The 239,887-nt window shown below is 39.1% G+C and overlaps 12 protein-coding genes across 14 annotated transcripts; 8 read left to right on the plus strand and 4 right to left on the minus strand.

Moving 5' to 3' along the window:
- Positions 1 to 7,910: 7,910 nt before the first annotated feature.
- Positions 7,911 to 12,602, plus strand: LOC128357566 (outer dynein arm-docking complex subunit 1-like). Its single transcript, XM_053317929.1, has 13 exons — positions 7,911 to 8,026; positions 8,365 to 8,554; positions 8,648 to 8,767; positions 8,930 to 9,043; positions 9,582 to 9,649; positions 9,748 to 9,923; positions 10,282 to 10,407; positions 10,493 to 10,575; positions 10,732 to 10,900; positions 11,448 to 11,626; positions 11,883 to 11,968; positions 12,105 to 12,192; positions 12,576 to 12,602. Exons 1-13 carry the CDS (start codon positions 7,911 to 7,913, stop codon positions 12,600 to 12,602), a joined length of 1,542 nt encoding a protein of 513 aa, XP_053173904.1.
- An 814-nt stretch (positions 12,603 to 13,416) lies between these two features.
- On the minus strand, positions 13,417 to 18,397 carry LOC128357004 (putative oxidoreductase YteT). Its single transcript, XM_053317223.1, has 14 exons — positions 17,980 to 18,397; positions 17,576 to 17,684; positions 17,125 to 17,209; positions 16,949 to 17,022; positions 16,760 to 16,819; positions 16,423 to 16,530; positions 16,121 to 16,177; positions 15,850 to 15,980; positions 15,546 to 15,600; positions 15,154 to 15,246; positions 14,917 to 15,051; positions 14,330 to 14,431; positions 13,916 to 14,077; positions 13,417 to 13,626 (listed from the first exon to the last, which is right to left on the minus strand). The coding sequence occupies exons 1-14, from the start codon at positions 17,991 to 17,993 to the stop codon at positions 13,498 to 13,500; spliced, it is 1,314 nt and encodes a 437-aa protein (XP_053173198.1). The 5' UTR covers positions 17,994 to 18,397; the 3' UTR covers positions 13,417 to 13,497.
- A 1,131-nt stretch (positions 18,398 to 19,528) lies between these two features.
- On the plus strand, positions 19,529 to 23,645 carry taf10 (TAF10 RNA polymerase II, TATA box binding protein (TBP)-associated factor). The gene is made up of 5 exons (XM_053317013.1): positions 19,529 to 19,925; positions 20,431 to 20,588; positions 21,677 to 21,741; positions 23,227 to 23,341; positions 23,479 to 23,645. Exons 1-5 carry the CDS (start codon positions 19,793 to 19,795, stop codon positions 23,566 to 23,568), a joined length of 561 nt encoding a protein of 186 aa, XP_053172988.1. The 5' UTR covers positions 19,529 to 19,792; the 3' UTR covers positions 23,569 to 23,645.
- A 732-nt stretch (positions 23,646 to 24,377) lies between these two features.
- ppih (peptidylprolyl isomerase H (cyclophilin H)) lies at positions 24,378 to 223,639 on the plus strand. Of its 2 annotated transcripts, XR_008321202.1 has the most exons (10): positions 24,378 to 24,533; positions 33,063 to 33,127; positions 33,288 to 33,311; positions 34,913 to 34,957; positions 35,446 to 35,488; positions 37,322 to 37,414; positions 37,654 to 37,741; positions 37,857 to 37,897; positions 38,505 to 38,688; positions 223,630 to 223,639. XR_008321202.1 is itself a non-coding variant. In XM_053317016.1 (9 exons), the coding sequence occupies exons 1-9, from the start codon at positions 24,468 to 24,470 to the stop codon at positions 38,571 to 38,573; spliced, it is 534 nt and encodes a 177-aa protein (XP_053172991.1). In that variant the 5' UTR covers positions 24,378 to 24,467; the 3' UTR covers positions 38,574 to 38,977. The 2 variants fall into 2 exon arrangements, 1 of the variants encoding a protein (XP_053172991.1); XM_053317016.1 differs by lacking the exon at positions 223,630 to 223,639 and having other exon boundaries at positions 38,505 to 38,977.
- ybx1 (Y box binding protein 1) lies at positions 42,137 to 46,889 on the plus strand. Of its 2 annotated transcripts, none has more exons than XM_053317001.1 (8): positions 42,137 to 42,400; positions 44,153 to 44,216; positions 44,481 to 44,514; positions 44,600 to 44,689; positions 44,852 to 45,133; positions 45,526 to 45,623; positions 45,969 to 46,255; positions 46,536 to 46,889. In XM_053317001.1, exons 1-7 carry the CDS (start codon positions 42,295 to 42,297, stop codon positions 46,207 to 46,209), a joined length of 915 nt encoding a protein of 304 aa, XP_053172976.1. In that variant the 5' UTR covers positions 42,137 to 42,294; the 3' UTR covers positions 46,210 to 46,255; positions 46,536 to 46,889. The 2 variants fall into 2 exon arrangements, with proteins under 2 accessions (XP_053172976.1, XP_053172977.1); XM_053317002.1 differs by having other exon boundaries at positions 45,526 to 45,611.
- On the minus strand, positions 47,609 to 60,451 carry arhgef16 (Rho guanine nucleotide exchange factor (GEF) 16). Its single transcript, XM_053316988.1, has 14 exons — positions 59,883 to 60,451; positions 59,150 to 59,201; positions 58,045 to 58,208; positions 57,659 to 57,715; positions 55,308 to 55,468; positions 53,772 to 53,924; positions 53,556 to 53,685; positions 52,807 to 52,881; positions 52,612 to 52,704; positions 52,329 to 52,480; positions 51,017 to 51,199; positions 50,156 to 50,226; positions 47,897 to 47,998; positions 47,609 to 47,811 (listed from the first exon to the last, which is right to left on the minus strand). The coding sequence occupies exons 1-14, from the start codon at positions 60,438 to 60,440 to the stop codon at positions 47,672 to 47,674; spliced, it is 2,091 nt and encodes a 696-aa protein (XP_053172963.1). The 5' UTR covers positions 60,441 to 60,451; the 3' UTR covers positions 47,609 to 47,671.
- On the minus strand, positions 64,770 to 104,781 carry espn (espin). The gene is given in 15 exon segments (XM_053317017.1): positions 64,770 to 65,254; positions 66,609 to 66,620; positions 67,556 to 67,635; positions 77,124 to 77,501; positions 78,019 to 78,164; positions 82,872 to 83,103; positions 85,952 to 86,110; positions 89,762 to 90,045; positions 90,460 to 90,495; positions 90,747 to 90,918; positions 92,913 to 93,044; positions 94,848 to 95,030; positions 95,415 to 95,601; positions 102,095 to 102,288; positions 104,482 to 104,781. Coding segments are annotated over 15 exon segments (2,643 nt in total). The 3' UTR covers positions 64,770 to 65,106.
- LOC128356850 (transcription factor HES-2-like) lies at positions 120,188 to 121,008 on the plus strand. The gene is made up of 3 exons (XM_053317012.1): positions 120,188 to 120,277; positions 120,384 to 120,567; positions 120,677 to 121,008. The coding sequence occupies exons 1-3, from the start codon at positions 120,188 to 120,190 to the stop codon at positions 121,006 to 121,008; spliced, it is 606 nt and encodes a 201-aa protein (XP_053172987.1).
- LOC128356852 (transcription factor HES-2-like) lies at positions 129,498 to 130,438 on the plus strand. Its single transcript, XM_053317014.1, has 4 exons — positions 129,498 to 129,587; positions 129,693 to 129,788; positions 129,900 to 129,987; positions 130,092 to 130,438. Exons 1-4 carry the CDS (start codon positions 129,498 to 129,500, stop codon positions 130,436 to 130,438), a joined length of 621 nt encoding a protein of 206 aa, XP_053172989.1.
- Positions 133,424 to 188,713, plus strand: acot7 (acyl-CoA thioesterase 7). The gene is made up of 9 exons (XM_053317000.1): positions 133,424 to 133,580; positions 140,318 to 140,435; positions 142,802 to 142,958; positions 153,726 to 153,817; positions 154,125 to 154,239; positions 154,865 to 154,951; positions 170,263 to 170,379; positions 178,037 to 178,221; positions 188,213 to 188,713. Exons 1-9 carry the CDS (start codon positions 133,531 to 133,533, stop codon positions 188,309 to 188,311), a joined length of 1,020 nt encoding a protein of 339 aa, XP_053172975.1. The 5' UTR covers positions 133,424 to 133,530; the 3' UTR covers positions 188,312 to 188,713.
- Positions 208,272 to 225,286, plus strand: LOC128356836 (probable G-protein coupled receptor 153). Its single transcript, XM_053316989.1, has 5 exons — positions 208,272 to 208,645; positions 212,788 to 213,217; positions 218,544 to 218,733; positions 221,966 to 222,150; positions 224,441 to 225,286. The coding sequence occupies exons 1-5, from the start codon at positions 208,272 to 208,274 to the stop codon at positions 225,284 to 225,286; spliced, it is 2,025 nt and encodes a 674-aa protein (XP_053172964.1).
- Positions 225,287 to 232,329: 7,043 nt separating this feature from the next.
- Positions 232,330 to 233,452, minus strand: her3 (hairy-related 3). Its single transcript, XM_053317930.1, has 4 exons — positions 233,399 to 233,452; positions 233,187 to 233,282; positions 232,964 to 233,045; positions 232,330 to 232,808 (listed from the first exon to the last, which is right to left on the minus strand). The coding sequence occupies exons 1-4, from the start codon at positions 233,450 to 233,452 to the stop codon at positions 232,330 to 232,332; spliced, it is 711 nt and encodes a 236-aa protein (XP_053173905.1).
- Positions 233,453 to 239,887: the final 6,435 nt, after the last annotated feature.

The following is a 239,887-nucleotide window of genomic DNA, read 5'->3' on the forward strand; positions in this document are numbered from 1 at the left end:
TTCAAACAGTTATTACTGAATTCACTGTTTTGTAAGCTAAAAATAGAAATGGTTAAAATGTGTCTAGTCAGCAGTCAAGCTCTATAGCATGAGGAAGAAACATGACACAGGGACAGTTGTAACGCCTTGTTACAACTGTCCCTGTGTCATGCAGTGTTCTCAATTTTGATGCACAAAAGCTAACCTTAGCTAGCATAACATCAGCTAACCAAATAACATCACCACAGCTAGCCAAACGGGAATGGTGAAATGTGATTGGTTGATGCTTCACTGTGTCTTAATACTTATTATTACTAGCTTAGGCTGGCTTATTTGTACACATGTAGCGACAAGTGTAATGAACTTGACCCAGACAGAGAGGACTCAAATGCACTTCTCAAAGAATTTAATTAGAACAAAAAACGCTCCCAAGGAGGATGAAAAAACAACAAAAAACACTCACTAGGAGGAGAGAAAAACACTCAAAGAACAAAACTCAAAACTTGACTTGCTACACTCAAAAACCAGAACTCAAAACTTGGATTTCTAATGCTGCACGACAGGAACTAGAGACAGACAAAAACGAACTGACAGCAAGCAAAGGGAGACAAGGACTATTTAAACATGAGGTAGGGGAACACAGGTGCAACCAATTAGGGGCGGGGTTAACAATCACAATGGAGGGAAAGCACACAAAGGGAGGAAGTCAGGATCTGAAACGAGAGGGGAAAAGGTGAGTACAAAATAAAACAGGAAGTGCATGACAGGACTGGACATCAGTGACTTGACTAAACTGAAACATACAACACACACACACGAACTAAACTAGACATGACCTGACATAACCATAATTAACAAATTTGACGAGACATAACAGTACCCCCCCCTCTATGGCCGACTCCTGACGGCCCAGGAACCCCCGAGTGACCGGCATAAAAGTCCCTGATCAGACCCTTGTCCACAACGAAACGTGAAGGGATCCACGAACGCTCCTCCGGACCATAACCCTCCCAGTCCACCAAAAACTGTTTCCCATGGCCACGGTTGCGAACCGCCAAGAGCTTCCTGACAGTGTACACAGGGCCGCCCCCGATAATCCGAGGGGGCGGAGGGGGAGTGGCAGCCGGCACCAGAGCACTCTCTTTGACCGGCTTGATCTTGCTGACATGGAACGTGGAGTGGATCCTTAAAGACCTGGGAAGGCGTAGACGTACAGATACAGGGTTAATGACCTTCGATATGGGAAATGGACCCACAAACCTGGGAGCCAACTTTCTGGAGTCGACATGGAGGGGCAAGTCCTTAGTGGCCAGCCACACCCTATGGCCGGGCCTGTAGGGAGGAGCCGGCTGCCTGCGTTTATCAGCTGCCGTTTTCATCTTGGCTGAGCTCCGGAGGAGGACCCGCCGAGCACCAGCCCAAATCCGCCGACAGCGCCTGACCATGGCGTGAGCAGAGGGGACCACAATCTCCTTCTCACTGGCGGGGAACAGGGGAGGCTGGTAGCCGTTGACACACTGGAAAGGTGAGAGACCCGTGGCTGACGAGGGAAGGGTGTTGTGGGCATATTCCACCCATGTGAGGTGGTCACTCCAGGTGGTTTGGTTCTGGGAGACGAGACATCGTAAGCACGTCTCAAGTACCTGGTTGAGACGTTCAGTCTGACCATTTGACTGTGGGTGATAACCAGAGGACATGCTCACAGTGGCCCCAAGGAGCTGGCAAAACTCCTTCCAGAAGCTAGAGATGAACTGTGGTCCTCTATCCGAAACAACATCACTGGGAAAGCCATGGATTCGGAACACATTAGTCATCATGGCCTCTGCAGTCTCTTTGGCAGAGGGTAACTTGACCAGTGGAATGAAGTGTGCCATCTTGGAAAAGCGGTCAACCACCGTCAGGATGGTCGTATTACCTTTGGACGACGGCAGTCCCGTCACAAAATCCACAGAGATGTGGGACCACGGTCGTTGAGGAACTGGCAGCGGGTGCAGCAGGCCCATCTGGGCCCGAGGTGAGGTTTTATTTCGTGCACACACTGGACAGGCCGCCACATACTCCGAGACTTCCTTTTCCATGGCGGGCCACCAGAACCGCTGCTTGATCACATACATGGTTCGCTTGACGCCTGGGTGGCATGTGAGCAGGGATGTGTGAGCCCAGTGGATTACCTTGGAGCGTAATGACAAAGGGACAAACAACCGGTTTTGTGGACACTCACTCGGTGCTGGACTCGCATTATTTGCCTGCTTCACATCTGATTCTATCTGCCAAGTCACCGCTCCAACCACACGGTTCAGTGGAAGGATAGGTTCAGGTTCTTTGGCAACAGGCTCAGGGTCATAAAGACGGGACAGAGCATCTGGTTTAGTGTTTTGTGAGCCGGGGCGAAAAGACAACTTGAAGTTGAACCTATTGAAGAATAAGGTCCATCTAGCCTGACGTGAATTGAGTCTTTTAGCTTTCCTGATATATTCCAGGTTCTTATGGTCTGTCCATACTAAAAAAGGTTGTTCGGCCCCCTCCAACCAGTGCCTCCACTCATCTAGAGCTGCCTTGACTGCCAACAGTTCCTTGTTTCCCACATCATAATTTTTTTCTGCAGGAGTCAACTTACGTGACAGATAGGCGCAGGGGTGCATCCTGTTGTCCTTGGCAGATCTCTGGGACAACACAGCCCCAATGCCCTCATTGGACGCATCAACCTCCACCACAAACTGCCGTTGGGAGTCCGGAACCGTGAGCACAGGTGCTGTGGTGAATCTTTCTTTGAGGCACCGAAATGCTCTCTCAGCAGAGGGGTTCCACTGAAAAGGTATCTTGGTAGAGGTGAGTGCATGCAGAGGTGCGGCAACAGAGCTGAAATTGCGAATAAACTTTCTGTAAAAGTTGGCGAATCCCAGGAACTGCTGTACCTTTTTCCTGCTGTCCGGAGTTGGCCAATCGGTCACAGCACTGACCTTAGCCGGATCCATCTGTAACCTATTGGCTGTGACAATGTAGCCCAGGAAACTAATAGTTGCTGCATGAAAATCACACTTTTCACCTTTGACATAGAGGTGGTTCTCCAACAGCTTCTGGAGGACTTGACGAACGTGAACCACATGTGACTCCTTATCTGGTGAGAAAATCAGAATATCGTCGAGATACACAAACACAAAAATGTTCAAAAACTCTCTCAGAACATCATTCACGAATGTTTGGAAAACAGCTGGTGCATTGCATAGTCCAAAAGGCATGACCAGGTACTCGTAATGACCATTAGGAGTGTTAAAGCCTGTCTTCCACTCATCTCCTTCTCGTATCCTGATGAGGTGATAAGCATTCCTGAGGTCTAGCTTGGTGAAGACAGTGGCCCTTTGGAGCAGTTCAAAAGCAGATGTAATTAATGGGAGTGGGTAACGGTTCTTTACAGTAATATCATTCAGGGGGCTATAGTCAATGCATGGTCTGAGTGAACCATCTTTCTTACCCACAAAAAAGAAACCTGCACCAGCGGGAGAGGAGGACGGGCGGATTATTCCAGCCTTCAGTGATGAGGTAAGGTACTCATCCATGGCCGCCCTTTCCGGTCCAGAGATGGAGTAGAGACGCCCCTTGGGAATGGGCGCGCCAGGTAACAGGTCAATGGCACAGTCAAAGGGTCGATGAGGAGGGAGTGACGTGGCCTTTGTCTTGTTAAAGACTTCTTTTAAGTCATGATTACATGAAGGTACATTCGATAGGTCTGGATAGTCAGAGTCGATGCCCCTGCTGAGTTCATTCCCTGGAATCCCAGAAATGTCAGTCTGTTTCACCCGACTCTCTTTGCATGTGTGTGCACAGTCTCCTCCCCACCCCTTAATTTCCCCAGAGCGCCAATCAATGTGAGGGTTGTGTTTTTTAAGCCATGGAAACCCCAAAATCAGTGGATGCTGCGCTGAGTCAAACAAATGAAACTGCATAACCTCGGTGTGGTCGTCTGTTAACGTCACCTGAATAGGTTCAGTGCAATGAGTCACTCTAAAGAGTAGGCGGCCATCCAAGGCACTGGCAGTTACTGGATGGGTCAAAGGAACAGTCTTAACCTGGTTCTGTCGAGCTAGACTCCAGTCCATAAGACTTTCATCTGCCCCTGAGTCAATTAAAACCCCATGAGATACTGTCCGATTATTTATGGAGAGTTTTACCTGGGTCAGTTGACGAGGAGGAAAGGCTGAGGCAAGCTTGCTCACCAGCGCCCTCCTCATGGCTGGTGAGCTCGACCTTTTCCCGGACAGGTGGCGAGTTGATGGCCTAGCTGTCCACAGTAGAAGCAGCACCCCTCTTGCAGACGGCGCTGTCTCTCTTCTGTGGTAATCTTGGTCCTCCCCAACTGCATCGGCTCCTGCGACTCTTGAGGAGGCTGTACTCTCCCTGAACCCGCCGGCATGGGAGAAAAAGTGGCCCTTGCAGGTTGGACTCCTGTCATGTAGCCCCCGTGACCGGGAGGACGAACTGCAGTCCGACGCCGCTCTCTCTCCCGTTCTCGGAGCCTGTTGTCCACTCGAATAGCCATGGCGATGATGGCTTCCAGGTCCTGGGGGAGCTCTAAGGGGGCTAGATGATCTTTTATGGGCTCAGTAAGTCCATTCATAAAAGCATCTATTAGAGCGGGTGAATTCCACCCACTATCTGCAGCCGCAGTGCGGAACTCAATGGCGTAATCAACTACTTGGTGCTGACGCTGTTTGATCTGCATGAGTACCCGCGAAGCCTCTCTGGCGGGTGAGGAATGATCAAAGATTCGGCTTAGATTGTCTCGGAAAACTGTGAGTGACTGACATATATCAGAGTCTCTGGACCATTCTGCTGTGGCCCAAGCGGCGGCCCTGCCCGTTAAATGGGACACCATGAAGGCCACCTTAGCCTGGTCTGACTCGAAGGCTGCCGGGTTGTGCCTAAAGTGCAGGTCGCACTGGACTAGAAAAGTTCTACAGTCACCTGAGTCACCAGAGAACTTCTCAGGAGGGGCCAAACGCAGGGACGTGTGAACAACCGGACCCGTGACTGGTGCAGCAGCTGGAGTCTCTGCTGGTGGTGTTGCTGGGGGTGCCGTCCCCAGTTGAGACAGGACTTGGTGGAGTTGGCTAGCCAGGTGGTTCACTTGGGAAGTGACAGAGGCTTGAAACTCCTCCTGACGCCTGGAGAGTTCCTGCACACCACGGCTGACGGAGCTTAGCTGCGTTTCTTGCTGATGGATCTTGGTGCTCTGTGCAGAGAGAGCAGTTTGGAGGTTCTTTGGGTCGGCTGAGTCCATGTTTGGTCAGTTCGTTCTGTAATGAACTTGACCCAGACAGAGAGGACTCAAATGCACTTCTCAAAGAATTTAATTAGAACAAAAAACGCTCCCAAGGAGGATGAAAAAACAACAAAAAACACTCACTAGGAGGAGAGAAAAACACTCAAAGAACAAAACTCAAAACTTGACTTGCTACACTCAAAAACCAGAACTCAAAACTTGGATTTCTAATGCTGCACGACAGGAACTAGAGACAGACAAAAACGAACTGACAGCAAGCAAAGGGAGACAAGGACTATTTAAACATGAGGTAGGGGAACACAGGTGCAACCAATTAGGGGCGGGGTTAACAATCACAATGGAGGGAAAGCACACAAAGGGAGGAAGTCAGGATCTGAAACGAGAGGGGAAAAGGTGAGTACAAAATAAAACAGGAAGTGCATGACAGGACTGGACATCAGTGACTTGACTAAACTGAAACATACAACACACACACACGAACTAAACTAGACATGACCTGACATAACCATAATTAACAAATTTGACGAGACATAACAACAAGTGTCAGGCATCAGAAGCCTCCATGTTGCTGGCTTCCATTGACAATGAATTGTAGCCTGTCGCCTTGCAGCCGGTAGTGTGAATGCACAAGCCATGTTTGAAATGTCCTAAATGCCCATATAAACTAGATTATATGCTTGTTTTAATTAATAAAAAGTTGTTAACAGATGATAATAAGTTGCATGGTAATAGTCAGTGTAAACACATTTGCTTACAGCATGCCAAATATCGGAAAGAGGAAGAAATACAGACCACAAAGTCCCTACACCCATGTTCTGTTGCCTGGTTAACATTTTTTGAGGACATTCTGTTCATGTTTGTTACACACAAAGAATGTGTAGTAAAATGCAAACGTGGTCTAATATGGACTACCAAGCCCCCCACCCCAATCCCCCTTACTCTTTTGTTGGAAATGTTGTCTTTTGTTGTTTGTTGTATTTCAGCCATGCCGTGTGTTGATGCTCCATAAGCTGTTATCTATGTGATCTTGTTCTGAGTCATGTTAAATTAAATTAAAAGGAATGTTCACCCCTTGCATGTTTGAACTTTTTTGAGAAAGCATGTAGGCTACCTACCTAAGCAATTTGACTGAGTTTTTAAAAAATGTAATATGAAAGAGGAAACCATTATCTTAATTTTAACGAATTACCAATACCAAACAATACCAATAACATAAATGCTAAGTCATATTTACTCTTTTGGATATTGTTGATGAATTCTTTATTTCTTAATTATGTAGCCTTGTAGGCATGTTACAACCCCCTGGCGTGTTACAACTGTCCCTGTACACTGGGACGGTCTTTAAATGCGTTTTGCAACCATATATTTCTTAAAAGCGGGTTGTGTTACAACCCTACCTGACAAACAAACAAACAGATAGACAACAAGACTTGCCATCTGTTTATACATTCATAATTAATTTGCCTGAAAATGTACTGACTACACGTCAATATGGTGACAAAATTACAATTACCAATGATTTTTTGCATTTTCATGACAAGTGTAGATGAGGTTTAGTTGTGTTAATAGTTAGCTTGGCTCTGAGGATGGTATGAAGCACATTGTCCAGGCTGTTTACAGGACGCATGTGTCTATGCATTTAACCGCCTTTTAAACAGCTTAGATCATTTATCATTAAACTGTGACAGCTTACAAAAACATTTAAATCATTTTATCACGATTTCTTCCCCCAGCGTCAGCAGCTGTACCTGAAAGTGTGTGTAAAGTTGACGTTTGGGGTAATTACAACATTATTGGGCTATATCTATGATAGTTGAGCAGATCCAAAACCTTCTCTGTAACATTTTTAATATAAGAGTTAGGCTGGTCACGAAATCAAGCCTCCTCAGCTTTTTGCCCTCAAGTCTCAAGTAAATCGACTCTCACTCATTTTCTTAAATCTTAAATCTCCAGCTTAAGCTGACGAGCTAGCTCATTGTAGCCTGATTGTAGCTAATGTTACAACTGAAACCAACTGGCATGAACTCGGTTGCTAGGTAACAGTCCAGTGGCTTTAACGGTGGAGATATATGAGCCAGCTAATGCTAATTGGGTATTGCTTATTAATTGTATTTTATTTAGGTGGTAACGATAATATATTAAATCTAGTATATTATTTAGATAATGCAGTGGGTATGTCTATTCAGCCCAACTAAATTAAGCTAACATTAGATTAGGTTAGTTTAGTCTTAAATGGTTCTTCTTAGCTGACACTATTAATTAGTTTTTTTAATTCATTTAAAAAAAAAAGATAATCCTTCATCTTTATGTTGTGCTTCAGACTCAACCAGACCATCAATCAACATGAACCGGAGACCATCAGCTTGCAGAAGTCAACTAGTTGAAGAATTTTGTAAGTTAGTAGTTCCTTATTCATGTAGCATGCATTCATATTAACTTACAGACTGAACCAAAAATAGAGGTAGTGATGTTTGCATTTTTGCGTAACAATGTATATCACTTGAAGGACCATGTTGCACAAAGTAAATTCCATGATCATCTGATAGCTCTCACACACCACCCGTGATAGAAAGTGACTCCCATCTGTCTGTGCCATGATTCAAAACCATGATAAACTGTTGTAATGAAACGGGGCAGGCAGCTTACAGCCATGTGTTTTAATGCAGCTGAAACGGACCTGAAGAGACTGCAGCTGCAGTATCGCAAAGCAGAGGAAGCCAAGCGGGCCTACTGTGTGAAAACCCAAAGACTCCTCTACAGAGACAAGTAAGCCCCTTCCTCTATTTACCAATACCTGCCAGCTCCCAAGACTTTTACCATCTTCAATGTTAAGTTAACATATCTGATACATTTAGTAAAATTATGTAACCATTCATGTCTCCATTAAAGTATGACAATGCAATGCAGACTGTCAACTGAAAATGGCCAATATTCCAAGACAAAGTATCTCTCATAGCTAAGCTAAGCTGCTTTAGGTTGTCTTGTAGATTCAAAGCATAAAGAGTCAAAACAACAATTAATTCTAAAACTAATGAGATTGCTGTTGCTTTTAAAGGCATCTCCTCTGTTCTCATATTTGATTTGTGTCTCTTTCTCGGTGGTAGACGAGAGATCCAAAGGCTCCAGGATGAACAGGAAGAGCTTTTATGCAGTCTCAGAGTCTCTCAGAGCTGTTTTAACCGTCAGAATGATGTTAGTGTTGTTCAAGATCTTACTGCAATGTTGGCCTCTGAAGACAGAATAGATGAAGAGTTGGAAGAAGAAAAACTGAAAATAGCATCTTTGAAAGATCAGGTGAAGTCTGTTTTTCATAAGACCACTGACAGCATGCTGCACAGTGAATCCCTCTTGATTTTCTAACCACAGTTGACCTGACTTTGTTTTCAGATTTTGGAATGGGAGAGGAAGTTGGCAGGACATAGTGAGGAAACTGTACACCGCAGTTATAAATCTGATAAAAACCGCTTACGAAAAACCACCTACTCAATGGAAAACAAACTGGACAGGGTTAGTGTCGCCCAGAGAATCCACTTTACCACACATTCAGATTTTCTTTTTTCCTTTTTTTTTAAAGAAGAAAAATTAGCTGATCTTCATGCTCAGTCTCTGGGGTTTGTGTAATTTTATGTTACACCTGTTACTATTAAAAACCAACGTATTCCATTCTAGGGTCGCAAATGCTTCAGTCAGCTGATGACCAGGAATGGACAGTTGAGGGAGGATCTAAAGATACTGCAAGAGGAGAAGAAACACTTTCTACGTGTTAAATCTAAGCTGGAACATGTAAGTTCAGTTAATAACAGTCAGTTCCTAAATTTCGCCTTATGTGACCACAAAAGTCCATCTGCACTCTCTGCGGCCTGCAGCTACAGCAAGATATTTGTGTGATTTTAATAGTTGTCTACTCAGATTGTGCTTTATTAAATGTGTGCATGGACTGTGAATCTGAAAGCAGAAATTTACACACATAGTTTTTTTCTGTGATGTGACCCCAGGGGGGCTCTGTACTATTTGACAGGTGCAGGGGACGAGAGACTGTCTGTGTGACATGCTCTGATAACTTCTTCCTGTCCTATTGACAAACATGAACGCCCCCACCTGATTGTCTGGAATAGTATTGTGTGGCTTGCTCTGAGCCACTGTGTTTACATGCCCATTTACAGATCCAGTGCTGTGTTTAAAGACTGGATTTTTTTTTCAGTGCTCACACAGAATGGACAGCTAGTGGACCATATGCTGATGTGAAATCTCCTTTTAAAAGGGGATTATAAGGAAAATATTCAGAGGCTTTTGCTAGCTAACTGTGTGTTATCTCTCCCAGGAGCTGCATACAATCCGCAAAGATGTTTGTAAACTGAGTACTGAATGCACTGAAGCCTTCAGTAGCAGGTAAACCATTCTGCAGTACTATAAATATAGTGGCCCACTAGGCACAATTGTTTGGTTATTACCATGTTATTTTGTTGTATAATTATGGTGACCCCTAGTGTGAAGATCCAGGAGAAAGAGAGGATGCTGAGAGACCAGAATGGAAAAGAAAAGGCTCATTACAGGAAAGAAAAGAGCAAGATGGAACGAGAAATCTTCCATTACTCTAACTGTGAGGCTTTTCTGGACATAAAGGCCATTGCACGTGTCAGCCTGGACTCAGACCATAGAAATGGTGACTATGCATCTCTCACACAATATTTTGAATCCCTAAATGCCCATGAGAACTGATGAACTCCAGTTGCATATTAAAACAATCACCCGCTATCTACTTGGCATCAACTCAGCTCTACTGACTTTGTGTAGTAGACAGTTTAACCTTTTCCACATGGTCAATACAACTATTCCTCATTATTGCTGCGATGCTCAACAGCATTTTGAGGTCCTCTTGTCATAAATTACAGAATGTTTCATTCAAATGACCACAGTCCCTCCAGTCATGTTTTCAGACTTTATGTTTTGACTATCGGGTATGACAGGTTACGTATGCACCATGCGGCGTATGAGTTTGACTTTTACATTTGTCCCCATAGAGGAGCAGAGCAAGCAACTGAAATGTAAGGAATGGGGACTGGAAGATTTTGAGGATGCAATTGAAAAAATCCTCAGAGAGACAGGGGAAAGTGACCTGGACAAACTAGTCAGGAACTTCATACAAAGTAAGTCTCTATTAAAAAATACTGTTGCTGTGGAAGTTCTGCTTTTTATCAGTAACCAAAATATCTTGTGATACATTTCCATCAGTGGAGGAGCAGAACTACACTGTACTGAAGTTTGTTAACTATCAGCACAATGAAGCACAGACCATTCAAAGGCAGATATCTCAGGTTAGTGTGTGTGTGTGTGTGTGTGTGTGTGTGTGTGTGTGTGTGTGTGTGTGTGTGTGTGTGTGTGTGTGTGTGTTGAGATAGTAATGACATAAAGAATGACATAAAAACTTCATTGGCCTTGTATCCTGTTCTCCATTATTTTTTGGACTGAAGCTTTGTAAGCAGATGGAGATATTTGTGGTTGAGAACCAGCAGCAGCTTGAGCAGCACCAGTCTCTTCAGAGCACAGTTTTAATCAAGCAAGAAGCTGTTAATGAACAGCTGGAAGTGTATCAACAGCGTGTCGGGTTCATGGAAAAGCTCCTCGATCAGCTCAAAAAAGGTACAGCACAGGGCATCCTGCATGACATCATCCTTTTGAACGGTTGGCACACGGAAAACTGTATGATGAAGTTAAGCAATTTTTATCTGTCTTTGTATACTAGAAAGTATACATAATATATATTTCAACTGTATACAGGATATTCATGTTTTGGTGTGCATACAGTCCCAACACAGCACTGACAGACTGCAGTGTAACTGTTGCTTTGTGAATTGGATGTAGTGTATAACAAAGTAAAGGGAATTTTGTTCCACAAGAGAAATGTCTTTGGAGTTGAGCTGTCAAATAAATTTAATCTTTCCTGTAAAATGGTAAAAGAGTAGTTATTTTCAGTATGGCCTAGTTCCAGCAGGATTTTCTGCTTTCTGATCATCTTATGTGATGATTAACTGAATATTTTTGGCTTTTGTACAAAACAAACAATGTGAACACATCAGCTTGGATCTAAGGACATTGTGACTCCCTGGCACTTTTCTCTATGTTTTGATCAATGGAGAGAAAATCCTTGTTAGTTTCAGGCCTACATTTTTCTCACTTCTTTTTCTAGGTGTTAAATCATTGCTTCAGATCAGCCATGACAGCTCGGAGATCTGTGACAAGCTGAGCTCCTCTGATGGAGTCCAGGATGAAAATATCACAGAGTACCTGAGAATGGTGGAGGACAGAACCAATGAGCTTCTTACTTTGCAGTCCTATCTTCTCTTCCAGGAAAACCTCAGCCAGTGGGTATGTGGATATGAAACTCTTCATCAGTATTGATTATATACTATCACAACAGCCAGTACAGACCAGATGCAGACATACAGTAGTATTTACTTTCTGACATCTATATGCTTTGATCTTTCAGCCACCTGCTACCTCCAATCCCATTGCCCATCATATCTCATTGATCCTTCTGTATCAAACACATACTGAGGAAAGGAAATTGCATCAGGAAAACTGATGAAATGATCCATTGCTTACTGTACTTTCTCACTTCCAGGACACTGACAGTGTCATTGCTGAGCATCTCCTGGGTATAAACCCCCCAGTAAACCTGACCACAGCAGCTACAACCCCTGCACCTGAGTAGGTGTTTTTTAAAAGAAAAATATCACAGCCTGTAAGCAATGACAGAGTCACAGTCAAGATGTTGTTAGCTTTCTGGTTCTGGAATGTCTGATAAAACTACACATATAAATTTAAAATATCTTCAATACCACAGTAACGACCCAGAATCAGTGGAGTCAGTGCTGCTGGAGATGAAAGAGCCAATGAGTAGAGATGATCTCCTCACACTAGTCAGTAAGAGGGTGAGTATAATGAAACAATTAAATAATGTATGTATACCAAAATCTGGAGTCTTTTTACATTACTGTTCATATAGAAGTTATGAATCTGTGGTAGGCTGCTTGATTATGAAATGTAACTCCCATATCTATATACACAAGGATTAAAGCAAGACAAGATTTGTGAGCCTGAAAAATTGTCCATGAGGAAATGTGTAAAATGAATTGATTTAATAATTATATAAGTTTAAAATTGCTCAGTGCCTGAAATCAGGCATGGTGCCTGAGAACTTTAACCCCTGTATACATCTATGTTTAAAACTATCATCTAGTCACTCATTTTATTTGGTTTATTACTTTTGCCAGCAGAATGAGAAAAAGTTGGGTTTATCTTGTTTCCCCGTCAGATTCAGAATGAGAAGACGACAGACTGACCTGATGTGTACAGCTGGTGCTGCTCCTGGGATCTGCCATCAGTTACTCCCAGAGTGACAGAAACATTTTGAGTTTGTAGCCACTTAAAAGTCTGGACTGAGCTTTTAAATCCCCAAAAGCTATATTAAACTGTATGCTTTAAGAAAAATACAGCATACATCTGTGTAGATAATGTAACTAATATTTAGACAGACATGAATATATTTTGAGGCATCAATATATTAGTTATTCAACAGGGAATAATCTTTTTAATGTCACATGTAACTTTGACTTAATAGAAGTGTATAGTAAGATTAAGTTAATGGACATATAATAGATAGTTAAATGGTCTAATTTATCTTGATGTGTATTGTATGTGAATGTACATCTGTTTTATAGTAAAATGTACTTGTGAAAAATGTACTTTAATAAAGGAAGATGAATGGTTTTTCCACTCAACATTTAAGCTGTGAACATTATTAGAGGCTGGTCAGCAGTCCTGAATATACTGAGATATATAAAAGTCATGTTGTGTGGGATGACATTAAGACGAATTTTAATTCAGCAGATTCACAACTTTTCAGTAGAAATCACTCTTATGTATGTGTTACATGAACACTTATGTAACACATACAAGAAATTGTAACATGAAAAATGAACAAACATGTTTACATAGTACACAAAATTAAAAAAGTGAGCAGATTCACCCATTTCACCCATACACTCTGTCTCTCTCTCTCTCTCACACACACACACACACAGTAACACACTTAAAATCCCTGAGCTGTGTGAATTACATCATCCTAATTAACCTTCAAGATTCATTTGTCAGTCTAATTGTTTCATTAATCAGTCAGATATCTTTATAGTGTTTTAAGATGACATCATTTTGTGTTTAAAATGCTTTTTAGTCATCTAGTTCTGTCTTGTGTCACCACAGTACACCACTCTGCTCTCCAGTCGTGAACGCTCAGCTTCAAACACCAGCAAATGGCTCATCAGCGTCTCCTCAGGACCCGAGCGGATCAGAGATGGATTGTTGTTCTGCACACACACACACACACACACACACACACACACACACACACGGTTAATCAACTCTCATTAACCAAAATGTCCAAATCAAATACATGAATTTAGTGTCAGTGCTTCCCCTACAGGTACAATATTTGTTATATGTCATTGTGATTGAACATCTGCAACTACAATTACAACTTAACTGTCCGTAAAATAAAAAGATTTAAATGAAAACTGTTCAAATAATGATCAATCAGAGGAGCTCTACAGGAAACTCTATATTAACAGAAAGTAATAGTCATGTATAAGCTCTCACCGCCACAGCAGAGATAAAGGCGTCTATGAGGTGGTAGTCTGCTCCACCATGTCCACTCATGCCAAAGTGTCCGGGAGCGTTATTGTGTGCTGTGTGTTTAGTGGATTTCTGGGTTAGAAAGTCAAACACTTGAATCCCATGACCGTCATATGACAGTTCCCCCTGTGAAGACAGCAGTGTTTAAAGTTAAAGCTTGGCAACATATATGACAGTGTTTGATCATATAACATGATACAGTGGTTTACTTTTTTTTTCCTAATTTAAAAAGCTACATTATGAAGGTAAAGTGTTTCATCATCATCCCTCCTGTCTACAAACACTGTTGATTGGGCAGAATGAGTTCATCTTGTAGCTCAAGTATCAGCCCCTCTTTCCTCTTTTTGTTCCTTCAGTCCACATTCCTTTCAGTCCTACCTTGCTGCCATAGACGGTTGTTTTTCGCTGGCATATCTCCTCAGTGAACGCCACCATGGAAAAGGCTGCAGTCAGACCTCCTTCAAACTCCATGTTAACAACCTGAACAAGACAACAACAGTGGAGATGTTTTAGGATCATAAACATGAAGTCTGTGGCTGCACAGTAGTGACACACAGTAATCAGCTGCTTCAGATGATCTGCTAGATATATCAGAGATGTTAACTGAGCTGCATATTCACCAGAAAACCATCCAACACAAACACAAACTAATACTAGCTTGTTATTTTAGCTGTTTGAGAAGAGTGGAATATTATTTGATATTTTATGGTTTACTTTACTGATTTCTAAACATGTAAGGTCACTCTTGGGTCTACATACTAAGAGTTCATTTTGACCAAATATTTGATACCACTATGGGTACTGGTGTGTCACTGATGGAATTTGAGTTTTACGTGGATTTAAGCAAAAACAAAAGTTTAAGGGTCAGAAAATGATAGTAAGCTGTGCCGTATAGATTGAGACCGCGACTCAAACGGACTTTGCTCTCTCAGCCTAAAACTGTTACAGCACCAGAGTTTTCTAACCTGATTACTGCAGACATCATTGTCACATTCGTAGACACAGCGGCCATATGGTCCAGTCCTCAGTGCCTCGGTGACTGACTCGATGTCTGGGAACGAGCTCGGACATATGACTGATACAGGCCAGCCGGTGTGACCCTAACACATCAACACACACACACACACACACACACACACAATTTTCAATCTGTGGTCAAATTCAAAAGAGAATTGGTGTAAATAATGTGTTGAGGTGTTCACCTGTTTCACTCTGTCCAGGTAGATTTTGCAAGCTGAGTAAGGACACGTTGCTTCTACTGAACAATCCAGACAGCGATCTGCAGCACCTGCTGGCTGATCAAAACAAAAACTATCAATGCGCATTTTATATTCAGGCTCAGTGTGTGTGTTCTGTTAGCAATACTACAGAAAACACTAAATAAACACATAAACACGACTCAGCACCACTACAAAAGGATTTCAGTGCTGCTCCACACAACATTCATAGATTTACAGTAAAGATAACTTTCATTCATAAAACAGAACAAAATACAATTAAAACAGTTTATTCATGTCTGCAGTGGCTCCTCATGTCCTTTGTGTTAATGGTGATTTCTTTGTACTGGGCCACATACAGTGAACAGGCTACATACCTTGTTTTCTTTGCTGAAGTGGCTGACAGATCCAAATGATGACATTTTCACACACCTGCCAAGTACAAAGTGTGATGTTAATGATTATTATGAGGAAAAACAGAAATGACACACAGCAAACAGTCCGCCCACTAACGAGGCAGAGACTGGGTAAGGGGTCTAGTTTTTATTGGCACTGTTTGGATAGAGGCATCCAACAAATGATGCTTGATGTCAGTCAGCTGACCAACAAACTTATTTTAGTCAGAACTGCACTTCACATCTGAACATCAGATGAGCTTGGAGTTTATATTTGATTATTTACCTGCGTCCTCCGGCCCAGTGATGTATGAGGTCGATGTCATGACAGGATTTGGCCAAAAGAGCAAAAGAGCTCTCTTCTTCATTCCTCCAGTTTCCTCGAACGAATGAGTGAGCAAAGTGATAAAACCCAACCTGGAACAAGAGGTTGATTCTACTTTTTAACACACTGTATAAATGTAACTTTCTATTCACTTAAGCTTTTGAACTGCATGAAGAAAAGAAATCACTACGAGATATGAGGATTTACAATATTAATTGATTTCTGTTATTACCGGCTCAAGGTGCTGAATATGGATCACATCACCAATGACACCAGCATCTATCAGCTCCTAGAGGGGAAAAAAAATATTTTTAAAAACCAAATCCTCACTACAAGAAATATAATATACCAACAGAAATCCAACTTGATGAAACTCAAGTCAAACAAACTGAACAGCTCTATTTGCAGGACGATCAGCTGATCTTGATAACGCGGATGCTGTATCATGCTGATTCACTGTCTGGTACCCAAATTGAGATCTTTAACCCCAAAGTCCTGACTCAACACTGAAGGAAACAAACAGAAACTGTTCACCTTAATCTTGTGGATGACGGGATCATAGCGGAGAACATGACCCACTGACAGCATCACACCACTCTGTATGCAAGCCTCCACAATCACTGTGCAGTCTTCAGCAGTCGTCTACAGTCACAGTAAAACATTAATGTGCAACGTGAGCATGAATGTCTCACTAATGCAATCAGAGAAAGACCTTTAGTATTTTAGAAATGGATACTTAAAGATGAGAAAGTATCAATGTACATTTTTTTGCATGTGATGAAAATACAGAATTATAATCTGTATAATTAATACCATCAATATCAAAGTGAACGTTGTGCTTTATATACATAATTATTGACAGAGCACTCACTGCCATTGGTTTCTCCAGCAGTACATGGTAGCCCTTCTTTGCAAAGGCCACTGCAGGTTCCTGGAAAACACAAACTAGTTTAATCTGATGATTATCTACAGAACAATGATCAAGTTTCCAAATAATTCAGACCAATAAGTGAGAACACAAACAACAACACAAATACAGAATATACATCAATATATTTACCTTATGAAGGCGGTCTGGAGTGCAAATGAGCACAGCATCTGCAAATTTCTCTCTTTCAACTATACTGTGCCAGTCTGATATCAAAAAAAGAATTGAATTAACTTAGAAAGCAGAAAAGCAGAACATTACATCAGAACTATTTAAATGCTGTTTTATTATTATATTTTAATGCTCACCTTCAAATATGTTTTCATCTACAATGTTGTGTTGCTGTTGAAGTTTAGTGCGAGCAAATTTCCTGGGATCAGCTACTGCAACAACCTGAAAGAGTGAAGCTGAGTAAATGGTGGCTGAGCAAGTCTCTGTTAAAAATGATGACTTAATACCTGGACAATCATAACATTTAGATAACAGTGGAAATAGAAACCAAATCCTCTATGTAGTTAGCAGTCATGGGACTATTTGAATTCACTGTCTGTATGCTTAAAAGGAAATAATGAAAGGAAATGCTTGAACTCTGACATCAACTTTAAAAAAAAATTACATTCTACATGTATTTTTCATTAATGTCTCATCATGTATGACTTGACTGACAGGAATTGGATCAATGCAGTCAATGAAGAAAACCATCCATAATAATGACTGTATGACTGAGTCACCTTGTTGATAAATGCAGGCTGCACTGACCTTCATGCGTTCAGGGTGGATGGATGCAAACTGGGAGTAGATCTCCCCTCGACTGCCAGCTCCCACCACGATGACCCGGACACAACAAGTCATTCTGTCAGCCTGTGAACTTTGACACGCATCAAAACTTTAAGACACACTTGTGTTCAGTGGCTGATAAACACTCTACATGTGATCACTTCTACAGTCTCCCATAATCTGGTCTATCATTAACTAGGCCAACATGTCTAGATATGGATTATTATTTGAAAGATTAACCATGTTAACACTTATTTTTCATTCACAAATGAGCTGTTTTAAGATCCTAACAGACACAGTATGAGAGCCTAATAAATGTATAACCTAAACATGTTTTCTGGTAAATAAGATCTGTCATTTTATGTAATTGCTGTTTGGTTCAGTACCTGGTTTGTCCCATACGACTGTCTACCGCGTTGGTTCAGTTTCGTCTACACACGACTTAATAAACATTGGAGTCCACTGAATGAGTGACTACAATTCAAGAGCCTGCGACAAAGCTACAACAGTGAAGCTTCACTTCCTCGAACAATAAAACAAGCATAAAGCAGTCAGACAGCTGCCTGACGCCCCCTGTTGGACAGTGCAATGCTGCTGCGTTCAGGGCTCCTCGTAAACTCGTAATTCCTGCTTTAAACATCAGAATTTGTGAGATGGTTAAAGGGAAAATGCACCCTAATATAGATCTCACATACCTGGGAGATTATCAGACATCCAAGTAATAAAATACAGAAGTACTGAGCGTCTGGATTTGGTGTTTTTAAGCCTTTTCACAATTCATCCAATCAATTTTAGACCGTTCAAGGCGTTTAGCACCCAGGACAACATTTTAGCTATCTATGCAGAGGATTGTGAGGGGTTGTTTAGTTCTGTCTCTTCCATAGTTTGTCTTTTGTTATTCATATGAGAAATGTGAAGACCTACAGGGTTAACACTTGACATAACTGATAAACAGATAAAGCGTAAAGTAGCCCTAATCCCATCATACGTGTGTATGCATCAATGAATCTCCCGTTACGTGTTACCTGTTACCTAATTTTTATATAGTATACAGTTTTTGACAAAACTGAATCTAATCTAAAAAATGAAATAAATATTAACCAAACAATGGCTGTAACCACGCGGTGTCTGATCATCCACAGTGTGCAGGGATTAATTAACTCCAGCAGATGGCAGTAATGCCTCCGGTAAACCTCAAGGACGACGAAGATTTTTATTATACATCCACGACATTGGTGGATGTATAATAAAACCATCCATGGTGATATTCCATGGCAGAACGTTTTTGTCTGTTGCCTCACAAATATCCGATCACCAATAAGATAAAGGAGATGTTCATTTTACACACAAATTCTACCCTGTAAAACATTTTCTTAAAAGATTTACGAATGATATTAATGTATTTTGTTCATTTTGTTCCGCACACATTATTTTGGCACTGTTACTGTGCCAAAAAGTGTAGACTCTTAATGTTACTTCATATCTGATTTTGCTGTATACACATGGACTGTTTGGGTTTTTTAAGTTACAACAAAAATAATGAGAAATACGCTTACATGATCAATCTAAGCCTATAATTATGTCAACCATGTTTCATGTTCATAAGTGAATGTTTGCTAAAAAAAAAAAAAAAAAAATCTCTTCTCAGTTTTCATAAAGAATGTGAGCAGACAGACTATTAAATATTGCACTAATAAGGCTGTAAAATGTTAGCTATAGTGTTGTTTTATTCATTTAAATGTATTTAATGTTTATTAGTCATTCTAATGTTTTCTCAATTTCTCTTTATGGTGTGCTGTGTTTGGTTTACGGGTTTACCTATGCAGGAAACATTTCAAATTAATAAAGTTCTTTTTAAAAAAAGAAGAAAAGTAATCCATTAAGGATCTTCGGAAATGTTCGGCTACCTCCGTTAAGTCCGAAGCTGAGGTCACATGACGCGACTATCTGTGCGGCGTGAGCTTTCCGCTGTACGGTAGCTACAAACATTACTGATGCTAGCTAGCACATGATTCTGCAATTTTCACATCTTCTGAGTTACAGGAGTAGCATTACCCACAACTTACGGTTTTGTAGAGGAGTGTCGAAGAGCTACACAGGACGGAGTCGCAGTTTTGCTCGTATTTGGGCATTTTCGTGTACTAGCTAGCCAAGGTTAGCGCGTTAGCTGACGCTGCAAAGAACGAAAAAAACATCAACATGAATATTGACAACGCTAATCAGTCTGTTACTACTGGAGTGGCATCTACGACGTCTTCAGCTTCCAGTAATTGTATCGCAAATGATAATGCAGCAACCAATGTCAGCAGCATCCCGTCTGTCACCACTAATGGTAACGTTGCGTGACTTCGGCTAATGTTATTATCCATGTTGCTGTTTCTCGACACACACTTTAAGGTAGCGTTGTTTCTGTAATTATAGCAGGTTAGACCAGAAGATATCTGTCACTACAATAATGCAATAAGCTAATCATTTTATGTGGATCATCATGTGCAAGAATAACAACAATAATATTGACAATAATAAGTTTATTTATATAGCAACTTTACAGAGTTTACAGAGTGCTGTGGCAGACAAAACAAAAGCAGGGCACTCAGATAGCAATATAACAGAGCGAAACAGTAAGGGCAAAACAAAACAAAAACAATTCAAAATTAAGGCCAAAGATGAAAAAACAGGGTTGTAAAATCAAGGTTTGGAACCTCACAGTGCTGCAAAACACCTCTTTCTACAAGTAAAAACTGTAACCCCTCCTTATTTGTGAAATGCAGCAGATAGGTGTAAATGTTTGTTTCTTTACTTAAACATGAAGGTCATCTTAATAATGTGTCTTACAGCTTCAGCCTCAGCTGCCATGGTGACACCATCATCAGATGTATCTGTCTCCAATGGTGTTTATGTTCCTGGTGGCATCACTAATGGAGATGTAAAGCCTGCTATATCCACCACTCCCCTGGCTGATTTCCTCCTGCAGTTGGAAGAGTACACTCCCACAGTAAGTTTTGCCCATCGCTGTGGCTGTGGCTCAGGACGGTTCAATTCCCAGCTCCTCCAGTCCACATGTCGATGTGTCCTTGGGCAAGACACTTAACCCCAAATTGTATTGTATTGTAATGTATGAATGGTTAGCTTCCATCTGATGAGCAGTTTGGCACCCTGTGTTGTAGCTCCTGCCGTCAGTGTATGAATGTGTGAGAATGGGTGAATGAGATATGTAATGTAAAAGCGCTTTGAGTGGTCATAACGACTAGAAAAGCGCTATATAAGTACAGTCCATTTACCATTTACCATCAGTGTACATCACTACTACATTCACAGATGGGAGTATGTTGTTGGAGAACTAAGTAAATTATTAAGCTCTTTAGAGATGAACTATGCCTCGCCTGGAAAATGGATGAGATCAGTCTGCTGCAGCAGGAGGAAGTGACAGAAAACTGCAGTCAAATCAGTTCGTTTTCAGTGGCCTTCACATAAAACACTAGAAGTCACATAAATATTCAAATCCTGTTACGGAAGTGGTCAGGGGCAGCAGAATGCCAATTCTGTGTAGGCCTGGCTCATTTGACACCAGCCTATCAACAGAATAGTGGTTATTAACTCAGCCACCCAAAGTAGCTTGTCACTATCAGCAAACTTCATGGACATACAGTTAGGACACTATATAACTGTAAACTATGCAGAATATGTCTGTTCTTGATGTATCCAGTCAATGAAATAACTCAAAATTCAAAGCACTCAGTCACATTGAGGAAAAAATCCTGAAAATCCAATATTGCAGAAAACTTGCAGGATAATTTACCTTGTAAAGCAATTTACAATATTCTGCTGTCTCAGAATAAACAGCCTCTTACAGTTTCTCCATACACTGTGCAAAAATGAGATTTCATTATTTACCAACCCCTGTCCTCCCTAGAGATGTTTCCATCAGTGGTCAGAGAGTGCACTAATGCTCTTATTAGATTACTTGGCTTATCATCACTGAGTAGCAGACATACAGTTATGATGATCTTCATAAGTAAGTCAGCAGCAGTGAAAGCAGACGATATGAATCTTGACGACTCTTTTGTCAATATATTTTTTCAGATTCCTGATGCAGTTACAGGATACTACCTCAACCGGGCTGGCTTTGAAGCTTCTGATCCAAGAATGTGAGTAATATAAGGCAGACTCTATGAAATATTGGTTATGTTTAAGTTTTAATGTGAGTGAGTGTGCTGATACCCATTGAACCAAATTATTTTAATGATATAACTGTGAACTCTGCTGTGATACCAGCTCTTGCACAGGATTTAAGCTAATTTAACCATTTTTGACCACTCAGGAATTGATAAAAATAGTAAATCCTTCCAAATATTGCAATAAGACACGTATATCCTCTGAATGCCCTTGGTCTCTAGTTTGTGGTTAAGTTTCATGAAGCTGTAATAATCCTAGAGGTCACAATAAGTCATTTTATGAAGTGAGGTCAAGTTTTTTAAAAATGGTCTCACTACAATGAAATGGCTTCTCTAGGGACTAACATCATCACACATGAATACAACTAGTCTTATTGAATCCATAAGTTTCTCAGCATTTCAGTCTTACGCAATTTATGCAATTCCAAGACAAGACAAAATTATACATTAATACTGCATGCTTTAACAGCATGGTTTTTGTCCAAAAGTGGGCATGTTTGTAAAGTGGAGACTCATAGAACTAATTTTCAATCAGATATTTCAAGGTCAGAGTTCAAGTGACCCCTTTGAAAATTGAAGGTTTTAGCCCAGTTCCAGACAGGCTGTCATGACAGGGTTGGTACCAATGGATGTCTTAGGTCGTCGTACCAGAATATTCACATTGAGCTGGCTCCAGATTCTGAAAGACTTATATCAGTAGAAGATGCTGGCAAGAGGTTAAAGACCTAAAAAATAATTGTAAATAATTAATCAAAATAAATATTAAGTTAAAGTGCAGTGCATGATCACAAAGCCCTCTGTTGTATGTTTGATCAAACTGAGACAAGGCAGAGACATGCCACATCTTGAGACAGAAGAATGAGGAATTATGGTCTGTCAGTGTAATTAAATAAGGAACTGGATCCAATTATTGTCTTTAGGTGATGCATTTTCATTTGAAACCTGCTCAACATGATTCCATATGCTTATCTGCACATAACAACCTCATTGTTTGAAGTCATTCAGGTATTAGTTTGGAAGATCATGCTGTTTATGTTTATTTTCCTTTTTTGACTGCAATGCATTCCTGACTTTGATCACATGCGGGTTTAAAACAGCCAAAGTGCTGCTATATATCTGTACACACTGCTACTGCTGCGCTCAGTATGTACTCTTACACTTAGCAAACCATTTATTGTGTAACCTTTGTCACAGTTGCTGTTTGGATTCCTTTCGAATAAAAATGAGACCTAATGAATTCTCTGAACCTACTCTGCCACACTTCGAAAATAAGTCAACAAGTTTTCCAGTGAAGAGACAATGTGTATCATCTTTTTATTTGTCTGAATGTGTTAGGTGTATAATGTTGAATAAAACATGTTTGGTTTGCTTGTCACAGATGTAAGATGTGTTTGTATAAGGCTGGCTCTGTACAGACAAAACATACCTCAACAATTATTTTAACTTTCATTTCTTTAGAATCCGTCTGATCTCCCTTGCGTCTCAGAAGTTCATTTCAGACATTGCTAATGATGCGCTGCAGTACTGTAAAATGAAGGGCACTGCCTCGGGAAGTTCAAGGAGCAAGACAAAGGTGTGTGTCTCTCATTTTAACATATAAAACCTCCATACAGTATTTGACAGTGCTTTTAATAGATTGTGACACAGGTTTGTCCATGTATTTAAATATTTCTGATCATCTGACCTTTTTTTCTCCTCCTAAATATATAGGATAAGAAGTACACTCTGACTATGGAGGACCTGACTCCTGCCCTCTCAGAATATGGTGTCAATGTCAAGAAACCATATTACTTCACATAGAGCCATCTGTCCTCAAGGCCTTTTGCTTTAGCTTGTTTTACATCCCTGCTGACCTACTAGAGTGTTGACTTTTTTTTTTTTTTTTTTATCATGGGCCTTTAGTACAGCTTTGACAAATCTTTGTAGTCACTTTGCTATTTGTTCTTTTTTTGTGGAGCCAACTTTGCATTTTGTTAAATTGTAAAATTACATTTTCATTGTGGAAATAAAACCCTTAATAAAAATCTTGGTGTCTGTGAGATTGAGGCTTAAGTGTTAGCAGTTAAGACTGTGTGGGTGGAGAAGCTGCACTGCTGGAAGGAGTTGTACAATATCTAGCTCAAGATTATATGCTTTAGTTTTACTGACATTCTGAAGAAGTAAGGGAACTTGTTTAAATATTTAAAGCAATTAATAATAAATAATTATTTAATAAATTAAGCTCCTTAACAAGGAGTAAACAGTCACTTATTAAGGGCAGTTGGGAAGGTTTTAAGATATGAAGGGAACCTAATGTGAAGCTAGCTATTAACTATTAACTTTGCTGATGGACTGTGAACTGGAGGGCATGTGTTTTTCTGGGCATTATAAGCAACTGTTGGCACAGTAACACAATTTAGATAAAGTTACAGTTGCTGACTTTACAAGCTCAGTCTATCAGCACAAGTACACATAAAGCTACTAATGATTATATAAATGTCGGTTTATTATTATACACTTAAGACAATTATTATCCAAACGTTTGCGGTAGCGCTTTTTTTTTGCCATGCCAATATTTTGTCCCTAACTGCGAACCGTAGCATGTCTCTCCTGAGCCACCGTAGGTCCTTACACCGCATGCGCAGCTGGATATTCAAACTTGAATATAATCGGGCGAACAACTTATTTATTTAGACTTTAAACACGGGGAAACTGCCACAATGTCTGTTCAAGCAACAAATCCCAACAACCCGATTGTTTTCTTCGACATTACCATCGGAGGGCAGGTGAGTGAGTCAGGATCGTTACAGCAGATAACGTCGAGCTAACGACAACGCGTTACCAAGCTCGCAAAGTCATCACTTTGTAGTCAAAGATGGGACTAAATCAACTATTATGTCGCTATTTAAATGACTACTGTATGCACATGTAAATGCACATGTATGATACATAAAACAATGCAGTGTTTTGTAGCAGGTTTAATGCGGTGAGCGTCTTGTAGTGTAATTACGGTGTTGAAATGGTGAACACGTTTTTACACTATGATAACGTTAAAGGTTTGTTCCCAACAAAATAAGACTTAGGTGAAGTGTGAGGTCGTTAGGAGGGCTGATCTGACAGTTCAACATGGTCCATTATAGAGTTTACTTGGTCAAACATAAGAACAACAGTGACAGAAAATGAATGGATGTAATAAGATGTATCAAACTGTCTACACGGTAGCTACTGCTGGGTGAAAACAATCAAATATCACAATATGTTTGACTAAATACCATGATATAAGTATTGCAACAATATTATAAGGATGAATTGCTGTGTGTCTATGCCTTTCAGAAAATATTTACATGATGAGATTTTTGATAACCAGTTTGTATCACAATATTAATATGATATTATTATAATATTATTATATATCAAGATATTGCCCAGCCCTACTGCACAGTAACATTTATTTTTAATTTTATCAGCAGCACTTTTGATAAGCTTACCTGGGGCTGAAAAATGCAGTGAAATGCATTTCATGGCCAACATGAGCTGAACCCACCACATGACTGGAAACCTTATTTTAAGAAATTGGGAAGTTATTAATCAAAATCTCATAGAGGCCTTATCAACAACTTGTCACTTCACTTTTGGAAACCTTGCATGAATACATAGGGCTGAATGTGTTGTCTTTAGTGTTCTGTGTGTGGTAGTTGTATACTCTGGACTGTAAAACAAAATCTTGCATCACTAGACCCGAATGTCTGCATTGCAGTACATATTTATATGCACTGGGAAATGTGGATCTGTTAAGTAGAGGTGAAATAAGCCAATTGCCAGTTTTGAATTATGTTTACTTCTGGGTGAATGAAAATTACAGACAGGTGTGGAGAGAAAAATCCAAATATAATATTAATGTGTTTATTTCAAACTCAAGAAATACGTTCCTTCTATTGTACAAACTCAAGGCAAGGCAGCTTTATTTATATAGCGCATTTATATAAAGACAGATAAAAGATCCCTTGGAGTAGAGCTGCAATGAATAGTCAATTTTGTAATTTTTAAAGAAAAATAACCCCAATGACAAATCAGTTAATCAAGAAAAATATCCTTAGTCTCAGCCTTACCCTGGTGTAACATCTACTAATACAGACAAGAATGTTGCTGTTTATATATTTTAGTGTTTTTGTTTTTCAGATATTAAACATTCCAGACAGATTTTATATTACCAGCTGAGGTTGCTACAGGTGAAAAGCTTATACGAAGCTATAACTGTCCAAATGAGTCAAATCAAATAGATATCTTTCAACATTAGTCTTTTAATTGCCAAGGCCCTTTTTTGGTTACTATACTTTTACCACAGCTCAACAGAGAAACACTGTCAGAGGAAACACAAAAAAAAGGACTTTGATGCCAAAAAGACTGTACATGTGTCACATATCCACTTTATTGACTCAAATAAGCTTCAGATAATATTTTCTGTGCATGAATGCAGACAGTGTGGAGCACTGTTGGCAGTGTGTTCATCCCTGTATTGATAGTTCTTTTTATTAACATACAACAACTAAATCCATATTATTGTTGTTTTCTGATGCATATAGAGGTTTATGTTTGTATACTAGGGGTGGGATGGTTCACAAAATCCATGGTTTGGTTCATATCACGGTTTTGAGGTCACAGTGTTCGGTTTGGTTTATGTTGTTCTTTTCTGGGGTTTTTTTTACACTTTATTTCTCATATTTTTTAAGAGCAAGAGTGTGATAAAGATCAATAAAAAAAATCCTAAGTAGTTTAACACTAACCAACGGCTGCAGGTGGCACCAACTCACGAACACACAAAACAAAACACCCTATTCAAATGGACCAATTTGCTGCACAATGCTAAAACACCTCAAGGCAACTCTAAAATAAAACTTGTAACTTATCCCAGGCTACATTATATAGCCTATTTCAATAAGCACATTGCAGGATAAAAGAGAAAAACACCTGCCTGTGGCACATGGAATGATGATGATAATAATAATAACAACAATAATAATAATAATTAATAAAAATAATAATCCCCTTTGGAGATCAAGGTCACATGTCAACATAAAAAGGGGTCATTTATTTGTAACAGATCAACCGCTGTGCTAATAATAAAAGGCTGTAAATATTTACTTTGTAGAGATATTTTAGTTTCAGAGATGAGTCCACACCTTTGTGTATCCTACCATTTGTGTTACTGTGTAGTTTGGCTGTGCTTTTCTATAATCAACTTGCATCTGGAGATGGTGAGTGCTCTCTCATGTCAGTAGCTGCCGGTGTTCGTACTGTTGGAAAGCTTGGCACGGAGCAGAAGTCTCCATCCTCCATAGGTCTCACGTGTAATAATGTAATGCCCCTGCCTCGTGCCAAATGGAAAAAAAAACTAAAAACCTACGTTGTGTGTGTCATGAACTAAACCAACTGAAGCAATTGTGCCAAATGGGACCAATTTTTTAAATGAACCATTCCACCCCTATTATATATTGATATAAGGCGACGGAGGAAGAGGTTGAGAAATCAATCCTGGTACTAGCTCTTCTGGAGCTTTGAGTCATGCCACTTGATCTTCATCAGCAGATTGAACTGAATTGAAGCAGAAGTTCTTGAGTATGGAAACAGCACCAGAAGGTTTTCTGGAAAATCAAGGTCAAATACCAACAATTCAGTTAACACAACATTTCCTTCAACTTCAACTTTATTTATATAGCAACCACAGCTGAAACCAAGTGCTGTACATAAATAGATAAAACAACACAGGAACATAAAAAATTAACAGGAAATAAATACCAAAATAATTGTTGTAAAAACAATAAAACAATAATTTAAAAAAGCCAAACCATAAAACACTAAAACAGGAGCAGAGTCTCATCCACTTCAAGTCCAATATATGACAGATAACACTTGCTGGTGGAGCCGTGAGACCTAAAGCATTTGTGTCCAGTACTGTCAGTCAATTTAAGTTTCTCAACACAATGCTGGATCATTTTCATGAAGTCTTTATTCACTTCCTTATAGTATGGTTTTCACTTGCTGTTGCCTGTCAGGTCTGACAGGTAACACATTTCTATTAGACAAAAAGAACTGTCTCGCTTCCCTTGTGACGGTTGATGAGGATGTTGTGTTCCTCTGCTAAGATGCCAGTAAAGATGCCATAAGCACACATTTTCTGGTAGATGGCTGTACGGCCCCAGCACCTTGCTCTTTGCCCAGAATATCGCACCCACCATTAAACTGTTGGTGCACTCCAGCCACAGAAGATTAACAGAGATGTAGGCAGGTACCCCTAAGCCAAAGACTGTACAGGCCGTCGTCACAGTGAGGTAAGGCATCCAAAATGTGCTGAAGCCCAGCGTTAGACTGAGCCACAGAGGCGGTCGTGGCTGGAGGAGCCCCTCCAGATAGTTCTCCTCACCTCTTTTTGTCTCATCACAGGGCATTGAAGTGGAAAACAAGTCGCTCTTTTGGTTCCCTGGTTTTTCTCTTGCTTCAGACAACCTGTCAACCTCGTGCACCCACTGAGGAATTTTTGACCAAAAGGGCACCATTGCGATAATTACTGCAGCGAAAATCGCCAAAACGAAGTAGGTAATGAGTATTGACTCGTCTACTTCACACCCTAGAGCCTTTGTCCCTGTCATGTATTCCACTTCCATCAGCTCGCCGTGGACAGAACTAACAGAGTAAATACCAGCTACAATCCACACCAGCAATGTCAAGACGACGTTCCTCAGGAATTTGCAGAAGGCCCTCTTGTTGCCAATGCAAGTGTCTTCCAAACAGTAGTCCAATAAACCCAGGAGCATCATTGGCAGTGGCAGTGCTGCATATGTTGCTGAGGCGTAAGCCAGGAGGAAGCAGGTGGGCATGAGAGACCTTTCAGGCCCAAAAAAGCACACAGTTACCATAAAAGACGCCATCACCATGTCAGCCAGGACGATGGACAGGCTGCACATGTTTAAAAAGGAGGCATTCAGCTTCCGGCAGCATGAGTACAATACAACTACATCCAGTCCTAGCTTGAAAAGTATAAGTAACAGATACTGCTTATTGTTGTCTGTATGACAGCCAGACTTCCCCTCCCATTGCTCTATAATGGCCAGCATTTTAACAGTGGTGATAGTTTGAAGAGATGCTGATGGCTTGAGCATATTTATGTTGTTGCTCAGTTCAGTATCACGATGCTCCAGGAAATACTGTCAAAGAGAAGATTAATATCGGTTAGGTATTATGATGATATTCAAATAATAGACTGATGTAATGTTAATAATTAAAAATAGTGCCTACTCTGATGTGCCTACAAGCTTTGGCTGGTCACACATGAGGAAATGCCCTTTTTCCTTGTGCCAGTGACTAGTTCAAGACAGGCATTCAAAGTGGGGGAACCTTTCCTTAACATAATGTCTGATTTGGAGGAATCAGAACAGTCTGAACTTTAGTACTTAGTTCAGCAAATAATGAAAAATGCCCGTTAACATACAGGTGTGATAGAGGACTGATGCCTGGCTTTCTCCATATTGCAAACCTCCCATCTTAACTGCCTTGGTTTGAATGCATTAGTACAATTTCTCACCACACAGCACACTTTGTTCAGTTGAACAAGGTGTTGATTAGTGGTCATGGAACAGAAAGTAAATGAGAAATAATGGCGCAGCAGCAAAAGTTTCATAGTTTAAATTCAAACTTTTACATATTTTTTCCACAATCTTCTGTAGATAACAAAATAAACATAAGGCCTATGTCATTTATTGTAATATAACCTTGACTCATTGAATACTGCCCCAACATGAGGAGGAGCATTAAAACTAAAGTTGCTCCATGCTATTGGAATAATGAATGGTGCCGTAATCAAGACTAATAAACCTCACAGATCTTCACAAACACAAATGATTAGCAGTCAAACTGAAATGTTGTTGACATAACTTTCCCTCTGAACTTAACAGTCTTATAAATATATTTTATTCTTCAACAAATTAAAAGAAATACAAAAAACTTTAACAAACTCACCTGATGTTTCAACCCACTCGCCTGATGGTCTCTTCCTTGCTGAGCAAGAGCAGAAACTGAAAGTAGTTCACCATTAACCGCTCACCATTTTTCACTTTGGAGGCATATCTAAAATAGAAAGATAACCACTGTCACTCTGTTAAAATACAATACACTTACAATAAAAAGTTTAACACTTGGACATTTGCAGTGTTTGTTCCTGCAAACAGATTCATTTTGGCTTTTATCATTGTAGATTAGAGACACTCTGATTCTCAAGTATGTTGTATTTAAATTAAACATATCAGGGCTCCAGACTATCTTTTCTTTTACTAGGAGAACTGTAGCTTCTAACTGAAAATGCAGAAAATGTAGGTGCACACCATAAATCGACCTGCAATGCAATTATTCACAATGTTGCCCATATTAACTGTATTACTGACACATGCTTTGCACACCTTACAGAAATGACAAAGTGTTTATTTTAAATTCAAATAATATCGTGATTGATATTTCTTACATGATAATGGATTCACAAAACAGAATATCAATATACGCAGGAGGACGCAGTAGACTACACAGCAGGAATGCAGCTTGTTGTCATTGTTGTGTTTGTCAAACGGCTCAAATATAATATACAGATATAATAGGCTACAGAGAGAAAACACTGCTGCTCTGTCACTGATAACTAGATAGCTGCGCACCTTTTATTACTATCACAACGTGTGTGTGTGTGTGTGTGTGTGGAGACTCAAACTTCAAAAGTCGCTACAGCTGTCAAAGCCGATTGACAGCTGATCCGTCATTAAAAGGATTCGAGTGACACTTCGGAAGAAACGACGTCTCATTTCTTTAAAATCATCTCTCCTCTCGTGGTTTTTTTCGTCTCTCCATGCATTCACGGTGCACGCAATTGAGGGCAACGCAGATGCAATTTAATTTAATTTTTTGAGTTACACCAGCTCCCTTTAAAAAAAAAAAAAAAAAAAAAAAAAAAAAAAGTTTGCGCATTTGCCGGTCTCACACGTGCAAGTAGTTGAAAATAATCGCACTATCTCAAGAAACTTATTCAGAAAGAAAGTTATTCAAGGCAGCTCTTTACTCCAAATACCTCTACAAATAAAAAAGAAAGCCACTATGCGAGTGGAAGTAGCTTGTACCTGTACATGTAGGCTTGTTGTCGTCCTGAGCGCTTCAGCAGACATTCATGTGTTTCTCTCTCACACTGTAATGCAACTTAGGGGCCCAGCATTCATCCTGGTAAGGTGTTTGACTGTTGTCAGGTGGGTCAGTTTCCGTTAGGCAGCTCATTATGGCTCCACCTTTTAATTGTGAATACCAAAAAAAGAGAGAAAAACTGTTGGGACACGCCTTCTGTGTGTGTGTGTGTGTGTGTGTGTGTGTGTGTGTGTGTGTGTGTGTGTGTGTGTGTGTGTGTGTGTGTGTGTGTGTGTGTGTGTGTGTGTGTGTTAAAGGAAGCTTGCTTGTTTTGCCTCTCAATTGCCCCAGGTGACTGCCTCTTGTTATGTCAGTATACTGGTCCTATAACAGGTAATCCAAAAGTGGAGGTAGCTTCTACTAACAATACTCGTTAGATGAAACCACACCTTGTCATTGTTGTTTTTTTTGTTCATCTGTACAATGTCCCTATACAATTACACTATGATCCCAAACACTGGCATGGTTGAATGATGGACTCCTAATGTTGCTTCTTAGTAATACTTTCTTACCTAAACAACAAGAACAGTTGTTATACAGTGATTTTAACAAAATCCTCAGTCTGGTAAAAGTTAAGCACAGTCAGAGGTTTCATACTTGATGCTTTACATTTATACTTGGCCTGGAGCTAGTCCTGATGCAGAAAGGTTAAAAGGGTAAAATGATTCCTCTGTATGTTTTCATATTGCATAATAAAGGAGTAAGGCATTTTTACAATATAAATTAGACTTACAGAAATAGCTTGAAACAATTAGATCATTTAAACGCCTTGATGCCTGTATCTTACATGTAGTCACACTGAGGCAATAGAAAAACAATAGACATTTTAATAAATGAGTAACAGTTCACCCTCGCAGGTCGAAATATGATACATTACACTAGATTTATTGCACTTAGTCACAGAGTCTCTGCATGATGTGTTTGCTCTTTGAGTTTATTAGCTCTCTTTGTAAATGTTATCGTCCATGTACTGATCCAGGAAGCTGCCGGTGTGGCAGGTGCCATAGCCTTCCTGGAGTTTGTGTCCTTTTAAAATAACTTTTGAATGAAACCCCTAGACTGGTGTCAAGTTCAGTTAATTGCCCTTGATACCTTTTTCTTCCTTACACCGTTCTGTGTTTTCTTTTTATTTAAAGGAATCTGGAGTGACCTTTTGTAACTTGACTTGCTCGTTACAGCATCACAACAAAAACTAGTGCAACAGTGTAAATTCTTCTAAATGAAGACTCTAAAATCCCTATATAATGTGACAAAAATCTTTTAAATGTTATCTTACCTGTTTCAGGCAATCGACTTTAGTGGACGTCACACCCCGGCCAGAGAGAACCCTTTGTAGATAAAATGTTCCACGGTTAATGTTTGTTCTGTGTCAGCACTTTGTTCTTACATTTACATTTAATGGCCTGGAAACTATGAACGTATTTTCTAAATGGAAAACACAGGAGATCTACTGGCTGCTTGTTTTTACTCTGAGTCGTCTTTGCGCAGTGATGTCTCTGAGACAAACTGCTCTTATTAAACCGGCATATTGTCTGCTTTCGCACAGACACACACACAGACATTGTTCTCTCAGTTGGGCAAATGTATATTTGCATGCCCCTCCGGGTTGTAGGAGGCCTGGGTGGACAGACACGCACCCATACTGCCAAACACATACACAGACATTCTCATAAACAAAGCTCATGGAGGCATTTATGTCCTGTAATGTGTTGCATCAGAATTCTTCTCATTTACAACTGATTACTTATGCTTTGACCCCTGGGAAATGCTATCAGTACTGGGATGAAATAACCTTTATTGTTCAGATATTAAGAGTCTACTTGATGTGTTTAGCAAAGTTAACAGATAACAATATATAAAAGGAATGAGGAAGAAATAGGAGAAGGAATCAATATTCAGTAACATGTCATTACAACACGTCCTTGAGCTAGAGGCTGTTTCTAAAACTTCGTTAGCTGAGCCTCAAGGAACAAGAATCATCTCTTTGTATTCAAACCAAGGAGTGTCTTTACTAGAGGCTATACTGCATGCCTTGTGTTTTAAAGGGCATATGATTCTGTCTTCATTAAACATCTCAACTTTTTAAAATATTTGTTCTTTTTTAGGATGTTGGACGGATGAAGGTGGAGCTGTTTGCTGATGTGGTTCCAAAAACAGCAGAGAATTTCCGGTAAGGTGGCTTATTGCATTGTGTGGTCTGGCTTTCTCTTTTGTTTGTTGTATTCTCTTTGAGGGCTGGGGGCGGGGGGTGGGGATCATACATTTTGATATCATCACTATTAACATGGATTAACATGGATTGTGTCTGACCATTTCATCATTTCTTACAGGCAGTTCTGCACTGGAGAGTTCAGGTGAGGGGCGTGAAGGGCTCTACTTCACCATCCCACACAGTAAACAACACACACATCTATGCATTGTTTAATATATGTACATAAGGTTTGAGTACTCCATGAATATGAGAAACCTTTGCCACAGTGTTATTAAACATGGTAGTGGATTCACATTTCTCTGAGCCACTGAGGCTGATAAATGTAATCACACAAAGCAAGGCAGTTTTATTTATATAGCGCATTTCATACACAATGGCAACTCAATGTGCTTTACATAAAACAGAAAAACATGCAATTTGATAAACATTAAAACATACAATTAACCCCCCACACCCCACCCCCACACTAATAATAAAAACAAAGTACAGAAAAATAGAAAGACATAAATAAAATGCTAGAATAGAGCATTAAATATAAGATTGCAGCATAAAATAATAAATTAGCTTTAAAATCATTAAAAGGACATAGAGTGCAAATGAAAGATTAAAATGTAAAGTGCTTTAGACGAGCTCAATCATAAGCACAGGAGAAGAGAAGAGTTTTTAACCTGGATTTAAAAGTGTTCACAGTTGGGGCTGATTTCAGTTCTGCTGGTAGTTTGTTCCAGTTGTGTGCAGCATAACAGCTAAAAGCTGCTTCATCATGTTTAGTTTGAACTCTGGGCTCAACTATCTGACCTGAGTCAGTAGATCTCAGAGCTCTACTGGGTTTATATTCTACTAACATGTCATTCATGTATTCAGGACCTAAACCATTCAGTGATTTGTAGACTAGTAGCAGAACTTTAAAATCTATTCTATAGCTGACTGGGAGAGATACCACTCCTTTGTTACTAATGTTACTAATATGCAAGACAGAGTTTCACTATAAATGCCAAGTGCGTTACATAAATACTTCAGCAAACTCCAACAAAACCTGTTTAAACAACCTCAAGGACCTGTTTGAATTCTTGTTGAGCAACTTCCAGCCAAACATGTATCTTGGCCTTTCATTTACTGTTCAAACTAACATCACATATATAGATGAGCCTGCTTTGAGGGAAGTGGAAACATGTAGCAGTGGGTAAAAAGACCCCCGGGAAAATGGAAGTGAGAATGTCTTCAGATTCTGTATTGTGACATATTTCCGAGTGAGAGTGAATGTTAAAACACATCCTCCTCCGAATGTGAATGGACTGATAAACAGTGGGTCAGGCTTACAGAGAGAAGCAGAACTATGGAGGACTGTTGGGTCACCATACTCCTCCACCACCTGTACCACCTGTTGGATCAGGATCAGACATTAGACACATTGTTTTGGAATTGAAAACACACATCTCTTCTTATTTATTTCCATATTGCTCTGTTAGCTTCTATTACCCACAAACTGTAAAGTGTAATATGTTACTCACCCAAAGTCGTATTTGATTGGAGTAACTTTAACACCCCTGAAGCTGTTTTACAGGGAGGAGAAAAGATGTAAAAAATACTCTGATATAGATTTTTTGACATATATATTTGACATAAATGAACAATCAGCACAAGGACACAGGGTTAAAGATGGAATATTGTGTCCTTTTAAAGAATACAGTATGTTCATCTTGATCACTAACTTTTGTCCTGTCTCAAACTTCTGTCCCACAGGAAGGATGGTGTCCCTATTGGCTACAAGGGTTGCACATTCCACAGGTACAAACATGGCAGTATAGGGTTAGGCTCACACTGTTCTCAGATGTTGGAAAGATAAACACTTGAATGATTTTTTATACTGGAATTATTTGAATTCATCCAGAAACCCTCGCCCTCTGGTGGCTTTTAAAGTTATTTAAGCTGGTGGTCTTCTGATCAGCCTCCTCTGTGGATGCACTGTCATCGCTGTCATTCAGGCTGTCACTGTCCCTCTTCTCCATAATGTTTAGTGTTGTAGAAGACCACAGAATGAAATAATAGCATTTAAATGATTCTTGAAAAATGAAAAAATGCATATGCAGCATCTAGACATATACATAAAAATGAAATATACAGTATGTTGATAACACCGATCAATTGGCCTGATTAAACAACAGTAGTTTTCTCAGTTTGCAGTGTTTTCATTTTCAAGTTTGTGACCTAACAAGGTGAGCTGTTACCTCAGCAAATGTGACTTCAGTAATATGTTTTTTATTGTGCATTGACAGGGTGATCAAAGACTTCATGATACAAGGAGGGGACTTTGTAAATGTGAGTACATGCACACCTCTTAGGCTGTATAGTTAAATAATATACAGCATGATAATGAAGGCGATTGTTCATGTGAAACAATTGCAGAAATGTTCAAAAGATCTGATTTTGAAAGATGATTTCCTGATAAATGGTGTGAAAGTGAAAGTGGTGGAGTAGCAGGACAAGGTGTCAAATGAAATTGTATGTATGTCACTATACTATAGGAAGTGAGCATTGAAGCACTTACAAAATGATCTAATGTTTTTTGTAGTCATAAATGAGGAATTTATAGTTTCACTTACATTAAATGGGTAGATTTGCAAGAGTTAGATTAAGCTTCAAGAGTCAAGCTCTACAAACACTTGTCCCCACATTTCCCAAAATTCAACTCTGTAGAATCTTTTATGAGACTTTACCTGCCTGTTAAATACCCTCACATTTCAAACTCCACTTCAAAGCAGATTTTGTCACAAAGTGTGAAGCCTCAAGTTGCCAGTCACATAACATTTCCATCTTCCTAAATTTCCCTGCACTCCCTCACCCCCCGCCCAAGAAACATGATGTCATGTCATGTTTCTGATGCAGGTAGAAATGAATATTGAGTATAGCGAACTATAAACAGTGTATAAAGTGAGCCTACAGTTTGTAATCTGGTTTTGTGATAATGCTGATGAAACACATCAGAATACTAACTTCTCCATTACCAAACATAGTGCAGCAGTGTTTCTACCTAAAAAGTAAAGTTCTGCTACTAGTCTACAAATCACTGAATGGTTTAGGTCCAGAATACATGAATGACATGTTAGTAGAATATAAACCCAGTAGAGCTCTGAGATCTACTGACTCAGGTCAGATAGTTGAGCCCAGAGTTCAAACTAAACATGATGAAGCAGCTTTTAGCTGTTATGCTGCACACAACTGGAACAAACTACCAGCAGAACTGAAATCAGCCCCAACTGTGAACAGTTTTAAATCCAGGTTAAAAACACTTCTCTTCTCCTGTGCTTATGATTGAGCTCTTCTAAAGCACTTTACATTTTAATCTTTCATTTGCACTCTATGTCCTTTTTAATGATTTTAAAGCTAATTTATTATTTTATGCTGCAATCATTTTATTTATGTCTTGCTATTTTTCTGTACTTTGTTTTTATTATGGGGGGATGGGGGTGGGGGTTAATTGTATGTTTTAAGTTTCTCAAATTACATGTTTTTCTGTTTTATGTAAAGCACATTGAGTTGCCATTGTGTATGAAATGCGCTATACAAATAAAACTGCCTTGCCTTGCCTTACCTGTAGACCGAACACGTCCGCAGATTGGAATTTGTCTGTCAAACAGGCTTCAATATACGTGAATGTGAAATTAAACCAATAAACTATATGACAGTAGAAATGTAATGCAACAGCACTGTAACTCAAGATGACCCTGGTGACATAAACTGGAAAGAAACTGAACTTAACCTACATGAAAGGTGTTTTATGATTATAGAGAGTTGTGCCTACTGAACCCATGTAAAAGGCTCCTTGCAATGTTTGTCCATATTTTTCATTAAGGAGTGACTGTGTGGCTTTCTCATATTTGGCACAAGATGTGTCTATGTAACAGAGCGTGAAAACATGTGACTCAAAAACATTGCAACACGAGCAAGAGTTAGTCATTTGTGGACACAAATTATTAAATCCAAAGCACAAAATGACTAAATTATGGGAATGAATAATGCACCTCCTGGGCTCCATGGGGCTCCAGGAAAAAACAATCCTTTAGTCTTCAGCCCTCTAGTGGACATGTGAAGTACAGCAAATCTAAAGTTTTGAATGTACAGTTTTCTCTTTCTTCTTTGTCTGTTATGAAGGGTGACGGAACTGGTATCTGCAGCATCTACAGAGGTCCATTTGCAGATGAAAACTTTCGGATGAAGCATTCTGCGCCTGGCCTTCTATCCATGGTATGTGTGTGTGTCTGTGCACTTATGGCAGGGACACTCCTTACTCAGGAAAAAGTATTTCACTTTCATTTCATCCAAATCAAGATGTGGGTTTAGAATTTCTCTTTCAGCATTTTTGTATAATCAGTTAATCAGTTTAAAGTGAATTGACCCCAATAAAATTTGATTGATCCATTCAAAGTGAGTGAACTCTGAACCTTGTTTTTAAACTGTCTCTATTTCTCAATACTGCTCCTCAGGCAAACAGCGGTCCAGGGACAAATGGTTGTCAGTTCTTCATTACCTGCACTAAGTGTGACTGGTTAGATGGAAAGCATGTTGTTTTTGGTGAGGAAGTCTTTGATGAGAATTGTGTTTTCATATTCATTTAGAGATGCATATTAATATATAATAATATGTTTATGCGTCCGATTTTAATTGTCTTATTCATGATCGTTTTCAGGAAAAGTGGTCGATGGTTTGCTGATCATGAGAAAAATTGAGGTAAAAACAAAATTTGAATGGTGATTTTTATTAATAAATTGCTAGAATGATATCATGTGGCCCCTTTGTCAGAAATAAATCAGTAAATAAACTTTAGACTGAGCTGTAAATTAAACAAAATACTATGAAAAAGAGGAGAAAATCCCACAGTGAAAATAAGAAAACGTATTAAAACTTCCACAAACTGAAAGGCATTCTTTTTTCATACAGCAGTGAACAACCGTGTTGCATTAATTATTTTACTCATAGCAACAATAACAATGTAAAAAGTGTAAAACCAACAATCTTATACCAAACACAATACAAATGACATAAAAATACAAAAAGAATATAAAGAAAAAGAAAAGAAAGTAACATAAGTACAATTTCAATATACATGAGGAGAATTACATATATACCATGTGCAGTCAGAATAGGTGTTAAATGTTTCTAGCAGGCATCACTGACCTCATCATATTCATAACCACAGTGATATGTAAAACTTGAGCCACACATATTTCAGAGCAGGCATCCAACCTGTGTCCAAACACTGATGCCTGCAGTAAAAGAAGTTAGGTGTAATGTTTGCATGTTCACATTCTAAATCTGTGCTTTTTCTTCCCAACAGAACGTTCCTACAGGACCCAACAATAAGCCCAAGCTACCCATCCTCATTGCACAGTGTGGAGAGATGTGAGCCAGCTTTCTCCAAACGCCATCATTGGAAGTGAGAAAACGGCACGATCTCTGTAAAGATGAAGCAGCGTCTCAAGATTACTGGATACTTCTCAACAAACCTCATACCACATATTTTTTTCCCTTTATGGATGCCCTCTGCCAAAATGCACACTGAAAGACATTACAGAAAGTTCAGCGGTGCATCATTTTAGTCTTATTCTGAATTTGCTGCACCTGATTCCAGATGGGTTTGAAGTTTTGTTTGCTCAATATCACGTTCAACACTGTCATTAATGATATAGCCAATTCCTGTCATGAATAGACAAATAAGAAAATGTCTCTTTTTCTAAGCCTGGAGAAAATATTAGGAGGCTAATTCAGTGACTCTGTATCGTTTATGGTCAATAAATTGTTTTACATTTTTGTAAACTTTTGCAGGAGATTTGTCTGTTTTTAAAAGAACTGTTCATGTCTGTTAATGGTCTCATACTTCAGAGATTTTTATATGTTCCGTTTTTTTTCCACTCAATCCCAAATGGTAAGGTATACCATTTAAAGTAGGCGTGTGTAATTACTTTTGACATTAAGCTCACAGCAGTAACATGGAATTTCAATTACTATCAACCACAGTTTCACAAAACCTGTTTAAATTAACTAGTAACAAAAAGCGGAAAGTTTGAGTTTTAAACCAATTTTTGGATGTTGAATTTGCGTCTAAGGAACAAGATGCATATCCACGGATTGAAGCAGCTGTGAATGACATCACATTTTATACTGTGGGAACATTGTGTTCCCAGGGTTTTTCTCAGCCAGTTCTTCCCTCATATGTTTTTGACCATGGGAAACACAGGGATACCTTCATTAATGCCTTTAGCTTGGAAAAACATTGGATTTAACAGCAAGAAATTGTACAGCGATGTAGTTTGACAGCGAAGTGATGCTGGGTAATAATCTCAACCTCATGGCTAGGATGCAAAGGAGGGAAACACTTTACAGTGAAAAGCAGGCGAGTCCTTCAGGCACACACTCCAGTGCCAAGCAATCCTCTGCTGAACTTATGGCCACCTCTTCTTATCCCAGCCATCCATACAAATCCAAGCCACCAGACCCCCCTCCCCCTTCCACGCTCTCTCTCTCTTCTGCCTTGGACCTCGTTTCCGTAGCACAAAAGAATCCTTTCAGATTGAGACTCTGTTCTTATGGAGGCAGGAAGAAGGTTTTTTTTTTTCTTTTTTTTTTTTTTGATGGAGGGGGTCTCTTCATGGGGAGGCTTTCTGGGGTCAATGCTAAAGCCCATCTGTGGGAGAACGGGGCTCGGCCATTAACAGCGAGCTCTTCACACATCAGCCAGTGCTCATAAACAGTGCCAGTGGAGCATTAACATGACAATGGGTGGGGGGCTGTGGTGAGGTTGTCTCACGCTCAGTCTGGGTCTGTCTACTCTGTGCTGCTGGAGCTGTGGAGTTTCTGATTTCACTTTGGATAATGGCTGCATTTAACCAGTTTAATGTGCAGGGCAATTTGACAGGATAAGCAAATTTGTATATAAAATGTTCAGTATCAATTTTGTGTAGCCTTAAAATTTAAGAATGATCAGTAACGATTGACAGAGAAGTAAAAGGGGTTTAAATGTCTCCTGTGAATCTGTGGTTTCAGGAGACAAATATTATGCTTGGTGTTTAAATTGTGAAGGAACATTATGGTAATTCATCAATTGTGTGTCATGTGTCCTAAGATAACCTTCATCCAAACTATTAACCAAATATTGGGGTTAATCTCAGACATAATATCATATTTCAATTAGAAATGTCCTGTGGTATGGACCAGTGAATTCAGCTGTCTGTTTATAAGCAGCTGCCATTGACAGGCAGTGCAGATGCTGGTGAGGACTTACTGTTCTGTACTGCGCACCAAAATTAGCTTTCTAAATTAAAGGTATCATTTGTGCATTTTACTGTGTATCGTTTAGGGTTTCGAAAATTTTTGAAAGATACTACCAGCATTTACAACATGTTCACTGAATAAAATATTGAGGCTTCCCTGGCCTTCCATTAATTTAGGTCAGACATCTCTCAATATATTTCCACTAGGCTGCACTCAGTGCACATGAGGCTACAGATAGAGTTTACAACATGTATATACAATTAATGTTTAGTCAGTAGTGATAGCGGACATATGAACAACATTTCCATTCAGGCAAAAATCATAATATTCCAAAGTGTACAAAGTGAAAATTGATTTAAAATGGATCTAAATGTAGGTTTTGTTTGACTTATTTTCACGGTGAACTGTCATTGGGTCTTTTTGACAGTTGTTTGTTCTACGGAATGAGTCAAATGAGTTTAAGCTTATTGTATTATTCAATATTCCAAAGTGTGGAAAAAGTAGATGACCAAATAAACAAATTAAATTAAAAATGAAAGCATCTAAACATGATAATAAATAACATCAAGTAAAGTTAATCTACCTCAATCAGGGGCTACAGACATATTTCTTTGAAATACAACACTCTGTGTTAAGGTAAAATTTACCAATTGATGAAGAAGAACAAGTATGATATTTGTCATGTAACTCAAAGGTTTATTATTACATTTGAATTTAGTAATAATGTCTTTAGGAATAATTGTTACAGAATGTCCAGTTTTGTTACGGACAAACTTCTCAGGTGAGGAGTGGCAGTGACTAAACAAATGCAGAACTGTTTCTGGCTCACCGCCACAAAAGGGGAATTTAACATTTATGTTATTAAATTTGTAAATGATTGTATTACATGGGTAAATATTAAGATTTTAAATCTTTGATCTTGTCCGAAACACAGAATTGGAAGGAGCATAAACATGCTTTGTGACAGTTCATATTATGTAACTGTAAATTCCAAAAACAGTTCCTTTTGGCTGAAATCTTATTAGAGTTTTGAAGCGCATACATTATGTTTGTGAATTTTATGTCTGTTCATTTTATTCCACCAACATTTTAACAACATACTTGAAGATAAACATTTTGATAGCCTAAGTGACATTTCATTAACCTAATTATACTTAATAGGCTCTGAGGAAATTTTCACAACTAAAGATTACCTTTACCATCAGACAAAGCTTTAACAAAGATCATCCCTCTTCCATCCAGTTCTCTTTATATGTAGTTTTATTATTAACAGTAACATCACTGATGCTCCAAATCATATCCATATGTGATGAAAAGTTGTTAACTACACAGTTTCCAAAAAGGCCTACAGACAGAACTTTGGGACTATTTCTGGCAATACAGAGACAGTGTAGTTATATTCCATTAGAAACTTCATGCCACCTCCATTTTAAATATACTGTGTGGTGTAAAATTCCTTAATTAATTGTCACAGCTACCTGTCTGACTTGTCTGGCTTTGACATCATTGTGGTGTAGACACTAAAGACAGGTACATCATCCTCTAGCCAATCATTATAAGTAAACGCTTCCCACAAACAAAATTGACAGTTGTCTTAACCAATAGGAGCGCCTTTTGCTTTCCGTTACACATTCTAGCCAATTAGGGGACAAGTAGGGCGGGACCCCTGGGCAGGAACATTCCCCGGCACAGTTTCACATTCTGCCCAGTTCGATCGGCAACGGGAGCGGAAAGAGGAAAGCAGAGAGCCCGAAGGCAGTAGCCCCCACCACCGCCGGCCCAGGTTACCATCTAGCACCGGGAAACACAGCAGAGAGCCGCCGCCGGCAGAAGCCATTACCAACCAGTAACCAACCATGAGCAGCGAGGCCGAGACGCAACAACCACCGCAGCCTGCTGCCGATGCGGAGAGCCCATCCAGCCCGGCAGCCGCAGCTTCCGCGGGGGATAAGAAGGTCATCGGTAAGACTGCTGGAAATGAGCTAGTTAGCTAACTTAGCTATACGGTGGAGGCGATGCACCAAAAGCGGCCGTTGCAAACGTTATCAAGCCGATCACCGGCTCAATACTGCGTTGAATCACAATGTTAACAATCTGACATTACTGTTTAAACACAGTACACGTTTGAAACCGACAATGGCTAAAAAATAATTAATTTTACCGATCACAAAATATCACCGATTTTTGGATAATTCGGATGTGTCTATAAATTAGTGTTGAATATAAAATGTTAAGTTAAATTTATTTCTCTCTGCTGTCGGGTAAATTAACGTTGGTTTTAACGTTAACAAATTTAAAAATGTCAGTTGGTAACGTTAACCGTAGATGGATGGTTGACATCAGCCTTTGCCTTTTTACCACGCTTTGTTTAACGTGATACAAAAGATTTATTAGCAGTTGCTCCGAGGAATTGCATTGATTTCAGAAGAATATACTATGAGCAGAGGTAATCCTTCAACGTTAGCCGGCTAATCTGTCCGGTTCGTCGGCCTCTTAACGTCCATGTTGCCGGCCGGCCGTCACATGCGACCGTTGAAGTTAACAGAAGCCGTTTCCAGGGCCTGGTTGGTGCAACGGTTACAGACTACTGGGGACGTTACAACGTTAACGTGATTTATAGTTGTTCTAGCGGCTCACACTTAATAGTGAAGTTATTTTACAGTGTTCACATGACCGGCCACGACTACTATCGTCGAAAACAGGCTAGCTGTTGGCCGTCTCTTTGTTCACACCAAAGAGCCTGGTTCAAAAGAGTCGAAACATACGCTAAAACTTTCGGACAACATGGGGGGGAAACTTCCATACAGAAGCTAATTTAAAAAAATACACCAGAACACAACTCCCAACGCTTGTCGAATTTCGCTCTAATTCATGAGCTATAATTGCGGCCTATGTTAGCTGAGCGTGTCGTTAGCATGGCCGTTAGCCTATCCAGCTAACGTTAGCTATTTACAAGGCTGAAGGGGCCAACCCAAAATGTCCGCCGTATAATTCCACTGGCTTCATTCGCCGTTTCGTCGTCTATTTGCCGAAAACGCACACAACATCGATATATTTCTATTCGGCCTGACATAACATTTAGTCACAATAGACACTATCTCATGTTCTACGATTATTTCCGCTTGTTGGCTCCAATCCAACCACATGGTTGAGACTCAGGTAGCTATGCTAACAAGCCAGCTGGGCTCGATGCCTGCTTCCGGACGCGACACCACCACGTGGGGAGCGCTGAGTGCTGAGTAGTGCGGTTTGAAATGGGGCAGTAGGTCTGTAGATGTTTAACTTTGAAATATGAACGGGGAACACAGCCTACGTTATCACCCAAGCCGTTCCCTACGACATAGTCACGGATAATGTGGCTATCAAGAAGCCTTTAGAGCTACATGAGAAGTAGGGTAGTCATTACTGGCTCATAATATTCTGGGCTTGTGTCTCACACCAAGTGCAGCTGGCACAGGGCACCCCTAAGCATCAGGGTCTATAAAAAGAGTGACAGTTGGGAGTTAAATATAACTCCCAAATTATCTGTGGCCATGGTTAGTTTTTCATCATCTGTTGTTATTTGATTCCTTTAAAGTTTCTCATGCCTCGTGTAGCTGGAGAGGTTAGTTAGAATTTAGTTTTAGTCAGTTATGTTATCCTAACATTTTATGGTGTAACAAAATGACTCAAGCTTATGCTTGGTCAATAATCTAATGTTTTATGTCATTGCAGCAACAAAAGTCTTGGGTACAGTCAAATGGTTCAACGTCAGGAATGGATATGGTTTTATCAACAGGTATGTGGACCCTACCCCCATCACAGCTTCCTAAAGACCCTGAAATCATCTGTGTGTGCAGGAACATTCCCAATCCTATTATGTCTTTGATTTGCTTACGATGCTAACCAGACGATTTGTCTTCTGGTCTCCATGCTGTTGTTACATGCAGCATTTAATTAATGCTTACACTTGCTGGTTTAGTTATAATCTGTCAACTGATGCGTTATTGTAACAGGATACTGCTAACTAGATGTAACTAAGTGGTTTTATTCTTTTGTTTAGGAATGATACAAAAGAGGACGTTTTTGTACACCAGGTAAGTTGCAAGTAGTTTTATTGCATTACTGTTCATTTTAAATAATGAATGTAAAATCTTACATCTGAACTATTGACATTTTCAGACAGCCATCAAAAAGAACAACCCGAGGAAATACCTTCGCAGTGTTGGAGATGGAGAAACTGTGGAGTTTGATGTAGTTGAGGGAGAAAAGGTAAGGTGGTTGTTAATGCAGTCTTTTTTGACACTAAATTCAGAGTTCTGGATGTAGTTTCTAAAAACAATTTTTAAATTAGGGGAAAAAAATTAAAACTATCAATGATAATTTTTGATTATTGCCTTTTAAAAAAGGATTTAATGTTATAAACATCCACAGGGAGCAGAGGCAGCAAATGTCACTGGCCCAGGAGGCGTTGCAGTCCAGGGAAGTAAGTACGCCGCTGACAGAAACCGCTATCGGCGTTACCCCAGAAGGAGGGGCCCTCCCCGTGGTGGAGACTATCCAGAGAACTACCAGAGTGACGGAGAGGGTGAGCCAGGCAGTGGAGGCCGTGACAAAGGCAGCCGTGACGGGGGAGAGAGCGCCCCTGAAGGAGACTCACAGCCACCGCAGCGCAGGCCCGCTTACCCTGGCAGACGGCGCTACCCGCCATACTTTGTACGTAGACGCTACGGCCGCCGGCCCCCGTACACCAACGCACCACGAGGAGAGAGGACTGAGGTACGCCGTCCCAGGGCTTCAACCTGAAGCAGGCACCCAGGCATCCTATGACAGTTTGGAGCGTTAACATGTCATACGCAACTAGACCCTCTCCTCTTCAACACTCACGTGGTTGTGAACAATTCTTGGTGTATCGGGGGTCTTGCCACTATATCTTTCAAAATGATTGAAATAGGTCCCTAATCTTGTGTACAGAGCTACCTGATATCCCACTTATCAGCCTCAACATAAAGCTCTACACTACATGACAAATGTTCTAAAGCTTGTTTTAACTGTGTGATTGCTCTGGAAAAAGTTGTGTGTCAGTAGTTTGGTCTGTTTGCTTTCAGGGAGGTGAGGGTGATGAGAGCCAGGGAGGTCCAGACCAGGGCAACAAACCAGTGAGGCAGAACTACTACAGAGGCTTCCGACCAAGGTTCAGACCAAGGTTTGCATGTTGGCTTCATTGACGCAGGGCTGCAAAAATGGGAGAGTAAAAGATGGGGCTGTCCTAGGTTAAAGTCACCAATTTTCTGCTTAGAAATGAACCCTGGCATAATAAGAAATTACTTATTTTGCCCAGAGAAACTCTCCCTTTATTGCAGCCTAAACTCAAATTGCAGCTGTGCATCCAAATTTTCCCTTTTTTTTCCTTTTTTTATAATCGCAATTGTCTTGTGACTTTTGAACTGCATCTTGTTTCAGTGGATGATTTATTCTTTGCATGAGATTTCCAGTTCTTCGTTATAGTATACTTCATGTTTGCTTACAACTTTTTGCTTGTTCATTCCAGAGGTCCACCCCGTCCCAGACCGGTGCGGGACGGTGAGGAGGACAAGGAGAATCAGGGCGGCGAAGGTGGTCAGAACCAACAGCCCCGCCAGCGGCGTTACCGCCGTAACTTCAACTACCGCCGCAGACGCCCACAGACTGGTGGCAAACCCGGCCCAGAAACCAAGGAGGCCAAGACAGGAGGTGACCCATCTGCAGAGAAAACGTCCGCTCCCGAGGCCCAGCAGGGTGGGGCTGAGTAGGAAACAACCTGCCCACCGGCACCTACCATCTTTTACCATCGTCCGGGTGAGTCTATAGCCTCATGGTGATCCAAAGCATGAGGTAATGCAGTGGATTTGATAAAGTAAACTGTCTGGCACCATAGAGCCCTCTGGCTATTGTCTCGCTTCCATATGAACAGCAGCTTCGGGATTTGGATTATTTTCTGCTGTCTGGTGATGATACGCATTTGTAGCCAACTCTAGCTTGCAGCACCCTACATGACTAAACCAATTGTTTGAAAATGTTCAATAAAAAAGCAGCATACAGAAACAATGGACTAATTTGATACTTCTTTTTTTTACAGTTTTTTTGTCAACAAGAAGAAACATCAAACAAGATCTGAGCAATAAAGATTTGACTTGACGATCGTCACAAGCTTGCACCATGCATTTGACCAGATTACCACCGATTGCCTGCAGAATCTATGCAGACCTGTTTTTTTTTTGTTTTTCTCCTTATTTTTATGTGACAGCTACAAAACGTTTTGGGGAAACTGCAAATGTTTTTCTAAATCTGTCCTAAGTTTTTACACCAAATGGTTTTTAAAGAAAAAATGGAAATTTGATATCTGGTCAGTTTGACATTTTTAAATAACTTTTTATGTATTCAAAACATTTTAACAGAACGCAAGCTCAAATAAAAGTCCAGAAACCAGGAACATGGTCTTGAGTGTGTTTATTTTCTTCTGGTAAAGAAATAAGATTGTTGGGAGTGGTTTTTGTTCATTTCAGGTAGTCCTATTGCAGTAAGTATTTATTCAACATAACCAAACAATGCCACAGCATACTAAACTACATTTAAAATACCATCTTTTTCCAAAACTTAATTCTGTGGCCAAAAACTTATTTGTACACTAAGATAAGTACAGTCTCTTTAATTGACATTAACACACAATAAAACAAGATTTAGATTCAAGTTCTTTCTTGAGGTGAAGTGATACGACTTAAGCAAAGTATAGGAAACATACTTGGATGTATTTTGCATGCAACTGTTTAAAATGTATATAGGCAAAAGAATGACATTTTATAGATTTAGAGATGTAGATTTTAAATAGTCATACACTGAATCTAAAGTATTTACTATATCAAGTAAATTTACATTCACACCAAGGAAATTACAGCAAGTGCTGTACATGTTGAGTAAAAATTCCTACAGTAGTAACTCAAGTTAAAAAAAAAAAAAGAAGTAGTCTGACAGACCGACATGAAATTTGAACCCTGGCTGTATTCAGAATAGAGACCACTGGGGCACCAGGACGCCATTAATTGCCATTAGAGACTTTAATATCCTGTTTAGTCTCTCAGTCTCTTGGTAATGGACTTCTGGGACACTGTTACCGTAATTCATGCAGTTCCTGTGTTCAGCATTTGATTCATCAATGACCGTCTTAGACACTGAACACTGTTTTGTACACCTGATAGTTTAGACACTGAGAAGCACTCATACATTTGTCTCCTTACGCAGGCGCTTCATGCGCTGCATGTTGTTCTCCATGGCAGTGCGGTTGGTGATCTCTGTGGCACAGCTGGAAGGAAACCAGCCCCTTTCTCCATCTCGCATCCTCTCCCCGAAGCACCAGTCTAGGAAGAGTAGAAAAGGCAGTGACACAAGGTTGTGGGTTTGATAGTGTATTACAGGTAACAATGGAGACAAACAAAGCCTCACCCTCTTCTTGCTGAAAAACAATGACGAGCTCAGCCTGCTGTAGCCCCAGCTGATCTGGTTCCTTTGGCATGTATGCTTTGGTGGCCTCATACTGTGGCAGACCTGAAACATATTCCCATAACGCGATGTAGTTTATAGAATCCCAGCACTTTTAATGTTGGATATGACATTTTTCTGAATTTTACCATCAATGAAAAACTAAGAACCATGTATTATAAAAACACATTGTGTGCCCAGTGTTGGGACATCTAGAACACATTACTTACTGGGGTGTGTCATTTTCCCTGGTAAGGCACACCCTTTGATAACAATATTCAATATTGAACATTGAACATTAAACATGGATACACTCTTAACAATAGCACAAGCAAGTGCTGTATGTGTAATGGTTTTGTTTTAAATACAGTATAACACTAACAAGGTCTCACAAGGATGTTTATTTGTATTAACATGATCAATCATTATTTAAATGTTTGGCATTTGAGCCCATTGGACATTATGACCTAACATTCAGGGATGCATGTTTTGAGATTTTCTTCTACTAATTTTGTTGTATTTGGAGTAAAAAGGCACCGAAGTATCAGCAAAGTGATACTTCTGTGAATTGCTGAGTAGCTAGAGTAGTTGAATTGCAGAGTAGCTAGATCTCTCAGTAGACTGACAAGACTGAATGAAGTGGATGTTTTCAAGGATATTAGATGATTAATGAATGTTCGTCACAAATGTCTTAAAAAACGGTCACTGAGTGTAACAGCTCTGTTTCAGCAAAGGAATGAGCTGTTTCAAGTTAAATTACCTTAAGACAGTGATGCCTATTATCATATATCACCAACACAACACACGTGTACAGATGATCAAGATATTTGAGGATTTTTTTAGTAGTTTTTGTCATTTCAACTGTGTTGCTTCTTTTCTTTCCTTTCACTGGATTCAAAACAGCAAGATTCACTACAGTAGCGCCCTTGGATGGCCGTACAGAGCGGTGCGACAGTGACACTCAGTGGCAGATTGGGGCAACTGCTTTTTTTTTTTTTTAATGAGAGAGCGAAATCACAATTCTGTATTTTTTATTCCTCACTTGCTCTGGTAATATAAACATGTTTCCCATGCAAATATAGTCAATAAATCCCATGTGAATTGAGCACTCAACTGATAGAGATTGTCCAGGATTGTGCACAGATTTTTTCTTTTCCATAAAATTACCTTGTATGTTAAAATTGCTGTGATATATTTAATCCCAAACATAAAAGACACGGTTAAGGCATAACCTATTCTCTTCAGGACATAAATTGCTTCATAAATAAATGTGTTTCAAAACATTATATTGAACATTTAAAATGATTGGCAACTTTTTAAAGACTAAATTAACCATATATTGGTATATTTTTTATAATATCTCTACTCATTACAAAGATCTTGATCTAAAATATTGTATAAAGCCTTTAAGAGTCAGTTAACTTAAGATATATTTCTAATGAACAAATGTTATATATAGCATATTTAAATGTATTTTTTTAAGTACTTCATACAAGACAAGAGGGTGGCGTTCATTAACACTAGCGGGTAACTTTGTTAGCACTGTGCATTAACAGTCTATGGTTAACTGTGATAATGCTGATGCTAATTTTCACAAACAAAAATCAGGTTTAAAACTATTTAAACAAAATGAACTTACCAGAAAAACTGAATAAATTGCTCTTTAGAAGATCTTTTAGTTCAACCAAATGCTGAATAAGACTTTTTAGGTGACCAAAATATTACAATTAACTTTCATGAACTGAAAACATACTGAACTAGTTATGGCAAAGTTATGGTAGTTACCTAGTTACGTCATGTTTACATTACCAAACCAATGTTGTTGCAGTGGTAGCAAATTTTCAGTCACAACGTAGCCATGCCCCAAAGCATACCCTTCTTTATCATACAATTTAAATGAAATGGGGCCATAATTTACAAAAAAGGAACATCATGCTGTATTGAAGACCTGAAACTAGTATTTACTCAGGTAATAAATCAAGTGATAAGTGGGTAATTTCCCATAGGTTTTAGCTTTTTGGAACCAATAATTAAATGTAAATATCTGTACTCTGTGCAGCACACTGTATTGCCAAACTGCTCAAAAGCTTCCATGGTAAGATAACTAATTTGTCATTAGTTCCCACTTTTAAAGAATTCCAGTACACATTGAAACTCAGAGTCAACTCAAAGTAAATGTAAAAGAATGCTTGCACCCTTGGTAAATAAAGCACCATAACTTACCATCTTTACATGTGATGACTCCCGCCTCCTTGTGCTCTTTGAGAGCAACTATCCAACGAGCCCGGTCCACCCTTAGCAATGGAGACAAATAAGCATAATTGAACTCCAAACCCAGTGTCATCTACATGTGATAAAATGTTTCTTATGAATGAACTGCATAGAAGAATTTCAGGACAGTATTCAAGCTTCTGTCAGCAGAGGGAGCCAGACACAAAATATTTGGTTCCTAGTTCACACATGTGAATTTAATTTTGTCCAAGATCCCTTCCAGAGATAAAGATTTTCTGTTTGCAATGATGTGTGCCTGATAGTTAGTTTTTTGTTGTTGTTGTTTTTTAGAAAAAGAATAATTATCATGTTAAAATTCTTAAAATGGCATCTCCTCCATCTCACTTTTTAAAACTAAAAAAAAACCCGATAAATATGTTAATACATTAATTTCAAATGTTTAACTATTGGACACAATATTTTTTCCACACTGTAGAGTTCATTCACAGTGTTTGTGCACGGGAGACTTCATGTTTTCACATTGCACTTGTGTAAGTATTATATATTAATATTGGACGAGGATTGTCTTGAAAGTTAGTGGGGATGTTACAAATCTCTGCTCTGATCATGAATCTGATTTTTGGTGAGTGGCAAACAAGAACAAAGAAAAATATATTTTTGGCATATATACATGGTATATATACATATATACATATATGTACACACACATCTGAATTTAAAATCAGATGTTCAGCTGCAGTAATTGTTACAAATGTCCATCATGTGTCGCTGTTTAATACTTAAATGCAGTGTTTTGAGATGTTAATTTTGACTTTGGATAATATCTTAACCACTGAAGTACAGCAGCAGTACCTGGACTCTGCCACCAGGCAGGTCTGCTCCGGTCTCCCCTCACTGTTCTTGCTCATCAGCAGTCTGAAAGACAGGTAGGAGCTGTTCTTGGCAGGCGGAGACATCCGTCCCTCTGCATCGACTGGGACCTCCACATCCACATTCTCCAGAGTGGCGTAGTCCATCACCACAAAGCTCTCCTCACTGGCCAAACAAACATTTTATTTCACTGATGCTTTAATGTGCAGTATATTTGTTATGTGACAGACAGATCATGTCCTCTGGTCCCAACATGAGGCAACATTCAAAGAAATGTGATTTTTAGTGACTTATTTTACACGTTGTTGTGTGGCTACAATTTACACACACACACACACACACACACACACACACACACACACACACACACACACACACACACACACACACACACACACACACACACACACACACACACACACACACACACACACACACACACACACACACACACACACACACACACACACACACAGTTAATAGGATTTCCTAGATCACCTGAGGACTGGGTCACAGTGTTGACTTTACAACCCTGAAAATGACTTCAGTGTTGTGGGCAACTCCCTTCTCTGAGATGACATTGTTTTGTTTCTCCCTAACTCAAAACAGAAAGCTATACTCTGTTGAGCTGACATGCTGAATGCAAGATTGAAGAATCCCAAGTATGCATGCACCACATCCATGCTCTCTCCCTGCTCAGTCCCCTTCCTCTCTTCTCTGTTTCTCATGTTCCCTGCTGGCCTGCAGCTGGACCTGCTCAGTGTCCACATGAGTCTCAAGGAAATAACCACAAGAAAAACTGGTTCAGACATTTGTTTTCTGTAGCTAGGTTCATTTTTATTCTAAAAAGTAATTTTAGTAGTAATGTAGAGGCTGTAAATGTAATGTTAAGAGGCTTTAAAAAGAATACTCAATCAATTCAGCTTTGCATTCCTATAACATTGTTGGATTCACAAAAGGCAGTTTAAAAAGGATCAAAATCAATGCAGAGAACCAGCCTACATTAGCCATAATGCAACTCAACTCGATTAAGTTAACAGCACCGATCTGGTCCAGATTCACATATATTATGTAAGTAGGAGCTAATGTAGCCTTGAGCTACATAAGCTGTTTATTTTATTTATTTGTTTGTTTGATATCACAATGTAATTTATCAGACCTCACAGAGCTCTCTTTAGAGCTACAAATCACTTTATAGAACTGTTTTTCCTCCACACAATCTTACACAAACAATAAGGTTGTGTTGTACTCAAATTAAATTGAGTAAAACACAGGAAAACAAGCTCCCACTGACCTCTTCTTCTTGGTGATGATCAGTACGTCATTGAAGAGAAATAGGTAGTAGCTCCTGTGGCTGAAAGCCCTCCAGATGCTGAGCTCTTCAGTGCAGACAGCCAGCTCGCCACGCTTCATCAGCCAACGCGAAGATGACACCAGTGGAAATGGCTGTGAGGAAAAAAGAGTCATTACTCCAGGTTAGCAAACTGGATGTTTTTATTACTACACAATGGAAATCAGTCCTGTTGCATTATATTTCTTGCTGTTTTTATCCACATCCATAGCCAACATGCTCTTACCTTGATTTTACCAAAGTCCATCTGTTTCTGGATGGTATACATCTGCTCTGTCCTCTCCATACGCCTTGCTCCATCATTGCAGCTAGTGACCAACTGTTGAGATAAAAATAACAATAATAATAATCAAAACCTTAAAATGTGGGGATAAGGAAATAGAGATACAGTACACAGCTGAGTTGTTCTGAGCATCTCGACCTTGCTGATGGCGTGCAGTGCCCAAACAGCAGCAAAGTACTCTGCCGTCTTGTCTGGAGTTTTCTGGCAAATTGTCTGAAAACAGAAAACAAAGGCATCAAACTCTCTAAGGTTGCTTATTCCTGTAAGCAAGACAATCTTCTGAATCTTCCTAAACTATTAATGACTAATTGCCTGTTATTTCTTGTGAATCTGTATAAACAGTACATGCATTGTCATAGTCATGACTAAGAACCCAAAGTCCCTTTTTTGTTTTAGTTAGTTTAAATAGATTTTGTTTATGTTCATTAACATTTTTATGACTTTTTTAATCAAATAAAAGTTACATAAATAATACTTAAGTACTTAACAGACTGATAAAATTGAAGAACACAGAGATAATGTGACAAATGCATACCTAAAATTAGAGTTAAAGCCAAAAAATGACCTTTATGGTATAACTACTAACTAAACTTGAGGAATATAGATAAAGTAGCTCTCAACTCGCAGGCCATAAAACAACATAGGGTTGATCAGGTCATTTAAAGTTGTCATGGGTGTATGTAATAATGTTTACAATCTCTTAGGAAATATGCTTCTATGTGTTCTACAATCAACTCAAAAATCCCTTGAAAGACAAAGGAAATTTACTTATTTAGAATAGTTTCTCATTCTCAAAGTGTACACCTACCAAAAGCTTTTTTGACTAGATACTGTTTCACTTTTGGGTTTGAGAGCTGTTCAAAAAGGAAAATAAAGGTTCAACTGACATCCAGCAGCAGTGGCAGTCTGGTGACTCGCTGCATGGGAAGGATGAGAAAAGAGATCATAGGGAGGCCTCCACATTCACTGCTTCCTTCAATTTGCTTCAGGGTCTCTTTGAACGCAGTATTACTTGTCCTGTTAGATGGGAAAAAAGGGAAGTTTAGCTAATCTCACCTTTTAATGCATAAAGTCAACACTTTGCAGTTGGTTCTGCTACTCACAGCAGCTTCTGCAGCGTCCTCTGCTGGAAGGTCTCGTTCGAGCAGTAGACAATGTAGGGCTCAAAGTGGTGGGCAGCGTGTTTCTGAACAATATCACTAATATCCCGAATTACTGGGTTGTCATAGTGACGACGTTCAAGGTCCTCAAAAAACCTGAAAATGCAGAGAAGGAGAAGGGGAAGTTAGTAATGAAAGGAAAGGACCTGAGCTGGATACACACACAGCTGTGTGAGGATCATCATCATATTAGTACAGTCAAGCCCGAAATTATTCATACCCCTTTTGGACATGCCACTTTTTGTTCAAATGTAAATAAAAGCTGACTGAAATATTTTTTTTACCACAATGATGCCTTTTGTACATCGTCTTTTTATCTTCTTGGAGACGCCTGTGTCACTTCCGGTCAAAAAACAACTTGCTGGTTGAATAAAAGTAACTTTAAGTCAAAATTTGCCAGGGGTATGAATAATTTCGGGCTTGACTGTATGTGATAAGGACATGAATGGATAGATACATTTGCAGTCTTATGTCCTGATGAATCTGTTATAGCAATCTATAATGAACTAGAGACTTTATCCTGATATCAGTGGGTCACAGTTAAAAAGACTCAAATTGGGCTTGTTACTTTTAAACATTTAGCTGCCTTTTCCATTTAACTAAACAATGTCAGTCTCAGAACAATCCAGAAAATACACAGATCCTGATCATTTCAGGCTCACAATATACTAAATGAAATGAAACTTTATTTCATTGCTGAAATCCAGATAATTCCATCTAACCACAAGTTTTGTAAATGCTTTACACTAGTGGCTTTGCAAACATATGATAAATGACTTTCAGCCACACCCCTGCAAAGTGCCATTTTTACAAAAAGAAGTAAAATGACACCAACAGCCCAACCCAGAAAGCAACAACAGACACACATTCACACACAGATACTTCATAACAGATAAACATGTCAGCAGCTTGTGAAAAACATCTAATTCCTTCTAGGTTCACAGATCCTGTTTTACTAGCAAAAATAAGGATCAAACAAAGAGGGAGTGTTCTTTTCCTGCTAAATCTGTTGTCATTCAAATATTCATTGAAGTAGCCAGCAATGCAGATAGCAACACAGAATGGTCTCAATCCCATTATCATTTTAAAGTTTGGGAATACCACTCGTAGCAGCTAGGCAGCAGAACCAGTTTGGCTTGCGTGTTTTAACATGTTGATAGGGCCTACAGGATACTGAAGACAAGCTGAGAGCACACAGTCTCCTTCAAACTGTAAAATCCACCAATTTTCCACTTGAGGCCGTGTCTCAGTGGTAATAAATGTAAATGTGTGACAAAAAAAGCCACACAATGTGCAGGCCCATTTAAAATCTTAAAGTTCAGTAGACATGCAGATAAGCAGCCATTACACTGCTTCACACACTGATAGCATCATCAGATTCTTTTTTTCTACAAGGTAGCAAAACACCCCCTGACATTTTCCCCCGCCCTCTCACACACATGCACACATAAGCAATGACTATGAGAGTGTTGAGCCCACCGTTTGCTGACTTGTTGAATGACAGAGATGTTGGAGAAGAGGTGATGGTGCTCTGTGGCCGTCATCGTTTTCCTCAGAGCTTCACTGCTCTGGAAGTGACGTACCAGGATTCCCAGGCTGTGCAGGTAGGAATGCTCCGAGGTCATGATTTCAAAGATGGCCTGTCAAATGACCACACATGCCCAAATAAAAATGCATTTGTAAGATATACTCGAATTTTAGCTATTCCTAAAAAAAAGGTCAAAACCATCATGTGATTCTCTTGCTGTTAGAAGCTTGATGATTTTCACTTTGTGTAAATGAACAAAGCAAAGCAGTAGCTGGGTTCTTCAAAATCAACAAAGTTGAAAACTTATGCCCCTTACACAAAATAATACATCTGTTTTAGCTGAAATGCATTCAGGTCTACTAAGGCTGCTGTTGGTGGAGATATGTGTCTATCTGCTTTCCTCCTTGGCAAACATCTCCTTGCATGTTCAATATTGGTTCAGAGTGGTGAATCTTTAGACTGAGTAACACCACTGATGTTTACTGACATTTTCAGCTGACAGATTCAGCAAAAACGTATCCATGAGTATGAGAAAAGTATATACCAGCAGACAGCAAGACAGATCCAGACAGCATCAGACACAACAGCAGCGACTGATTTGTATTAGTAATCAAGGTTTTTACTGTATTACAGGGTTGAGCTGAACACTGCTGTTTGTGATGAGGATCTTACAGTAGGTGAGCGATCACGTGGTAATGACACACCTTCCACACACTACTTCCTGTGAAGTAGCTCAGAAAGGACCAAAGGGCATTAGCTGAATTAAATCAAGAACACTACTTCATGAAAATCTCAGGAAGAAATCTCTTTGGTGCTCAAATCTTATTACTTCACAAACTTCCCACAAATGCTTTCATATCCCTTAACAGTAGTATTAAAGCTGCTATGGATAGCTGTAGATCTGGATCAAGCTTCAGCACTGTAACAACAGAGTGAGGCAAGCAGCTGTGCAGCAGACGGACTGAGCTTGATTACACAGGCAGGGTGTGGCTTTATTCAGGGGCTGTATTGCACACAGAGTGGACCTTTGGTATTGACACAACATCTACTGTCAGACTGCTATTGAAAACACAACAAAAAGGGAAAATCCACCATCAGATCCTCTTACAATCTTTAGATGGTATCAATCTGGGGTTGCTTTTGAGGAGGAAAAATGTAATTGGCTTTGCTGCTATAGCCACATTAACTTTATCAACCTTTGCTTCTGTTCAGTGTGTTCCTACATTTCCTAGGAAGTCTACCCAAACTGCCAGACAATGTTGGCAGGTGTGGGATAAAAATCAAGATTTTAGAGTGACACCATTTTCCACACAAACTTCAGTTCACTTGTCACAAGGAGCACTGGTAAAATCAGTTTCATGTTTTTTGAAAGAAGTGGATACTTAGGAGACAGGGAGGGTCCAAGGAAAGATTCTTTTGAGTTGCACAATGGGAAATATAAAGATCCAGTGTTTTTGGTGCTTTATTAATGGGTGTTTTCACACTTGCCTTATTTAGTTTGGTTGAATTGAACCCTAGAGCCTTTACCCCCTTGTTGCAGTTGGTTTGGGCAGGTGTGGACATAGCAATCACACTCGAGTGCAGACCAAAACAACTGGATCTTGCTGAAGAGGTGGTCTCAGTCTGGTCACAAACAAACTCTGCAAGTAAGTAGCAACTCATCCACTGATTTGGACCAAAGCAGATGAACTACAGCTGTGAAAACACCATAATATGGACTAAAAGTCAAGGTATTTCAACCTCTGCTGCATCGGTTTTGACCGTGATTTTTTTCTATTGTGAGTCCCCCAAAATTTATGGAATCACAATATTAAATCACTGGATAAAAACTATTAATGGTTACTGATACAGATTATTATTTCAGTAACTGTGTTTAATATAACCGTGGGCTGTGGCTGTTTTCCTCTCCATCTCAGTTGCAGAAAGAACTGAACAACACTGCTGAACTTGTTTTCATCACAAAAGAGAAAATGCTATTTTAAAAATTGTAGAGCAGCTCAGTTTTCTGAAACTGCATATTTTTTGTTGAAATGGCATGGTCTAGTCAATGCCCCTAACTCAAAAAGCAACATGTCTTATGGTTGCAAGATCTGAAAAATGTTCTGTGACTGAGCTGCTTGAGAGCTGTCCTGCAGGTATCTTACACTAAAGCAAAGCACTGTAAATTTCCAGCGTTTTTTCTTTTTGATGGTTAAATTTGACTCAACCTGCTCTGACATTTCCGTAGGCATACTTGGCAGTGATGTACAGTAACACACACACACACACGCACACGCACACGCACACGCACACGCACGCTTACCTCTTGTCTCTTTCTCTCTTGAGGTGTGATCATTGTCAGGATACCTGTATCTTTCACCTTTGTCATAGATACAAAAAGAAAGTAATGTTAAGTTCTCACATGCAGCTGCATATTTAAGATGTGTGTGTTAAAAATGATAAAAATTAAATGTTAACGCCTGAAGCCTGTCAGATACAGTAGATCCCACAAGGGGTCAATAGTCCCACAAGGGGTCACAGAGTGTGGGAGCTTATGCAGCGGCAACTGGAAGCTTTTATAGTACACCATTTTAGGAACATGCTCTTACGTTGAAACAATAACAATATTGTATCAGATTACATACACAATGGCAGTTAATGCATTTTTCTTGAATCCTAACTGAATTAAGTTATTAAGAAGTAATTTACCTGTGGCAGCTGGCTCCAGGTGAGCTGTACTGGCCTATAGCTCTTCACGATAATGCCCTGGTCCTCAACAGGTGGCTCCACCACCACAAAGTCATCCAGCAACTCATCCTGGTTGGTAGAGTGTAGCCCTCGCTCACGTATCTCCTGGTAGAGGCACGGTGTAGCTGAGGATCAAATCCACAACAATAATGAAACATCCTGACATTGTCAATTCAGCCGTCTCAGCTTGTGATATAGTTTTGCACTTTAGATTCAGCCACATGTTTACATCACTGTGAGACAATGTTTCATGACCCTAGAGCAAGGAAATACTAATAAAAGTAGGCAGAAAGTCACAGGTATCGTGGTAGCAGAGGTGATGTCAGTCAACATAACAACATGCCACTGTGACAACTAAAGCATGGGAGTTGGAAATGCTTATGTTTGGAATAAAGCTGATAGTGAACTTGATTCAAATGCAGGTTTCTGTCTGAAGCATTTCATTACTGGAATGATACAGAGACCATAAAGTGACTGAAAGATCACAGTCTTAAATGTACAGGTGAACTATGATTATAATATGATGTTTATATTACATGAGTGCTCTTACATTTTAGAGAATAGATAAAAACATACATCATGGCCCAGAAAGAGTCAGTGTCAGTGTTAATTTCAGTTAAAAAGATTAATTTTAGTGACTCTTTGCTGTTGTGAGCAGTTGGCCCAGTGAGTGTACTCTCTTCAGCAAACCTTTCCTATATCCACATAACAATAACTGAAAAAATAGTTTAAAAAAACAACAAAATATTTAAAACTGGAGAAGTGGCAATGATGGTACAGGAAATAAAATTTTATATTCAAGACTCAACATTTTGACATTCAACTGGGAGTGTTCAGAGTGAGTGATTTCCTGTTTAGCCTTCTGCTGTTGCCTCAGGGGATCTGATCTTTTCAAAGATAGGCAAAACAGCATACACAGATCAATTCAAGTGTTCTGTGAACATTATTCAACAACAAGAAACTCCTCCACAAGCCTATAAAAAAGGGTAATTGTTATTTTTATAATTATTTGTAGTCCTGTGGTCACATTTAGAGAAGTGGAACGAGTGACACATAATGAACATACCATCTTTAAAGGATCCACGCTGGTTCCGGTTCCTTCTTCTTCCTAGGGTTCGCTAGAGGGGACATAGCACAGAAGCCTGAGTTTATCAATATGGAATGCATTTGACTAGAATACTATGTTTTTATATTATACCCTTTTTACTCTTGATAGGTCTTCCTCTCTTCAGCACTGCTTCTTTTGTCAGTACAGGTTACATTTTTTTAAGTATAGCCTGGTAAAACTCATATGAGGACTTCCTCAACACTGGTCTGGAAGATAGGAAACAGTTGTGGAAACATACCATCATCCCTATGACTAAAGGAGAGTTTGACAGAGGTCACAGCCAACGCTAACGGCTATGCTGGCTGTGACCTTTGAGGCTATAAGAGGAACAAAATGTATCATCTCAGCTCTATTTTCATTTAAGGAATATAACTGGCAAAATCAACACTTGCATACAAACGGTTGGATATAATACACTTCAAACTGACAGAAGCCTTGAAATCTAATATGAAAAAACAGGTTTTACAAGACTGAAACTAAGTTTTGAAGGCTGACATAATGTTTTGACAGGTTGAAAAAAAAGTTTTCATGACATGATTCATCCCAAAATATTCAGCCAGATAAATTGTTTTTTTTTTTTTAAATGGCTGTTTCTGATATACTAAAAACCCAATTGTTACACTATTTTCAATTATTCATCTGCTTCTAGTACAATATTATGCTTTGAATTCCACCCGGTCAGGATATGTACCTTGCGTCCAGGACTGCGAGCTGGACTAGGACTGGTTGCTCTGTCTTCTTTGACAGGTTTCAGTGTTGACATAGTCCCTTGTCCCTTTGCCATAGCTTCAATATCCAGGCTGGTCACAGCTGCTCTATATGACTTGTTCCTGCGGTTCCTCCTCAAAGCAAAGCCATCTCCATCACTGTCATAATCCTCCCAGGTCACATCCGGCCCCTGAGTTGAGTGACGGCTTCGGGTCCCACTACTGGAGTTCTCCAGTCCCAATGGGAATGTCACCACTGTGGTGTGGTGCCGGTGTTTAGGCCGGCTGCCCACAGCTAAATTCTTAGGTATGAGCTGATGGGTGCCAACCTTTAACGCGGCTGCGCTGTGGGTGCTCAAAAGCACCTGCTTGTCTACTACATCCTCGTGGGGCACAGATGTTTCAGTTTGCGGTGTGGGGGAGCTCTGTGACTGGCAGCACTCATCACCTGGCTCAGATATATGGAGTTCTGTGGAGAATTGGCTCTCCAGAATTAGAGGAGCCTGGTCCCCCATAGAGCTATCTGACTGGGTATGGGACATGGCGTCCTCCTTCCGTTACCTCGGCCCGGTCCACTGACCTCTTCAGCACCGTCCACTGATCTCTTCAGCACCTACAAACATCGAAGGAGGCTAAAGAGGAGTGACAAAGGAGAACAAAATTATAGCATGCAAAACAGGAGACAGAAGTTCAAACCCCCAACGTGTACAAACTAGCACCTTAAATGGAGACCAGAGAAAAACAGCAGGGGTATTAAATGACTCTTGTCTGGATGACCCTCAAATACCACCAGTGACCTACAGTGGGGCTCCAAGATCCATTCCCATCACAAAACTGAGCCTTACCCGTGATCCAATTCCCCTGAGCAGCCAGTTGTGTCAGCCCTCAAACTAATATCAAGGCATTCAACCCGTGACTCACTGCTCACTCCTACACTGCACTTGCCTACACAAAAGCACATACTGGGAGACCTGCTCCAGCAAATCTGTGCGCCACAGAAAAAACAAGTACAACAACAAAATCACACGCATTAATACTCTTAACCTGCCGCGTGCACACAGTAGCCTCACAATTGTAAACATTGCCTATTACAGTGACAATATTACAATGACATGTCAGGCAGTAAGAAATTAGTTTAATTGAGGTTTTAAAATGCATTCTATTATAAGGCTTTAATGTAAAACAACTTAATCGCTTATTTGACTATTTTCATTCCCAGTAACAGTCTGAGTCCCCAATTACTCCGCTGCCTTAAAGACGGATTAGGGTGGGAGAAAGAAAAAATGTCTGCCTCACATTCCCATGGTCCATAACAGCGAGGTGACACGCAGCTCAGCAAACACAAGACACTGAGAGCAGTTCACGGCCGTCTTACCTGTGTGGAGTGACCGTACAACACAGCAGCTCTCTATGGGATGATATCACAGGTGAGTCCAGGAACTGTGAGCTGCGGTCCACTGGTGAGTCCAGAAGTCCAGAAGCGCAGCAGCAACAGCTCAGCAGCTGTAGTCCTCCGCTCCCCTCTGTCACATATTTCTTCTTTCTTACTCACTTCCTCCTCTGTTTGCACGCGCCCATTGAGCCCAGCTGCTTACGTCACTACAGGTGAGCGTCAATCAATCATCGATAAATACTGGTTTACACTGGGCAATATATTAGGGTGCGCGGCAAAGAACAGCTTATATTTGTATTTCTGAGCAGTTTCTGTGATGCAGGACAACTTCTTGGCTGCATACTGTGACAGTTTTAAATCAAATACATTTAAAACATCTTACAGTAACACAGAGATTACGTTATCTGTCGTCATAGTCCTTTGCAAATATACGAAAATAAAGTGCTCTGATTTAAGTTATCTTGCATTGCATTTCTTCTTTCTTTCTTTCTTGACATCCTACAATTTATGCAACAAGTAGCACTTTGGCGCACTCTGGTGGCCAATGCATTACAGCGTCGTCACTGATAAACACACATAGTACACTGCATAGAGAAATGAGGGCTTTAATTAATCTGTTTTGTGAACACACCTACACTAAAATCTTGGACTGACATGATGAACTTTCTTCAGAAAAGATATATAAAAGAACCCAAAACCAAAAAAAATTTTTTTTGGCATATTTCTGGATCCCTGAAACTTAGAACTCTAAGGCCATAAAAACGACATCTGTATGTGGACAACTGTCTACAATTTACAACTGTTAACTTGTTAACTCATTTCACAAATCCAAAGTGTCTTAATCTCTGACATCTATTTGAAAATTGTATCAAGTAGTTAAACTAATAAATCATAAGTAATGTGTGTATACAGGAGTTATCCAAAATATTAAAGTTAAATTACTTTTACACCATATTTTATCACATTTTTTGTATGTGTTTTCTTTATCGATCTGCTTCCATTGCTTTTATACTATATCTATTATAATGGTTTGTCTTTTTTTATACTTTTTATAGCCTATTTGACCCTAGTTTCTTTATTGACATGTCATTATACATATATATGTCTATAGACACATTTCTGATTACTGATGAAATTGATGTAGTAGTGTCACCCATACCCTAACATGTTCTTAATAAAGTTTAAAAATAATAATACCAAATAGTAATGTTATAGCAAATTCTATATACATAAATTAAAAATGTGTGGTTTTTCTTTGGTTTGGGTTTTCTCATTATAAGATTTTTTTTGGACAGCAAAGAGGTCAAGAGGATTCTTGTATTTTCTTGCTAAAACCCCCCCAAAAAACATAGTCTCCATGACACTTTATCTAGCACCATTTATTTATGTATTTATTCACTTGTGCTTATTAATTTTTACTTCATCAGTGTTCATGTTTTTGGTTTATTGTATTTGCTTTAAATCTTATTCTCGTCGTGTGTAATCCCTCTTGCTTTTGTTCAAGCTCTGAGGTGGTTGAGTACGCGGTCTGCTTTATTTCACATCAGTTTCCTCAAAGATAAAAGACTTTTATACTGAGTCACATATAAAAGCGCCACAAATTCCAGCCTCAAAAATTACCACAGCTGAACCAATTTCTAGAAAAAAAAAAGAAGTTTCATTAAGTTTCACAGAGGTAGCATTTATTTAAGGGCTGTCTTGTAGACTAGTTGATTGTACATATGTTTCTGTTGGAGTCAAGACGCACACACTCTGAACATTGTTTGGTGATTAAAGATTTATTTTCTTCATTTTGAACAGTCTGAAAATATAATTATACATGAATTAGCTAATATTCTATTCAAGCAAGGCTGAGACATGTAATATTATGCAATGTGAAAACAATAAAATTTTGAGAGGGTCACTATATACAGAGTTTATATATATATATAGAAAATCAAATGGCAATGACGTTTACATCATTTTCAATTTCAACATCATATGGCATCCGATGAAGGTGAATTAGAATATTTCCAAATAATTCCACTGGCCAGGACTGTGTTTTTGATGACGACATGACGTGTACACTTGATTTGTAAAAATGTGCACCCAACATGAACGTAGTAAACATGTTGAATATTTTTCATGTGTCACATTCAGAGATAGACATCCAGCATGATTGAATGAGTTCCACTTACTTATTAAATGTCAATGCCAAGGTTCACACACTGCTACTACTTAACATTTGTTTTCTCAGTTTTACCAAAAACACAGATATTGATATTCAGCCTGAAACTGATGAATGCTCAACATATGTGTGAATTGTGTGAGTGTTTGAAACCCTGGAACTCTAATAAGTTGTTTAGACCAGAGAAAATATGAATAAAATGAGCTGTATAATTATCAATCTGGCATTTGCGTAAATTCATCAGTCATGTAAAGATGATCTGCCTGAATGTTTAGTGTGAATTATACTGTAAATTGTGCAAGTTTAATTCATCTTTTGTTATCAGATGATTGACCAAAGACATGAAACTGGACTCTTCACACTAGTGGCTGCAGACAAAAACACAGCTGGCATGTCTATGGATAATGTTTGTGCATTTCAGATGTTCTGGCAGACTGAGAGAATTCTGTATTCTGTCAGCAGATCAGCTGATTAAAGATTTATCCTCCAGGTTAGTGGGACATTGGCTGGAACAAGACACAAGACAAACTGATCTATTTTTTTCTGCTTGCACAATATATAGTGTGTGCAGATGAGATATCTGGTGAATGATGCTGCTCTTCACATATGCATATCTTTTAAAAAGGCCATGTTCATATAGAAACCTAGCAGGACTGTATTCACATTGTGTGTTGTTGTTTTTTTCTTTTGTGTAAATTCAGGGCCCTGGGTCAAATGTGCTTAATAATACATCACCACATGTTTGATACACATTATGCAACACATGCACACAACATTTCACATTCATGATCACAATAACACATAGGTCACATATAGAAAAATGAATTACGAACATTGCAGCTTTTTCCCCCCATGATAATTAATCAAATTCAATTTGCACAGCTACGTAATCTTTATATTAATTAAAATAAGATATATATCTGTATTCGAAATCCACAAAGAAAAGACAACAAGCTTATCTAAAGAAACAGATTAGTTTGAAAAGTGTTAGGATTTGTTTCTTACAAGAATTACAACTCTGGCAGTAAAGTGAAGCCATTTAGAAAGTGCTTCTATGAGCTTGATACAAAAACCTCATGACTAAGTATATAGTCTACATACAGAATACATTAGCTGCTTCAAGGTTTAATAAGCCATTTCCTCCATAGCAGAAATGCTCACAAGTAGCCCCTCTCCATTTAGCATAAACCTGTTTGAGTAAATCTATATGAAACAGCCTATGGTGATTTGCAGGAAAGCAAATAGCTGGATACTACAAATAATCTTAATGTAGGCTAATTAAGGACACATGCAGTTATAGTAAATGTCTAAGTGAGGACAATCAGTGCATATCACAGCTATTGCAACGCTAAAAGACCAAGAGTTTATGTCCATGATACGTTCAGTGGGAGGTGAAGGGTCACGCTGCTGTGCTTCATCCAGGCTACACCTCAAAGCCTGTGTGGACAGAAGTAACTGTAACGTGGTCCTGTGTTTCTGGAGGCCGAAGGGAGAGACAGGGTTCAGAGAAGACAATCTTGTCCCCACCATCCAGTTTACAGAGAAGAGTTGAGGATCAGGCAGAGGGGATGTGTATAGTGAAGGCCTTGGGGGTGGGGGGGTGAGGGTAAGGAGTGCTGCAGGGCATGTTGGGTTGAGACGGCGAAGTTCACTGTTTGGCTATATCCCCTTTCTTCAGGATGATCTGTCGTTGCCAGGGGGCCAGCTTGCTCTCGTCGTAACCCATGGTTCGTAGTCGCTCCAGCTCCGTCTTCTCCTCCTTCTCCTTCACCTTCTTGGCCTCCTCATCTGCTTTTCTAGATGCATAAATAAAGAATGGAGGACAAAGGTTCAAAAACAATCATCAAAGTTGCACACAACATTGGTTTATATAATATAATTATATACACTTACATAAAGAGTTTGTTACAATATTTAAAAAAGCCTATAGTTGGCTCACTAGTTGATTGTCTATGTGTTGTGGGATAAATTTAAATTTGTTTCCTCTATTATTACACTACATGGGCACAGATTTGTTGTCACTATCTAATTTCAAAAACAATGTGTGTTAATACATTGCCATAATGGCCTCCACTCTGTGTAGGCATTAAGGACGTCAGGCTCTGATATTGGCTGATAAATGGCCCCTGGCTGCTAACTGGTCTTCCACTTTATAAAGTTACACAACTATGCAATTTTCCCATTAACTAGGATGAGTACGGCTGATGAAGGGAAACATACAATGACCGGGTGCGATGTCTACGTCACTCTGTTGTGACCGTTTGATTGGCTGATAAACCCACGTGGGATTAATTTGGCAAATTGGCGCGATACTGACCGTGTTAAAGTCAAGACGTACGCAGGTGCAAGGTGAAAAGTATGAGTCGTTTTGGCTATTGAAAACAGTGACTAGATATGTTTTTTCCGGCTCTATCTTTATATACGACAACATTCGTGGAGTCTGTGACATTTTTACTCCACACTGCGACCCGTTCAGTTCAAAGGAGAAGTTATTTATGGCCCAAAATGACAGGTGCGTGAGTTGTAGTCAGGTTGTGTTATGGTTGTATTTTATGGTGTTAGCATGAGACCTGGGATAGGTCATGTTAGCTTACCTTTGAAGGCTAACTCTTTCTACAGTTATTCTTCTGTTTACACGTTAGTATAGCGGCAAATAACATGCCAATTGTATTACTCTGAGTTTATTACTTGAGTTAGGAGGTTTTCAGTCAGGAAAGCAAACGACAGAGAAACAGTAATGGGCGCCATTTAGTGATATAAGCCCTTTATGTAACAATAATAAAACCGAAGTACTTTTTCTGACTACAAGTGATACTAAGTAGGCATAGCTGGAACAACCTCAGCACATGGAGAAGGTAAAGGGCTTATAAAGTCTGAGAGGAGCAGCTTTACTCAATAACGTTGTTCTTTAGACTGCTTAGTGTTGTTGGAGTTTTGACCTTCTTTGAACAAGTGATATTGATTTATCCTCTGCTCTTTTCTTTCTGCCCCTTCTAGTTAACACAGGCATAGATAATGTCTAGATTTGATTATTACTACTGACAAGGACACACTTATGAAATCAGTCAGGATAGTCTTAACAACATTATCACATCTCACAATACACTAAATGTTATATGAGCATTAGTTTTAAATCATTTTTTTGCTTACCTTTTCTGGTCCCTGCCACATCAGGTGGGCATAAGCACAAGAATAAATGGTAAATATCTCAAATGGCAACAACAGTTATTTCATAAAATTAAAACACATGCACATTGTACATAATACATCTTCAAAAGTGGGGAACATTACAGACCCCAAACAATTATATTTTAGCACAGAAGTGCAGAGAAATGTTTTAAATAGATAAATAAAACTTTAATATAACATAAATAATAAATAAAGAAAAGAGAGATGTAGACTTTAACAGGGTTACTTTACTCAACTAAACACTGACACTGTCCACTTCACTGGTTAAACTTTCTGTTTACAAAACATCAGTCAGCTAACTAACTGTCACACATTTGGCTCTGTGGACTAGTTTCTTTTTTTATACATAAATATTGATAATTAAACAGATTAGTACAATAATGACGTGCAGAGTGATTGAATGTCTGCAGTGGCAGAAAAAGAAGAAAAGAATACAATCCAAAACTTAACGCTTGTCAAGTTTTTAACCCTACAAGTGTCGCTTGTAGAGTTAAAAACCACCTCATCCAACAATGTACAGATCCTGTTGTGTCCATGGATTCGTTCTGTCTTGAATAAAGCTGACACTGCACTTGTGATGCACTTGTTAAGCAAAACAATGGAAAACATGTTTCTGTTTAGATAATGAGCCATATTACAATGTGTGCATCTCCAGGTTATACTTTCATGTTCTCCCTCCGTATCCACAATAAAAAACAGAAACTGTATGATGGTATTGAGTCAGTGCAGACTAAAATCGGGGGGTTGTTTTCAGCCAGTTAAACAATTTCCTTAAAAATTCAGCAAAAACTAAACTTGCAGAGACATTCATGAGTACACTAACATACACAGACACAATTAACACTATCTCCTGTTGCTCGCCCAGGACATGATGATACCAGATAAGTATACCTAGAGGTGTTACTCACCTCTCTTCGTCCATTTTTTTCTTCATCATGTCTCTCCTCCAGGCCGGCATTGATGCCAGGCGTGCTGCCTCCTCCTCAGCCTGTAGAGGGGAAGAGGGGTTAGGAGACAGACAGAGAAGGGTTCCCATACCAGTCAGTAAAAGATTGGAATTTTGACACTGGCAATCCTTTCCTGCTCTGCATGACTACTTTCCCAGTCAAATGATCCACCAATAAATGTAACCGAAATAAAGTTGCGGTTGAATTATACAATGCATTTTTTGTGGGGGCAAAGAATAAAAAATCTCTGTAACCTTTCTCTACTTTTACCAAAGCCTTTATAGCTGTAATGCACCATCATGAACCTACGGTTAGCAAATTGATCAGTTTCCTGTAATGTCACGGGTTCAATCATCATCAGGTCTATCAATCTAGAAGAGCCATCTGTATATTTTAAGGGGACACAATCAAGCCCTACATCCTGTGACAGTTGATATTATGTTGACTGACAGTTAATATCAAGTATGCAAAATCACAGAAATAATGCTCTAACTGATGCTCAATGCAAAGCTTGGTTTAATCTACAATTAGGAACTGAACTGAAGGTGATGGAAAATAATATTCAGGACTGGTTAAACACATCCCCCTCAACATTATTTCATGTTGGCAGCAATGAATCCAGGAGGGTAGGACTGTTGCCAGCACAGGGTAGAATAACAGAAGCTACATCATACAATATAAAAACTGGATATGCTCTTCAATACTACAGATAACAGATATCCATACTCAGCATGGCTGTAATACCAGAGCCACTGCGTATTCATCAAATGTCTTGAGTAAATTACAGTTAAAGGACCAATATGTAGAATATTTACTGTAACTCATAAAATGACCATGATATCTTATCAGACATAGATAGAGATAGATTCTACCCAACTTAAAAAAACAACCGAACAAAAAACGCATGAGCTTTGAATCCAGGGAGGGGGTGGCAGGGGAGACAACTATCTCCAATATTTTGAATCTTGACAGCAGTAACCATTTTAAATGCTTCTTGTATTACATACTTCTCCTTTAAGTTACATTGGTGCCATGTTGTGGAACAGCCTTCTGTTACACTATCAGCTACTATCAGCTTTTCAGTTACTTCAGCCATTAGGTGTTTTAATGTGGGTTTGTTATTTAAATTGTGCTAATGTCATTTTGGATTTCATCAACATTTGTAATGCATAAATGCATCCCATGCAATCCCATTAATATGCATTATATCAGAGACACTTCAAATGTGTATAACAAAGGTATTAACCACTCATGTTAGTTTTCAAACACATCAATTTGTGTTGCTGTCTTTCTGTATTTATTTCTTTATTTCTTTATTTTTTCTCATTTCAAGGGTTTTACTTGGCACATTTTTGGGGTTATGTCAAGGCAACTTTTAAAGCCACAGTGAACTCAATCACAATCAAAGGTTCCATTGAAGCGTTTCATGCCTGCAGTGTCACATAAAACAATGCTAAAGAGGGCAGATGAGCACCTGCATGGAGAAGAATAAACTGTAATGAAACATTATTCCAACCTATTCATCAAAAATGTTCTCAAATATCAAACTTAAAACAAAATGCCTCTATTAGCAGAACTATGAGACTAAACACTGCTTAAAGCGTATGTGTTGTGTTAACTGATGCATCTGCTTAAAATATCAAACAGAGCTCACAATAGGTACTCTTCTCCTGTTTGTTTAAAATAAAGTAAAGACCTTTAAATGGACAGGACTGTTTAACAGGATGTTCCCTCAGACAACACACACATAAAGTAACTGGATCCTTTTCTCTTTTTCAGCCTGTAATTGGAGGTGGAGCAGGGAGTGAGAAAGAGGGCAGCCATCTTGGATTTCTCATCTTCACCTGACAAGATACATTACCCTTTTGCATTCCTCTTACTAAAGCGTTTCACTTGCCCTGGCTAAGATGAATCCAGGTAAGATTATCTTCATAATCAATTTTTAATGATTCCCCTGGGAATTAGAGAGCAACAAAAAAAATAAAATAAACAAAAATTACCTGATAGATTGACTATGGTAAGTAATCTGCTGGTTAAATGTGGACTGTATTACCACTTACTGTTCATCTACAAGTTACAGATTTACTTGTGTTGTTACCTGGCAACCATGATACCCAGTCTAGTGATAAAATGTTAAAGAATTTCAGATGCTCATAATTTAATGACTAACCCTTTTTTTTCCTCAGGGTATTAGGCAAAAGGCCATGTAGTAATATAAACCTATGGATTGTAACTAGTTTCACACTTGGTTGTACATTACTGGATGCAGAATATTTAATTGACTAATTACACCCTTCAATATCAGCTATGTAATATGGACATTAAGAAAGGAACATACACAAATAACATATATAGTGCTGTAGTGTCGATGCAGAGACCAATCTGACAAAACCAAAAGACAGTAATATAATATAATGAAGCACTAATCAACACACTTTGAATTGATGTTCTGCTATACAACCTATGTCTGATGGGACTCAGAAACATATTCGTTTTTGGGTCAGGTTTGTATCATTTTGTTGCAAACAGCTTCAGGATCATGTCTCATTCCAGTTTTGGTTGTTTTCAAATCTAATTTGAAAAAATCTGTGTAAACTAGAACTTTAGCCAGTACATTGCATTATGTTGGCAACCATACTTTAAAGGCACTAATAGATGTAATACAACACTGTATCCAATACCCAGTGATTCAGACAAAACTTTAATTACGTGTGATGCTATTTCTACATTGTTATTAGGGGTGTCATGATTCTCCAAATCCTAGATTCGATTTTAAGGTCATGATTCGATTCGATTCTATCTCAATCCCTTTTTTGGATCCTTTTAGTACAGATGCCTATGCCATTTTTAGACCATTCAGATCATTAATCATAAAAATCTCCATCAGTTGTTTGCAATGTAGGCCGTTACTGTCAAAATTAAATAATTTATTAGCAATATAATGTAACAATAACTTGTTTCAGCAGTCAATTGGAAACTTACTGTAAACAAAAGAATCATCTAGTGACCTTTTTGTAACTGCAGTTTGCACTCTTCATATTAGATGATATCCAAGTTCACAATAAAACAAAAACTAAATTAAAACATCCATGTCTATAGCCATCACTGAGCAATAAAGTGTGTTAACGGTCCTAACAGTGTTCTAACTGTATCCTAACAGTAGCATTTCTGGTGCTACAAATACCACTATAGTGCTAGTTATTGCTTTAGTGCAGACATCACAACTGTCCCGGAAGTATTGATAGTGGCTCCCTGACGCCCGCAAATTATATACATTCTCCTGGAATCTGCAGCGAGCGAGCAAGCAAGAGTGCGTGCTAGAGAGTTTCTGCGCACATGTGTGTTTGTGTGATTATCGATGCAGCGTGTGTGAGAGTGCAGCGTCCTTATAGCTGCATGTGGTATCTTATAAAATCTTTAATAAAAACAAATAACAAATATAAACAATAAATACATAAAACTTTGTATGTTTTGGTCAAATTTTGTTATAATGGGTTTAGAACTAAAATCAATCTAATGAAAGAACTTTAAATTCTTAGCTCTTTTCTGTTTTATACTGTATTTTTATGATATATGTTCATTGCCAGGATTTAGTGTTGACTTCACAGTCAATTGAATATGTGCAACCAATACTGTAAACACAAATATCTGCCCTTGTGCAGTGTACAAGCTTAGCAATACCAAATCTAGATATGTACATGACAAACACTGACAAAGACATAACTGTTGATATTAACAGCATCACAACATACTCTTTACTGAGCTGTTTACATTCACCAAATCTGACACACATACTGTACACAAATACAAACCTAAATATATATATGTAAACCTTTAAGTTTACCAGCTGACTGTCTTCCCTTTTGGGCTGTGAGTTGATAAAGATTCACTGTAACCTCATTATGGCCTCTGTAAGCCACAGATAGCATGACAGCGGGTGGTGCTAAGAGGGTTATTTGAAGGTAATCTTGATGCTCAAGATGACACTATGAGAATAGTGTGGTTCTTCATAGCTACAAGTGCTGCAGTAAAAGATTACACATTTAAGAGCTCAGTGTTATGTCATTGGTATGTATTTCACTCAGATTATTTAGTTTCTCTACTACGATCGAAACAAATAATGTCCTATGAAGTATATGCATGCATTTGGATAACTCCTAAGCTTTCACGTGTTTAAGTTAAAAATGTGAAGTAGAATTAAGTAGGAAAGATCTACTAAAATTGTATAATCACAAATATATATAATCAAATGTCAACAAACTTTATTTCAAACAACAATGTAGAAACCAAATAATAAAGGAACCCAAATTTAAATTATGGAAAGCTTGAGTAATTCTCTCAGAAACACTCATTATAAATACAATTAAAATACAAAATGCATAACAACCTTCATGGAACAAATAGAAATCCTAAATTTGCTGTTTAATTTAGAAGAAAGATTTAGATCATTTGTCAAGTGAATACATTTGAATAAAATAAAATAAATATAAATATTAAATTTACTAACAGAATTTTTAAATTTTTGAGTTCTGAATTGCTAATTATAGACAGAATCTGAGCCGTTTCTCCAGACCTTTAATATACCTGCTAATCTTTATAATCTATACTGAAAGGCACTCATTGTATGAGCACAATTATGAAGTCAAAGGCAAAAACCATTTGTGAACCACTAAGTAACCTTAAACTTGAGCAAAGCCCTAAGACCTAGTTTCTTCACCTTTGTCAACTCTAAGGCGAAGAAATTAGGTCTTAGGGCTTTGCTCAAGCAAAAAAGAGCACTTACAACAAGACAATTTGTGCCATCAGCGGTTGTCAAGAATGCAAATTAAGATTTATTTCACTGTCACTGGGGTATGCATAGTAACTGTCTAACCAGGTAGTCTTCGCAGTTTAATAGTGAAGTGGATCCTTTACTGCATTTACCTTCTTGAGATAGTGAATCAATGAGACTACCTTATCACGAAATGCAATCTGAAGTATTCAGTATAAATGAGGTATGCAGAGTTTTACCAATTATGTTCTTCAATACAAAGCCAATCTAAACAAACATACTATACAACTTGTATGGCAAATCTTATTTAAAAACTTTCCTAGAAGTAGTGTACCATGGCAATCAATCATAGATTCAAAAGCACTTGGTTCAAAACAACTCAAAAGGGTTGTAACAATTTTACACATCTTTCGACATCACAGGCTGTTTTTTCATCCACTTAGGCATGCAAGTGAGGAAGTCAGTACTACTAAGTGGATGCTCTTTGCCTTGCTGCAGTTAAGTCCCTTATGTGACATGGCCTAAAAGCTGACACACCAGATTAGCTCCTTTCCACTGCTCTTCACGCATTTCTTCTCTGGTTGTGCAGGTGGATCAGGCTTTAAATGGACTGATGGTCCACAGGGTTGTTAGATATCAAAAAGCTCTGCTTCCTTTTCTTTCCAGAAAGCAAAGCTTCGGTCAATGTATCTGATGATCTCCTCATTACTGAACTCTTTGAGCTCATAGATTACTTTAATTGAGTCTTCATTAGGTTCATCTCTAGGTGGAGGTTTATCAACATGAGGTTTCTCTATCATTTTATTGGTATCAGGTGTCACATCCTTAACTGTATCCGGTCCTGCGCTTACTGTTGTGTCCTGCAGTGTCTTAGGTTTTGCTGTTGCATCAGTTTGTGGTACAGCTTTAGTTGCCAAGTTCTGCATGTTTTCCTGCTCTGAACTTGTCCCATTAGAAACCCCAGTTTCATTTGATGACATGTTTTCAGTGGCCTTTACATCCTTCTGAGCATTGTCTAATGAGAGCTGCAGTGGTCTCTGCTTCACACACCCAGTATTGTCAGCTAAACCATCCATGGCTACAGGAGGTGGTGATGATAGGGAAGCCTCTGATTGTGGGGTTGGTGCAGGTGGAGTTGTGGAAGCAGGGTGGGTAGGTGGAGGAGGAGGTGGAGGATGAGAAGGTGGGGGAGGGAGCGACTCCTGCACTGGCAGGATGGACATGTCAGGAGACATGGAACGTAGAGAAGCTGTCATCACACCTCCCCCATTATCCGATTCTCCAAAATACTTGACCTTTATGTCTTCAAAACCATCCGTCCAGTCTCGCTTTCCTCTCTCAATTTCCTCCATGACCTCCTTGTGAAACTGCCTAATGACCTCCCATTTATGGCTACCTAGACGATCAAACATCTCATAACACAAGAGGTGGCGGAATTTGCGCTCACTGCGAGACATGTTCATTTCCAACAGCTGGAAGTATCCAAGCATGAATAGGTCAAGGGTTAGGCTTTCGTAATTCACAGGTGATCCGCTGATGTGCGGCAAGAAATGCTCTGGCCAGTAGATCATCTGCGCTCGGCTCAGCCTGCGAATCTGGCGTGTAGGCACTTGGCTCATAATTGTCCTCCAGTGGCCAATCAGATTCCCTACTACCTGCTTTGACTTCATGAAAAGGAGGAGTTTGTCATCTTCACTCTGCATCTCCTCTCCAATCTGTGCACTAAATTGGTTGTAATCCTCCCAGCCAACATCTAAATGATTTCCTCTTCTACCAGCATATTTAGTCCGGTAAGATTCAGAGATAGTGTACTTCCGCCAATGTTCAAGGAACAGGAAGACAATCCTTTCTTTCCTCATTTCAATGCATTCCTGGACGTAGCTTAGATCTGTCTGCACCTCCAAACTTCTTGTTAGCTGATCATTTTTCAAAATGGGGTCTGTACAAAGGACCTGGTTGAACTGTTCAATGTTGGTTGGAGCCAATATTTCAGTGGGCACATACGTCTGAGGAGCATGAGATGCGATGATAACTGGCTCTTCAACAAGTGGTAAGACTGATTCCTCCACTGAAGGTAAAACTCCATTGGTTTGGGACTGAGGAGCTTCAGCATAGGAAAAAGGGATATCATCCTCTGGAATGGCTTCTGGACTATAACTAGACTCACTTACCACAGGGAGTGACCTCTTGCGTTTGTACACTCTGTTTGCTTTGTTATCTTCAGACTGCGGTTGGTTCTGAATTTCATAATTTGCCTTGAGGTTCTTCACTGAAACTCCACACTGCTTTATCTCCTTCTCCACATCCTCTCTTGTTGAGAAGGACTGAGACCGTCCAATAAATCCAGCCGATCCTGCTGGATCAGACTGACATGCGCTTACATTCCTTGTCTCTTCTTGAGAATATCCAGGACATATAAGATCCAAAATGTCTATCTCTTTGCCCCCCAGGGTGGCAAGAAGAATGGCCATACTCTTGAGTAGGGTGGAAATCTTGCTGCACCAGGCTGGAAGGTCTTCAGCTTGGCCATGAACCTGCTTTGGATTGACTGAGAAATGCCCTTGATGGAGAGCAGCAGACACTGGGAGAAGCTGGTGAAGCTCCCGCTCCAGTTCCTCTAGCTCCTTCTCGACTTCTGAGACCTTGTGCATCACCTGCAAATTCTCTATTTGCTTCTCAATGCGGTTGAGGTCATCCTCTGTCATCAGTTCCCCAAATGGGCCCAAAATGGCTTTGTGGACATGGGAGTAGTGCCATTCCTGAGGCTGGTAGTGCCCACTTGCCGCAAACTAAATCAGAAGTCAAAGGAGACCACAAGACAAGAAAAAAGGAAGGAAGGGGGAGTTCCTTCAGCTCGGAGTTCCTTGTGTGAACACACGCTTCAGTGCAAATCCGTCTTGACACAGATTTTACATGGATTTAGTGGTGCAATGGCACTGCCTCATTACAAGCATTGAACTTTTGTTTTTAGTCAAAGAGAACAAAAAAGCTTTTTCCTTTTTCAATTAATATGCAAATTACAAATTCATTCTACCAGCATGGATAAATGGAGCATTAAGGTTTACATGTCTAAATTTGCACTTTTTGGGCACTTCACACTGTAGATCTTTTACATCTATATCTGCTCAATCCCCCTCTGCCCAGTACCTTACTCCCATTTTTATGAATCAGGTTTTTATGTTCTAGGTTAATTTAAAGAGCAACTACACAAAGGCTGAGCATTCTGCTTTTTAATCTTTTTTTTGTCTTGCTGCATGTTCCGTCAGCAACCCAAATAGGATGTAGTACTGCACGGTAGTGCAATGTCACATTGCCTTTGGATACTGTCACCAGTGCAATAGACCGCAGTCTACAACAGTGGTAATAAACCACACTGGATGTGTTTAGAGGTGCAATGGAGTTGAAACTGTCAACCCAGAGTGGTCGTTGCAACAAAGTAAACGTAAAGGTGGTGGTTTGGAGTTAATCTTCCAATGTCATGATCTCCATGCAAAAAAATAAAATATAACAATAATAAAACATATGAATGGGATGACATTAGGGTTTTTGTACATTTTGTTTGCTGTATTTTTTAACTTCTAGAGTAAAGTGCTATATAAAAGTCGTATTAGTATTTTTATTTGTGTTTTTTGTTATTATTACTTTGACCTGTAGTGTGAATGGGCTTGGCATCACACCACTGAATCAGCATGTAACACCTTGAAACCGCAAAACTCCATCATCAAACACCAGCCCACACTGTCAAGTGTGTTAGTGCTGTGATGGGCATTGTAGCCAAGTATTTCACAATTCACTGCACTCGAAAGACTGTTGAAAAGAGAAACATGCATAGAGATGCCCAAAGAAACATAAATAGTTAACACACTGATATCTAAATTCAGAGCTTTCTAGGTCAAATGTCTTTTCATGCAGTTACTAATAAGATGTATTTTGATGTCTTATTTACAAGGACAATATATTACTAAAATACACTATGTTCAGCATTATGCTCAGTTTATATTACTACTTTAAGCATATCATCGTTAGAAGTTTTAATGATGCCCCTGTATCTCAAGAAATAAACAAAAAGCTACAAGCCAGCCTTAATGAACCACATTAAAGATCATTTTGTTTGTTGCATCATTTAAGCGTATAGGAATACAGTCCTTGATAGCAATGATAGAGTATTACACAGGACTAACAAGTGTTCAGATTACATATTAATACCGTGTTTAAATACACATAATATCACTACACACATTGCATTGATTATACTTAAAGGTAAATGTCATGGATTGTAAGTCCAAATAATTCAATCTACACACAAAGCTTGTTTAGGAAAGCCCAGAGTGCTGGCTGAAACCCTTGCGAATAACTATATATAAATAAGTATGAGTTTAAGGCAGGTGATGACAATTAAACCCACAAAAATGCTGAAAACGATCATCATGCCAAGAAGAAAGCATAAATGCTAAATGTAAATTTGTAAATGTGTAGTCTTGACTCCCATTGGATGTTTCACACTCCACTAACTGCTTGACAATTCTAAAAGTAAGATCAACACATCTGTTCATGCATGAATACTAAAATACATTCACTCATCCTCATTGTTCAAAATCACAAAAATCCACACTCAAATCCAAATTCAAGCAGCTATCCCAGTTTGTGTCGTTAATCATTTGAGAGTGCATTCATGTAAACAAGTGTAGAGAGCATTTCCAATTTACAGGGCCACAAAGGGGATAGCTAACATGACAAAAATTTCAACATCAATCCTACCTTGCGTTTGTACTCATCCTCCTCTTGCATCTTGACCTGAAGCTTTCGCACCATCACCTGCCTCTTCCATTCAGGGATAGCTTTTCCCTGCTCGTCATGAGTGGGTACAAGTGCCTCCACATCTGTGAGGCTCGTCTTCCGCCCTGGGTCTGCTTCTGCTGTGCCACCACCGCTATTCCCATTGATCACAGAGTTTGAGGGCAGTTGCTCGTAGCTCGCAGAGGATGACATGGTCCTGGCAGATCCACAGCCAGTTGGGCTGGGGCTGGGACTCGGGGTTGTGGGTGGGGAGGTGACAGACGTATTGGACGGTGGAGGAGATGGTGGCTTGGCTGATGGGATACAAGTGCGAGTCTCTGGTGGAGGTGAGGTGTTTCCCTGGAGGAACATAAGCAACAGGTGAACAGGAGAACATGGGTGTAACAAAATAGATTTTTCGTTAACCAGTAACCTATCTTCTGACTACATCTTTAGACATACTGTGCAAAAAGCATTCTTGTGGAAATTGAATGTCCTACAATGATTACTTTCAGATTCACAGACATTAAGTAGCTTTCAGACAGATTTCATCTTCTCTAGTCAGCCTTTACTTAGCTGAAGTTAAACTCACAACTTACTTGATTTATTTGGTATAAGTGACATTGTAGTGTAAGTTAGGTAATTTATGGCGTCCGCTTACATTACTGTTTGCAGTTTCCAAATTCATAAAAACTTAATTTCTATCTCTTAACTGCATGCATTTAACTCAACATGTCTTTTCATTTACTGGCACTGGATTTAAAATGGAGACGAGCAATTGCGAAAGCTGTAGCTGAATTTCTGAAATGATCAATTCTCTGTTTGTGTGTTTGTGTAATAATGTATTATCAGTAATGTAGAAAAGATGTTGATTTACATTGTTGCCTGTTGGTCCGCTGTTGGAATAGACAGTGGTATAGCCTTTACTGTGGGGTGTGGGCTTGAGGCTCTTCCCTGCTTTGATCTCTGCCAGCAGCTCTGAGTTGTCGCCAGTGGGGGACATCATGTTGAAAGATTTCGTGCCTGCAGACAAAAGGATGGAGTAGAAAAGTGAAACCGGGTAGAGAGAAAGACGAATGAGAGGGAGAGAAAAAAAGAGAGAGTGAGAGAGATACATTGAAGAAGAGGGAGCAGGAGAGGGGTTGGGTGGCATTTCAGTGTTAAATATTTCATCCAATCAGGCAGGTAACAATGCTGACCTGGAGCGTGTTGCATCGTGATGGGAGGTCATTATGCTGTAGTGAGTCAGTGTCTCTCAGCGATATGTTTCTTTTTAGATTTGTTTGCTTTGATTGGCATTCGGCTTTATGCTTCTTGCAGTTCAGGGTTTTACTTTGTTTCTCTGAAACAGTTTGACACCATTTGGAATTATCAAATGGCTCCCCAGCTACCAAGCTGTTCTGAATGCGTTTCAGAGACAAATAGACCAGTGATAATTCAGCATATTTGGCAACTGTTGCATCAATCAACTGTTGCAATGAGCTGGGATGGGGAGGAGCAGTTCGACATTATTTCACTACAGTGAGTCCAAAGAGAGGAGGCACACAGTCTCTTTCGGAGTGTCACCTGATGTTATGTATACAGTTAGCTGCTGCTGAACTTTCAGAATAATAAAAAAAAAAAAAGTAGGTGTGTGGTAAAATGTATGCATTCAGTTTCTAATCACTAATCTGATTATAATGAAAAATGCATCAAATTCAGACTTCAAATACGACTTCTATTGATAATGCCATAAAAAGAAATGTCAATAAGGCAGTGTCAAAGTAGTGCTTACATGTGATGCCACAATCTTGTACAGTTGCTTTATACATACAGTAAATGTTACTAAAATGGTAATCAATTAACATTAACAAATATACTCCAATGTCAATAGGAAAGTAATAAAATATGAAACAATAGCAATGTAGCTACTAGTTTAACATTACCTATCCAAAGAACCTTTTATGCTGTAGCTGGAAAAATCTCAAAACAAACATGATAATGTATTTTGCTGCTATAACAATAGCTACACATTTTTTATTTAACAACATTTCAATTTCACACATTTTATTCAAAATACACCAAGAACCAACAGCTGTCTCACCTGTTTTAGTGAATGTAAACCTCAAATGAATTGTATATCTTCAGTCCCTCATTGAGCACTCATTTTCTACTTTGGAAATAAAGAAAAAAAGGTCCTGTAAAATGTTCCCTGTTGAGGCGACCACAACGGTCTAGCTGGAGAGACCTCGCTAGCCTGCCACCCCTCCTCACTCTCCCTTGCTCTCACTCGCTCTGTCTCTCTCTCTCGGGGAGGAGAGAGCAGCTTTCTATTAAAGACCCATCAACACAGTTGGGGGAAATCTAAAGGAATCACCAGTAACTGAGAGTGACAGCGAGCTATTGGCAAGCTGGCAAGGAATTAACACACATACGTACGCACGCATGGACGGATGAGGTTAGGCAGACACACATGCACACATGCACTCACATGCACGCAGGCACACACAGTCACCTTTCAATCCCCAGCTTGTTAGTCCACCCTACCGGACCAATCCTCTCCGCAGCAAACTCAACAGACGATTCACTCATGTACACACATTCATGACATGCACACAGCTCACTCACTTTCCTCCCCCCACCGTCTCACCACACATTCACTGGATTACACAGAGAGATAGACTGGTGACCGACAACCCCCGAGCACCACACAATGTGCACACACACAAACTGTGGTCTGTAAAAAGACAGGAAACAGCTACAGGGAAATTTACAACCGCATGTAACACCTCTTTAAATTTACCATTACTAGATTATATTTAATAAATCTGGATCTTTATAATGAGTCATACCAAAAGTCTAACTCTTTTTTTCTCTTACTTAATGTAAGTGGGTCCATCACAAAAAAAAGTCTGACAATATATACAGCCTACCTTCACCCATTTCTCTCTGATCTTAATTGTAGAGCACCAGAACACTTAAATATCCACAGCTAGATCAGTTTAAAGGCTAAACTAAAACTAGCGCTGGACTGAAGTACTTATATGTATTTGAATAACCCTTTGGAGTGTGTGTGTTTTTGAGTCAAAGGTTGTGTGTGTGTTAGTTAAATTCTGTTTAGGCTAAGGGTGTGGACTCTGCAAGTCTGCCAGAGTGAGAGTAAAGGAGGGTGGAGCTGTGACAGGTAGAGAACATTTGACAAATTGCCTCTCATGCTGGAAATCATAGCACAAAGGGTTTCTGCTCTTGGTTAGAAATTTAAAAGGAGTCAAGCTGCTGCATCTCTTATTAGCTGCAATTCAGATAAAGATGTGTCCTGCACTAATCTTCTCCATCCTGTTGATCAATGAGAAACAAAGGGGAACCTCTAACCATCGGGAATGTTGCAGCAGCATTTTCAATCAGCCACCTGGTCTGTTGCCGTCATCTCAATAAGCACCAGAGTTGTAAATTCATCTTGAGCTCTCAGATGTGTTGGTGGCTTTTAATTTTATGACCATCCAACTGCCTGTTTATTACCTGATTAACACTGTAGCACAAATCATGGCATTAGTGAGCACATTCTACTCTGAAGCGTTAAGGGTTATATTGCTGTCCTGTCATTAGGGAGCAGGTGGCGCATACACAAAGACATTTAGATATATGGTGAACAAAGCCTAAAGATAAATACATCGATTGAAAAGATTAGCTCACATTAAGCAACTAATGGTTTACAGCTTAATTGATGTTTCTCTTTACTACTGGTTTATAAAGACCTGTGTTGGATATCACCCTTTGAGATGCTGCTTGTCACTCATACTGCAATTCATCCTTCACTTAAACCACTCAGATAATGAACTGTGAGATGCTGTGTCAATGATAGTCATATTCTCCTCACCAAAAATTCTCTTCTGAACCAGAAGTTGCTCTTTTATATGTCATCTATGTGGCTGTTTTATAACATTTTAATGAGTTAAGCAGAAATTTCTTCAGTATAATAAATATTTTCTTTTTAAAATAGTATATTCTCAAATCAGGTAGTGCATGCTTAAAAATATTCAACATATTCAACAAGCAACTAATAATTTTTGAAGATAATAAAAATAAATAAAAAATCCTTATTTTAAATTAACAACATATAGCCTGTGGTTCACTGGGGTCAATGTTTAGTATTGTACAGAAATTTGAGTCATCTGATTTCATCCAGTTTTAGGAAGAGAAATTAGATTCGGTTTTCTCTGTCTTTTTGACTCTGACTTTGTCCATGTTATTTGCTCTATTTTATTTTATTTAAATTAAATTAAAATGTCCTGGGGATCAATGGCCATTTCCAAGTTGTTACAGATGCTTTCAGTAGGTGTTGCTCTTTTATCCGTCTAGGCATAGTGGATATCAATGTTTCTACCCAGTTCTTGTATTTATTCTGAGTGCTTTGTTGTGGTGTGAAGAAAATACATCACTTTTTGTGATGTGTGGTGTTGTGCTTAGAACTAGATGGATTCAAAGTGTGAAGCCTACAGTGAAACCCAAATGGGCTACAGCTTGACTTAACTGATAAGGTGAAAAACTGGTTTGCAGACGGTACTTACTCCTCATCGGTCTTAGTGCCCCTCCCTCTGCCTGAGAGTCAGAGTGACCCCCGCCTTGATAGAGCAGCAGTGAGGACAGACCACGGCAGGCGAAAAGAGGACAGAAACAAACACAAAACAGGTGGAGATGGAGCGAGAAAATGAAGAAACATGTAAACAGTAATAAATACAAAAAGGTGAATGGAAAAAAGGGAAGAACAGGGTTGGCTTGACAATGAAAAAAATAAACAATAACAGCGCCTGTGTAATATTGTTAATTACTAACAGAGGAGAAAGTAATATCATTAACCTGACTGACCCAAGGTTTCTCTCATTTTCTGAAAAATCACGATTACTTGGGGACATTTTCCTTATCTTCTCTTAGGACCAAAGTCAATTTTAACAGGTCAGGCTAAATTACATACATTTCTTTTGTTTCTTTGATATGATGGTCTATTGTGCCTAATTTTGCCTTCCAGTTTCTTATTTGAGGCAACATTTTATTCATTTTTTTCCCTTTTAGCTGATTGTTAGTTGGGGCTGGTTGTTTTTCTGTGAAGTCCGTTTAGGTATAGCTGTGAGAAATAGTGCAGGCAAATTTTATGAACTTGAACTGCAATCACAAATTTACAATCATAATCAAATTCAAGAACTTGTCAATACTTAAAGCTTTGACTTAATTTCTTATCCCACATCATGTCATGCATTACACTTGGATAATTAATTTTCACCTCTTAGTAAATGCAGTCTTAACACATAACATTACACAAGAGTGAAAAATTTCCCTGCAACTGGAGCAGTGTGTGCTCCGTCAGACAGCAGCATCTAGGGCAGCAGGGCACTTAAGGAAATGGCTGAACACTAAACCAGTTCTCAGGGTAATGGTAGCCCTTCATCATTAATTTATAATCTGTTATTTAGGATGCAAGACTCAACTCATCTTAACCCAGTATGATTAGACTGTGGCCTTTGCTGTAATTCCAGGAGCTCTGCTCAATTGTACAGGAATGTGTATCAAAATAATACATTCAACCAGAAAAGTGTGTTTACATTTCTTGTTTTTTCTTCTCTTTTTAAATAGCTTTTAACTGATCTTTAATACCAGAAAAGCGGTTAAGAAAAGAAGAGAAACAAAAAACTTAAGAAAGGAGAAAGATTACACAATTGTGTGTATAAAAAAAAAAAAAAGTTATGGAACACTCACTTCCTGATGAGGAAGATGGGCGACGCTGGTTAGTGTAGGTGTTACTGGTATAGTGATTGTGGGTTGGCATCTCTGGGGGCAACGGAGGAGGTGGAGGGGGTGTTGGCGTTGGGTTGCTTTGGGGAAGAGGGGGTGGAGGTGGAGGAAGTGGTGGCTGGACTGTTTCCTCTGAAGTGCCATTCTCAGTGCTGGGGGCGGAGCTGTCTGTAGGCTCCTCCAGTAATACGGAGCCCTGGTCGAGAAGAGGGAGGCACAGAAGAATTAGTCAGTCGAATTTTATATCCATTACCTTGTTGTAGTCACCACTAGAAGGTTTCCCAAGCAACCATATTGTTTTACTCTGCTGGCTATTATTTGGTTACTGATAAACAGGGTTGTGACATGTTGTCCATTCAGTAGTATTGTCCACTTAATTTTAAACACATTAGATAAAACACACATTTAATAAAACAGTAATAAAATACAGTAATAAGTGTGAGTTTTGGATTCCTTTTGCCAATTTTGCTTATAAAGGATGCAAAATAATGTTTTAAAAAACAAAGTCATAATCAAATCTGTTGCCTCAATATTTAATTTGTGAATAAACAAAAAAAACATTTATGTCTTCATTTAAAATACCACACTGACAGGAATCCCTTCCCTGCTTGCATAGGCATCCCAGTTGAAAGTCCTGCTTGGCTGAGCCAGCATTGTTGCACAGAGGCTGACAGTGACAGATGTATGCAGCCCTATTAGATGTGTTCTTCCTCTGCTTCCTGTCCTCTTTAATCAACCCATAAAGACATAATACCCTATTGCTAATAACCAAGCTAATATGACCTAATCTCTTGGGGAAACTCTGAGGGAAAACAGTGGGAAGACGCCATCTGTCAGTGCAAGTGATAGTGCTTTAACCCCCACGCCCACCACGCCCCTCCTCCCCCCTAGCAAGCATGCGTCCGACACACTCTGAAAGCGTGCCATAACTCTGCTGGAAGCAAGTTAATGGGCCTTGACATTTAACCCGCCCCGCCCCTCCTTTTATTCTTCAGACGCGTGCTCATGATTGTAGACCCCTTCGCTCTGCAAGCCCCCCAGAGAGTTGGGGCGAGGGCCCTGTCCAGATGGGTCTCGGCAGCACGTGCCATTGCTGCCGTTGATTAGCCTGTCCATCTGCTAGGGTGCCTCTGAGCCCAGTAGGGGCCCCACTGAGGCCTTAATTGGCTCAATGTGGATTATACCCCGTATCACCCAGAGCACCCCCTCTCTGGATCCCCATGAGATTATAAGAACACCTCTCCAGGGACACTGAAGAGAGTCTAACAGACTCTGTCCATTCAAACTGCCTGTGCAGGTATGTGGCCATAAACAAGTAGTTTAACATATAATACTGGGAAACACAAGCAGGCACAGACAAAATATTTTCTTGATAGATATTTTTAGGGCGTATGAAAGCAAATGTATTTTACTTTAATTTTGCATCTAAAATATTTAACTCTCCATTTCATTGTCATGCAAATGTCCTTTAATGGAAAACTAATAGTTTTAGTTTTTTTTACACAGATTGACAACAACCAGTGGCAGCTCAGAGTGTTATTCTTACAGCCAATGGCAGATACCAAGAATAAACAACTCAAAATGAGGCTATTTTACTTTATGCAATGTACAAATTAAAGATGATTCCATCTCATCAGGCTATCATCAGAGTAGTGTTTTAAGGTGCGATGTTTGAAGTGGCTCATGACCTGGACTCTTTTTCAGTTTGTATGTTGATGTTTTGGCTATTAAGCTTATAGAAGCATTATCAGGTTAAACCTAATAAGTCTTTAAGTTACCACATAACAAGGTGAATTTTATTTTTATATTTGAGCATTTATCCTCTAAATCACTTATTTTATGTTTTTTTTTCATTGTGTTTTTTACTTCTGCACTTTTTAATCATGTGATTTGTATAGTCACTTCATCTACTATAATTTCTTTAATCTTTGTATGTTGTATTATGCCCTTGTAAGCACTTTCTGTGACTTATATCTGTGATATCTATGAAAAGCACTATACAAAAAAAAAAATTATTGTCTGAAATTAGTAATACTACTAACTACTACTTACTAATATCAGTGTGAATTAATCTTTAACATGTCACAAATTTGTAACAAATGGATCACAAGCTGTCACTAACACAAGCTAAAAAATACAACAGATCCTAGGTTATTAAGACAAAATGAGAGTCAGTGGTATTGTCCTTTTGTATATAATGTCTGTTCATTGGTGACTTCCTTCTAAGGCCTCATTTGTCTGAGTCTGTTCCTTAGGTTTGTTCTTTGAAAGTTTACACAACAGGGTGGAGAGTCATGTGAAAAAGAGGGGGCAGTTTGCATCTAGAGGACACAAGATTATGTAACATGCTGAGTAGCATAATGCAAATGCAAATACTGCAGCCAGAGTGGTAACCTAATGCCAACACACCATCATCCAGCTAAACTTCACCCTGAAAAAGATCTTAAAGGAGCTAAGATCAATCACAACCGTAAACAACCAGGGAACAGTACACACTACACTAGTATCCATCAAACTTGTGACCCATAGGCTGTTGTTTTACAGTTTACACTACACATGATTCGCATTAAGTGCTAAATTACATGCATGCACATGTTACATTCAATTCTAACTATTCCGTGATTTTTGTTTTTTTAATATTAACTTAATATCAAACCATGTATGAAATCCTGTGAGTTTTGAAAAGTTATTTCACATTGAACATTTCTTCGTCTGGAAGTTAGATGACTGGCAGTAAACAGTGTTACATAATCATCAATATGTATATTTTTTTATGATACACACCAATAAATTCATGCAAATGCCCACTAAAGGGGAAATTAAGCCATAATATTCCAAAATTTGCATCTCCATATAGGTGAATAAATGAAATAATAAACCATTTACACATACTTTACCTTTCAGACATCGTGTCAGTACTTGTTGGTCTATGGTAATGAGGTGGTTACAGAGAAATACAGACCCACTAACACAGCATGTATCCATGTACTTCATTTAAATCTTTCGGATGTTGTGTGGTCATAAACAGCGGAGATGTGGCTCACCTCCTCATTGGCGACCATGCCTCTGCTCCCGCGGGGCTCAACCGTGTCGCTGCCCAGGTTCTTATAGTAGTCCCCAGTGCTGGGCTGCTTACTAAAGCTCCTCGACTTCCTGTTTGAATCCACACGCCGCAATTTGTCGTGGTCTTCTTCAGGAGTAAGCTGCTCAAGAGACAAAAAAAGTGATATCATTGCTAAGAGCAAATAAAAATGACATGTTTTGCATTCTCTTACTTTAATTTACTATTACAGCACTTCATTTGGTATGGGACAACACACTGTTCAAGTTGTAGCTTAGTAGCTTTTCTTGCCAGATTAGCTCTCTGTTGTGACTAAAGTAGCTTTCTGTGAGTGACAGAAAAAGCTTTCATGAAGTTCCAGTGAAACATTTGCATTTATGTTTCATGTGAAGACTGCTGGGCCACTGCACATAAGAATTCCCACTCACTCTAACTTTCATACTTTACTGCAGCTGCAAAGCAGGATATTCAAATCCTGTCAATCTGAGAGTCTTCATAGTATGTTGCTGTTAGAAAACATGTGGATCCGATTGGATATTGCAGAAGAACTAGAAAGCGGTGAATACGTTTCTGGAAATCATTCCAATTTGAGCAGCTAACATGCTTCTTCGTATCAATTTATTATTGCAAAAATCCTTGTTTACTAGTCATTCCTTTTCAGTGTGCAGATATGGTGTATAAATATGAAAAAGCAAGCCTTGTATATTTAAAAAAAATAAACCAATGAAAACTGGGAAGTACAAGAAATGCCTCAGTTGTCATAGCAAAATGTAGTATAGTTACTTTGCCTTTCAAATCTAGGGATCAGTCTCAGACTTGCTTTCATTTACATTTTGGTGGTCATCGACGTCATGACTTCTCACGAAATCCAGACAAGAGCTTTAGTGGTCAAGCAGATGTCCAAAGTTAACTCAAGTGGAAATAATTGACAGTTGACCCCTGACCTCTCATCCTTTGTGGTGTCATGTTCTGAGTTCTCATAAGCCTGTTTAGTGCTGTTGACTCATGTCTCCTGTTAAAGAAATGGTCCCTGGGCACTTATCATGTGGTAGAGTAATGTGAGCAGGGGAGCTACAGATGGTTTGATTGTCATCCTCCAGGGAGGTGGGCCAACAATAGTAAATGTACAAAGCATTTCAACTGCCCCCTCCCATCCCTTACACAGACATACACACAGAGAGAGCCTTTCTTCCCATTATACAATCCATTTGTCAGCATAAAGTCACTATCATGTTTGTTTTTACAATTTAATTTGCTTGTATTATCAAATGTTGTTTAGTCTTACTGCAGTTTGGTTCAGCACATTTGTCTGTCGTTTTGCAAAAACCTCAGTGTATCAAAGTACAAAGCTACAAACATTCTGTACAACTAACTATTAAAACTGAAAGTACACAGCGAGTACACAGTTAAAACATGACAATAAGATGCAACAGATTAATTGTCCTATCATCTTGCAGCTCAAACAGCTTCTGAACCTGGAGATATAAAAGAAAAGCAAAGAAACTTATAATATCTGCTAAGCACAAGCTTCTACATGACTTTGCTCCTGTCACCGGTGAAAACAAAGCTTTCTTTCTCCTCTTAACACCTTACCTTAGCGTTAACAATCCTCTCCTGGAGCTCTCCAGTCTCAACACAGCCTCAGCCACAAACCCTCACAGAGCACAGAGAGTAGCTGTCACCAGATCCACAGCGTCACCTCCTCTCTGCTCAGCGCTACACCTGTCACTCTACCTGCCCTCTCACTTTACCCACAGGCCTCATCAATAACCTATCACTCAGGTCTCAGCAGTACCGATGATGTCACCACCAGCGCACACACCAACCACTCCCCAACTGTGCCCAGGTGCTTCTTATGCAAAACACAAAGACCCAGGTGCTGCCCTCACCATGGCTGGCTGCTCTCAAATCTCTGAAGCTTTAGGATTATTAGAATATTGATAACTTCAGTGGCCTAAATTTGCTGAAAAAATAAATGGCATAACATGTACTAATCATGGGTGAGATCTCAAAGTTTCTTTTGAAGTTACTACAGTAGATCTAAGGAATAATATGAGAGGCAAAGCAGTCATTTGTTTGGTTACTTCACTACACATTTGACTTGAGTCAAAGCAAGTACAGACAAATGAGGGGACAAAGTCATGAACCAAAGAAAACACCAGAAACTTCCTTCCCTTAAAAATGCTTTTAACAAGTTCCTACACTGTCTAAAAAAGAGTTAGAAGAGTGTGAATTTAAGAGTGTGAAATACATTTTCCACACACCAAGCTCGAATATGTCTTAAGTTTGTAAAAATTAGTCCATCTGATCAGCTGTTTCCCTGGATGAAGTAAATGGTCCTGTTACTATGGCACCCAAGGTAGATTGTTTTTTCCAATGTATACAGTATAGTGTACACTGATCTTAATTGTGTGTGTGTGTGTGTGTGTGTGTGTGTGTGTGTGTGTGTGTGTGTGTTTGCTTATATGTGTTCCAGAGAGAGGCTGATGTTAAATTGTTGATGAGGGCACGCCCCGGGCTGATCACCTGGGTACAGAGAGGAGAGGGGGCGGCACTAATTAAAAACGCTTCCCCACATGACTGATGGTGCATGCGTCCACACACAAACGCACATACATACAGACATCACCCTGGAGACAGTCTATAGCGACGGGACACTATGGTTACCAGTGGACTTTATAACAGCTGATTTTGCATAGCTGATTTATACACATGGCCCCAGACTTTCTGTCTGTCTGAAGCATAGATTTTTCCTGCAACTCAGCTGACTATGCTACACTTGTACTTTTTGATGAAACAGATGTACAACACATTCTTTTGCTACTATGCTTGCAGAAAATAAAAAGTAAAGCAATAATTATGAGATGAAAAATGTCTAAATATTAACTAATAATAACTTTTTTGGTGTCTCTGGTTGAACCTAAAACCACTGTCATACAACTGGGCAGAACATTATTCACTCAGACAAGTTATCTTTGTTGTAATTACAGTGTTCTCTGAGCAAGTCAATTGCAATTTAATTATAATAACAACTTCACATTCAGTGTTAATGTCCTTCACAGAAGTACTAAACCACTAAAAACACCAGAAGCAGCACTGAAACTAACTTATATTTATGCCAATTTTAATTGTTGCTGTTTATCAGCTCGTAAAACTCACTTTTGAGTGATCTGCAGCCAAATTCATTACTGGAATTAACATCAAACCCATCACAACAGCCATAATGTGTCAACCCAGAGGCCCGCCTCAGTAATGAGCATCGTTGTTAGTCTCGTTAGCCTTGCTAACACAATAACATAATTGTGGGCACCAAGACAAGACACATTGTTACAGAAGAGCAATAGCTCAACTGATGAGTCACAAGGGAAAATTGCAGCTAATGACCAGTTTATCCCAAACACCCCAGTCCCTCTGCTTCTTTAGGATTGTTCCATATCACTCATCATGCTGTGGCTCAACAAAACTTGGTATATCTACAGTTTTAATAAAATAAAGGAGGTATATTTGAGTAACAATAACATAACTCAATATAGATAATATGTTGCCATGTGCCGTACATCATCCCCTGTAGCAAAAAGTAAGAATGCTTGTTTTTATACAAAAAATAAGCCAGAGGGTGACGTGCTGTTAACTATCTGCACAGCAGAGACAATCTGACGCACATGCACAAATAAAAACTTTTTGTGAATGCTTGAGAAATTTCCCTTTAGAAGAGGAAATGTTTGCACAGCTCTGAGGCTCATCTTGCAAACGGCTTCATCGTTTGAGCTCATGCAAGAGCTGACCTCCTTACCTGCTTATTGTTGGTGCTGCTGTCCACATGGCGCAAGTTGCTTTTCACTTTCAGAAACTCAACTGATGATGGCTCATGAGGGGGCTGTGGTGCTGGGTAGGTCGGGGCTGGAGGAGGCATCGGGGGAGCCTGGGGGGGAGGCGGTGGTGGATAGGTTGGTGGTGGCGGGAGCTTGGTGGGAGGATCAGTAGGTGTTTCATCCTTCTTAGGAATGTTAGAGCCAATGTCTGGGTTGAGCATGTCCATGTATGCCTGTATGTCTGATATGGCTGACTCTGATGCACCTGTGACAAAGATACATAGGCACATGACACATAGGCATGTTTAATGGAGACTGACAGACTTACAGTTTCCCATATGAATCTAAACATGGTGTACTCCCAATTAAGATGAACAAAACAAAGCATTCTGAAAACGTTCAACATTTACTTCATTTGTTTTTCTTAATAAATGACCGTTACTGTACTGATGAGCCACACCTCCATCCAAATCAACTATCTGCACACAGACCACTAGGGTGCAGCACCAGTATAGCAAGCACCTGTGGCATAAAACAAAAGAGTGAAAAACTGCTGCATGTTGTCAACACTTTAGTCAATATCTGAGCGATCCACCATTGCTGAGGAGCTGTATTTGCAATTTGACAAAACTGACATGTTAAAAAAACAGCAGTTAAGGATTCACAGCCAAATATAGACAGCAGGGCTTGTTTCAGCCCCCATTCTGATTATGTGCTGATTAAAAAAAACACATATTTGACTATTAAGCTCATCAAGCACTTGGTATTTCAATTTAGAAATAGAATTATTATTAATTTTGGATCTTAATTTGGATTTGAATCTAAAGTCACCATATTAGTTTACCTAATCAAACTAAAATGTAAGGAGTTCATTAATTTTACCTGTGTGTGTGACTGTGTTCAGCTGGGCATGGGGGCTTCGTGACATTGTTAAGCTGCTCCTCTTCTCCCCAGTGCTGGACTGGCTGGAGTTGGCTGAGTCATAGTTGGACAGCGAGCTGGATGGTGAACCAATGTCAAAGTGTGCTGCCTGGCTAGCAGGGGGCATGGTGGTGTTTGGGGATGAGAGGCCTGAGTCCGGCTGCTTGTACTCAAGGTCTGTTGAGGGGTCCCGAGACAAAACACGATGTTCCACACTCTGTCAGAGGAATGCAGTTTGTGAATACAACCGTCTTTTCACTTTATCTGTTTTTTTGAACTGTTCAAATCATTTTTACATTAGTAATGAAAAAAAACAATCTATTGATTCATTCTGAATTAATTAATTATTGAAATGTGTCATTCATCATTTCAATCATAATTTCTGAAATCCCATGACCTCTCAGTCCCTGATGACTTACATGAAGAGGACAGCATTATGAGTTTAATTACTGCACACTAATGAAACATCTCACAGCTGATCAAAAAGCCTCTGTGGCCATCTGCTTTTCCCACAAGGCAGGACTCAGTTGGCTGAATGTCCCACATGGGAATGCATACAAGACGGAGAAATATGTTTCCCACATCCTGCAGTGTGGAGGAGTTATTATTCAGTCGGCCACTTGGGGGTTTCAGTAGGTTGAGCCATGAGGGCCCATTGTATGTCAAGTGTTAATACCTCTAGTAATTAGCTGAGAAAAACTGAGGCTAGTCAAAGAACACTTTGACTAGCTTTTTTTTGCTTCAGTTTATATATATATAGTTTATATGGACTTCAGAGATTCCATTGCTGACTAATATTGCACACAGTTTGAAATACATTGGACATGGAACATGTAAGCACCAAAGCAGACATGTAACTCATAATTCAATTTAGAATTGAAGTAAGAATTGACAATTTGACAGAACAAACGAGGCAACAGTTTACACACTGTCCAAGTATTCTCTGTTTTGAATAGTAATGGATAAATACGGTTTGTTTCCTTGTTTTGACCTGTAAGAGTAGCACTCCCATTGGCCCAATTAGTGTCTGAAAATTTAAAAACACATCGGTAAGTCATGTTGTGTCCCCAGGTTTGATACAAATCTGACCAGCAGTGTATGAAATATTGTGTAATCACTCAACAACGAAACATTATAGCAGCTAAACGATTTGAGATATTTGGAAATCCAATAAATGGAGTTCGAGACATTTTTCATAACGTACAACTAGTTAAATGGTGTATTATTGTTAATTCTGACATTATTAGATACAGACTGCTGTAACAAATGTTGTATGTAGGCTCAATGTACATCTTCCTTCTCTGGGTAGATAATACAAGCTTTAACTTGTTCTTACTTATGACATGATTCAAAGTTTTAGTTAATATTGGAGCCATATGTGTAAAATAAAACACTGTCATACTTTGATCCAAACAAGAACCAGCTTGGCAGTGTTCGTAGGGAGATTGCAGGTGAGGGGCTGATAGGGGCCACAAAAGCTAAAAGTAGCTCCAAACTGACTGAGTCAGGACAGACACCTACAAAATAAGGATAGTGCCAATCCAAACTTTAGTCTAAGTTTTTGACCTGCTCACACTCAGCCATGTGCTTCAAGAATTACTCCTTGTTGCATCAACATTTTGAAAAACTACAATGATAGTGAACTTTTAACAGCATATATGATTGCGGGTGAGTTAATAAGGATCCGGTCAGCTTCCTAACATCAATAAATCAGGAGATGATGGTCACAGCTGTGACTGTCGAAAAATGCAGTTGGCAGGGCTGAACTTGAAATATCTCAACTAGATTAAATACATTTGGTTCCAGGGCCAGTAAAATAGGTGGGACACACTCATGCCACCAAAAAATGAAGATTTGCTTGCTCAACTGGATAAATGTTTGCACAATTGTTCAGAATATAACATATCTACAAAATGTGTTAATAAGATCTACAGTATCAAATTTGAATTTGCTTCTTGAACCTCAATGTATTGAATATTTTATTTGACATACACAGACGGGTCACTTGTCAAATCACTGTACAGATAGTAAGCCTATATTCATGAACCATGATGTCATTCATAGTAACAGGCTCAACCCGATCCCCTCTCATAGCTTTGTGTTCTCTCAGTTTCTAAGTAAAAGCTCTTCTCAGCAGCTTTGTTAATAGCTCTGCAGAGGAAGCTCTTAGCTTCAGCCCCAGGACATATTGGGCTCATCTGTGTCTCTTACCATGTTCTCCACAGTGCGCAGATACTTGGCACACTGGGAATGGCCGTTGTATTCAGCCAGGTCTGCTGCTGTGAAGCCGTCCTGGTCCCTGATACCCAGATCCACACCATTGACCACTAGGATCTGACAGCACTTGAGAGTAACATGAGAGAGACAGATATTTATTTAATTAGTTAATTAGGTGGAAATCTTGGAAGAAGTTCACAGTATTGACTAAATAAATGCATGACTCAGATGTGAAATTAATTCTTTGTAAATATCAACTCCGTAAATGTTGATTTACATTTCACAATAATGACATGTACTGTTAAAAACTTCTCTAGTTAAAGACATAATTAACTGCAGAGGAATACAACTCAAAAATTATCAGCAGGATGACTTTAATTTAGTATAAAAGATGGAGACAATGTATTATATAAACCACCTGTTCTGTTTTTATATTTACACTATCGTAATTAAATCTCTACTATCATTCCTTACTACATTTGAATTAGACCCTCACTGAGCATACGATGTGAAATTTTGCCTGATTCTTCACTGATCATCTCATTCAAAGATTGCTCTTAAACCATCATGAAAGAAGACAAAAATTAGACATCCTTCTAACAGCTAATTGATTTAGTGTATGATTATAATGCTATACCTGATGATTGGAACGTTCATCTCTTCTAACACAAAGCATGGCTTTCCGGTAACTGAAAACTGTTTCAAACATTTGTTACGAAACCCTGTCAAGTGCCAGGTGGAAGCCAGTCTAAGCTTGTTGTTCTCAGATTGAGCAAGCTTTGTGTTACCATATTGACTCGTTTTAATGTGAGCTTCTTAAAAATCTTTCCTCCAGTTCAAAACTTGGGCAAGCACCTGGCAAGTCAGGGTTTGGATCAATTTTAATTCCTCTTCTACAAGTATCAGACAAATATGAATTTCCTCCTTGTTTAATACATCAAGTCGGTGCTGACACAGCTAACTGACCAGACATTGACACAACAAAACATTAGTCAAAGTTGTAGGTTGGAGTGGTGTACACCACGAAACCAGTCATTCAAAACAGATAGTTAAAGGTGAAACCCAGTGTGGCTATATGAAGGGATATGTGAGCACCAATAATCATATTCTTATGTAGTACTCCTGCATAGCTGATAGGAATATGGTATTGGAAGAACCCAAACCTGCTCAACCCTACCCACATACATTAAAGGGAGTCAAATAGAATTCACTGACCAATATAAGTATTTGGGAACAGTGATTGACAATCAGTTAAGACTTCTCTGACAGCCATCTTTGAGAAGCAGGTCCTCAGTAAAGCTAGGTCTATACTAGACTGTGCAAGCCACCCCCTCCACTGCAACTTCGAGACTCTCCCCTCTGGCCAGAGATTTAGAGTTCCATTTTACAAATGTGACAAGACCAGAAACTCCTTTGTCCCCAGAGCGATAACCCTGCTAAATTTGCACAATACTGAATCACAGTTTTAAATTATTTTCTTAGTGATTTCAATTCAGCCAGACTTGATTGTTACTTGTGATTTGTCTGTCTTGTTTTTACATGTGATTATGTTTTTGATAGTTGTCTATTTTTTTAAAACCTGTCTGCAAGTCAAGGGGAAAATAAACGCAACTGAACCTGATTTATTTCTATTCATCTCTACTATTGCTTATAATATCCTTACTATTAAAAATGATCAGGAGAGCCAACAAAGCCAAGTCACTTCACCACATGAAAAATTAAAATTCACCCTTCAAACAGAAAATATCTCAGTGTAGGAAGCCTTTACACTCTAATATCAACATGCCACTACATTAAATTTCTACTGTATTATTTGACTTGAGTGATAATCAGCAAACTAAAACAACATATTATATTGATTTATATATATTTTTTTTTATTGTAGGTTGATTCTGACATTAGAAAAAAAAATTGAACACCAACACACACCTCTAGTTCACCATTCTCTGCGGCGTCGTGAAGGGGCGTCCCCCCCCAGTTGTCAGTGACGATCTCGCCACCGTGCAGCAGCAGCCAGCTGAGTACCTTTGAATGACCACGACTGGCTGCAAAGTGCATGGCCGTGGCCCCATCACTATCTCGGTCTGTCAAGCTAATCTCTGTGAAACTCATCTACAGGAGGAAGGACATCAATACAAGTTACAGTCATCTTCTATCTGCTCATAATGAAATATTTCAGTTGGATTTGGAGTTGAATTTTAAATATGTGCAATGTATTTATAAAATATGATTTGGGAAAATCAAAAGAACCAAATCATTCTCCAGTTTTTCTCGGCTAGGCATAATTTTGGATATGCAGTATAGACGTGGACTAAGACTTGGAGTAGATACACCACCTATAGAATATCTGACTGCGTTACTTACATTTTCCCAGATTTAAGTGGAGCCATATAAAATATAACAATGCATTAAGAATGGGATGTGGGCCTAGAAATAGATCAGTTAACTCTGTTGTTTTCAAGATTTGATCTTTAGGATCTTGACAATCCAACACACCAGCCAGACGATGACAGTGTTATGGCCCATCTGGGCTGCAGCATGCAGAGGTGTCATCCCATCATTGGCTCTGATGCTCGGATCTGACCCGTAATCCCTGGCCAATAATTGGACAACCTCCAGATGACCCTCTTGGCAGGCCAGGTAGAGCGGTGTGGCACCATTCTTAGTTTGGGAGTTGACAACGCTGAAGGGAAATTAAACAGTGCAATTAATAAGAGACCACAGAAACTAAATGGAGGTTGTATGTTAGCCTGTTCTCTTGTTATCACTTAAACCTGGATGGTTGAACAGAAGCAAACTCAATGTAGAGTTTATTGTTCTCTGATTATTAAGACATCAAAACTTGCTGACACCCAAAATTCAAGCATGGATTACTTTCAGTAATCTTCTTTTTAAGACATAATAAAGACTAAACAACAAGGAGAGCTTGTGACAAATTACAATGTGACATTTAAATAAAATGCAAAACTATTACACTGAGCATATCAAAATAAACAAAACAGCCTGCCTAGAATTGGTCACATTTACTGAAATTATCCATTATGTCTCACCTGTAATTACAATTTATGCAATGAAAACTAGCCATTTAATTTATTATTTTATTATTATAGAAAATTCAAAACTTGAACGAGTTTCCCCTGGCATGTTTCCCATGGCTTCAGTTTTCAGTATGAGATTGTGAATGTGTGGAAGTATTCTGAAGCGTCAAACTTATAGTTCAAAAGTTAAGGCCCCCGACCCCCCCCCCCTCCAGCCCTCCTGCCGCCTGATGGAAGTATTGAGAGTGGCTGTCACAGCTTTCATTCATGATATCATGCACCCCCTTTTTATGTCGTCAAATTACTAATTAAAAACGAAGTATCAGTAAAATGAGCACTTGGTCAAACATCACTGTGATAAGAACTACCAAAAATGGGAAAAAAATGTATTTGATGTGTACCTTGTCCCATCCGCTAACATGGAGGGGGCGGGACTTCTGACCTATAATGCAGCCAGCCACCAGGGGGAAATCAAAATGTTTTGGCTTCACTTTTAGGGAGCTGTCAGTCATCCATGTTGTTAATATTCACTCAATGGTCTGAAGGAATCAGGTAACTGTAACAGGAAAACGTGCCTTTGTCAATGTCAACAAACGGCTGTTTTGAGAGCAGTCAGTAGTGATGCTGGGCCAAATCCTGGTCTCTTTATTTCCAAAGGCCCTTAGCACGCTTCCCATGCAAAAGCTCATCCAATGCCTGTATCTCTCCTTGTCCCAGATCTTTTCAGTCCCAGCGGGAGGTCAGTGAGTGAGCAGGCACTTCCCCTCTAAATCCCATAAGGTCGTGCTTTATTTGGACACTGACAAATGAGCAATGAGTCTCCTAAGAGGATTATCACTCCACTGGCTTTGCCCAACTTGCTTTGTGCTTAATGAAGGGTTGCCAGTGGCCAAGACGGACTAAGTAGGTGAAGAGGAGGAGTGGAGAAGGTGGGGAAAATGAGAGGCAGGGCTTAAGTGGACAGGTGGATCTTGTAGACACAAACATTACCCTGCCCAGGGATGTGGCTCAAGGCCAAAACTCTCCTGACTAAAGACCCCATATTAAAGCACAATGTGTGCCTGAGCTCTCAGGAAAGAGATATACATTCTTAAAATAACATCTTCCTTGGAAATTGTAGGCATCCAAAATATATTTAGTCAGACAAGTCTGATGCATCGGATGTTAGAAAGGGGGTCTGTTTGGGTGATTGAGGGAAAAGTTCGAAGTTAAAACAAACATCCTAAATATTTCACAGAATGAAGGGGAAGTAATCTGGAGTTCTATCATCAGGAAGTGGACAGACAGGTTTAATTATTCACGAATGTAACCAAAGTGGGATGATGTTCATCAGTGCAGTGGGGTCTTTCTAGGAGAGAACCTTACTTTTGTCATTAGTCCTGACCACAAACATTGTGAGAGTGACAAACTCCAATGTGTTCGAGGTAAGATGGATACGTTTCTAGCAAAGCACATACTTCCTCTGTCAGAACTCTCCAGAATGAAGAGGCTTGAACACTCGCCACTAAATAAGTGCTGTTGAGGAACAGGTGTAGATTTCATAGTGCTGAGAAAGAGGTTAGCCTTGTGTGACGAAACAGCTAGCAAGTGGCACAAAGGGCGATACTTTGCCAATAACTTTGTCACTCAAAGGGAAAAACACACACTCTGAAGTAGCAGACATTTGATATATTTCTACTTCAGCTCCGATGAGTAATTTACCTCAGTAATTGTCTGTAAACTGGCCCCTCCCTTCGACCCATGTGCATGGTAACAAAGACCTTGAAGACTTCATTACAAGTGATGTAATTGATGTCACACTAATGGTCTTCCTGCCTGATATGGACTCAATGACTTTTCCTGTCTAAATAATGAAGAATGTTGTGGGAGAATTCATACGCATTATTTAGTAATGTGATCTAAGTATGTTTCCGTATGCAATTTTAAGAAATTATGACATTCCAACATGGAAATCCACTGATTACATGATGTACAGCATCTATGTAGATCCTCTGTTCAGTTTCTCAGCCTGGAGAGAGGTGTGTAATCTTGCACGTCCATGTCCATGTGTACAGTTGTAATACTGTGGGTCCTTTGCCCAAAAGCGTCTCATTATGGCACATTGGATTGTGTTTGTGTTGTGAAAGGGAACAGGAAGGGATTTTATCCAACTCCTAGCAAGACGTTCAGTGAGATGATTTGTGCTGAAGAACTCGAGTACAGTCAGCTCTTGGCTGGGTGAAAAACTGCTTTTTACCTCTTTCTTTGCTTAATTCTGAAAACATAATTTAAGAACTTTCAACAACTTAAAGCTAGAATGATCCCTAATTAAACTGTTTGTGGTCTGCCGCAACTGATACACAATAACCATAACAATTCAAACGATCTTCACAGAAGAAGTAAGAAGGTGCTTATGTGCTGACAAAATACTTGTAATGTTCAGCAGCCATCTTAATTACTTTGTCATATTTGTTAATGTTCAAGATGTCTTTACTTATCTTGGTCTTTTCTTCTCTATACTAGTGTTGAAGCTGTTCATTACTGCTACATCTGAGACTGGGATGCCTGATGAAGTCTTGACTCGTTTTGGAAAAAGATCTTTTCTTTGAAGGTGAGGAAATGAATTTGAGTATAAATTCATTTTGTGCTGTATGGTTTGAATAATAAATCAGAAGACTTGTCATCTCCCTCTGCTGTGAGTCCACCTTTAGTCATCTAACTTTCAAGAATATCCTAATGCAGCAGTCTTCCCTTCTCAACTGCCTGTTAGAATTATGGCTTGGCCAAAGATCTTAATCTGTGCTAATTGATTGCATAACCTGTCTGTAGCCTCTCTCCCCCTTTCACGCTCTCGCATTCATTCAGTCTTTTGTGTACCAAGGCTATCAGTGGAGGCACAGCAAATGAGCCTGTTGGTTTTGCTTCACTGGGATGGATGGGCGAACAAGGTGACAATTCAGATGTGGTTTATAAATCTAACAAACACTACATGTCTGGAAACAGAGCCATGTCTGTGCTGCACCATTTGTCCCATATAAACACTGTGATTGCTTAATGAGTAGAAAACTGTAGACATCTTAATACTGCAGCAATTGATGGTTACACCTCTCCTCTGAGTGCTTGTCCTTACTTCACAAAGGACCTTTGAGGAAACTTGTTTGCTATGCCGCATTTGTAACAATTTTATCTAAATAAAATAACAATACAAAAAAACCCCAACGGCAACCATCTCAGTGGGTATTGCAAGTATGGTTAAACCAATACTTCATACCAACCAATACTTACATATATATATTTATTTATACATTTCAATCTAATTCTTACCCAGTCAGTGAATAGATATAGTAGTGGTAGTTTTACAGCACCCTGAATGCTATGTCAAGAAAAAAATTCAAGACAAAAGTCCTGTAGATCGTTTTTTGTAATGAAGAGGTCAGATCAGGTAAACATGCAATCCCAAACCCTTAAACTCGAGCCTCCAAAATTTAAGGTCAGTCAAAGCCTAGGTGGAGGTATGTGGTCATCTCTTACACAAGTTTTCAGTTTGAAGCTGTGTAAGCGTTAACAGTGTGAAATACAATATAACACAGGTTGTAACCACTTGTAAAACGTATTGTCATAGTCAAGAGGCTTGTAAATGACACAGAGGGTAATGCAGCATCCACAAAATGCAACAAAGCACTTCAAATGTAGTTGGTGTCACTTGTTTACTGTTTATTGTCTGTTCACATAGCTACTATTACCTCTGTGCAGAATTATGTTTTACTGTCATTAGTCTGCCTGTTACTAAACTGATGATGTAACAGAGGGGGTCATGTTATCCTTGCAATGTCTCGACTGGAACAAACTCTGAGCCGTACAATTAGCTCTTAAAACTCATCAATACAAATTTGCGGCTTGTAATAAACCCTGAAACAAGAATGCTATCTCCCTGCTGCAAAGTTCCATTCTAAACAATGAGGCGGGCGACCAGAAAGAAGCCCGTCTATTCAAACGGGTTTGTTTTCCTCATTATCTTATCTCCGGTTGGTGCTACTGTGTGTCACCGTGGAGATGGTGGTAAACAGCAACCATGGGAGGGGTGGCGGAGAAGAGTGAATGGGGCCCAGCTATCAGGGAGCTACCGTGTCCCTGGGGGTCATTAAATTTTCAACAGCTATGCACCTGTCTGGGCTGCATCTAGACAATATTGGAGGTGTAGAGCACAAGGATAGTCTGCAAACTGCTCCGGCTAAAGCCTTCAAAGTCAAAGCAATTCAACAAACAACGCTATTAAGTTTAAAGACTGTATTTCTGTTTCTTTATGGCAGCAGTGAATTATTGTCCTTGATGTTTGGAGAAGACACCAACACAGAGAACATCCGTCAACTCAACAGTCATCTCCATATTTTCCTTCTTTAGTCTTTTATAACCAGACAGGTTTTGCTATCAATAACGCTAAACAGAAAAAAACTCGCTCGAACCCAGTCATCTTAACATTACTGTAACGTTATCTAGTGGTATCTGGTCATGTGCTGAATACACTTTAATTTATAGATTAAAATAAAAACAACTGATTTAAATTTTAGAAGCATTCATTACACTAGAAAGTTTACTCCAGTGACTGTATGTGTTAGTGCTGCTTCCCTTTTATAAAGAGTTTGTGGTGATAGTTTGTGCTCACTCCTTTCAGCTCTGTGTGATCAGTGTTGTGTCTTAGAAAAGACAACTCAGTCTTCCTAATGCCTTACGCGTATCCATGGGGATCATATGAGCGGGTGTCATCTCTACAGGGCACAAGTGGTTCTGACACAGCACTGATTAGGGATGATATCCATCAAGAGGTAATCTCACAAACACACACCTCCCCATATAGTAATACAAAGTACAATCTGACAACACAAATATTAGATCACCAACTCTTACTTGAGTGACCTGGCACTCACAGCACCCAGAGACATTAGTCTAGATGTATTACATAAGCAGCACATGGGGGTTATTGTAGCGTGCAATATTTTGTGAAAAGCAAATCACTTAGGATTTAAACTGGTATTTTGATTGCCTCACTGGTATCAAAAAAGCCAAGTTCAGGTTGATCCCCACCCGTGCCAATGGGCACTATAAATACTATGAGCCCAAAGTTTATATACTAGCCAAAACTGAACTATTTTTGAACTGTTTAGTAAGCGCCTCATAAGAAAGAAGACTTCTGCTAGGTCATTTGAAGTTGCAGATTTCAAGGCAAGTTGTTCAAATGTTGAACAATTTCAAACTTTTAAATTGCCAACAAAGTTAAATCTGAATCTAAACAGTGGATCCATTACAACCTGCTTCAGCTTTAAACAGTAGGAGAAAACTGACCTGTATAAAAAATAACGATTGTAATAGCTTAGGGCTTTTTTAAAATCAAAGTTGTGTTGCTGGTTTCATGGCTGTCGAGTGTTAAAGGGCACCATGTTGGAGGAAGAGAGGGAGAGTTTGAGAGTTTAGCTTTTTATCCCCTTGTATATGCAACATAAATAACACTGATAACATACTTTTATATTGGCTGGTTATCCTAACTTTGTGTCAAGCCTGTTGATACTGTATGTGTAGCTATTACTTTTAAAGCTGCAGCTTGACTTTCTCATTAATTTACTGCTGTGATGTTTGAGAGATGATTTAGTATGTTTACTTAAAATGTTGACATAATCCTAACTTATTGTTTAAATTAATTTTGGAGCTCCCAGTTTCATTAACATTGTGTTAAAATGTCTTTGTAAAAGGTGGAACAGTTACCAACTACAGAGGATGGGAATGACTGAATGGTGAGGACTGAAAGTAACTTCCAAAGACCAACAGATTTTTCGCACTGATCAAATGGATGCTCATCACCACAGTATAAGTGAAAATACCATTGTAGCTTGTGTATTACTAATATAATGCTTCATTTCACGAGTTTTGCAGCCACTTAAGGTTTTCCTACATGCTTGGGTGGGCAGAGGTATTCAGAAACCTAAATCCTATACACTGGTCCTTTTAATGAAGTAATTTGCCTTCTCTGCCCAAAGGTTACCAAATTAAGTTACTGTTAGACAACAGAAACAAGAAACTTAGAAATCATACTATTAGCTTAGATCTTGAAAACTGAATGAAATCTCACAGATCACTGCAAAGAGAAAACCACCATGCTGCTCTTACTTTGGGCTGTGCCCCAGTAACAGTCGGAGCGAGGGCAGGTCTCCCTTGGCAGCTGCATAGTGAAGGGGTAGTGCGCCTGCATCTGTGGTGGCCCCAGGGTCCACCTCCACACTCTTCAGCAACCATTCAGTGATCTCATGGTGACTAAAGCGGGATGCAAGGTGGAGAACGGTGGCACCTGAACTGTCCCTCTCCTAGAAAACAAAAAAAGAAGGAATAGAGCTGAAATTGTTTTGTAGTCAGATATGATGTCTTTATCAAACAATAATGTTATTATTGGCTACTTTGTTATACTGCTGAAATGAAGGGAAAGGGACTTAGTCACACAACTTCTGTGCAGTATGAGATCAAATGTTCATATATCTTTTTCTATAAAGGTTCATGTTTTATCTCAATGCTCAAAGTTGTGTGATTTTCAGAAATGTATATGGAATCTTCACAATTTAGAAAAGTAGCAGGCAGAACTGAAATGAGTCCTTGCTTGAGTCCTGGATATTAAAGCCACATACCTGTAATGACTGAAGTGGTTATGGATTACAAATTTTATAGATTATTTGAAGAACATGTAGACTGTGATTCAACCCTGACTCAAACACGTTTTATCTTCCATGTCCTTTAAAACTTGTGTTCTGTAACATACTATTATTTTTTGTGTTTTTTGGTTAGATGTTTATTAATACTTGAGTCTAATCACATAGAAGCTACAGCTGTAGTCTGAGGCAGCAGAGCGCTTTAAATGAACATCATTAACATCTGATATAATCAGAGTGCAATAACAAAGCAAAAGACACAATGGTGAAAACTGGAAGACAGCACTGACCACTTGTCAAGTAGATTGCCAGTGCTAGTGGTAATTGATAGGTTTTACTAAATGTCAGCCAAGTATCTTATCAGTTAGTTAGTGGCATGGGGCACTCTTTGTCACTCTTCTGCGGTTGGTCAGGCAGCCCTCAAAAGCAAATGGAGACAGTAAGTAGATGGACGAGCTCTTATTACTCTTTCACATTTAGAATCACAGATTACATGCGGTCAGATCAAGTGCTTGATCAACTCAGGTTTGGTACTTCTGTTTGTGCTGCCTAATTTATTTTTGAGTTAGAGAAGAAAATGTTTATTATCGTTAGCACTGTCGCTCCAAGCTCTTGTTATGAATCTGGCAGGGACCTCTGTTCAGACTTTGCATAGTCTCCATATGTATGTGTGGGTTTCCTACAGTCACAAAGACATCCATTCACAGGCAGCTTAGATATTCCTGTTCCCCTAATCTGCATCTCTATGTGTGATATACTGGTGACCCGTAAAGAGACTACTGTCTGTCTCTCACACACAGTGTCAGAGAAGGATGTAGCATAGTATGTATTGTATAAGCAGGTGTAGAAAAGTCACAATACAAGTGCTGATGAAAACTGTTGTGAGTTGTATAAGGTTTAATGTGCTTGTCTTACACCTTTATACATAAGGGTATTAAGAGAACACTGTAGTACAACACTGCAGCTTTTACTAAGGCTCCTTCAAAGTGCCTGCTGCATTCCTTCCTTGGTGTGAATACTTTGCATCTTACCGGCAGGGGAATGGAAATATGGCTATAGAGTCATAAGGGGTCATAAGGTTTAATCCATCATGTGAAGGGTTTAACTATTTGCCCAGTATCACATCAAAGGCTCTGCCATGTGTTTTTATATGTTCCTTTTCTGAGTTACTGTACTTGCTGTTTAATGGATATCATTTGCAAATCCAGTTTTGCATACTTCATTACCATGAGAACATGAGTCAATGGAGCACCAAGACAAAAGTCACAAATTTCCAAGGGCAAATTCTAACATTGTCAATGCATTTAAAATGCCCTGCTGACATTATTTTATATGTCCTGAAGCTTTGTGAGATTAATTTCATTTCTTTATTCAAACAGATTTCAATGTTAGTGTTATAATGCTACCTTTCAATTTTTCTGAATGTCTGAGCATTTCTTCTCTTTCAAAGGGACTACCAAAGTTTGTCAGCTACCATGGTCTATTCACCATTCATTTTTGAATGAAGTCTTTCTCTATCACCAAACCCATAAAGGTAGCCTTAGCCATCATTAATGTCTATCTGGGTTTCCTCTACAAGAGGAGTCACCCTGGTTTGAAGGAAGAACTATTAAACATGAACAATTTAAGTTTGGTAATAAAAATATGATGATCTAAATGCTGTTTTGGAAACATTTTCACTTCTGTCTGAAAGGATTCATTAAACTTTTAAGTTTTAGACATGAGGAAACACTGAGATCAGTCAAATAAAGCCCACATCAACTATAAATGGGGTTTAGGTGATGGATGGAGGGCCAGGTCGGAGGAAATTGAATTAGGCTACAGTCTACTACACTTCACTATGGGTCAACCACTCACCTCTGGCCGACAGCCACCCTGGGTCAGCAGCCACTGTAAACAGGCCAAGTTGCCAGTGGCTGCTGCGTCGTGCGCCGGGCTCGCCCCGTTGTTGGCCAGGCAGTTACCCGACAGTCCTGCCTCCTCCACCAGGAAGCGCAGACAGGTAAGTTTCCCTGCCCGGGCTGCGTGGTGGACTGGCGTGGCTCCTAGCACATCCTTCACATCGCTGGTTAGCGCCTTTGCCGCAAATTGCACTTTCAGGGTTTGCACGTCCCCTTGCCTTGCAGCAAGCAGCGTCCTGTCCCCCTCCACCACCATGGCAGCCGCAGACTAGACTACTTCTTTCTAGTTGAGCCCGATCAGTTCACCGTGTGGCTGGGGTCAGCATTGTCCCTCTGAAGCGTCAGATCATCTCAGTCGCCGATTAATTTTGTAGCTCAGTTATCGCTCCACATCTTTCAAAAACCAAATGTTGAAAAGCAAGATCCGGTTTCCTTCAGATGCTGCACATTTTAATACGCGACTTTTCACATGTTGAAATTGAACTCAGTCCGTTATTGTTTATCTGAGTGATAAACTAACCTGCTGTGTATGTTTGTCCAAAGGATGTGGCCCAGTTGTCCGTTTATTTTCTCTCTGACGCCAGTAGGATGCTGCACACCTGTTGCGCAATTGTTACACTAGTCTATTTGTTTCTTGTGAACCATTAAACTAGTTTTTTTTAATAAGTTTGCTCTAAATGTCTTCCGAAAAACTAAATACGTTTCAGAGAATATTCCGCAGTGTTTTTCTTCCTATAGCAGATGGCGACATGGGACTCAGAGCCTGTTAAATAATCCATCAGGGGGAGGATCGCTGAGCCTGTTACAGGTTGTTGCTTTCTGGAAATCGGCTCAGAAGTTAAAGGGGCAGTGCGACCAGGTTGCTTAAATTCCGAGTATTGTCCAACGGAGAAAGTTACACAACTGTGGTGGTAGATGTCAGTCAAGTAAGCCTGTACAACACGGCTATGGACTAATTCAGCAGTGGAGTTATTGAACACACGCCCAGTTTTGTTTGCATACAGCATTAATTTTACATATGGAAGTGAAATGAGCATCACTGGACACCCACAGTCTTGCACACTGAAGAGGTCCATCTGGTGGCCTTTTGTAAAACTTCTGAAAGACTATAACTTGTGTTTTCTCATGTGGCTTCTCAGAAAAGTACAATATCAAAATGAAACGCCTTGGAGCTAAAAGCCATAACAATTTGGTCAAAATAATCAATCTCTTATTAATCCCTATCAGTATCAGTTTAAAGCTTCTGTTGTTTTGAAGTGTTAAACATGGCTGTTGGTACAGATAATCTATTAATTTAATGTATAGCTGTGACATCCCAGAAATGTATAGCACTTTTTTTTACTTGTTGTTAATGGTATTCCTTATGCTCTTGCTCTTTGCAGTTATTTTTTTATTTTAATAATTATATGTTTAAAAAAAGAAACAAACTCTTTCTCATTAACTTGTTCCTGGTCAGCTACTTAAGAATTTGGGCCAAAGCTCCTTTGAGTCACTGACCTAAAAGTAATCTAACCCTCACTTGTGAGTCACTTTGGAAAAGCATCTGCCAAGTAACCAAATGTAAGAAATGGAGAACAGATAATAGCAGTACAATGCACTGACAAAATGCTGAGCAACTTCCTTCTGGGTGATGATAATAATAGCAATGTTTTACTGTGTTGTGTGCAACGGTGGAAATGAACTGAGTATACATTCTTAATTACTACAATGAAATACAATTTTTAGGGTACTTTTTCTTCAGTATATTCATTTTATGCAACTTAATAGAAATATTGAAATTTTACATCCACTACATTTAACTGTAAACCTGTAGTCACATTGCAGAGTAAGATTGTATATACAAAAATAAGATCAGCCTCTAACATCTGATGTTTAGTGATAGGTTAAAGTGCCTAACAGTTCATGAAGTATTATAGCCAGGCTACTTTTCACATGTTCAATCGGTAATAGTATATATATATTCTGAATATATACTTCATTTTGGATACTTTTATAGCCTACTAACTACTTTATTTTTTCTTCAGTAACACTCTGCATGCAGAACTTTTCTTATAAAAAAAATAATTTTAGTCTGCGTTGTTGATACTTTTTCTTAATTAAAAGATGTGAGTCTACCAGCACAAGTCAGTTACATGTTGTTAAAATGAACCACGTGTATTAGGATCTCAGCTTGCTGGATGATGAAAGAGTTTAAAAACGTATATAGGCATGATAGATGTAAGGGATACATATTTCCAGTGTGTGAACCTGGACTTATGATGAACTGTAATACTTTTCATCACCAAACGGTGGCAGGAAAGCTTGATATTCAAAATGTAATCATCTTCCTCCTGCAGAGATGTTCAGGTGCTAAACTGTGTTTTTGTATTAGCTCAGAATCACGGTCAACTATGGCACACATAGGACATTAATATAACCAAATAACCACCAATTATATGCTACACAATATGAAGTACTCTACCAATCTTTTTTTAAGTCAAAATGTCAGCCCTTTCAAGTCTTTATGATTTAGGCTACAATGTCAAAATATCAGCTTTGATGTATGTCTTACAATTAAGCTAATGCAGTTTACTAGTATTCAGTAAACGAGTATTCAGGTAATAAACTTTTCCTCTTCTTCTTTTTATGGGCTAGTTTGAGAGCTATCATCATAATAAGAAAACGTCTGGCCTCACATCAGGTCTCGCACCGTCTGCATGTTCACACGCTCAGATTAAGTTGATTGATTTTTCCGCTTAAGTGTGTGTGATAGGGGTGGGAGGTGGTAGGGGGATATGAACGAGCCTCGTGCTCGGCGCGTGCCTCTCTGTCCCATCTGTTGCACCGGCCCAACTGTCATAGACACCCCGCGCCAATTTGGGGGAGGAGAGGGGAAATTCCCACGAGTGGTCTGACTAATTGTACAAGTCCCTGAAGGAAATGGACAATAGCGACACTCAGCATGATGTAGGAAGACACCTCATCAATAACACTGTAAAACCACACAGCCCACAAGTTTTTATAAAGGTCAAAATACACAAAAAACATTCAAGTCGTTACAGCTTACTACTCGTCTTTAGAAGTATTAGGCCATTTTTTGTTTTTTGTTTTATTTGGTGACTGAGTGGATTATTAAGTACATTTATTATAGTATTTTTTATTGCTACTATTTCCACATTAGTCGTTTACCAACACAGAATCAGACCGACAGCTTATTTTTTCTTTTCTTTTTTTTAAAGAAACAATTTAAAGGTGCGATGGCACAAATTCACCATAGATCTATACAAAATTTGACATTTGAACATTTATTTATCGATTGTTGGTTGTCTATTTGTTTGCTTTTTCATTGAGGTCCAGACAATAGGCCTAATAGGTAAGTCAAGCCTTTGGTGCAGCTGCAGTTTAGCAGCTTTATAATGAAGGGTCTAACACAGGGCTTAATCGTGTGTGTGAGCTGGAGTTTTTTTTCCCACAGACTTCAAGTAACGAGAGGCTTAAATCTCTATTGAATTGGAAAAAGGGCTGCCAACGGTTTTCCTGGGAAGCCTGGGAAAGCTGGGATATTTCTTGCACGCGTCAGACGTGCGACAGTTATTCAAATTGGACTCAATTATTCAAGGCGTGGGGCCCCTCTTTTGTGTGGTCACATCTGCTGCTGCGCGGGAACATTCAAATCAGGACATTTTTTGCTCAAGTTCACGCTGCTTATAACAATGCGATGTCCGTTTATTCTTTTCAACTATTTACCCTTAACAACGACAGTGAGCCCTTAAAACACCTTCAAACAGTGGGCTGCAATCCAGGGAAAAGTCCCAAAATCGAGTATAAGCTGATACTGAACGATTTACCAGTAGCTATGCCCCTAGTCCACTGCTTACAGCAGTCCATGCTTATCACAGATCATTGTTTACTTTAACATTTTTATGAGAAGACTTCTCTCTATAAGGACCTCTAGACATGTTTTCGTGCAGATTTGTTCCATAAAATCTAACACTTTTTTTTTTTTATGAAATCAAAAATAATGAATATAATAAATAAAAATCGTCTTTGTTCCTTTAAATCTCTATTCATTATGTCGGTCATCACCTTTTAAACCCGTATATTAAGGTTATGGTAACTTGGTCCTTCAGAGTAGACGGTCTTTAAAACCGCCCAGCTGGTTGGCGCGTGCCATATGAGTGATTGCTTTCGCCTGAGTAAACCTGGGCGCGTGCAGCCAAGAGGCAGGTCGAAGCGAAGTGTTTGTGTCTGAATTTATGGTCAAAAATAGCACTGATAACAAAATGATAATCATGCAGCATCTAGCTTACATATTTGTGTAAATGTAAGAAAAAAAATCACAGATGTTGTTCACTGTAATTGATAATAACGATTGTACTGTTTATAAAAAAAGACCAGACAAAATAAATCTTTATTAAGAAATTGAAAGAAGGAACACACACACAGAGGAAATAACTTTATTTATACTCCTCACATCCGCAACATTTTTCTTAACCTATGGTCTCGCTTGCCTGCTTGCTTTCATCCAATCATTCATTCATCCAATCATTCATTCTTTCTCTCTCTCTCTCTCTCTCTCTCTCTCTCTCTCTCTCTCTCTCTCTCTGTCTGTCTGTCTGTCTGTCTGTCTGTCTGTCTGTCTGTCTGTCTTTCTTTCTTTCTTTCTTCCTTCCTTCCTTCCTTATCCAACTTAAAACATCAGCAAACACGTTAAAGCAGTTGTGTGAAGCATCCTGTACAGGGGTTATATGCTGATGGTATATCTATGCACATGTAAATGTAATTAGAAATGTGACTGATTTCATAAATTGAATGTCTAAACATGATTTACACATTTTTCCACAATGCTTCAGACTTGAGGACACAAAAAGGCTAACTTTAAGGACAAATTTCATGATTGGTGGTTTTATAGTAAAAAGTTGTATTCAGTCAGAAATCTGGCTTGTGACTATAGCCACTAGCCAGCACTACTCGATGCTCTGATATTCTGAAATTGGCTGACTTCTTTTGGAATAGGGGGAGCCCCAAAGCATAAAAGATTTGAGAGGCTCTGTTGCAAAGAAATTGGTCATCTATATAGGTCAGTGTCACTGACTTGTAACAGATTCATTCATCTTTATAAACACAAAGCCTCCACTTTCCTACAGAAGCAAATTCAGCTTTAATATTATCATTGTTTCTATCACATTATTCCTTACTGACACAAAACACATGGATGTTGTGGAAAATAGATAAATAGTGGAATTTTTGCCTTTGGTTTAACAGTGACATACATTTCTTTTCATATAAATATCATCTTTTCAATAAAGCAACAGGTTACAGATTGACACACACCACAAAGAAATAAAGACATTTTCTGAATAATTGAGGTATATTGTAGCTAATTATATTCATGGGGCTTTAAGATGAAGAAACTTTAGAGTAATTGCCAAGAAACAACATTTTCTCTTTGGTTTTAGACTGACATCAATCTTTTCTCATAGAAATAGGCTACCATCTTTTCAATAACAGGCTCCACACTAATGCAAATTTGTATAGAAATAAACAAGAATAAGCATATTGTAGTTCATCTCGTCTCTTCTCTGTCCTTATCGCAGCCTTCAGACATTACTGAGACGTCTTCTGTGCCATTGAACTCACCATGCAAGCTTGATGTGGCCCCCACAGCGACCCAGTCATCCGTGAGCTGCAGTGAGAATTTCTATGGTCAGACTTTCTCACACTCAGGCTCATTAGCGACAGACAGAAACAGGACAACACATTTGACAAGACAGACATTTGAACAGTACAGCTTCTACAGTGAAAAGTTTAAGACAACTTTGATGAGATATTATTGATTGATTAAATAGACTTATTATTGTTATTAGTAGTAGTTTGTTATTTGTAGTAGTAGTAGTAGTGGTAGTAATAGTAGTAGTGGTAGTAGTACAGTAAGTCTATTATTCAGTCTTCAGCTATTTATATCGTCAACATCAAACAATGGGTCAGATTACACATACAACAAATATAGTCAAGATATGAAAATAACAGGTTATTATTAGCTTATTCTTATAATATCCATGTGTCATTACAAAATCTATAAGTCACGTGTTACAGTTACAGTTACAGTCTTGGTTACAATTACAGTCAAATTATTGGACATGTGTCATTATTCAAGCCCAGACAATGTTACACATAACAGCTTCTGTCATTTATAAAGTCATAAACATGTATTATATTAAAACAACACAGTGATACAGGTGAAGATAAGAGGAAGTGATTTTATGTCAATCGCGGTGTTTTGAGATGAATTCAAGCCCTGTACACTATCCATTTAGTAAGTAACATGTTCAAAACACAAACAGGTACAAATGTCATACATTTTTAAAACCCAAAAATAACATACCATTGTGTGACTTCGTTGCTCCACATGCTCATCAGTTTAAAGCCCATGCAGCAGCAGCAGCAGCAGCAGCAGCGGTTTCAGGTCGTTGCTGGTTGAGAACTGAAATCATATTGAGCGCCCTTTTACAACACGAGGTCCGAAGCTCAATGGCAGAGAGTCTCTGTCTTTGTGGGCGGTTCCCTCCTACAGGTCACGCCCCACATCGGCTTGGTTCAGCTGCATCTCTGAAGTCCTCCGCAGGACCACGCAACAGCACAGCAAAGTGCAAAAATATACAGAATATTTCAGATTTCCAATTCGAGTTGAAATTCTTGTGATATTTGCAAGCTTAAGTTTCACTGCAGGAGTAGTTAGACCCAAAGAAAGGTCATTTTATTAGCTGTTTGTTGTTGCCAGGTTACCTCTTTCATACAAATGTAGTCAAAAGCATCAATTTCTCAGGTTTGCATCTTTAATTGTCTCAGTGTACTATATACGCTACCCAGCTCCATACAGTCCGCATTGGTGCATTCAAGAAACATCTGAAAACTCAGCTCTCCCCTGAACATGTCGACACTTGAGCCTCTTTACCATATTAGCGCTTTGTTGATTACAACATTGAAAAAACCTGGTTAGTTTGGGCTCTTTCTGGGTCACTGTCATCTGTCGTTTGATTGTCTTGCCTCGCTTGTAAGTCGCTTTGCATAAAAGAGTCTGCTAAATCACAACATGTTAATGTAAAATATGAATAACCTATCTTGAGTAGGCTACTGGCACCTTTTTTAAATGCCAAATGTGATCTCTTTATTCTTATACCTGTTAATTGTTATGAGCAGACGCATGCAGTATATAGGGCATGCACATCCAAAAACACCCTCTACAGATGCTGCATTTACGAAAATAAAATAAACAGAAGGCATAAGTTTGATGCTGGAAAAGTTGAGCTTAAATATTATTCTTGACCATAGAAACAGTTTTAATGTTGAGTTTGCACTTACCTTGCCTTTATCTAAGCTTTCAGCCATATCTCATGGTCGTCATTGTACTGAACAAACTCGATCCCCTAATGAACCCTAGCTGAATTGTGATGAGCAGATGGATGCAGTATGTAGGGCATGCACATCCAAAAACACTCTCTACAGATGCTGCATTTAAAAAAATAAAATAAACAGAAGGTATAAGTTTGATGAAAGATCCGGACACTTTGGTGACTTTGGTAATTTAACGGAGTAACGTTTTGATAGAGATCTTCAAGCATTGTCAAACATACATCACAAAGTAACACTCAGGTGATTGTGATATGACCAATAATCAACTTCGATCATATTTTCCTTCTATATAATCTATGAGATATTCAGTCTATAGGAGCTTGATATATTTTCACATTACAGGCCCCCCCCCCCCCTCCCCGCCCCCGACGCTCAATTTCCCCTCGGACAACTCTTAATAGTCCCAGTGTCTCTGTAACTTCAATATAATTCATCGGAGCAGGAAAGCCATCTGCTGCCTTTGTTCACCCGGCTCGTGCTGTTCTCGTGCCCCTGATATGGCAGCACAATGGACGGATTGGATTTCTATCCAATATTCAAAAAACCCCGCCAACAAGCCGACTGTCCAGCGCGTCTGATACCCTGCCAATAGCTAGGGCCGTTTTAATCCCCGCATAGTCCATTCATAAAAACATAAAGAAATCAACAGAAATATATTTTAAAGTTCAGGGTTGTGTGTTTTTTTTATTGTTAATGTTCTGATAGGTGTATTATCCTGCTGCCTTCTTGTGGAGCTCACATTGACGTGTACTGTATGAATGAAGAGTCTGTCTGAGCATAAAACGACAGCTATTGGTGGAGCAGCCTATGCGACGCTATAAGTTTACCTTTGTCAACTTTGAAGAGTCCTAACCCAAATGTGCGCCACCAGATGTGTGGCCTACATACAGCTTGGCTTTTGGCTTGGTGAGGCTTCTTTGGATATTCAAATCCCGTCTGAGCCATCCTTCTTATTTATGTGCAATCAGCAAAATGTTTCTCAGCCTCTGCCACGAAGGACGACGCCAGACTCGATGCTTTTGACTTTCTTCTTAATGTGGAGTAGTGACAATAGACGCAATCAATTGCGAAGCGTCTTTAAAGGCAAGGCAAGGCAGTTTTATTTATATAGCGCATTTCATACACAATGGCAACTCAATGTGCTTTACATAAAACAGAAAAACATGCAATTTGAGAAACATTAAAACATACAATTAACCCCCCCCACTCCCACACTAATAATAAAAACAAAGTACAGAAAAATAGAAAGAGAGAAATAAAATGCTAGAATAAAGTAATTAAAGCACCGTGAATATTAGCAGGACATTTTCAAAAGCTCTCTAGTCACTCATACATGTTTTTTTATAATAATAATAATAATTATTATTATTATTTTATGTCTTTCATTTACCCCTCTCTGTGCTTTTTCATTCAATATTTGTATGCCAGTCTTTAGTCTGTCTTTAACCAAGTATAGGCTACATGGATGTTCATGATGCTCGATTTGAACCCATTTCAGTTCTGGCTTCAGTATGATTTTTCTCTTACAGCCATGTAAATGAAAACTAAAACTAAAATAACACCCAGAGACCATGGCGGTGTTTAAAGGATGTTTAGTTTAGTCTAGTTTATAAAAGCACGGTGTCCATGGACATTAATCATTCACGAGAAATATAAAGGTGATTGCACCAGATTTAGCCAGTAGCCAGTATCCATCTGTTGACCTACAATAAACAAATAACCACAACATTACACAAAACACAATATATAATATTCTGAAGTACAATAAATAGGTACAGGCTAAGATAACCAAACACGGTAAGTTAAATCAAATCAGAGGCAGCTGAAATAGTTTAACATCATTAGAAGACCTTTTGAGTCTACATGGTTTATATTTAGGTATTTTAAGAACTCAAATCGAAAAGCCTACATAACAATGAATAAGGGGGTCTGCTTGTCTCTACCACGTTTGCCTGATGGCGATGGTTACGGCATTTAGCACGTGACCTGGCTGTGAGGATGCTGATGCTGTCAGTGACGTCAAACGGGTCGTGCAAAGTAGCAAAAAGTTTGCATTTCGTCGCTGGTGCAGCAGATGCTTTATGAAAATGGCGTTGGTTTAGGCGTGGGAAGCTCCTCGGAACATTTTGATAGGTCTTCATTTTGCCTCCCCAGAGGGGCCAGTGATGCAATGTCGCATCAGTGCTATTACAAAACCAACAAACAAAAACAACGCTATAGTGCATTTGCCATTTTTATTTGTATGGTAACATTTTATATCTTTAAACAAAAACAAAAAACAGTACTTTTAACTAGTAATGTACAAATAATACATATAGCCTACTGTATCTTGAAGCCACACAAAGAACATCTCACATTCGTGATGTCATTCATAGTTTTATTTATTTGGTCCACACCTGTTCTTAACATAATAACAGCAACATAGTGGAGTATACTTATGTAGTATGGAGAAGTATACTTTATATTATCTATTTTAAGTTTTTTTTCTTTGTTTGTTTGTTTCTACCAAAATTGTTATTCATGCACTCCAGGGCTCTGAGCTTCTTTGTTGCACTCATTGCATATCACTCATGATAACTATAACTGAATTACTCAGCAAAAACACTTGATAGATCTTTTTTGAATGTTTTCCATTGAAACTCATCTTGACTATTGTCCCTCTTCATGATGGGGACTGATAATAGAGCTGGTATGTTTGTGTTGCAGGGGTAATTCATTATAGCAGGGCATAGTTCCTCTCAGGATGAAGTCAAACACTTTGAAAACCCTTTCTCCATTTCATAACATCTCATGCAGATTTGAAGTAATATGCCCTAATGCATATCAGAAAACACCAATTTGCTGCCATCTTTGTTATGCAGCCTCTTTAAGTGGTAGAGAACAATTAAGATGACTACAACTACAACTACACAAACAAAACCTGTACTGTCAGACCTGAATTGGTGACTTCAGAGCCAGACTTGAAGCACCACAAACAGATTCACCTGTCAAACACCCCCTGACTCTTCAGTACCATGGACAGTGATCACCTTACAAAGCACCAACACATGGAGCAAACCAGTGGGTCAACCAGTCACCCACAGCTGACTCCTCTTGATCTGAGATGAGAGGGCACAGAAGAGGGCTCATCACAGAAGCCTCAGAAGTAGCTAAAGAAAGCAGTGCCTACATTTACAATATCTTGGTGGTGTTTAAATGACACCACCTTGTATACACCATGACCTGGATGTTGACACTGACCTTTCTATCTGTTGTGTTAATGGTGGAGAAGACAGAAGCCATTCCTGAAGTTTTGCTCAGGTTCCTCTCAGGAAGGCTTTTCACTAGATGAAAGTAGATTACAATGAATGCTATTTTATGACCTGTAATGTTACTAGTAGGGCCTAACAGATACTGAATTTTTGGGGCCAATGCCAATATCGATATCACAGAGTTAAAATATTGATTTATCAGCAGATAAACTTATATTTACAGAATATATACATAAATACACATTTTTTTTGCACTGATCCCTTAAATATGGTTATAAAACACTTGTGACAATGATATGTAATGGAGGCATGATATTTTACAGCTTAACAATAAGATTTATTGTATAAAATGACATCACTGTGCTGGAACAGTAAACTTTACTGGGAATTGAATAATTATATGCAACTATAACTAAAAACACAGAACAAATAAACGTATGGACTAAACTTGAAGTAAGAAAACGGATCAAATACACATAAAATGCTGCCTATATAGCTTCTTTTTTTTTAAAGGTGGCGCACATTGAACAACTGATACCTGTATGTCTGTGATAGGCCAATATCAGCTGGTATTATCAGTTGACTGATATATTGGTTGGACTATAGTAATTAATCAGAATAAAAAGAGACCATGCAGAGATTGAGACTATGGGAACATGCTGGAAAAGTTGAGCTTAAATATTATTATTGACCATAGAAACAGTTTTAATGTTGAGTTTGCACGTACCTTGCCTTTACCTAAGCTTTCAGCCATATCTCATGGTCATCATTGTACTGAACAAACTTGATCCCCTAATGAACCCGAGCTGAATCCAAACCTCAATTTTCAGTTGGACATAAATGTTAAAGTAATGAAAAAGTTATTTAGTTGAATGCTTTATGGTGTATTATTCCTTGTGTTAAAACCAAACATAACCTCCACTCGACCATGGTGGAAATGGTTTTAACTTAGCTTCGAATTGTGCATGGAACCAGATGTGCCAAAGAGATTTAGAGAGCCAAGAGAAAACGGTTGAGTCTGGCAAGCCTCAGGTTGTTGAGAAGTCAGTGTAGGGGGGGGGGCAGTCTATTGAATTTGAGCTAGAATAGTTAAGCTCACTTTTTTGGTTGAAATACAACCCATCTAATCAAGTATCCCCACTCCCCTGTACAGCTAGAATAGCAACACTGCTTTTTATCATGCTGTTACTTGCACAGGACATGAAAAACTGAGAGTGGAGAGTGATTCATTCTGAGAGGAGACTGTAGTGTTTTCATCCACTTATAACAAAGGAGTATTTGTGATTTAACCATCCTACCAACAGTCTGAATTTAGCTTTATGTACAACCAAAAAAAACTAATGATGATGAGCTCATAGGTTCAGAAAGCCAGAAACTTAAATGACTGCATCCAATCCTCTTATGACAGAAAGTGTCTCCAGCCACAAATCCAGGGATAAATAGAGTGTCACACAAACAATGAGTATCATCAGTTACTCCATAGTTGCGTGGGAAAGTCCCACTGCGTGAGATGACTCATGTAAACGCATCAGTCTATGGAAAAGTCAAAAGAAGGTCAATAAATCTTCCTGGTCTTTATCTGTAAACCCTGATGAAGGCTATTGATGGCATTACTGGTCACCATACCTCACCATGAGAGCCTGGAAAATAAATGTCCACTGTAGACTTCATGGTTTTGGGACTTCTGACAAGCAATGCCTTTAAGATTCATCCAGGAGCTCTTCATGTCTACAGAGTATCCTAATGAGTTATCTTTATTTATTTTGGCATTATAATGTCCAACTGGCTTCCAATCATCCATCTCAGTATGATTCTTTCTATAAAACACCATTGTGCTCCCTTGGTTATCAGTCTCTCTGAATCACCACCAATCAAAAGCATCACAAAATGTGTCATTTATGTTCTTGTAATGCCTATCATAATATTTTCAGCTTGTGTGCTTAGTATATATATATGTTTTTCTTTGATAGGTTTTTTTATACATGTTTCAGATGTTTAATACAGCATGTCCTCTCACTGATCTGTATGTTGTGGGAGAACTAGATACTAGATAAACAGACCTAATATGTTGAGTAACTTATCTAAACAACCGTATACACTTTGTAGTAACAAGAAAATGGAGCTGACCAGAAAAATCAGGGTGCTGTAGCACATAACATACAACATACAGCACATCAACTTTTTGAAACCATATTGACATTTCTGGAGAATTGTGACACTCATTGAGTAATTATTTGAGCCCTGTTGATTTTGAGTCTACATTTTAGATTTTAATGAACACATGAGCGTTTTATTCTAATATTTTTTGGATGAGAGAAAGAAACACACAGGGAAACTTTAAAGTTGGACATGGTTGCCTTAATGTTGTATTGTTCCCAGACATGTGTCACAGCATCATGCAGATAATGTGAGCATAGATTTTGGCTTGGGATGCCAAACGTCCTTTCAGATGCGGCCGCGATTTGGCTGGAAAACAAGTCTGGAAGCCTCCATGTAGCAGTGGTGGAGACTGAAAATCACCTTCAGCACTGCGCAGAGTCCGTCGACGCTTTTGGTTTCACGCCTCAATTAACCCGCGACGGCCCCATCTGTCTGAATGCTTTGGCTCGTGTCAGTCTCATGCCGTTTATAAACCAAGTACTAATAGACTTTTATTCTCAAACTCAACGATTGAGGTTTGAAATGTTTTCCCTGAAAACATTAGATACTGAATCATCTTTTGATTTATATTAATCTCTTGTCCAATACTAACATTGTTGATGATGTTTTGCAGCCCCACTTATAAATAATAATATGTAATAAAACATTTGCCATTTTTATAAATCTGATTTAATTGTAATATAACTGATTGGGAAAATACAAGTGTGACTATAAGCCTGTCTCACATTGTTTTATTTGGACAATTAATTGTCTCCTTACGGTGCACATGAAATAAAGCTGCAATATTCCAGTTAGGCTTTCTCTTTACTCCCTGGGACAACCTTAAATAATGAGTAAATAGCCACGCACTGTACAATGATCTTCAGTTTAACTGGTAGAAACTAAAGATGCTAATCATATCCCTTTCCCACAGAATTACCCAAAAACTCTTCGTGATTCCACTTTTCTGTACATCCTCCAACAAAAGATCACTGTACTCTCAGCTTGCACAGATGGATACCCACGCTAAAACCGGGACAAAAAGGGTCCTAACCGAAGCCCCTCTGACTTTTTTTGTGTTTTACCTCGAAGGGCTCGTTCCCATAGTGGACTTAACGGCGGTTATTTGGGGCCCCTTGGGGCAGGACGCGTGCAAAACGGGGCATCTATAATGTTTGAAAAAAGAAGGGTTGAAACCCCTCAAGCTGCAGCAGGACAGCTTGCAGCCGAAGAACAGCGTCCTCTTAATGATATGAGCTTTTTGAGCGAAATATGATTCTGAAATGTAAATGTAAAGTAATATTCAACACAAAATGACCTCTAAGTGAACAGTATTTAATATTTCTCGTATAGGAAATGAGGTTACCATAATCATTTTAACCATTTTAAATAGATTTAGTTTAATTTGATGTGTTTTTCTTGTGAACTTTCACTAGTAATTTTAGGACTTCCTATTAGCCTATTGTATTAACATGATATAGCTTTATAACTATTTATTGCTTTTATGCGCTGTGGCCCAAGCTTCCCTCCCTCCAAAACATTTAAAACGTTGAAACACATCGATGGTGAGGGGACACAAGAACAGGAGCCGGGATGCTGATGGGAGCAGCAGTGGGAGACAGAGGAGGAGGGGGGAGGGGGTGTGTGTGTGTATGTAGAGACAGAGGATGAGAAGGGAGGGGAGCTCCCCATCTGTTGCACGGTTGTGGCGCGTGCCGAACGCGTGAATCCTACTGGCAGCTCACTGCACAGTTTGGCTTAATGTTGAACAGCAGAGATCGACACTCTGAACGACACCCAGTATCACTCTGGTGATACTGAAATGAAAACTGTTATTAAATCATCTTCATTAGATTTATATTCTTATATCGAGGTGATTTGTGTGGTTTTTGTGTGTCTGGAACTTCGAAAGGCTCTAGTCATTTATACAGGATCATAATACTCGTAGCCTATCACCCCCACCGCTGTTGGAGCTGTGCTTTCCATGTCTGTGTACGCACAGATACACACAGCTCTCTGCCCAGCACTGCGTGGGTTCCAGGTTGTTCATGTCATACAGTCTCCTCCCCCTCTTCTCCAGGTAAACACCGTGTTGTTGATATTGGAAACAAGCTGCTGAGGGTCCACAAGCAGATGTTAATCCATACATAGCGTGGCTTGGGTATCTGGTTTATTAATTTTAGGAATAGATTAGTTCTGTCACCTCAGAAACACTCGTCTGGTTCTGTGTTTCTTTTGTTGTGGCGTTAGACAAGCGGTCCATAGGCATTATTAATACATGGAATTCATTCATTTATCACGATAATTTATTATTACAATCCAACTTTTTAATTATTTGTTTATAACTACAACTTTCTGTTGTGTCATCAAAAAAGCAATATCTTTTACTGATATGGCCGTTCTTTATCAGAGAATTAGAGGGAACAATAAGCAAACTCTATGAATATCAGTTTACAACAAAGGCAGACGAAAAAATAAGCATTTACTGTCGAAAATGACACGAGATGCTGCCTGGTATACCCTGTCTATTCATGAAAAACAACATTGTTAGATGGTTTGTATGTGTAATTAGATCTTGGGTGAACGTTAAAGCGTTATTTTTTAAAAATGCAACTAAGCGCAACATCATCACCAAACTCTGCATACCAGCGGTACACGGAGGGGGCAAACTTGACCAGATGGCCCAGACAGGAGCTCCACTCATTTCCCAAAGGCATCGCCCCCCTGCTTCAAACCCCCAGCACGGTGGCTTGTGTTCCCTCCCCTCTGACGCGCCGGATCCACATAAATAGGAGGCTCTCGAGCTCTGCAGCACACTTCAGCTTAGTCGCTCCAAGAGCAAGTACCTCCCCTCAAAAAACACTACAAGCAGAAATAGAAATGAGTCCCAGCATCACTACTGAGGCCAACCAGCCTCTCCCTGCCAGGTCCACCGTGGCCCAGAGAAAACAAGCCAACGAGCTAAGAAAGGTAAGAAAAGGACAGAACTACATATACATCCTTATCACTGGAAATGTTTTCTGATCTGACTTTTAAGTGCAGCCGAATAACGTTTATTTTTCGCAATTTCCTCTAGACGCTGAAACCTTTGCTGGAGAAGAGAAGACGTGCTCGTATTAATGACAGTCTCAGTCATTTGAAGAGCCTGATTCTGCCTCTGGTTGGCAAAGACAACGCACGCTACTCCAAGCTGGAGAAAGCTGATATTCTGGAAATGACCGTCCGGTTCCTCAGAGACCTTCCCACCAGCCCAGTCAAAAGTGAGTATCATCTCTTCAACTGCCATGTGCATTCCACAAACTCTTCCGTTCATATTTCAGGTTAAACGTGAAATTCAAACCTCTAATCAAATATCTTCTCTACTTTCAGACTCTGCAGACAGTTACAGGGAAGGCTACAAAGCCTGCCTCCAGCGCGTCTCCGCTCTGCTTCCCAAAACAAGCCTGGACCAAGACGCGTGCCAGCGGGTGAATGACTTCGTTCAGCGGTCCATGACCGCGACAGTCACCCCAACTTGTCTGAACTGCTGCGCCCAGAGCACCAAAACCTTCCCTCAGCTCCAGCAAAGACTCCAGAGCCTCAGATCCAGCTTCAGCTCAAGACTGGAGAGCGAGTCCCGCAGCAGCAGCAGCTCAGTGGCTCTCAGCAGAGCGCAGCCAGGCCCACAGGCTGTCAGCGCTACTATGTGGAGACCTTGGTAGATTAGATGGACATTTATCTGATGTGTTATTTATTTTGTGATGTTATTTATGCTGTTTGTATTCATATATCCCCAACCTTAGCGGTTAAGATGAAGAAAATACTGGAGTTGCTGTATAATGACTTTAATAAGCATTTAGCTCATTTTGCGTTTAATGCCAGAGGGCACACGAGCACAGATCTCAAAGAAACTGTAAAGTCTATGAGCTTTTTTAAATGCAATCCTCTTTGGGGTTTCAAAGATATGGGTTGTAGACAACACTTTTGTAAAACCCCAAGGGTTATTTTGTTCGAGGTTTGCACGATGGACTTAAAAGTATTTTGGTCTGTGCAAAAGGATAGTCTGTAAACACTATGTGTTAAATAGGATCATACATTCATTGACGGCATGTAAGAAAAAATATGTTTTGTGACACTTGAAATGTTTTGTCATCAATGAGCTTTTTAAAATAAATGAACTGACATCGAAGATTTGTTGTTTGATATTTTTGTTGTGGTCTATGGATCTCAAATGTGTCATTAATCCCAGACATCGTGATGAGAGGAATCTCAGGGATATGAGAGAAATTAAAAAAAAAGGCGCGCAAACGCAGAAAGCCACAGGTCATCCTGAGCCTATTGATGCTGATGAGCAGCTGCTCTATTGTTGCTGGATGAGAGGCGCCTCTCTGTTGCCGCCAAATTGGTGGGAAGAAGTTGGACTGGTTGTGTGTGATGGAACACACACTGAGATGAGGGTGGGGGGTGGCAGGGTAGGTTTAAGTACAATGAAAATGTTGACAAAGCCCAAACAAACACTTAATTTTACAAATGCTACTTTTCTTTAAAAAATAAATAAGCCTATCCTGTCTATTAAGAGGCTTAAAGGCAAACGTTGATCCACATATGTTACATTTTACAGTAAATAACGTCACTATAACATTTCATTATTTTTTCTGTGATTGCTTGTATCCTTAATTTTATTTCTGAATTTCCCTTTAATTGTTTTTATAACTTCATTACATTTAGAAAAACTGCAACCTTTCAAGCCCAGTTCAGCTCCTCATCAGGTGAAGATCACGCCCAAGGGGAGAGTATACACTTTATAAACAACATTGGTTTTTCTTTACTGAATTAAAAGACAAATTGTAGAGACCTGACACCCACTTGAGACCACTATCCTTACCTTTATTTCAGTGCAAAATGATATTGAATGGTTCTGTGGTAATGTAGCTGAGGGCAGTGTTGGTGTATTCAAAGGTCCATCAGACTTCAATCACAACTTTTTTAATACAAAAAAACAAATTCAGACCAATCTCCATTCACACTGAAATTCACAGTTTTCTGATAAATGCAGTGCTTTTAGGTAGACAATTCACCAACATTGTATGTTGGAGAATTGTTGAATAAACCAATAATGGTTAGGAAATATTCTCTGATTATATCTAAGCTCTTGTCTCCAAATTGACTGTCAAATTATGGGGCATGAACTGAAACTAGTGGCTATCTATGGAAAGGAAATTCATATGAGAACATATGGTTTTATTTGGTAAATGGTCAGTATTAAAGTAAATTCAACTACAAAATCATATTTGCTGTAAACTACAGGTGGATATTTTCAGTCTCAAAACAATACTAACACTGAACAAGTTCTTGCTCGTTTGTGCTTTCCACAATGGCGATGAATATACCACCCCATTGTAAGAGATAGAGGACAAAATTCTCAGTCTTCCTCTTGTAAAAATATACATCCCTAATTTCAGCTGAAGCTAATGTGAGGATTCAGCAGTATTTTGTGAAGTTGACATCTTCTATTCATAGTCTGTTTACCTCTTTGTGGTCCCAGTGGTGGAAGGATAGTAACACAAATAGGGAAAAAGTCTAAGTTGGAAAATGCTGAGGCATATTAGCTTTGGCTGTCTGTGGATTTTGTTCCTCGTCACTTACATTCACATTGTTTAAAAAGAGATCTCTTTGTGGCCGGAATGAACAGGAAAAACCATTACATTGAACAAAAACTTTAGTAATTATAAACATGTATAGGGACTTGAAAATGTGAACTCATTTGTATTTTGTTGTTATGGAAGTTAAATGCATTTTTGGACATAAGCGTCATAGCGGTTACAAAGCATAAACAGAGACTTATGAAGAATTAGATGAAATAACAAGAGAATAATCAACTGGCACCAAAGATCAAAATGATGAAGTAAAAATAAAATCAATAACATAAAAACAGACATGCAACAGATCAAAATATGTTAGAAGATACATAAAATGGGAAATACAATCCAGTTGAAACTGTGGAGCACATTAAAATATTCCAAGCACCTAAGTGGTTTAGAAACATGGATAGCTTGTCTCAAATGGAATGATAATGGATTTAAAAGCCTGTAAAAAGATAGAGAGACGGCCTTTAAGCTTTCTGTCTGACTGAAGCATGTTCCACTCAGAGGGAGCACTATATATCACTAATACCAGGCTATCAAGGATCAAAGAAGCAGAAAAAGTGTTTCTCAGTCTTCTGCATCAGTGTGTTAGTCTACGTGAAGCAAAAACTGGGGGGCAACCTTTTTATACAAAACAAAATGGTGGCTACAGACAGCAGAGTTAGTAGTAAACTGTCCAAGCTGGCTGAAATTGTACAGTTAAATCACCCTAAACCACTTCATTTGCTGTATCCACAATATTTCCCAAAAAAAAATTAACCTTACAGAAGAGGCCATTTGTAGATATTGTAGAGAGTGAGATTTTAACAGTATTAACAATGGATACATAAACATGTTGACACTGAATGTATCTGTGTTCCAATACTGACATTGTTCTGTGGTGACAGGGTTGATTTTACACAGTTGTATAATGCTTTCTGTGGTTCTGGAGGAGCTTTCTAAAGTTTGAAAAAACAATATAATCAGAGTTACGTCAGCATGGGATTGAGACTTCTAACAGAAATCCCACACATGAGATTTTGGGTTAGCAATTAAGAGGTTTGGAAGTTCTGATGAACAATGCTATGGAGTTGCAATGTGGTTGGATCCAGTGTTTTTGAAGCTTGACCCATATTAGTAGTGAAATGTTGCATTATGTTGGCCTCTACTACTTTAATTTGGACCATTATGTTTTGTTTCCTAACTTTATGAATGTGTAATTTGAAATTGCTGATTTTATTTCTCAGTGGGTATTTGCAAGTATTAATTTTCCCATTCAGGCACCACATGGTGTTTGATTCTGATCAGTGTTAACATGTGTCATAAAAGGTGTGATACCACAATGTCCAGCAAAGAGTAATTTACAATGCATCTGGAAAGTATTCACACCCCTTCACTTCCCCCACATTATGTTATGTTACAGCCTTATTCCAAAATGGATTAAATTTCTACACATATTCTACATCAATCTACACACAATACCCCATAATGACAAAGCGAAAAAAGGTTTTTTAGAAATTCTTGGAAATGTATTAAAAATAAAAAACTGAAATATCGCATGTACATAAGTATTGACACCCTTTGCTATGACACTCAAAATTGAGCTCAGGCGCGTCCTGTTTCCAACGATCATCCTTGAGATGTTTCTACAGCTTGATTAGAGTCCACCTGTAGTAAATTCAATTGACTGGACATGATTTGGAAAGGCACACACCTGTCAATAAGGTCCCACTGTTGACAGTGCATGTCAGAGCAGAAACCAAGCCATGAAGTCAAAGAAATTATCTGTAGACCTCTGAGACAGGGTTGTACTGATCTAGGGGAAGGATACAAAAAAATGTCTACAGGATTGAAGGTCCCGAAGAGCACAGTGGTCTCCATCATTCGTAAATGGAAAAAGTTTGTGACCCCCATGACTCTTCCTAGAGTTGGCCTCCCAGGGAGGTGGTCTGATGAAACCAAGATTGAACTCTTTGGCCTGAATGCCAAGCATCATGTCTGGAGGAAACCAGGCACCTCTCATCACCTGGCTAATAGCATCCCTACGGAGAAGCATGGTGTTGGCAGCATCATGCTGTGGGGATGTTTTTCAGAGGCAGGAACTGGGAGACAGGATCGAGGGAAAGATGAACAGAGCAAAGTACAGAGAGATCCTTGATGAAAACCTGCTCGAAAGCGCTCAGGACCTCAGACTGGGGTGAAGGTTTACCTTCCAACAGGACTACCACCCTAAGCACATAGACAAGACAATGAAGGAGTGGCTTCGGGAAAAGTCTGTGAATGAGTGGCCCAGCCAGAGCCTAAACCGATTAAATATCTCTGGAAAGCCCTGAAAATTGCTGTGCAGCGACGCTCCCCATCTAACCTGACAGAGCTTGAGAGGATCTGCAGTAGTAGTATTGTAGTGGATTTCAGGAAAGAGAGGAGAACAAATCACATGCATGTGGAGAGTGTCTCCTCCAGTTTTAAATTTCTGGGGGTAACCTTCTCTGAGGACCTCTCCTGGGTTGCACATACATCCACCATCATTGGGAAGGCACAGCAACGTCTTTACTTCCTGCGGAAGCTGAAGAGAGCCAGTCTGCCACAGAACCTGCTGGTTAACTTCTACCAGTGCACTGTGGAGAGTATCATCACATACTGCATCACAGTGTGGTTTACCAGCTGCACCAAGAAGGACCAGAGGGCTCTGCAAAGACTCATCAAGACGGCACAATACTTCACTGGGACCCAGCTTCCTGCAATTGGGTACATTTATCAAGCCCGCTGTCCAGGCAGGGCTTTATATATAATTCGTGACACAACACATCCTGGCCATCACCACTTCTAAATACTTCTCTCTGGCAGGCGATACAGGACAATTCAGTCACACACTACAAGACTGAAAGACAGCTTCTTCCCCCAAGCTGTTAAACTAATGAACACGGTCTGACCCCCTCATCCCACTCACCTACACACATTCACTGATTGTGGCTTACTGTTACAATGAGAATTGCTACTGTTTGCACCTTTTTATATTGCATATTGCACTTTGTTGCTCTTATAGATTGTGTAATGGCTCAGGGAGTGCTATCTAAATTTTGTTATATTGTTGTCTGACCCTCAATATATTGACAATAAAGCTACTAATCTAAGAATAGGAGAAATACCCCAGATGCACTGTAAGTTTACATTTATTGTCATTTGAACTCCACTGAAGCAGTCATGGACAGATTATGAGACAATGGGCCCCTCGGCACAGATATATAGCATGTCCCCCACCCTTCCTGCATTTGTAGTAAGACATTTTCTGTCTCTTTCAGTGATATTTTGCTGCAGCCGAACTTCAGTATTTAGATCATATTCTGTCTCTCTTCTGTCCAGATATTACACAAAATACTAGAATATTAATATGAAAAGACTCTAATAAGGACCAGGGGCAAAAATGTCCCAGTTTCACATCTACAGATACATTTTAATTTGCACATAACAATGGAAATAATCTAAGTCTGTACGTTTATACAGTAGAGCAAAACAAACACTTGAAATGTGGGGAAGCACAAAATCCTCATCATGATAAATAAATATAGCTCAAGATGGTCTGCAAAGCTCAGTGCAGTTTATAAAGGCTACTTGGTGCTATAACGAAACCAGTGAGTGAAACAAAGAGAACACGTGAACCTAGCAAGATTTAGTTTATTACGATATCATTTGGATATTTTCTCTTTATCTTTCCACAACAGCAGTGCAGACCGACATGTGTTAGATCAGATCTCCATCAAGTCTCAATATTGTTTTCATTACACATGGAGAAGAATAATAGGTAATACAGTAGATTTGTGCGTCATATCAACAGATTATTTTAACTTTTGATAGTCTAAATGAAACTGTTGACTCTGTTGACGGTCAGATTGGGGGATCAAATTTGTTTATAGGAGGTATAGAGGGGGATAAGGTGATCGCTATTGTTTAAGACTCAGAGTAAACACCGAAGCCGGCCGTTTTCTCTCAGTTTACATCAACGCTACTGCAAAAGTCAGGTGGTGCCGCGCTCTCTGTTTCTCCCCCATCCCAAAGCCCGCATGTGACTCTTAATTCCAATGAAGTGTCGGAACATTTACAGACAAAGGCTCCCTGTTATCCGGCCTGCACAGATGGGTTACCGACGCCGAATTTACTTGAAAAGACAAAAGAGGACTCTAACCGAAAGACCAAAAACGGAGGAGAGGTGACCTCCCCCCATCTCCGGACTCCCAATCATCCCTCCATCCCAGCGGGGTAGTGAGGGGCGCGTGCAGCAAGTGTGCCTCTCAATTTCAGGACGACGCTTTTCTTTGTTAGAGCAGCACAACACGATACTAACCTTCACATATAGATTTTATTTGTTTCAATTTCAAGTTTCAGAAACACTACAGTGATATACATAATCACATTTACAGTTTGAAAAAGTCGCCCAAAGTCCAGGTATACTGTAGTAAAACATAATACTGTAATAGAAAACTGCATGAGTACTGCAGAGTGGAAAATTATTCAAAAATGTATAAAAGACAAAAAATATTCTTGAAAAGTTGACAGCAGAGTTTTGATCAATGTCTTTGAAAACAGAACCCCATTGCATAGCCCACAGCTTGTCTTCACAGGACTGCTTTCACGAAATACAATTTTGTATAGATAAAATATAACTCGTAATTCTTATTCAAAAGGAACCTTTTGGTATCTCTAAACAAGAGGTGTTGACAGACCTCCAGTGCAGTCTGCTTTTCCAGACAAACATATTTCATCTCCATCAACAGATTGAGTCTTGTGTGTCGTCATCAGCATATAATATGGATAAACATTGCATTTTATGATGGCTTGGACGCTAAAATGTCAAGCTGAAGTAGACAATTGAAGCACAGTGCTTTCAAACAGGGGGGTGAGGATGGTTTGCTTCACTTCTATACTCACAACATGGACTTAGAAGTATGCAGATGGGGCAGCCACGCCAAAACTGCGTGGAGATCATGTGTCGTGCGTATTGAGTATAAAGACAAATGTGTGTGTGTGTGTGTGTGTGTGTGTGTGTGTGTGTGTGTGTGTGTGTGTGTGTGTGTGTGTGTGTATGTGTATGTATGTGTGTGTGTTACACCATGAATCTACCCTTCCCTTATGGATGAGGGATGGGTAGATTCATGGTGGAACAGGGATGTGGGCTGTTCAGGGTGCTGGTGTGGTGCAGGGGGGCTGGTGGGGGGTGGGGTCGATGGATGGAGGTCGAGGGGTGGGGGTGAAGACTCGGCAACAGACAGCCATCTGGTCTCCGTGGCGCGTGCTGCGCGCGTGGTTCCCCTGAGTGCAGTGGCATTTGATGGGTTGTCATGTCCCTGCAGTTTTTATTTAAAATCTTGAAATCTCAAAGTTGTAATTCAAATATTGATATTTCTCAGGGCGTGATGTTTTCTTATTTAATATACAAAGTCCACAAGTAATAGTAGGCTAAATATTGAAAACACCCAGTTAGAAGTTGGAAAAATACGGGCTCGTTTTATATTTTGCGGTGGCTATTGTGATAGTGACTCCCTCGTTACCCTCCCTCTGTTTTTTTTTAGCCCCCACCACCCTGAGTTAGGCGTTAGCAGCAGCGGGATACACCCTACAGGTATAGACCCCCCCGGGCAGAAACTGCATGAAAACATCATATGCAAAACTATTGTTGTCAAAATCTAAGAGCAGATGTTATTTGAAAGTAGCGTGGCTTGGGTATGTGATTGGAGTAAGAGTCTGGAGTCTGGACACTTTTCTATACACGCAAGCCTGACCCCTATGCCAGTAATGTATGTATTGCACCCTACTATTCAAAGTGTTTAAATTATATATTTTTTAAATGAACAACATTATAAAAAAATACTTAATCAAAACATGGGTAAATTACACACAAAATAGAACTGCATACCTACCCCTGTACACCTAAACAAGAAGACAATAACAATGCAAACAAATGAACTACTACCTTTAACAATGAATTACTAACCACTAACATTTACGAGTACATTTAAGTCTAGTTTGTCATGTTTAATAGTTAAATCATAAATAAATATTGGATTTGGGTAAAAAGATCACATACATTTTGGTCCAAGACACCTCTAGGCACTGCGTAATTACGCACCAGTAAAAATGAATATATTCTTTTTAAAGTAAAATAAAACTTAATATATTAAATATGAAATAATGCACTTAATTGTGTACTATTTGATAACATGTAAATGGAAGAGTTTTCAGAATTGGTATATGAGGAGTGAGCATTCATCCAACCGAATCATCTTTACGCACGCATTTTTTCGGCTTCTTGGTGCAGATTTTGTTTTATTTTGTCTATGGATCATAATGCAGACACGCGCTTGGATTAAAGAAGAGGACAGATGGTTATCTTAGTTAATGTGATGCTTTTCTGTTGTTTTCATCGAATACGTGGCCAGTCAAATCGTTTGGTGTTGGCTTGGGGGCGTACCCGTGACGCATGTGGACCGACGCCACGGACCTGGATAAATACCACAGCTCTTGGCAGTTAGAGACACATCCTTGTCGATATCTGCTTTGGATACTTCTCTGGTACAAAGACAACGCTCAAAATGTCTCCAAACATGACTTGTGAAGCTCTCCAGTCTTTTTCTCCAAAACTAACTGTGGCCAAAAGAAAGGAAGCTCTTGAGCTCAGAAAGGTGAGTGAAGTTACAGAATGTTTTTCTTAATTATCTTACGCATTTTCTTTGATGTCTCAGTCTTGATGTAATGAGTGAATACTAAATATTATTTGTTCTTTTCAGACTATGAAACCTTTAATGGAAAAAAGAAGGCGCGCACGTATCAACGACAGCCTGAACCACTTGAAAAGCCTCATTCTTCCCCTCACAGGCAGAGATGTAAGTTATTATATTAACTTAAATACATACAACACGCTTTTCAGATCAATTAAAAGCAAGGCAGCGTTCAGAGTCTCATGTTTAACATTTGCTTCTTATCATTTTTTCCAGAAGAGTCGCTACTCCAAGCTTGAGAAAGCCGACATCCTGGAAATGACTGTGAGGTTCCTCAGCGACATTCCCCCCGTTAACACCAAAAGTGAGTTCTGCTTCTGCTTGATTAACATTTTTGTTGATAACGATATAAACACTATTGTCTGATCATTTTTGAACAAAGAAACTAATATCCCACTGCCTTTTCAGATTCCACAGAAAGTTACAAGGAAGGCTACAAAGCCTGCCTCCAGCGCGTCTCCGCTCTGCTTCCCAAAACGAGCCTGGACCAAGACGCGTGCCAGCGGGTGAATGACTTCGTTCAGCGGTCCATGTCCGCGACAGTCGCCCCTGCCTGCCTGAACTGCTGCGCTAAGAGCTCCAGGACCTTCCCTCAGATCCAGCAGAGACTCATGAGCCTCAAGTCCAGCTTCAGTTCCAGATTTGAGAACGAGTCCCGCAGCAGCAGCAGCAGCATCAGCAGCAGCGCAGTGGCTCCCATCAGAGCGCATCCAAGCCCGCAGGCTGTCAGCGCTAACATGTGGAGACCTTGGTAGACTTCTCGAGTTTAAGTCGCCGGGTTAACACAAACTTGTGAAAAGACTGTAAAGTGTAATATATGTAGGCAGCATGTTGACATAGCATCACTTTTATTCACAGTGATTTACTACTTTGTTTCCATTGATGAAAATCCAGATTTAATTGTTAAATCGTATCAGTTGAGTATTATATACTTACGTTTTGCGCACTAGTCTGTTGTCCTGTGCAAGTTGACAAGTTTAGACAGTCGTATTTTTTTAAAAATCTGCATGTATGTATAGGCGTCGGTAAATATTTAGTCTTCTTTGAGGACTGAGTGATTAAGGGCCATTGAAACAGCCCTGTAAGACCCAACGGGTCAGTGTATGTATGAATTTGCACCATAGACTTCAGTGTCCAGAGTCTGTGCAGATGAACTTTGTTGACACATATTGTGTCACTGTAAGTACCTCTGTGGGGATGTGTTTTATTTTTGCTATTTACAGCAAATTATGTATATATGTTATATAAAAAAAAAATAAACTGCGATGTCGTGGTTAGCTCTGGTGTTGTCTTTTTCTGTACACTTCATGGTCATTTGTAAGAAAATTCATCATAAGTAATTTAGATATGAAAGGTTAGATAACCTATTGACAGACAAAGGAAGGCATCACACATAAAACAGAATGTGCTTTTTTTTAAACTAACAGGAAAGAAAAATGAGTCTTTTACAATCATTCTCTCAAAACCATACACACAACATTCAGTGGTAATATAGACAACACATTACTAAAAGGCAACAGAAAAAAATAGGAAATGCATTGAGGCTGGGGTTGAGCCGTTTCAGTTAAAAAAAGTGGAAGTATAGGCTACACATCTTTGGTAGCATGAAAACTAAAGACAGCCTCACCAGACTGAACAGCTAATGTGATGCATTTCCATAAAATACGAAACGCCTATCTGTTAATGAGTAAAAACCTGGATGACACATCTGTCGAGCAGATTAAACACAAAAAGTCGTTGGTGGATGTTGTGGCCAAACACGCTGACATCAGGCAGTACTGTTGGTGTTGTTAGAATAAATACAGTCTCTGCTGCCCTCCTACGACGATTGTGCGCATCGACGTGGTTTGGTTTCTATTTTTGTTGCGCAACCTGACTTTCCCATTTACCTCCGAGAAGCACCGTGTTGTGATGTCTGATATTACTGTACAGTATCCTATATATTTAATGCTGACATTAAATATTTTAAATTCAAATTAGGTAGCCTATTATTGATCTTATAGAGTGACTGAGATCCTAATATCTCCTATGGATAGTCTGGTTCCAGGAATATCTGGCTTGCCTACAGGACAGATGAGCAAAGACAGAGACAATCTTTTATTATGGAATATCTTACACTGGTTTATCTGATAAAAACAGGATAACAAATGAAATTAATCTCGACATAATAATTCTTAATTTCAATCATTTTAATCCAACAAGGGTAATTTAACTTCAAACAGTCACGATGTAACCTTAGAAATGAAGAAATAACTTCACCTCATCAGTAGTCTACGACAAATAAATCATAAACTACTAAAGCTGTTATAAATGCATTTTAAACTAGATGAAACGTACATATCGTATCAAACTATTGGAGGAATGACTCATTGACATGAGGCCAGTCAGCATGCGTTGTCCTCTAAAGTTGAGATCAGGATGAATGATGCTGAGGCTCCGCCGATCCAGGAAGCAGTGAGGCAGGTGGAGGACGGTTAGAGTGGACGGGGACTTTCCATTGCCTTGCCTTAACTTAACGCAACTCGGGGACTCTTCCTTGGTCGGTGCGCCGTTTTTAAACCCTCCTGGATATCCGGTGTGTCTGCCGGTCTGAGGAGCGAGGAGGAAGAAGCGTGCGCACTCATCAGAGCAAATAGTTCTGTGCGCGGTACTTTTAGTGAGGTCATAAATCATCCGCCACAGCAACCAACCTCCGATCTTCAGGCATTCTCCACACTGACAATACTCTTCATTCATCAGGATTGCAGCGACAATAGTGTCATCAGTTTATCACACACACCGGCCATTCACTTCAACCCCAGCAGGGAAAAACCCGGACTGGATTCACTGACTGACGTTTTTGTGAGTAGCATAAATGACTAACGTTTTCCCCCCTTCTTCTTGAAAACTATTTTGGCTGCTACTTTATGTACTGAACTGTTTCATTTAAAGTCATTGATTTAACTAATTTGAATTTTCTCTATCTTTGAAATTGAACTGAGTGAGGAAGAAAGCCCGTGGTGGAGTTTTGAGTTGGACTGTTTTGTTTCTGTTTGTGAACTGTGGGATTTTATGAAATCTGTGAATGTAAGTAATTGCTTTGCTTTTACAATGAAGTTGTGAGTTTCTAATTTATGATAATTCAACGAAAAGGGTGTTTACTGTAAAATGTTGTCACCCTGGTGTGATGTTTGAATTAATTAAACTCTTTTTGAAAGTGACAAACTACAAAAGTGACTCCTCTTAAATGCCAAGAGAGAAACCTAGCTGACATCCACACAAAATAAAAAAGATCTCTAAAAGTCAAACTGTCACAATCTGACATAATTGCAGACAGCTGTGATAGGTGACGCACTGATGAATGAATTTAACTTCACGGATAATGGTTTACACAGTTGCATACAACACATTTATATCATTTATTTTCCTTAATGACAGACAGTCGACGTAATGAACACAAAATAAATACATGTTAGTGTTGCGTTTTGACTTCCACGTGTTTTAATCAATGTAACTTAACCGAAGACCACGGCCACTGAAACCACGCCCTCTCTGACTCCTCTGTCCTGGCTTTCACCCTCTCTCATCCGGTCACCCTGCACCGGCCCCTTTATCTAAGCCAAGTGTCTGTGTGACTTCAGATTGTAGTCGCCTATAAGCACAGCTGTTTTTTCAATACATTCATTTTATTTGCAAAACAAATGAGCTGCTTTACGCCTTGTGTTTGTGTCTGAACCCGTTCAACACACATGACTCATTTTTCTAGGAAACTGTGACCAGAGCAGCCGGCGGACACTGGAGGAGAGGAGACAGATATCCCCTCACACCGCACAGGATCACATTCACAGGAAAGCTCATCGTCATCATCATGTCGGTAACGCGGGCTCCGGGGACTGCATCCTCCCTTCAGTTATGCAGGTAGGACGTTTATCAGGAGACGTTAACACATGTGCTAGCAACCCTTCATATGAGGAAAAAAACGTGCTGCTGCTGATCGACAAATGACGAGCGCAGCGGTCCTCACCGGATGATAACCCAGATAATCCGCTTCATGCCTCTCCACAACACAGCACACTGCGGTCTTGTCCACACTGTTTATTGCCGGCTGCGATCTTTAAATGTAACTGGTTTCTGATCAACCAAAGGGGATGTTTCCAGGTTATTTAGCATGTGAGCTCCCGGCAGAGATGCAGACTGTTTATGTCGCATGTCGTAGTCTGTGTGATGACCTCAACGCAGCAAACACCGGCAGGGCGCGTTAAAACAACCAAGGACACGTTAAGGTCGTCATCGTTATACTGAAACTCTAATAAAAGTTTTATTTTACAGTGTAGGCTTCAGTAATTTGGCTCCTGGAAAACATTACCTACGTAAGGGCTGTGACGTAAATGGTGCGTAGTCGAGCCCTTTATTTATTTATCCGAAGAATAAATAGCAGAGGAGGGGTGCAGGAAGTTGTGTGCGATACAGCATTAATGTTACTGCTACCCATTAAAATACCTTTGCAATGAATGGGCTTCATTTCCCAGTTGCACGCAAGGGGCTGTTGTACTTGTGCTCGCCGATAGATGGAGCCATAGCCTATAGCTCTGTCACAGTACCGTTCTGCTTCACTAACAGCGTCTCCCCCCATAAACTTGTGCACACTTTTTCAAGCCTGTCTTAAAACAGCTGTCAGGTGGACAGTGAAAGAGGTGTTTCCTCCCTGTAATCCTTCCTCTTGTTCAAACTGACCTATGTTCTTCAAATCAAGTCCAAAATCCAGTGTCCACACAGTTATTTTGTGTAGCAATGCATTTAAAAGTCTATCTGAAGCTTAAATGAGACTTTAGCAGTCAGAGTTAGTAATATGAAGTAGATATCTGCCACACTTTATAGCATCAAATTCTCTCTGTGTTTCCTCAGACAGTGTTTTCCTGTTGAGCTGCGGTAAAATATAGTAATGAAAAGAGGGACTTTGGCACTAAAAAGACTGTAACATTGAAAGATATTTACTTGATTTGACTCATTTGGATTGAAGCTTCATATTAGTTTAAGATGCACAAAGGGAGGACTGTAGACTTTGGTCCCCATCACTTCCATTGTACGTGCATTATGAATGGATCTTTTAATGGCCAGTCTGAACAAGAGGGATAATTATAGCAAGAAAAACTGATTTCAGTGTTCATTTGGTGACATTTGTTTTTAAGACAATAAAAAAAAAATTGTGAACATGTCATTTAATGCTTAGAAATGATTCATGCATTTACAGTATCAGAGATTGACATTTGTGTTTTGCAGCATTGATAAACACGCATTTTATGATAGCTTGAATGCTGAAATATCCAAGAGTCAAGCTAAAGGAGGAGCTTTCAAACAGGAGGGTGAGGATGGTTCGTTTCAGTTGCCACTAACAACGTGGATTTTAAATTATGCAGATGGGCCAGCTATGCCAAAACTGCGTGGAGATCATTGTGCGTGTAAAGTAAAAATAAAAACGCCTGAGTGTATGCAACACAGTCTCTGTGTGTTTGCATACATGCGTGTGTGTATTAATGAATGAGAGATGGGTAGATTGATGGTGGGTCAGGGATGTAGGCTACTCAGGGTGCTGGTCTGGTACAGTAGGATTATGTGGGGGTGGGGTTGATTGATGGAGGTTGAGGGGGAGTTGACAGCTGACAGCCACCTCGTCACTGTGGTGCGTGCTGTGTATATTGTACTGTAAATCTTGACTTAATGTCATTTAGACTAATCTGTACTGTCTCTTGTCTTAAAATTGACTTGGACTTGACTAAAGTGGTTTCAGCTGTGAATGAGCCTTTGTTCACACCAGTTACTTTCAAAAATCTGCTTATAGGATAATTCCTGTTGATTTCAACCTGAGGTATTTCCAGTAAATATGGCCATTGTGGTTTTATGTCTTGCTAACTTTGCACTGGCCAGCTACAGTATAGAGATTTTGGGAGACAAGGACTCACTCTAAACAATATGTATTGGGACAAGCTGCACAAACCTACAGTTTTCCAAATAAACATGATTCTTACATGAATCATTTTAAACATGTGTCTGAGCCACACTGAGAGTAAACACTGAAGCTTCCTGCTGTAATGAATAACTGCTCAGGGATCCGCTGTTCATACGGGACAACATAAAGAATAACCTGACAACCCATACATCTGCCCATGATAGTATAGGAATGCACTCAAATATTAGATTATTTGTCATAACTCATATTAGAGTATGTAAAAGGGAAGTTGTCCTTGACAAAAGATGTCAAATAGAATTATTATTGTTATTAATCTTAATTATTATTTTGTGAGTGTATAAAGTTATTTAAGGTTAAGTGACTGAGATCTAAACACAAGAAAACACCAACAATTTCACTTTTGGATGACATACATATATTACTAATACTTCAGCTACAAGTACACTACTACATTTTAATAACAAGACACAAGAGGGAAAGAGGAAACTGGCACATAACGCTATGGCCAGTGAATGATTGAAATGCATGATGCAGAGTTATCTGTTAAAGCTGGTATGAAAGACCTGATAAACAGAGAGATGTTATCTGAGATGCAGCGAGTCATGTCAATGGTACAGCAGCTTAGATTTGAATGGGCAGTTGAAGTTACTAATCAGGAAAGCACCAGGTTTATGAAGGGTTTGTAGGAATAGTTGCTTGCTCTCTCAAGTGGCATCTTATAGAGAATAGAGTTCAATGTGCTGGGTGAGAAGCAGAAGTCTAGATCTTGTAACAAAGAGTACATTGGAAGGGAGCTCCTGGTTTTGGCTCTTCTAATTTTGATTCTTAACTCTTGAGTCTGAGATTAAGCAAAGAGCAGACACTTCACTGGCATGGCAAAAGGCAAGAAGACAGACAAAAGCAAGAAAAATGCCAAATAGCAAAAGCCTGGTTTCTCAGATAAGAGATAATTTTAAAGTTTCAGTCCAGAAGATGCCTGACCAATTACAGGGAGTCCTGGGGAGGCAATGTCAGTCCCCTCCTGTTCACAGACAGGCAGGTTCAAGTCTTCAATGCTGTTACTCTTTTATTCAAAATCGTTATAAAGAAAAGAAAATAGTCTTATAACAATTGCATGATTTGTAATTTTGCATATTTGATAGTAGACTTTAACATTTTGGGAGTAGAGCAATCAGAGTGGTACTATATGATGTCAGTGGAATTATGTTAGTGGTACACTTCAGTGGAATAAAAATCTAACGAAGGCAAAAACTGTTATATATATGCACAACCAACACACACTAATACACTATATTAAAAACTATATTTTAGAGTTCATGCACTTATGCTGATTTGTGTAGTAATCAGTTCTTCGGTGGGTTATTGAAGTCTTGAAAATGAGAGTTTACAGTGAGATTAAAGTTGGTGCCAGCTAGTGTGACTGTCTCTTTGAAATGAGTTATCATAGCTAGTGGTGGGGGGTGTTTATCCAAGTTTTGCTAACAGTTCATATTGGGTGTGAATTGACCTTTCCATCTTGCTGGTTTTTGTAGATCTTGAAGGGTCAAAGGTAGTTTGGGTCAGCGGTCCGGTTTAGTGGCTATGTAGGAGATCGTTTCTGTTTGCAGGATGTTGTTAATATCAATGATGTCCTATTAGCCAGCTCTCCTGGGGCGTTGAAGAAAAAGCTGCATTGGCCCTACCTTTTCAGGGCTGAAATTTAACAGCAGATGAGAGGTTGAGCCATTTTCAACAATGAAATGTTAATTTATGTAAATGTGGTGTCAATATTAACTCATCTGGTATCTCCTTACACCAGACTTTCTTCTTTCTTTTGTACGTTTGGTTCTCTACTCCAACACTTGGTTTAGAGTTTGTGTTTCAACTTTTTTTATTACCCCAATGGATAATCTATCACTGTGTATCAGTCTGTGCAAACATAATAGACATGTAGTATTAGGGTGTGTGTTTCAGGTTTGTGTGTATATACAGTGTTTGACAAATACCTGTTTTACCTGGCAATGTAAGATTGCATGGTATATTATACAGGTGGTGCAGTTAAATCAGAGTCCACTCCTGCAGTCTGTTCTTTGTTCTTGGCTGTGCGGTGTGAGAAAGATAATGGCACCAAGGGGTCCTTTTCTGAAGCTATTTCAAGGTTTTCGCTGCCATTCTCATACCTCGTAAGTTTTCTTTTGTCAAATTATTTTGATTTTGGTTTATGCAGTTCTATTACGCTAATATGTGTTAAGTATTTTCATGGTGTGGCTGATCCAGATGCATGGTGTTAAATCTAACTCATGTCAATTGAGTGCTACAACTTCAAAACCAACACACTAGGCAATAGCATGATCTGTGTAGGAAAAATATATTATTTAGATATACCATAATTGCATTAAAAAATATGATCATTTTAATTGAAATATTTTTTGCATCAACCACTTTTATACCCACTTTTCTTACCCATCTGTAGTTGGGTAATTTTATCTCATACTTCAATTGTAAATGACTGTTGGGTGTGAGTGCATTCCAGACCATATGGGGAACTCCTGATCATCCGCATTTTAGAAGATCAGGATTTAAAAGACTTAAGTAGGCATTCAGTCCTGGCATATTTCTTCACTTCTAAATCTTCTAATTCTTGAAAGAACATTGCAACACTGGTTTCCTTTCAGTTCCCCTTCACAAGAAATATGGGTGTAACCGTGCTTTTTCCCCTGTTAGTCTCTTTGTCTGTCTGCCAGTGGGATATTTCTGTATGAACAAATGTGATATAAGATTAACAGACAGGTGTCTGTCTACATTTCCACTATAGTTATAATTCTAAAATTGCTTAGCTGTTGTTGAATAAAAAAGACATGAAGATACAGTATGTATATAAGATATATTCATAAATTAAGAAATTCAGGCAGAGTTTCTGAAAGAGAAAGCATATTCTAACTGACAAGAAACAATGTTTACCTGTCTCTTTCACATTTGCCTCAGGGCTTTTTAGCAAACATTTTACTGTCTGAGATATTTCCTACTCTGCCTGACAGCTATGACAAACTAACCTCAGTGTGAAGACAACAGATGTTATTGGTCAATTGTTGTCTGATCAGTGGATCAGTGGGTGAGCTGAGATCCAGTTAGACCAGTCGTGATGCCCAGCCTTAATGTGATGTCACTCACAGTAGAAATGCCAGGGCCAAAAATCTCAGAGGATGTTATTATAGAGACGATTCAGAAGTGAAGTGGGTTAGAGAGTAAGACTGAGAGCCAGGGTTGTAAAGATGCGTTGCTTTAAGCCTCGGAGCAGCAAGGCAGTAGATGAAGTGGATAAGACAAGAGCAGCAGTGGTGGAGAATCACCAGGCTAGTCAAAGTCAGCAAGTCAGCAGCGATGTGGCTGAAGCTCAGTCGGGCTCCAAGTGTTTACTCAGCAGGTACACACACACACACACACACACACACACACACAGACACAGGTGATGCTGAATATAGCATGCTCTGTCTGGTTCCCTCTCTCGCACACTTACACACAATAACACATACTGATTGGCTTCAGTTCATTACAAAATGACTAAAAATGCTTTGAATATTTAATGCTACCTTTTGTGAAACTTTTTAATTGTTGACACTGACTGAGAGGTGTTGATTCAACTCTTTCAACTATTTTTTAGGCTGTTGTATTAGATTACAATATGTTATAAGGTCTTAATAACATTTAGCTTCCCATATGTAAATGAAGTTGAGAAACTTTTAGAATATCTTAACAATGTATACAAAGGCCTCTTAAGCATATCATAAAGGTAAACTGACCCCTCTCTGACATTATACGTTTCACAAAGGTAGTAGTTATTACACTGCTTTTCTACTGGACTGTATTGAAGTTAATAGGAGTTTCTCATTTTCTGGTTCATCTGTATAATTACAAGTTCCTCTTTCAGTGCTTGTGCTCTGTTCTGATTGTTACTTGGTATTGCAACTGTAAAATTCCCCACCCATGTAAATACAACTGTGACTCAGACTGTTCATTCATAAAAACAAGGAAGATTTGTCATTTTGAAATGACAGCAGCTGTAATCTTCAGATGGTAAACATTACAGTCAGTTCTTTGAAGTTGATCCTTCCTGTAAATGTAAGGGATTGCTAATGACACCAAGGTGCGGCTTTTCCTGCTTTTTACTTTGCACACATGTTTGTAAAGGTTTACCATCTGAATAATGCAAGAGTGACCATCTAGGAGCACATCGCAGCATATATGTTCCCTGATAGTTCACTTAGATGGAATGTAGCTTGAATTATTTCCCATTAGTGTGTTACTATCAGTTAGGCCTTTTGTCACCAAGCAATGTCAGATTCTTGTTTTTTTTATTGCTATGTTCCAACAAACATCATACGTTATAGGCTACTTCAATGAAATATAAGCCTCATACAATTGAATAAATCAATAAAATGAGGTGAACAAAATATATAATTAAAATGCCACATGTATGTTGTTGCAATAGGAAGAAACTTTTTTCTTTCTTGAAATCAGTACTCAACTTTTTGGCAGTTTCTTTCTGAAAAAGGGAAAAACTATTTTTGTAGTCTCTACCAGTCAGCTGTGCTGCCCAGGTTTTCATATTTATCTGTTGACTGTGTTGTTTACACCAAGATGCCAAGAAATCATATAATACAAGATGTGGTTATTTATTACAAGAGACTAATGCTTCTCTTTACTGCAGGATCATGCGCCCAGATGATGCCAACATTGTAGGCAACGTCCACGGGGGCATCATCCTCAAGATGATCGAGGAAGCTGGATGCATCGTCAGCACGCGACACTGTAACACACAGAATGGGGTGAGAGTCTAATATACATTCAGACCCTGCTTTAAACTATTGCATGGTACATTTAAAAAATAACTATTTTATTTTATTCTCTGTGTAAATAAAGACTTATTTAAAAAGCTTTATTGCCATTCATAAACATTAACAGGCAATTTCAGCTGTACAGAGCAAAATCACCTTGAGGTTGGGCTTCATTCCACACATATAGACTACATACAAATGAAATAACCTGCATAGGGTCAAAATAGACACCATAGGTCCATACATCACATAAACAATGACAGTCTTAACCAAGATAGAGAATAACAGATGTCCATCTCCTTATAAATAATGTCATATGTTCCATCACATAGACATATCAAATGTTTTGTACCCATTGTACTATCACAGGAGCGTTAGGCTTTATCTATGTAATAATCATTTTTCTCAAGACTATCTTCTTTATATCTATTTTATTCTGTTCTATTTTGTTACCACTTTTATTTCATATTTTTGAATTATAATTCAGTATTAACTTTGTTTTCCTTCTCATTTTCTTAGTTTCACCTTTCACCTAGTGAGCTTTACCTGGCTCTTGTCTTGCATAATTTGATTGTCATCTCACGTGATGAACATTCTGATCATAATCTGATCTAATGCCCCACATTTCAGTGTGTGCCACTGCTCAGAGACAACAAGAAGACATTAATGTGCACAAACGGGCCTTTGCTTCTACTACAGTACAAATGTTTTGTACCCATTGTGCTATCACAGGAGGGTTAGGCTTTATCCATGGAATAGTAATCACCTTTCTCAAGACTATCTTCTATTTTATTCTGTTCTATTTTGTTACCACTCTTATTTCATATTTTGCACTATGAAGCTGAGGGAAATGCTTTGCTGTTTTTGTTGTTTTATACAGTAACATTAAAGACAATTGGGCTGCTTGCACTAAATATTGCAGAACTTGATTCCTTAAGTTGTAATAAAGTGCATTTTTCCTAGCAGTATATGAAAGCCATGACAAATAGTATGCATTTTCTCCTTGTTTACTGTCTGTGTTTGCTTACTGAGTAAGACTCATTTATGACTCATATTTGCATGGTTATTGTTTATATACAGTATTGACTCACCCAAGTTTGTTTTCCTTCTCATTTTCTTGGTTTTACCTTTCACCTGGTGAACTTTACCTTGCATAATTTGATTGTCATCTCACTTGATAAACATTCTGATCATAATCTGATCTAAAGCTCCACATTTCAGTGTGTGCCACTGCTCAGAGACAACAACAAGACATTAATGTGCACAAACGGGCTTTTGCTTCTACTACAGTACACATTGCCTCATAAAGACAAACAATTTTTTATAAAGAATTAATATACTTATAGGTAGCATATTCTTAAAATAATCTAAACCATTAAAGTCAAATTCAGTTAAGAAATGATTATGATAATTTAAAATAATTTCTTCATAATATAATACACTGTGTGTACTGTTAATTTATGTACACATATTCTCCAGTCTTTCGTCTTTCATATCAAATTCAATTTCTATTGTTTATTTTTTGGTGGTAATTTGATGGTTCATGTTGATGGATGTTTCAGTGCCATCACAGTAGCACCCTTTAACTAGTATTATCACATAAGACAGGTAAACTCAAATAACTAATCAACCTGTGGACAGTTTTAAACAGTAAAAGGCTCTGTGTGAACCAGGAAAATGTAGAATCACAGAGGATAATCAGTTGTATTTTGTTTCCTCATAAGTTGTCTTTTCTGTTATAATAACATCTACATTTATTGTGACCCTGCCCATCTTGCAACAGTTGCACAGATATCAAGTGTACAGCAGATTTATCTTTTACAGACATCATGGTACCTTTACACTTGTCTGATTAGAGTTGCCATGCTATGTGTGGTGGTTGCCCCCCCCCCCCCGCTCCTAGTTTTTCACCCAACACTTAGTTTTAATTAGTTTTTAAGCATTGAAGCATTAATTAACTGTTTTAATGATCCTTTCCTCTTCTCATTTGCCTGTGTCTTATATCATCTGGCACTAATTGATACTTTTTCAAATCATTTTTACAAATCATTAACCCTAGTAGGACTAAACGGTGTGGGTACCATGTTTTCTCAAGGGGCAGTAAATAAAATCCAGTAGAAAATTACAACAGTACACCAGTAAAGGATTTACAGGGTTAATCAGTACTAATTCTGATATGTTTTACTCTAAAACAAATTTCCAGTAGATTTAATAAAAATACAAAAGTTTTGGCAGTGCCTCATTCATCATCAGTAGAGCTTGTTGGAAGTCAATGTTTTACTTAACGCCACTTTAAAAAGTATTCTGTACATTTCTCTTTGATGTTGAGTATGTGTGACATCTGTTCTCCTATACAGGACCGCTGTTTGGCAGCTCTGGTTCGGGTGGAGAAGACAGAGTTTCTGTACCCCGTGTTCATTGGCGAGGTCGCTCATGTCACCGCTGACATCACATACACCTCCAAGCACTCACTGGAGGTGCAGGTCAAGGTCATGGCTGAGAACATCCTCACAGGTGACTCATTTTAATGTTGGCATTTGATACATTTATAACAGTCACATTTCAAATGGTTTTCTTGTAAGTATTAGATGATACTTTTAAATGAGTAATCCATTGAAATTGAAATTTGAGGCAAATGATCAAGCTTCTCTTTGTTTATTGAAGTAGTGATTTTGGTTGAACCTACTTTCTCACCTTTCATCAGTGTTCACCTTTAGTCTCATTCTCACCTGCATCACTGCAGAGGAGAAAGGGGAAAGGCATTCAGGAGCAGAGATATTCACAAACAGGAAGTTCTTCAAACATACATGTTAACGCACACGTACACATACGTGCCAGCTACAGTGTGTGCTTCAGCTGTCCTAAACCCAACAAGCTTCAATTTTATATAACAAGATTAGAATTTTTTTTTTTTTTGGTATAGCCCAATATCACAAATTTGGCTTTGGGAGCTTTGCAATCAATACAGCGATGTGACACCTTCTGTCCTTAGATCTATGATTTGAATAAGGGAAATACTCCCTTAGGAAAAGTGTGTGTTTCACTGCTGTTCTCTCTCTCTCTCTCTTCATTCTTCTCTCTCTCTCTTATATTAATGCAGTTCTCTTCCTGTTATTGTTTGCATGTCACAAACCAGTGACCAAGTACAAGTTAATATGTTGAATTTAAACATAAAGATATATAAAAGGATAATCATATTGTATGGTGGCCAGCCATAGCGGAAGAAGTGTGTGAATTAAGTGTGTGTGACTGTTGCTAAATGTAAAGCGAACCAAAACTGGGAGATGATTGGGGTCCAACTGATACTGACTTTTTGGCCAATACCAGTATTAGGTAGTAAATATATTTTCTGATATTGATATATTGTTAGTTAGATTGTTAGTTAGTTTTATACCTACAGAATATATCTACACAAACCTTGTTTTGCAATGATCCCTCCAATGCAAAATGCTCTTTAATTATATTACATTTGTAAGTGAGAATCATTTTGGCTGATTGTCTCACTGTAATGTTCACAATTTAAAACATCAAGTGCCATGAATTTGGCTATACATGAGCTGAAAAATGTGTTTTGAGAAACTTTATATACAATCATTAATTTAATTCTGTCACTTGCTCTCATTAAAATTGTGTGCAGCAGAATTTTATCTTACTTTTTTCCCTACTATCATTTAAAATCGAGGTGTCACTTTCCAAATACAGAGTCTGTCCGATCCGTCTGGTTAGGTCAGAGGTAACAAGAATTACCACACTGTGAAATTCTGCTGTTTGGCCAGCAGAGGGCAGCACGCAATAAGTAACACAGCCCCCAGAAGCATGAAAGATGAAACACTGCTTTAGTGCTTTCATGTGGCGCTGCATTACATGCCTTGACAGGGGAACATAAACTAAGAGCCATGTTGGTTTCCTGTTTTAGAAGCAATCTGCAATTCTTGTTTATTATTTGTGCACATTTCTCAGGCACTATGTATGTAGGCGAGCTTATATATACACACTCAACTCCCTTGAGTAAGGACTGATGGAGGATCACATTGGACTGACCTAGTGTTATCTCTTAACTCTTAAATGCCAGTGGCAACAGCAATGTACAGACTGTGTAACAACCAAATGTCATGTGCTGTCTGTACTGTAACTGTTTGAATTAATATCAAAGAGGGAGAGATGATGTCTACATCTATTAATACATGTATACACACACACACACACACACACACACACACACACACACACACACACACAATATGTCATGGTAATACTGGTTTTGAATGAGCATAGCATAGCATTTTGCAGCATAAGAAACTTATGCTGCTTATGTCTCTTGTTCATCAAAAATAAGAATAATTTTTCTTATTTTTGATGAATTTGCATTTACAAGGTACTGTAGCAGTAAAGGAACCATCCGGCTTCTATTTGATAAGATTACAGAGACTGAGAAAGAGGGGAGGGGGGAGCGAAAAATAGAGCGAGAGAGAGAGAGAAAGAGGGGTGAGACAGAAAGAGGGACGAGAGAGGCAGACAGGTATATCGATGAGCAAAGCGATAGCAGAGAAAGCAAGAATTTGAATAGGAAAGAGATGGAAAGAAGGATGAAGAAAAGGAGGTGTGAGAAACAAAAGAAGTATCCCCAAGACAGCTGTTGCCCTAGCAACAGGCTTGTACTGGTTGGTTGGCTGGTTGCTGGGCTGGAAGCAGGTTGACGGAGGCGGAGGCAGAGATATGAGATGACAGGTGGAGAGTAGTGTATATACATGCAGGCATCGACACAGACAGCCTGCTACAGTACATGGCCTGTCAGGAAGGACCCCGAAGGTGGCAGATCAGGAAGAGAATACACTAAAAGCACTGTATGATTGATGCACATTACAGGCTTCATGATTCTGTGCAGTGATAACATATTTAATAGTATTACATACATTTTTAATGAAATGCAATCCAGAGTTTTTCCTGATAAATATCAAATATTTGCTTTTTTAGAATAAATAAATTGACCCACATTATTGCTACATTAGCCTTTTTGGTCAACAAATGGTTGTAGATTATTTTGTAATACAATAAATTAGCCTCAGAAGGTCACATTGTTTTCAAAATGATAAGATCTGCTTATAGATTAGAAGTGCACAACTGTGCATATTATGATATATAAACAAACAAAGGGTGTCTTAAGTCTTTAGTGTGGGTTCAGTGTCAGGGCAGTGTGGGTGTAGTGTAGATGAGTGTAGCTCTGGCTTGTGCTGAGAGCAGGCGTGGAGGTGAGTTGCTCTGGGACACCAAACATTGCTGTTGAGCCCTCTGGAGGGTGCGTGGGCCAAACACAACATCTGTGATGGGATTTGCTCACTTTATAGCCCAAATTATGTATGAACTCTACATCATCCATCTCAATCTAGGATAATTAATCAGATTACCAGCACTGTATGTAAAAGCTGTTTTTCTGTAGAGTGAGCAGATCAGTTTATTTCCTCTAATAAGAACAACACACAGCCTCAGTGTTGAGAGGAGAGCCAAAGAACAGGCTGCGGATTGGTGGTCTATTAGGTAATAACTATAGGATGTAGGTCACATTTGTGTATACCATACAGTATGTGTGGGCGTGTGTATTTGAGGTGACACAGCTGTTATCCATAGAAACACGTGCATTTCTGTGGACTTTTAATGATATATTTTTGTCCCGATCTCAGTAGAGTTCTTACTAACAGATTTAAAGGGTGAGCTCACATTTTGATCTGATTCTTCTTTTAGATATGTAGAGTTGTGCAGGAGGTCATTCATATGTCGATAACAGAGAAAAAGGTGAAGCTAGATATGTGTGTTTCTCTTTGCTCCTTGCATTTAGACACATGAATTTGTGGATGTGTGTTTCCGTACATATAAAACAGTATGTATATGTACTGTGTGGGCATATGTATTGTATACATGCATGTGTGTGCATGTGTGTGTTTTTCATCAGTGTTTGGCCCTTTAAAAGGTTCCTGCGGGGCGAGGGGGAAGAGAAGATAACGGGAGCAGACATTATTTGCTTCTGTCATGTCGGCTTAGCATCAGGCCTCACACACTGTGGCCCAGTCAGACACGGACGCCAAGTGGATGTACCTGCACACATGCTCCAACACGAAGCGTGCACATACCCGACACACACTGACACACACATATGATGTGTAGGGGCGACCTGCATGCATACAGAGCCTGATATGCACATGCTGACACTTTTTGCACAGAAAAAGCCACACACCTACGCATTCTCACACCCACACGGATGCACACTGAGCACAGATACACATCCCTTATTTCTAAAAGAAGTCTCATACTGAGGCAGGACTGGCAGAGATTTTAACATTCCTGGCTACATCTTTTTCCAGACAAAATATTGATAGATGGTATGAGATGATAGAAGAATTAATTTGACTGTTTGGTTGTAGACTTGCATATGTGGTTTTGTGTTTATATTTTAATGAATCTTTGTCTGCATTTGTGCAGTCATGCATGTTTTGGCAGCTTTTTGTATTATGTAAACTTACACACATCTTGTTCAGCGCAAAAAAAAAAAAAAATCTCAGTGCATCTTTGTATTGTAAGCATTCAAGCTTATTTCACATTTCTGTTTCTTCCAAACATCAACCTTGTAGGGACAAGTAGTACTCATGGGGACCAAAGCCTGGACCTAAAGAGGCAAAACTTCACTCTGAGGTCCTGGTTAATGTTAGAGGCAAGGTGTGAACTGAGGTTGGGTTAAGGCTACGGTTAGGGTTTAGGTTAGTGGATTGAATGGAAGTCAATGTAATGTCCTAACAAGAATAGCTGCGCAAACTTGTGCGTGCGTGCGTGCGTGTGTGTGTGTGTGTGTGTGTTAATGCGCATGTGCAATCCGCCCAGCGGGGACAATCATCACGGCTCGTGCCCACAGTAGGCAGCCTTCCCCTGGGGTGCCGTGACTGAGGCCTGCCTGACGAGATGCTGCCTGACTGACTGTGGAACCTGGATGCTTGCCTCCTCCCCCAACACACACACACACACACACACACATACACACATACAGATTTGCATATACCCATGTATGTACAAACATGCATGAAAATATACATACCACATGTAAATGCACACATATTCGGATCCAACATGATGCACATACAGCCACTTTTGAGAGTTGCATGTGCACACACAACACACACACACGCACACTTATACACACAATCAGGCCTTTGCACACACAGCCTCAAAGATGTGCAGATGTGATGTGAAATTGCCACAAAGAAAAAGCAGTGAGCATTCATGTATCAATACACACGTGTTTGTGCACTGCCTCACTTGGAACACACACACACGCAAAATTCCCACAGAGGTAATAATGCTTGTATTGCATGCACACTCAGGCACACATTTGCATAAACACAGCATACACAGATCGTGCCCCCTCAACACACATACACAAGCATGCATACGCACAGCTGAGAGCAATGCATTGTGGGTAAGGCTTAAAATAAGCATGACGGTTCTTTCCATGATCCTGGTGGGTCACACAGCTACACGTACTGAAAAAGAGCTTTCTGAATCTACAAAGATACAATTTTTTAAGTGTTGTTTCAGATTTATTTTAAGCTCTGCTGAAATGAAATTAATAATGCCATTCTTAATTATTCAGTTGTCCTGTCATTAACACCCACAGTGTTATTTTTATAATGTAAAATCTAACAAATCTAAATTTTAACACTAAATGAAAGATGTAAAACTATATAACTATGTAACACCTTTTGTGTGAGGCTGGCTTGACTTGAATGCAGAATAATTTCTTGATGTCTGTAACAAGACCACTACTACTACTACATTAAAAAGGTCATTTGAGTATAACAAAAAACTATGTTCATGTGTAGTCTCTGCAATCCATCAAATGTGAGGCAGCTTTTCATCTCACATTTGAACAAAAGGACAAATTTAAGTATCAGTTCAGGTCTTGCAGTTGAAACATATCATAATACTTACACTGAGTATTGGATATTAGTTTTCAGTCAAAATGCTCTGTCCTAAAACTACTTCTGGCATGATTTCATCTATTCCTGTTAGGTTGTAACATCCCGCAGTGGGACTGTAGTGTAGTTAAAAGTGATGGAGCCTTGGCTCAGCACAATGGAAAATCTGTGGTTTTGATCATGGGGATCAAGCACTAAAAACAATCCTTGCTGCAATGTCTCTGAGCCTGGAACATGCTGCTCAGGAAGAAGAAAAGAAAACAGGGTTTTTTCCTGCTTGTAGGAGGTTGAAGGGTAGTGGGTAAGGTACAAGGTGGATAACAGAGAGGAGATGGATGGATGATGTATTGATAGATGGGTAGTTGGAGAAATTCTTGTGTTACAGCAGCAGGTTATCCAAGCATTGCACTGGACAGAAAATATTGGAAGAAGAGAGAAATGTATGTCTATCAAAAAAATAAACCCAACAAAAATACAACATAAAACACAATATAAAGAATATACTAGAATGCATGATAAAATATGAACATAAGATAGATGTTAAATATGTGTTCAAAGTGTGTAATTATGTGTATTTCACTATGAGCAAAGTTATTGAAGGAGCAAAGCAGAGTAGAGTTTGGCTGAGACAGAAACTATAAATCAGAGACTTCTCTGTTAGAAAGAGGTGTCGTAGAGAGTTATTGCTTTGGACAGGAAAGATTTCCTGTATTGGTCGTGAAACTAAACCAGTCTGTTAGAGAAAGTGCTCTGCTGACTGTCCAGTGGGTGATGAAGAGGGTGTTCAGGATTATCCATGATGGATAACAGCCTCTTCTTTCTGAAGTTGATCACCATCTCCATATTCTTGGTCACATTCAGAAGTGGATGATTTCTTCTACAAAATCATCTGCCAGTGCTGTGTACTCCTCTGTCACTCATACACCCAACCACTGCAGAGAACTTCTGGTGGCATGACCTGGAGTTGTACTGAAAGTCTGAAGTATACAAGGTGAAAAGAAAGGGCGACAACACAGTCCCCCGAGGAGCCCTTGTACTACTCTCCACCATTTCAGACAGAACTCTGCCCAGTTGGACAAACTGCGGTCTGCCTGCCAGGTAATCAGTAATTCAGGAGGTGGTGGACGTGTGTCCCCACATCTCTTGCAGATTCTGCCTCAGTAGCAGTAGCTGAATAGTGTTGAATGTACTGAAAGAATGTGATTCTCAGAGTAATCAGAGCAATCTGTTCCGTCTGTTCCATCCAGATGCGAGTGAGCTTGCTGCAGCAGGTAGATGATTGCATTACCTACCTTCAGATGAGGTTGGCAAACTGCAGAGGGTCCAGCAATGATTTCACCTGCAGTCTAAGGTGGGCCAAACCAGCCAGTCCAATGCCTTCATCACATGAGGTTTTAAGGCAACATATTGATAGTTGTTGAAGCTAGATGGAGTCGTCTTCTTGGGATCAGGAACCATGTAGAATGTCTTCCACAGCACTGGTATCTCCTCCTGGTTCAGGCTCAAGTTGAAGAACCCTGGAGCTGATACCATCAGGCCTGCAGTCTTGACTTGGTGGAATCTCTTCAGTTGTATGTTTAGGTCATGGTGTACACTACTCAGTCCCCTTTCCCCAGATCTGAAGGCTTTCTTTCTATTATTAAGAGGTACTTCATACTTTCAGGTCACTGGTGAACCAGGGCATGCTATTAAGGAAGCAGTGTACAGTCTAGGATAGCAAAGTGAAAGTGTTAACAGAATTTGATGTGTTCTGTGATGCAGTCTGTCATGCTGTTAATATCTTCCCCATGTGGCTTACAAAGCATATCCTGGTCTGTAGACTCAAAGCATTCCTGCAGTGCCTCATTAGCCTCCTGAGTCCATGTCCACACAGTGCTTATGGATACAGGCTACTGTTGGACAAGTAAAAGACGATGATAAATCAAGTGAAAGTGCTTGAAGAGAAAAAAGGGGATGAGAGCAAAGTGGATGGAAAAGGGAAACATATTTTGGAGAAAGAGAGGAAGAACAAGGACGGAAGGAACAACAAGCTAAATGAGAGATCTTTGAGTAGTGCAGGCTGAGATTTGGGACCACTCAAACTACTAGCGAACAGAAAGAAATGTCTATTTAGGAAACGTCCAGACTGGTATGAAGCACTGATTGATGCCTTAAACTTAGATTAAAGGGGATTGGATGAGGCATAAGCAGTGCTGGAGAGATGTTTCCTTCACTTAAGCACCCCTGTGAATAGTCAAATCAGTGCCCAAAAATGCTCTAATTTATAATTAAATGTGACAGAGCAGAGTGTTCTGCTGCCTGTCATAGAGTTAAACATGTTGCTGTCTGCCTGGGTGTCTAACCCTGACAGCTACTGGTGCTTTTTGTATTGTAGTTAATATCTGATTTGCTGGATTTATGTCCCGTAATCTGTTGTAAGTGTTACAATGGTAGGCACACGGGCAGTTTGATGAATTAGATCTTTTTGTTTTTGCTTGTCCTACGGCAGACTGCCAGACTATGTGGCTTTGGTTTCCATTGTTGCTACACTTACATCAGTATGTTTTATTACTGCTTATGTTAAAGTGCTTTCTGTTCGCCAACATTATGCTCCTGTAAAATCAGTCAAGTAGTGTTAGCTGGATCGTCTGCTGTGTAATATCCTTCCGCTCACTAGCAGTTTTCTTTTTTGCACGTACACGCACTCAATGCACTGTGTAACATGCGTCACACAGTCTTGCTCTACCAATACACCATCAATTAAAAAAAATCTGCTGCTGCCAGGTGTTATTTGTCTCAGCTGTCATCATAGCTGCCATAGTGCTCCTGCACTCACTGAGCTCCTCGTTCTAAAGCTGCCACCAGACGAACTTGATGAGCCATGTACAAAGTCACTTTGCTCTCAGTCAGTTTTTGATAGCATTGTGTCATAGCGTGTGGAAATTTGAGTGAGCAGATTTTTAAAGCTTGTGTTCAGGGTTGAGGAAGCCAAAATCTTCCTATTCACTAATTAATTAATTCTAACTAAGTAAGCCAGCTGTCCTTTGTGTAGTTAATTTGTAACTGAATTATCTGTAGTCACAATTAAAGCACGTACAATAAACAGATTTTTCAGTAAATATCAAGCAATGTAATTCAGATAGATATAGGTATATTCTACATGTAGTTTTTAAGGTGCATGTTGTGATTATTCTGCATCAGGTTTGTTGTCTCGTAAAAATGTACATGATAGCGAGCAGGATGAAGAGAAATATGTGCTGTTTTAGTGGACATACTGTGAAGGTTACAAGGGTGCATTCCAAGAGGCGACATGGTCAAACATTGACATTGCCTTCATTTGATGCAGAGGGATTTAAAATTCAAAGCCAGTTCCCTGGTTGCGCTCTGGTCAAAAAGGTCATCAGTTGGATTGGGAATTGTTCTTAGCGGTCGGTTCTTTTCAGCTATTCATCTTCCGTTCCTCTCTTACTCTTCTTCTTCCTCCCTCCATCCTAAACAGTTCACTTGAAAGGTCCAGCAGCAGCTAATAATAGACTGGAGTCTCTCAGTCTTGGTAGAGTCAAGGATATGTAAATATGCCTCCCTTTCTCCTGTGGGCAACTTCCTGGTTGCTGGCAAGGGCGGGAGCCAATGAGAGGAGGAGGAGAGAAGCCAGGTCGGCATAGCAACGAGGCCTGGCTGTCTGCACGGTTTAACTCGCGTGTAAAATGCAAATGTTATTCCCCAAGAGTAGCCTGCTATAAGCCTGTGCTCCCACTCATTTCTCTGAACTTCGTACTTCTTCCTGCCTTGCGCAAAAAGTCTTCAGCTGGTTTACCGTTGATCATTTTGGTCACAGTGCACACAATAATGTCACAATTTTCTAATTCATTAAGATTTTTATTTGTGAGATGCCATATTTTCATGACCATATGGATGCAATGCAAATGTATTCAGTATGTATGCATTTGACATAAGTTAGAATAGTAGCAATATGGGAAAATAAACTATTAAAAAAAAGATGAACAAAACATTAGTCTCATTTCTAATTTATCTGAATAAAAGCCTCATCTGTCTTAATGAGACAAATCAACCCAGTTCATCAGATGGGGAGACATAAATAATAGCCTTTAACATTTCAAGACAGTGATTTAATTCCAACCTGCTGGCTCTGTGCTGTCTCTTGTCTGTGTGCCGTAACAACGCAACCTCAAAATAGCCCCTCTCACTCTGTTAGAGAATTAAGTGAAAAGGTGTAGGTAGAACAGAACGGATATCACTTTGACAACCTCTCTGTCTGATTGCTGTGAGATGTGAGTTTTGTCTTCTGATCTTCTGGTTCTTAAGTTCCCGCAGAAAGGCAGAGCTAATGCTACAGCCTCCAACCACATAAACCTTTCATGTACTGAACTGTGTGGAACCACATGGAAATATCAGGCAAGAGGCATGTATACACTTGTCAATGGTGAACGTTTGATTCATGGATTTTCAATACAGGAGATTTCAGGAATAATATTTTAAGCAACGTTTCCAACAACACACTATTAATATATTTTAGTATGTAATATCTAAACAGTTAAACCAACATCATTTCCCATGATTTAAAAATGAAAACAGTCCTCAACATCTCAACAGTTTGACTCAACTGTTAAGGTAAAAAACAAAAAGTCATCAAGCAACACATTCTGCTCCTATAAAAAAAAAAACTCACTGAGGACATACAGTATATTCTGTCAGTTTTTGCAGAACAGAGTAGTAGACTTTGTAATTTTTCTCCTATGCTTTCCCACAATAAAGAAGCTTTTTAATCGTCACCGAAGAAAATGCCTTTAATAACTGTCAACTGCCAAAAGAATGAATGTCACAAATAAATTTGTGTATAAAGAATTTAATGCATGAGCTATTGTATGTCAGCCATTTTATAATCACAACATGAAAAGCAGAAAGGTTCCGGGTTTAGGGATTATGCTAAACCTAACTGAGCACTTCAGTAAATGTGAGCTTGTGTTTTTGAATAGGACATGAACAATTGTCTTTGAACAAAGTCCTCATTTTTTCCTTTGTTGGCGGAAGAAAGACTAATCTTCAGGCGGTGGCAGTGGATTTGTTAAAAACTGGATTGTCTTTTATTGGGTGTTAATAAAAGTAGCTGTTGTTTTGACAACTGTTTCAAAATCGTTTGTGCCATTGTTGTTTTATTTGAAAGACGTGTCAAAACTGGTTGCTTATTGGTTTGCAGTCATAAAACTTGAAAATTGTCTTTTCGCCCAAAAATATGTCTGTTTATTTGGACTATTTATTTAAAATTCCTCACGGACATTTTTCTTGGTACAAAAATTAAATTTTTTCTCTGTGATTTCAGGTGCCAAAAAGCTGGCTAACAAGGCGGCGTTGTGGTATGTCCCCTGCTCTCTGCAGAATGTTGACAAGATCACTGAGGTGCCGCCAATCAAGGTACATGGCAACTTGATTTTTCTGACCTTAATGGACCAAAGTGTGGCATTTTACCCTTTTGTAGATTCTTGTCAGCTTCTCTCTACCTCCACATGGTATGTATATCAGAGATGAGAAGGAACTCATGAGAGAGGGGTGGTCAAGATAAAGATATTGACATTTAACAGTGTGAAAGGTCCATTTAATTCAGCTCACTTGTATTTAATGCCAATGTGATAAAACTCTTCTTCTATACTGCATGCAGTCTCACAGTATGTGGATGTGTACACCTGTGCATATATTCATTCTCTATATATTCTACCTGTAGTATGCCAGTGAAGAAAAAGAGGAGGAGGGAAGGAAGCGCTATGAGGCTCAGAAGATGGAGAGACTGGAGACCAAGGCTAAGATTGAAGAGGTGGTGCCACCTCCACCAAGCCCAGGTAACAGACTAACCTCAAGGCCCCAAATCAAATTCAAATATGCAATCAGCAGGTTGTTGCTAATGTTTTTGCTCCCTCTTGGATCTTCATTTTGTGGTACAGTGGATATGCAGTATGTACAGTTGTAGTGTAGTGTTTTGACTGCAGCCCAAAGTCCAAATTAAATGTTTTAATCATAGCAGGACATTTTATTTAATCTGCATTTGTATGATAAATACAGATAAATCAGACTTTTCTCTTGAACACTGTAATTTTTCATTTTTTATATAGACAGTATTGCTAATTACTGAGGTAAAATGATGGCAACTTTCCATGGTGTAAGTGAAGAATACTTGCTGCTTTCAGTACTTAATGCACTCGGGTACATTGTGCAAAAACGTCAACATACACTGGACTTACAAGCAAAACTTACAATTTTATTGAATAATTTTCTAATTTTGTCATTTTCCATCAACTGCAGAGGATACGCCAAAAGGTACAGTATGTTAGCTCTTATGCCCGTACATAGCAATGACATTGGCTAGGTAGAATACAGAAGCATGTAGTTTACAACGGTTTTTCAGTGCAAAAATTACTTTTTTTCACTTTTTCTTTTCTTGTGTATATGTGTGTTTGGGCATTGCAGAGCAGCACACGGTTGGCTTCAGCCAGTCCAGTCTGATCCATTTGGTGGGCCCCTCTGACTGCACACTACATGACTATGTTCATGGAGGTGAGTCCAACAACCTCTTGTCATTAGGTAGATAATTAATCTTCTGTGAATGTCAGATGGTTAGAGAGTCGATCCTTTACCATTTACCGTTACTGATGAAAATGAAGAATCTTTAAAGGTCAATTGAGCATATTTTTGAATGAAATGACTACCTGCAATGTGAGTGGTCCCTTATAGTATCAAACTCAACGATAATTGACATCCCTCTCTCTCTGCAGCTCAGAAAGTTTGTTCAGACAGAAAGTGAAGCAGATTCACACCGTGCGTCATTCCTGTGTCCCTTGTGTTCACAAATGAATAGATTCAGCTTTCAGTGGTAAACAGGATGTCCAAAAACAGCTAGGAGTGGTTGATGTCACTTACCTGAAATATTCTCTAAAATTCGATGAGGAGTGCATGAAAACCTGAAGACAATTCTGTTCCTCTTCTCAGTTAATCCCAACAGCCTGTCTGTATTTACCTTTTATGGCAGACACATAAATACTGACTGATGAATTCAGTGTGAATTGTACATATTGTTTCTCTACATCTGGTCTGCATTGCAGCAAGCTTGCAGTAAGAGTTACACTAGGTCTTTCATCATGTCTTCATACATATACGTGTGCTCCCTACACACCATGGTGACTATTACGTCTTATACAAGCATTTCTGTGGGTCAAAGAAAAAATATGCAAAGAAAAAATATCTAATAGGCTCACTTCACTGAAGTATAGAGTAGTTAACTTGAATTTATTTGATATATCTATGGCATTCATATCAATACAAAGTGACAACTTTCAGTTTTGTTTAAAGTTCAAATGTACAAGCACACGATGTGATCGATCCAGTGGTAACAGCTGCTGACAAGCCATTTTAGAGCCCAGTGTTTCCAAGTTGCCCTCTGTCACTTAGCTTCCAGTGTCTATCAGATCTCATCCTTACACAAGTGAAACAAAGAGCATATGAGCAGCATCACACTGATTGGTATTCAAGACAGGAACAGACTGGACCCACTGCTCTTTGTACGGTATCAAGATGCTGCGGAGGATGAAACAGAGACACATACAGCACAGAACATATAGCAAAGGGTTGAAAGACAGAGAGAGAGTTGGGCTGAGGGAGAGAGATTCACTGAAGTAGAAGAAAAAGAAATGTATAGATGCAACGACAGGAGGAGATGATTTAAAAAAAACATCTCTTATGAGTGACCAAACAACGCCTGAAGCTTATAAAATCATAAAGATGTCACAGTCACACACTCATAAACACACTCATGCACATATATAGTACTTATTCATGTGTTTACAGCTTATTCCGTTTCTCATGAATCTTGTGAATGAGCTAATGAATCACCGACCAGGTTCCTCACAGTTTTACAGCCTTTGGCTTTAACCCCCAGAATGTGAGTCGACACTGTATGTACTGTGGCGATACAGTGGAGGAACAGAACATGAAATACTGCTGAATTTAATCCAAAGTGAAACGTCCTTGAGAAAGAATGTTGTGGCTTTTAGTACTTATGTTCTCCTAAGCGAATGGACGTGGCATGTAAGAATAAAAAATGCTGTTAGGGGAGTGTAAGTGTGAATACATGGGAGTTGTGAGTGATTGTTCTGTATTTGTGTTTATGTGTGCACTGTTGCGTTGCTAAAATAACTGCTTGGGTTGTTTTAGTTCTGTCTTACTTGCGCTGACAGCACTCTGTGCTGTTATGAGCATGGCTGTAATAGTGAAGAACAGAGTGACAAGGACAAAGCACGAAATAGACAACAACAACAACAGATGGGAAATTTAAAGTCATTGTAACAGGAAATTTATGGTGCTGATGCCGTTTCCAGTTCTGTGCTTTGCTGACAGACTACTCAGAGGCTTAAATTGTCCCTCTATGACTCGTTTTTCCAGCTTGTTAGAATTTTGGACCAGGCTTATCTAATCATCTTTATATATAAAAACTACTATTTGGATTGTGCCTACTTTTTGCAGGCTCCTTGCTTGCAATAAGTAAAAAGGGAGTTTCTACTATGTAAATTAACAAAGGAAAGCAAGGAGCTTCCAGTTCTCTTTTTATTGTTTCTCCCTGGGCCCTTTTCCCCACTCGATTTGATCTAGATTTCTGAAAGAAACGTATACAAAGTACTGAAGAAAAAAAGCACAGAGCAAACGGTACAGAGAGCAAGCCAAGATTAAAAGCCAGATTAACAATTGATTAAAATGAGTCCAGATATGATGGGTTAGCCACCCGTAACCAAAAACCCAGTTATCTGATGTCCCAAACAACATAAAAAAGAAAACCTTCACTGGCTTGACCTGGCTGCATCTGTAATAAATCCAACATTTTATCAGCACAAAACAGATGCTTTTTATCACTCGAGGTATATTGTTGCTGGCAGGACATTCCTGCCTCGTGCTGCCATTTTTATTGGGGTCAGCTATGTAAAGAGGCCACCAGAGAGACACCAGATAGTGTGGACGAAAAGCAGAGGAGAGATGTTGACTGAGAACGAAGGGGAATGAAAAGGAGACGGGGCAGGACGGCAGGATGAGAGGAGGAGGGGAGCAGGGCGGGACAGAGAAGTGTTGCATGTGTCATGGTTGCCTTTTTAATTTGGAGAGCTCGCTGAGAAATCTGTCCAATTAAAAATCAAATGTGGAACAAGCATACAGGTCATTTAGAATACACACACACACACAGCGCCGCTCTCTCTCTGTACATGCCATTGCTCATTAGGCAATGTTCCCTGTTGTTCGCTGCTGCTGCTTTCACTACACTTATTTTGTTTACATAACCGAGTCAGGTCAGGCAGTCAGGGTTCTCGCTCTCTCTTTCTCTCTTACTGTGTAGTCTTTACTCTGTCTTGCCCCCGCCCCCAACCCCCATCTACACCCTTGTTGGAAAAAGACAACTGACTTTTACATGACATTGACAGGCTATTCTGTTACTGTCTCCTCACAGTGGTGTGGAAAAGTGGCCTACTTAGCTTGAGCCTAAGGAGACATAAAGCATATGCACAAACAAATGAACACTCAAGACACTGTCCATCTGACCTATTATCTATAAAATAATATATCTTTAAGTCTCATTAAATAGCCTTGACCAACTGACAGCGGATAGTAATTACAGAGCCAAAGTATGACACCATGTTCATCTAGCCAGAGATTAGACAATAATGTAATTGAGCTAATGAAGGCTAATACATATGTGTCAATGTAATACTATCTATTTGGTCAGTAATGATTTGACAGTCATACAGGATTCTATTCTGTGATATATGGGCATCAGATTCTTACACCGTGTTAATCACAATACAATATACTTTCTTACTTACCTCAGCCATGCAGACAGTTTTCATTTTGTTAGTCAAGGTTAAGATGTATGTCTGATATTTAAAAGTTTTTTTCTATGGATCTACTATGAATACAAGAAAAGATCCCTTTGAAACTAGTTTTCAGTCAATCCTGTCTGTTTCTGCATAGCCAAAACATTGTTTCTGAAAACCCATGATGCTGACGTTTAGGGACAGATATCTCAAAAGTTAGAAGATATGTTTTGAACTTGAATGAGTCACATTTGAGGAGTCATTTATCATATGTATTGATCAGTAAAAACATGCGTGCACTGGCAGTTGCTTGCCTCTAGGAAAAGAGAAAAAAAGGTTTGCGATGATAACCAATGTTTACAACAGCAGATATTGTGAGGTCAAGCCCTGTGACTGTACGGTTGCTCTTTAAATGTAGACACCTGCATTTGTAATGAAAGTCTCCAACGTGCCTGAAACGTTGTAAGCGTCGGAAGAGATCAGAGGCATACCACAATGCCCATTAACATTCAACATTCTTCCTTTTCATTCTCTTGCTTACTTTCCTTTTCTTTGTTGCTTTTTCTTTGCTTCTGCCCACCTCTCCTCATTATCTCATGCTCTCTCTCCCTCTCTTTCCACTCGCTTCCTCTTTCCTTCATGTTCTAAGCAAGTGTACCACCTGTTTCCATGGAAACAGCAGTTGATTGCCACAGGTGGACACCACTGCAGTCTGATTAAAATAAGTACACCAAAAAAAAAGAATGAAAATAACACATACAGTGTTAAATAGTGTGATGTGTTCTCTATGAAAAATTTGATGTGTTAAAAAAAGAATCTGTTTTGTGTGTGCTCATGCCACTGATGTATGATTTCATTTGTATGTTTGCATTCTGTACACACACAGCAGCACAGCAGAGATTTAATGCAGTATGTGTGTGTGTTAGAGTGTGTGTGTTAGAGTGTGTGTGTGTGTGTGTGTGTGTGTGTGTGTGTGTGTGTGTGAGAGAGAGAGAGACACAGAGTTGAGCCAGGGATTGCCTAAGCACAGGAACACATCCATCACTGTGACTCTGTATTATCTGTCCCCTGCTCTGATCTATGCTCAGTTGGTATATAAACATGCCAGCGCCAGACACAGAGGAATTCATGGAGACAGGGATATGTCCACTGGAGCTTGTGTGATCGACCTTTGTGAAGTGTGTGTGTGGATTGCTTCTTCTACCTTGGCAGCCTTCTCATCTCCAAAACCAACACTGATTCAGAAATAATACACTCATGGACAGATATACTGCAGCTTTTGCACCTGTTTTTCAGTTGTGGCCCAGGGCATCGCAGTTTGTGTTATTTGTTCAAGTGTTTGCAAGGTGTGCCTTTCTCCTCACTGTAGGCATTCAGGGGAGGATCATGCAAATAATAGTTAACAGAGGTTGATTATGTATTCTGCTGGATTCAACAAGATCATGTGTCACTTTTGTAGATACAATTATCTACCTCTGAAGACCAGGCACAAACAGAGTGGCTCAGAAAATAAATGTGCATTAAATAAAAGTTTGTATATGACTGAAAAGCTTTTGATATATAGTTAATATATGATATGTGTAAAACAACATTAGGTGGACACTTTTGGTTTTTGCACATCAAACTTTTCATCTTCTTTTTGTTTCCCATGAATGTGTTATTGCCTCCATGTGTATTTATGATAAATGCTAAATATTATAATATCATAATTGCATGAATAATATTTTCAGTCATATTTTTTCTGTTGTCCTTTCTTTTCTGAGCCCAGTGATCTCATAGAAATCTTGCTGCTGACTGTGTCTATGAGCTCTCCTTCACTGGCAGAATGCAGCTGTAGGGCAGCACCAAGCGCAATTCAGGAGCTGACCTTTTAATGAACTGCTCTTTTAGTAAACAGATGCTAAATACTCAAACTTGATGAAAACTTCAGTGCACATTTGCACACATTTACATATTCAGATGCGCTGGTGTAGCTGCTTTAAGTCTGAAGAGACAAGCCTTTGAAGATCTGGACATTCAGGTAAAAGCCAAGCCCCTGGTACGAAGGAAGGCTCTGCTGTATTGTGTAGTGGTCAATAGCAGATCTCAGAGCTCATTCCATTAAATATGCCTCTGAAAACTCCCTCACATCCGCTGGCAGGATGGTCACACAAATGGTAGCATGCTTGAGGAAGCAAATATTGATCACATTTCCTCCACAATCATTAAAGTTATGGGAAACCTGATCATAAATCAATTCTTTAAGCTATAGATGTAGGTGATAAGGTGATGTACATGTGATGTACTGCTCTAAGTACATGCATCATGAATTTTGTGTGTGTTTTTAACCTAGAAGGAAGGACAATTTGATCAATGCTGACAAGCTGTCAGTTGTTCATCAAATGTGAAAAACTTGTGAAAAGGAGTGGAAGAGTCTGCCACACATAGTTATTGTTTATAAAACAGTTTTCCAGTAAGTAATATTTTTTCCAAAAGCAGGACATAATCATAACAAATTGTAATGACGTGTTTTTGGTTGTTTATGGCAATAAGGAAACCAGTCCATTAGTTTCTTTCAGGCATCATAATGCTGTTAGAGGCAGGGGATCGTCTCACCTTGCTGCTGCACTGATGTAGAGGTGTGCTCCAGGTTGTATGTTGGGTGTGGTTACAGGTGCAAAAGCACTCTTCTGACGATCCCCAACCAAAGGTGAAACAAACTTTCAACCAGAGAGGGCAGTGAAATACTGCTATTTAGCTGACAGTATTTCCATTACAGGAATTGTCTGTCAGTGATTTTCTCTGCCTGCTTTATTCATGAAGGCTACAGTTGAACTGTAACCATGACAGCGCGTTCTTGCAATTTGCGGAACTTTGAACCACATACAAATGTATTAAGTTACTGCTGTGTATTTAATAAAGCTTCCCACAGCTGGAATGGTAAAACATACAAAAAAATGCGGCTTATGGGACTTTCAGATAAGATGTGGGTGGGTTGCTGCATGGCTGTAATGTTAACAGGAGCTGTTTCTATAGTAACAGCTCATTAGGAGGCAGTTTGAGTCGTTTGATACTGTCCATGATTAAAGCACTTGTTGGGGAGGGGATGAGAGGGACAGAAATAGAAAGGGAATTGTCTTTAGTGGATGGAGGTAGGCAGAGGGCAAGAACCAGGATGAAAAGGAAAGAAATCGAGATAAGGAGGTGGAGGGTGTAAGTTTGAGAAGTGATTAGAGAATATGTAAGAGAGGCAGAGGTCATGCATGCTTTGCTGTCGATATCTCTTGGTGTCACTTTTTCTTCCCTCCTTTCATGAGTGGGTGTCTTGTGTAGTGTGCTGTGTCTGAGCTTGTTCTAATTAAAAGGGTTTAAAGTTAGTGGGTAGAGTTGATGGGCAGTGAGAGCTGCCCGGAAGACTCCCTTCATTGTTCTCATGCCTGTTGCTGACGGACAGCATTGTTCACGAAAATTTGGGGAAATGGTCACAAGGAATCTAATCACAGAGGTATTCTGCCCTGTGGCAAACTGGGCTGCACTAGGGACTTGGTTACTAATTGTCCTTTTTTCCCCATTTGGAGTGAGCTGTCTTTCCTCTTTGCACACACCATCTCCATTCCTCCCCACCCTCCCATCCACCCCACTCTGCCTTTCGTGTTCCCACCCTACGGCAAAGGGAGAGTCATAGTGTGCCATGTCACCCTGTGAATGTGTAACGCCAGGCCCAGGGCTGTCTTGGCCTCGCTTGTCCTCATTTGCAGTCTCACATTGAGCCTCACTTCAACCTTTTACATCAACTGTACACAGAGAGGGTTTTTTTGCAGTAGTTGCATTAACAGCTCCACTGATGGTAGTGATTAATAAAGACAATCATCTTTGTTACTCAAGGACAGCGCAGTTCTCCTCTTGATTTGCCTTGACATTTCACAGGTCTCTAGTGCACTACATGAATTATACATCCAACACAGTCTCATTATTCTCATGATGAGCACAGTTGAGTACATCCTCAGAAATTAATGCTGTGTGTCTGCAAGATGCAGTATACTGTAACACATGAAAGTAGTGGACAGTATACCTGTATAATGATGTAAAGCCAAGGTAACCGCAAACTCTGAATCGTGTATGATGGAAAGCTGGATATCACATTACAAGATGGCACCATGGCCCTATGAAAGTTGCCCAATGGCTTCATGTTTCAGGCCAAAAAAATCCTGACGTGCTGCTGGCTCCCAGCACACATAAATGGAATGAAATAATGTAATCATGTGGTCTCTCAATTTTCTAAATGTTTTTGGACCAAATGGATTTAATTCTGATACTATAATTCAATATACCAGTATATCATTTCATGTGGTTTGTGAAGCTCAGAAAACCTCTTTTCCCCATTTTCCAATGATTATATATAGGAAAATTAATAGTCGATGAGGATGATTAAACTGAACCACATAGTAATGTGTTTAAAATGAAAACACTGAACTAATGGATGCTGAAAAGCTCACAGAGCTGCAGAGTTGAGCTCATTTGGTGGTTTGTGACTTTGATGAACCTCTTTCAAAATACTAGATTCTAGATTTAGATTTGACTCATTGTTAATGTAAAGAATATTTATTATTTGAGTTTTAAGGTAGTGCAACAAAAAGAAAAACTAGCTGAAGATGAACAAATTATTAGAAAAATGTAACATTATACTGGGATTTGAACCAAGGTAGTGGTCAAAGGCAGACCTGTACTCTTATCCATAATTCAGACCACAGTGCACATTTGTCCTTCATTTTCCCTCAGCAGTTAAATGAAATGTTAACATTTCTGTAAAGTAATGAGATATCTTCGTTTACATCTAAATTCGCTGTGCTGCACAATGAGGAATGCTAATGAACCATTTTTGAGAGCTACTGAAGCTTTTTCCCACAGTGAGACATGTAGAAAAATAAAAAAATTGAAAAATTGCAACAATTTAGATAATGAAGACCTTTATCAGTTACTGTGCACAACTGCCTCTGAGCTCTGCTTCCTCAACTAACTCCATTCTCTAACTAAACAACAGTATTTTCAAACATCCAAACTCCTCGTAGCAACTCTGAAGCCGTGGGAAGTCTCTTAGGGAGTGTGGTAAAGTGAAGAACATGAGCAAACTATGGTAATCACCCCCCCCCCCCCGCACCCACCAGCCTCGTTTTCACATGGCAACTGAAGAGCTGCTAACACAGGGGAGCCGGGGAAAAAGACCACAGGAGCCCACTCTCACTGCTCCCTTAACCCTAGCCCAGAAATGTACAGTGCATACCACATATAAAGTCCTCTGTACTTTCTATTTATTCTTTTCTAATAAAGTCACAGAGTTTGCATCATGGTAAAAGTGACTGATCCAGTCTAGCCATTTAACACATTAGCATTCACTTCATACCATAGCATGCTTTCTGTCCAATCCCTCATGATTCCTTTATTTACCCCAGACAACCTCCTAAGGGTCATTTCATTCTGATAAGAGCCTCCATATAATTACAGATAAACAGAATAAAAATATAATCTAATTCTTACCAGTTGATATTTGCAAATGGAAGATCAAATCAGATGAAATCTCAAAAATGCGGGGTCACTTTGTTTCAAGGATTAATATCATCAGAGCTTATCAGCAGATGCATGACTGCTGTTACCAAAGCTGCTGTTTTCCGCTCTGAAAATAGAAAAAAAACATATTTGTGTAGAAAAGGCAACAGTAATGTATTATATATTGCAGCTTATCTGGCTCAGTTAGATCATCATATTGAATGCTGCTTTTAGATTTCAGTTGTCATTGTTAGTGTTGTATTCCTTTTTACTGCTTAAAATGTTTACTGGAGAAAATGAGAATATACTGTTATGGACATAATACATTATCTTTGCAAGCTGAAATCCTCATTGCTTTAAAATCAAGCAATTGTAATACAACAAATGAATGTAAAATGTTGTCCCTCAGAAGCAATGGAAACAGAGCTTGATGCCAGAACAGTTGCCTGCTATTGTCACTAATGCAATGTTGTGCACATATCCAGTCCAATGGTCCTTGAATTTAGCATTAATATGTGGAAAACGACCTTAAAAACATCAGACCTCTCTTAAGAGAAAGAAACTTTGGTGACTTTGGTTCCCTGGGATGCAGTTTCTCACAGTTTGAGGCAGATGAAACCTAGAAAGTTCCAGAATTCAAGGAAGTTACTGGACCATATTAGCTCACGACAGGGAGACAGTGCAGATTAGAAATAGTGAAGTTTTGAAATAGTGAAACCAAGCTTAATTATGATGGGGTACTAGACCATTCAGCAGTAAGTTGGAATTCATGCTTCAATAAGGGTGTTCCTTTGGGGGTTAATCGTAGAAATATATAACCTATAAAACTACAGCCTATAGAAGGATGTGCTCTTATTCTGGTCCACATTAATGATGTTAAAATGTAGTTTTGTTCATTTTAAACCTTTACTAACTTTCAGTCTCCTTTGTTAGCACACTGTTTCAGCTGTTATGGAGCAACATTAGTATTCATTCAAGGTTGTGTTTCTGGCCACCAAGTCCAATATTCACTCTCCTGTTAGCTTTGTTTCACTTTTTCTTGCCAGATACACTCACTTGCCAGATTATTAGGTAGGTTTAGGCTAGATAGAACTAATGCAGTGTAATACAACAGCCCCGCAATATATCCTACATTCATGAAGGTTAAATGTTCTGTTTTTTTAAAACTATTGATTCATTTTGTGGTCATTTTGCAGCAGTGAGAGTGAGCCATGACAGTAAAGTTGCAGCAACAATAAGCTGAAATATACTATGCAGCTCCATAGAGCTAAAAAGACCAGTGATACTTCTCTGTAGGTTCATTGCTACAAGGGACCTCATAACATAAGTAGTCATATGAGCATTATTTGGGTCTCTTTAAGATATAGCTTACAAGCTGACTTTGCTATAGCACCCATTACCTCCCATCCAACATTTCTCTCTCTTTTCAAAGTCAACACAGTTCATAGAGGTGTTAAAAATCATCGGCAGGGACCTTTGAGGACACTATACCAAACTCAGGAAGGGAATCCTTAAGTTTAGTCAAAATGTTTAGATTCACTCTGATGCCATGCAGTGTCTATGTTCAATTTCATCATCTTGTCCAGGTCTTGCCATCTCCATTATGTGCTACATGCTCAGATATGACTAGTGAATAGAAGCAATCTGCTATGCCTTGTGCCCAGGGGAAATGTTCAATTATTTGAGATCCCATCAATTTTAACAACATAGTGGAGATAGAGTGGAAAAAGAAGATGTTTTTTTGGAAAATGCTTTGCAACAGGCTAAAAAAAGGAAGTGATATATTTCCTCCCCCACATACACTTAAAGTCTGACATGCTCTTGTCACCTTTTCTGATGTGGCTACATCATCAGCCTCGATAAGAGGGCGTTTTTAATGATTACAGTTTCTAGATCAATTGGGTTTTGGCTCAGTTTAAAGGAGGATGGAGCCTTTTATGTTGTGGAGCAAAACATCTTACTGTCACATTCATGCTGCCTGTGTGTAACCACATAATCACACATCAAAATTGACCGTTGATTCAGTTTTCACAAGTCATTTTATTTTTTGAAATATCATGTTGGGAAGTACAATTTTCTTTGATGTCTGAAAAGGTTTAGCTTGGGCAGTTTAACTTTTCAGCAGTTATTTTAAATATCAGTATTATCAAAGCAATAAAGTGATGCCTGGTCCATTTGAGATAACAAGATGTTAGAGTAATAAGATGTTTAATTCTTAATCAACTCAGCAGGCCCCCCCCCAACACTATATTTATTGAAAGTATTTCAAAATATGTAACATACACACCATAGCAACATATACAGACTGAACCAACATTACAAAGAACAAGGAACATCTTCTCAGACAAGTACAATTATAGATATGAAGCACAATTAGGGGTTTTTCCTTTCAGCACAAATTTAGCTATCATGTACATCAGTTTTATTCACTCTCTACATCCTCTGTTAGATCTAAACTTTTTATAAACACAATAAAAGATCCCCATATTTTCCCCTTTTTGTATGTATTTTATTTTTTTCAAGATGCAAGGTCAAAAGAATTTGCCTGGCCCAAAAAGTAATACTACATGTTTTTTTCCAAAACATTGCAAAAAATCTCTTAGCATGCAGAAGACAAATATCTACAGTATCAGTGTTTGTTCACTCTTAAGGAACTTGTGATCTCTTGGATATAGTCCTAAAATAAAGAAACCAGGGTCCATAGGAATCTCTTTTGGTGTAATCTTTTGTATTACTCTTTTAACCTACTTTCTGACATTGCCAAACACAATGAATAAACGTACCTTTTATACATTTTACACATAAATCTGGAATATTACTATCATTTATTTAAGTTAACTGGCGTAGTATATGTCCTCATGAACATTTGTACTGTAGCAATCTTAATCTGGAGTTCATTGTTTGGGAGTTGGTCATATTAATTCACAATCTTTTGGTGAAATATCCAATTCCAGGTCTTCCCTCCATGCATTTCTTTTGTGATCAGAGTTCTTGGATGAATTGGATAATAACACATTGTATAATTACAATATAGCACCTTTACTTAGGCTGTCTTTAGATATACATTTTTCCAAGTTTGATGTAAAGGGAGACCATCATTAGGAGACCATCTTGACTCTTTCTAATGAAGCTTCTGAGTTGAAGGAATTTAAAAAAGTATTTTATCTTTTTGATGCCTGTGTTCTGAATACAGCATCAGTTCTTCCTGGCGTGAAACACTGATTTCCCCAAATGGGACTAAAGTGAGATAGTAAGTTAGGGTCTTTAATACATTTTTTCACTTTAAACCACACCTTAATCATATTTTTAACAATAGGATTAGTAGTTTGTGTCATCAAATTTGGCAACAATGGTAGAGGCAAGCTTAAACCTTCTGATTCCATTTCCTTCCACTGAGGAATGTTCTTTGTTGAGAAATCAAATTTAATGAATCTTAGTTGTACTGCCCAGTAATACCAGGTCATATTTGGGCATTTTAAGCCTCCATTACTATATGATAGGTGGAGCAAAGAAAATCGAATTCTAGCCGGCTTGTTTTGCCATATAAAACCGATGAATAGCTTATTTTAGGCAGCACTTTAATTTTTATTGATTGATTCTGTTATTTCTACCATTAAAGTTTCATAGTTAATTTTAACAGTTAAAGCTAGTTTGGGCACAATTTGTATTCCCAAGTAAGTGATCTTGTCAGCCAGTTTGAAGTGGGAGACTGTTCTGGGTGGGATTTCCCTTTCTTTCTCATCAAATAGTAAAATTGAGGATTTGGTGTTATTTATTGTGTATCCTGAGATACCACCAAATACTTTTATCAATTCTAGCAGAGCAGGAATAGATTTACTAAGGTGCGAAATGGACAAAAAAATCGCCATCCGCATATATTGAAAGCTTATGCTCAGTTTGTCGAATTGTTATTCCAGTAATGTCTACATGTGTTCTTACAGCTATTACAAATGGTTCAATGGCCAAATTACATCCCTGACGGCATCCTTTTGATTACAATTGGTTCTGATATGTTTTTGTTTGTTATTATTTTTGCTGTAGGATTTGTATAAAGTAAACGTACCCATTTTACTAAATTATTTCCATATCCAAAACCTTTCATGACATTAAAGAGATAAGGCCACTCCACCTTATCGAAAGCCTTTCCGGCATCTAAGCAGGCCCACTTTTACTGCGAGTGCTGCGTTTTGGAGCAGGCTGCACATTCTGTTTGTACTCCCACACATTTGGCCGTCATAAATAGAGCCACACAGTGCAGATGGAAGGAGCCAAAGCAGCCATCACCAAGCAGACTTATTGATTTTCTAGCATGAGAGATACAAAAATCAACCATGGAACGATCGGGGCAACTGGAGTGTGGATTGAAGAAGTTATATTTTTAAATATTTTCCACAACCACACACACACACACACACACACACACACACACACACACACACACACTCTCTCTCACTCTCTCTCTCTCTCTCTCTCTCTCTCTCTCTCTCTCTCTCTCTCTCTCTCTCTCTCTCTCTCTCTCTCTCTCTCTCTCTCTCTCTCTCTCTCTCTCTCTCTCTCTCTCTCTCTCTCTCTCCAAGATGAGAAACAGATGCCACTCTTTTCCTCACTTCTGTCATCTTCAACCCACCCACTCCAGACAAGATGTCCCACTTTCTGTGAAAAACCCCACAAATGACTGTTTCCTTAACCAATTACACAGGCTGGTAGATGCAGGTGTGGATTGGTGGATTCCACTTTGTGAGCTTTGCTCCATTAGGGAGCTAATGGGTTTCAGGTCTTACTGTAATCTGCAACTTTGATGTCCAGCTCAAAGTGTTTCCTTGCTCTGCAAATCATTTGTAAGCTTGTAGATGGAAATTGGCAAAGTGCTGTATAAACTGTTTGATGTGCTCTCAAATTTTAAAAATGATACATTACTCAAAAAAGTCTTTTGAGTATCAATACTCTCCCCCTGTTTTGTAGTTTATTCTCTGACCAAGAACTGCTTGATTTCATTTAATTTAATTTCATGTAACATTTAACAAACCTGCATGTCTTCTTCAGTTGGCTCCAGATCTCATTTCATTTGACCTATCTTTTGAGGTACTGCTTGTAAGGTCCAAGATGACTTAAGCAACAAGGTCCCTGTTCTCAGACCCTTTCAGCAGTGTAACGTAATCCTCTGTTGTCCAGCATGTGCTCATTGTTTTCCAAACACTTCCAAACATGCTATTTTCATTCAAACTAAATGACACATTTTGGTCTCTAGCAGCAAGCATAAGCATCGAACTCTGTGAGATAACTGTAAAAGTTTTGAGCACACTGTAACTGACAGAATGGTTAATTTATCAGTGCCCTCCACCCCACCTAATGACTTAATGGTTAAAAAACCTGATGTATATGTCTTGTTTTAAAGTCACATACTTTGTATACACCTCCATCTACGACTGCATGAGGTCACTTGTCAGGAAAATGTAAGCAGAAGTAAATTTCAGCAAATGCAGTGGAGAAGTGGACTGTTCTGTGTTTCCTCTGTGTCATTTACAGTGTATCAACAAGCAGGTTTTTAGTGATTTTAAGAAATGAACTTCACTTAGAGACGTACAAATAAGTATAAATGGATCACAAGTTATTGATAGTTTATTGAACATTTGTTATATCTGGCAGCTAAAAGTCAGCTAGCTGAAAGTCTGTCAAAACACTTCTTGGCAGTCTGCTGATGCACGATGTTAACAGTGGACTAATGAGTCTCAATGAGAAGCTAATATTGAGGAAATGGCGAGAAGACTCATTCATAATTCAGCCTTAGGTGCATAGTTTTTTAATTGCATCAGGAAACCCATTAGCCTTTACTTCAAATGAGCTTATCTCAGTGAAATAGTTCCTCAAACATGACCAAGAATCCCTCCAGCTTAATGACTTCATTTACCCTGAAAATTTTGATCTGCAGAGAGGATGAGTGTGATGTTTCGCTGGTGATGACAGGAGAAGCAAAAGTTGCTGTATGAATATCATAGTTTTAGTTGTATTAGTTGTGCAAGTGCACAATCATAGCTTAAGGTCATTGTAAGTTCATTCTTGAACTTGGAATCAGCAACTGACAAAAAGAAAAAAATGAAACCGTAAAGAACCACTTACTCACTTTGGATTGCATCACATGGTCTTCTTTGAGTTTGCTTAGTTTTCACGCGATTGCACATGTTCTAATAATCATTTTATTACTAATGATGTCTGCAGGACACAATGATGTTGTGTTGATAAGAGAACATCATAGAGAAATCACTGTCACAGTTATTAGTGAAACAGAAATCAAAATACTGGAGGGGATTTTGCAACCTATGTCGTTACTTCTTACACAGTAACTAGTTGCAACCATGTTGAGTGCCTTAGTGAAATCAACAAATTAAAAACTAAAATATATTCAGAACAAGTCTTCGTAGTAGTTTTCCTGGATTGATATACTGTACTGTCTCTTAACTCAAGTCTCTCTGTGTGTGTGTTTGTCTGGAAAAGGTGTGACCATGAAGCTGATGGATGAGGTTGCCGGCATTGTGGCAGCTCGGCACTGCAACACCAACATTGTTACTGCCTCTGTGGATGCCATCAACTTCCATCGCAAGATCAAGAAAGGTGAGGGCGACACTGAGAATACACTATGAGTTTTAAGTCACTTATACTTCAAAATATCCACAGGTTTGAAGGATATACAGGAAGTTGTCTCTCTATCCTTTACATGAAGCTGCTTTTCTAATACTTTGGCCTTTTGGCAGAAGAAGGGACATCACTCTCCAGACACCTAATTACATGATAATGTGGAAAAAACTCAACAGTCTATAAATTCAGCCTCAGACATGCTGTTTTAAATTGGGCTGGACAATGTTAACAGCCTCCACACTGTTGCTAATCAAGACCAGTTGTGTTTTGTAGCACTGCCACTACATCTGGAAAAACACATTGTTGTTATGATTTAAACTATTTTCCATTACCAAGCTTTGTCTCTGAGCTTATTGTTTCCTCAATGTTGAAGTGAGAAATCATTTATACTGTGTTTGCCCCAACTCTTCTCAATCTGTGAGGTTGAGATTACCACACAGACAAACTCTAAGCCTCTTATTTTACAGTTAATGCAACAATTTGCTGCTATCAACTTAGCCTTTCACATCTTGGTGGGAAAAGCGGTTACGTGATGACGGTGATACCATTTACACTGATTTTCCATTCTGAAAGTTGAACGCTGGGTTAAAGGTTTGAACACAGTTGACAAGGAGAGTTGGAGGAAAAGATAAATCGAAGAGGGCACAAATCTATTCTTCTACAGCTACACACCCACAGACCTAAGCATGGTTAGACACACTGATGCTGATTTGTAATGTGATGAATAAGACATTTTGCACACATCAAAAAAAGTAAAAACTGTAATGAAACAAGCTAACAGTGACTGCCTTAAAAGACATTTTTGATGACTGTTATTCACGGAAAATGTCAAAGTACAGACAGCATTTGGAAAGCAAGATTGTGGATAAAATGTTTCCACAAGTTTGGTCATTCTTCTTTTTATAGAATCTAAACATTTTATAAGTGACTGAGACTTCAAAGTGATGTGTGAAATGGATTACACTTGTGGGTTATTGTAATGTGTTCATGTGCTGGAAGTGATGTGATCCAGACATCCAGTGCTGACATTCAGATGTTATGATTAGCAAAGGCCATGCTGTGCAGCTACATCTCTCACTATTGTTACATTATAAAGTGGTAGGAACATTTTTATTCTCAAAACTCAGCACAACTATGCTAAGTCAGCTCTATGCCGTGTTGCATTTACATTACGTGCATTGGCATAAACAGGCGACTTTATTCAAGCAGGATAATTCACTCAATCCAAAATCATGTTCTCTAGGAGGAAGGAAAGAGTAAGGGGATGTAAAGCAGGCAACATTTAAAACACTGTCTGGGAATTGCAGGACCAGAAAACTGAACAGTACAGATTGGTTGAGAGTCATGTCCACAGCTTCCAGCTGCTGCTAGTCGCTCCAGTTCCTGCCTCTGTCTGTCCTCTGAGTTTAGGTGGTGGTGACATGATTTGCCCTGGCTTCCCCAGAGACTTAGGTGTTATGTCACCAGTAGATTTCCCGTTTTGCTTTAGGACTTCAGACAAACAACTCAGGAGATGTGCATAGGAAAATAAGGTCAAGGATTAAGACAAAATACATCTTAAAACAGATACTGGCACCTCTATTTTATGGTATGCAGTTCTTAGCATTACATTCTCCAGCCAGACAAATGTAGATAATAAGACATAATTCTTAAGTATTTTCGGTACAGTTACAGTAAAGGTCAGACATTTAAATAATCCAAACAGTGGGTGGTAAATGTGAGGTTTTGTTTTCTAGATTTGCTCTTTTACACCAATTTTCTAATTTTAAACAGAGAGGGTACTGTCGCCATAATCTCTACCATTCAGGTATTTATTTTTATTGCAGAAAAAAATAGATCATTAGATAAAAGAAGATTAGATGAGTTACATTTATAGACAGATACAGTAAGTAAACTGAAGGGTAATTGATCAATACTTTGTAGTATTCAACATATGTGACGCTGGAGGACCACACACACTAGCAGACGAAATGAACATTAAGTACAGTGCAATGGCATGTTAAGAACAGGCCCAGGTCTGTGTTTGCTCATGTGAAGGATGTCTCGATGATTTGTTTATGAGTTTTTGGAGGTCCTGCTGTGTCTAACCTGAGATTGAAGATTGAACAGATTCAGTCACAAGTTCAACAGTAGAAAAATCACTGTAGAGCACGGAAGGTTTAGAAAAAAACAGACTTGTTTATGCTGTGTTACAGTGTCACAATGTGCAGTGTACACAAAAAAACACCACAGAGAAAAAACACAGAAAACCTGAATTCAAACTATGGAAAGATTTGGAAATGAATAAGGCAAGTTAAATGTCTCTATACAATCAGGTCAGTAAATCAGTGTTGATTTGGTGTAATAATTTCTACTAACAGCTACAGTGTGACTTGTTAACTTGTCACCACAGCCCACTTATATATAAATTCTTGGAAACTCGATTCAGTGAAGACAAAATTTTACAGTGTGGTGTAAAAAAACATTTGGTTTAGTTTTATGTATTATCAACACAATAACAGAACAAACCACTAGACCATGTGCCATTAGGAATACTGCATTTCATGTAAGCTATTAAAAAACTATTATTACAAAAATAATAAAATTGTATTTCTATTGAGCAATTATGACTAAATGAATGCGTTGTAATTTTATTTTTTGTTTTTCCATTTACCAATGTGCCTTCCTGTCATTTTCCTTCTCACACCTCATTTGTCACCTAATTTACTGTTTATGAAGCTGTCAAGAGACCAGTTATTTCTCTTTTTTAGAAAAACATTCAGACAGTGTGCCATGCAAATAATTTGGTGATATCCAATGTGCAAAAACATTTCTTATTCACTGTTGACAAAAGGGAAGATTTTACTAGGTTGTGTGTTTTGTGTTTGCAGTGTATGAGTATCTTGGACATTTCTTCAGCATGTTTTGAGAGGAACTGCAGGTTGATGCGTTGTTCAGATATTATATAATATCCTAGCTAAAAGATGCCAGGCTGTGTGAGAGCTTAAGTATTGATTTTACACTGACATGACCGACAATGCATCTGGAAAGTATTCACACCCCTTCATTTTCCCCACATTTTATGTTACAGCCTTATTCCAAAATTGATTAAATTCCTTTCTTTTTCATCAATCCACACACAATGCCCCATAATGACAAAGCGAAAAGGTTTATTAAAAGAATATGCAAATGTATTAAAAATTAAAATACTGAAATACCGTATTCACACCCTTTACTCAGTACTTTGTTGAGGCACCCTTGGCAGTGATTACAGCCTCAAGCTTGGCACACCTGTATTTGGGGTATTTCTCACATTCTTCTATGCAGATCCTCTCAAGTTCTGTGAGGTTAGATGGGGAGTGTTGCTGCTGTTATTTTCAGGTCTTTCCAGAGATATTTAATCGGACATTCACAGACTTGTCCCAAAGCCACTCCTTCGTTGTCTTGTCTATGTGCTTAGGGTGGTTGTCCTGTTGGAAGGTAAGGTCGCCCCAGTCTGAGGTCCTGAGCACTCTCGAGCAGGTTTTCATCAAGGATCTCTCTGTACTTTGCTCCGTTCATCTTTCCCTCGATCCTGACTAGTCTCCCAGTTCCTGCCTCTGAAAAACATCCCCACAGCATGATGCTGCCAACACCATGCTTCTCCGTAGGGATGGTATTGGCCAGGTGATGAGAGGTGCCTGGTTTCCTCCAGACTAGACGCTTGGCATTCAGGCCCACTCATCATGAGTGGGCTCTGTCAGAGTGACCATGGGGTTCTTGGTCACCTCCCTGACCAAGGCCCTTCTCCCCGATTGCTCAGTTTGGCTGGGCAGCCAGCTCTAGGAAGAGTCCTGGTGGTTCCAAACTTCTTCCATTTACAAATGATGGAGACCACTGTGCTCTTCGGGACCTTCAATGCTGCAGAAATGTTTTCCTACCCTTTCCCAGATCTGTGCCTTGATACAATCCTGTCTCGGAGGTCTACAGATAATTCCTTTGACTTCATGGCTTAGTTTCTGCTCTGACATGCACTGTCAACAGTGGGACCTTATTGACAGGTGTGTGCCTTTCCAAATCATGTCCAATCAATTGAATTTACTACAGGTGGACTCTAATCAAGCTGTAGAAACATCTCAAGGATGATCATTGGAAACAGGATGCACCTAAGCTCAATTTTGAGTGTCAAAGCAAAGGGAGTGAATACTTATGTACATGCGATATTTCAGTTTTTTAAATTTTTGATACATTTGCAAAAATGTCTTAAAAAACTTTTTTGCTTCATCATTATGGGGTATTGTGTGAAGATTGATGAGGGGAAAAAAAGAATTTAATCAATTTTGGAATAAGGCTGTAACATGACAAAATGGGGGGGGGGGGGGTGAAGGGGTGTGAATACTTTCGGGATGCACTGTATGTTAATTGGATTGATTTTGTATGAAAATTAACCTTGGTGTGTAATTACAGCCTGGGTGGAGTTAAATTAAGTTTTAAATATTAGAAAATGGCTGCTCATGTCATAGCTTGGGTATCACTTGGTTTATTGGTGTCCTTTCTTTGTCTTCCTCTGCACAGTGAAGCATTTAATTTGTCTCTTTAACCACACGCTGCGAAAAGTAAAGTGCGGTATCATATGAAACAATAATGTGTATTTTTTGGCATTTGGGACATAAGTCAGTGATGTACTGGCCATTGATGTACCAAAGGAGTGTTCAGTCAGTGCTCCTCTCTATTATCCATTACAGCAAAAATGCCCAGAGATACAAAGAATGAGAAAAAAGGCATACAACTTCAAAAGGTGAAGGGTGGATGAAAGGAGTGAGAGAAAAGGGAGTGCTGAAGGTGAGAGAGAAAATGTGAGAGAAATAAATGAAGGGAACATTGTTTGAATAATTTAAACTCACAATGATGTTCTTGCTGACTTATTTTAAATGTCATTTTATTGATCTTTGGGTGAACCTGTATGCATTGTTTAATCAAATGAGTAAAGACAGCAGATAGAAGGGATGATCTGTGACAGGTGGACGAATGGATGCCACAACTGACTGGTATTATTGTAGTCTGAGATTAGAGTAACTCCAGCCCAAAAGCTAAACCCTCTGTCGGTCATGTATTACTGCTTACATGGAAGGGAAAATTGGTTTTGATCCCTCAAATGTACTTTTATTGTCCTGTATACACAAGAGGTCATAATTATGTTTGTTACTTAAATCCTTCAATTGCAGCCAGATGTATGTTTGGAATAGACAATATTGCATTTTATATACGATTTTTCCCTTGGAAAAGTTGGGGAATTCATCTTCGAAGTAAACGTTGCACATCTGGACCTCACTGTGGAGCCAGTACTTAATCAGGATAATAATAATTTCTCAGTTATGAATTAATCAAATAGTTCCTTGGAGGAATAAAAGTATGTGCCTGAATATAACACACTTTCTATAATTCCCTGCAATAAAAGAAACAATCTTGCGTGCCTAATGTGTTTCTTTCTTCGTCATGTCACAAGTGAGGGATTTTATTTCACCTATTTAATGTATTGTTCCCTTTTTCTGTAGTCTTCTCTGGTCACTATAATGCAAAAAGACCATTAGCAGTAAGCTCTATGAATAAAGGGAAACATGTAACACCTTATAGACTTTATTTTTGTCGGTCTTGTTTTCACAACTGAGAAATATTTTCCCCTTTGTTCACAGGCAGTCGACAGACAGAATAATAGACAAATCTAAACTCTACTGATCCAGGCTGTTACTAAAATAGCAAATCTATGACTCAAAGATATTACAATCCCAGCTTAGTGCATACAACATGACGTCCTGGCATGGACTCTCCTCCCTGCAGATTAGCTGTATCAAACTGCTCCTCAGAGGTGGGACTTAGACTTGCTGCCAGTTTTTCACACTGGCTGACCTTCACTGCTACACCACCAGTCAAAGATCTACTTTCTGAATAAATCAATTATTAATCATGAAGGTCTTTTAAAAAATGCCAACCCGTGTGATCAAAGCTCATTTTTTGTGTATTTTCATTGAGCTGAGCACACTCCACTGAGCCTAATATATCAGTGCCAGAACCTGAATGAAACTGGACGCCTGGTGGTAACATGTAAAAACACCCAATGGGCCTGATAAAGAACTAGAGTAAGGGATAAAATGAATACTTTAAGGGACTGATTTACTGAGATCCCAAATAGTGGTACTAAATTGCGTGCACAGTGCAATAGATTGCGCGTTTCGTTTGCGTGCATTATGCGTGTGATCTACATACTGTCAAGTATCTTTTTGGACACACTGAGCTGTAATTATCACGTCACTTCCTGAGAGCCGCTTGGAGACCTGTAACCATGGTAGCCTGTGCCAACCATAAAGTCTGAACTAAATTAAAACATACATTATTCCTAGCAAAGTGAAAATGTTACACTCACACTTAAATTGAAGCTTTCCTGACATTATGCCAGAGCGGCCTTTGTCGCTGTCCACTGTGTCTGTTAGTTGTGGTTGTCGTCCCTATTGCATTGCATTGCATTGTGGGAAATGTATGCAGGCCTAGTTTTCAGTGCTTGCATACTGTAATATTTCCCCATTATTAATATGCAGTTTTTATACTGTTGGTTTCCTGCTAAGGTCTTGGACACACTAACATCTCACATACTGTTCTTTGTATACTAAATGTTTGTATGGGATTTCAGACGCAGCCAATGTCTCCCTCAGACTGCAGGGATAACACCTTCACTCCTTGTCTCTATGGCAACAAGCAGTAATAACACAGTACAGGCACATCAAAGAGAATAAAGAAACACATCAACAATCCCCTGTACTGTTAGCTGACAGTTTTCCCCTACCTTCCCACAGTGACAAAAGCACAGGAGCACTAATTTTTGATGAGTCAGACACATTACGTGGATTGGATGGATCGCAGGTTGAAATCAAAAGGGAATAAAATGCTCAGCTGTAATGGATATGATGTGCCCTCTGAATATATGGCAACAAACATGAACATCTTTCTAAAGATTTGAAACAAAACAAACTTTTGTTTTTACTAATTTTCTTACTTTTCTGTCTTAATCACAAAAAATAAGCTATAGTTTTTAAATATCCTTTTTTTTTCATCTGAAAACTTTGCAGTAGAAAAAAACTTGGATTGGCTGTACAGTAGTTGTCAAATTCTTGCAGCCAGAGATCATCTCCCAGTGTTGCTCTGGAGAGTCTGTCTGTGGAGCAGACTTCAAGAAGTTCGTGATGCAACAGTGTGAAGTAGATTTTAAGAGAAGGTCCTAAATGTTCTTTGGCAGACTAAATCAATATTCCATCTTATTTCATGTCCAGCTCATGTTCAGTATACACGAAGGGCCTTAGTTTGATTTTAGTTTACATAGTTTAATGTGAAGATTGTTTGCATCCACTCAAAATTTCAAGGTGATAAGGAACTTTCAGCATTTTGATGTGAAATAGTTGCAAACTTGGTAATCCTCAATTACCTACTCACTTTTTTTACCCTGGTACATCTTTAAATAACAACACAAAATTAATTTTCTATGGCTGGCAGAAGGACAGATTTGCTTGACTCAAACATAAAGATTTTGAAAAAGTTGAAGCACATTTGGGAAATGTTCAATAGCAGCATGTTTACAGGTGTTTAAAAGCACTGAAATGTTTTGGTTTTCTTTTTCCTCTCCAAGGCTGTGTGGTGACTGTGACAGGACGGCTCACTTTCGTCAGTAACAAGTCTATGGAGATTGAAGTGTTGGTAGATGCCTCCTCACTGGTGCAGGAAGATAAAGGGAAATACCGCGCTGTCTCTGCCTTCTTCACCTTCATCTCCCTGGACAAGGAAAATAAGCCTCTGCCTGTCCCTCCTCTCAAGGTTGGTCCCATCCAAGCTCTGTTTTCTTTTATTGAACATGAACATGGATTCATTTGGTCTCATTTTAGATCCACATTGTGCTCCATGCAGACAGCATACATTTACACAGATCTTACACAGATTTAGAGTCAAACATGGATTGTTTGATTTGTCCATACAAGTCCCTCTGTCTTGTATGGTGGAAAAATCAGGCCATAATTTTCCTTCATGCCTTTCAGCTGAGGCATTGCCTCACCCTTTTCAGGTTTATTTAGGATGGGTGCTGATTAAGATTGCATCGGAAACTTGTCCTTAGCCAACCTGTTGAACAAAAGCCACACTGGACAGTGGAGGATCAGTAATCTAAATGTGAGTCTTGACATTTTAACAGATCAGATAAGAATTTACTATATTGCTGTTAGAAAAGAGAGTCCAATCAGCTTCTTAAATATCTCTGATAAACATAACACCACAGTCCTCTCCTCCACACCTCCTCTTACTCCATCTCCTACTTGTAGTTTAAAAAATGAAATCAAATGACCTGATCATTGCAAGTGAGTGCATTGCTTAATTGGTTTGGTTTGACTCAAGAAAGCATTTTAGGCCCTCTTTTGTGTTACACACTCCCTTTGGGCAACATTATTAGGCAGCATAATGTCAGTTAGTACTTATATGCAGATGATACACAACAGTTGATTTCAGTTTTGCCAGATGATGCCAGTTCTTTAAGTGTTTTTTCTGTTCATCTCAATGATATCAATGGGCACAATGGGTTTTTAAACTGAGGATCGAAAGTAGAAAGACAGACTGCATTCAATGCTGTTTTGTCTGTCCAAACAAACTAAGAGACAAATAACAGATCTTGGATTCTGATCTAAATTTGATTTCTTAACATAATTATATATATTTGTATAAAGATTAGTATTGTAATGACAAACACTGGATCCTACACTACATTTTATTTTAATGTTCACAGTTTTCTCTTCACTTCTCATTCAGTAAATATGATCTTCTGTTTCGCTTCCTTTTGCTCTGCTAGTAACATTCCTTCAGTCAGTGATACATGTGCCGTTTGAAGCCCACCATGTGAGAGACACTGTCCTTGATTTGGCAATTTTGCATGTTAGTCTTTTCAGTTTATTATGTTCTTTTCTGTGTCTGCATATTAGTTTTAATAACCAGGGATTGAATGTTAATATCCCTTACAACATCCCTGGACGTCGATGTCTGCCTAACTCAGCACTTGTTGTCAGGATATAAAGTGTCCATGTTTACCTGCCGACAGGAGAGAGGTGCCTGCTGTTTGATCTGGCTCTGCAATACATGCTGATCCACAGTCTGTTTATATGTAAACAGTGTATGCACGGACCATCTGTTTAGTGCCATTCGTGCACAGTGCACAGTCTCTGTGATGATCCTTTTAAAAATCTTTCCAACTTTTGTGTGATCTAAAGTCAGCTTAGTGGGATTTAGACAAGAGAGGAACCATTGAAATCACATTCCAAGCACTAATTAAAGGATTTAGGAGATTGCAATTAACTCTTCTTAATAAATACCAACACAAGTTATCATTTTTCTGATAATAATTAATACGCCATATTTTGTGACTCAAAATTCATATTCAGTTGGATGTCTGGACATTGTTTTGTTTGGTTAAATGGATCTTCGAAACATACTGTACATCAATCACATCCTTGATCAATTCAATAACAATAGCATTACGTTTGCTCAAAGTCCACAACATTTTACAAAATTCCCAGCGTTTGCACCTCAGCTAATCATTAAACTTTAACTATGCGCAGAGTACAGAGTAAGCCAGGCAACTGTAAAGACAAAGCGTTTTTTCTTTCACTTTGTATAGCAGAAGTCTAACTCACCTTAAGATCTTTAAAGAAAAGTGGTGCGTAACACCATGTTCTGGTGTGCCTCATGCAGCATGAATGCGTAATAAGAAATTTGCAGGCCAAAACAAAGCATGGCTGTGTGGATGAGAAGGAAATGTAGAAAATAGATGTTACTCATGTGTCGTCATGTTTCCAGCAACCCCCCCCCCCCCCTTACTATAAACATTCACACAGTGCAGTATCACCCTTTACCATCATGACACGTCTATTTGGAAACAGACTTCTTTTTACTTCTGCCCCCCCCCCCCCCCCCGAGAGAAATGTGAATCCATTGTGCATGTCTGTCGGTCGGCATTTTCAAAAGCGTCTGCCAGTCTCCCCATTTCCATTTCACAAGAACCTGTGTTTGGTTCGCCAATTGTCTGCCTCCCTCCATGCATTCATTACCTGGTTTTCCATCTCACAAGAGCTGCTCATGGCTTTTGTTTTAGTGGCAGGGAAGTGCAGTGATGATTAGAGTCATTGTAATTTTTTCTGTTCACCTCAATTTTATGAGAAGGGAGGCTAAAAAAATCTCCTGGTGATTTTAATAATTCATCCTCAACACTATAAATGGAAGTCTAAATGGGGCCTGGGCTGTCAGGGCTCTGATGTAGCATGTCAGATAAACAAGGGCACGACAAGAGAAATGTGTGTGTGTGTGTGTGTGTGTGTGAGAGAGAGAGAGAAAGAGAGAGAGAGAGAGAGAGAATGTGCTGGACAGAAATACAGCATAGACAGACATAATGTGTTTGTTTGTAAGAGAAAGAAGGACAAATAGAGCTACCGTGTGTGTGAGAGTGGACTTTGCGTGTATATGTGCATGTGCTTGAACACATCACTGGGCACGAATGCATGTGTGTTTATTTATACGAATGAGTGAGAGAAGGAGGACACGGCTCAATTGGGGCTATTTATGGCTTTAACTATTTACCGAGGGCTTAAACACAGGACTCTATTGATGGCGGCGTGTGGAGATGGGACTGTGATGGATGGAAATGCAGTGATGACATTCATTAGCCTCATAAACCAGATGATAATGAGTAGAACACAGCACAACAAATATGTGGCCTCATTATCCTTCCACTTTTAATTTACCTGCGGCCACTACCACCATCTATTATTATTATTAACAGTCTTATCAAATAGCATTTAGGCTTGTTGTGATAAAGTATTTTTGTTCCAATTGAAAATGTTGAAAAAGACCAAATTAACTTGAGGCTAAATGAACTGAATTAAGTTGTTGGCACAAGTGAACACCAAACTTTAGCAGATATTTTCCATTTATGTAAAGATGATCAACATGTTGCTTCCCTTCAAGTACAATAAATGTTGTTCTTTACTGTTTTGGTGACAACAAGAAGTACCTCCAAAGATCAACCTTCAAATGTTTTGTCCAAGGATATTCAATGTACATAATATAAAACAGAGAAAATCAGAAAATAAACCAGCAGAACCATATTTTGCTACTTTGCTTCATAAATGATCTGAAGAGGTTGATTTTCTGTTGATCAACTCATGGATTAATCAGCTAATTGTGTCAGGTATAGTGTCACTGTATGAGAAGAAGGTTGATTTTCTTTCTTGTAATGTCTAATCTGAACTATGATTAACTAAGCAGACATTATGTCACAGCTTTTGATGATTAGTTTTACAACCTTGCACACAAACGTATCCCTCTTCCTCATACATATATCTTGATCTGCTGGTCCTGACCCTAACCCTTATGAAAGACAACTATTTTTTCTACTATTTCTCCCAGGTGCTTATTCTTTGTCCAGGCATGACTATAGTGAGGAGAGTTTTCAGTGTGTATCTCAGTGCACTTTGAATCTTTAATACCAATCATATGTTCTGTTAGAAATGAACTCAATGCAAAGCACTTTGCATGACAGCTACTGCTACTGTAGATGTCTAAAATGTACATCAGTGACACCCAACTCCACTCCTACACAGCCCCCCTCTACCAAAGCACTCTCCACCTTCTCCAGCTTTATAGAAGCTCAACCTCATTCTCTCGAGCCTCCTCCTGGATCCCTCTTATGAAGCTTGTATGAATCACAAAGCTAAAACCAGAGCTAAAACCTTTATTCATGTATTCTTTATCTTTATCTGGACAGCACAGTCTGACAAAATATTTTGAAAAGACCACTATCTTTCAGTCATCTTTCTTTCACTGAAATCTGCTCAGTATAAACTTAAAAAACCCCACCATGATAAAAGATACATTTCTAACCTTTACTGATGAAATTTGCATGGCATTGTGGCAGATTTGGCTGCAGTAGTGTTCTATAAATAGCCCGATTGAAAGGACAGCTTCTTCTATTTTTGACTGCAGGTGCCCCCCTCCCCCTATTCTCTCATCCTTGCTTTCTCTCAAGTGAGCCTGTTGCGTTTACTATTTATAGATTTTCCCGATTTAGCACAGCAGGGGGTTAGGGACTGTGAGTTTGTGGGGGTGCGGTAGTGCACTGTGGGTAATGCTGAAGTGGGGAAAGAGGACAGCATGAGGAGAAGGTAGGATGATAGGGGAATACCTTGCCTCTCTGCAGTATGACCCTTGAAAAGTACTGATATAATATATGTACATGCTGGGACAGGATAGAGAAAACTGAAAACACCTGGAAGCACCTTTACCCAATGTATGTCTTTGTTGTGTTTCAGATGTATTTTAATGGGGTAGAAGTTGCCTCAAGGTTAGAAAAGTGTGCTTGTTACTAGAAACTAGAAGGTCAGCACTTTGAATCTTCAGCAGTGGCCAGTGCATGCTGACTACCAGCTGGCGATGGATGGATGTGGTTGTGTTGTGGTTACATTGGCCAGAGCTCAAGTGTGCATGTGTGTAGAGGCATTAATGAAAAGCTGGTCGCTGCTCCAAACTGTCAGCATGTTCAGCAGTCCTTCTGCAGACAAATAAAGGTTAAAGCAAGGGAGTGTACATCATGCATACCATACATAGCTTTCTTTTTATTCCTATTCCTTTTTCTTCTTTATTACATATGTCTCCCTTTTTCCTCTACCTTCATCTCCCCCTGCCTCAATTCATCCTCACTACACCCTTGCCTTCTCTTCCATCCCCTCCCTGTCTTTCCATCCATCATTTCCCCTGTTCTTCATCTCTCCCTGCTTCCTTCTCCTCCATCTCTTCTCCCTCCCGTCCTCCTTGCTTTCTTGCTGGCAGAGACTCAGCTGGCCTCCCTTGACACGAAAACAAGCCCGGTTGTTATGGCAACCTCCTGTAGTCCACATGAATGCACGTTTATTTTTAGATGCCTCCCATTCAAGACAATCAGCAACGGGTTAACGGGTACACTCGTGCCAGAGATATTCCTGATTCTGTGGCAGTAACACAGAGACATGAATCTGTAAAAGACTAACTCATTAAATAAAAGTCGGCTTACAGAAACATAAAGAGAGCTAGCTAATATTGATGCGAACTTAAGATTTCTATACAAGTATGAGTGCTTCTGGATTTCTTGCTGAAAATCATTTCTGACTTTCTCAAAAGTCAGAAATGAAGAAAGCTCAAACTCATTTGAACAATCCACCGCTTATTGTTCGTTAATCTACGTGCTTTGCATGAATGAGATACTGTGTGTTATTGGAGAAACAAACCTAGTCTACAGCAATAAGCACATAACAAGGATGAAACATCAAATATTGGATATGGGAATGCAAAGTAGATCTGTTAATTATTTTTTTAGCAGTGTTTTAAGGTAAATTGAACCTTAAGCAAACTGTCATCCACTGTAGTTGTGTACGAAAGGTCATTACTTTGTTATACGCTGCTGTCAGCATAAAACACCTTTCAACATTTTCTAAAATGCCAGCCTTTGTGTATGTCTCTCTCTCTCCCTTGCTCTGACAGATAATATAGGTTGGTATATAAACTCATGCCAGACCATATGGCTATTATTTTTCTTGCTTACAGCTTAGTGCTACTTTTGAGACACTGGCATTTGGCAGTGCCACTGATACCTAGTGCCCACTCAAATAACGGCTTGTGCCAACACACAGGAACCCCTCTGGTATTGTCGGAGTGAGTCCCTTTTACAAGCCTTGTGGCTGCTTCAAGTTAACTGCATTTGGTTTGTCAAAATCCATTCAGCTATCCATCTAATGGACAATGAGGTAGGGAGGTGGAACAGCAGTTTTTTTGGTTGTTTGACCCAACTGGCCCAGACTCTGAGGTCTGACTTTGTCTTGGTTCCCAGTGGATGACATTCAGATTGATATCTAATGTGTTTCCTGTACAGTCTGTTGCAGCTGACCTTTGAAACATATTGTTTTTTCTGCTTTGCAACAAGCAGGGTTTCAGGGTTCAGCCACACTTGCACAATGTGCCTGTTTGGAACAGACTGATTGCTTGGCCTCCGGTATTGCTGTTTATATGAGCTGTAAATGACTATAATAGACCAACAACATGAAAGAAACACATTTTCTGTTATATACAGATGTTAAGGACTGCAACAAAGTAATTGTAAATATTTTTTCATTTCAAATAATGAGGCTGCATTGTAACAGAGAGCTTTTGAAAAAACGTGCACTCTGAAATAAAGTGCATTGATCGTATTGGGTTCTTAAATTGTTTGTTGTCTGTGGCTTCAGTTCGGATCATTTGAGTGTGTATATTTGCTCAAACGATTTGTGCTTATATGACATAATGGTTTTGAACTACCTGTGGGAAGTAGCATAAGAAGCAGCCCATTCTTGATTAAAAGCTGTGTTTTTGCTATGTACTTTTCTCTTTTTAGAGCACACCATGTGCAAAAACTTTTCTCTGACTCACCGTACAGCTCTGATCACCATCTGTGCCCATGTTCATGGTTTTATTATTATGGAATACAAAAAAAATCGGAAAAAGAAGTATTTGTTGATGAAAACAAGTTTGAGTTTAATGAACACTCACACTCAATATTTTCAATAGTTTTTTTCATTATTTGACTATAATCATTTAGCCATTTCCAGTTAAGCCCTATACAATTTCCAAATCATCAGATTTGATCCTGAGTGAGAAAATCCACTCCCACTAATCCAAGTTCATTTCCAGATACAGAGAAATGCTCCACTCCAGCAGCGGAGGACGGTCACTACTTCCACTCCCCACTCTTTTTACTCCTGGGCAACATACTCCATATTTAGACACAGCCATGTGAACATACTTTTCTCTCACTTCCTGTACAGCTTTGATCTCCGGCTGTTCTCATGACATGCGTTCACAGAGCCATGAAGCCATGCTGCAGAGCTGAGTGGCTCGCTGTTTGCTTGTTTACTCAAAGCATATTAATACTGAACATGTTGCATGTCTAAATTGCACCAAATTAGACACTGCACTTTTTCGGGTCTTCTGCAATACAGCTGCGAAGTGTGAAGTTTATCAGAGGAGTGGTTCTATAGATATGCAGAAGACACACAGACAGACAGACAAAGAGTCCTTGCTTTACTGTTAGATATTGCAAAAACAGTACAATAATGACATAATAATAATGATAATTCATAAAAGTGAAATAGCTCGTATCTGTGGTAAATTACAGAATTTTCTTGTTGCCTGAAATGTTAAAAGGCAGCAGAGACAAATTTAAGACACTAGAAAACAGGCATGACTGCTTTTACAAGGTTATAGGTTCTGCACCAGAGAATCACCAGTGGTAGTTGATGATCCTGCATAATCATAGTTATTAGAGTGGAGACACTGTGGGAATACCAATTACACAGGGACACAAAAAGGACATTTTGAGCTTAGTATTGAATTGTCTCATTGAGCTATGCAAATGTGATCCGCATGGGCATAAACATATGCATGCACATGTGCAACGCTACCAGGAATGTACATAATAATACCTTTGGAGGGCAGAGGACTGCTGTCTCTGTGGTTAGGCACTGTGGAGGCACAATGACAGAATACACACAGGACAGATTTTTTCAACCCGTGTTAATATTTTATAGGGCCTGATTTACTAAGATCCCAAATAGTGGGTACTAAATTGCGTGCACAGTGCATTTGATTGCGCGTTTCGTTTGCGTGGGTTTTGCATGTGATCTACTAAGAATAACTGTGTAAATGAAGACAGGTGCAACAGGGTGTCAGTTTTTCTGGTAATATTTTTTTTTGTTATAACTCAATATATTTGTTAACCTCTTCCTCTTATAACCTGATCACATTTCATTTTGCGCTTGCAGCTTTCTGCTCGTCCAAACTCTCCATAAAGACACAAAACCCTCATTTAAATACTGCTGTCTCCACCCTGTTGCACCTGTTTTCATTTGCGCAGTTATTCTTCGTAGATCACCTGCAAAACACACGCAACGAAACGCACAATCTAATGCACTGTGCAATTTAGTACCCACTATTTGGGATCTTAGTAAATCAGGCCCTTGGACAATAAAGTAGAACCATCTAGAAGACAGTGTCATCTCCTACCAGAGTAAAGAAGATATTTTGAAACCTGAACATTTAAGAATTTATATGATGCTTAAACCAACATTTTAGAAGAATTTCAGTTCAAATTTCAGAATGGATAATGCAGTTATCCACTGATAACCTTAAAGACAGTTTTTATGTAAGGATAAGGAAGGGAAACACAGAGAATGAAAAAACAAACAATCCAAGACATTCTTAAAAAATATGCCCTAAACTTACGTTTACTGTCTAATGTGGCTTTTTGTGTGCACTCGTGATGCATTGTTTTGCAACCCTGAATTTTTCTTCTGCCAACACAAAAATACTGACAGCCCTAACAAAAAATACTAGAACTGTGGTGAAACTTGGCATTCATTTTCTTTAAGGGTCAATGAACTGGAATTATCCATTACATTCAGTTGGTTGGCATGAGCAAAATTGACTGAGCAGTATGTTGATGGTTATATAACCACCATACTACAAACAAACCAGTACTACAGCTGTATTCCCTAGAACTTGCTGGATACTCCCATCGGTTCACTGCTTGTAGCTCACTATCTTAATATTCTCATCACATTTGAGTCGTGACCCCTGGGCTTGTCCCTGGCATGATGTTTTGTCATATCTGTTACCACCCTGCTCTCTCTCCATAAAGTTAAGGCGCCATCTGTCAGCTCTGCAGTCCGAGTGCTACTGAGTGGCAGGTGCTCTTGAGTCTGCCAACCAACTTGTGCATGCACAGTGAAGAGACTCTTCCTGAGCGTGTTATTAACGCAAACTATATTTTACACACGCCTATATGCTCACATGCAACACACTTCCCTCCCCCCTTTGTTTTGTTAGAACAGTGCAGATGAGAGAAAGCAGGCAGCGCCATACAAAAAAAAGTGTTGACACTGTCATTGGTGGTGGTATTGCTGTTTAAGTCACATGGTTGCCAGGCAGTCTAATTAAACCGTGCAGGGCTAGCAAGCGCATCCTTCCACGAATCAGCAGACAAACTGAGCAAAATGAAGGAGAAAGAGAAGATTTGTTCTTCACAGGCTTGAAACCACTACACAGGGTGAAAACAGAAGTGTAAAATTGATTCACAGCATCTGTATTCCAAGGAGCCTCCCCAAATGCCTGAGTATCATGCTACTATCAGTATTGAAATATGTAATACAATATATTATCTTTGTTCTATGCTTTGTTTCTAGATGATGGCGCTATAGAAACTGTGCAGCATTCAGTGGTCTAGCTGTGAATATTTACTGCCAATTTCATGGAAAGCTGCAAATTAGTCTTTGAGTTACCAAAACGACCTAAATGTCCATCAAGAATATTTGACTTAATGGTTGCATTATATGAAAAGTCAGCAGTCACCAAAAATCATTGCAACTATCCTTTAGGTACCTTGAATATTCTTGTCAAATTGTGTGCAGTCTGGTGGGCAGTTGTCCTAATAATATGAGACCTAAAGTAAATGCTGTAGTCATAAAGTTATATTTTATTACTCTCCCACAGGTTGATGTATGCATATAATGCAGAGCTGCGAGTTCCAATCATTCCCAGTCCTCCTGTGCGTCATAAACCAGATATACAGCAGTTACAATAGCACAGACTGGTAAATTAGATCAGAGCTTCATGCCCATGGTTAATATAATAACAGCAGGGGAAACATTTCAGCACACAACACATGCAAAAGATGAACGTGTCTGAAAACAAATCTTTTGTCTTCTTCCCTCAGATTGATGGCGAGGAGGAGCAGAGACGTTTTGAAGAGGGCAAAGCACGTTACCTCCAGAGTAAAGCAAAGAGACTTGCCGATAAAGACCGCCAGCAGTGATGCCGCAGCTCACCAGAACTGAACGCCTTCAGCAACAGTATATCAACCCCTCACAACACATACAGTGTGAAGGAAATAAGAACCATCTCTTCTCTTATTCCTCTTTAATTGTAACCACCTCTTAAACCTAAACCTGTGATGATTCTTTCTGTGCTACGCACCAAAGTGTCCGCTTGTAGCTGTACATGTATGTAAAAGTAAGAGATTTTTATTGATGTATGAAGACTATTTATGATCAATGTCAGGGCAAAGCAACAGTCTAACTGTATTCAGAAGGAAGAGTACTATTTTGTTTTAATGAGATTTTAAGTATGAAGACTTCAAGATCCGTGTCAATGCAAAGAGATAGTCTGAGCGAAAGCAAAATGATGAATAAGTGAGTGAATAATAATGAATAAAAGATCCAAGCGTGAGTCTGGGGCTCTCGCCTTGTGTCCTTGCTAGTTTGATGATGATGATGATGTCATTGTCTTGGGCATGCCTTGGCAGAGAGGGCACACGCTATCCATCTTTTCAGCACTGTGTCTTTCACAGAGGAATCAGGGGAGCTTGGGGGCTTTGACTCAACTCACATCTCTCCCACGCCTGCCCTTCCCCCCCTCTTTTCCTCCCTGCTCTCCTCCTCCTCTGCCTGTCTGTCACACTCTGACTCTAACATTCGCTCTGCCTTGCCGGGCTCTCACTTCCCGGGCTCTCACTTCCCTCTCCTGCTTACAGTCAGGTCTCTCATTGGTCTCCATTCTCTTGCAATGTCAGTTCTTTGCTCCTCTCATTCACTCTTTTTGTCCCTATGTCTCCTCCAGTCTTCTCGCCGTCTCCCTCCCTTTGTCTCCAGATGAGATGTAAAGACTCCTCACGGCCTGGTAGGAGCCTGAGAAAGTGAGCATCATGTATGTGCACTTCTCTCTTTGCATATGTCCTTGGTCAGAAAGATGTATCAGGGTCAGCACTAGCCAGTGAGGAATCAATATTCATATTGCCATGCCAGGACTGAGAAGGCTGTGATTATTAACCCGCCATCATTCTTTTTTTAAAAACAACTGCTGTTCAAATATTTAGCAGGATCAATTTTTTCATTTAGGTATTGAGAACACTCTTAGAGTTGAATCTGATTTGTCAAGGGGAGTAGGTGGGCTTCACCCTGTGCAACAGATGGCAAGAACTAATTTGAGATCAAAACCACATTGAAATTAAAGGATGAAAGCCTAGTAAGAGAGCTCTGTGAAGAAAAGAATCATTTTACTGAGGTCTAAACATTTGTTCCTCCTTGTACTGTTGTCTCTACACAGACAGAAACTGATTTGTCATTGGATCTTGAAGGTTATTGTTGTTTTACCCTCTCTCCCTCCAGCACAGTATGTGTGCTTTTCATTTCCTCCAAAAAAATAAAGTTAGGCTCAAGCTGCACCGGGGGATACATCTATTTTTAACCCCAGTGAAGTCAAGGCATCTTGTGGGAAAAGGAGAGCACAGGGAGGGAGAGGAAGGAGGGCACAATACAGGGAGACAGTATCCATCTCAGATGGCAATATATGACATCTTGAAAATATAAGCTTATTGAAAAGCACTTTCTAAGCATCAGTCCCTGTTCTGAGAACATCCAAAAAGCTACTCTTCTCATTTCTAATTTCTCATCATTCACAACAATGTTCATTACTATCTTTGGACATTTCAGCTGGTAGCAGCTGGCTTTTATATGTAGAGACACAATATGGTAACCATGGTTACTCATGTGGAAGAACAGACTTGAAATAGAACAGATGACATTATCAGAAATAGATGTTTGTCCTCCAGGTCGCAACAGAAAATTCTGAAATCTGCTTTAAATTGCATCTTTAAAGTCTTATATGTATAATCTTTGTGCTTTCCACATATGAAAAGCAGCATATATTCAATACACCAAAGTCAATGACACCAGAGGAAGCTACATGTCAAACTGCTTTTTCCCCTACAGAGAATAATGAATCGAAGGTAAAAAGCACATCTCATATTTCCACCCATGTCTTCGCATCTGAATTAGGGGACTAGCAGCCCTCTCACTGCTGTATCCCAGTGTAGAGAGACTGACAAGGCTACTTACAAGATGAATGATCCTTTGGTTCAGGAGAAAAACCATTAAGGTGTGTGAAGGAAGGATAAACGATAAAGCGAAACAGTGTTGAGAAAACTCTAAGCTTTCATCACAGAGTGACCCGCTTTTGCATTTTCTCCTCGTCGTGCGTGCAGCTCGCGAATGTCACCATCGTCCATCATTTTCTGACAGCTTTACTTCCACACATGAGACAAGACACAGAAACCTGAAACGTGTCCACATTACACTTCAAGGTTACTCCTGAAAATAAGTTTGTCAATATTTGTATGAGAAAATGCTTCTGTTAAGTTTCTTGGCAGATGCCGGCCACACACGCACACACACACACACACACACAAAATGTTTAAAAAGCTCAATGTTTCCTTGTTGTTTTTTTTATAAGTTTTGTTTGTGCTTCCTGGAACACCTTCACAGAGCAGAGATACAAGTCCTACATTCATCCTTCCTTTGTTATCTGGGCTTGGAGCCAACAGGGCTTTCCTAACAGAGGAGTAGGTGATGGGATGTACTTTGTCTGGCCTGGAACCTCCCTTCTTTTTTCAGCCACAGGGGACCTTGCTGGGAGTACTACTAAATTAGGCTACCTCTGACTGTGAGACACACAAACTCCCACATAGGGAGGAAGCAACCGTGAGAGGACATGGGAGAGTCGACATCATACAGTGGGACCTTCAAATAGTGTTAAGTACTGAAGCGCTACTGTGTCTGTGCTTGTGTGTGATTGTGGAGATGACGGGTGAAGAGTGGGGGCAGCCTGGTGCCAGAGGAGCCAGTGGGCGGGAATGCCTTCTGTTACTCTTTACTTCCAGGTCACTTAGCATCACACAGGAGAGACTAGAGATACATGGTCTGCTTCTTTTAACAAACTCTTGTGTCCTGTCCTGTTCTAGTCAATGAATTAATGCCAAAAGTGCAAAAATAAAACATCCATAACATGCTATACCTGTCTTTACCCATGCATCATCATGCCCAAGAAAGAAACTCGGGCTCTGCTCCTTTTGTTACACAAGTTTGAACAGAAATAGGTTTGATTTATTTACTGCAACCCATTCATCTAGCAAAGGAGGCTAGAATTAATTAATGCTCATTGTAATTCTGTAAATGGATTGCTAATTCATTCACCCCCCAACTGATCTGCTTAAGTGGTCCTGATTGAATTTATCCTGACAACTTAATAATGAACATCTTAAAAAGTCACTCAAGTTTGAGCCAACTCCTGCAGAGTCTTACACTCTCGGATGTAACGCTGCTGTTCACTGAAATGACTTTTGACATATCTGTGGATCAAATGCATCATTCACTTTAAAGTCCTTTTGCTAATTTCCTTTTTTCCCCTTCACAACCGGTCCTTTATGTTCTCTCCCTGACTCACGCACACACCATTTTCATGGATGACAAACTTCCGGTCTTTCATCTTGTTTCTATCTTCTCAAGTTGTGTTGTCTCAAAAGAGTGTCTTACTTCTGTTGAACTATCCTAAGAAAAATGAGGGAAGTCTGAGTAACAGTGTAAATGTGGGTCTTCACAAACCTTTGTTAAATAAAACATGTAGGTGCCACATTTCCCCAGTGCAGAGATAAGCAAACATTAGAAGAATACATGTTATATATATTATAAACATTGTTCATCTTTTTTTTCTACTGATTAACTATGTGTGAATAAGGTTATGATTTACATCATTCCAACACTGTGAAAGCTTGTTCAAGCACAAACAATGATTGGTCACAGCTGTGATTTGGACCATGGGCACCATGACATGATGGCTGGGGTGCAAAGGTTGCTGTGTACAACTATTTAGAATAGGTTTTTTAAAGGAAAATTCAGACCTTTTACAGCTTGGATTATGTTAACATGGCCAGTATTTCCAATTTGATTACTGAGATCAGTGAACACAGCAGCATCATTGGACACAGCTTTACAGTGGAGTCCAACAAAGCAAGAAACATGAGTGCTCAGACAAATCACATCTTTATCTAAACTATCAATGGTAATAAGATCAACAGGTCTGGTATGGATGATCTAATGGGATTTGGTAATACAGAAAACCTTTATGTTCCCACATTTGGAGGTTAGCCAGCTAAAACTAAAAACACATCTCCCATCCTCAATAACTGTACATGATGTAGAGAACAGGGCTAAACTATGAGTCTAGTTCAAACTTGTTTGTATGGCTTCTACTGGAACTGAATGTTGCTTATTACCCCTCGTTGTGAAAAATAAAAGTTTTAAAGCTGAATTGGTAACTTTCCCAAAATTTGGGAAAAAGCTTTGAAATAATTCTTATGAGGGACTTTATTTTACCCTCCACTAACAAAGGAAGCAATCTATCCAGTCATCTGGTGTTCATGATTTCCTCTGAGACTCTTTTAACAAGTCTGTCTTTTCCTGCAGTGCACCTTAGTGTAATTATGCACCAACTTAAAAAAAAAACAAAAGCAAACATTGCCCTTAAATTAAGTTGACAGAATGTGTTGTTTTTGGTTGCAGTCCAATTATGTGTGTAATTTGAATTTAAACCTTGCTCTTGAGCTTTAGGTAGCCTTGACTGGATCAGCTGGGAAGCTCAGGGGAAATTTCATACTCAGCTTGTGGAGGAGCTTTTTTTCTTTCTATTATTTTCTTTTCTTTTCTTTTTTAAAGGCATTTCATACTGAATCTGCATGACATACACGGGCAGCTCCCAGGTGTGGTTGTGTGTATCTGTTTTAATGAATGGAAGGCGGGGAGAGGCATGCGCTGCTCATCATGTCCATCCACCAAATAAATTAAAATAATTCTTATAACAGTGACGCAAAAACCAAAGCACTAGGGATCTCTCTGTGCCTCTCCTCTCGTGTAGGGCCTATTAGTTTTCTCACTTGGTACAATTCAAGCCCTGAGGGAGGAAAGCCGCTCTTACAGAATCATGAGGAAGGACTTACATAACAAGTCGTATAATGTCAATGAAAAGGGCCCATTTAAAGGAGCATGAATAACATGCATTAATGCGATTGATATGTATGGGAGATTCAGTGCAATAGTCCATCTTAAATAAAAAAATGACACAGAGTCAATGAAATTTAGAATTGTAATGAGCTAGTATATTATCTTCTTGTAGAAATAAACTCATTTAAATTAGACCTTTAAAGAAAAAAGAAAGAGGTTACCGTTGCAGGAATAACATGACCTGTTTTTTATTCAAAGGAAATGTGCAACATGCAGAGCAGTTCTCTCTTTGTCAAAATGCCCATTTGCCTTTTCCATGAATTATTTCTTATTGCGGTTCACTCCCACGGCCACTAAGCGTCTGTCCCACGTACGAGCCTGTGCTGTCGGGAGCGCGCAGCAGTCATGCCTCAGCCGCCTCTCGCCTCGCCGCTGTCGAGAAATAGAAGAAGAAATTGGTCTTTTGCCTAAAATTACACCAGCTTCAGGCACTCGTGGTGCCTCGCTATTACCCGCTTGAAGAAACTGAAAATGATATCCCAAGTCGTCGATAATCTGTCTTTTTAAAATGTTTTTTTCCTCCTCACGTCAATGAGACAAAGAGGGCAACAAGATACTAGAGGAGTACAGCTGTGGTGATGTGCTGTTCCAGGGCTCATCCTTCATTTCGCAGGTCATTCCTCTAACTTGATGCTGTCGACACTCCTGACGCCGTTCAGTTTGGGGATGTAATTGCTGGGAAGCCACTTTTGCGGAGCTGAACTGATGTGACACAGCGAGCATGTTTTCATACCCGGGAACAATGAGCGGATAGTAGCTCAATCATCTTGTGAAAGGTAAGATAAGACTCACACAGCTGGTCCCGATAATCTAACATTCATTAGCAATCAGCTAGTTTTAATAAGGTTAATTAAAGAAAAGGTTTCATCCAAACAGGTGGTGTCCTGCACTGCACGAACAGCTCAACTAATGAAAAGTGTGTAAATGTAAATATAAATACAACATTCCTGTAGACCTGCTGAGCAAATCTGACCTATTTTGATGATTGCATTATAATCAATTTCCATGCCAGTCAAGTGGGGATGAAAAAAATGGCCTATATTGAAAGGTTGGATCACAACTATTACATACTGTTGCTATGTTCAACTCTGAACTGAGTGAGGAGCGTCTTTTATATTAAATTAAGACTGGTAATTACACACAGCTGCTACGTGCGTTCTTTCTAGAAAAACAGATTGGGCACTGTGTTAAGACTGTGTTGGTGATACAGAGAAACGCACCAGTAATTGGATTAAATAAACCAGAGTATATTAACTATAGGCAGGTTTTTTGACATAAACATACTGAGTAGGCAAACAATATTACAACATGCAACACAAAGCAGGGGGCAGGTAAACTTCTGCAGGGAATCTCTTAAACGTGTGGGTCACATTTCTAGAAATGCTTTACACCTCCACATTTGTTTTTATCAGTGCAACTTTATGTCTTATATATTAATGTAGATATAGGCTAATAGATAATCTAATCTTTCAATTCAAATTTAAGAATGTTCAATACATTAAAAAAAACCCACGAAGCTCAAAAGAGTAAAACTACTTAGAGGAAGCCTTTCTCTTGCAGGAACGCCCTGATCACATTGACACCTGGAAGCTGCCAGCTAGTGAGCAGTTTCACTATAGTATTTGGGGTTAAAGGCCTTGCTCCTCAATGCAGCTCAGTGGTGTTAATGAGGGAAGGACAAGCACTGCTTTTTTCATTTTCCCCACCCAGAATCACCCTGCTGATTCAGGAATTGAACCAACGACCTTCTGTGCTCGCTTCTCTAACCTTTAGGCCACTGCCCTATATTCAGTATGACAGATGAAAACAGTCCTGAAACATCAGATAGAGTTCTCAGCTGCATCCCTTCCAACGTACTTGTTTTTTGAGACATGAAGACATATTGACACCAGCTGTAACTGATACTGATTAGACATTAGAATCCCCACACCAGACTGGACATTTGCACATTCCCTTCAAATCAATCAATCACCCGCCTCACCCTGTTTATAATGCTAATGAATGTTTGACTAAGACACAAAATAATGACGAGGAGTGAAATATAACAGTTTGAAAAAGTGCTTTAAATATGTAAGGTCATTCATTTATGTGTGTTATAAGTGCACCAGTGTCATCAGCAGCTATCACCTATGACAGATGATGAGCAGGAGGCTGTTCTTCGCACTCTTTCAAAAAGTACTTAAATACACTTCCCATTAGAGAAGTGATGGTGAAAATAGAGGAGAGTGTGGATTACATGCAGTCACAGGTCAGAGAGTGGCTACGATAGCCAGCGATCACATCCACCTCTCAGAGAAAGTGTTGTAGCCTACACGTGACAGTTGCTGCTACATCACAAAGCCTCACAACAGATCTCAGTGTTTCACAGGGCATATGTGACATTTTGTTTGTCACACGTTTGGCTCTGATGACCAGAGTCAGTTAAGTTTTGAGCTGGTGATGTGGTAATAATGATGCTATAAGTCCCTTGCATCAGTTGAAATTTTAATCTATGGCATTATACTACCACCTGTTTCTTTCTGAGACAAACTCTAAACCCTCTGCCATATGGTGGCCAGTGATCCAGCTACAGTCATAGCTGGAGGTAGCTCAACATAAACAGGAAGGCAGCCTCTAGGGTTACATTTGTGATGGAAAATTTAACTACTTACTCTGTGACAAGCTGGTCTCTCAGCTAAGAAAAGTGCTTACAATGTGCCCCAGGAGCATCAAACAACATGCTGGATTCTAGCTTGTAACCTTTTAATACCTTTTACCTTATTAGTAATTTTGTGGTGAGGCATCAAATTGACAGTGATTGCACCGTACGGCTGGTAATCTCAGTATTTACTACAGCTCTGTGTTGCTGGAAAATCAAGGGCAGGAAAGGACTTATGAAAATCACAGATAATATGACATATCAGTGCTGGAGGCTCTCTGTTTTCTTATGACTGCACACTATATCTAAGAGAAAGTATGTCAAGCTTGGTTGCAATGGGATGTCAAAAACAAGTGAAGTCAACTTTTTTTTTTTTTGCTTCTTCCCAGCAAATTAGCACCATTTTGGAAGCCTTTTGGATCACTAATCAACAGACTCCATTTACTGGCACTGCAAAATTAAGTGTCTCAAAGCATAATGTTCTTTATATTAATTGAGTTATGTAATCATTGATACTTCATCTAATGGGATTTAATTTTTAAGTTCATGCTGCACCGGTGAACTTGATTCAGTGTTTGCACTCTTTAATAATACCTGATTCATTAGTGACTGATTGATACTCATACTCATTCATCACCTTACCGTAAAATAATGTGCTGAGGGCGTTCTAATGTTTAACATGTTGATAATAGTGCCAGTTTGACTGAGCTTCATACTAGCTAACAATTAGAGCTGCAACAATTAATTGATTACTCAATCAATAGATCAACAGACATTTGATACTACTACTACTAGTAATAATAACAACAATAATAATAATAATGATAGAGTAATAATTTTGGTCTTTTTGTGAAGGAAAAATGTCAACATTTGCTGGTTGCAGCTTGTCAGATGTGAGGATTTGATGCTTTTTAACTATATACAGTATCTTTGGATTTTAGACTGCTGACATTTGAATAAAAAACAAGACATTTGAAGGCTTTAAGAAATTATAACGGGCACTTTTCACTCTTCTCTGTCATTTTATAGACAAAACGATTAATCTATTAATTGAGAAAATAATCAATTTTAAACCATAATGAAAATAATTGCAGGACTGCTAACACTATTTTGTCAATACCTTATTTCAAACATTTCTTTGAAAAAAAAGCCTGATTTCTACTTGACTGTATGATAGCAGAACTATTGTTTTATACTAGGGAGGATATTTGCCACGATAGGGAAACTAGGAAGCAATCAATAGTTTAAAGGATATTGATTCAGTAGAGAAATAGTCTCAACTTACCTCTATTGACTGAAAGGTCAGAGGTCAAGGTCACAGAGCGTCTCTAGAGCCTACTGTACTATTTCCTGATGAGTGGAGCTGACAGAGTTTCACTGGCTCAGTTTAGGAGACTTCAGTGGAGCAGGGCTGACACAGGGTCTTGAATCTAGGTCCTCTGGTGTCAGAGCAGGCTGCCAGCTCACACTGCCTCCCTGCTATGCATTAGTGAAGTGTTGTGATTAAACGGAAGGGGCATTTGCTCACAACATGTTATTGTTGTTGTTTCAGTCCTTGAGATATGAGTGATTGTGCATATCTGCTGTCCGAAGTCATCTGCTGTAAACCGATCCTTTACATTAACAGCAGCTGAGGGAAATTACTCACTATGGGTAGACCACTATACAGTATATGAAATGTAAGATAACATTATACTCTAATTACACCAAAATGTATTTCCAACATAATGTTTCATTCATAGTTGAAAAACAATAAAGCTACTGCACACTGTACTTTGGCCTCATGTTACCCTGAATAGACTGGAACAAAATGGTGACGTGGATATAATGCCCTGGGAAAATGCATCTGAGAAGCTTTTTATTTTCTAGCATGTAACAGATTTGTGTTTTCACCCATTCACCAATGTTTGAAAGACCAGGCAGGCCATTCATAGATATTAACACTGTCGTTGGAGCATACGTATTCTTCTTTAACCCTCCTGTTATGCTCCCGGGTCAAATTGACCCATCTGTTTTGACTCTTCCTTCCTTCCTTCCTTCCTTCCTTCCTTCCTGCCTACCTTCCGTCCCTCCTTCCTTCCTACCTTCCTTCCCTCCTTCCTCCTTTCCTTCCTTCCTCCTCTCCCTCTCTCCTTTCCTTCCTTCCTTCCTTCCTTCCTACCTTCCTTCCTTCCTTCCTCCTTTCCTCCTTTCCTTCCTTCCTCCTCTCCCTCTCTCCTTTCCTTCCTTCCTTCCTACCTTCCTTCCTTCCTTCCTCCTTTCCTCCTTTCCTTCCTTCCCTCCCTCCCTCCCTCCATCCTTTCCTTCCTTCCTTCCGTCCTTCCTTCCTGCCTACCTTCCGTCCCTCCTTCCTTCCTACCTTCCTTCCTTCCTTCCTACCTTCCTTCCCTCCTTCCTCCTTTCCTTCCTTCCTTCCTTCCTTCCTTCCTCCTTTCCTTCCTTCCTTCCTTCCTTCCCTCCCTCCCTCCTTTCCTTCCTTCCTTCCTCCCTGCCTTCTTTCCTTTACTCCCTTCCTCCCTCCCTTCCTTGACTGGAACACAACAGGAGGGTTAAAAGAGGATGGTTTGGCCTGTATTTGGGCTAATAAAACATCCTACACGCTACCTACGTACAAGCTCTACTTGTAGAAAAATAAACCCTGAAACAGCTGTAGTGATTTGATAGGTCATATGTGGTTGACTATAGAAACCAGCAAATAATGAAATTGAGATTAATGAAATATAGTTTACATTATGTTGTATTGTAATGCAGGTGATTGTATTGCAACTAATGATTATTTTAATTATTGATTAATCTGCGGATTATTTTTTTATATGATCAATAAATAATTTTGTCTCTAGCATAACTAAATAATGAATATTTCCCAGAGTCAAAGGTTGTGTCTTAAAATGTCTTCTTTTGTTTGAAACTGTCCAAAAGCCAAATATATTCTGTTTACTATTATGAATGAATATTACGATATTTCAGATATAACATAAGTGAAGCATTAGCTCTGAGGTAGATTGCCTAATGATGATGTCATCAATGCAATGCAGCTTACTCAGGAGAATTTTGTGAAAATGAAGGTATAGTCAGTGTGGCACAATCCTGTAATTTCCCCTTGCAGACCCTCTACAGCTGTTCAACAAGAGTTACATGCATGGCTTGTTTAAAGAAATAACATGAGAAGGAGCGCTATCATATTCTTAAGGAAAGCATTCATTTATTTTTCCTGCTGAATGTTTTCTACAAGGCTGATGCAGTTGCTATGCAACATACACAATTAGACACCCAGCCTGCTCCAGTGCAGTGGAACAGATGTGATGTGATAGTGGTTTACCAATGGTTTACATAGCTTATCTGATGAAGGGATGATAAAGACATGTCAGGTATTAATAATATTTTAAATGGAAACAGCTGGGAGTTGTGGTCAGAGAGATTTTGGGATCTGTGTGAGAGAAGTGGGATTGCTGTATGTTTGCATGAAAGTTGAGCTGCAGAGTTTATCACCACTGGCTGCTTTATAAACTGTCCAGCTGTGCTTCATTTTTTCAGTATATAAAGACCAACGAGAGAACAGTTGAGATAACGGTAATCACAATACATTTTAATTAAGAGCTGGCACATTATGGACTTGGATGTAATACAAAGAATTTTGAATGGATTCACATATAATACAATTAGTAGACAGACTGTCAATGAGGTTGTAGAGTACAGTAGGTACTGTATGGGCAGTCTTGGAAATTACTCCAATCATGCTTGAGAGGGTAACAAGCCCTTTAGGATAGCTAGGAAAAAAATCCAAAGTCTGTGTTCTCAATTATTCTTCCTTTCCTCCAGGAATACTAATCTGTACAATGTTGAACCAACAGTTTCAGAAATGTCACAAATATCAGTCTCATGAATCTTAAACAAATTAAACTATGTCAGAGGTGAGTCTTTCTGCAGGACTGTGGGTTAAAGCCAGTTCTTCTGATCATTTGTCACGAATGGAGGAGCCTCTCCAGGATTATCATTGATAACCTGATAATGAGCGCTCACTGGAAGTGAGTGAGATTGATAGTGTTTTGGCCTCTAAGGGCCAACTTAATCCCTCATGGGGTGAAGGAGAGCTCTGCCTGCACTGTGTGGGTGACACTGGGCACCGCATTAGAAACTGGATGGGGTTATTTAAAAAAAAGATTATGCATTATTTTTCAGACACATCATTATTTATATTATTGAAAGATCAGTTGCATTGATAAGATAATAAATTGTGATATATCTACTTTCACCCATAGAAATATATCCATTAATAGACAAGACGTGTGTCTTTCTAATAATAGCTGCAATTTGATGTGTAATCTTTATTTCCTTCTCCTTAACTGCTGATGACTTCTTTTATGTATTATTTCACTATTGCCTTTCCCTCTCATCAGGAGGCCAATCTCTGAACATTATTAATAACCTTAAACACTCCCTGTCAAAACCAGGAAAATGCTTCTGGTGAACCCCCCACCCCCCACCCCCTGGCTAAGTGATCCTGTGGTCCACAGAGAGAGCAAAAGAAAAGCCTGAAAACTAAATGTTTTATTTCATGTTTTTAATCTACATAAAATATCTTGCAAAGAGGAGTGTAACCCCAGAGTTTAAGATAACTTTTATACAATTCTTCTAGGCCAATGGCGAAAATGTTAACAACTCAAGAATTCAATTCAATACCATTAAACCAGTCCTCTATGTTATTACAAAGAGAATTGATGCACACATTAATGTTTGAGATATGTCTTATATGAGAAGCAAAAAAAATCATTTAAATTCTGTAAACTGCAAATGAAAATATACAGAAGACTTGGATGCTTATTCAGTCTACATCTGCTTATCATAATGGTCAATAATGTTTACTTGATGACATAAATACAGCCATGTGGGGAAAAGAAAACTGCTTGTTAAAATCCAAGGATCGGGTTTACTAATTTTTATAGAATCTCCTTTAGCTGCTTCCAACAAACATCTAGGATTTAAGAATGTAAACAGACACAAATATTAGAGAACATTCGGCATAACTAAAAGAAAACAGATTACTGCCAGAGAGAATTTACTATTTTGCAGACAAGAAAGACAATTAAAATGAATAAAAAGCAGACAGCTGTGCATTTCTCATAGATATTTGTAATTGCTTTTCAGTGGAAAAGGGAAATGAGTGACTGCACCTGTGCAAGGCACGTAACCCCCAGAGCAGAGGACTGGTGGGTACTGCTGCAAAAACATATATCTGCTGACTTGACTTTGAAAATAAAGCACCTGTCATGTGTAAGCATCAGAGATGTAATATTAAAAACTGAAGCTGTGCTCTGGGGAAAGTATTTTCCCCTCTGACAGCTCCAGAGTTCACTGGCTGGTCGGGCAATAAGACACTGTGCATGACACCTGTCAGCAGGGAGCTTATAAAAGAGTCCACCCCACCTTCCCACCCCACCCCCCCACCACCCTGTCTACCTGAGTTCCTGCCAATTTGAAGCTGAGAGATGTGGGTCAGCAACACAGTGTGCCACACCCAGCACACTGACCGACATAGTGCTGATGAGTGTGGTCAGAGCCTTGAAAATCATCATGTTATCTGGAACAGGTTTCTGTGTAATTAATGGCCTGATCTAATGCAGACACAGTGTCATCCATTTTGGCCTTTGTTTCAACAGATAAATCTGTGTCTGTGCCAGCCAAAATCTGTCTAGGCACACTCTTTCTGTTTGTGTCTCAGCTGATTACAGTTTGAAATAAAGAATGAAGAATTGTGGTCCCTTTTTTTTCTCCTTCTGCAGTCCAAAATGTGACTAATGTGCAAAGTGATGAGGAGAAGAGAAGAAAAGCTCCCTATGCAGCAGTTTTCACCAGACCTCCACAATGCTGATTGTATTTCCGTAAACGCATTTGCACAAACAGCCTGTCAGCCTTTCTGTTAACATCGGCTTATACATTATGGTAGTAAATGACTTATGTTGTGCCTAGACATAAAAAAGCAGTGTTCCAGTAATCTGTGTCAAAACACACCCAAAATATGATTTACTGATACATAAACAGTATTTCTATCTACTATTGATCATATTTAAATACTAACAAAGCTAATAGAGGATAACAATGAACGCTATAATGACCTGTACTTCTGGCACCACGTAAAGAGAAGCAATTTTGATAGCAGGAGTCATAGAAATCAATCAGTTTGGATGTAAATAGTTAATGTAAGTTTGGGAGAGTGTAAAATGTTTAATTATTAAAATGTGTTTCCAGTGACACATATCTGTTTTTTTTAATCTCCCTGAACATTCAGCATCTTGATGTTAGAAAGTCTTTACAGCGTGTTTGTAATTGTCAGCACTGATTTCCCCTGTGTAGAGGACAGATTTGGCTCGGAGGCCCAGGGGATTGTGGGTGATCGAGCTGTTAGTTCCACTGTGGTTAGGAAGCCCGTCAGTCAAGCGTTTAAATAAAAGTACTGCTACTGCTACTACCACTTCTATTCCTGTTACTACCACCGATGCTCCTACGACAACCACTATACTACTGCTGCTATTGCAACTAATACTATTGTTAATACTCTGACTACCAAAATAATACAGTACTTCCCTGAAGCTGTTATTTGAACTTATTTTAATTACTACATATAAATAGTAGAAGGCCATCCAAATTTAATGTCTAACATGCATCCAAAAGTAGTTGCATTTTCTGTTCATGGCAGTTCACAGTAAGTAGGTTTTTTTTTCAAGGTGATGTCAGCCTTGACTACACGTCCTTTAAAGAGAAAATGACAATGGAGAGAAAATTCAAGCAACAGAGCGTTTGCACTGCCAATTCTTTGAAGGATTATTAATGAGGAAATTGGAAAGTTTTTACTGACCGCGCTCTGTGGTGTCACCCAGAGTCTGAACCAAATCTCTTTAGTTGTAACTGTCAGTATTATTCGCACTGAAAGCTGTTGCATTTATTTTCTCTTCTAGCAGGAAGAGACGTTGTTACCAATAGTAACAAGTAATGGAAATGGAAATAAACAAACATAATGAAGTAAATGTCAGCCAATCCGCTGATCATGTTTAATTCAGCCCAGTATCCCAAGAATGAATGTTTTCTAATGGATGATTCAACACGTTATGATTTGTGTCCAGTGTCAACATGTAAAGACAATGCAGTGTGCTACATGTGTCCTTTATGTAGAGAGGCAGATTTTGCCATAATTTCTTTATTCAGTATTTCCATAACCATAACCACACCATACTTGCCATGTTCAGATATTATGGATTCTAAAAATTAAGGCATTAGACCTAAAAAAAAAAATAATTGCAGAATCGTAGTGTATTGTTGTTGTTGTCAGGTGATACGGTTGCGTCGGCTTGGTCTGATAGGTGTTAGTATGTTAATTGGTATGCGTCACTGCTTTTCTTTTTTTTTCTTTTCAACACACAAGAGAGGAATGTGTTTGTTCTTGTTAAAAATTGGACACTCAAGCTACAGATTGGATGTTCATGGCCTAAAATAATTCTCTGACTGGATCTAATTTGTAGTCTGCTGTTGTACTTTGATTTGTAATGCAGGGTTTGCCCATATTGTAGACATAATGAACTGTGTCTGCATCTTCCATTTATGATCTCTGAATATTAACTGTGAAAAAATCATTTTGGAGTCAGTGGAGCACATCGTAGCACTGAGGTACACACGTTTTGGCCTTGTTAGGTACTGCTGTTAGAGGAGAATTGCTGATTTAATTGAATGTTAGTTTGAATGACAATGAATTTCATTGAGCACAAACGTTATACTGTGCATCATCAACATTAGCATTATTACTCCTACAGACATCTTGTGGTTAGCTGTGGATTCTTAGTGACGTCTACAGCATTTGACTTATACATAAAGGGAACAACAACAACCAAATTGTGAATATTGGATCACAATTGACATTACCGGTTTTTAAAAATACCATCCATCTGTTATTGGTTTTATATCGCCACAGTACTTCAAGCTGTTCCCAGAGGTAGCAAAACTGCAGTTGCTTGTAAACATCCTGGAATAACTTAATTGCCATTTCTTGTATTTAATATAATGCTGCCATTGTCCCTTATGAGCCTCATGAGTCACCCAAGCAGAAGTGCCTGGAGGGCCTGGAGTTTATTTTTCTCTGCTCTCTGCCTACTCGGTAAATTACAAACACAGCTGGAAAGGGGAATTGTTTTGGTATATTGTGCCTAAGTTGAAACATGACTTATCTTGAATACGGAACATACTGTTGGTTAAGTGGTCTTTTGCAGTGTCTCTGTGGTATTATATGACCTTTTATGAGCAATACCCATATAAATAGATATGGCTTTTATATTGAACCTGCATCACAAGGTTATAAGCCAAGGGACCAATTCCTTCACTGTGACTGAAATATTATCCAACGTTTTTTTCTTACTTCTAGTTAAGCCTGTGAATGCAGAGTGAGACACAAGTAAATAGAATTAAAATTCAGTGCTAAATCAGAGTACATTTGGGATCCAATGCCTACAATAAAGTACATTCAGTTAATTAGACCTGAAGGGTTGAACTATTCACTGGAAAACCATATTCCTGTGACTGACAGATGTGTACATTTTTACAGCTATGTTAAAGTTATAGCATGAAAAATAAACAGGAAACAAATTTATGTGGCCGGTTTACAAGATACAATGTAACTGATTTTATAAACTGATCTTGTGGTCAGTTGATCAGGAACTTTTACTCTTTGATGGGGCTTTCTGTCCATAGTGAATTAGGATAAGATTTCATTCTGTGCTACATGTCAAGATCACATTAACTATTTGATCAGTTAAATAACTGCAATTTAATTCTGGCATTGCAAGTTATGTCTGACTGTATTACACACTGTGCTGTAGTAGTAGTAAAACATTTCTAGTGCCTCAAAATGAATTAGTAAGTAGTTTGACACCAAACATGGAAATGCTACCTAAAGAACAAATAGAGATTAATCAAATGAGTCCCCAAAATGTGAAAGCCATAGTAATGATAATCCCATTATAAATCAGCTCCACTCTGCAGCACTTTTGTTTTGATTGTAGCTTATTGTTTTTGGCTCACAAAATGTAATTCCTATTAAGCTCATTTATTTCATAGAAGGCTTCTAGACTGCAGCTCCGGGGTGGCTCAAATTTTCAACCTTTCTTTTTGGTCTTTCTCTCAAACTAAAAAATACTACTTTGAACCACTATTTAGTACCATTACTACTACTACTAACCTTTTCCACGAATAGAAGTTCCTTTCCTATCAAAAGCAATCTAGATGACTTCACAGGGCAGACTATTTAAAATGTAAAAATAAAGAAACAATAAAATAAAATAATTAATGAGGTTAGACAGGAAGTAACATTGCCATAAATAAAGAGAATGAAAATCTACAGCCGAGGGTTCAAAGGGTTAATAGAGTACACACTAATCTGAACTGGCTTCTTAACTCATAGTTTTGGGGGGAAAATAACTGCTATTTTATGAAAGAGTTCTACTCTCATGTGAAAGGAAAAAGTGTGGGAATGATGTTGAAAGGGTTGGGTGCATTCACTGTTCATTTTAGCAGTGGGGGTTGGGGGGTTGGGGGGGGGGGGGGTAATTGACAACAGGTGCTGCAATACTGCTAATAGCTCTGTGATTTAGAAAATTGAGAGGTATGGAGGTGGAGAGGTATTTTATCAAATAATAGCATAGGCTGTGAGAGAGCTAGTGATCCACATTTCTCCACCTCAAAACAGTTCTGTCTGCTGTCATTACAGATTGTTCTACTAGCTGTGACCATACTTCTTTAAACTTCTCTAAATAAGTGATACCCACTCTAAACATTTGTATCATTACTCACTCCTTTTCTGCAGGGGAAAAAGACTTAACCTGTGTTTACTCTACCGTACTACTTTGTCTTCCATGGCTTTCCTGCATCTATCTTTGCTGCTTCTAAGAACTGAACAGTATAAAACTGTATTTTCCACACAGCACCAGTTTAGATGGACTGGGACTTGGTTCAAGCTGTGGTGGATCGTGTGACACTGTTGAAGTGTTTAGTGTTTGACTCAGCTGAGTTTGCAGTCCTCCGTGAACAGACAGACGGCAGCTCAGTCCATCCCAACCACCTGGGGATTCCTGCATCAAAGCCATGAATCTTTTTATAGCCTATCCCAGCCTGGTGTAATGTGTTTTTTGTGCTTTTTTGAAGGTGTGAAAACACTTCTTAACACAATGTGTTGTGTTATCTTGTATTGTCTCCATGGTGAAATGTTAGTGGATCAGTTGCTTTGTTTTCATGCTTTTTAAAATATATTTTATTTTGTGTTCGGTGTGTTTACATTCACACTGCAGTATTACAACTAAATGACTTTAAAACAAAATTCACACAGACCTTGGGAAGCTTTTTAATTAGACAAGTGGTAACCTCTTCTGATGCCAGGGATATCATAACAAATATGGTGTTGTGTAGTTTGCCTCATATGGGGTTAATTGCATATTGAGATGTCAGAAGAAGAATAAGAAGCTGAATATAAGAGTCCGGTCTGTGGTTCAGCCTCTGTTCATATAGTCATTCACAGTCTTCTACATATGACACATCATGATGGCATCATTTCAAATAGTATAGTACTATTATTTTACTGCTAGCAAACTGTGCCACATTTTCTGAGACTACACACTTCAGGAGTCAGTTAGAGTCTAATTGATCTCCACTGGCCAAATTAGTGAAGAGTTGGATGCATTGGTGTAAATATGCAGCTCCTTGAACCAGCACAATATTAGCACAACTGAATAGGATTGGTCGTGCCAGGTACCATCAGAGGGAAGAGTGAGAGTGAGGATTAGATCATTGGAAGTGAGAGCAGGATGATGATGACATGGGTCTTGTCATTTCCAGTGTCCCCTCTCAGGGGTCTTGCCCACAGCACATCAGTGTTTGGACAAGCCAAAAGACAGGAAATAGATGTGACAACATGCTCCAGCTGTGCCAAGCATTTTTCACTCCACAGTGGGGGAACAAAAGTCTTTCTCCTCTGATGATTCTCTGACCAGAGAGCTGTGTTATGTAGAAAATGACACCGAAAAAATGGAGCAATCGTTTCTGTGCATGTTCTTTTGATAGCTTCTTTTAACAAGACTGCACGAGATTCAGTTTTGTTATGCCATCCTCCTTTAATCTGGTCTACTGTATTGTAGTAGTGTTACCCTTCACATCAACACTACAGACTACAAGCAAGAATTAACACCATAGATCAGATTAAAATTCACAATTATTTTCATTATAGATTAAAATATTGATTATTTCTCATCAGGATCAATTATTTAGTCCATCAACTGTTAAAAAATGAAAAATGCTCATGCCAGTTCTGGATACCTGAAGCTAACATCTTTGAATTGCTTATTTTGTCGAATCAATTAAAATATATTAAATTTGCCATGATAGAAAAAACAGAAATGTATCAATCCTGACATTTGAGAAGCAGGAACCAGCAAATGTTTGTGCATGTTTGCCTGATAAATGACAGAGCAAAATCACACTCAATTAATTTTTCACTGATTGCCAACTTGATCAACTAATTGTTTCAACACCAATTATAACCTTTCCCGAAATAGTATATAGTTTAGGATTAATGATTAATGTTTTTTGTTCATTTCCTGTATCATTTTGGTAAAGTTAGATTTTTTTTATTGGCATCATACAAACTCTGGATTCACTTTGCTTTTCTGTAAAGTAGTATTTGCAAAATGACAGTAGCTTTATGTTTTGCTCTGTTATGTTGCTTTGAAAATAAGCCTGATCACTGTTCTGTCTTAACCATGGGAAATGCATGACTTTTAATATTAACAGTAATAGTTAAAGTTGTGATTAACAGAACACTATTAGTTCACTGGGATGAGGGATCATGTAGGATGAAGGATTATTGTGATTTGGACTGACTATTATAATTCTCATTACATCCTCTCTTCCTCTGTTTCTGATTACTGTCCTTGCCTCTTTTTTCCCCCCCCCTTCCTCCCTCCCCCTCTCCAGGCAACAGGCCCCGATCTGCCATCCTCTCCTGCTAACATCCCGTTGTGTTGCAGCACTACCATGTCCTCTCCCCACTGTGCCCATCCCATGGAGAATGCACGCCCACCCAGATAGGATGCCTGCCTCGTCCGACACCCTGCACCCCCTCCTGCCCATCACCACCTCCTCCTTCTCCTCACGTTTACCTGCTCTTGCCAACAGTTCCTTGCGGCCTCCCAGGCTCTGCCTTACCCCGCTCCAACATGGTGGATGAGGTGACCACCATGAAGGATGACGTCATCAATGCCAACACGCTGCCTTGGCTGGTCTGCTCGGGCGTGTCCATCCTGGCCAACACATGGAGCATCCTTAGCGTCAGTGCCAAGCAGAAAAAGTGGAAGCCACTGGAATTCCTCATCTGCACACTGGCAGGCACGCACATCCTCAACATGGCCATCCCCATCACCATGTACTGTGTCATAACGCTGCGCCGCCAGCATTCTAACTATGAGTGGAACGAGGGTTTGTGCAAGGTGTTTGTTTCCACCTTCTACACTCTCACATTGGTCACCTGCTTCTCTGTCACCTCGCTCTCTTATCACCGCATGTGGATGGTACGCTGGCCAGTAAACTACAGGTAAGACCTTTGATTCTGTTGTTACACACTAACTTCTTTTGTCTATCCAGATTATACCACCAGAGATTATTTTGAATTAGTTTTTTTAGATCTCAGGATATCTGTTTCTGAGATTTCTGCTTACAAAAGAAGTGGATGAAATTTTGTTTGTGGTGCTCATAGCATTAACATTTTTCAGAGACAATTTCTGTTATGTTGAATAAATCAAAGACCTTGCTCTGAACTATATTCTCTTGACAGTGTGTTCTTTGCCATTGCATGATTAGATATATAGATAATATTGAAAAGAGGGAATATATATATATTATTTTTAAACTCCCTTAAACATGTGTCTGCACATTCCATCAAACATATTTTGTCATACATAATATTCTGTGTCCTGTATGGAGGTTTTTCATATGCTCTGTATTTTACTGTGCTAGAAACACAATGAAACCAATGGAATGAAAGTTAAACAGTTTCGTTTACACATACTTCTTAGATTCTGCATTTTTTCTAAACTTCCTAGCAAAAGAGTTTGTAAGAAGACATTTTGAATGTCTGACTTCCTGCAGGGCTTTCCATAAACACACCGCCTGCCAAAACCACCTTGAACAACATTCTGGCATTTAAGCTGCAAATTTCAGGCCTCTCACTGCATCTCTGAACAGATTCCTCTGATGGGATGGGGACACTGTTTAGATTAGTGTCACTTCTGAGCTTGTTTACCTCCGTTTTTGAGAGGGTTGCTCTGCATCAGGTGAAATCTCTCTCCTGCCAACGCATCTGCTGGTTGCAGTTATTTGGGGTAACACCATATAAAAACCTCTAGACTGAGCATCTGCCAGCTCTAGCTTCCAGCTTCAGATGGCTCCTCACAACAAGTGTTATTACAAAGTAGCACTGAATAATAAAGATCAGGTTCACCTCACATTAACAGACAGCACCCTACTGCAGTAACACCATTCTGGTCTTGTTAGGCACCCAAGACATCTGCTGTTCACACATAATCAGATGTTCTGAGCAACATTTGTGCTTCCTGTATGCTATCTATATCTGTATTTAGGGATAAACCAGTTCTGCTTAAACAATACCTGTACTGATGATTATTAATCAACAGCAGCTATTATTTAGTTTGAATAAGATCCAGTGTTTTGGCTATTGTTTGATTAGAAGATTTCACTTTTACAAACACATTTAATGAGAAAATCATGTCATTATGTACTTCATTATCACAAAAGAGGAGAAAGTTTTGTTTGTATTTCTACATTTGATTCCAACATCAGGGATTCTGTTATGTCTTTGATTTTGGCCTGGTATATTATTTGCAACGATACATACACAATAGCTTCACAGTGATTAATCTAAAAGCATATTTGCAGCTGTGTGACATCTCACCTTGAAGCACACCTCAAAGGTCTTGGCTTTGGTGCAACCCAGCTGTTATTCATGGCTATGCAGATCTTCATTTTCTGGTCATCAGGCGCGGAACAATCATTTGCAGATGAATGCATTTCTGGAGCAAATACTGTGGCAAATAAAGGCATAGCGCACATGAGGTCAGTATTCATTTTTGCAGAATACAAATAAGCTTTTTTGTGGGTTACTGAAATGGTAGAGAAAGTGATGCTGTGGCACACATGGTAAGGATCAGTATTATGTTGCCTTGCTTTATCTTCCCAGCTGAAAAACGAGGAGTGATTGTACTTCCTGTGGCATAATGTCTGCAGATGCTCAGCATACAGTCAGCTCGGCCAATTTTTCAGCTTCATGCAGATAAGCAGACGTTCAAATAAGATATGCAAACTTCCTTTTAAATCTATGCACAGTCTTGCTATCTGTATTGCTTGAGCAGCTGTCACTATTGGCTGATGCCCACACAGTGATATCAGACTTTACACAAACGCTTTTATCTCCTTCGTCTGTTCTCTCACTCATCAGACTATACTCTCTCTCATCTCCTGTCTGGAAACACTGACCTTCTTCTCAGCAGCTCCTCTTCTTGTTTTCAAGTCACTTTGAACAACGATAAGGTGAAGTGATTGCTCAGGTGATGCACCGAGTAATTGCTGTTCATCTTTCATTTAAATCGCTCCACGTTTGCCCTGCTGAGCTAGCATGGCTGCCTTGTCTCTGACATTAACACACACTGAAGGCCTGAATTATGAATTCCAACCTTGTACTTCGGCAGCTGTTCTCATCACCCTGCTCTCACTATCTCTTAGGAGCTTATTCCCTTGCAACGCTCTCTCTTTCTGGTAATAGATTCAAGCAGCTTGGTGATGTAACCTCCCCATCATATGTACCCCAGGCATATTCAGGAAAGGCTAGCATTATTACTCACAGTGACAACAAGACCTACTTGTCTTTGCACAAAGCCGCAGTGCAAACATAGAGGCTACTGCAGAACCCTTTTTGCCACTCTTATTGTGTCAGTGCATGTAAGCTAAAGCGTTATGAGATAAAAATATCTTTAAACTATGTTTTGAACCATTTTGAATGTGGTAGGATTTATTCTATATCTAGCCAGTGTTCCTCCAGATGATTTTTAATGAGAGAAGGAAGAGGATAGGCGACATGTGCTCTGCTTCTCTGGAGAGAGACAGAATAAGGTTTCTGCCAAAACTGCTCCCGGACAACTGACACTAAACAGACAATTTAATGTATTCGTTTGCAACATTAATGAAGCCGGAGAGGTACGTTTATGTAAACTGTAGCACTCTGTCCATGAGCTCCTTCATATTATATACACTTTTAAAGGGAGTCAATTTATAGATGCTGGACTGAATTGAATTTGCCTCTTTATTGAGGTAATGTAATAGACTGTATCTATTCTAAGTTAAAAAGGATTTGCCTCTATAAATGATTTGTTGCTAATGACTTGGACTGCTCAGCACTACGTGAGGCGCAAATGTTTTTTTGCAGGATATCACAGTCTTTCGTCAAGTTTTAGAAAATGAGAACACCAGTCACCACCTGCTGTATTTTTAGATGTACAGTACATGCACTCTTGCAAACCTTTAAAAGTGCCACACCGCCAGAGGACACAAACACATTCAGCAAATTGCTTGACTGTAACAATTACTTGGAGGTGAGAGAAATTGGAAATCCCTTCGCACTGTAATAGACCTAGATGACAAATAGACCGAAGGATGTGAAAAGCAATCTTTTGCTACCAGAAAAGCATTGATTTACCCACGTCCAGCTCCAGTTTATCTAAGTGACTGTGTGAGATTGTGCTTTTTTTTTTTACTTATATGTCCTAAGTGCAGATGTGCCATTTTGTGGCATTTACAGTATTTGGACATAGCTTAGGTATGGAGTAGTTTTACAAGGGTTCTTTCTGTTGACTCACTCAGCAGCATATTTCTTCACTATTATTCTCCTCGTCATTATTCAGAGAACTATTTTAATTAGAAGACTGATGGAGGAGACTAACCATACAGTCAGACTGTTATTAGTGTCACATTTGAATTATGTGATGCAACATTCTGAGTTAGTGATCTGTAAGTTGTTATAATTACTATAAGGGGTCCTCCTTTCACCATCAATTTTGTCTTATTTAAGGTATGAACATGTTTGTTATGTTGGCAAGTCATATACGTCTTTCTTTTCTGTTTGTTACTGGCTTTACTTAATTTAAACTTCACTATTATTATTACTATCACTGCATACCATACGGACTGAAATTGCTGCTATTCACTTTTTTTTGCACTGTTAGTGTTACAAATCCACAACTTAACTTTTACAGGAATTTATGCAGCTACTTCCTACACACATATATGTTTTTATTTTATATTTTATTGTTTATCTTTTTTGCACTTCAATTTTTACTTTATAGTATTAGGAAATGTCCATGTATTATCTGTTGTGCCTGTGCACTTTATCTGTTTTCACCATGGGATAGTGTGAAACGTCTTCTCGATTCCTTTGTATGTCTGGTACATGTGATTGAATTGACAATAAAGCTGAGTTTGACTTTGACAAGCGTTAAGACTTTAACACAGTTTGTGTTAGTACTATCAGAACATTTGAGATCCAACAGTATCAGTCAAGGTTCTCCTGTTAAGACTCAAGGCCTATTCTTATGAGCTATAGGACGTACACAGAAGAAACATTCAACTCCACTTGCTTTGTGCTTAAATGTGTTGTTCTTCTTCCAGGTTGAGTAACACCAAGAAGCAGGCGGTGCACACAGTGATGGGGATATGGATGGTGTCATTCATCCTGTCTACGCTTCCAGCAGTGGGCTGGCACGACACCATCGACCGCTTCTACACCTCTGACTGTCGATTTATTGTGACTGAGATCGGCCTGGGCTTTGGCGTTTGCTTTCTGCTGCTGATTGGCGGGAGCGTGGCCATGGGTGTGATCTGTATTGGCATTGCCCTCTTTCAGACCTTCTCCATTCAGGCGGGCCATAATGCTGATAAGAACAAGTTTAACGTCCCCACCATAGTGGTGGAGGACGCCCAGGGGAAGCGCAGATCATCCATTGATGGATCAGAGCCTCTCAAGACGTCACTGCAGATCACTTACCTGATCAGTGGCATTGTGTTCATCTATGACTTCCTGACTGGCTTCCCCATACTGGTGAGTTCACTGCTTAAACATGACTGAAAGTAATGATGGAGCTGATGCCATATGATCAAATGTTAGGCATATACAGTACGTTAGACCTCTGGATCAGTTGTGGCTGAGTGTGTATGCTTTCAGGCATTCATTAGTGTTTTGTAAGCGTTTTCTGGCGTTCACGTTGCCCCAGTTTGTGACTCTCATGTCTTATCATGACATTTGATTCACAGAACATCTGTTTTTCTGAAAGATAAATCCCTAGTGATCTTTCAAGGTCGTTTACCAACATTGCCAGATGTTTTGTGGGTATTTTTAATAACTCTCAAAGACTCTTCTGCCCTTTAGATATACAAATAGTACATTTTCTGCAAAATAAAAAAATATTTTTAACTTGTTTCCCAAGTTGTGACTATTTGCTAATTCAAACAAAGAGCTGCACGTAACATAAAGAAACAGGAAAATATAAATTCATTATCATATGTATACAAATGACTCTTAGAAAACAGGCACACAAATACACCAACAGCAAGTTTAGGCTGATGGCAGCCATATTTGTGACCTCTTCATCATCCACTCTGTCTGTTTAGGGTAAGAGAGTTGGTACTAGTGAGAGAGAGACAGTGCACTGCACAGGGCTGCTTAGGGTTAAAAATGTAAAAGAATGTTTTGAAGGTTGAGTTAGCACACTGTAGCTCCTGTAACCATACCATTCTGATTTATTATTTACGCAAACTTCAATGTTTCTTCGCATCTGGGGCTGTAAGTAGGTCAGACTAAGTGCTTATGGATGGTGTGTGTGTTTTTATATGTGCTCTATGGTATGTTTCTACTGGAGGTACAGGTTACAGATTAGCACCGGGATCATCTTCCTCCTGTAGTTTTTCAGGGAACTTCAGGCTTTAAAAACAGAGTGTAACTTCCCTGTTCTTCCTGGGGGATACTAATCCTTCAAGTACATCATCAGTGAGTGAAGGAGCAAGCTCTGTTTCTATGTGTCACCATTTGGTTTGCAAATTCTACCCTCAGGATCTCATTCATTTTTAAACAAGTCAATTCATTGGTTTTCTATGCAGCCTGTAGAAAGCTCAAGGCTCATTGTTTGTGACGCAGCCAAATCAGCCATCCTGGCATCTTAAAAGCAAGTCACCATGGTAGTTGGAGTTTTTTCCATAAGGGGAATGTACTTTGACAATTTTTCTGGTTGTTATAGCAAGCACCCTCCGCTCATGTTTAAACCACCTCAATTATAGTTGAGGTTTTGTTAAATGTGGGTTGACTCATATACGATAGCACTATTTTAATTCTAAGTGGGATAGCATTATTTGTATGAAAGTGCCTCAGTCTCAGTTTATCTACAATACATCGCCTCAGTCCTGTTAGTATTTGTACAAATAACCATCTGTTAGTCGTCATTTTGACATTAAACAAAGCCTTTTTTTAAAAATTAAGTGTTGTACACCTGAGGCAAGCCGTGCACTAAGCACTGCCTTGTGTGCACGCCTTTTAATGATGAAATCTGAAGCACACAGCAAGATAACTAGTAATTCAGCATATACTGTAGGAGAAATATGGTATTCATACTTTAATAATCGTATTAGCATGCATGGATATTATTGCTAATTTTGGGAGAAACACTTGAAGAACCACCTCAAATGGACACACTGTTGGGACATGAATGTTTACATAAGTGACAATAACTTTGGACAGCAGCATTATGCTGCTTCAAAGAAACATTGAAGAACAAAATAATTTAAATGATTACTTTAAAAATGCTGTTTTTTGCTCAATTGAGTGTTGTTTTCTATTACAGTACAATACTTTCTTTTAAAAGTGTCACTGGAATCATTTTTCTTGTGAATTCTCTCCAAGAAAAATGTCCTTGAGGATATAATAACACCTTGCAGGTCTCTGCTTTTAAAGTGATCTTAAATTTATGCTTGTGGTTTCCTGCTGGGTTATCCAAATCTGCTGCCATTCGACAGTGTCTGCCCATCAACAGCTGAGCTACAAGAAGCCTTCCCAAAACTGCTTCCCTGTCTCACTCCTACAGCAAAAAGGGTCTCTCTTATAATCAGCTGACAAATGCATTGCTTTTGTGCACTTTTGCCTCAACCCGACACTTAACATGTTACCAATATTATCATCCTTGTGAAAGACTATTTTTCTCATGACAAAAAAATGATTTGCCAAAAATTGTTGCTTGCCTTTCAACAGGGAATACAATGGGTCCTGGCTAGATTTGAGGAGATGGTGGAACATGATGATGTAGTCTGTGTTTAAAATGTATTTGAAAATAGTGAATACTAAATGGACTCTGTTATTAAATCCTTGCTGGTAAGAGCAATTAGTCAGCACTGATGAGCTCACAGGTCTTTAGGCACCACAGCTGCTGTTTTTAGCTGGTTTTTCAGAGCAAGAGAAAATGATTTTTATGAATGAATTAATTTCAGTGCAAGATGAAACATGAGTAAGGGATATACTACAATTTCTTTGGATAATTCCTCTAATAATGTTGTTTTTAAATGGTGTGTGTGTTATATTTTTACTTGTAAGATTTAACAACACCACTCCTCTATACTGAGATGTTTGAGTTCAGGATCAGAGTTGAAACTTCTTCTGACTTCATAAACGGAGAGTTCATTTGAAAAGACAGCAGTGTATTACTTTTGCAACACGATCCTATGTATGTCTGTATTTGCATACATAACGGTAAGGGTAGTGCAGTGCTGATGAAAGATCATATTTCCAATGCAGTAACGGAAACAACAAAAGGTCTCCTAGTCCTCTTTATGACCTGATGTAATGAGCTATTTAAATGCATGGGAAGCTGTAACACACATACAAACTGATGTGCACAATTGTTTTCAATTCTATGGTGTTACACAGAGATATATACTGAGGAATAAGACTATGATCAGAAGAGAACACAATGTCCACACTGCTGGAAAATTTTTACAGATGCTAAAGAAAGAAACCAATAAGAAATAAATTGATTGTATGAGCATACACTCAAAAAATGGCAGATAAGTTGATATACTACAAAAACATGCTTATACATAACCATTTTCATAAGACAGTGGAAGCTGTTACAGAACATATTTATTAAAACAGTGACTATTATATATTTGATTTCTGGAGGATAGACTGTAAAAAAAAAAAGTTGCTTCAAATAGTGTGTTTAGTTTGAGGTAATGTGATGATGAAGTAAACATTACTATGTCGTGGTAAAATTCATCATGATTCAGGTCATTTGATGCCGCTTTGCTAAAGATTCTGCCATGAATTTATAAGCTATAAAAGTAAATATTGAACTGTATTGGAAACATTGTTTGAAACACGGCACACAGTTGAAACATACTAATGATAACTTCACCACTCATTAGCAATTTGCTGTCTGAAAAACAAAAGACGGTACCTGCCAGTGGAAAATACATCAGCTATAACAGCATTATAGCCTGGTTTTCCAGGAACACTGTGCAACTGTAATGTACTCAAACTGTTTTTATAAGGGTTTTTTTTATAAGGGTACATCCAGTCATATTCTATTTTGCACTAAATGTCAACAAATCCCATGAGAAGACCAAAAGCAGCAGTGAACTGATCCGTCTAATAAGTACTGTCAGTGTGTCCAAAGTCTGAGCTTATTCCTCTGTGCCATAGAACTATTAACACATAAATTAGCCACATTGTTGAACTGGGTCTAAACATTCATCAATAACTAAAATATCAAATAACAGCCTTACTCTCAAACTCTTATTTAGGGTTCACATTCAATCATTGTGCGCTCCAGATGAAAATATGCTACAAATCTTCAAGTGAGGTGTTCTGAGGGAAATCTGTTTACCTGTATTGTCTTTCGGTTCGCTTGGCAGTTTTTTAAAAAGTGGTCGGCTCAGTAGACAAGTTGAGTCTCTGCAATTTCATCAACAGATAATGAGTCTGAGTTAATCAATCTGATCAGTGTCATAGCTCAGTGCATGATTAGGCACTCAACCTGTCAACTTCAATGATCAGATAATGTACTCCTTGCTTCAACGAGGTAGATGACCAATATAAGCTCTTATGCTTGTTAAAAGGAGTTGAACCCAAACCGAAGTCACCTTTCATTCCATTAAGCAGCAGTTCAGTTGCTGTTATTAAATGCCACTAATTTCATTCAGTTTCATCCAATGACTGCCAAAATCATTAATGCTTGAAAACACAATTGCACAATATCTTAATATAATATTATTATTATCATGCAGTGGCAACCTGTACATGAACTCTTTGCTTTGGTGCATGACAGATTGTTTATGTAGCTATGGATATTAATGGCATTTGCACATACCTCTGTTAATTCTTTAGGTTTGTTCTTGCATTGTTCTGTAAACACCATGAATGGGGCCTGGATTTTCTTTTTGTTACACAATATATAATACTTAATGCATCATATCAGCTCCTTTTTGGATTGGAAGCCTTCGTACTCCAGCAGATTCATTTGACATTAAGGTTATATAATAAATGTTGGAGCTTAATCATGATGTGTCTGTACAATGTATCTCACTTACTTTGAACTTAGCTTAATTTCAGGGGCTTTTCAAGTGAGAAGAGTGGAAAAATAAGACCACTGTATGTTTGCTCTGCATAATCACATTTACTATAATACAGTATAGGACCGGATCTGAGTGTGCATCACTTACTATGTTGTGCCGAGTGCCCAATGATTAAACACTGGTTCTGACATTAAAGCATGTGTCTCTTCAAGGTTTTAATACAAACTCTTCTCATGGTAGATTTTGTTCTTACTGAATTTTGCCCAACAATAAATTCAGACAATGCTCTACAATGTCATAGTTTCCAAAATGCTGGATCTGAAATAAAATCATATCTGGCTCTTTTTGTTGCTGATATTCTTAGTGACTTAGAGAAGTAATTTGATACCTTAAATATTGTGGTTTTATCTCACAATGATATAATATTGTGCAGAACGTTGTTTATTGTTTGCTGCTACCATTTGGTCCCTGACCTGTTGGGCAGCTGTTTCACATTACCAGTGCAAGCTGTCACATTTTCTTGTTGACACTGAGAACACTAGTGTATAAAGCAGAAACATGGAAGACTCCAATTTAATCACTTGTGATGTGACATACAAACACCTACAGACTTTGTTTAATTGACATAATCCATTATACAGTCTGATGGTACTGTAGAATGTCCTTAAGTCACCAATCCATGATTGGTATTATGTGCATTGCTGAAGGAAAACTATGCATTAACTGTGTTTCAGACTATGTAAACAGCATCTTTGTGATTCTGCTTTTGTTTACTGGCCTGTTGTTTCTAACCCCTCTCTGACCCCGCACAGGTGGTGAGCTTTGCCAGTCTGAAGTTCAACCGCTCCTACGACTGGATGGTGTTGTGCGTGCTGTGGTGCTCCATCGCCCAGTCCATCTTGCTACCCATGTTCCTCTGGGCTTGTGACCGCTATCGGGCTGATATCCGCATGGTGTGGGAGAAGTGTGTTGCCATTATGTCCAATGATGATGTGGATGAGGGTAAGCCACTGTCATGCGTTTCCCTCCCATCTTCCCTCCTTCCTCCCTCCTCTTTACCTGATAATGTTAATGTTGGTGACAATTCCTGTTTCCTAAGATGGCTCAGCAGAGACTGCTAGAAGAAAGAGTAGAGTTTTTCCTGTTGTATTGGGACAGGCACAAACTGAATTTAGTAAATGGTAAAAGGTTGACTGTTGCAGTCACTGTTTAAAGATAATATTCTATTTATCTTTTTATGTAGTGTTATATGTGGATAATTTGCTTACATTAGTTTCCAAAATTTAAGTGACTGTAAAACACTTGGCACGACTCTTTGAATTCAAGGTTTGGATAGAGAAAATAATGTTGAAAATAACTCTGCACTGTCTTTGGCCATAGGAATTACACTGACAAATGTGATTCATCAACCTGAATAGTTGTATCTCTTAGCCTTGGGACAAGTTGTACTGGGGAAATTGTGAGTAGCAATGTTGCAGAAGGGAAACATAGGTTAGTACCAAGCTGAGTTTAATGCCTGATGTTTGATAGAGATCTTCAACTCTGGTCCTTGATTTACAGCATAGTGTCACCTCTGTGATTTACAGTCTTCATAAGTGAATTCAATTGCATTGCATTTGTGCATTAGGAACTGAATAATGCTGTAACCCATTTTAAAAATTAAATTCAGTACCAAAGTAACTACATACAATTGTTGGACATCCATAAAAGCCAGTTAACGTCAAAGATTTGTGACAAGAAAATCAAACATTTCAGAATGTTGGAAAGAAAAGGTGCAGTTCTGTGTACTCATGCTGTCACATCACAACATATGACAGAGAACATGTGTCAGCAGCCTGGATACATTTTTGTAGCCAATCAAAAGACAGCACATTATACACTAATATGGCTGAAGTTTGGACAGTTGAAAGGTGGACTTCTTTTTTTTCTTGTCACCAGCCACTCAGTAGTCTGAGTGTTTCATTCCAAAACAATAGCTATTTTTGGGAAATATCATTTTACTTAGACCTTCTCTTGTGACAGAAGACTCAATAACTATAAGCTTGCATTCTCACGTGAATCCTAGGTTTATCATAAGTCACTCTTCGCGGCACTTCTAGATGTCAAAACCAGCAAGGGACTTAAGAAATCTATGAAGTTTAAGAAAGATATCTATAAACCTGGTTTCTACCTCATGGTGCTGGTTGACTCAGGATTACTGCAGCTTTAAATCATCACCCTCAATGATTGTTTGCCTTGGAGCTCTAAAAACATATCAGAAACTGTCATGCTACAGAATTATTGTTTTAGAAACATTGAACAGTCTGTGTTAGTCCCTTTGTTCTTGGCTTGTCCTCTGTCTTTGATCTAAACTGGCTCCATGGTATAAAACAGGATGATCTTCAAATTTGCATGTTAAAATATTGGAATTGGCTTAAAAATACAAACTTAGCTTTTTGAAGTCATTAATTGAAGGTATTTATCCCTATTTTGGGGAACATGGACACCCACCCTGGGCTTTAGACCAAAGTAAAAAAATAATGTATCTATAAAAATGACTAATCAATAATCTAATGAATAATCATAAAAATAATTTCTTATTTTCATCCTATTTAGAGGGACATATTTAACCTTTGGTTAAGTTATCGCAGAGTGGTTAAAATCTTTTACAAGAGCAATCATGATTTAATCTTTTGGTTGTACATGTTTCATCTTTGTTGTAGTCTGAGGTCTGAAATCAGTGGTCAAATGTTATCATGTGACCTATCATGTGACCTTTATTGTCAGAAACTGAAGTGACAAGTGTCTGTGTAATATATATAGCTTTCTATACTAAAATATATCCTTCTGTGTTTTTGTATGTGGTTTGTATTTTACAAAATGCTTTGCTTTACCGTGCTGTGAGATTGATGTCTATACAAAAAAAAGAAATATTGTTGGACAAAGGACATACTTACCTTGCAGCACTTTTTTCACTTCAATGCATTGAAACTGGGCAATCTTCCTCTAAAATGCCCTGGCATGAGAGGATGATAATATAAATGGTTCCCTATTCACTCGTTGGGAGCCAGAGTGAAACTGGAATGCTTGTACTAAAGCTGAAAAGCACTTTCATGTCATTATGATGGTCATATTTCCCTCAAGTCACAATGGTATTCACCCATGTTTTTCTGAAATAGGTATAAAATGACTTATTTTTTATGTTAATTTTTTGTTTTGTTTATTTTTTGTTTTAATTTATTTTATTTGCTTCAGATTATAGAGCAAAATACTGTATCTTTTAAGGTAGTCTTATACTAATTAAATTGCTCTTAGTCAATAACCGAGGAATAGATAAAATAGATATCTAAAAGAATTCAGTTTTTCATCACAGAAATATAGATGTATTCCAAGGGGAGGGAACATGAAACATATCACCAAGGAATCACAGACACTTCAAACAAATTTGGTCCCGAAATTAGGTCACATGATAATCACAGAAAGGCTTTTGAATTGGGTCCATGACCAGATCTCAACTATTCTTGCAAACTGATGACAGCATGAACCGTCTGTCTTTTTTTCTTCTATTGGCTCTGTTTAAACTCAACCCAATCCGAATCCCTTCTTTCCTCTTTGCAACCCTCCGAACCTTTGATCCTCTCCTTCTTGACACCCTCCCCCGATAACTGCTCGTTGTCCAGCAGGAGCCATAAAACAACACAGGGCAGTCCATATTCTGTGTGATAATTAACACTGCCAGTTCTCTGCTTTTTTCCAGAGGGCTTGCCATGTATAACTCATCACAGTTGTATGTATAAGGATTGTTTCCTGTTTTTTCCAAAGCTACTGACTTGCATGCCGAGCTGCCTGTGCAAATAGCTGCCGTCATCTTTCATCTTTTGCCACACATTTTCCTCAAAATCAGCATTTTGCACCCATCTCCAATTGATCTTTAATGAACATGAATGCAGTAATTGGGAAAATAGAAGTAGTTGATGGGTTTTTGTACACACATTTTTGTATGATTTTGTTGGTTTCTGAACTCAAAACCAATCTGAGACCTTTTGATCTACTTACTAAACACTAAATTCTTCGATTTTTTTTGCAGAACGATTTTTTGATCTAAACTTAAATTCCTGAGCAGACCCGTAAAAAAACTCAACCAGGCAGAGAACAATTGAACTTGTCTCTCTTATCTATTCGTCTGTCTGTCTGTCTGTCTTGTGTACTTCGTTGCTATCTAATCCTGACGCTCGTACTTTTCTGCACTTTGCAGAAAACAGCCAAGATGGAGGAATTCATGCCGACTTAATATATGACAGACCATATGACTATAGCTCGGCGCCTGAAATCGTGACGATAGACCGTAATGCCAAGTATGAGTTCTCAACCTTAGAAAGGGGGGTCCCGCAAGGGTATCCATTGAGGGAACATCAGGAAGATAGAATGCAGTATTTGCAGGTATATTTTTTATTGATTTCCTTCATTTCTTTTACTTGATCAATTTAACTACTTTGAATGACACTTTATTGCTAATGTGCATGGTGAAATGGCCTTTTGGGCCTTTATAATATTTTGCTTGAATTTTCTGGAATCATAATTGTGTGATGCTATCTCTCCCAGATATGCCACATATTTTTTTGTCTTTTTTACGTGAGTGAGTCAAAATTATACTCTGGCTGACTATTGTTTGGCAAATATGACCATCGGCAGACCCATCAACATATTAGATGTACTTCATTTATCACCTAGTGTGTCCTAGCCATGGACCAACAAGCAATTGACATTTTTACTGTGTCAGAGGGTAAGAGTTGAGTAAGTGACTTACCTTCTACATTTCAGGAATACCTCAAAGTTTCAGGAAAGCACTATAGACATCTGCTCATGTTACCCAAAGGCATTGTGTCCATTGGATCCAGCATCCATCCCAGTCAGATGCAGAGCTATGAAATGCTCCTTTTCAGCCTGCATTAACTGCAAGAGCTTGTTCTAACCTGCAGCCTTCTAGGGCAACTCAACAAAATGTTCTTCTTTGATTCAAATTCTGACTTTACTCTGTAAACTTCTAATTCTGGTAAAGCATCATATGAGTGATCAAATTTGATGAAGAATAGTGATCACAGTGGCACTGATGGACCACTTGATGGACTTGGCCTGGAAGACTGTGGTGTGGATATGCAACTTTAGAAACAACTGATACAATGCACACAATTTAAACTTACATTTTTGCAAAGCATCATAACACTGTGTCATCTTTGTCATAAATAGCTTAACAACTTAACAGGGGCTTCGGGTTTTCTCAGTAGAGCCTGCAACTCAAGCCCGTATTACATTTACTAGAACAACTTGCTTATTGAATATCAAAAAATGTCAGTTTTTAAAATTTGGTATAAAATCCCAAACACCAATAATTATAAAGGGCATTTCAAAGACCAATGCTCCTACAGGATTGGATATATATTTCATTTTAGTTTTTAAGAAGCCTTGAAACAGAGATGTATACAGTAGCTATCACTTCATTAGACCAAATCATTACCTCATCCATTGTTTCTGTGTCCAATACACCTCTTCACATGACAGTAGGTTCATTTTATCATAAAGTAATATTTAGCTGTGTTGTTCCTTGCTGTATATGTGTGCGATGGTGAAACAAATAAGGTGCATTTTTGATATCCGTTACAGAACGACTGTCTTAACATTCACATGATTTTTGTTGCTGCTGGAAGGGTTAAGGCCCAATTAGATCAACAAAACTCTTCTAGTCATTATTAAAGAGCACCTCCATTTGAGAAATGCTGTGGCACTTCTCAAGTGGTTTGATGGCAGAATAAAGCCTCTTTGGCTTTATTGGTTTGTTTTCGGCATCTCTCTCTCTCTCTCCCTCCCTGTCTCCATCCTGCCAAGTCCGTCCTGCATTATAATTCATTCTAATGCTTGTGCTGCCCTCTGCTGTTCAGCCCTCCCACCCAGCACACTCATGCTACTGTATCGTCTGCTGTCTCATTTTTCTGAATTTACTAAAAGCCACCACAGGGGGGCAGGCTGATATCAATCTTGTGGCTCTTGATGTCACCTTGACGAACCCTCTCTCTCTTGCATAGTTGTCAGAACAGAATGGAATGTGAGTATAACATGTAGGAAACTATCAACTTTTAAAGTTTTCATTTCCACATAATGGAGGTGAATACTAGTTCAGTTATAAGTCTGTCAATATACAGTGTCAGTCAAAAGTTTGTACACACCTTCCCATTCACTTAAATGAGAAAGTGTGTCTAAACTTTAGACTGGTACTATATGTTAGAATATGAACATGTTCATAGATGTCTGAGGGATTAATCAAAACAATAAGTAAAAGTAAAACATCTTGAACTTCTATGTGCTACATGTAGGATTTTCTACCAACACTACAGCTGAATCAGGGTACAAAGATACAATTAGTATAATCGAAGCTATGTCATCAGCCCAAATATTTGCAAAAGTCAGCTCATTAGGACAATCGCTTAATGAGTGCAAATCAATATTATCTCTAAAGTTACAGTATTCTATCACAGTGGCACTAGCAGCCACAACCTTGAAGAATCCTACATGTAAAACCCTTTATGATTAATAATGTAGTTGTGTTGCAGTCTATGATAATACATAATCTGTTTTAATGCTTAGGCCTTTGATTGTGTGTTGCTGTACAACTGTAGGTAAATGAAAATCAAAGTAATTTATAGATTGAAGGGTTGGGTCTGTGTCTTGCGTCCAGGTGCCCCCTACAAGAAGATACTCCCACGACGAAACCGACATGTGGACCAGCGACCGGATCCCCTCATACCTTCACCGATGGGGCTCCACCGAGGACATGATAGTGACTGCCCACTACAGCTCCACCTTGCCACACCACGAGAGGCGCAGGAACAGCCTGGTCTCCTACCACGAGGAGAGCCACCATCATCATCACCCTCATCGCAAGCGGCGACGCTCTGAGGATAGTATGCACTCCCTCAAGCACCTGCCACGTGTGGTTTGCGGCGGGGAGCGCTATGAGGACGAACTGCGGTGTTTCAGCCGCGATGAGGTGATCAATTTTATAGATGAGACGCCACTGCCGAGCCCCAGGAAGAGCCCACGGCGTACATCCACCATCTCTCTTATACCCAATGTGTATGAACAACACACAGTCATCCTTCCTCACTTTGCGCTCACAGACTTTGAGCGTGAGCCTCAAGCGCTCAGGCGGCTCTCAGAACACAAAAGGAGCAGTAGTCGGGGAAACTCGCCTGAAGGTACCCCCAAACCAGACAGACCTGCTGGAAAGAAGAGCCCTGGGGCTTGTGGCTCTGGTAAGGGGTGCCGGGAGCGCCTGCGAGATGCAAAACACCAGGGTGAAGTGGCCTCACCAGGGCGCAGTCAGCAGACTCCAGGGCACTCTGCTTGTAGGCCCAGGACAGGTGTTGGATACGGGGCCGGTGCTGGAGCTGACTGGGTGCATCAGAAGCACCTGAGCAAGGCTGAGAGTAAAGGAAGCACAAACAGTTTTGTAAGCATACCCTCGGCATCGTCCTCGGGATACATTACCTTTCACTCTGATTCTGTAGGCTCCACCACCTAAAAGCAGACTTTATAGACTTTATTACTGAAGTTATCATAATAAAAACCACTGGAATATTGGTGGTTTTGGTAAAGTGACATTCTGGATTATTTGGCCTTTTTACTTGTGCCACTACTCTATTTTACTATACAGTATATGCCACCAATAAATAACTGTTATGCTAAATAGAGCTTTGGACATCATTTCTGAATGGGCCTAATGTTGATTTAGTATGTAGATGGGTGAAAAGGTTGGGTGATCCTGTTATTCAGCTTTCACATCACAAAATAGTCACTGAGGACACTTTTTTTCCAGCACTGACACAAGTAAACTGTTTTTAAATGGCGTAAACATTCCCAACACCTTGTTTTTGCTGTTTGATGTTGTTTCCTATAAAATGTTCACAGAATTGAAGGAGCTGGTTGTTAGGCTTTCTTTTTGTTTTTTTGTTTTTTTGCACTTAAAAACTCAAATTGTATTTTTTTCTTTGGCCTGTACTGGCTACGTGTATTGTTGTAAAGGCACTTTTGTTTTCAAACCAATCTTTCCCAAAAAACGGCCACATACCTTGAGATTGACTTAAGGATATGGCACATTATACATTATCATTCTTATTTTGATCATGATGTACAACTTTTCTATTAACATTATAATTCACAACACATGAGATGTTTTTTTTAAGCACCTTTGTTGAAGTAAGCTGACAGTGGTAATCCCAAACTCTTTAATGCCTGATACTTTTACAGTTGCTGTGTGCGATAATGAGATACAATGTGAGGACCCCTAAATTCTTAAAGAAAATGTGAAGACAGTTTTAAAAGCAGATTGACATGTCATAAATATATATTGGGTATTCAATTATGGTTTTCGTGTTATTTTTGTTTGATGAGATCTTTCCTTAAAACATTTCCCACAAATTCTTATCATTCCAATGTTTGTGTTAACTTTGGAGATCATCAGGTATAACAGTTGTTCCCCACATTGCACATTTGCATAAAGAACATCAGACTATGAAAGCAGGAGATGGTTATTTTTCCTTCATCAACAGAGTGCGTCAGCCCAACCTCATGTCTTATATTTTTCAGTAACCTGTACTGTTACCTCTTAATTTTTACCAATTAAGAGGTAACATCTAAAATATATAAAATGGTCTAACAGTTCAAAGTGTAATAATCACTGCCCTCAGACTGACTAGATGTAGCATGACTTTAATGTGGGTGTTGTACCTATAGTGCATAATCCTTACAGGGCGATTCAAATTGTTGGCACAAATGAACACGTACATAGTATATAAAAATGGACTATGTATGCAAAATAATGACTTATTTACTGCAACAAAAAGAAGACATCATATTTACAAGCCATGTGCAATTATGTAAATTCAATGTAAAGATCCCAAAGGCCTCAGTAAGGGATATTGTTGGGAAATAAAAATTCTGATTTTTTCTTTATTATAAATATATATTTGTAGGGTGAGTATGATTACTTCACATCATGACAGAATATTAAAGGTAAATAGACAGAAATGGATGCCCCACTAAATTAATGAATTAGAATAAGATTTTCTTATTTTTACCCAATAATAATATGTGACAATTTGATGCCCGTAAAGGGAGGGAAATGACATGTATTGGTAGAGAGTTGAGCCAATTTTCAGATATGATGCATCATGAACAGTAACTGCTACATGAATGTATGTGCACAAATAAAGTCTGAGGATGAAATGAATATCCATGTAATGAGATTGCAGGTGTTTGGCACATTTTCACTCATCAGTTGTTGTTTAAAATCTATGTTTAGTTTGATTTCTCACGTAGGCCTAGTGCACTCAATTATTGCAGCCTATTCAATTGGACAAGTTTGCTGAAATGTATCTTTGGAAGCGTAACATCATATTCCCCTGTCAAACTTTGCTATGTCGTAGATTTTTGCATTTTGTGTTTACAATATTAAAATATAATTTTGTAACATATTCAAAGATTTAAGACTCAAATACGAATGATGTTAAATGTTATGATTTTCTTGTTTAGATGATGACTTTGTTAAAAAGATATGACTAATTAAATTCACAAGATCATGCTTCACAGTGTTTTTAGACGTTTTATTCATTACTGTGTTATGCTTGTTGTGGAGTAGTTTGTATCCCTTTGGAGGAGTTTTTCCTAGTAAAAAGTTTACTATGAACTCCAAACAGACATAACCACAAAGTTTAATGTTCTGAACCTGTCTCATCAGTATACTGCTGATGTGCATTCAAAATTCCACAGAAATGAAATAAACATGAATTACATTAAATAAGAATATCAGAACACTAGTTATCTATCTGCAGTTTGTCCTCCACTGATCTGCACCGATGAGCATCAGCCAGCATGAGATCAATTCAGTGGCAGCTGAATGCTACTACCAGAAGTGCCACAACTAGCCGCTTCTCCTCACTGCCAACTACTGCCACCCAACTTTCTCATGTAAAGTAATATACAATGATTAGTTCTAAAGCCATCCCATCATAAACCCAAGGGCAGTGAATTATAGACTGCATCAAGAGGTTTAAGAGTAGAGGCGTAGAACCCTGTGGCACACCTTTGTTATCACTCATAAAGCTGGACTGACAGCTTGTGTTCTACCTCCTGAGATCATTTTCAAACCAGCTACACAGTTTTTAATCAAATCCAATAGATTCCAGGCTTTTCAAAGGAATTTGATCATTGACAGTATTAATAGCCTTAGATAATTAAATAAAAAAGGGCGACACATTCCTGCTTGTTGGATTATCATTCAAGACTTTCAATGCTGTGTCACAGTCCTGTGCCCAGCTCTAAATCCTGATTGATATGATTTTAAAATAGTGTTGAGATAAAAATGTAAAAATGAATCATGTAAATTATGTAAAATTAATCATAGTAGTAGTAGTAGCAGTAGTAGAAACTTTATTGTAACTATACAGAAATTACAACAATCACCCCCGTCAGTACATTTACAACATACAATACATACAATAAGACTGGGCAGTAGAGGGGGGAAGAAGAAAAGGGAAGAAACAAGAGGAGAGAGGAGGAGAAAAAAAGCAGCTCCCAGACTGTGCTGTGTGTGGAAGTACAGTGTGGGAACGAGAAAAACCCCCCAGCAACATAAGCATATATGAGCACATTTTACAACATAAGAACACAAACACAACTTGCACCGGGGGAGGGGGAAAGGGAAAGGGAAAGGGAAAGGGAGGAGGAGGTATTCCAGCTCAGACAGGCAGCCAGCCTTTCATTTTGTCAAATTAAAAAAATTTACAATGTATGAACTCCTGAGCCATAGCTGCCCCACAACACAAAATAGATAATGCTGATAAAAACTTGATCTGAAAATTTCATACAATGATGAAACACACACCATTTGTAGCTAAGTGGGCATTTGTTTTGACTTTGCCATCTTACATTTTAGGAAAATGCAGCACTAAACCAACATGAAAGCCATGATAAGAGTATCTGGGGATCTGTTGTAGCCTACTGGTGTTATAGTTGTCGCACCCACTGATACTTTGAGTTCTGAATTTGCCGCTGTCCAGGGTGTTAAAGCCGCTCAGCTTCACATCATTCCAAATAAAATCAATTCAAGCCTGGAGCCTCTTTGCTGGAGATTTGTGAGTTAGATTCCTTTTTGCTTGTTTTTAGCAAGCTCACTGTTTAATGATCATTTTCAGTTTAGTTCAGTCTCTTCTGTTTCTGTTTATTATTTTCTGTATAGACCTGTGCAACTCTGCCTTTGTCTGATAAATGCTTAATGCTACTTTTTCAACCTCTTGCCTTTCTCCCTGCTATATGCTATTAGGAACTACACCTTTGTTTAGCCTGGTACAAACCATTTAACACATGCTAAAGATGTCTACAGTCACTACAGTTGTATATAAAAGTTTGGGCACCCTTTGACAAGTAACATATTTGGTATTTTTGGAATTGAAAAGATGTAAACACAGCCTCTCTATAACATGAGAAACATATTTTCAGCAAACATTAATGCATAGACAATTGTTATGTCATAAATTGAACTATAATAACAATAATAATACAAAAACATCACTGTTGCAGTTGGCCACCCTAAATATCTTTCAGTTCTTGTATTTGGGATTTTCTCTTCTTCAGTGAAATATTCTTCAATATTCTTGGGTGATGTTGCATGCATAGCTCTTTTAACATCTAACAACAGATTTTCAAATATGTTTAAGTCAGCCTGTGTCTCTTGAGGCAGTCCATTGTGTATTTTCATAAATGTTTAGGATCATTATCCCATTGCAGAAGCCATCCTCTTTTCTGTTTCAGCTTTTTAACAGATTGTGGGATGATTTCTTCCAGAGTCCATTCTTCTCTCCACCTGTGTAGTTTGCTGTGCCACTGGCTGCAACATAACCCCAGTGTGATGAACCCCTATGCTTAATTGGCAAGGTGCTCTTCTCATGAAATGCTGCTCCTTTTTCCAAACATATATTTGCTGATTGTGTTCAAAAAGTCCATTTAACTTAATCAGTCCACAGCACTTATTATCAGGCCTCTGTAAATGTTCCATTGCATACTTCTGATGCTGGATTGTATAGTGAGGAGGCAGGCAACATGTTCTTCTGCTGACTATTCTATTCTATGAAGGTCTTCTTTGTGCAAGCATTGCTGCACAGTGAAATGGGGCACCACTCCAGAATATGCTAAATCTTCCTGCAGGTTATTTTCATTGGCATCAGTTCAGAATTACAGAGTCCCTACTTTATCTTCTCCTGCATTGTGGGCATCTATAACTTAAAAGTACATTCTTACACAGCTGCTTAGATGAACCCATGGTTGCTAAGTATTTTCACAAGGTTTGAAAAGTCATAATATGTGCAAAGTTTTTTCAGTTTATGACATAAAAAAGTGCCTATGCATGAATGTTTGTGTAAAATGTTGTGTTTTTTCTGTATCCTAGAGAGTTTGTGTTTACATCGATTAAATTTAAAAATCACCAAAATATGTTATTAGTCAAGGGATGGCCAAACTTTTACATACAACTGCAGATGCATCTATTCCAACATTTGATCTACCTTGCCAGCATTAATTCACACTAATTCACACTCTTCTGGTGCAGGCTCTAACCAGCTGATGTTGCCCTGCAGAGCCTGGATAGAGGAACAGCATGCAGAAAGACCATCAGCTCCAATTTCAAGGTTTAGGCTTAATTAAATGTCTTTGGGTCATAAGTGAGTACCTTGTATGAAATTGCAACAGAGATAAATCTCGAGTTGTATCCTAGAAAGAATATTTAACAGCAAATGAGCAGAGAACAGAGGGTCTGCAGCGCACTTCTTTCACTTTTACTCTCTTAACAGCGCTTGACTGGGCCCAGTCTAATGGTAATAACTTATTTTCTCCCTCCCTTTGGTCGTGCCTAACCAAACGGGTTACTTAAACAATGTTTAAAGAGTTCATAGAAATTCTTAGAAAGGTTTAAGTGCATTCCGTGTGGAAGTCACGTGGCCTTTCCTTTCTTGAATAAAACAAACGTTTCTTGTGCCATGGGCCTGTGTTGGTGTGATCAAAAGAGCTTTGACTTTGTGGAAAGCGAGTAAGAAGAAGATTTACAGACGGGGTTTATGAGCTGATCTGACCGAACAAAAAGCTGTGCAGTAAGAGATTCTGGAGCTCAGTTTGGTTGTTATTTTGCGGGGAAAAAATCTAAACAAAACTTGAACCAGTCCGAGTGTGCCTTTTTTTTGTCCTCCGCACTGCACAGAAGCAGCCCACTTCTATGTGAGCCAGCAGTGTCTTTTCACCATGTACCATGTGAAAGAGCTGTGGGCGTTTCCGCGATTCTCCTCGCTGCAAGGTGCCATCCTTTCCAGTGCTGCTCCATAAAAACGGACAGACACTTTATGACACCCCTGCCAAAGACCCCCTAACACAAGAAAGCAACGGAAGAAGGCCAGGACATTTAAAAGAGCTCGCTGATATCTTTGCTCTCTTTATGCACATGGCTTATAGCCCATATGTCGTAGTCATCAGTCAGCGTGCACTAAAATGCATCAAAGTATGGTTTATCCAAGGAGCTGAAGTTTCCAGTCATTTCACCAATTGCTCATTCGATTTAGCCCATTTCAGACTTCTTAGGGTTTTTTTGTTTTGTTTTTTGCTTTTGTTTTTGGGACAACTTTTGGGACACAATGAGGTATCTTTACTTATATATGTGTGCCTAAAGGAAATCTGGAAACTATCATACCAGTAGAAATTTCCCAATTTTTGACCAGGCAGTTAAACTTTGTCTCAAAAGAGCCTACAGAGTATCACCGTCTGCATCCACTACAACAGTACCATTAGTACAGACTAGTAGACAAAGGAAAGCGTGTAATTAGTAGCAGAAAATTGTTGCTGTTGGACAAGCATCTAATTTGCCCGCAATTGTTTTAGTGATGCGTGAAACCAGAGAAGAGTGAAATAAATTACGGTCAAACTACTTTCCTGGATATTTTTTTCTATTTGTCAACCCCAATAAATTGCTACTTAAATGCAAATTTAATAATTAAGACAATCCAAAAATGAAAAATAAAATTTCACGTAAGTTACGTTTCACATAATTTGATGAATGCAAGATATGTCTCTGCGCACACATGAGCCAAAAGTAAACGCAGACACAAACTACTGGTTTGGGGCGCGAAGGCCGCTTATAGTATTTTCTTTCAGTTCAAAGTCTCTTGTATCTTAAGATCAACTTTAGAACGAAATGAACTTAGTTTTTATTTTATTCTATACCACTGGCATCCATTATCAAACTCCACTGCTCTTTTTTGTAATATTGAGAATTATCATCTGACTACAAATCGATCAATTAACTATACATTTATATATTGTTCCTTTTTTCTTTTTCTTTTTTTTACCTAATTGGGAAGATCACAGCAAAACCTAGAGTTTTAAAAAGGTAAACACGTTCTTTCTTTCATCAATTTTATTCAGAAAATAAAACATATACAGTATAGTAATAGCATATTGTTGGAATCAATACAGTGCAATTATAAACAATCTATCAGTTATATCTATATCTACAGCTTTTCAGCAGGTCTACCAAGGCCTCCAGACGTTGTTCTGAGTGTTGGAAACTTCATTCCTGCAGTAATCTGTTGTGTCAAACTTCTTGAGACTTGAACGTTTTTCATGAGTGTTTTGCGTGGACTCCGCTGTGTGGACGGCCTGTTTTGTTCCACATGATTGCAGTGCATCTTCATTTGGCAGAAAACGACAAACACTTGCACTTTGGGGTTTCACCGGTTTAGATTTGGCCGCTTTTCCCTCATCAGGCCCGGCTGCAGATGGAGGAGGTCTCCGTGCCGGGTCGTGTGTCTCAGCTCGGCCCGGGCCGCTGTCCATGGTGCTGGAGTTGTCTCGCCCCCGAGAGCAGCAGAGTTTACTGGAAAGCTGCGATAACATCCAGTGGTCGCTCCCGTTTAAGTTGTCTGCCATCAGCAAGTACTGGTTGAAGTTTGCCAGGCAGCTGCGGAAGCCTGATTGGTAGTCTGAAAAGTCAGAAGCAGGGGTATTGCCTGAAAACAATGGAAAGGCATGGTTAGGTGAGAAACACGAAACTGTGCTTAAAGTTGTCCATAAAGTGGAGTTTAAGGCATTCATTAATCATCTTAAATCAGGCGAGTATTTCACAATCTATTGACTTAGTTTACTAAGTAATTTGATTACTTACAGCTCTGAATCTTTTGAAGGTTCCTCAGGTGTTTCACAGTGAGCTCCAAGATGTCAGCCTTTTCCAGTTTGCGCTTTCGAATCTGAATGGAGAGAATACATCATTGAGCCTTTTTTTTCCTTCTTAATCATTACGTAGCAATTACCTGCCATAATTAGTGTGAAGTATACATGTAACGGTGTTTTTGTAAATTGAAAAATTCTAACAATTTCATCCTACTTACATTGCTGCTGTAGTAGCTCTCCAGAAGAGATTTTAATTGGTCCAAACACTTGTTTATGCGAGCTCTTCGTTTCTTTTCCATTAGTGGTTTGGATACCTGTAAAATAAAACAATTAAAAATTAAAAATTGATATACATCATGCATCAGCAATGTCGTGGTATTTGTTTGTTTGTCCTTATATCCAGTTACTCTGGATTGGTTGGTCTACACACCTTGTTTCCAGAGATGGGTTTGGACTTCTCCACGCAGTCTGTTGTGGCCACCATTCTCTGTTAGTCCTTCTCTGGTTTCCTCGAAGTTAATCTCTTTCCCTCTCTGGCACACGAATGAAGGAGTTGACCCCAAGTGGATTTATATAGAGACAGCCACTTAACATCTCAATGCAAACACTCCCGCCTGTCTTTTGCGCCCAAATGAGCAACACTGGCGTCATTTGACAGGCGGAACGAAGCAAAGACTTCGACTCATCACAGAAAAGTGAACAATTTTGTTTCGATAATAATTTAGATTTCTGGATGTTTTGTCATTTCTATATGACCTTGTATATTATTACAATCCCATGCCATCTGGAATTTTCAGAGTTTAGTTCATTTTAGTCAAGTATCACCAGTCTGCACTCTACAAAGGGATTGTAAGCCAACATTATATATGTAGACAAAAATTAAACAGAGGCCAAGAGAAATGAAAATGATAACTTATGTGCAAATCTAGTTAGAGTTCAGTAAATACAACTTAGTGCATAATACAGAAGGCGCAAATACCCAATAAACAACGTGTGGGGCAAATAACTAAAGAGAAGCGTAAAAATCAAAAACACAATGGGAAATCATAATGGTTCTTCTGGGATAGCAGTGTGGGCAGTGTTGACTGGTGTATTCACTCTTTTATATGTGAGTTTCACGCCACCAGGTTGAAGGCAGCACCGTGGAAATTCCCTGCGTGTCCCCACACATTTCGATTTTCTGGTGGCCACTTATAAGAAAACTGTTATTACATCAGGTATTCTACTTTGTTTTTGGCTGCATGTGCAGCTAAAGTTCTGTACACATCCTATACCACATACGGAAAGAAGAAAAGCATAAGAGATTTTTGAAAAATTAACACTTTGCAATTCTTTGGCTATTGAGCGTCACCAGTTTTTGTCTTCATACCAGGAGCATTGAGGCACCGAGGAGAATTGCGGGCCGCCCCTTGTCCTCGGTTGCTCGCCTCCCGATTTTCCACACTTCCCGCTGAAAGGGGCGAAGGCTTGGGAAAGTCATAGCAGCTGAAACAATGTATTGACTAGAGGCTCACTGCAGTCCACTGCGCATCTTGTGCTCACACACACACCATCTGAAAATATAGATGGGAGGGAATTAAAGCTATAGACATTTACTTATCCAATATTGGGCTCTATCACTGTCGTAAGAGAGTACAGGTGTTGATTGTAGCTACAAAGTCAGTTAACATAGGTGATTTTATATTTTGCTGCTTGAGAAATTTCACTCAAGGAGGAAAGTTGGTTTAGATGTAGTTTTGAAAGACACGCGACAAGTCAGAGAAAGCTTGCTGACATTCCCCAAGTCCTCAGTGTTTAAATAAGTAAAGGGTAAAGGAGGGAGGGGGGTGGTGTATTCTTTCAGAGGCAGAGCGCACATGAAGAGGCCAGGATGCGCCATTGATCTTTTCTTCTCGACTGTTTTGTGACCACAAACGTGTGGGCATCAAAGATTGCCTCCTCTTCTGGAGTGACCCATACTCCTCTCTTCATTCGCTTTCTGTACACCCTGCTATTTCACCTAGACTCGTTTTTAGCCTATTTAAGCGATTTAAAATGTCTAAATAAAATGGTGATTGCCAGCAAGGCGCCTCCCTGTTTTAATAACTTAAATTGCATTAACTGCATTGTAAACATAATTAGATTTAGATTTGAAATGGCATAAACTCCAGCTCGATGTTCCCGCTGTTAGGACTAAATTGATTGACCTCCAAGAACTGATACAGTAAATCAATTTCATGTTGAAGCTTGTAACCTACTGAAACCATCATTCAAACAGCACATATTTGAAGCACAAGCATGTCGGGCCCGTGTCAGAGAACACTAATTGAGTAAAATGTACCGAATAATTGCGAGCTACAATTTTGTTGCTATATACTAAAGCGTTTAATCGGTATGAAATCTGGCCGAGGTGCTCTGGTGTAAGTGAGCTTTCTGGTTTCTTTTGTCCTCTATAGACGTCGCATTATCTGCGTTTTCACGCTTGATGTTAACACAGGACCGTGGAGCGTTGATTTCAGCATGGAGTCGTGGCATCACAACAGTTGCCCGTCTTGTTATTCTGTGGAGAGATTTCACCGCTGATTACTCGGTATAATTTCAATTAGTGTTGGTTCTTCTTTGCAGGGTCAAAAACAGGAACGGGGGTTTGCAAACTGACACGCGGGGTTTCAGTTTTATTGAAATAACTACTGCAGTGAAGGAATGCATCCTCTAAAACTGCTTCCCTCCAACAGCACCTCACTTCTCTTAAAAGTCATCATCTATCCATGAGGATGGCGCAACGGGAAACTTGTGTCCCAATTGGACATAATAATGGCAGTGCCATTAAATGACAAGTTAAGTGTATGTTTATAAAAGGGCTGGGGCTCTCGCTCCACTTTCACTTTTCAGCCTCAGGTCATTCATTAACCTTATCGGACCATTGTCATGGATGGCAGTCTGCGGGGATCTGACAAAGCTGCTGTAATAATTGGACTATTGGGGAACTTGTTAACAACAATTAGTGAGGCAATTATGCAATTACTGCAATAAACTATGATCTTCCTAGAGGTAAACTGGGACATTTGCAAGCCAATGGTTAGGCCTATATCAAACGGTATAATAGAAGTAGAATTGTCTGCATCTTTCTTTTAGAGCACTCCTTTAAAAACACAATCTAGCCTACATTATAAATTAGTTTAGGAACGACATTAGATAAGAAAGAATAGAGCACTGTTTTAGCAGCATGTAAAAAGGCCTGTATATCAGGATATGGTACTGTGATGACTTAGTAAACTCTATTGTATATTTTAAAATGCTATAATGAATTGACATATCTAGTTCGTCATTGTATTTTGTATGACAGTTTGAAAATGACCAGTATTGTAATGAATTTCATATGTATATTGTAAACAATACATATATGATACACCGTTTCGCGATGTTAGAGCAGTGTTGTTAAAATATGCAGACACAGGCCCCCAATTTGGCGCACAGAGAGCGAAGCAAATCGATGAACCGCCTTCCATTCAGGTAAACTTGAGGCAGCGCTGGTGTGACCAAAATGTTCATTGTGAGCAACAAGGCCACAAAAGAGCAAGTACACGAACAGGTGCACTGGAAAAAATATTAGAAATATATAGACGAGACTTTCTGAAAAGCCACGCGACAGATCTGTTGACGAAGCTCTGATCAAACATCAAATAGAAATGGCATCATGAATTTCTATAGACTGGTCCTCGGGTTATTTAAAGACTTCTTACTTTGGTTTGGGAACACAATGGACACTGTTTGCTTGTGTGTGCCGGGGTTACCGCATGAAAAGACTAGAGGTGCACATTAACATCGCTTAAGGTTTTCTCAAGGGCCGAAATGAACTGACTGGAAAGTAACTTTATAACTCGCTGGAGGATGAAGCCTTTGTCCAGCTCTGAACTGAAAGACACAAGTGCCTAACAAAAGGGTAGCGCCATTGTTAAACACTAAAGCGCATGGGTATTGATGCGCCTTGAATTGCAAAACATCTGCCATTTACTCTGAACCACTTGAGTAAGATTTGAATAAGAATAAAAAGCAACCCTTTAGCCCACTGTCTTTAGCCGTGCGTAAAACACCAGTTACCAGGCATATAACTAAAGTGGAAATGATGCGCTTGGTTTGAGATTAAATACAAAATACATACACTGTCGTAAATAAAATAAGATAAGGGGAATTTCTTTAACCTTAACCCCATATTGCCTTATTACCTTTATACCTCGGTTTGAATGATTTATGGCTATGAAGTTCAGATATAGTCCCTTTCATGAAGTCCAGCTCTACACACAACGTCCGTCTCTATAGATTAAACCTACAGTTAGTTTTGAACAATGGCACATGGACTAAAAATTAACTAAGTAATTGGTGGAAAGGACACGAATGTATTGAAACTGAGTAGGTGTAAAGATATTCATGTCCACTCAAACACGAAGTCATTTGGTAATCAACCGACAAATTTAAAGACTAGCAATGTTTTAATGTATGTATTTAATGTGATGTAACAAATAAATTGTGCTTAATTCAAAACATAAATGCTGAAATTGAATCTAAGTTTAGGAAAATAAGATGCCAGAACAGAACTCTCAACATAAGCATCCCAAATGGGCGAGGGACCTTGAGTGTTGATTCAGAGGGCAATTTTAAGCCAGATCCCATATGGCCGCACCTAACATCCAATTCAAGTGCGTTTTGTTTTGCCATGGATGCAAAACGAAAGACCAGTCTCTGGCCAAGTTTTTCCCAGGGTTTTCCCTTTATCTGACCAAAGTGGAAAATTGAAAGGTACAAGTGAAAAGCCATGGGGCGTTCCTCCGATTTTCCTCGCTCCATATTTTGTAAAACAGAAATATGTCCCCTCAGCAGAAATGCTGCTTCCGCCGTCTTCAAGAAATAACAAAATCTTAATCTTAACAAAACGGAGCTTAATAGATCTAATTATTTTTATTACAATATACAAAACAATGTCGCTGTAGTGCAAATCTCAACAATTATCGTTTTAAATATTTTAAACTAAATTGTTAAATGTAGTAGTAGTAGTAGTAGTAGTAATGTAACGTTAAATCGGCACACCTTTTTAAAATCACTGCTGTAGGCTTCGCAGATAACCTATTTCACATAAGTGGGTGAATTCAATTCTGTGTGACAACGTGTGTGGCGAATGTTACTCTGAAATTGGTATGAAATTGTCAATTTGTTGGTGTCAGCGTTCAGCTCTCCAAACGCGCCATATGCCATGCTAAGTGGCACTATTTACCAATTCGTTCCTAGTTTCACGGTCCATCCTCCCCTTTTCCCTGCCAGGAACCTGAATAGCCCCAACAAAATGGCAATTTACCCTCTGGAATTGTCACATACCCCCTGCAGTAAGGCCCTTTCCGTTTCACTTCGTGGGGCAGCCCAGTTTTACTGTGCCCCACGACATGAAACTTTGACTTTCAAATGGAGAGGAAAATAGTCCTCCTTCAGTGCTGGAAGATCACTCATTAGGTGTCCATGGCCTACTGTTAACACAAAGAAAACCTGTCAGAGCAACCAAAAGATAAATTAGCTACATCTCCCTAATACATTAAAATGGTGTAAAATACATGGTCCACATTTCTATATAGGTGATGAAAATGAATGTACAGCTAAAACAGTCAGTGTTGGCTGAGAGGCACTCAGTAAAAGAAAATTGGTTTGAGGTCATTGACACACATTATTTGAGTTGAATTAGTTAGTTCTATAAACTTACTAACTGGTTTGCTGATATCACTGTCTGTCTGGGTAGGCCTATTTAATGCCTCCAAATGCAACCCTGTTGTCCCCAAAACTCCTATATTTGCATTCAGTTACCAGAGACCAGTCATGTCTGGTGGTTGTGCTTCACTGTGCAATGAAGATGTAATTCTTTACCAGACTGATGCAGTTTAAAGACTGAGTGTAAAAAATCTAAATTCCTCTTAGGTAGTGAGTAGGAAAATTGATATGTTGGAGCTGACAGATATAGTAAGTGGTTTGATAACCACTGCTCCAAACTGTCAGACAGCAGAGGTAGGCTACTATGTGACAGATTGAATAATATGCAGTATTAGAATTCCCAAGTTATAGTTGATTTTGTGTTCAAAATGTTAATATGTCAGTGTGATAACAATTATTTCTGTGTTTCGTTATGTTTTAAACCAACACCAGCAGTAGTAAGAGTAGCGGTAGTTACTAGAGGGCTCCAGCAGAGGGAGTGTAGAGCTAAATTAAGGGACACCGAGCTTCGTTCCCTCATGCATGCAAAAGAAGATGTGACCAGAGGAAAGTTGCGTTTGTCCGTTTTTCATAGAAATACTTTTACAATTACAGGGGTGGACGTCTAACCCAATTAAATAAAAACAACTATCAGATAATGCAGTAATCAAGTTAATCATCACTTTATACTTCCACAGGTGGAAACTTCATATGTCCGTAAGAAAAAAACAGTAATTGAGAAATAAAATGCTAGTACATACATTATAGAGCCGAATAATGTATATTCCTTACCCTAGTTTAATACAAATTAACTGTTGAATTTGAGCACACAGACACCATGAAATCTGAATCTGTAAAATATGTAGAAATATTTTCAGCATCCTGCTTCTTGCTTAGTGTTGTTAGTTATTTTTTGCATTTAATTTCCATTTGAAATTCATATATTGCACTTTCAAGTATCTTAAACATATATATATATATTATGCAATGTCAATATGGACAAATGTCTTAAAGTTGGTAGAGAAGAGGTGAAAAATAAATATGGTTATTCCCCAGCTACTGCAGTTTAAGAGTCTCATAAAAAGTAAAATGAGTTCATACTGACATTGTTACGTACAGTGTGGGTGTGCCTGTACTCTACTATGTAGGCAGGGTCACAGTGAAGTGGGGCCATCATGTGGTGAGATCAGGATTACAGACACCTAAAAAA

The sequence above is a fragment of the Scomber japonicus genome, chromosome 4 (genome assembly GCF_027409825.1).
Source record: "Scomber japonicus isolate fScoJap1 chromosome 4, fScoJap1.pri, whole genome shotgun sequence".
Classification (NCBI taxonomy): domain Eukaryota; kingdom Metazoa; phylum Chordata; class Actinopteri; order Scombriformes; family Scombridae; genus Scomber; species Scomber japonicus.

Excerpts from the sequence above, each read along its gene's own strand:
- LOC128357004 (XM_053317223.1), bottom strand. Across the intron at positions 16,531-16,759 it reads TGCTGGAGAAACCAATGGCA|ACGACTGCTGAAGACTGCAC; the intron begins GTGAGTGCTCTG and ends CTGTGACTGTAG. Across the intron at positions 15,981-16,120 it reads ATATTCAGCACCTTGAGCCG|GTTGGGTTTTATCACTTTGC; the intron begins GTAATAACAGAA and ends CTCTTGTTCCAG.
- LOC128357566 (XM_053317929.1), top strand. The coding sequence starts at position 7,911 with ATGTGTTTTAATGCAGCTGAAACGGACCTGAAGAGACTGCAGCTGCAG. Across the intron at positions 9,044-9,581 it reads TTAAATCTAAGCTGGAACAT|GAGCTGCATACAATCCGCAA; the intron begins GTAAGTTCAGTT and ends TATCTCTCCCAG. Across the intron at positions 11,627-11,882 it reads AGGAAAACCTCAGCCAGTGG|GACACTGACAGTGTCATTGC; the intron begins GTATGTGGATAT and ends TCTCACTTCCAG.
- arhgef16 (XM_053316988.1), bottom strand. The coding sequence starts at position 60,440 with ATGTCCCATACCCAGTCAGATAGCTCTATGGGGGACCAGGCTCCTCTA. Across the intron at positions 53,686-53,771 it reads AGGACGCTGCAGAAGCTGCT|GACAAGTAATACTGCGTTCA; the intron begins GTGAGTAGCAGA and ends CCCATCTAACAG. Across the intron at positions 52,882-53,555 it reads GACTGCCACTGCTGCTGGAT|ACAATTTGCCAGAAAACTCC; the intron begins GTCAGTTGAACC and ends TTCTGTTTTCAG.
- her3 (XM_053317930.1), bottom strand. The coding sequence starts at position 233,452 with ATGGTGGCCACAACAGACTGCGTGGAGAAGTCCAAACCCATCTCTGGA. Across the intron at positions 233,046-233,186 it reads AGAGCTACTACAGCAGCAAT|ATTCGAAAGCGCAAACTGGA; the intron begins GTAAGTAGGATG and ends CTCTCCATTCAG. Across the intron at positions 232,809-232,963 it reads CCTTCAAAAGATTCAGAGCT|GCAATACCCCTGCTTCTGAC; the intron begins GTAAGTAATCAA and ends CATTGTTTTCAG.
- LOC128356850 (XM_053317012.1), top strand. The coding sequence starts at position 120,188 with ATGAGTCCCAGCATCACTACTGAGGCCAACCAGCCTCTCCCTGCCAGG. Across the intron at positions 120,278-120,383 it reads AAGCCAACGAGCTAAGAAAG|ACGCTGAAACCTTTGCTGGA; the intron begins GTAAGAAAAGGA and ends AATTTCCTCTAG. Across the intron at positions 120,568-120,676 it reads TCCCACCAGCCCAGTCAAAA|ACTCTGCAGACAGTTACAGG; the intron begins GTGAGTATCATC and ends CTCTACTTTCAG.
- LOC128356836 (XM_053316989.1), top strand. The coding sequence starts at position 208,272 with ATGGTGGATGAGGTGACCACCATGAAGGATGACGTCATCAATGCCAAC. Across the intron at positions 218,734-221,965 it reads CAATGATGATGTGGATGAGG|AAAACAGCCAAGATGGAGGA; the intron begins GTAAGCCACTGT and ends TGCACTTTGCAG. Across the intron at positions 222,151-224,440 it reads ATAGAATGCAGTATTTGCAG|GTGCCCCCTACAAGAAGATA; the intron begins GTATATTTTTTA and ends TCTTGCGTCCAG.
- ppih (XM_053317016.1), top strand. The coding sequence starts at position 24,468 with ATGTCTGTTCAAGCAACAAATCCCAACAACCCGATTGTTTTCTTCGAC. Across the intron at positions 34,958-35,445 it reads AAGGGTTGCACATTCCACAG|GGTGATCAAAGACTTCATGA; the intron begins GTACAAACATGG and ends GTGCATTGACAG. Across the intron at positions 37,898-38,504 it reads TGATCATGAGAAAAATTGAG|AACGTTCCTACAGGACCCAA; the intron begins GTAAAAACAAAA and ends TCTTCCCAACAG.
- LOC128356852 (XM_053317014.1), top strand. The coding sequence starts at position 129,498 with ATGTCTCCAAACATGACTTGTGAAGCTCTCCAGTCTTTTTCTCCAAAA. Across the intron at positions 129,789-129,899 it reads TTCCCCTCACAGGCAGAGAT|AAGAGTCGCTACTCCAAGCT; the intron begins GTAAGTTATTAT and ends CATTTTTTCCAG. Across the intron at positions 129,988-130,091 it reads TCCCCCCGTTAACACCAAAA|ATTCCACAGAAAGTTACAAG; the intron begins GTGAGTTCTGCT and ends CTGCCTTTTCAG.
- taf10 (XM_053317013.1), top strand. The coding sequence starts at position 19,793 with ATGAATATTGACAACGCTAATCAGTCTGTTACTACTGGAGTGGCATCT. Across the intron at positions 20,589-21,676 it reads TGGAAGAGTACACTCCCACA|ATTCCTGATGCAGTTACAGG; the intron begins GTAAGTTTTGCC and ends ATATTTTTTCAG. Across the intron at positions 23,342-23,478 it reads GTTCAAGGAGCAAGACAAAG|GATAAGAAGTACACTCTGAC; the intron begins GTGTGTGTCTCT and ends CTAAATATATAG.
- ybx1 (XM_053317001.1), top strand. The coding sequence starts at position 42,295 with ATGAGCAGCGAGGCCGAGACGCAACAACCACCGCAGCCTGCTGCCGAT. Across the intron at positions 42,401-44,152 it reads GGGGGATAAGAAGGTCATCG|CAACAAAAGTCTTGGGTACA; the intron begins GTAAGACTGCTG and ends ATGTCATTGCAG. Across the intron at positions 45,134-45,525 it reads GGCGCTACCCGCCATACTTT|GGAGGTGAGGGTGATGAGAG; the intron begins GTACGTAGACGC and ends GTTTGCTTTCAG.
- acot7 (XM_053317000.1), top strand. The coding sequence starts at position 133,531 with ATGTCGGTAACGCGGGCTCCGGGGACTGCATCCTCCCTTCAGTTATGC. Across the intron at positions 142,959-153,725 it reads GGCTGAGAACATCCTCACAG|GTGCCAAAAAGCTGGCTAAC; the intron begins GTGACTCATTTT and ends CTGTGATTTCAG. Across the intron at positions 154,952-170,262 it reads ACATGACTATGTTCATGGAG|GTGTGACCATGAAGCTGATG; the intron begins GTGAGTCCAACA and ends TGTCTGGAAAAG.